We start from the raw sequence: 233,452 nt of genomic DNA, 5'->3' as shown, positions 1-233,452 counted from the left end.
GTTGCCCAGGGAAGCTGTGGCTGCCCCATCCCTGGCAGTGTTGAAGGGCAGGTTGGATGGGGCTTGGAGCAGCCTGGGCTGCTGGGAGGTGTCCCTGCCCATGCAGGGGCTGGGACTGGATGGCCTTTAAGGTCCCTTCCAACCTTAACCATTCTATAATTCCATGATTCTGTGTTAGTGTGTAACTTCCTCACCAGTACTCCTGTGCTTTGTATGCGTTCCCACATTTTCCTCACAGTTTGTAAGTCGTACGAGGAGTGGCTGAGGAAACTGGAGTTGTTTAGTCTAACGGAAAGGAGGGTGATGGGAGACATGGAAGGAGATTGTAGTGAGGTGGGTGTTGGCCTCTTCTCTCAAGTAAACAACTACAGGAGCAGAGGAAATGGCCTGAAGTTACAGCAGGGGAGGCTAAGGTTGGATATTAAGAAGAATTTCTACACTGAAGGAGTGGTCAGGCACTGGCACAGGCTGCCCAGGGAAGTGGTTGAGTCACCATCCCTGGAGGTGTTCAAAAGCCATGGAGATGTAGTACTTCTGGACATGCTCTAGTGGTCAAGGATGTGGGGATTTTTTGTGTTGACTGTTGGACTCAGTGATCTTAGAAATCCTTTCCAACCATGATGATTCTGTGATTCTTGAGCTTCTAAAAGTCTGTGATTCCCTCAGACAATTCCCCTCCCTGCATCACCCACTGAGGCCTCGCAAACATCCGGCACAAGGATGAAAATCCCAAGCTACCGAATTTGGATCTCAGCCTTGTATAAAAAGCAGGCACAGGGCTCAGAAGTCTGAGGGGGCTTGTACAAAGTGGGCCTGGGCTGCTTCCCGCATCCTCCCAAGACCTGTGTTTCCAGGGCTGGTGGCCCCGCAGGGACAGCAGGCAGCAGCTGTTCATCAAACATACCTCGGAAGATTTCCTTCCTTACCCCAAGTCCAACTTTGTAAATTGATGAGATCAAAGCCATGCAGGCACACAACTTGTGTTTGTCTTTTTTTTTTCTTTCCTTCCTAGTAAACAAGAGTGTTCTTGTTTCTTCCCTTTCTCCCGCTATTCCTTCCCGTTCTCTTTACCACTTGCCCTTTATGACACAATTGCCTTTGTTGTCCTGAAGGGCTTTATTTGCCATTCCAAGTTGTTTTATAATATTTCTAATGTTTCCTTCAAAGAAAAATCCGAGGAAATTTGACATTTCCTCAACCTTTCTTGGTGCTGTGCCTCAGATCATTGCAGGCACAACACCAGCGGAATGGACAGCCCGGATCTTAAAATCGTAACATCACGAAGTCATTACACTGCAATCCTTAGAGAGACAATACAAGATGCTCTCAAAAATAACAGTCAGGTAAGGACAAAGTTTCAGTCCCATAAAGTCTCTCAAGACTAATTTATTAATATTTTTTTTTAACTTCATTTTGATCTTCTTTGGTAAAATTAACATTTCCAAATACCATATCTATTATTGTTGCAAAGGTCAGAAGTTTGTACTAGTTCTTTGGCAGAACATGTTATCCTTTTTCAACTTCAGTACATAAAATATTATTTCCAGTAGTGTGGGAATCTTCTGCGCTTCCCTGCCAGGAATCCAAATTGAAAAGCTGGAGATAAGGAGTTCTAAGGAGGAGAAGCAAGTAGAAAAGAACTGAAGCATGAATCCTTCTTTATTAAGAGATATATATTTTTTTTTCCATCGTGCTTGTTTTATTTTTTATTACAACTTTTTCCCATAAATGTCAAAGCAAATCAACTACTTATCACCTCAAGATCATGTAAAGGATTAGTTGATACTCCCCAAGTGCAAGTAGCTGGAAAAAAACTTAGTGGAAAACTAGAATAAAAATGTAGCTGAAATCTGTGCTATGACATTTCTCATGGATCTGTCATAATTTAAATCCTAATCCCATTCTTTTTAGAAGGTAACTCATTCTACCACCTACTGCATTTCTGCAACCAGAATAACACAGAAGTGAGCACTCAACATGGGAATAAAATTAGTAACTTAAGAATTCCTTTACTTTGGCACAGAAATTATCTTACTGTGTAAGGCAGACAGAGGCACCCGATAGGAGCTGAAGCTGCTATTCCAGCATAATTGCTTGGTTCAGCTGACCTGTGAAACGAGACTTTCCTCACCCCAAAAATACCTGAATTTGGGTATGTAATGGCTCTAACAGCTGCAATTATTTCGGGGGCTATTTCAGCTGTCAGGTTTATTTTCCAAAATAACTGGAGAACAATGGGATCGAGTGTCACCATCCTAACTGCTCACTGGTGTCACAGCCTCTGTCTCCACATGGTAAAGCCTACGTAGTTAAACACAATTAAGAAGCTCTCACAAGTGAGTAATTTCAGGGCCGGGATTAAAGGATGTGGCCAAGCAGGATGCCTATTGTCTGTGCAGAGGGGAGAAATTGCTTCTCTTTTGCCTGGATGGTATCACTCTGCCCAAGTAAAGCATTGTTACTGCTTGCGTAGGGTTTTATTTACTGAAAAATTACAGAATCTCTTAAGTCTTACACGTAGGAACCAAAGGTATCTTGCTCTTTAAGCAGATGAGTTGCAGTCTCAAGAGATTAGATGTTTCTGCTTCAAACATCCGTGAATTGGAGAAGATCAGCTAAATTACAAAGTACATCTCCTCCTCCTGGTATGTTCCTTCAATTGTTTGGGTTCACTGACACTCCCTAAGATGTCTTTTAATCTCAACGCCTCTCACCAGATTCTTCAGGGTAAAACTCGACTTCCTCACCTCTTCTATTGGGAAAGATGCACAGTCATCACACACTGGAATACTTTTTACTTGTATTTTTATGTATTCTACGTATTTCTAGTTCCTGTGAATTTCATTACAGCCTGTCAGTTTCCTTCCTCTGGCTCTCCAGTAGGGCTCTTAGGCCATTGTTTTTGATTTCTTAGCTTTGGAAAAAAAACTCCCCTTCAGAGATTAATTCATTGGCAACAACTACTTGCTAAGTATGTGATTAACACACCGCAAGGAAGACACACAAACTAGTTCTCTGCCCAACTAAAGGGAAACAAAATGTCCTGGGATCACCCAGTGGGAAGACTCTCTTCAGACTGTTTGACCATCGATGCTTACTCTGATGATTAACATCCCCAGCAGAGCATGGTGGTGGTGGTTCAGTAGAAGTCCATGAAATCAGGGGGGCAAAGTGGGAATCAGTAATGTTGTGCGAGTGCACCTTTTGCAGGGGAGTCACATTTCTGTGGCACAACACTGAGCAAGCACCCAGATAAGAACACTGATCTACTGTCTACAACAGCATTTTACAGCTCAAAACGTCAGTTTCTGAAATTACGCCCCAGAAAATGTGAATTACCAATTTATTTTTGCAAAATTAAGAGCAATAACAAAATGTTCATTATGCACTGTAGTGCTAATTTTGCTTCTCCTGAGGCAAAGCTCCCCAGTAAGTGTTTTCCTAGAACTTCAAGGCAAAGGATACTGGTAAAATGTAGAAATGAGGCATGAGAATTGTGAGATCTCTATGTATTATATTTCATTTGTTTAAAAAACTAAAGACCCATCTCTTTTCTTTAACTCAAGACTAGCATTGCTTTTCCTTCCACGTACAGATTTTCCTGAAGGGTAAAACTAGAAAGCCATGTGCACGTGAGCAATTGCAGAGGTCATTGTGACAGTCAAGCCCTTATTTTTCAGCCCTAATTAACAAGACTGAAACAAATGGGCAGCCTAACAACTCCTAAATGCAGGGATACAATCCTTTCTCTGCTTACGCTTTACCTTCAGCAGCAATTTTCCTTGCTTTTCATGTTCCCTGTCACACATCTTTGATGGTCTCTCATGCTGAGTGCTGGTGTGAATGTACTGTGAATACACTGAGCCTTAAGATTGAAAGGCCTTAAAATTATATTAACATGCAAAGAGAAGGAGATGACAAGCTCCAGCTGCTCCCTGGAGCAGACTGAACCATTGCTCCAGTATGGAGAGATTAACCATTTCCTATGTCTTAGCTCCCAACTGAAGGGAACATCTCCTCCTGAGTGAGGGCACTTCGTGGGGTGTCCACAGGAAGCGCTTCATGGAGGACAGGTGGAAGTTCTGGAATAACAAATATTTCATGCTTGAGGATGCATAGTGGGGTTATCAACATTGCACCCTGCTGTCAGGTAATGCCTGGCTTCTGGAGTCCTAATTCCCAAGTCAGGAGCAATCTGCTCAAGCAAGCAGTGAATTAGGTTATTTGCTATTCATTTACTAAGGTTTCTATGAAGACAAAGACAGGCATTGAGACACTCTCTGCAAGTTGCCAGTGAGGACAGTGGAAGCTATTTATATTGAAACAACCCTGGCTACCCCGTGACACTTACATGGATGTTCTCATCCACCTCATTTCCTCTCCATGTCCAGATGGGAAGAGGTTGGTACCAAGAAGGGCTGTTCTCTCCCTCACTGGCTTCTGATCTGCTGGGAAGGTGCAGCTGGGTTGGCGAGGGGCTGTCTGTCCACTCAGTCCCCCTGCTCTGCTCAGTGCAGCGAGGGGGATCAGGAAGGAGAGGACCCCAGCCAAGCTCCCAGAGCATCCAGTCTGCCCCAGGCATGGTAGACTGTACAACATTATCAAAAGTGTCTGCTGAAACAGAGTAAGAGCTGACGAAAACAATCAATTTTGTTACAAAATACCATCCAAAATAAGAACAGCTGGTTTGTTTAAAGCCAGAACTTTCTGCCCCAAGCAGACACACACTCTGCAGGGAACAGCTCTGTCCTTCTGTCTGAAACAGGCTCTTTTATCAAATGCTTTCTCTGTCTTCTGCCATTTTACTCTTACTATGCACAACCTACAGATAGTTGATCCCAGCCCCAACACTTAGTTGGCAAAAGCTAAAAGAGCATATGGTCCTGTCTAGATATTGGAGGTATCCAGCAACAGTATGCAGATGTCCAAGCTCTAGCCTGAAAAAATTAAAGATGGGGGTTGTGGGGGAAAAAACCTCCTCCCTGACAGGAGGCAATCTGGAGTCTGGTGAATACCCTATTTGCATTTCCTTTGTTGTTATAATCAGGTTTAAAATTGAGCTGAAAGATTTTCTTCATTTGTCTGTAGGAAACTTCAGGCTAAAAAACATTAGAAAAGGGAGGGCACATCAGAGAATGGGCTGAGCACAGAGAAAGATGAAGACTTAAAAAAAAAAAAAAGACTTCTCTTGCCATGGGCAACTCCCCATCAGTGATCTGGCATCAGTAACCAATTCAATATCTCTTATTCTGAATATTTCATGTCTTTCATTAATTTTGGGGGTCTGCTTAAAATGGTACAACCATAAATTGTAAGAGGATTTCACAAACAGTGGCGATTTCGTGGCTGTGACCTGTTATAACCCAGAGAACATGCAGTGGTATTTGTATTTTTTTTACTGAGTAGCTATTTTCAGAGGCAAAGAGCCAAACACTTGCATAACTCAATATTACCCTTCTGTGTATCCATGACATTTGTAAGTGGACAACACTTTGGCTGATGATGTTGAGCTAGTAAAAGAGCAGGCCATGCCTACAGAGAGGAGCCAGTTTAAATATGATCAAGATTAGAGTAAATAGGATTTCAGTCCTCCACTTTTTTTTTTAAGTACATAGAGTAATTCTCTGAGCATGTGGAAAAATAATAAACAACCCCTCTGCTGCCAAACAACAGGCCAACAGTCTAGACTTAACTGGCAATCAACTAGGTTAAGAAATTGTGAATAAATGCCTGACATGTTATTTCTCTGCTTTATGCAGACGAAGAGATGCTACTTGTTTGTGAAATCCTACAAGAACTATTGCAGCATTTGAACCAAGACCAAGGCTGGGGAAGACTTGCCATTCTTACATTTTCTTGCTGCTGGAGTCAGTGTCAGGGTCCCTCAGAACCATGAGCAGTGCTGTCATGGCCAGCACAACAATCCAGCCAGCATCACACCAGCTGTGTGCACACGATTTGTATGTTTGTAGGAGGAGATTCCTCTGTGTGTTTGTGTTTCTCTGTGTGTGTATAAACTATAATTTGATTACAAAGCAGTGTTGCACAGTTTAGGAGACTCTGTTCAGGCCTAGGAGCCAGGAAAGCTCAGTGAACTCATTGCTAAGTTATGTAGGCCAAAATTCCCTGTATCATCCTCTGTTTTCAGTCAGATTTTGATGCTGTTGGTCTGATTTTTCTGATGAGGAGAGTCTGAAGAGCTCCTGCTGACAGGAACGAGAGGATGAGCTCTTCCAAGCCGCTCAGCTGGGCTCCCTTGCGGTGGAGCAGTCGGTGTCAGAGGCGGCTGCTTTTATCATCTGTCTTTGCACAGTGACAGACATCCTTATTATTCCATAAGATCTGTTCTCCGGTGTCTAATGACCCTACAGAGCTAATTAGATGTTTAGTTCCCGCACCCAAGCACAACCATATGGATGAGATGATATCAGGCCACTTGCTGAAACCATTGCATCTCAGGCATGTCGAATATCCAGAAAGTTCCTGTTTCCAGCATGTCGGTTTTAGTCTTCAAATGCAGAAGCAGACAGCATGCTCACATGATGTCAGCAGCATAAGAGAACAAACTGTCTTCTGCAGACAAAATCTTCTCTATTTTTAACTTTAAAAATATCTGCAGATGACTCTTCTTCCACTTGGTGTGGTTTTCTCCCTTCCTCCTCTCCTTCCAGAGGCCCTGGTCTTGGTAATGTCACACATCTAGCACTGTAGATGAGATGGCAGGCCATGTTGAACCACAGCAGGGTCCCAGAGCCTGTGGTCGTCTCTTTCCACAGCCCAGAGACTCTCCTGCAGCCAACAGATGATGATGCTCCTGCTGAGAGACCACCAGACTCTGTTTACCTTCATGCATCAAAAAGCCAAGACATCCAGGGACATCCAGGCTGTCCTTCCTCAGTTACAGGGGAAGGACACAAGTGTGGACACAAGAGGAACAGACGCGCTAGGCACAGAGCAGGAGCTGAAGGTAACAGCACCAACAAGAGCCAGCACATAGACTCCCGAAGACCAGCTCACTTTTCCTTTTGGCACAGGAAATGAGGAGGGACCTTCACTGCAAACCCTGACATCCCACCTCAAGGGTCTGCAGCATCTCTTACCCAGGAGGAGAGCCTGTAACTAACCTCTGCTTTTCAAATACGTTACTGTACTGGTTGGGTTTTTAAATGCTAGAAGTGCAACCTCTCGCAGTCTTCCTGGAATGAAAGGAAGCATTGTATCTGAAACACAGGAAGAACTTCCTTTACTGTAACTCATAGGGAGCAAAGGAAATAAAAGCAGAACAGCAGCTGGAAGAAGGTCAGATGATCGCATGAATCACGCGGTGATGCAAGTTATCAAGTGCGTGGCTCAATGCATCACCCAATAAAACCAGATGCCACCCAAGCACACAAATATCACTAGTCCACAATCACTTACCCCACATGGAAGTCATTGCTCTTGCTCAGAGCAGAATGGGCTGCTTTGTTTTTGGTTTCTTACTACAATACTGTGGATTTAGAAATCAAGAAAAGATCTATCAGGTAGAACAGCAGTGATGATAAGGAGTCAGAAGCAGTGTCTTTAGATGTTTAGCCCTTTTGTTCCACCCAGGTGAAACCTGGGATGCAAGTGTTCCCCAGCCTGAAATACTGAGGAGTGGTGGAGGCTGCTGTCAGGGTATCAGCAGAGCTGTGCCTGGAAATGTGTTTCCTGTTGCCATTAGAAGGGGGAACACAGTGAAATGCCTGCAGGGAGCTGCCTGGCCTGTAGGAAGTATGCTGACCTCCAGAAACACTGGGACACCATCTTTTCAAGGAAATATTTTTTAATAGCTGTGTATGAAATGACTGCACAACATGAACCAGCAAACTTGGACTTTTCTGGAAAGCTGAATGGGAATCACTGTGTTTTGGCATGCTACAGATAAGCTGCCCTCCAAGTGCCCTAGCTGCCCTCAATGCCATTAGCATCACTCTCAGTCTTCCTGCTAAAAGCCACAGATGGGAGCAGCAGATATCTCACCATATAAATTTTCCTAGCTGTTTTAGTGACTAATATTCTTCTCAGAGCTTTGGCCAGTGGGCATATTCTTTCCGTAGAAGTCTGTATTGCATTTCAACAGTTGGGTTTCATTGCTGTCTTTATCCAAGGCAAAATTGCCTTTGCAGTAGAAATGTTTTCCTTTATATAAACATTTTCTGTGGTGAGTGAGCCTAATAATTGAGCCTGTCTCCAGGAGGGTATTATAAATGTGCTGCACTTTTTAACGAAGGTACCAAGAGAAATGGAAACAGTCTGTGGGCTTGCAGTTAAGGAGACCTTGACCACCCCAGCTGTATTTTTCCAGTTGTAGCCTAAAAGAAGGATGTGCACACAAATGTTAAAGAATCTGCAACCAAAACCAGCAGTAAGATTATTACAATAAGAAACAAAGAGCAGAGCTCAGCAGAAGCCTGTGGTCAGGATGGGGGTCAGCAACAGCTGCAAAGGCACCTCCTGGGATCTTGCCAGAAGCTGGCACTGGTTGATGGCAAGTGAAGCACCAACATGAAGGTGTGGTGGCTTCTGCCCAGCCCAGCAGCAATGGGAGTCCAGTAGCTGGGGCTGTCAGGAACACCATGGGCAAGGAGGGGGGTTACAGTGCTGTGTGGCAAAGTATTTTCCTCGCTGAGATAGCAAGACCACCACATGCTCCAGTAATGATGCTCAGCTGCCTCTTCAGTTGAGTCTGAACAGGAAATAGCCGACTGACAAATTAATTAGAAACACTTAATGAGCTCTCATGCTTTGACTGTAACCAGTGAAGGTGGAGGACAGACACTGCTGATGGAAGACATTTTCTCTGGAACTGCCCCTGTTGCACACGTTCTAAAAGAGAGGGAATTAGCCTGCATTTCTGGGGCTGGTGGCTGGCACTGGATGAAGCTGGGGCTGCTCCTGCCGAGCGCTGCCTGAGCTGGTGCTTCTTCCACAGAGCAAGGGGTGACCCGGACCTGTGCTCCCACAGGGTCAGCAGCTTCCCAGCAAGCAAGCCTGGGAAAACACAGGATGTGACAGTGACCTGCAACACTTTTGAGAAGTTGTATTTAGCTGAAGGATTATTTCCTCCCTAAAAACAGGAGTCTGAACTCATGGCTGTGAAGAGCAGCCGTTGCCAGGAGCAGCTTCTCATCAGCCCAGCACATTTTGACACTAAACCAGACCAAGGCAACAGTTCTCAAAATCTGTATCTGTTTCCATGGGAAGGCCCTGCTTTTCACTAACCTATAATTTAAGAAATGGTTTGCAGATTTAAACTGTATTTTGAAAAATAAATTTGCCTCCAGGCTGATGGCTTTTACAGCCTAACCAGCCTCAGAACAATGTCATGTGAAATGACAGGGATCAAGACCTTTATTTAAACTGTTGGAGCTGTACGAGAAAAATAAGCCTGGAGAATAAAGCAAATGATCATTAATTACTGCAGCACAAGCAGCACAGCTTTAATTATCTTGTTCGCCAAGAATGTCTCCCGCAAATTTTATCAGTCATATTGTTAATACATGGAAACAGGAGCCCTTATTCTTTCTGCTCTTTTGGTAGTGATCAAAATTAGACAAGATTTCTAGTTGCAGCTACTATTAATAAATCTACTCCTTGAAATCTCAGTAGTTAATTCCTTAGGATTGAGTGCACCAAATAAGCTATTGAAAAATATAATTGCTCGTGGCTGTAGTTTTGAAGTAATTACAGAAGAATTGCTGAATGTAGTCTTTTCAAATGCACTGAAGTTCCCCAAAGTGAAGAACATCTCTGGAAGGAAGAATCAAGCACACAAACCCATTTCTACCCTCTCCCCAAAAGTCACGGTTTGTAAATGCCTTTGTAATGTCATGACCTTTTGTGATCCCCACTCCAGAGCCTTTAAACAAGGGTGTTTGCCCTGGAGGGGTCCCACCAGTGGCCCAGTACCAGCGCCAGGAGCTGACCAAGTGACTTGCCCTGATCACCCCTAGACAAAGTGGGGCTTTTCCTCCATGTGCTCTCACCTCTATTTTCCGTGCTGGCTCCTGGCTGTGTATAGGTCACTTTTCTTCTGGTGAACTCAGTGGGAACTTTCTAGAAAGTCATTCCATTAGCCAAGAAAACTAAAACAATTTGTCTGTGGGAAGTAAGATGCTCAGTTCTCAAGGAAATGCTCTCACTCATCTTTCTCAGCCTGACTACACACACTTCCATAAGAAACAGTAGTTTCACTTTCCACAGCGCTCAGGGAAAACATTTGTTTTCTATTGACAGTCTGGGACAAACTCCACTTCCAGCTCTCCTGCCCGGCCCCAGCCACGGCACCGGTGACACGGGCCCGTGTCCCAGAGCTGCCACTTCAGCCCATCCTACTCGAGAAGGAACTAACAAGAGCAGCCCCACATCTCACTCATCACAACTGCTCCAGCGGGATATCACTGCAGCAGCAGCCTCCACCTCCTCAGAGGGCTCCCTTAAGGAAAAAGCTGAGTCTGTCCCACCAGCGGCACAAAAGCTCGTGTTAAGGAGTTAACAAAGAAGAAGCTGCAAGTTCCAGATTAAACAGACGCTCTGGTTACCGTGGTTAGAAAGTGAACAACGGGAGCAGCCAAAGGCACAGCGGTCAGAGGAAGTTCCTCTCTCAGCAGTTTAGAAAACAGAGGATAGATCAAATCTCGAAATAAAAAAATACCACCATTGAACAATGTCTTTATGGGCTAAAACCCAGTGGGCCCAGGACAGCCCCATCTCCGGCCTCTGTGGCACCACAGCCCCAGGGTGAGAGCTGTGACCTGCCTCCAAGGAAGCAGCTCCCTCTTGTTCATGCCAAGTCCTGGTTTTGTCAAGGGAAAAAGATGAGCCAGGACATGACAGTTCCCTCCTGCCACCCCCACCCAAAGGTAGTAAACGTTGCAGGCTTTTCTTGATCTATAACTTCCTCTCTGAGAAGATGTATCTACAGAAAAACTGTTACCAAAGGAGCCAGGTTGCAGGTCCTCAAGGAAAACAACAGCAAACAGAAATCAGGAAGGTATGAGGGGTGGATCACCCCAGGACCCCCCACCAGCACATGGACTGGGGCTCCTGTCGCTGCCCAGGGCCTGGCAAAGAACAGGGCACAGGCAGAGCAGCTCTGTATGTCACAAGAACCTGGCATCTGCTTGTCTCCAGGGCTGCTTTTGAAATCCAGGACCAACCTACAGCCCAAATACTTCCTTTGGGATGTTGCAATAGGGACGTGCTGACTGGTCCAGGATGCCTCATCCGTGCCAAACAGCAGCAGAGCTCTGCCATTTCCCAGCTCTGCCCACGGGTCAGGTCCTCACCCTGAGGGTGTTTGAGCACCCAGCAGTTGTCTGGATCCTATTGCAAGGCTCCAGCACAGAGCATTGGTGAAAACCTGGCCTTGAAACAACAGCAGGTGTCTGCAGCAGGGCTGGAGCATCCCAGCCCCAGCAGGAAGGACCCACACGGCCGGGCTGGGCCCACAAACCACTGGGGCTGGTTGTTCAGCCCCACGCCCACCACAGCTCCCATGGGTGCCTGGGGGCTGGATCCACCTGCCCGAGCTGCCCACAGACCAGCCACGCTGGGCATTGCTCAAACCTGCTGGGGCTTTGAGCAACAGGCACTGGGCAGGGGAAGCCACCGCGCTGGCGTCCGACTGACGTGTGCTAACGTCACCGCGCGGGGCAGGAGCCCCTGCCACCGGGATGTGGCTCTGAGCGTGGTCAGGAGATCCCATCTCATGGCACAGGCCATGCAGGGCCCCCCACCAGCAGCGCAGGAGATGCTGCTGGCTGCCTCACCACAGAACGTTGTCATGTTCCGCACGTGGCCTTTCCTCTAGCAGTAACATCTCAAACCACAGAACCAGCTACTCACCGTCTTCTGCCTTGCTTCCTTCTTCTGTGCAGTGGCTACGGGTGGTTGGCATGAATTGCTCTCCATGCCCTGTTGTGGCTGGTTCTCTGGTGTGCAGCTGAAAGCAGGAGCTCAGGCAGATCCCATCCTCAGAGCAGATGCCTTCAGCTCCAGCTGGGAACAAACAGCTGGAACAGACAGAGGTTTAGAAATCAAATTCTGCTGCTGTACAAGTATTCTCAGTAATGAAAATAAACAAAGACAAGGGAGTAACCTCCTGCTACAATGCTTGCTAGGAGGAGACAGGCCACAAGAGAGCAGAAGACCTGTGCAAGACCTGGATGGGTGATGATGGGTCACATGAAGCTGCTTGCTTCTGAAGGCCACCCACCATGTGCAGCTTGGCAGAACAGCTGGCAGGCATCGCCAAGGCAGAAAACTCTGCCCAGCAGTGGTCCCTTGGGAGAGGAGAGCCAGGGCATCTCTCCGAGACAGGACCCCTCATGGTGGCTGCTCAGCTGCTTCCCACGGGGGTCCACAGCTCCTTGGGAAGCTCCACACTGGCTCTTTCTGTGCAGGTTGGGGCAGGACCTCACACCACCATGCTTCTGTGCTGAGGGTCCTGCAATAACACTGACAGAGCTGGCACAGCACAGCTGAAACCTGGAGGAAATACCTTTCAGTTGATGCTTCTCTCTTAGGGGCTGTATGAAAGGTCAGCAAATGACCCCTGCTCTGCTGGTTGGGAACTATACGATGCCTCTGGCATTACCACATCCAAAGCTGCTTGTGTTTCTCTTCCTTTCCCCTCTGAAAGCAACAGGAATCGCAGCACCAGCCATGAGGTTTGCTGCCCCACTCTGGGGACAGGACAGGGGACACCCTCGTTCCTTCCCACTGACCCCTAGGGAAGGGAGAATTAACCACCCCTTTGTGGGAGACACCAGGCACATCAGAGTTTACCTTCTAGCCCCTCTGCCAGGAATGATCTCAGAGCAAAGCCCACCTTACTAGGAAACCAGATTCTGCCCTAAAAGCCAGGATAGATCCCACCAGGATTTGAACTTGTGGCTCCTTGACTGTCAAAGCTGAAAGGCACCGATTCCAGCAAAGCCGCGTTTCCCGCGCGCTGGCAGGGCTGTTCCAAACCCAGCACTGTGGTATCCACGTTGGCCTGTAGCAACAGCAAAGATGATGTTATTGTACACAGGGAAGAGAGGAAGGCCGTGCAGGGGGTGTGTGAAGCCTGTAACTGCTCCTGTAGCCCACAAAAAGAAGGAGGAGATGGCTGGAACGGAATGTGCACGCTGCAGGACATAAACAGAGGCATAACTTTCAGCACAGACGTGGAAGACTTGTGCATCTCCAGGCTCGATGCTTATTTTTAGCTCCAGCTACAAGGCCACTATTTTTTAATGATAAACATTCAAGTCACATTTGCAGAAAGAGAAGAAAGCAGCAGCAGCTCAGCCAGGAGCCACACAGCGAGCTGCTGCTCCCTGCCCCAGGGAGCCAGGCATGGTCCTGGGGTGACTCTGCTCTAAGCCACGCAGGAAATACTCCTCTCCTCTGTTGCAGCCCCTTGGCAACCATGCGAGGGGTGAAACACGCTGTGGTACATGGATACCTCTGGCTTCCCTGCTTTTGCCCAGGCAAAAGTGAATTAGCTTTCCCTTGGGGCAAGGAAAATTAAGGGAATTAGAGAAAAGGAGTAACAATACATTGCAAATATTGGCTCGTAAGGGCTATATCCCAGTTTAGCTGGAGAGTTGAAAAGGAAATAAATTCTGGGCACTAACACCAGTGTTTTCTGGATGCTGCAGTGACTGCAGCGCTGAATGTGCTGCTAGCAGGGCGGCTGCCAAACACCCGCACACGTGACACCGGCTCCCCTCGCACATCCCCGTCAGGAGGACACCTCATGACCATCAACTCTGGTCACACACATTTCTCTGTCCTCTGCTGGGAGCATTCAGCAGCTGAGCCCCAGCCCGAGAGGCACGGCCGGAGCCCTCACAGACCCTGTAAGGCAGCGAAACACGAGCGTCTATCACCGCTGTCCCACCACCAGCATCTCCTGGCCCAGCGCCCGCCTGCCCCGCTCCTCCAGCGCTGCTGTGGGATCGCAGGCTCTGCCTTCTGCATCCGCCATGGCACGGGAACACCAGGCCAAGCAACAAACTCCTGTGTCACAGTTGTTCAAAGGCAGAGGGTTCTTCCTTTCACATCGCCCTGCCCTGCCCGCACAGAGCCAATCTGAGCCGTTGCCCCTTCCCTGCTCCGAGGGAAGGCTCATAGGGGTGGTACAGGACCAGTTAAAACACTCCTGAGGCTGCTGTGGCAGCCTTCATCCCTCCTAGAGATTAATAATAATAGTAAAAAAAAGAGATTAAAAAAAAAAAGTTAAAAAAAAGTGGGGTAACAGGCCTGTCTTTATGAGACAGGACTTGGCAGGTGCAAGTGGGAATCCTAGAAAGCTGCACCCATCCCCTGGTGCTGCACAGGGACACACGGAGCCTCCTGCCCAGCACCTGGTCCCTGCTGACCTCTGCCTGTGTCCTGGCTCCTCCCTGCCCCAGTCCCTGCACCTGGGGGGGCATGTACCAGGAGAGAAAAGAAGGGAAAGCTTACCAAAAATACAGGAAGCAGCTCCTTCAGGCGAAGGTCTCCATCTTTTGCTATTTATTCCTTCAGGAATACAGGACCTGTATTATTCTGAATGCTCAAAAATCCAACACATATACACTCTGCTACACCTTCCCAAGCTCTTTTTTCCTGCTGTATGATTGATACTTCACTTTTCTGGGCAGCACTCTATCATAATTTGAACTTACATTTCATAAAACCTTACACAGACTTCTTGATAACCCTGACTCCTGTGCAGCAGCCCAGACAGACAGGAAAGGATTGTACCTGGGCAGATGGGCACAACTCCAGCAACTTGTAGGCAAGGAATCACAAGCACTAGCCGAGTGTGACAAACTGCTTTGCAGGTCCACATGGGGATGGATGTAGGGAGCAGCACAAGGACCACAACTTTATGCACACACTTGTTCTCCTCAGGCAAAGCCAACCATCAGTATGAACAGTCAGGACCAGCTTTCTGTCTTACTCTCAACTTCTTGGGGGCCACTCACATTCACAGCTGCTGTCCAAACACAAATTCTTATTTGCAATTATGAATTCCTTAAGAGACTTCCAAGGAAACGGCTGCAGCACTGTGAGTCCTTGGAAGCTTGCCCCAAGAGGGATGTTTGACAGGAGACAGATGTCAAGCTTGAGGTGCTTGTGGCTGATACACTCACCCACACTCTCCTACTGCAAGCATAAAAAATTAACACAAAATGTACCAGAAGTAAATTGACATACTGTATTTATTGCACAAATTTCCCCTAAAATTGGGAATGGTTATTATAATACAAGTGCACATCTTGGGAAATATATACAAAAACAGAAGAGATAACAAGTATGTACATTTTACCCAGCATTTTACAAGTACCACCATCTAAATAATTTAGAGAAAGCAAAAAAATTGTCATAAAACATCTAGAACAACTAATAGGGAAAACATACGCAAGGTGTAAAATCCTGGTTTTAAATATTTTTTGTTCTTAGCAGCCCAGAGTTTGCCAATTGCAAGAAAACCAAATTTGCTAATTCATGTGCCTAGTACACTTAGTTTTCAGCCAGAAAATTAAGACATGTTACTGGAGTTTGGGAAGAGTGGAAAGAAGGAACCAAACGTTAGTTTTTCTATTCATGTAAAACAAATTGCGATTTTCTGTTAAAAAGTCGATGCTGTTCTCCTGCAAAAGATCCCTTTTATTTAACAAGCAGACATACGTACCACATTGTCCAGGTACCCGACAGGTCAACTGACAGAATAACTTCCCATCTCAGGAGGGTTCTGGTTGTGTTTTGACCACAATACTGCTCAGAGGGTGTCACCGCCCTGGGAGCCACCGCTGCCCCGGGGCGCTGCGGGGACGGGCGGCCCAGCAGGGAGCTGCATCTGGGGCTGCTTCACCTGGGACTGACTGAACCTGCTTCCAGAGGGGCTCACGGGCTGTGCTCAGCAGAGCAGCAGGGAAGGATGCCACCAGCCAATCACCTTCTTCTCAAGTTAACAAACACTCCAGGCTGTGCAAGGGGCTCTCTCAGGTCAAATCCATCTCCGAGCAATACCCACGATTCACCTGATAGTGGCTACATGGAGGAGGACACAGTGTTTCTTGTGAGGATGCACGATTAGCACAGCCCAGGGAGGTGCCAGGAGCACAGTGTGTGCTCCCTGGCTATTCAGGCCCATCCTGGGGGTAAACCCAGGGCAGGAGCATGTCCTTGGGGCTCCTCAGCCAGCACGAGCATCACCAGGTCACAACTGCACATCCACATATCATGTTCAGAATTGTAACTATTGGCTACACAACCAATCATAGTAAAGAGTTAAACATATTCTGAGCTCAATCCTCTATTTCATTAAAACTATGTTTACACAACTGGGCCCCTACATTTTGTGCTCGTTCCAAAAGCCAGATGTAATATAATTGTGTGGTGAAGAAAGGACATTTGGAGAACAGGGGAGAAACATCCTTAGATCACATATTAAACAAGTTTCTTCCCCGCAGCAGTCAGCGTTAGATTTTATATACAAAAGAGTTTCAAACGACACTGCCAATATTACTGTTTGGTTTACTTACTAATGTAGACTCAGTCCTGTGAGGAAAGGGCTGTGGGGTTGCTGTGGAGATCTTCCCTGGAACTGAGTCTTAAGTTACTCATTTTAAATATCACTGAAAAAACATTCTGGGTGAAACCCTGGCCCTGGTAGAGGAAGGGAGGAGAGTTTTGTCACTGACAACAGTGGGGCAGGGATCTCTCCTATTGTTTTTATCAAATGGTTAAAATAGATTGGTATTTAAAATAACTCTGCAAACAACAATAGCAGGCGTGCTACGCTATTGAAAAGATTATTACAGAACAACATATTTATAGAACTGTTTGTGGAGCTCAGCAACCAAGTGAACATGTATCTCCTGCTTCTGTGGATAACCCATGAATCTCAATATACTGCATGTAATCAATGAAAACAGAACCTAAAAATCAACATTAATTGGCTGCTAGGACAAATATGCAAAGAAAAGCCTCTGATGAAGTGTCCAGTTAAACTGAGGTAGTAGAGCCTTTGAAAACATCATCCACCTACCACTGTGTATTTACATGACTTACACCAGATTGGGTCCATCAGCTGTTCCTACAATTATTGTATATACAAAGACAAAGCAGTGATGGCTGAGTAGAGGAGAAATGCTGAGAATAAAATAAACAACATTTCCTGCTGGTAATCACACAAGTGAGTAGAAAAGGGATCAGAGTCACTTACATCACATGTACTTGTCAAAAAATAATTCTGGTATTACTCTACTATGGTGTCATCAATGTTCATTTTTTGTAGAATGCTTTTAAAAAATGTATCAATTAGTTACCTGAGCAATTAAGGGTAATAGTCTATTCATTTTTTTCCCCAATGCTTTGGTACAATTATTTCTAGTTCATTACCTCAATAGCTGACTGACTGACTGCTGTATAAAGAATATGATGTTGCAAGAACATTACAGACCATAGAAAAGTGAGAGGTAATAGTCCTGTCATCCTGGGGAAATTTCAGCCAATGTTCTTTTAAGGTTTTGATTACACTGTGAAAGAAGAGCATCACTTAGTAGAAAGCAACATTTAAACATTATAAACATTTAATACTGGTTACAGCATCTGCCCAAGAAAGGAGAATCTCCATCACTAGTTTGTCTGTTGGCCTCTTCCTCTCTCCTCCCCGTGCCCTGCTGCGCCCCCCCGCCCTTCCCGCGGCCCGGGAGAAAGATCATAAATAAATTCTGGAGCAGAGTATCATTAATAAGCTTTTTACAAAACAAACCAAACCCCCCAAACCCTTGTTCTTCCTCTGGGAAGTATGCAGAATTTGACCATGACATGAAAAAGTAGAAGTTGTTTACAAATCATCGCAGCTTGAGAATCCCAGACCTTGGCGAGGTCCTGATCCGAGGCCGCCGCCTGCAGCCAGCTGCTCCTTCCCTCTCCAGCTTGTCATTGGCAACAGCATCACCTCCTTCTCCAAGCAGTTCCTCCCCGCACTCCCCAGTGTAACTCACAGGTGGCCACTGTGGCAGAAGCTGATAAAAATCACAGATCTTCAGCTTTTCTTAAAATCTTCACTTTTCTCAGGCTTACTAGTTTTTTTTTTTTCTTCTTTTTTCCTTTCTTTATCCTCTTTTATAAACAGCCGAGTGGGAGAGGAAAAGTCTCCAACTGTTTGCATAACGTGCAGTCATATATGGAGGTGCTGCAGCTCCACGAGCAGTTTGTTTTAATTGCTTCAAAGAGAACAGAGCCAGAACAAGTTGTCTTCCACTTTGTTTCCAGAGGGGAAAAAAACCTCAACGTCTGTGGCCTCTGGCATTTTAAAGCAGGATCTGCGCAACGTAGGGAGAGTGAGTGCTTGCTACAGCTGCCAGCAAGGGGAGGTCGCTGGATTCGATCCTAAAAGGAAGCAGAAGAGTCACATTTAACCTACCCCAAAAGGCGGTGGGGCCGAAGGTGGCTGCTGGTGACCGCGCTGCCGGCTCCAGGCCCAGCACAGCTCCCAGGGCTGCCTCTTCTGCCAGTAAAACTGAAGCCAGCTGAGCGTCCCTCCCAGTGCTGCCAGCTGGGTGACACGCTGCAGCCACCAGATGGTTTCCAGCAGCCCTTCCACACGTGCTGCTCCTGCCTCAGCTCCTACCTGCCTCTGCGGGGTTTCTTCAGGGGCAACAAACCAGTGAGACTGCAGGTGGAGGGAGGGGAATCAGCAGATTCCTTCCTGCCCTCCAAGTAAAGAGAGCAGTGGTTGGGGGACAAAGCTGGGAGCAGAGGACTGGGCTGAACTACTTCTGCAGCTCCCTGAGGAGCCCTGGCACCATGCTGCAGCTGCTCCCCCAGCTCCACACGTGCTCCCTGTGCCTGCTGCTCACCCTGCACTCCTCTGCATGACACCAGACTCACAGCCTTCCTATAAACACCCCCTAAATAGCTTCTCTGCCTGTGCCCCACACCCACAGAGAGGTATAATGTGCCTTACATGACACAGAGGGTGTTTTCTGCCATGTAGGGAAAGCCAACCTGGAGGAATCAGGTGCCCCCACATTGTTCAGTGCTGACTGACCAACTAAGGAAGGAGTCTGACAAGCTCTGGACTGCTGACCTCATCTTCCTGCCCGGAGGGAAGAGAGGAAGGCTGGGGGATCCTGGGGATCAAGCTAAGGAGAAGCCCACGGCCATGGTGATTTATGCCACACTATGGATCCAGTCCCACTTAGGAATTAATTTCTTTGTGTTTAGAACAAGCCCAGGTGGAGGATCTGGCTGCTGGAAGCCCCAGGCAGCACCACTCAGAGGAGGTTGTGATCATACCCCAGCACCACGCCCAGCTCCTTGACATGAACTCTCATCTGGCCCTTGAGATACTCGGACAGCATCTTGCTTTTGAAATAGAGCTCCTGCAGCCGGTCCTCCAGGTGCATGACACACTGCAAAGCAAAGGAGTTGTGTCAGGGACAAGACAGCACCACACCCAAACCTCAGAGCAGAACAGCACAGACCCCACACATCTGTTGCCTTTTCTGTGGCCACGTCTAGGTGAATAATTAAGATATTCACTGGCAAGACTCTCACTTTTGAGCTGAAGCTTTGACTGCACATTAAATCAGAATTAATGAGACAGCTGTCCTGATCACAGAGCAGCATTTGAATGGACAGCTCGGACTGGGGATGCAGTGGCTACTGCAGTCGTGGCTGCAGATAAAGGCAGAACCTCGCAGCCTCACTAGCCCACAAAGTGCAAGGATGCTTTACAAAACATCACCCTCTCTGTTGTCATTCATACTTACAAAGTTTGGAGATAAATTATGCTTGTAAAGCTGAAGAGTGGAATGAAGCAGGTTGGAGACGAGGCTCGAGACTAACACTTCTTTTCCCAGCTTATTATCAATCATTCTTCTCTGGCTACTGGCCACTTGCACCGTCCACTTGTCCGTGTCTGCAATAATGCAGACAGCTTCTGCAATTGGTTCATCCAGAACAGGATGCTGGAAACAAAAAGAGAGTAGGGAACCCTGAGAATGACCAGTGACAAGGGTCTTTGCACAAAACATGGCTATCCTGGATAGCAGGGATAGCATCTCAGACACTGCTCTGTGTGAAACACAGTCAGAGGTGCTCAGAACTGCCTTCCATCTACTAAGGACAGAGCTCTGTGGTCAGCAAGGCAGACTCAGCAGGACAGGTGCTATTTCATATTTTCTTCCAGGCTGGAAAGTGTGTCACTGGCACTTAAATCTTGTGCTACTTGATATAAAAAGTTCTGATGTATATATATTTTAAACACCTAAAACTGAAAGTACGGAAAACTCAACGTGCTGTTCAACATGGCTGCATTCAAGAGGATTGTTTCGTTCCCAGTTGTCACTGGTTTCCCTTTGGTGGGAGGACCAGCAGAGGGAGTCAGAAACCAAGGCTGCGCCCAGCTCCTCCACTCCTTCCTTCCAAGTAGCATTTCACCTCTCTGAAGCCAGGGAGGTTTTAGAAAGGGAGTATCTGGAACCCCACTGTCCTTCCCCAATACATTTTGGGGGGGGGCTGGAGATCAAAGGAACCACCTGTTTCCATAAAGTCCCTCAGGGACTTCACACAGGGTGCAGTTACTCTTTCACTTGAAGAGAAGCATATAAAATCTTTCCTATCCCCTCACGCTGCTGCCTCTGTTGCCTGAAGTTAATGACACTTCACAGACGGCTTTAACATTTGGCCTAAAACACGAGGGCTTAAACCAGCTCCTAAAACAACCACGGGGGGAGCAAAACTCCCCCTGCAGGGCTGGGGACAATGACACAGGAACGGCCGCAGGAAGGGTCGCTGTGCCATCTCTGTAAGGTGTGATGAACATCATTAACTCGTGGTGGGGAAGAAGGGGACATTTTGGAGGCTCCCCGTGGATGCTCAGGGCAGCAGACTCTCCTGCTGCCAGCCTGGGCACGGGTCTGTCCCCATTCCCCTGGGGACACAGCAGCAGGTGGCAGCCTGGTTCCAGCCCTCTGCTGGTGACAATGAAAGGGGAGGAAACACCACACTTCCCAGGCATGCCACAGGGAAAAGCTTCTGTGGAGATGATTCCCAGCACACAGGAGAAAGGATGAAGCCCCTTAGAACAATTACGTTTCTGTTGGTTTTTCCTTTTTCACTGGAGGCAGCCACTTTGATCAGCATCCTAAACAAGGAATAATGGCCCCAAACCACGGAGCGTTCCTGCTGGCCTCACTGCAGAGAACACCTTCTGCCCCTCAAGCAGCAGCACCTTGGTTAGACACAGAAAGAGGAGGGAGCAAAGGGAGCTTCTGCACAACCACTGCAGCAAGACCCGGTGCCTGGGAAGAGATGAACGGCAACCTCATGGTTTGGTCTTGTCTAGTATCATGCAACCATCAGCAGCTGCCACGTCCACGGGAGATTATTTCTCTTCAGCTTAGCATGGAGACCCATCCTCTCCAGCGCACAAGCCTCTCAGCTGGCTTCAGCCAGAGTCTTTAAGTTTTTGTGCTCCAGATTTGCAGCCAAATAACCACGTTTTTGAGACACATTAATTGAGAGAGGAGAAAAAATTGGTGACCTGGGACTGGAGTAACCTGAAGAGAATTTTGACAGTAAATATTTCCACTTCCAGCATGTTTGTACATTCAAAAACATTTGCCATTCCCTACTGTGACAAATACATTTACCAAATATAGCTCAATTACCTGCACAGCATGAGACAAATCTGACACCAAACAGTGCCTCAGCTTTTCATCACTTCCTATTCCTTGCAAAACAAAGTCAGGGACGTAAGATGAACAGTAGCCACCTAGTAAGGATCTTCCAAAATTGGCAATGCTGGGCTGGACAGAGTTCACTTCCACTAATTTTGACCTGCAAGAGAGGCATATCAAAGAGATGTACAACAGAAAACAGCACGTTCAGCTTATATAGAGGTTGCATTCTCCCATTTGTCATCATCTTCTAACTTCCATTCAAGCACTTTTTTTTAAAAAGAGTTTAAGGTCAGCTTTTGCAGTCAGACCATTGTGGAAGAAAAGGACACGAGCCAAGATCTCAATTCACAATTAATATTTTTTTCCAGACCACTGATCTCTCTATATTCTTTTACAACCAGCAAGCTCAAGAGACACTTTTCCAACCACTGATGCCAAGTTAGGCTGCATTCCTCCAAACATGTGACATGAGAAGAGGCTGTGTCTTTTTTAGGCTCTATTACTGCTGAATAGTACTTACCCAGGGAAAGGAATCTCATATTCTTCTGCCCAGTCCTCTTGCTCTCCCCCATAATAGTTTCCGCTTGGTCTGCTTAGCTCATGACCTGTATCCTCACTTTCACTGTCACCCAGGGCACTGTCTGAACTCTCATTTCTTGGAATGTCCCAATCAATTCCCGGGGCGACCTTTTTCTCTACGTTTTCTCTGTCCCCATGGGGGACACGGATAGAGATTTTCTCTCTTTGGTCCTGCTCATTAAAGCAGTTTTTGTAGGTCTCTTGTCGAACAGAGTCCATAAATTTACAGAACTCGCTAGGCGGTTTGCTAGCCTTTGGACACAGCTTTTTAGAAAACTCTAAACTACTGTTGTGAGCAAGGAGGTCTGTAGCTGCTTGCCCTGGAATATCATCAATAGTCCGGGTTTCGATCGAACTCTCATCAGTAAAATACTCATCAAACAGACTCATGCTCTCAGCCCTGTACGGGTTTGGATTCCAGCTCGGATGCTCACTAGCAACTTGAGGAAAGGGTTCAGCTGTCCCAGAGTCTCTATTTTGGTCCTCAACAGTTTGTTTAGCTTCACAGATCTGATCAGCAGACACTCCTTCCTCCACTGCTGGCGGGCTGTGGTGCCTGGCAATTTGTTCCACTACTGCCTGACTTCTGAGCTCGATGTCTGAGTCAGGTGACATGGAGTCTCCGATGAGGAAAGTCACCTTTGTCTGAGCTTCAGCAGCACTGCAAGGAAAGGTGTCACAGAAGAGCTTATCTGGTGGCTTCTTCTCCACAGCAATCCCAGGTGACCTGGTGACACTGACTGCCTGGGTGCCTGGCTCCAGTGACTCCTCACTGCCCCACATGTTTGCTGTGGGCTCCAAACCAGGTTCTGCCGCTACACATTTTTCTGGCGATGCTGACCCTGTGCACACCACGGTCTCCAGTTTTGTGTCCAGGCAGGGTCTGGGTTGGTTAACATCAGCAGGATCTTCCTGGCAGTCATCAGGAACAATAGTTCTGTTCTCATCTGAGGAAGATTCCAGCTCCACCTTAGGAGTGTTCTGAGCATCTTCTCTCTCTTGCTGTGAAGCACCCTCTATGTTTTGTGCAAGGGAAACGGGGCATTTGCAGTATCTACAGCTGCAGCTGGAGGTTCTCATTTCCTCAGACTCGGTTGGGAGCAAGTTGCCCCTGTTCTTGTGCATTGTAACAAGCACATACTCAGATGCTTCTACTTCTCCTTTCTCCAGCGTGGTAGTTATAACAGTTCCAGGCATGACGATGGCTTCATCCTCCCCGTTTTCTAGAAGATGTGTCTCTTGGAGCTCAGAGCATCTGATGAAGTAAGTAAGGAAATAAAGCAACCTCTGCACCAGGTCGTGCCTTTTGCCAACCACAACTGTTTTTGCTAATCTCACTGGTGATCCTATAGCCCCATACAGGTCACCTAGAGCAGGAGAGAGAACAGACCATTATTTTGCATCTTTAAAATAAATAATTATTCTAACAGACAGTTGTGGCCAGGTTTCAAAGGCCAGGTCTACAACAGAAAAATACCACAGCAGAAGAGTGAGGAAGAATCCCAGAGATGCTGCTGGTATTGCTGTAAGGTGACACGCTGGTCAGGGGGACATCTGATCTCACATATTAGGGAGCATTCACACCACCTAACTTCAGTCCCCAGCTTTGGAGGCTTGTCTCCTGGGTTCCTTATATAGTCATGGGACAGAGGAGGCATCTGCTCTGAATTACTCTGGACAGTCTGGGAACTGGGCTGAACTCTCACCCACCAAGAGAAAGCTGCAAGGAGAAACAGACCAATGGCAAGGACGAGGGCAAAAAGGGACAGTGGTGGGTGCACAGCTGAAGGCAACCTGCTTCTCTTGCCTCCCCCTGAGGAGGCATCCGAATATGGGTTGGATAGGTTGTTCTGGCTGTACTCCAGAGCCACCTGGGAAGTGCCCGTGCCTGGGCTGTGTCACTCCTTTGCCTGCTGTATCAAGAGTATGTTCATTTCTTATCAAAAGGTGGATTTCCATGATTTGCTCTTCCCAGAAGCAGGTTACTGAGAGCAGCAGCATCCCAGAAAAGAAAAAAAAAATCATTTTCCTTGTAGAGGGAGGACCGGAATTCTCCATCATCACCATGGCAGGTGACCTCAGGAGACCTGGCACAGATGACTGAAGAGGGCTTTACTTTTTGGCTGCCATTTTACAACTGATATTGCCTGAAGAAATTACAGCACATATTATAAAAAAACAGTGATCACCTCTAAGCTTGCAATACACACTTTTGTCTAAATATATTAACTTGTGGGGGAAGTAACAGGCATGCATACACCCCACTGCAGGCACACCCTTTGAGGTAGAGCTGTTGGATGGGTCAGAGATGTTTGCCACATACCAAGCTGTGCCCAGAGGGGGTTGTAGGGGTGAGTTTTGGCCAGCATGTCCACGCTCTGGGAAGAATGCTTTTCCAGGAAGATTCTTATAGGTGGCTGCCCGTTCGGCATGACGGTGGGAACCCAGGCCAAGTGGTTAGTCAGGACTGCAGTCAGCAAAGCTGGTAAAAACCTGGAAGCAAAAGATTCAACATCTTTTTTTCTCCAGGTACACACTCAGAATGTTAAACTGACACTGTTCTACAGCCTGTATGGATCAAGGATTGCAGAGACAACCTGACAAAGTTGGCCAGAGATCAACCCTTCAGTCTCAGTTCTTCAAGGAGAGAAGAGGGGGCTGTACCTGCCCTCTCACCCCTGCAGAGCTCTTTCTTAGGGCACACATTTAACATAAAATGAAATATTTTAAACCTGTGGCATCTCAGTTCCTCTGTTTGGCAATAGTTATTAGGCTTCCTATTTTGCAAGCTGCATGTTGTAAAACATCTCAAACCAACCTACTTTGTTGGCTGCAAGAAAACAGCGATGCTGTGTGGCCTCTGCACTCCAAGAGGGACACCCCAAGCCTTTAAGATCTGTGACTATTCATGAGAAGGAGGGCTACTGCTGCCAGACCAGAGAAACAGCTGGGTGCCATGTTCTTTCACACAACTGTCATGCCATTTAAGCAACAAATGACTCCTCCTTTTCAAAGATAAAACCCCTCAAAGTTTCCAGGGAGGTTGTTGATGCCCCATCCCTGGAGGTTTTTAAGGCCGGGTTGGACGAGGTTTTGTGCAACCTGATCTAGTGGTTCCCTGCTCATGGCAGGGGGGTTGGAAATTGATGATCTTTAAGGTCCCTTCCAACCTTAATGATTCTATGATTCAGTAGCTCAGCCAGAAAGGCTGTGCCCATACTCTGGCAAAGCCGTTTTCACTAGCTAAGCAAGTTACGTGAAAAACCCTTCTGAAAGGTGTCAGCTATCTGATTTATTGTAATGACAGAGCACGGTTTCTGCTCCGTGGAGGGAAGACCTTGCTTCCCAGTCCCCTTCCCGGGCAGAAGGAGGGTGCAGAAGCACAGCCCAGGGCCCTGCCTCCCAGCAGATGGTGCTGGTGGCCCCCGCAGGGACACAGGCAAACGCCACCGAGCCTCCAAGTCGTGGCTTGTGAACAGTTCACCAGCCTGGCGAGCCCTACAGTTGAAATGTAGCCCCATTTGCTGCCTGGAGACAGCTATGGGAGGAAAAGAGATGTCAAATCGGCTTGAAAAGGATGTGGGACTTGTTTTTGCTCTTGCTCCCATCAGTATAAATCTTGCTGTGTTTCAAAATAAAGGCAGCGAACAAAGCCAAACAAATGAACATTTACACATAATCAAGATGTACAGGGCTCAGAATTGCAGGGATCAAAGGGGCTAATCCGAGGAATACACTTCCACTGAAGAAAGAAAACACATCTAAACCCTTCACAACCTCCTGCTGCAGTGAGGCAGGAGAGGGAGGACCACACTGACTGCTAATTGTCACCCTCCCGCCCGGGGGAGAGAAAAGATGACAAAGCTGGTGGCAAAGCTGGCAGCTGGGGAGCAGCAGCCCCTTCCCCACCCTGCAGAGCAGCTTCCCCAGAGTGAACAGCTGCTCTTGCAGTGTCTTTCCCACTCAAACTTCATGTTCTTGCTTATTTTAGGGCTTCAATGGAGCCAAATGCCTTAAAAACTTCCCCTCTTTGTGCCCTGGGGAAGCAGGATGAAGTGTTGACAAAAGAGTAAATTTATCAGACTCTCCAGAGTTCATCAAGAACACTCTCTCTCTGAATTTTTAACAACCACTCAGGGCTTTGTCCTGAGGGCAGAAAGGTGAGCCCTAATCAAGCACACAACTTCCTTAGTGGCATATTACAGAAGTCAGGTTGAAGAGCAATTTGTGGTCAGACAGTATTACAGACACAGCTCTGACTGACTGTCTAACCCTGCTCATCATATGATAACTGATTTGGAAAGGCAGATTAATGCATTTCATAAGGTACGTTCACCCCCTTCCAGACATACACACCCATCACATGCTCCCTATGGACATGTTTCCAATGTTCAGCCTCTACCAAGATACAGAAAGGGGAAGCAGGTATTTAATGAGTTGTTTTCTTATTTCTTCTTTGTTTTGGAAAGGAGATATTTATGCATGGTCTTTTGATTCTTTGATTACCCAGATTTTAACAACAGACTCAAAACCTGGCTTGCAATGCAAATGCATAAACATGTATGCAATTTAAAAACTAAAATCCACCATACTGGTTTTTAGATGCATTTTCCATCAAGAAAGTGAATTCCTTCATGAAGCGATGGCAAAGCTGGTTTTTCTCTGGTGTCCCTGACATCATAGTAAGCCAGACAGGCTCCCCAATCCGTGGCATCGTGTAGAGGTTGCAAATGGTTGTTCTAGAAAACAAAACCAAAACAATCCAGCAGAGTAAACACAAGAACGAAAGGTTGATACCCCAGCTCGAAGAATTTACTGCAACATTCAGTTCCAGCTGTCATTTCTGTCAGAAGCAGCACTTTTCTCATCAACCATTATCCAAACCATTGTGCTCATTCAATGGGATGAATTCACCCTTCCACCTTGGAGAGCTGAGCCTTGCAGGTTCTTCATGCATCCACCTCAACTGATCCCAACCACAGTAACATCCCTGTCAAAAGTCAAGAGCTGCCCTGTTCCAAATGGAGACAAAAGGAGTGGTTTTCTGTTGCTATCTCCCTGCTTTCTCTCCATTTCCTTCAAAACATGCAAATCCTCCACAGTTCTGCCTGATTTATGGCTAGGGCAAGTTTACGTGTATCTGACCTATAAAAATAGCTTAACTTCCTCCTTGTTTGCAAAAGCTGGTGTGCCTCCAGGCCAAACCCACCCAAGTGTGGATCTCTAGAGCAGAGGACCAGGTTATTTCTTCAGCTTTAAATATAACATATGAGAGTCAAAGTTACCTCATGATTTCAAGGACTGTGCACCTACCCACATCCTTTTTGTACAGAGGACAGTAAATGTATGATTAAAACTTCGGCTCTGCCGTAAAACATCAGAGTAAAACTCCTCAGATTACTGTTGAACTCCTCTTAAAACCTAAACTAAATTACAGTTTTAAGTACAATGCTTGTGCTATGACACTATGGGAACCTGTATTTTCATCACAGTAAAAACACAAGCCTGAAAAAAAACAAAACAACAAAGGAAATGACTGATCAATTCAGGCTTCTCCCCAACTAACGCACTATTGTTTTTTTCTAGAAGGGATCTTTTTGCTCCACAAGACAAAGATTTACATTATCCCATTATCCCTAGTACCACCCCTGATTTATAAAGATCTTCTCTGGATGTGTTTGTCTAAAAATTTATAGACACTTCCAGAAGTAAAGCAATGGCTGTGCACGTCAGGCAGGCAAACACACTCAAGCAGCAGCTGCCAAATCTTCCGCGGTTTAGTGTTTAAAGTGAAACTCCCTGGGAAGCAAGAGCCTGGCACGGCACACGGGGCCGGCACGAGGGGCACTGGGGGAGGAAGGAATTCTTCCCTGGTTATTCTGCAGAGAAGAAAGCAGCTCTACAGTGACCAGGCCCCCAGAGCAGCTCCCTGAAGGGCAGCAAAGGTGCCCGTGCAGAAGCTGCTCAAGGAGAAAAGGGGAGAGGGGAGGCAGAAGCATTCTCTGCTTTTTTTCTTTTTCCTATCAGTTTTCATTAAACACAAAATCCATCCAGTGTGTTCACAATACTCAAAATTAACCCTGTTTTCCTCAAATTTTCAGACATTCCACTGCCACAGGCATGATAGGAAAGCCAGGAAACAGGCAGTGAGCTGGAGAGAGGGAAAGTCAAGTTTCCTTTCTGCTCACCAGCCCCACGGTGCTCAGGGCTTGCTAGTCACTGGGGCAGTTTAGGGCAGCCTGGGAGCTGCTCTATGTTACCCTCTGCTGCTGGGCCTCTCTTGGGACAAAAACACAGCCTGGTCACAGACCTGGGCCCCACAGTCCTGCCAGGTTGGACATGAGTGGGGCATGCAGCCAGGGACACGGGCACCATGGGGGGACCGGGGGTGTCTGGCGGCTCTTGGGGCACCTGGATTTCATGCCTTGGCTTTAGTGAGTTGGGACTAGAGGTGGGATTATTAAGGGAAAATTTTCTGTTCACAGCCCATTAACTGGAGTGGATGTTAAAGATGCCCAAAGAAAGGGAGAAACCCCAAGTCCAGAGACTTCAAACTCCATGAGTTTCAAAGCTCAAAACAAGTACTGAAAGTTACACCCCCCCAGACACAGCTGACCTTAGAAGCTGAAGATAAACTGAACAACTTAACATAAAATACATCTTTACTTCTCCTTCACATGCAAACTAACCCAAGCCACGCCTCTTGCAGCTCGCCTGTTTTGAAAAAAAATAATAAAAAAATCAACTACTTCTATCCTAAAACCAACATATTAAAATATTTGTTTTTGTTGAAAAGATAGACCGAGTCTTGTGATTCGTTATTTACTATTCTGGTAACCCTGGCTGCATCTGCAGCTGATAGTGTTTCCTCAGAGAGAGATCAGATTGCCCTGGGCAGCAGCCAGCAGGCATGTGACTGCAGTGCAGGGAACCCTCCATGCCAGCACAGGCAGCAATGGCACAGAAACCAAGGGCAAGGATTAACTGCCTTCCAGCTCTGCAGGCACGCAGGGGAACGCTCTCCTGCCATTTATTAAAGAACAGAAGCAAACAATAAAAGAGAAATAAACAATAAAAAAAAAACAACCACAGAAAAATAAAACCAAACCAACAAAAAAACCCATGAAACAAACAACCAGCAAAACACTACAGGGAAGTTGATAGGATTTAAAAAATAACAACCATTGAAAAATCAAATGGGCTCCTTGGCAGGCTGCAGGGAGCAGCCCCCTCCCCAACACCCACCAGCAGTGAGGGAAAGTTCAGCTAATGAGAGACTCTGTTCTTGCAAGGGTTCCAGAACATTTTAAATGGTTTATATTTGGAAATGTTTCTGGGAGGCTGAACTCCAGCCTGGAGCTTACAGGCACCTTGGCACCAGCCATGGGTGCAGCAGGGGCTGGCGGGGGGGGCTCCTCAGCAAACACCTTTGCATCCAACAGTGTGTTGAAACCAAATGCCAGCCCAAGCAAACAGAAAGGAAACCTGAGCAAAACTCCTCCTGAAACCCTCTGGGGTTTGCTGGCTCTGCAGGCACAGGTGGCAGTGACATGATGGCCACCCCAGCACAGGATGAACAGGCCCTGGGTGCTCCCTGCCTCACCACACCCAAACACACCTGCAAACCTCCCCAGCCTTGCTCCTAGGTTTTACTACCAGTCCCAGGCATCTTCCCCCTGGTGCTGCACCAAAGGAGGCAGATGGTTCCTCCTGGAAGAGAGCAGCCCCTGCAGCTGAAGGGAATCACTTCCCACCCTCAGTGCTGTGCTGTTCCAGAGCTGCAATCCGAGGGTGAAGCTCAGCATCTCTTTAGGGATTGTTCCAGCAAAGAAAAAGCATCAGCAGTTTACAGAACTTCATTCACAAGCATTTGCTCCCTATCCTCATTTCTTCCTTCCAAAGATGATTTTTTTCCTTAAAAAGGAAAAAGAAAACACAGACAAAAATGCTGCAGTGAGTGCAGGAGCAAGGCTACCCCAAGCAGGGAGCCCAGATGACTCTGTGCCCATGCACAGTGGTTAACCTGCCCCACTGAGCAAAATGCACCTCAATTCACAGCAGCATAAGCTGCTTAATAATTACTGGCATAAAATAGGATCAAATTTGGCTGCCAGAAAGCAGAGAGAGGTGTTTCCCTAGGCCCTGTGCTCAGTGTTTCCTTGCCAGTCTGTGTATTTGCCACACAGGTATTACAGTCAGGTGCATAATCTGTGTGCTGCTCTGGCCTCGGGGCCCGGGGGACTTGAAACGTTTATGCAAGTACAGTAGCTTATTTCGTAAGTCATGTGTCTGCCCAGCTGACATCCAAAGAGTTTTAAGCCTCTAAGTCAAGTGGTAATGGCTAAATCCATCAGTGCTTTAGAAAATTAAAAACTGCTGTAAAGTGAATAATGACTGATGGGTAGGCCTGGAGCTACCCTCCAAGCTGATGCTGAATTTATCAATAGCATCCATTTGCAGAAGCAGCCTGGGCCTTTCAGGAAGGCAGCTTGGCTCTCTTCCCAAGGTGAGACAACCAGAGCAAAGGAAGGGCTCTGTTTTGCTGTCTTCTTTTCTGCCCCTCAGCCCCCAGTAGAGGCAGGTAGTGCCTGTGAGTGCCCAGCTGACACTGCAGCCAGCTCCCTGCCATACCCTCCTTGCAGGCTGTCCTGCAGCCACAGCACCTGCCCTCTTGCAGGTGGCTGTGGTACCAACCATCACACTCCCTCCTCCCTCCACTACTGATCAGCACACACGGTGTAGCTGCTCCCCCAGGCCCCAGGGATCTGAGGTTATCCTACTCACAGAGGGGTGCACATCAGCTACCTCTGAAAGCCTAGAGTTTTACAAAAAAAACCCAACAACTAAAAAGCTCTCCTTAAAAAGTAAGTTAAAAGAAATAAATAGACGGCAGCAAGTTAAACCAGCACAGGATTATGCTTTAGAAACACCAGCCCACTGGAGTCAGCAGCCTCCTTCCCCTCCAGCACAATTTGCTAAGAGGGCAGGAATCAACACAAGACTCAGGTTCACCAAAGGACACAGGCTCCTGACTTCCCCGTGACTCCAGGGGGAAAGCAGACGCCCGAGGAGATAATAGTGGCCTAAATGGGTTTGCTGACCCTGTGCCAAAGCATCTTTGCACCCAGCCTTCAGTCCTGAAACACGCCTCTTTTTTCCTTACCAGACACGCATCGCTGTGCTTAGAAAGGCAAGTGGCTCTTGCCTGCTCCAGAAATGCTTCTCTTGGTGGCAGCCCACATTGTCACCCTGCCACCTGAGACACCACGGAGGGACAAGGACCCTGCCTGCAGGACCAGCCCGGGCTGGGGGCACCAGCTGGTGCCTCTGAAGGCGAAAAAAGATGAAAAAAACCAACCAAACAAGAATTGCCGAAGTCTGCCCCCTCAGAAAATTCATTTATAGGAAATGAAACTGGATTTAATTCACCTCCTTACACTATTAAAGAGTAATATTTATATCACCATGGAAACCTCTGCATAAACCTGGTAGTTAGACACAGGTTTCCAGAGTGGTTTCGCAAGGGCCCTGGCACGTGAGGGACGGCGTCTGCAGCGGCTCCGGATGCTCCCAATCCTCCCATGTCCCATGGGACCTTCTTTCCCCCCTCAGCCTGACAGGGGCAGCTTCCCTCATCTCATCCCAGCTCAGCACCCCTGAGCTTCCCTCCAAGGAGGAAAAAAAAGCTAGGAAGGGGGATTTGGCTTGTGTTCTCAGGGTTATTTTTCCTGACATTTGACTCAGGATACGCGCCCCTCCCCACCGCTCTGGAACTGTTTAACTTGGAAGGACAAAGGAGAATGGGCAAAGTCCAATGAATGTGTCTTGAGGGGGAATGGTTTGGGGGAAATTTTGGGAAAACAGCTGGGGAGTTGGTGTCATCAGGGGGCAGGAATGCAGATAAATGGCTCCGGGTGAGAATGGGAGGAAAGGCAGAGCAGGGCTGAGGGAGCAGAGGAACCACTGTGGCTGCTCAGAGTTGCTGAACTTGTCTCGGCTCCCAGCAGTCACGAGCTCCCTCCGCTCCCTCTTGGCACTGCTTCTCCCATCCCTCTCTCCCCGCAGGCCCACGTGCTCTCTCTTCCCTGCCTCCTGTCCCTACTGAACCTACCCTCTGCCCTCCCTCACAACTATCCAAGCTGCGGCTCTGAAAAAGTAAAAAAAAAAATTAAAATAAAAGAAAACACACTGTGCCTTGATCCTGCAACATCATCTAATCCATGGAATTCAGGCTGTAAAGTGGAATTGTAGAAAAAGGAATGAGCCCTCAGGATCCTGCACTGTTCTGATTTCAGGGTTTGTTGTGTTTGTTTTGTTTTGTTTTTCACAACATCAGAGCACTGTCTTCTATGTCTTTAAAAAGCAGCTCTAGACTGGCTCTAAAGGAAGTACCCTGCCCCTCCCCTCCGACAGGAGATGAATCACTTGAAACAGACGGATTTCAGCTTAATTCCCTCCCTATGACTTAAACTATGAAAAGAAAATACAGTTAAATGCCAGGAATGTGCTTATCTACGTTACTTTGTATATTAACTGTTGAATAGAGATGCTCTGCAGGTACTGATAGCACGAGATTACAGGGCTGCATTTTACTGTGTGACAAAGATAGTCCTTAGTAGTTGGTTATCTGAAACTCCTTCAGAGCAGCATTTAGAGCCTTGCTTTGCTCACACATCAGAAAAACACACATTAGAGGAGGATTTCCCTAACATGGCTTTGCAATTCTTTTCCCCCTCCCATCTCAATAGGCCATGAAAGGTAATTTAAGATGCTGCTGGGAGGTTGGTTAATAACTAAAGCCCAGAAACCTTTGATCATCTATGTCCTGTTCACACCAAGCCCGGATGGATACACACACAACCACCTTACAAAGCCTTGATACCACCAATACCTTCACTGGACTTACTTTTGCAGAAGACTTCAGACATTATAATACTGCACTAAGATCTTTCTAAACCAGACTCGAGTGCTTTTGAAGACACAAAAGGCAGGAGACACTCTGCTCACCTGAATTCATTGAGGGCATCCACGATTCTGGTGTACGCCAAACTGCGCTGACTGGCATCAGCTGATCTGCGACTCATTTTCATAGCCTTGAAAGCAATCATTAAAAGACAAGTAACACACAGCTACAGAAGCACAGAAAATGAACACACAGTCATGTGTCTGACTTTATCTTTCATGCAAATAATTTTTTTTAAGTGATAAAACGATGGTATGAGTGCCAACTTTCATATCTGGGGGAAGATAGGTGAGGCACATGCACTTGCAACCTCTGCTTCTGTGCTTTTCATCGTTCGAGGCATAAAAGGGGTCAAAGTTTTCACTGCAGTGGCAAACTAACCACTAAGTGTTTCCTAGAAGAGTGATTTGAAGCAAATCTAACTGCACATTTCAAACTTCAATCTTTGAAAATTTCCTACACATCAGAATCAGGGGACAAAATAAAGGATAAAGATAAAAGTTCAATATTGATTTACAGCCTGGAATAGGCTAGAGGCAGGGTCTGCCATCCTCAAGGCTGATACAGCTGAAGCAGGGAGGTAGAGGTGGCCTTAAAAGCAGCTTTTCCCCTTGGCTGATCCAGGGCTTGCTGGGAGCTCACACAGCCCAGTGACTGATGCAGCTTTCAGCAACCCCTGTAGCTAATGCTGCATGCTCCGTCCTCACCCCATGGTGTGCTTTTGCTAGCAGTAAGAAACACCATCAAAGCTGTTGTGCAGCAAAGCTCTCTTCTGGTGCAATTCCAATACCCCACAGCAAGTTGATCCCACTTTGGTAAACTGGCAACAAGACTTGGGAATTAAATCTGACGAGGTGAGGGGAACGTAGAGCAATACAAGTGCAGGAATCCAAAGAGACCGTGTTACCTGTTCTATTGCGCTCTTCAGTTTGTTCATGTGACTCTCAAAGAGAGGAAAGTGTGAGAAGAAGAACTCATTAAATTTGTTGTTTTCATCTTCATCTCTTGAGAGTGAAAAAATAACTCCAATTGCTATCTTCTTCTTCCTAACAATCCCTGGGCTAGGACCAGAGCTGTCATCTGACAGGTTAAAGCTTTCATCCATAGACCTTGAAGCATGAAAAAAATAGAAAGTTAATGTAATCCTCTGCTTAAAAGTCATACTGTGGTTTCCTGTGTAATTCAATTCCTAAACGTTTAACTTCAATAAACACCTTTTGTTTGCATGTGTTGTCAAATCATCACCTTTGATAACACCCACTTTGCAATTTTTTTTCAAGCAGCCATTAATTGATCCTGCAAGCACAAAAGCTGGAGCCAGATCCAAAGTCTTTGTGGGATCTGGATATGGTATTGCAGTTCTCTGTCTCTGCCAAGAATTTGTGTTTTGAGTAGGATTTTAGGGCTTCTTATCCTCCAAAGTACAGCCTACAGGTCTGTGTTTTGCTGAAGGCTTTTTAGTTAGTGCAAACCCAACAAATGCCACGAGGAACACAGATACTAAAAAAGATCAGGCGTTGAAGAGCAGCCTGGCTTACACCTCAGTAAATACCCCACAGAAAGCAACAGCAAGAGCAGATGTACATATGCAAGAGCAGAATCAGGCTGACAAAGGTGGAAAACTTGTGGGCAGCAACCAGCATTTGCATTCCCATCTCACCATCGAGGGAAGACCCCGTTCTCCAGGCTGGTTGTCTGGCTGCGACGCCAACGCCGCTGGTAACTGCTGGCACAGCTTTTGTTAAACGAGGAGCCCGGGGAGGGAAACGGAGTGATGAGCAGACTGCTAAGAGATGCTGCAATCACAAGAGGAATACATAAAAATCTCTCCAGCATAAAGAGCATCTGGAAAATAACACTAGCAACTAAACGAAGCCCCTCAAGATAAATTGGTGTTGCTAATCACACGCCTTCTCCTTTGCTTATCTATGCTTATCTCAAAATACCCAGGTTTACAATAACATGGACAAGATATGCAAGCGCTGCAAGGGTGGGACAGTCCTGCAGCTTTCCCTAGCAGACAGTACAGAGGCTGCTCCTTGCTCATCAGCCCTGAACATCAGGAAAGAAATTCTTTGTAGAAAGGAGTAACATTCATCAACATCCTCAACGGCCTTTCCAATCCTAACCTGAAGTGTCCAATATCCCATAACTGAGGGCAGGAGAGGAGTGTTGTGGAGGCAAATTCCTGTTTCAGCATTACCATCCTTCTCCATCGGAAGAGGAGATCACAACTGGTATTGTTTAGAAATGCTGCAAACTCATTTCAAGATGCAGTTTGGCCTGCTGATTTGCAGCAAGCTTCAATAAATCACACTGCAGGTCAGATCACCGCTGCGAGGTCCTAATGCAGCACCCCTGGCACCTACAGCACTGGTACATGTACATACAGCTATGCTTTAATGCTTCTGTATAACAAACAGCACAGGAAAACCTGTTTGAGGATGTCCAGACATCTCAGTGATAAATATCTTTCGTGTGCAGAGGGTTAACACACAGCACTGACATTACCCGATCTCGCTATGCCGCTGTCCCTGTCCTCATTCTGCTCCCTCCCAGGCATATCCATAGGGTTGCTGTGAACTGTAAAACAAGGAATACCAATTAGCAGGGGAATATACAGTTCCTTTCTTGTTTGCAGATCTCCATGTAATTAATGAAACAAAAACATGCTCATTAATTCAGATCAACAGCACTGCACAAGGCCATCACCAAGAAAGGCTGCTTAGCTGAACAAGCCAAAACAGTTCTCTGAAGAGTTTGAAAGTATTTTTTTGAAGCTCATGCACTTATTTTAGTACAAACTAAAACTAGTACACTTTGGTTCTTTACACAGGTATTTTTCAAGGAAATTTTAATGTACCAAAAGCATGTTGGTTACACTTACAGTACTCAGTGTACAGACAAAAAAACCACCAATGAACAAATTCATTTGTATACCACCTTTCTCAGGTATTGTTTACATAATTTTAAAAGTATTTTACAATGTTGTCTTGAAGAAAATAAATATTTTTAAACTGTGAGCAGTGCATTGGTTGTTCAACTAAGCCATAAGCTGTCCAGATTCACAGTCTGCACATACACACGATCAAAAGTGTCTCAGGCTCAATAGTCTTTAAATGTGATCTATTTTACAGATATGTGTGTGAAATAAAACCTACTCAGCCATGGAAATAAGACCCAGCCACTAAAAACAAGAAATGTCCACTTCAAATCAACTTAGGTTAGCTTTAGTTTTTACAGTGAGGTTGAAACAAGTCCAGATCAAAATAGCTTGACGCTATTGTGAAATATTATTTCCAGAAATATGAAATCCACCACTGAATATTATTTCCAGAAATATGAAATCCACCACTGAATACGTTTCCAAAACAACACAACCAAACAACCTCAAAGAGGACTATTAAAATCCCTGCTGTCCTCTGGGGATTTAAAGCATGCATCTGAAAAGGTGAGCGAGCAGACATCACTGTCCATTTTGTATTTAAAAATAAAATGAAAAAAAAAATTTTTTTTTTTAAAAATATCTTATTTCCAGGGCTAAACTACAAATCCAGACAGTTTTGTCACACCAGCTAGACTAGCCACACAGCACAGCACACAGCAAACCTGCAAAGAAAGAGGCGCTCCGGATCAGGCGGAGCGGACCTTGCTCTGAGAATGCCCGCCTGGGGCTGCAAAGCTGTGAAAGACCTACATGGCAAAACGTAAAATACACATGAAAGAATGAGGTTAGTAAAGCAGAACAGTCTGTAGGGAGGGGGCCAGGGCAGGGAGAAAATATAAGCCAACAGATATGCAGACTAGCATGTGCAGGAGAACAGCTCTTACACTTAATGAGAGCATTGGTTGATTCAAGAACCCAGCTTTAGATAGTCTATAGTTGACTACACAGTAATTACAGAATTAAAAGAATATGTCCAGTTCTACACTGTCTCCCATACCAGGATGGGGTTTCTCTCCAATGCCTTTTATTTTATTATTTTTTTTAGTTGAAAAATGATGAAGGCTCAAAGCCCAACTCGACCACAAACAGGAGATTCACGGTGAAGTATGTTTGTTTTAAGATCCACACTGGTGGGGTGGCTGAGGAACCCTGCTGCTGAAGGTGATGGGCAGAAGGAGGGAGCAGGAAGGCAGAAACTGGTCTTAGAACCAGCAAACTTGTAGGCTGGAGGAGTTGTTCTGAGAAAAGTCAGTACATCAGTTTAGTTAAATGATCATATAGAAAATAAATGTTAGCAGTCTTAGTAGTCCATTTTAAAATTAAATGTCCAATTAAAATATCTACTGAATTCTAGATATACCAGGGAAGGAGTGTATTTACTGTACCCAGTGCCAGGAAAAATGCATGGGTATTTTTAATGAGTTAATCGCCAGTCCCCCTCCTAAATTTGAGGCTATTGCTCTCTCAAAGTCTGATTATACAAAACACAAAGGCTGCACCTCAACCAAGCCCCCTTCCACTCTCTCAGGTCTTCACTCACCAAAGGAAGGGACATGACCAGTGCTGCTTTGTTGGTTTGTTTTTTTTAAACCAGTGTATCTAAAAAAAGCAGCTTGTAAATAGTTCTCAGCCAAAGCACACAGACCCTCTCCTATCACAGGCTGGGTCGGGCGGGTGAGTCAGGAGCAGCCTTTGCTGCTCAACAACCTTGTTCCAAATGCTGCAGTTACAGATTAACTTCTTCACCTCCTGCACCCACAGTTCCCCCCCCACTAAGACAGGAACTGTCAACAAACCCTGTGGAACCCGCTGAAAACTTGTGCAGCTCAACTGCAAAGAAAGGTTCAGCATCCTCTTCTAGAAGGCAACCTCGTTCCTTCTTGATGCCCACCCTTGCACCCAGATGCCTACACCACTGGGGCAGATCCTGGGGTAGTATTTCCATCCACTTGGTGGGGAAGAGCCACCCTCCCTACGGAGCCGGACACGGATGAACTTGTGGCACTGGCTGCACCTCCATCATCCTAAGCCCACACCCAAGAGCTGCATTATCTGAATTTGAACTTGCAGTTTAGATGGCACTGGTGATACAGCAAACTTCTGCCAAGCACAAACCACAACAAAACCCCAGCAGTAGATGAAGTGAGGTCCTTCAGATCAGGCACCTCACTCATGCACTGTGAAAAATCACAACTGAACTCGGAAAGGAATTCTGAATGTTAAGAAGAATTCATCTCTGACTTTCCTGACTTGGTAAATTCAGGAAGCACTTAATAGGTTCTTGCAGCTTTATTGGCTTCCCTTATAACTATTGGGAATGATTTAAATGAGGTGTACAGCTTTCGAGCCTGAAAAGCATTTAAGCCCATGCTTAGGTATAGGTCTTACCCAGGTCAGTGTGAAGGAGAGAAGTAAACACACCAAACACACCCAGCAAGAATTAGGACCATGTCAAAGCCAGAAACCCAGTTACAGAAATAAAGTCACCAAATTCACTCCTTGCTTCCAACCCTAGAAAAGTGTATTTTACATACAGCAACATTTTGGAAAGCAAATGTAAAAAGAAGCCCCTTATTCCACCTACTACACCAGACATTTACTTGGAAAGTCAACACTCTAAACCAAGGGCAAGGAAGGATGTGCTGAAGAGCTTGCCAGGACAACCAAGCCCTAAAGAACAGTGTCTTTACTATCAGCTTCACCATTCCCATAGGGAACAGCCAAAACCTTCCCCCCTTTCTGTAACCTAATGGTCACAGAGCCCTCACACACAGCACTTCCACGCAGCCCAAGAACCAAAGGTGCCAGACAGCTTTTCAAGGCTGCTTAGCTTCCATGGACAGAGAGAGAGGAGGAGAAAACGAAAAGATATTCTGTCTAATCTGATCAAAAAACTCTAGTGCAGCCAGGCAAGGGTAAGATACCAGGAAATAAAATCTGTAATTACCTATATTCCCAAGAAGTCCATTCATAATTGTGCTGTGGTCAGGCTTTAATGTATTGCTGTCTTGATTAATGAACTCAAGACTGTCCTGCAACCTACAACAAACATAAAACACACAACAGTGAATTGCAGTTCAGTAGAACACTGTTACTTCCTGACAGCTCAAATGGAACAGACAGGATAGGAACACAGGCTTCTGCTAGAAAAAGCCTTCATAGCCTAAGCCACATTCTCAGGTGGGTTGATTAATACACAGAGAATTAAACATCCAACCCTCTGAAGCCGTATGTTTTTATAACACCTTTTTCTTCATTTTGGACTGAATTCCCCAGCTCCAGTGTTCTTGTTCTGTCCTCACCCCTCTTCCTTTGGTGGTTGCAGGTACTTCTGTACCTTACAACATAAAGATTCACCAAATCAACATTAAAGGAATGGTTCCCTCCTCTGTTTACAGCAAACTGTGGTGAAGACAACCACAAGGTGGGAATCCCAGTGACAGGATGTAACAGACCAGGGAACAAGAAGTTATTTTTCTAGAGGAAGAGTCTGGAGGGGCCAAAAAAAGCCTTCTGTGTTCTTACATTCATCTGCTTGTGTGCAATAGATGCAATTTGTAACAGACTCACGTATTCAGGCTTCCATAGATGCTGCTTCCTGTGCGAGCTGTGAAAACCTTGCTGAGCATGAGCTGAGGAGGTGAGCTGGAGGACAAAACCAAAGGGGTCAGTCAGCAACACAGGGCCAAGACAGGCTTTGCTTTCCATTTCACGGCTCTCCAGATTTTTTTAGGCCTCAACATAACAGCCTTTTGTGTCAAAAGTGACATCATAGTGACTTTTAAGCAAACCCAGAAATTCCTTTCGCTCCGCGCTTGGGACATTCAGTGCCTCACACATTAGCACCAGGGAGTAAGTCTTCTGAAAAGACCAGCAGTAAAAAATTAAACTTACCGGATCTGGTGAATTTTCAACGTGGAGCCCTTGTAGCTCATGGCCACAGAGCCAAACATCATCTCTCCAAGCATGTTAGCATCTGAGGAGCACCGAGAACCCTGCAAAAAAAAACAATCCCCACCAGCATTTAAGAATTTCAGAAGTATCCTTCTATTAAGGCAACATACAACTAAGGAAAATACTCATTATTTAAAAGATAAACATGAAAATACCTCACTATAACACCGTTGAACATGCTATGTTGAACAGTTCTGTAAAGATAATGCAGACATAGAAACTTATCTTCACAGTGAGATGAATCCCAAAATCATCCAACAAACATAACCCATCTACAGGGGATGAGCAGAATCAAACTGTGCCGAGTCAGAGGACTACAAGTTTTATGAGTGTGTAAGAACCTTTAAGCCTAAGACTTGTTTCTGCTTGAGAAGAAGAACCTCAAGTTCACTGGAGATCTTACACAGACCGTGCAGTAGAGCCAAGGTGGACCAGTCTGCCTTGGCAAAGACCAATTCCTAACTTATCATGGATGGTATTTAATATTTCATGCATGTTTCCCTGGGTGCTCCTGTGATGGCACCAGCAAAGAGCTGCAGCACCATGATGCCAGGCTCAAGTTGTGCAATCCCTGCTTCTTGGTTGGCAGAGCTTTGCTGTGAGGCATAAATACAAAGGAGGACTGTCACTGTGCTGCATCACAGGGCAGATCAAATACTGCAAAGAAAAGCCTAAAATTAACAAGTTACTCAGGGCAATCAACTGGAGACGACTGCTCAGCTGACAGTCATCTTATTTGTATACTTCCAATGACTGACATTACTGTCCCTTTATCCAAGGCTGTTTCCTCTCTAGGCTAGCAGAGTGTTATTGCTGGCTCTCCACGTGTGCCTTGCCCTGAATAATTTAAAATACCATCATCACTCACTCACAGACCTCAGGCAGTTCACAGGTGAGGTACTTTGGTCCTGTGCAAGAGAGCAATACATTTCCTTTAGGTGCATGACAACTAACACCACTTCTTTGGAGTCATCCTTCCAAAGTTCCCTAGAGCCAGTCACAGAAATAACCCCATGCTTGGAAAATGCTAAGTGGTGTATCTCCATATCCCTTACCCAAGCTCTGAACAACCAGGATCCTCACCCCAGTTCCAGGCTTGGAATGTATCTCAATCTTTTGCCCAGGGTCAGACAAGGAGCTCAGAGCACAGCCAAGGACAGGGTGTCCACACCATGGATTCCTACCAGGAGTGAGGAGTGGTATAAAAATGACCACTCAATGTTGGTGCTCACACTAGCCCACAGAACAAGGGCAGGAACAAGGAAATACTCATCAGTCAAAAGGCAACACACTTAAAACACTTTTCAATTTTTAGCTGTTCTCAAGCACTCTCAATTAAGATGATGGTACTTTAACACACATACTATTAACCTCTGAAATCTGCTACCACTGCAAGAAGGCTAGGGGATGACTAAAAGTAGCAACCACAGTTACAAAAATCAGGATGTGATTGCAAGGTTTGTCAGTGTCCATATGACAGGGCTAAAGCTGATCATTAGCTGGGTCTCAGAGAAGTTTCCATCTCTGCCTCCCAGGATATCATCCTGCCTAGGCACTGGAGGCAGCACTGCAAAAACAACTTTAACATCCGTCAGCGTGACCCAGCAGCTCCAAGGAAACACAAGCAAGGATGCTAATGGCTCTAGGAAATGATAGGTCTGCCAGCATCATGAAATCCTGAAGTAAGAACACTGCAAATTACTACAGCCAAATGTTATGATTGTTATTTTTAAATCTGTCACAGATCTCCAAGCTGCAGGACTCTTTCTGAAGAAATGTCAAGCCCTTGATGGCTGGTTTTGGTTTCAACTTTCTGCTGTTGTGAAAAATCTAATTCTAAAGCTGAGGCAAAATACTTGAAGTATTGATTTTCTTTGTCAGGCAACTGAATTAAAAAAAGCAAGTGAAAATCAGCTGCTTTCAAATTTAATTACAGGGGTTTCCCTTTCCTCTGAAAGGCAGACACAAGAAATGCTGAAGGCAAAGAGCATGATAAGATGCACCCATGGCCTGTTTCATGTCTGGCATTTCATCTACACTTCATACCAGTAATTTTACCATGCATAACAAAAGATGCACATATTGAATGCATTTAATATGGAAACACTACTACAGCTCCACATTTTGGGCCTTTAATGCTGCAAAATAAAGGTCACTTGAGACCAAAGTAGAGTGCAATCAACTGAGGAAAGGGGTTAAATATTAAAAACTCAAACAAAAAATAGCCAAGGAGCATCTGGCAAAAAGGGCACAACCTCCGGCACCGACAGCTTGGACACAAACCAATTCCCTAGGTCATATTTACAAACTCACATAAAAACTGATCATAAAATTCCCACAAGTGTTTGTTATTGCACATTAGCATATTAGAAGTAGTAAAATCTGCATGATTTGGAAATCCCATTTCTGAATATATTTGCAGCATTTAATGTTCCACTTACCGTGCATGTTGTCCTAAGTGCATTTGTAAATTAAAAATGTGCAGTACAGAAATAAATGTCAAGTGTTGTGATCAACAAATCAGACTCTCAGTCCTGACTACACTGACAAGAGGTAACACTGGTGTTCTAATGAACAAATAATTGTGGGCAAGCTTAGAACCACATCCAGCTTCATCTTAATGGATTCTAATCACATTTGTGAGGAATCTGGATAAGATATAATTAAAAATATGGAAGCCTGGAACAGACCCCTGTATTCCACCTTGCAGTTAAAGTTGCTCATATATAGTCAAAATGTATTTAAACAAGGAAACACAAAGAACTGTTTTTAATGTCCTACAGTACTATTTGGAGTTCCATTTTATAGCTTTAAAAAGCAAACCAAACCAAAACAAGCAAAAGAACATAAAAATACTGCAAATACACTAAGTAACTTCTGAGGTTACCAGAAACAGCAGTTAGAAGATAGGGCTGCCTGATGCCTGGACAAACTTACTCTGGCCCTTCTGCATACAGGATACACCATTTTATTGAGCAGTAAAGAACTGGTGTTTATGGCTCTCTGCTCACTTGCTGGGCATGCCTGGGAGTACAAGATAGTTTGCGACAAACACACTGTGGAAGATCAGCTGGAGCTGAAAATGTCTTGGACACTTTTAGAGCCAGTCCCATGGCCACACATCAGTTCCCCTCGGTACCATTTTGACTAAGTGATACGCGTGAGGAACTGGGGACTTCTAAAGGAAAACTTTCCACAGCTTTAAAACACACTGTCATGCCAACCACTAAAATTAATTTCCTGTAATAACGTTGGCCATTGTTTGCACAGAGCCTGCCCAGTAGGAGAGACAATTTCTGGATAGTGGGGGGCATCATTTTTCTTGGTCACACAATGCACGAAGGAGGTTATTTTGTGCACGAAGGAAGCTGCTGACAGAAATGTCTCTTCCTTTCATAACCACAGCTAAATGCCCTTCCAGGAAGGGAAGAATGGAAAACAGATCTTCAGCCACCTTAGTAATGCTGTGCAAAAGAGTCTGATGAGAAGGAGAAAACAAGAATATGCAGCTCACCAAATATAGCAAGAGCTAACGTGACAGTGGGACAGTCGGCACTGAAAGGTTCTTCATTTCTATCTACGGTAGATTAAGACATCAGTAGTACTGTACTTCAGAAGAGGTGGTGGAGATAGCAGCTTCCCTCAAACACACAATTACTTCATTACAAAGAGTGGAAGGGCTTAGTTCTATTTTAGGGTGGCTTAATATAAAACACTTGTGATCCATGGAAGGAGAGATGACAGAAATATATCCGTGTCAGATGACTCTAGCTACTCTCGTGGCCAAACTCTCTTATGTAAAATGTAACTGAAGTGCACCAAATCCCTTGTCATAAAGATGTTACACAGACTATCCCTATAGATACCACCTTTCTCTCCTTATTTCCTGGCATTTAGCAATAAAGCAAAATAAACTATCTAATCTGTACCAAGATAAGCTATTTGTGCCAAGCCTGATGGCACTGAATGAGTGTTATCACCCGGGTCATAAGACAGAGCCAATGCCCTGGAGAAATCGCTGCCATTCAAGACACATCCCAAGAGAACCAGCTGGCTGGTTTCAGACTTGTTCAAACCCAAAGCTATAGAATTCAGCATTACTGAGTCAGAACCAAAGTCTGATTCTGACTGAAAACTGCTATCCCCCACCAGCCTATAATTTCAAGCATTTAAAAATACTCAGTACCTCACCTGCTGTTAGTGTTTGACACGGGTTATGCAAACTGAAGGAAGCGCAACTCACCTGGTATTTTGGACATTGTTCTTTTGGATCAGAGAACGAGGAGGATGAATTAATTGAGCTGTCCAGAGAAGAAGAGCTGTCTCCTCCAGGCTTCAGCTGGCAACATTTCCCAAAAACTCTCACTTGAGCATCACTGCAGAGTTTCTGCAATAGAGACAACACACGTGACACACCTGCGATGGCTGCTTAGCAGCACTCCACCTACCTGTTCAGGTCAGACATTTCACAGCTGAAAGGCTCCAGGAAAATAGTTAACAGAATATTTATTAGTGTATCCTGCAGCCTGGCTGTACAAAGAAAGCTGAGCCATTTCACCTCCATTAGCCAGGAGCAAACAGGTCACTCCGACTCCATCTTCCTAAGAAGCCATCCGCCTCAGAGCTTTACAACTGACATTTTTAGAGGCAGGATTAGGAGGCAGGATGGCACCAAAGCATTTAAAGGAAGGATGGCAACAATAGGCTCCATCTGTCTCCATCCTGCTCCCTGTGCCCAGTGGGGCAGAGGTGACACAGCAGTGTGACAGACACAGCCCTCCAGAGTGACAGTACCGGCCAGATCAGGACAAGGAGCAGGTCACAGTATCCAGGAAAACACACTGACTGGGAATAACCGAGTGAGAACAACTCAGAAGTCAAGAGAGATTCATGTCACAAGGATACGTGGAGAGAAAGGATACTATTTTTACAGATCTCTCCCAGATTGAGTCTAAGTCCCCTGGTCCTTGCAAAGAGTGGCACAGAGGTGACAGTTCCTCTCGTTTGCAGTACGAGGGAATTGTGAGGCTGGAAAAGGACAAAGCTGCAAAACACAGTCAGCGTTACAGAGAAGCCAGAAGTTTCACCAAACAATGGAGAAACACTCCAAGGGTGACTTCTGATAGAGATTCAGGCAGCAGAGCAAAAAGGGGAGTTAGGAGGGCTCCGGTAGAACTGAACCAACAGGATCTGTGTTCTCTCTACACATGCAGTGTGATCAGTCACTGGCACAGGAGGTGCTTCTACTGCTTCATTCACTGTTTAAAAACATTTGCCATTTCCCCTGGGAACATCAGCATCCCAAGCACCACCAGCATCCACATCACTTGAGGCCATTCACACTAGCAGCAGGCAACTCTCTTCACCTGCAGATCTCACTGTAGTTCTCAGATACTCATTACACTTCAACACACCCACGTCAGGTTGGCAGCATTTACATTTGCTGGTGGGCAGCACTAGGAGACAGAAATAGTCTACGCTGCTCAAAATTGCCTGCTAACCCTGCCCTAAGACTTTTCTAATTAACATTTCCTATACGTTCACCAAACCAGTAAGAGCAAGCTGGAAACAAGCCCTGCTGGAAGCAAGGTTCAAGGGAGAGATGGAAACACAGAAGTTCTGTTACAAGTCACAGCTTCATCTCTGGCCTCTTGGGTCCACATCACAAGCTCCTTCTTCGTTCAAAAACAGAAGTATGTCTCAATCTTTAATGGCTATGAAAAAATGGCAAAGGCATAAAGAATAGTGTGAAGTACCAAAGGTACAAGGTGGTAACTTCATGACTCTGCCTACAGGGAAGCTGGGGAGGGGCTTTTCACCAGAGAGGGCAGTGATAGGACAAGGGGGAATGGTTTTAAACTGAAAGAGGGGAGATTTAGGTTAGACATCAGGAAGAAATTCTTCACCATGAGGGCAGAAAGGCACTGGAATAGGTTGCCCAGGGAGGTTGTGGCTGCCCCTGGAGGTGTTCAAGGCCAGGTTGGATGATGCTGGTGCAGCCTGGTCTGGTGGGAGCTGTCCCTGCTCACAGCAGGGAGGTTAGAACCTGGTATTTAAGGTCCCTTCCAGCCTTCACCATTGTATGAACTGTACCAAAAGACAGCAGCCCTTACTGTTGCATGGGGATTTTGATGAGGGACACAATGGGAACCCCATGCCCCTATCCTAAGCTGTGCAGGTTACTTTTTTTTTTCCTTTTGCCAAATCTCACCCACAGCTGGGAACAGGTGACTTTTCTTTGGCCCCAACTGTGGGCGAGATTTAGCAAACCAGCAGAAAATGTCAGGGATTATCGAGCTCCACGTGGCAGTCTGCACTGCTGCTCCCATTAGAGCTGCTCCCACAGAAAGCCTGGAGGAAAAATCAGCAGACAAGTCAGTAATTCTGTGGCAGAGGGGAAGGAAGCTGAGCCCTGTGCTCCCCTGCCACATCCAGCCCCCCTTCAGTAGTGTCCTCTCATTACGACATCCTGGTGAGCACGTTGAGTTCATGCAATATGCAGATTTGCTAATGGCCAGGGTCTGTGGCTGGAGCACAGTGCACAATGGCTGGAACATGTGAATGATCATCATATGACTTCAGTAGGAACTCGTGAACTAGAATTGCATTTTATCTCTGACACAAACAACAATGTCCTAGGCTAGGCAAGCATCATGTGATAAAACCACATAAAATCCACAGGGTTACAGAAGCTTTTGCAGGCAAACCACAGTTCAGCTTGCATTTTCCATTAGATATTGAAAGTTCCTTCTAACAAGTTACAATTGTAACTGAGCTTCCTCCAGGCTATAAAGCCAGTAAATGCATTTCTGTAGGTGATAAAAAATTCTGTGCACCAAAAGAATAGGCTAAGTTTGCAAATTACTTGCTTTTAAATAATTTCTTCTTATTATCACTGCATTTTTGTGCATGGCAAATTTCCCCAGATCCACTGGGAAGTCTGGGATCTTGCAGTGATAGTTGCCTAATTTAAATAGCAAACCAGGAAAATGGCTGTTTGTGTTGTTTTGTTTGTTGGGTTGTTTTTTTTTTTCAATGAAGTTTAATGAACCAAGACTCCTGCAAGGAGTCTGTAAAGGAAATCAGGATCTTTCAGATTCTTTCCACTTTTCAGAACCTTGTAAACAGTAAATCCCTCCCAAAATACAGACCACTGATGAATTTTTGTCTTTACTATTTCACAGACATATGTGCTTAAGAATGACCTGTTGGACAATGAGATCAGGTGCCTGAAATGCCCCTCTCCTTTGCAGTTTCTGACTCCAAATGTCAACGGAATTTTAGATGCTACAAATCTCAAGCTGTTATGCATCAAAGGAATGGGATTACTCTCATTCCAGTGTAATATTCCAAAGATATTCAAGCCAGGCTTCCAAAAATAAAAAGGTAACCTAATTACTGCAAAACTGTAGAAGGGAAAGTTTCAAAGTTGTGGATTTTCTTTCCAGCTCGACAGAGCTGCAACGACCCAGCTCCCCAGGCAAAGTGCTGCTGGAGTGCCCAGAAATGCCCCCTCCACAGCTGCTGAGGACACGGCTGCTCCCGGCTCTGCTCACACTCTTTGTTCTCCCTCTGCCAACTCGCTGCAGATACCACCCAGCTCCAGAGACTTTGGCACTCACACTTCTTACATTAGAGGTCCTCATTTGCTGAAAAGTCTTGGAGATTCGTCAGGTAGTACTGAAGATACCTCGGAGTAAAATGTCTTTATAGCACAACAGTGTACAAAGTGATTTTCTTCTACAGTTTTGCTTCTGGCATCTCTTTTCTCCACCTCTATCAGCAAAGACCTTTCACTCTCTGCCACAAAGTCTGTTCCTCACTAAGTGGAAAGAACATGTCCAGTGCTGTGCACAGGATGAGAAATTTCTGCTGGGCAGGTTTTGGTTTGAGGATAAGAAGGAAGTCGAAAGGAGCCCGGTGTGTTGAACATGCAGAGTGTCTGCATGTGTGTTAGGGCTGTGAGTGACAGAGGGAGAGGGAAATGTCATCATATGCTTTAGTCTTTCCTACCTCTCTGCAACAGCAGCTGCTCAAATACCCCTGCAGCGGTCGTGGTAGAGAAACCAATACTTACAAGCAAAGCTGCTACTCTTCAAGAGCTCTGTACCTCATTTCTAGAACAGGTTTTTCAGCAAAGCTGAAAAATTATTCCCAAATAGATAAATTAAGTCTTTAGCTGTATTAGTATGCATTGATCTGACATGAGACTAACTTGACAGGCGTTCATTTGCCCCGTTCAAGGGCTGCTCTAAAAGTCCAGTCATCTTTCTTAAAATGCAGCTGTCAAGTGCAACATTCTCCCTTTATTTCCAAGGTTGTCAAGTTCCTTCATTACTCTGAGGTCAGAGAAAGTAGTGAAGACAACCCTATGCTCCCCCACTCCACTCATATTCTTCCATTTCTGTGTAGACAGAGTAAGCAGAGCTAAGAAGGTGGGACTTGGTCCCTGTGCTTCCAGCTTTATGTGTCTGCTCAGCCTGGCTGGAACCCTGTCCCCTGAGAGCCAGAGAGAGCCCAGAGTCTCCATTTCACACAACTCACCTAAAAGCAAAAGGCTCACTATCCAATTACTAATCCCTCAAAGCAATTTGCTGTTCAACATTTAGCCAGTGCTGCAGCATATTAGAACACGTGGCTAATCCTGGCTTGTTCAAGCAGCATGCCATTTCTCTACTTTGGGATAAATATGATATTTGGAGTGAAAGAAATTGCCGCAGTAGGAGATCAAGTATCATATGACCTTTCAGTTAAATTATCCCAAAGATAAAGACAACTGGGTTGCATGGCAAAAGTGAAGTTTTTGTTCCAAAAATCCAAATCCACTGTTGCACCTCTAGATTTCAAATTCTGCACCCTGGGCCACAATTCTGCTTTCATTTACTGAAAAAAAAAACAAAACAAGCCCTGCTTCTGAAAATCCTCTTCTGCCTCTGGGTCCTGGGAACAAGCCACTGCTCTCCTCTCATTCCTTGTCTTTTTTCCCTCTTCCCAGCCAAACCACCCAAACTCTAGATCCCTGCTCAGCACAGCGCACAGCTGGCCTCTTGCTTTCTTTCCTCCTTCCTCTTCCTCATGGCTCCTGACACCCTTTCATCCTCCCTGGACTCCACACCTTCCTCTAGCCTGATTTCCTGATTTTCAAATCTTAAGCTTCTTGCATGCCCAGCTCTCTCCAGTCAAATCCCAGATGGTAACTGCCATCTTGTCCTAAGTCACCAGTGGGCAACACAAAAAGCAAACTGAGCAGATTAACAAGAGGGCTAACCCCTGTCCCTCAGCTCATTCAGTCTGCTCCAAGGAAAGACCTGACACAAGGTTCCTCTTCCCAGCTTCTTCTTTGGTTTACTCCTCACTTCTCCCTTGTGGCACCATTTCTGTGGCATCCTTATCCCAGACAATTGCCAGCCCTTGAAGGAAAACTCCTCGTGCTCCAGCTGTCCTGTGCACGCTGACATATATGGTGACATAACTCATATGCCTCACAGCAGCAGGACAGTAGGACACAACACAGGCTGCACTTAAGGTTAGTGTGAATGCTGAGGAGCCAGGGGGCAGAAAAGGCAAGAACCAAGGCAGAAAGCTCAGCACTGGCTGGGCCACCTGGCCTCTGCACCTTAAAAAGGAAAAGGAACTGCTTGTTGTGCCTGATTTGAAATTCAAACCAGCCCCTGTATCACAGCTCTTGGAGCAGGACACTTGTGTTCACACACGGCTCCTGGCTTGGGGACTTAGCCCAAACCACGGGGGTGAATGAGAGAAGAACCTTGCACAGCCCCCAGGCACCGTGCAGGGAGGTGAGAGGGGCTGGGGGCACACAGGAGCAAAAGCAGGTGGGAAGGTGTTGGAGGAACAGGGGCAGACAAGCACAGAAATCAGCCTATTGGAAACCAGTCATGGGTTGTAATGCTGTCACCTGCAAATCAAGGAATTCGGTCTCATTAGTAACGAGACGCTTACCAGTGTGAGGAACAAACTCTGAAGTAACAGCAGATCAAACCCACAAGCTTGGCCATAAAGATACTCTGATACCCCAAAATCCAAGAGATGCGGGTGTCTGGGGGTGGACCCAGGCTATTTAGTGAAGGCACCAGTAATGTCTTCCTCTGGTATCACACACTGCCCTGGCACACTCAATATGCAAATGCCAGTTCTGATAGATTTGCTCATGACCCAGTGTCACAGGGCTGGAAAGAGCAGCCACCCTCTCCAGGGATACGCCGGCAGAAGGCAGACAGGGGAGTTACCCAATTTTTGGGTGCTCATGAGGCAGCAGCCCTTCAGCTCTGCTTACAGAGCCCAGCTGATCAACAGCCCATCCCCTGGAAAGCCAGGGAAGAACCTCTCCTGCTCAGCACTTCAAGACCCAGGGAAAACATCACTTCTGTGCAATTAAAATATTTTCATGGCCACACTGAAAACTCTCAGCTGCCCTCTGCCTGTCTCTGTGCATCACCCTCCCCAAATCCTTATCTAGTATTTAGTTTTACTGAAGACATGAAGAGGCTGATTCAGTATCTAATGAAAACACAAAATCCTTACTTGTCTTACAGTCCTGTTTTCCTCACTGATAATATGAACCTAGTAATGCTTTAATAATTAGAGCCCAGCTTGGTGTGAGCACAAAGTCTGCAGCTGCTGCTCATCAACAAGTCAGAACCTACTGGTTTATTTCTTGAAAGGTGAGTGAAAAAGTTTGCTCTGATGCTCCTTAAATTTTATAACCATACCTTCCCTTCTAGAATTCAAATGACTGAGCCATGCTCAGCCTTGGTCCAGCACACAAAACTCCTGACATCTGTAAAGACTAGATACATAAAACAGAGCATCTCACCTTGCTGCAGGCATACAACTCTTAAATTAGAATTGCTTTCACGTCTCATAAGCAACAGAAAATAGGAACTGAAGAGCACAGCAACATAAAGCAAACTGAAACCCTCTCAGTTCTCTGCATTAGACTAATTAGACTTTAACCAGAACAGTCTGGCCACTGCTTGGCACCCTTGCAGATCTCCCCCCTAGTGTTATTTGTAAATGGAGAGGTATAAATCACATTAGGAAATGTGGGGGGGGGGAGATGCAGAAAGCTTTGGCTTTTGTGGGGTGGTGAACAGATACCCTTTCAGAAGGGAGAGTGCCCAGCCCACACACGTCTTGCTGCAAAAGGGCAAGAGTGTCTTGGAATGTGCTTAGAGCCAAGATCTGGCTTTGTATAGGCAGGGTGTGTCTCTGTTAATGAAAATCATGATAAAGAGCGAGAAAAATAAACAATGCAATTCCTTGAAAATGGCCAGTTCCTACTGCTCACTGCACAAGCCTGTACTGAGCTCCCAGCAAGCTGAGCCCAGGACTCTTCGGCACGTTTTTACCTGCTTAATGTTTCTGCTATTGCAAAGCTTTGTTTTACGAGGGAAGTTTTGCCTGACATGACATTATCTGAGTGCTGCAGAAAGCAGATACCATAGCAAGCAAATGCTTCAATATATTCTCTTCCAAAGTCTCCTAATAGCACAAAAAAAGAAATATATCAAGTTACTAGAGATGAGTACTGGGCATTTCAAGCACCCTGGGAACAGTCCTCCTCCACCAGTCTCACACACTCATTTCACAGAGATGGGCAATACAGCTATTTCCCCCTCAGCAAAGAACAATAAAGGAGAGATTAATATGGAACTGTATTAGCTTCATTATCAGCCATTTATTCTGTTGCTGTTGAGCTGCCCAGTCAACAATCTTTCTGAAATAAACCAATGCAATGAAGTTTGCATGTTCACTGTGCAAGTACAGATCTATCTGATAGAGGCTTAAGGCTTTCAAGAAATCAATTGAAATATGGCAAGAAGATTAACGCTGCAACATTTTTTTTTATTAATGAAGTAATACTTTATAATTAATGAAGTAATAGTAATAAGCATAGCCAGCAATGCATACCAATAAACCACTTCTAAAGATCTCTTGTCTTTAAAAACCTGTTTTCTTGGCAAGCAGACCTAGAAGAACAGGAACTTATAAATTATAAAGTCGTTCTAACAAGTTAAAGAGAAAGATGGATTTTGTTCAACATTTGTGAGACTTGCTTTACTTCACAAATTCTCAAAAAGAACTAGGAAATTGGCACCTTGACTCATGGCTATAAAAGTGCTAAAGGAATCAGTGGAGAAGCTGGATGTTGGTACCTGACGAGACATAAACTGTCTCCCAGAGGTTAGGATATGAGGACTTAGGAAGCACTGGGGATGAGGCACATCAGGCTGGCAGGATTCAGCAACAGGCTGGAAGAGTGTACAAAGCTGGAAGAAGAATCTCCTGGCTAGACTCCAATACCCAACATGAAAACCAGGGCTTGGGGCTAACATGCTGTTTTGTGTACTTCTGCTTACAGAACTTAGCAAGTCCTAGGGGTAGAAGCAACTGGGATCGTAAATTTCAGATCATGCAGTGCTTTCTGCTTGCAGAGCTTCAAATACTTTGCAAATGCTTTCAGAGATGGTGAGAAGGAAGTTCAAAGCAGCTGAGTGTCCAGCCTCACACAACCACTCACAATAGCACTGTGGCTAGAAGTTAATCTTCTGGCCAGAGCCCTTCGAAGGAAGTATCCTCATCTGACTGCATCCATTTACAGTTTCAATTAATAGATTACCACAGACTATGCCAAAAGGAAAAACAGGCTAAGTTTTCAAGTAACTTTGTGTGAAAAACTTGTCTGCAAAGCACAGAAACGATGACTGGCAAAAACTAACCCAACAGGACACAAGAGGACACAGGACCAGCATTGCTGGCTGCAGCCCTAGCAAGGAAGCCTTTTCTCTGCAAGAGCAGAAAGCAGAGGAGTCCAGGAACACAGAGATCACTATAGTATTTAAAGCTGTCAAGAGTGTAATCATTGAAGCCTGAATAATTTGCAACTTCAGTGGCATTTAAATATAGTCCTGCATACAACCGACATTTAAATGATAATGTGAACAAACCAGAACATTTGTGATTTCTCAGTCTTCCATTTGAGAAAACATAGACTATAACCACGTAAAGCAGTGAAATACTCACCGACACGGAAACATCCTCTATCTTTCTTTTAGCACTGGAGTCAAATAAGACATTCCGTCCTCTTCTCTCGCAGTCCTGATACACAATCAGTCGGATCTGACTTGGGTCAAACTCCGGCAAAGGCCAGCTTGAATTAAACAAGGAAAGAGCAGAAAGATCAATTACCACAACTCTTTATGACACCGTTCTTTCTACATTATCTGTATATACAACTTCATTAAAACAAAGTCGAGCAAATGCGATGCCATTTCATCAAAGCCTTTGATCCCACAGCCAGAACAATGCCTTTTGTTTTCTTCTTTCCCCTACACTTGCCAGATAACACTGGCATAAAGGCCACCCATCCACTCCAGCCCCAAACAATGATTGCACAGCATTACTAGCTCTTGTGCTCTGCCTTGTGATTTTAATGCTTCCTTCAAGCCCCAGCTTTTTGAAATCAAAGTCATAAAAGACCTCAGCTTTTGTGTTGAAAGACAAACAAGTCCCTCATCACTGCAAGCACTAGCTTGAAAGCGTTGATAATTCAAAGGCAAAAAGGAACAAGGTGCATATTCACGCTGGCTTCTCCCTTAAGTCATGAATTTCTGCATTTGCAGTCATGTGTTCTCAGCCTCCTGAGCTGGCAAAGCATTGCACCCCACAGCTGAACAACTGCTCTGTGCCTTTCCTGCCCTTCTGCAGCCTTCACAAGCACTGGAGTAACACGTGTGTGTACAACTGCAGTATTATAAACTGCAACGTTCAGACTGATTTATATGCCTTGATGCTGGGGAGCAGAGTCACGTGCAGCTTGGTCCTGGCTATACACTCAGGTCCTTGCTACATTCAGACTTAGGAATAATCTCCACTTAAGCCACTGTGATTCCAGGCCGTGCTGCTGCACAGGTCAGCAACACACACAGCAGTCCCCATACACCTATTCCCAAGATGGATTTGCAGACAGAAACAAGGAAAAGAGCTTTCCTGAGCCTCTGCCTTCCCTTGGAAGTTCTTGGAAGATAGGCAGCAAGACGCCTGCTACTATCCATGAAACCAAAAGGAATCATCTTTCAGCTAGTTACGAGCCATTTCCTAGATAAGTGAAATTCTATCTTCCTTATCCTTGGGTTTTAGGCAAGCAGTGTCAGCATGAAACCCCAAGAAGTGATAAACGAGGCCCTGGAACTTTCCAGCCATTAATGAAGGATACAGGCTCCCAGTTTACAAGGAAGAGATGTGCATTCATCTCAGCAAAAAGGCACCCATGAGTGATAATATAGATTGCAGTAAACCTGGCATGTCAGACTACGATAATTTTTCCTCTCCTGTGGCCCTCAATCCACCAACCAAAGGGCTTCCCTCTCTGCACCCATGCTTTATGTGATCAGTACACTAACAACAATTTGTAACCCAACAACTTCTTTAAAAGGTCACAGGAGAGAATCAATTTGATCACCAAGGCCATGCTTGCCTATCAGAAGTTTTTAATTATAGATTCACAGCCTTTACAAATAGAGTAGTCCCAGAGAGGTGAAACTAAGCACCAAGACTTACAGTTACTCAGTCTCTTGAGAGAGGAAATCCATTTCCTAATCTGCTCAGCCCACCATTTAGCAACAGGAGAGAAAAACAGAAGCTGCAGAGAAGATAGTGTGCAACAAATGTCAAATGCAACTTATTACAAGACAAAAGCTTGAGCAACTTGAAACTGAAATAACCTGATGTCTAGGTTTGGGGGCAAAGAGCTGCTCACGCTCAGTGTTTGGGCGCCAAAAGCCAAGCATCATCCACAGAGGGACATGTGTACACGAGGAGCAGACTGAGCAAGGTCTGCACCAAAACCCAAGCACAATGACAAACTCAGAGCAGAGCCTACATTTACCAGGGGGTCAGCTCATGAGCCCCATCTTGCATTTCAGAAAATACAAGAAGACAACCCCCACATGGTTCCATGTATTGTTGGAGTGTTAATCAACTGAGAGGTTCAAAGGCACCAGAGCTGGGGACTTGTAAGAGCCTGACTTGGGCTAGAGGTGAGGAGGCAAGTGAGACAGCTGGAGAAACTGGCTTCCCGGAGAAACCACCTCCTTATATTGAAGTGAAATCAATGGAAGTCTGGAAACCCATTTTGTTTCCAGATAGGCCACTGGGGTTACTATAAAGCAGCAGTGTGTGACAATAACAAGGAACTGCCTGCCAAAAAGGTGCCATCTCTTGCTCCACCCCTCCAACCCATTGGAGTTTCCTTCACACTCAGACAAAAGTGTGTCTTCCGTTACCTAGTACTTTTGATATTTGACTTTGAAATTACTGACAAAGAAGGGCAGTAGCTGTTCCAGATCTTAGGAAAGTCTACTTATAAAAAGCTCCAAGAGCAGATTACACACTAAGAGGAGAGAAAGCTAAATATAAAACTCTTGCTGTATTCAGAAACATACTTGATCAAGGTAACAAGAGCTTGTTTACTTCTCAGCTTCTCCACATGACATTTTCTCTAGACAAGCATTTAGTAGCTATTATCCATCATAATTTGTGATAATTCCAAAGAAGCGTTATCTCTGTTACATAATAGAGTCCTTAAGCACATTTCAGCCTTGCAAAAACATTCCCTGGCAGTAACGGGCCACTTCCCAAACCAGAAGAAACTTTAAATAGACCTGGGGGAAAGTTCATTTAGACAGACAGTAAACAGAGGGAGACTGGCACCCCCGACTCACCCCCAGCACCTCCCAGCCAGGAGGAAGCAGGACACAGTCACTTTTCCTTTTGTTGTTAGCAGCTCTAAAATACCATGACACTTAATTCCTGGGTAGATTATCCCCAGAAACGTACACATTCCTGGGTGCAACACACGGGGCACCTTCTCCAAACAAATATAACAGGGCAATACTCCAGTGCTGCTCTTCAGGCAGATGAAAACTGACCTAGATCTTGTGAATAAAATTAGTCCTGTTTATAAATGGAAACTAACTTTGACATTTAACTGATGTTTTCTTGAGATTTTTATAGGAAAACCAGGAGATGTTGAATCAAACGTTCTCGTGATGTTAATGAGAGGTGAGTCTGTCTCCTACACTGTTCTGGAAATGACAGTTCTCTTAATGAGGACTTTTTTCCTGTGTGACCTATCTACCACTCTTTGATCTTTCCTTGAAACTGATTATATTTAAAGAAACTAAACAAAAACAAACTCAGAAGAAACAAACACAAAAACCACCACCAAAAAACCCCCAACAATCTTCTCGCCAGTGAAACTGTGATTTTGCAGCACAGCTGAGACATGCATCAAGCAAGAGAAGAAATACTGAGAAATTCCTTCTGAGCAGGACACCAGCCCTGTGGAGATCTCCACCACACAAACAGTGGTTCTTCTAGAATGAGATGTTCAGAAATACTTAGATGAATACAATGAAAACCATTGATGTGTAAATACTCCAGAGGGCTGGAGCAGCTCTGCTCTGTAGACAGGCTGGGAGAATCGGGGGCTTTTAGTCTGGAGAAGAGAAGGCTCCAGGGAGACCTTAAAGCACCTTCCAGTACCTGAAGGGGCTCCAGGAAAGCTGGGAAGGAGTATTTACAAGTGATGGGATGAGGGGGAATGGTTTTAAATTGAAAGAGGGGAGATTTAGATATTAGGAAGAAATTCTTTCCTGTGACCGTGGTGAGACTCCAGCCCAGGTTGCCCAGGGAAGCTGTGGCTGCCCCATCCCTGGCAGTGTTGAAGGGCAGGTTGGATGGAGCTTGGAGCAGCCTGGGCTGGTGGGAGGTGTCCCTGCCCATGCAGGGGGTTGGAATTAGATGAACTTCAGGGTCTCTTCCAACCCAATCCATTATCATTCTGTGTGAGATGTTTCAGAACCAAATCACATAAAACCAGATCTTGCACAATCACAGACTGGTTGAGGTTGGAAGAGACCTCTGGAGGCCATCTGGTCCAACCCCAGGCACAGATGCTAATGCAAGTTAGAAAGCACAAAGGGAAAGAAATAGTTTGGGACAGAAAGGTAAACTTCCACATGAATAATGATTAAATTATCAGAAACTAATACTAATTAAAACAAAGCCTGAAAAAATATATTCTAATGTATGTTCACACTTAATCCCTATGATTGTTCAGCTCTTCTCACTCTTTCACCCGTTTTGTTCTCCTGCCTTTTTTTTTTTTACATTTAAGTAAGAGTATTATTTGTAGGTTACATGTACAGACCTATTACACACTCCTGACACCTCTAGTGTGAGATGCATGGCAATGCAGAACTCCAGATTCTCTCTCTAAGGATGGATTTTCCCATGTGTTTAATTCCTGGAGTTTATTACTGCCATAGACATTTCTCACCAAGAGGTAACTGAACAGCTTTAAATTGGCAGCACTACGCTCTGTGCAAGTTTTAATCACTGAAACTACAGACACAGAAATCCTTCATTACCACTCCACCAAGTAAAATCCAAGATTTTCCCCTGTAAGCAAGTACCTTCCTTCCTCCTTGTTTCCACTACAACATGAACACCACTTCTTCATTACGAGTTTAGCTTAATGCTATTTTTCATCCTGCCTGAGACTTCACTTTTAAAACAATTTCATAGTAACACAGCTTAGGTAGTACCCAATTACTTTTTAATAATTAACACAGATGTTTTAGAAGTCTTAAAGCAACAGAAGCAAACTGATGGAGGCACTAAGCAGGTAGGAATTGTAAAACAGTTTGTTAAAAAGTAAAGTTTCTCAAAACCAGAATATGACTAATCATTGAAAATGTAAGCTGAAACTATCAGTCAAACTATTGTTTTCCTACATCATGTTACCCATCGTTATAAAAACTGCCTGGTGATGAATCACTTCCAACTATTTTTAAATGCATCTACGCAAATGATATTTATAGTTTATACTAGCTTATCTGTTCTGCATGTTTTTCATGTTAGCACCTTTTTACAAGGCTGCTGGGAACAACCAGGGCAGAGCAGACAGCAGGCCCACCTTGCCCTCCTCATGGGGCTCTGCATGGAAGGAAACATCCTCCTTTCCTCCTGTTAGATTAGCATCAGACAGAGGCATCCTCAGGGCTTATCCCCAGCTCCTGCAGATGATCCTCTTGTCCTATTGTTGTTATGGTGGTGCTTAGACCCAGCCAACTTCTGCACAAGTGTTGGACAGAAAGACTGTCCCTCCCTTGCAGAACCTGCACTGCAAATATGAGCCCGTTCCACTGGGTGCACTGGGATATTTCAGATGCAGATTATCTCCATGTTCCACAGGGATGTGCACTCCCAGCAAAGCACACTCACCTGTACGTGTACACCTAGTAATAGTTAGGATCCTGCTTCGTTATGCAGAAGGGTGATCAGAAGCAGAAGGAAAATGGCCCTTGACTAGTCCAACCATCATACCATATACTTCTTACCTGTGCCTGAGATGCTTTTTCCAACAAGGGATTCCCTTCTCCTGCCCAAATTCCTCTGTACATTTCTATTATCTGCTACTAGGGTTTTTTTTTCTTTGAGCTTTGAGAAGATGTAACACAAATTGAGTACATGTGACACGTTCTATGTATTTTAATACCTTCTTACTGCAATTCTGTAACTTGCTTATTACTTGACCATTATTGTACTAAGACAGCTGTGTAGGCCGTTCTGAAAGAGCACAACTAATTTGGAAGCAATGAAAACAGCCATGTAGGGCACATTGAAGATGCTTCCAGCCTTCGAAGACAGCCCATCAGTAGAGCCTTTTTTGAAGGGGCATGGGCAGGTTAGTTAGTTTTTAATAATAACACCTGAAGTGCCAAAGAACTTCTTCAGGATCGCTGTGATGAGGATGATCTAGACTGCATGGCTGACTTGCAAAGCTGGCATTTTCAGTGAGAGATTCCATTTACATGCTGGTGACATAACATGACCATCAGGCTGTGAGGAGGAAGAAGATCCCTGAGGCTGGGAAACCACGGGGTCTATACTTAGAAAAAATGTTGCAAGATAATTGTCTTTCCAAGTGCTGAGGTCACATCAGGGTTGTGTGAGCGCTGTGGTGAACGCCTGCTGGTTCTGCAGAGAAAACCAGCGACTGTGACTTGCCCGAGGCCCCAGAGGGAGCTGGTGAGGATGGGATGTGAAGGAGTTTGCCCAGCACCAGGGGCCACGCTGCCTCCATCACACCGACCTCAGCTGGGCTCCACATGAGGCAGCAGACCTGGACCCCCGGGGAAGCCTTGGAGGAACTGGCAGAGTTGATGGATCACCTCAGGGACAGCCACTCACCATGGGTGGCTGCTCCTCACCCTTACGTTTTTAAGGTTTACCACAAGGAAACAATGTTTCTCAAAAAAAAAACCAACACAACAACAACAACCCCAAACCAAAACAACATAAGGCCAGCCACCCCCTTTCATTTCCTGAAGGCAGGGGACACGTCCCCAGGCACTGCAGCACCGCAGAGGTCAGCTCCACGCTTCATCTATAAATCTGCCTTGTTCATTTACCAGCTTAGCAATCCTCACCTTGAATAACTGCACTAGTTGAGCTCCAGGAAACTTCTGCTGCTTATACTAAGCACATATTGTACACTAGGCACATATTCAGTCAGTCAGATATTTCACACTGAGTATAATAAATTTGGACCTAAACTTCAATTGGCTTCCAAGGTCCTTGGCTCTAACTCTTTAACTGTAAATGAAGCTGACTTTAGTTTGTTTTCTTTTTTTTTTTCCTTCTACCAAGTCACTTGGCTCTCATTAAGATACCTAATTTAAAGCCTAATGTCTAATACATGAGCCAGATGCCTTTCTACAAGCAAAAAGACAATATATACACATTAGGTACAGTCTAGTCAATACATTAATCATAATCTGGAACGTGATATTGAAAATAAGTAGGTTGGAAGGTTTTGTTAAAGATGTGTAGCATGTTGAGTAACTTTGCAATTTAGCCAGCTTCAGAATTTACAAGTAGCATTAGTAATTTCAGAGAGTATTTTGGCACTACTTCACATGTCTAATTTCAAAAAGTACCTGTAAGCTTTTAGCTGATTTAAGCACATATATGAATGCAAACATACACACATACACACACACAAGCTCTGTGCTCTTCTGAAATACCTGTTTTAATAAAACCACACACAAGCAAGACACAGCTCCTCTCAGTTAAATTCACTAGAAACAAACACGATGTTTTACATTATCCAGGTAGACTGCACTTCCCGTCGCAAAATTACAACAGATAGAACCAACCCAGGGAAAAAAAACCCCACATTCGTGCCATTTAGCAAATAAGAAGAACCATTAAAAAATTAAACCTCTAAAAGCTTGGTACGTCTGGAAAAGAAACCCTTTCACCACCGCGAAAACATTAAGCTTTCAAATAATTAGAATAATCTCAAGAACCGTGCAGTGACTGTACCTGGGAAGCATCTTTGTCCCCCGAGCAGTTCCACTTTTCAAAATCCCTAATAAACTCCTGTTGTGCCCGGCTGCCAACTCAGGTTAATAATAGCAATGAGCCATATTCATCCAAAACCACAAGACTGTCAGGTGACATATCAAGAGGTCTGAATTTAACTCAAACAAAAGACTCTCCACGCTGCACCGCAAAAGGCTTAATCCTGGCAACAGGACGACACAAGCCCCCGGCGGGGGCTGCGGGCCGGGGCAGGGGGCTGCGGGCCGGGGCAGGGGGCTGCCTTGGCGCTGCCCCGCGCTTTCATAACCCCAACCCTGCCCCTCCAGCCTCTGCCACAGCCCGCGGCTCCTGCTCCAGGAAATCCCGCCCGTCTCTCCCCCCGCTCCTTTGTCTCTTCCAGTGTCTTCGCGCTGCAGCGGCGACCGAGCTAATTCATCGCGAAGCTTAAACGCTGCCTCGGCAGCTGCCGGAGCGTGCATGTCAGTCCCATCTTCCCTCCTCCTCCTCCTCCTCCTCCTCCTCCTCCAAGCGAACGCGGTCGGACTTGAGTCTCCTGACCCAAGTCTCCCGGCAGCAGCCGGGGCAGGGAGCGGGGCAAGGCGAGCCGGGCTCCTTCCCTTCCCTTCCCTTCCAGCCGCTACCCGCCGGGCTGGAGGCAGCGGTGCCAGCCATCACGCGACAGCAGCGGGGCCACCTGCGGCCGCCATCCCCTGCCGCCCTGCGCCACATTTCCCCGGCGGCACGGGAGGCCCGGGCGGGGCGGGGGCTCGTCCGAGGGGCGAGGGGCGAGGGCCCGGGGGCTCGGGGAAGCAGCGCTGCTCCCGCTGCCCTCCCTGCACAAGCTGCGCTGGCAGCACGGCCAGGCGTCTTGGTGGGGCAGGGGAAGCATCGGGAACGTGTGGACAACCGGCTGGCAATAAACAGGGGGATCTGGGGGGGGGGGGGGAATAAACATCTATAGCCGTATCTATATGAAATAACCCCCAGAGAGAAACCCTGACCGAGCCGAGACCCGTAAACACAGGTTTCACGACTGCTCCTGTGGCAGCCCATGGCAGGAAGGCTGCCCGCTACCTCACAAAAGCAGAGCCTGATATTTAAAGAACCTTTTTTTTTTTTTTTTTTGGTCTAAATTGTGGGGGAGGAGCCAGAGAGATGGACGGGGAGGTGAAGAAGGAACTGAGCATCCAACAAAGCCATGCACGATAAAAAAAAAAGACACTAAATATTGCCACAACCATACATGAGGCTAATAATTCATACTGCTAATTTTGTATTATCTTTGGTCAAAGATCAAGAAAAAATTTAAGGCAGAAGACTCAAGCATTGTAGCTCCTATTTCAGGATTTTTCCTTGTCTGAAAATCTACAGGTTCTGACAATATTTCAAATACAAACGCAGCAAAAAATCTATTTACCATCAGGACCTCCTGTTCCTCTACACAGATCACTTACTTGGTTCCAAATCCCAAGCCACTATCTTTTGTAACCATGAACGTTTGACAAGACATTTCTCATTTAGAAATGAAGAGCTGAGGACCCACACAGACACACATTATGGAGCTTCTCCCATGTCACTAGAGCCAGGAAACTCAACGGAATTACTCCCATGAGCAAAATGGGGCATGTGCTGTTTACAGGACCAATGCCTTAAAACCAGCTCTTGCCTTCCAAGCTGAAAATGCCAAGCCTTGGGAGTTGTAAGCAATAGCATTTGACCTCTCCTACCTTCTTCAGCTAGCAAAAGGAATGTGCTGAGCTCTTTACCTGTGTGGCAAACGCATCACTCTAAAGGTTACTGATGTCAAAAGTGACCTTTTTTCCTTAAGACATGCAATGGTGAGAAGTTCAGTCCAATGTATTATGTAAACATTTATTTACAGGAGTAACATCTAAGGTTTCCATTTTACCTCAGGGTAACCTGATGCATCTTAAAGACAAGTGCTTTGAGAGCAGACCCAGATTCCATCCAACAACTGACCAGGAAAAATATTAGAAGGAATTTCTCTTCACAGAGACAGACTCTGTGTCTTTATCCAGATCAGTGCATATTTATTGCTTGAGGAGGGACTTGAGATCCTCAGTGTTGGTTCAAACACAGTCACCATTCCCATATCAAAGAAAACACTTGAGCCTCTAAGGTTAAACATGCACTGTCCTTTACTCTAGGTGTATATTCAGGCACGGTGAATATCCTATTTACTGATCAGGAACAGAGGAGGTAGGATTTCAAAAACATCTGATTGTAAATTTCTGAGGACAGTGAGGTGTTCTGGCCACACCAGTATGTACCCATGGTATTTTAAGCCTGGGTCCAAGCCTGCACTCAAATCCAAACCTACTGACTGTCAACAGGAGCCACAAAGCCATGCTCAGAGAAGACTCAGGTTGCCCAGGGATGGGGGAACACAAGGCAGGTGTGCAGGACTGTAACCCACTCTGCTCGACTGACAGCAGCTTGCAGTGCAGAGGGCACAGCATTATTACCTGGCTTCAGAAAACCACTAAACAAGTTCAAAAAATAAAGTGATCAAAGCCTCCTGCCTCAGCCCAGCACCTTCCAGAGGGACACCAGGAGGCCACTTCAGCATCCGTGCACATCCCCTCAACTGCAGACAGGAAAGATGTGGGTGATGGTGTCCAACTGCATGCAAAAGATGAGGGTGCTATAAAAGCAATGAAATTCTTCATTTTTTTTCTCCACTGCCTTGAAGAGTTTTTTTTAGCCTTTCTCCTGAAGGAAGGCTTCCTTCACACATCTTGTAAACACACAAAACAAAGAGCCACTGAGCAAGCCAAGAAGTGTTTATTGCTTAGTAATACACAAAGGTAGGAGCTAGAAGCCACACTAGACAGAGAGAAAACCAATTTGAAATCTGACTAGAAATACATGGACACCGTTTCTCTACAAAATACTTGCTTTAGTAGGATTACCCCTGAACTAGACTTTTCAGTGCTTTCAGTGCATTTTTGTATCCCTGCATGAAAGAAATTCCACTGAATTTTTCACAGCTGGAGAGGACAAGTGGACAGTGCCAAGGCAGAACCCTCCGTATACAACTGGAGCACACACAGACACCTGCAGGCACCAGAGCCATGCACACCCAAACACAAGCCCAGCCAAAGAGCCAAAACCATGAGAAGAGATCACTGCAAGCAGCCTGCAGGTTTGTCAAAACCTAGGTCCCACTGTCTTGAAAGGAAAATAGATTTTTTAATACTGAAGAAAGTGCTTTTCATATTAAAATAAATAAATAATTAAAAAAATCAACAGAGAAGCAAAGTTTATAAACTTTCCATCCCCAGGATTATCACTAGCAGCAAGAGGTCTCATGACTGGTATAAACTGTCTCTCCGGGTGGTGTAAAGGAGCATCAGCATAAATATGAATCTGCCTGGGAGCATTCCTGGAGGGTGTGACATGGAACATTATCTTTCTTTTAAGACTGTGGATGCTAAGACCTCAGCAGATTGACTGTAATTTTTCAAGTCATGATAAAAGAACCTTAAAATAAAAATAACTATCAAGGTAAAAATCTGATGCATGGCTAAACTACTGGAACGTCAGTGTTTGTATCACATCTCCAATTGCAGCCTACTATAAATAAGACACCAAACAAGCCTCCATAATACCAACTGGTACTGCAAGACAACAGGGCATTTTCCCCCTGCCAAACAGTTATTTTATTGTGCACTCTCGGGTGTGCAGAACAGAATAATCTTCTGCGGTAGCTATTAAAAATAAAGTGTAAATAGCTCAGTATTGTGTGTGTTTAATGAAAAGTTGGCAAGAAAAAAGTTCCAATTCAAATTGCCTTTGCTGCACATAAACAGTTGGTGGAAAGAAATAATATTCTGAAGTCCTACAGAATCCTCTAGTGTAGCAGAGGAGTGTTGGGGGGGGAAGCCTTTTTTCCCCCCTTTATGTTGTGTAATTCTGGAGATGTCCAGATAGGTTCTTCAAGCCTTAAATCCACACATAAAAGTAACTTCAGGTTTCCATCCCCTCTTCAAAATGTGAACAACAATTTGACACTCAGGGACATGCAGCATCTATTTTTGCCCGCGACACGAGAGTTTCCAGCAGACAATAAAGTGAACTTGACTTTGAAAACCAGCATCTATGTAACATGACCTACCACTGTTGAGAATACTAATGTGATAAAAACATGACTGTTTCACAGTGCTAGACAGAAGAAAGCAAGCTCACAGGCTTGGATTTACCAGCTGCAAAGTTTATTGCTTAGGTTACCCAATGGTGAATTGCTGCTTTTTATTTTGGAGATGACAGACATTAATAGATGATACAATGAAGAGAAAAGAAGATGTAAGAGTCAAGGCTGACTGCAAGAACTGTTGCCATGAAAATGAAGACATCTTAGAAGGACCACTAGAGCTCCACTAGTGCTATCAATCCTAATAATAAACCCTTCAATGACTCCTGATGGAACAAGAGTATGTTGGTTGAGGAATCCTGACATTTTCATTTTTTTAATAGACAAACAGTGAATTCTCTGTATTTACCTTCAGCTTAAAGAGTCTTTAAGGCTTTTATTTTCACACTCTTCTGAGCAACTACGGGACTATGCCGGTTCTTTTCTTCTTTGTACACAATTGAAAACTGAGATTCTCAATACCTTACTTCAGGAGAGACAAACAAGCAAACAAGCTGCCAGGTGCATAAACAAAACACTAGTCCACTTTAGCTATGTCTGACATGCCATGTGATTTCTGCACCAACACTCAGTAAACACATCTAAATATGCATATTTTTTAAATCAGATAGCCGTATCAAGAAATAAATAAGTTTTTAAAGGTGAAAAGACCAGCATGTAAACAGCTGCATTTTTTAAATATCATGCTTTTTACCCGGTGAGCTGTGCAGCTGTGCTGGGGTGGGTGATGCTGTGCCCAGGGTCCTAGAGGCTGTGGATCCAACCCTGCTTTATCTGAAACCCACCGGCCTTGCAGCAGGCAGCCCAGGATGACCCCTGGTGGAAACCTTCAGCCTGGAAATATCGCACCATGGAGCACCCAAACCACTGCTGCCCTGGAGCCAGAGCAGTAAAACTGCCTGCTTGAGACCCAGGCATCTGCTGCACAGCCCAGCGTGTCCCACAGACAACCTGGGAGCCCACTGCTGTGTCAGGGTGGGGGGAGCCATCTGCTTACGCTGATTAAAACATCCTGCAGTCCTTGTTTCCTGATTTTAGATGGGGAAAAAATATTGCCTTGGTGGTGAAAGTCATACAGCATGAGCAGGCAGCATGGGGATGTGAGCATTCCTTGGCCGTGGGCCACAGCTGTGTAATTGATTAAGGTGGCTGCACTTGTGACTGAGTGATAATTGAGAGCCCAATAAATCTCCACCCAAGGATTTGCCACTCAGAGGAGGAAAGCAATTGCTGGGGACCCTTCGTCACGCGCTGCGAGTGGAAGAATTACAACTGATGCTAATGTTATCTAGAATCCCCCCCAGACCACTCCAAGGAGCTTACTGCTCTTCCTTGCCCAACACTCACATTTTCATCTAAATTACCAGGCATGTCAGATGCACAAGGACTACAGCTTCAAGCTTTCAGCTAAGTCATCCCCAGCACAAACTGAGATCCTTCCAATCGCTCAAGATTTTGCCCAGTACTTCCAAGCCTTCTCTTCCCTCTACCCCAGGTCTCATTTATCTGCACAGACAGCTCTGTGTTAGCTGAGGTTTACATGATCTTTTTTTCCCCCTGAAAAAAAAAAAAAAAAGCAAATCTGCAGCTGTTCAGGGTTCCTTGGAGAAGGAGGAAGACAGATGTAAGTAGTTATTCTCTAAAGATTCACCAAGATCAGTGCCTGAGCAGCATTTTACTCTGTCCCTCATGTGACTGTTTAATTAGGTGTTGATTCACTCAGTCATGAGACACAAGGAAACAGGGCTGCAATCCCTAACGTCAAAGAAAAAGTAATGCCTGTTCTGCCAGTTTCTGTATTAGCAAAGCACAAAGGGGACATCCAGTTCTGAGAAGCAAACCTCATGTTTCCCTGCCCATGAGCCAAACTATCAATCCCTTCAACCTTTCCATATGAGAATAAAGAAAGACACATGAATTATTTCAGAGGAGGATGCTTGTGAACTCCCCCATTTTCCTCCATGGTGAGAGCTGAGGCCAGCTAGAGCACTGGCAGTGCAAGCTCTCCAGCTGAGCTCTGCAAGCCCTGGGAGCAGGGTGTGCCCTTCCATCTGGTAATCCAGGTCCAAGCTCCTTCAGGATACCATGCTTTCTTCTGAGGCTGGTTTGTTTGCTTTTGAAAAAGAAGAATACCAACTGTTTTGCTATGGCTTTATTCCTGGTTGTTAACTGCATTTCCTAGATGCTTTACTATCAAAAAGCATTTCTGTTATGGGGTCTGGTTGCCATAGCAACTAGCTTTTAAAAATATCAAAGAAATGCTCAGCACATGGTAAACCAATTTCCCAAACTGTGTATATTTGTCATAGGAAAAGCTGGCGGACAATTATTTATATGTACTCAGTTCAACTGAGGTTTGACGTAGGGATAATCCCAAAATGCTGCTTTCAGCCCAAAGTCTGGTGTCCCAGAGGCCTACAGCAAACTCCAGCTTGCTATGTTACCAGGTCATTTATCTAGGCAGTCACATAAAATTAACAGAAATTAACAAATTATTACAAGTTTTCCAACAAAGGCCACATTTAAGCTCAGTGTGTCACTAAAATGCATTAAATGCCAAAAGCTTTTTTCCTAAAGAATATTGCCTTAAACCTCTGATTTGTAGCATTTTCAGCATTGTGTGTTTGTAATTGTACCCTCCTCATTAATGCAGATTTCACTAACAAAAATAAATTAGACTCTGGATCAGCAACTTGCTTATTTAAAACACATGCCTAAATTCTAAGCACATGAGCTGTTTCATTGGAAGCAATGAAACTACTTATATACTTAAAGTAAAGCACATGGCTTAAGCAGAGTGCTGACTCAGTCTTATTCCTCCCTCAGATTTCACCAAAAAGCCATCTCAGTTACACAGGGACAACTGCAAACTAAAGACAGAGGATGATTGTATGAACAAGTACAACAAATTAGTATCTGTGGAATGAAATCCCAGTCGGGCCTATCCACCCGTGATGCTCTTTTATACTGACATCCCAGGAGTGCTAATGAGAGATACAACCCCTGAACCCACAGCTGTCTGACACCACTGTGGTTGTCACTTGTGATCTAAGCATCCTCCAACACCTTCAGAAGTTGGATGCGAGGCTTGGCCCAGTTCTGCAACCTTTCTGCATACAGAGCACTTGTTTCCATGACAGTTCTGTGCCTGGGAGCCTTTAACCAATCCCCTTAGTTAGCCCTTAAAAACTACTAACCTGGATGTTCACTGCATTTAAAGACTACTGCCAGGCTCTGGACCAGAAACGATTAGTAACACTTTCACAGATCTGCCAAACAACATTAATGAACATGTAGGTGGATTGGATCTATCCTACAACTGCTTTTCAGGAGGGAAGACACTTCTAACTTGGCTCCAACCCATGGACTGAACATCCCTCCCTTACTGGCTCTACAAGTTGAACAGGCCCCTACTTACTTTGTGGAAGGGATGAGATCTTGATTTGCACAGATATGGCAAGAGCCCCAAGACAACTGTCAGGAGCCTAGACTGCTCAGTTCTCCAAGGCAAGAATCATGCTGCTCAACTCTTTTCCAAATTAAGCAAAGGTGACCTGGAACTATTTCAGGTAGATCTATATAGAGCAGATACTGAAGACATTGCTTGACTTCACTTTTATGTAATTCGTAAGGACACGAGGACAAATAAAAATCAGATGCTTGAACAAGCCACATACAACTTAATTTAACATCTGCAAAAAAATACCAACTGCCAGAATAATGTAACAGGCTGGCACTCAACAACAACAACAAAAAAGCATTAAAACTGTGAGGTCCTGAGTACTTTGGTTCCCCAAACCAGAAGAGCACTTAAGCATTAGTTAGTGGTCAACCAGCCAGTGGTGCCTCCAATTTTGAAGGAGTTGCTCAATCTTTAAACCAAGCTTGGCCAAGTCCTCTGCTGGGTTTGCAAAAGAGCCCTTTGCTCACTGCCATACTGAGCTCCACACATAAGTTTTCTGCTGTCCCCTTCAATTTTCTAACTCTCACTGCATGCTCCCAGTCTTGGCTTTCTAAGAATGGAAGGAATGGAAAAAACAGTGTAGGACTGGCCAATGCCCTGCGATGATTAGACAAAAATCAGCTTTTCAAACACAACTTCCCATCTAGAGGGTCTTTTCACTGCAGAGCAGCTGATCTGGTCAAGGCTTGCTGAAAGCTCCACAAGACAGGTACATGCAAACTCTGAGCACCAGCTGAAAACAGCCCCTATGTGTGCACATAACTCTTCTGACTGTTAAAATCTTGGTCTGTGAAAAAGAAATTGCAGGTCCGGCTCAGCATGCCCATCCCTGGGTATATCAGCACTGAAACTCACTCCAAACACACACCTTCCTTATCACGGGACTGAGCTGGAACACACACTCCAAACCAGCTCTGCCTCACAGCTCACAGAATCAACAGAAACACTTGATAAAACCTACATTGTTCCCCTGGGAGAGGTTGTACTTAATCAAGATATATGTATTTAGTCCATGTTCAATAAACCCTTTTTGCTGGTGGTAATGGATTTGATGAGAACAGTTCCAGACACTCCCAGCCAACACTGCCTGCTGACAGATGTGCCTGGGGTAACTCCTGCCTGTCTCCTAGAAGGACACTCCTGGGGTTGCAGCAGAACAAGCCATTTCTGACTAGCTCAGATCAGCTCAGCACCAGCTCACGCCTCTTCTATAGTTACGTACTGCAGTCTTGCACAAACAAACCCAACATTTATTGTTTCCTCTCACTCCTATGGAGTGGCAGACTCAGCTTTGCTTTCTCATTCAAAAGCATTTTTCTTCCCTCATCTTTTTTCTCCCTATTCAGTCCATCCACACGATCATCTCTAAGATGTGGGAACTCAAGGCAGCCTAGTGCTGTGGGCATCCTGCTGTGAACCAGTAACAGCACCACATGAAGCTGTTTATTCTGCTGCATCAACAGGAAAGAAAGGCTCACGTGCTGGACAGCAATAGCTGTCAATGCCACCAGGACATTTTGGACTGGGTTGTTTTGTTGGAATTTTTCTTTTTCTTTAAGAAGCTGTTGGCAAAGCATATGGCTCACTTGGCTCTTGGTTTCCCTTTTCCTCTTCTCGTGCTAGCACATGTCACTTGAAGTAACCCCAAACAGGATGCACCCTACTGCTTGTGGCAGGAGGAGGAGGGGGTGGTACAGCACCCAGGGGAAACCTTCAGAAAGGGGAGGCAGCACTGCAGGTCCCAGACAGGACAAAACTAAGGGGAGAACAGAAAAATGGAAGGGAAAGTGAGCTGGCTTTAACTCTTTTCTTCCTCTGTGTGTGTGCATGTGTGTAAATACAGTTTCCAAATCAGAGCACCAAACAAAAGGGACAGTGATGATGAGGGAGAACGTTACAAGCACAGGCAGTACCAAGCAGAAAGAATCCAGTAAAATGTCTGCATTAAATGACAGCAGCACCATCCAACTGCTCCCAGCTGCACTTGCACACGTACCTGAGTATCCTTCTGAGCACAGAGCAACTCCAAAATGCCACCAATTCATACTCATCACAGACACTTCACACCCAGCATTTCCAGCCTGATGCTGATTTTTTTGTACTTAGCAGCTGTCGCTGTTCATGTTCCAGCTTCCAAATCAGAGCCCACTGCACCCCTCTCCCCACTGCTCTACAGCTGCTTTGTAGAAGGTGCAGCTCGACCAGCCCCAGCCCCTTGTCTCCACCAGCACATACTCCTGCCATGGTCTCCAGCTGCTCCAGGGCTGCACCAACATAAGACAGGGAACAGTCTTGCTCACAAGACAAGAGAAGCGAAAGGAAACAAAGATTATCATTTCAAAAGTCTCTCCATCTCTTCTGCTGCCAGCATCTTAGTTTAGATTTATAGAGCACCTATGACCTCCCCCCAAATCCTAACACACAGTATGGTTCTGATCCAACAAGCAACCAAGCCTTGTCCAGCGTTTTATTAAAACATTTGAGGCATGTGTAGGTCACGCACAAATGTACTGAATTGATCTGTCTCACTGCTGGGGGAGCACTAAAGACCTAATGACAAAGACAAGAGTCAAGCCCTGCTGAACACGGGAGGGTTTTGCTCCCTGGGGTTCTGGTGATTGCCTATTTGCACAGGAGCACAGCTGCCACAGCAAATGCAGGCATCTGGCTGGACTTTGAAATATAAATATATTGGGGGGAAGGGAGGGCAACAAACAACAAAACCCAAACAAAACCCCACAGAGATCAAAAACCAACCAACAAACCTTGTAACTGATGTCTGACTTTCGGACCCCAGTGTGAAAAGAAGTCACACAACACACACAGACACAAGCTCTCGAGCACTTCTGTGAGCATTCTTCAGTTGAAAATCTGATGACACCACATTTTATAATTGATACACTTTCAGACTGACCACAAAAATTCACTTCAAGATAACTGCACATAAGATACTATGAAAAAATAATAAAAATTTAAAGCAAGTAAATTAAATCAGTCTTACACCAAAGGGATATTTTTGCTTATCTGAAAATTTGATAAACATTTCTGTTTGTATAAACACAATTCTGTTACAGTCTCCTAAGAATTTATTTTAAGTTGCCTTTTTCTTTTTAATTCTATACTTTTTAATTATATCTGTTTAGGAAAAAAAAAGGTCATGAGTTTATTATCAGCATTTCTTGTATGACCAGAAAATACATAGAATCATAGACTATGTTTAGAAACCAACATGCTCATTTTCACAGCTTCATAGCTCTCCATGCTCTCCTTAGAACAGTTTCCTTTACTACTCAGAAAGTAATTTCCAGTAACTCACAGCAGCTGAAATATGTTTAAGTACTGAAAAAAAAAAAACCCAACCACCTTTTTCTGTCTGACTATTTAAGTTGTATGTCAGAGTTTTGCCTGCTTTTAAATAGATACACAGCATGTAAGCCAGTTCACTGTCCTCACATTTGAGGCTTTTCTATAACTCCATCTTTAGGGGGCAATACTGTTATTTTTCCTGTAGGAACAAGTAAATTCTGGCAGACTTCTTCCTTAACAGCTTCTCAAATGGTCAGATAATGTCAGTCAACTAGAACAAGCTTCTGAGAAGGGGAGTGTGCTCTCCCCGTGCTCACCCCATGTTTTGCAGCCTCTGGTCCCTGCACACACAACCACACAGCTTATCATCTGCACCTGTTTTTCATCAACACCTGAACTAACATCGTTTTTCTACCAATTTCTGGTATCAAGTTCCACGAAAAAGAGTAAACAAGCTACCGAGCCAACTCTCCAAATGGCAAGAACATTTTCTAGGTAGGTCTTCAGGGGGGTAAGCAAAAAAAAAACCAACCAAACCCAACAAGAATCTCATTCCAGTTTGACAGTTCATTCCTCAGCTAACTGCTCACACGTGTGTCCCTCTCACTTACCATCCCCTTTCATAATTACCCCCAAATGTGGCAAACCAACTGCTGAGTCCACAGTCTTTGGAAGCCTGTTTTTTCTTCCCTTGGGACAAAGCTGTGCAAGGAACACATGAGGCAAGAGAAATGTGGGTATACATAGTAGACAGTGTGTGTTTTAGAACCAGCTAGAAAGCAGAGTAATTTTGCAAACAGACATTTTGATATTTTGGGGCTCACAGAAGTCCCAGACTGGCCTTTTTTGTGGGCACACTACGACTGTTCCCTGAGCAAACTGTGAAGCCACACCTCTAGTGTCTTTTTCCAACATGCCCATCCTCTGGCTGCTCCCATGTCTCTGCTGACATGTTCCCTATAAAGAGCAACACAAGGAGGTGTAGCCAACTCAGAGCTTCACAGGTCCTGCTGGGCAGCAGGCACCCACCAGCACACACAGGATTTTCCCTAAAGCTGCAGAAACTCAGCTCACTCAGCCCTGTGCTCTGGCATTCTCCACCACGCACAACTGGAGTGAATAAAAACGTTCAGAAGTTCCCAAGAAGGGAGAGCGAGCCCGAGCCCTGCGTGAGCCACCATTTCCATAGGCACCAAGGCTAAAATAAAAACAAAGGAAGCACAGGGCAAAGCAACTGCTCCTATGGGCAATGCTCAAACAAACAATGTACTTTCTCTTGAAGTGGAAAATGAGACAGGAACTGGGACGAAGATACTTCTCTGGCTTAAACAGGCACAATGCCAGGACCTTAAGTCAGGGCTGAACTGAACTCAAAGTTTCTTAATTTATCAACTAAAACAGATGGCAGAGAACTGTAATTTGGCTCCTGTTTCTTTCCAGTTATATATTACACAAACTGAAAGGGTAGAGGCTTTGTGGTGCTATTAGAAGTTTTATGTTTTGTTGACATTTTGGCTGGAGCAAGGGAAAGACATTTGAAGACACTGCTAACGAGGCAAAGGCAGATCTGCAAGAGTATCAAATGCCATCAACATGCAGGGCATGAGCAGTTCCTACATTATAGGAAATACAGTTGTTTCTGTGATGTATTTTACCCATTTTAGGCCAAAATCACTGCTGACAATGTTGTGGAAACATCCTGGAGAAACTGAGCAGGATCAGTGGTGTGTGATGGATCATTTCCACACTTCAAGATCCCAGGTTTCAGCAAAGGCTGCCCCCCAGGTCCACAGTCACACTGCAGCAGCCAAGAGTGTTGCTGGGTTGATGGGCTGAAGGGGACAGGGGGTGTTTGCAGCCAAGCTGGTTGTTCCTGAGTGACGCTGGGGTCACTGCAAAGAGTCCTTCACCTGTACAAAATGGGGCTTTCTTCCAAGGCCAGAGTTTCAAAGATAGGTAATACATTAAAAAGCTGGAAGATAACAGATTATTGCCCCAAAAGCATCAGGAAGACTGCTGAAAATAAAGACCTTGTGTAGTCAACTGCTTAAGTCCAATAGTTTAATCACTTGATAAGTGCTATGTAATTACCTTTTCAGAAAGACAGAAAACTGAACAAGCACAAGGTACTGGTGGATGCATGCGATAGGCATGTACTCTGAATATTCTATATGTAGTCTGTGGAGTATTTTGTGCAGCAGTTCACATGTTTGAACAAGTTTCTCTGTAGTGCGTTGCATCCTGAATAACAGTATCCACAGAAGCTATTGGTTTCAGAAAAGAAAAAGATCGTATTTCTTATGCAAATGTGCAGTTGCCTCAATTAATAGCTTTGGTTGAGCACCAAGCAACAGCATCATGTGCTGTTATAAAAATAAATAAATGCTTTTTGACAAAAAGGCTACATCATAACTGCTACACTTCTAGGGAGCAGAACACATTCAGGCAAGTATTTCTAGAAATAAGTGATGAATTCTGCAGGGAGGACTGCCCCTTTTGAATGTGATTGTTACGGTCACATTCCTTAGGCACAACAGAATCACGTGTATTTTGTGCAAATGTTTTTCAAAGGAACATTTCCCATATATGAATTCTGCTACTCAGGGTAAGGTGGAGCAGCTGGTGGATTTGCAAGTCATTTACAGATGACTAAAATTACTTCCTGTTTTTAATGGGCATAACTTTTTTTTTCCTTTTTTCTCCCCCCGCCCCCCCCCCCCCCCTCCAGCAGGTATTTTGTAGATTAAGGTTCTCTCTCTATACCAGAAATGCAAAATTTTTCAAGTCCTCAGAGACACATTCTGCTCTGAGCCAATTCTGGAAGCCCAGCACAACCAGGCTGTGGATTCACTGGTGCAACTGAGCTCTGCATTTTTCCTGTCGTTACTCACAAACATGTGATCCTGCAGACATTCTGCTCCAGATGTAGCAATAGGAGGGAGCACAGCCTCTGAGCATGAAACCACCATCTGCGTTACTTTCCACTCGTAAAACACGCCGCCGAAGTGGTCACCTCCAGCATTCAGCCAAAATTACAACAGAAGTTTCAGGCTCCAAGTCACACTGGACCAGTTTATTCCAGAACAGAAGCCTGAATTCATCCAAGCTGTCACCCTGAGCAAACACTAACTCAGAAGCGTACCCACAGCAAAGGATAAACCCCTCTGAAAACACAAAGACAATCCACCAGTCAACCAGAGGGGCTGGTCAACCCCAGAGAGCAAGGTTTATAACATGAGACACGTAAATTCACCTTCAGTCACCAGAAAACACATGGCAGAATTGTTTCAGAAAGGGAGAGGACTTCACAGTGGACAAAGAGGTACATACACCCCGTGCTCTTGGCACATCTTCATACCCCTATCACCTCACGTAGAGAAGGAGGGGGAAAACAGTACCCTTAAGTTTGCAGGAACACCTTCTTAACAACACTGCACAGCATAACCCAAGTATAAAGAAACATTTTTACTCTTGTACACATGCATCTTCAGACACACAGAAACTGTGGCAAGAAGTCAAGGTACTCTCTCTCCCACAGTGATGATGGGCCAGCTCACACTGTCTCCTCAGAACAAGCGTGGGAGCAGGGTCTGTCTCAGCCCTGCTGGGTCAAACCCATGGGGAAGAGGACAACAGCCAACCATGCCTTCCAGAGGGAAAACTGCCCCACTCGCTTGTCTGGGACACACCATTGGAAATCCAAGAGAAACTCAAAGTGGAATCAAAGGATTCACCTGATTAGCTGGCAAGATCCAAACTAGTACCATGGCCTGAAGGCCTTACCAGCAGTGATCCCAGTGGTAACAGCCACCGGGTGATTCACTCACTCCAGCCTCTTCTCAAGAAGATTTCTATTTAGAGGAAGGAGTTGAAAAGCTGGAAGAGGAACCAAGAAAGTGACTGTCCTAAGGGCAGCTCAGCTAGGCAAGAGACCACAGGCCATCCCAGACATGCCATGCCACCCTGGGGAGAGGAAGAACAGGGCACACTGAGACACCCACCTCGTGATGCTGAGCTCTCCAGCCACTGCAAGATCCCAACCACCAGGGGAGATGCTACTCTAAGGGTGACCCTTAACCTGCATGTTAGCTTGTTTTTATATCCTTACCTCCTTCTAAACAAGCAGAGAAAAAACAAGTTGAGGGCTTTTACACTGCACTGTTCATGCTCCCTGTTCCACAGGAAATGGGAAGAAGCTGAAGGAAGCCAGGGCTGGGCAGGGTGCATTCCCACCAGGGCAGAGGAACATTTTCCAAGGCACAAAGTCAGGTAGGCATGATGGGGTTACTGATCCAAGTTAATTCCTTTGGACCTGACAGTAATACAAGTAAATAACAATCACTGTCTGGCCTGCCAGCCCTCTCATTTGCAGCTCCTTCGGGCACTGTGCAGACCCAGGTTACAGAGTTGCCTGATTCAGAGCTTTTAACTTCCAAGGACGTGCTGGATCTTTTAGCAGCAACATGTGCCTACCTGGAGAACTTGGAGACCTACAGAGTGCTCTCAAGGAGGGCTTGGAGAGTGTCCCTTGCAGCAGAAATTGTCCAAACTGTCCCTGTGCTCCAGAGGTGCATACTGGAACATATTAATTGGAATGTCTCTGCTTCCAAGATGAAAGTTGACTCAAAGCACTGGAAGGTACATAAAAGCTCAGATGACAGGAAATGCAAATGAGACTTTGGCAAAAAGAAGTACTTTAGAAAACAGGAATATATTTCAAAATGCAGGCCAAAGTCATCATAGTGATAGAGAAAACGGCACACAAATCAAAGTGAAATATTTATTAAAGATTAGTACACTCAAGCTAATGAACACAGACAAAAAGCCCAAAACTCTTCCAGAGATACTACAGAAGAGATGGATTTTTTTAAATTAAAAAACCCCCAAACTTAAGGGACATTAAAGGGCAGAATTGAGCTTAAAAAAAGATCAGAACATTTTTTATGTTTAAGGAGTTTAATAGTCATAAAAAATGATGGGACAAAAGCTTTTTAAATTAATCAGATAACTGGAAAAGATGAAAAGTTGGAGCCACTCCAAAATGAAGTCCAGCAAAAGCTCTTTTTGAAGATAGACTTTGAGGTGGTGAAATTCCAGGAGTGCTACAACTGTTGATGAAAGACTTGCAGAATGCTAGAAGTGAACCACTATCAAACCACACTGTTTCATTAATAGCAGGTTTGGGTCAGACTGGCTTGACACATTGACCATGCTGCAGAGGAGCAGCTTCAGGAAGCCCCGTGTGGTGCTGTGAGGACCATTCACTAGCTGTACTGCTCACCAGGACTGGCAGGGCTTGGCAAGAGGTTTGCTGCCCTGGGCTCAGCCAGGCTGTACACAAAGCTACCTGCTGTGGATAGAAAAGCCTCTGACTGGGTGGGGTACCTTGCTTGCTGTGGAAGGTTGATTTAATGAGAATTTTGGCAGTGTTTCTGTCAGCTCAGCCGTTTAAGCTCCCTCTCAGAGCTGGTGATACCACAGTGCCCAGACACTGCTGGCTCTGGACTCCTCCAGCACCTCGTGAAGCCATTCCTCAGCAATGGAAGGCAACATGGCCAGGGGTGGTGGTGACGTCTGCTCTGGGCACAGGAGGAGCAAACACCAAGCAGTCCCTGTAACAACACCATGCCATTTACGTCACCAGTGCCACCTTCAGAAATCATGTGAAAACTTAGCAAGAAGTTTTGTGGGTAAAGCTGCGACTGGAAAAATCAATGTAAATACAACTTTCATGTTCCTCCTTCACCCTACTCCAGCCTCCACTTAGAAACATCCTACACAGCCTTAGATGTCTCCAAGCCTCTTTGCAGTTTATTTCAGGAAATTAGATCCTGGTTCAAGAAGCAATTATGCCTTTGTAAAAAAGCATATAGCATTTTTCCCTGTGCAAAAACAATAGCTCTGCCGAGGAACTGGCTCATGAAGCATCTTTGTATCATGTTACCCATTTCCAACTCTAGGTTTATTGCAATTCCCTTGACGAATCCCGCTGCCAAAAACTATGTGAAAGGAAACAAATCTCAGGATACCATTTAAAGTCACTGCCATGGAGAACAGAAAATAGTCTGGGCTGATGGGGGATACTTGCCTAGACAGATCTCAGGAAATACTACTTTGCAGCCAGCCTTAGGCATCTCAGGAACCTGGCAAACCATTCCCTCAATAAAGGAGCAGCACGTATTACAGAAAGACCCCAAGAAAGCACATTTCCAGGCTGACTAAAAATGGCCTTCTCCATAAATAAAGAACATGTCAAGTTATTTATTCCTGTACCTTCCCACTTGGAAAACTGAGCTTATCCTCAGAAACACCCAGATAGCCAAAGCAAACTCCAAAAGGAAGAATGTGCCCAAAGATACCCCACACTGTTGGTAAGACTCGAAACCTGGAAGGGGTTCTTTCAAGCTTGAACAATTACCACACAGCTGTACCTCTACAACAGGTGCTTTAACAAGAGCAAAACAGTTTGCAAACATCAGTGGAATGCCCCTCAGGGTGAGATGGCTCTTTAGAGCTCCCTAGATTAAAAAAAAACCAAACTAGACACTGAAACTTGTATTGAGCTGCAGTGTAAAAAGAACTCCTAATTAATAATCCCTCTATCCCCCAGCTCAGTGGGAAGGATGTCGAGAGACACAAGGGAACAAGTATTTGAACTTTATACGTAAAATGGAAAGAAACACCGAGTTTCCCTCCTACACACAACCCCAAAACACATCAGTGCTGTAACTCAGTATTGCAGGACTGTCCCTCTCCCTCTGCAGCAGGTTAAGGGCACTCCAAGCCCAGTTACACTTCCCCATGACACCCTCTCCTGCAGCCCTTCCAGCTGTATTTACCGTTGGCAACACTGCCCACACCTCTCAGCAGCACAGATAGAAAGCTTGAGACTCTCAGTGGTTTGCTGAGCTTTGGGCTCATTCTGCTGACCCCATTTTGAAGAACAAAGAGGTGGCTGAGTTATCAACGGTTTAGCAGCTCCCTCTTCTCCAAAGCACAGAAGCAGACCCCCAGAATGCCAGAAAAGCAACAGAAGCTCAGAATCAGGCTCTGTGGCAGTCAGGAATACTGTGTGTGTACCCACACAATAGTTAGCTGAATGCTTGGTTGCTGCTTCTTGGTTCAAGGAAGTTTTTGTAACATTGTTTCTATTTTAGTGGGGAAATTGATCAGAAAATGCTGGAAGGTTCATTTAATTGCTGTTAAAAACATATACATTTTGGACATGCACAGCACACAACAGCTTTATGTATTTTTACAACAGGAATACTTTGATTCTAAAATTCTAGAAAACAACGTAGCTGAAATCTCATCTTCCTAATAACTGTAGGAGCCCAAGCCTGGGCTGAGCTCTCCTGTCACCAGGAGGCAGTGCCAGATGCTACAGTATGGCCAAGAGCTCCTATTTATAGTAAAAGTTACCCTCAGGGAAAATCCACTCACGTGAGTATTATTTGCAGCAGACAGCAGGTACTCTGCACCTTGGAACTGAAGGGTTTGTCTCTTCTCTAGAATACTTGCAGGTGTATCTGTGTTTCTTGTCAACAGATTGTAACACTAACAGTTTGAATATTCTTGTTCATCACCTCAAGCTGCACCAAGAGATTTCAGCCTAAGGGCTAAGCCTGCCAACTGCCCCTGCTTGCACTAGAGAGATGCATGGACCTATTGTGATTTCCTAAGGCTTCTTCTGTGAAATAAGCTGCTTGGATATATTTAAAAAAAAGAAAATAAAAAAAGGGGGGGGGGGGGGCAATCTGGTACATCAGTAAATGCTTTACAGTTGCTAATTTACTGGTCACATCACTAGAACTGTTAACCTCCCCAGTGCCTGGTTCTGAACGATTTTACACAGTTTGGCTAGACCCAGGCTCTTTAAAATTTCACACACTCACAGCATAGAAAAATTCTGGGAAAAGCAACCAACCAATCAACCCTGAAGCAAATAATTAAAAAAAACAAAACCAAAACCAAACAAATCACAAACATCTTCCCCCATATAGTATTGATTTTATTTTTGAAACCGTGTAAACTCAGATTAAGTAGAATTTATGTCCTGGTAAATTTTCACAATAAGCCCAGCAGAAATACAAAATGTAGTCAAAGAAAGAATGAGCATAAAAATCATCCTTAAACGTTCTGCTATGGTGATGTCACTGCCAGAGTAGTTGAGCTTTTTAAGTACATACTATCCAGAAAATATATTAAGAGAATTTATGTATTTCTTGTGCTTGTTCTTCAGAGTCTCCTCAGTAGGAGGACCAAGCTTTCAAAGTGAAGACAGCCGGAAATAAGGGCACTCAGAGTATTTGGAAAGTGCTCTGTTATTTAGCATATAAAGAGATAACAATGTAGCAATTCAGAACCATAACCTAGCCCCATTGAAACTGATGAGGCTGCTGCCTTCAAGTTTACTGGAAGCAGGAACAGTCTAAAAATCCAGGGTGCTTGTTTCCAGTTTCTAAAGACCCAGCTGTAACACGTAATGGTCTTTATTTTGTGTAACTTCCAAAAGTTTCACCAGTAACCGATAAGACATGGTGAGGATTAACTAAAGACTTAACCCCACGTGGAAAATGAAAGCAGCCACCAGGCAACATTTCGAGAGGGCACCTGTATCAGTCTTCAAAACATAATCCTTGGCTCCCCAAAGTAGGGGCCGGGTCTCCCACACCCCCAAAGCCATCAGCCTCCTCCTGGGATTTTATACCTGTGGGTCCACCAAAAAAAAACCCCTGCAAATTCACTAGTTACCAGCTGACAGTTCACCATCACAAAGTGAAACAGCACTACAAAACCAGAGGAGGGTAAGAGCAGTGACCTATCTTTTCTAAATTCCATGTCCGGTTTGGCACAGGACGAGGCAGGTGAAGAGGGGAGAACTTGCCGAGTACTCCTTCTTACTCCTTTCAACAGGGGCATCACCCCCACGTTTCTGCAGCTGTTGAATTAACCACCAGTCTCTACGAATCCATCATTAACAAATATCTTAACGGGGGGGAGAAAGGCAAGGCAATTACACAGAGCAGTCCTAGTGCCCCTTCCCCACCAAGGGGTCTGATCCTAGTATTAAGCTGATTCAGAAAATAAGATGACAGGGACATCATGTAAACATTTTGCCACTAACAAAAGATAATTTTAAAAAGGAACCAGCTTAGCAGTAAATAGAAGAGAGGTGTATGAGCAGCTGTGATCGGTGTTTTTCAAAGGTGTGTGCTAGCAGTCAGAGCCCTGCTCTTCAGGCAGTGTCCAGGAGCATGTCCTGACTCTATAAGGACACAGAAAGACCCATCAATGCTGGCATTACTGCAGATATACTATCAACCACCTAAATTGCTGAACGGTATCACTGCAGTTAAAAGGAATACCCCACCACATAATTAAGCCCATCAGTCGGAGATCTCCCTTTACAGGGCAACCCCCGAGCTGATAATTTGTAGGCAATACATTGAAAGGCGGTAGGTGGAAGGAGAGCTTCCCCACGCTGTTAGAGGTGCTTGAAGAAGCGAGTAGCTCTTACTAAGGAAGCACGTTGTATTTGCACCCACCCGCGTTGCAAACTCCGCACGATGCAGCAGTTTTGCAGGTTACCTCTTCGTGACACCAGCCAGGGCCGGGGCTGCATCGCTTCCCGGAGCCACCGCGCTTATTGCACAGCCACAAAAACTACCTGTTCCCGGGCTGACTAACCCCCGAGGAGGCCCCGGGTGGTTCCTGGGCCCCGGCACTGAAGCTCCGAGGGAAGGCACCCCGTGTCCCCAGGCAGGACCCGAGCCAGAGCCGCCACCGCAGCCCCACCGGGGGGGCTCCGGGAGCTGCCTCCCCACGTCGTGCTTGACACCCCACGGCGGAGCCAGTTGTGTTGCGGTGAGGGCATGACAAATTTCACGAGAAACCCTACACCTCTCTTGGCAGCGCCCAAAACTTCGCGTTTTCTCCACGTTCCTGAGGGGCTGCTCCCCGGGGATCGCCTGCCCCCCCCCCCCCTCACAAAGTATGGCGCCTTATCCCCCCCTTTCCCCGCAGCATCCCCGGAGGGCTCCGGGGGGCCCCGGCGGGGAGAAGGGGCCGCCGCTGATCGCCGGGGAGTGAAACTGACAAGAAGGCGGCGACGGGCCCGCCCGGGGCTGAGCCCCGCTCCGCCGCGGGCTGGCCGGGGGGCCGCGCCGTGAGGGGCCGCCCGGAGGGGAGGCAGCCACGACCCGGGCCTGAGGAAGGAGGGGCGGCCCCGGCAGCCCTGGGGGGGGGGGGGGGGGCAGCGCGGCGGCCCCGACGTGGCGGCCCCGGGGGGGCTCCCGCCCAGCACGCCCGCCTGGAGGGGCTCGGGCCGGAGCACCTCAGCGGCCCCGGGGATCCCGCAGCCGGGTAGGGGCTGACCCCGGGGCCAGCGGTACGAGGGCGGCGGAGGAGAGCGGGGGAGCCGCCGAGCAGGAAGGGGGCTGCGGCCGAGGGGGAAGGGGCTTCTAGCCCGCCCAGGCAGGGCGGCAGGGAACTCGGCGCAGAAGTTTGGGTCAGGAGAGGGAGAGCGGCCCCCCGTCCCGATTACCTGAAGACACAGTCGTCCCTGGCGTCCCTGGCTGGGGAGATCAGCCCGTGCTTCTTGTTGAAGAGCTTCTGGAAGAGGGTGGGCGGCATCTTGGGGCGCCGCCGCTGGGGCCCCCCCCCGCCCCGTCCGCCGCCGAGGCGCTGGGCTCCGCGCAGCCCCGTCCCCTCGCCGCGGCTAGTTCCGCCCGCCCGACTCCATTCGGTGTCACAGTCATATGACAGACATTAGTCACCCGGCGCTGCCAGCGGGGCGGGCCGCGGGGCGGGCCGGGGAGGCGGGCCGGGGGGAGCCGAGCGGGCACCCCCGGACCGGCCCCGGCGGGGGTTCCCCCTGCCCCGCGGGCAGCAGGGCGAGCGGGCACCCGTCTGCTCCTCACGGGGGTCTGCGGGGTCCCGCCCGCAGCCCCGCGGTCTCTCAAGGCCCGGGCAGAGCCGAGGCGTGTCCCCCCGGGGGGCTGGGCGGCGAGGGGCGGCGATAAGGCGCAGCTGTTTTGTTTTGCTGCTTCGGAAGGAAGTTAAACAGACAGAAGCACCAGGAAGGCAAAAAGAGGGGCATCAAACCCTCCTCGTTGCTGTGCTCAGAGCTCTAGGGGCTTTCTACTGCAGCCCTGCACTAAGACTCCTTTCGACTCCAACCCTAGGAAATCCAGCTCCTGCCCCCTTTCTCCTCCCATGTACCTGGTGTGATTCTCCCACAGCAGCAACAGAGATCGCACTCGATCCACAACCCACACAGGAGGTGGGTCACGGGTATCTGCGTGCAAAGGAAGCCACCACTGCAAATAAAACCAACACAACCACCTCCAAAACAGTATGTAAGACATCATACCCAGCAGGTGAATCCAGAATAAACATGTAAGGAAAAAAATAAGGTGTGATTGATGTTATAAAATCAAAAGGATCTGTGGATTTCTGCAAAACTCTTTATTAATAAACTGTTTAAATGAAATGGAAACGCTGGTTACAGTTAACACTCTGTGTCTCACTGTAGAGACACAACTAGAAAGTTTAATTAAGGACTGACAAAACTGACTCATCTGCTTTCCCCAGAAAATGGAATTAAAACAGTGTATGATGTAAATTAAGCAGATTATTTTTAAAGGCATAATTTAGTGCATGTGGAACATATCTATATAACAATTCCTCACCATCAGCCATCTGTGGGAACTTGGTTTTTCATTTACTAGAAGATCATTCTGTAGCAAATAGGAATTAATGTTTAGATGAGTCTTTTCCCCCTTCTTCTGTATGGAAGGCACACATGCCTGCCACAGATTGAGATGACTGATCTTTACCTCCTTTTACCATGTGAAAGCCTCCCAACCTCAAGATGGGCACGTAAATGCAGTCTCAGATATAGAAAGTCCTCAGGGAACACTATGAAATAACAGAGTTTTGGCCAGGAGATCCAACTCAGCTTCCAGTAGTTTCACAATTTCCAGTGCTGTGGATTTAGCTAATCTCAAGTGCATTCAAGCTGATGGACTCCCTTTAAAAGTAAATATTAACCTGTTCCAAAACTCCTAAACTAATAGCAGGTGATTCTGATAGGCCTGATTGAAAAACCTTAAGCCAGGGAGAGGAGAACTGACAGTAAAGAGATAAATAAAAGTTTAATCACCCATTTGCATGTAAAAATGTCCCTGTAGGGAAATTTTCATCCCACACGAAGAACATGAAATTCAACTCGTGGCCATTCAGTACCTGTTGCCTTGGGCCCCAGAGCTCCCCTGTTTTTAGAGATTATGAACCAAACCAGAACCATTTGCATGTAGGGTCTTTACCCTCCAAGAGCAAACACAGCCCTACAGCACTTGGGATCTTCCATCCTCTCCGAGCACTTTCAGTCAAAGTCTCCTAGAAATACACTTGAGATAACAAAAGGAACTGAACAGTGTTCATGAAAACCCCCTTATAGATGCATGTATAAAACATGCAATGCACAGTTGCTAGTGATAAAGTGTTACCACAGTTCTTGCATGGACTGACTCCCTGGAAGCAACTCCATTCAAGTCATCAAGGCTTCATCATGTCTGGGATGTGACAGAGCAGCCCCACTGACACTGAACAGATTTCTCTCCTCAGTCACTGCACAAATAAGCTTTTCTCTGCTACCCGTTAACTGGCTGTGACCCATAACCTTCATCCACTAATAAGGAAGAGCCAGTTTCCCCTTTGAATGAAATTTTCTGTGGCCATTCTTCAGTTTAAAACCAAAACATGGAAAAAAGCCTTCCTTTTGAGAAAAGCAGAACAAGAGCAGATATTGTTACAGCTTCAAAATGAGTAAAATTTCCTTCCCTGGGGCAGAGAGTTAGTCTGGTAATTCATTAGACTTTCTCCAAGAATCAGACAAAAGATGAAACTAAGAAGTAGTGCTTTCATAACTGAAGGACAAGAAAGTGTGGCATATGGTATTTCTGTCCTCCTATAAGGCCTCATCACGTCAAGAAAAACACCACCTGGCAATTTTCAGGCTGCTGCTACAGCCAACTCCACAGTTACATGCCACATTTTCTTCTCTTGTACTCTTCAATTAGTTTATCAGTATCAGTCTGTTTGTTGTACAGAAACTACAAAATTATTTGAGGCAAAGTACTTTTCCTAGGACTCCTGGAACACCTTTACAATAAACACCTCATTCATTGACTTGAATGATCATCATAATAACAATTTACTAGATATGTAACTTTCTTTTTGCTTAAGCTACATCAAAGAGCTCACCTCTGTCTCCACGGGGCTCTAGATTCTTGCATAATTACCAGCAAGAACATGGATATTGATAATTAGAAGCAAAGCCAAAAGGACTCCAGGGAGGTACTGGCAGAAATCACTTTACTGATGTTTAAAGGAAATATAACTTCATGGCATTATTTTTAACCTTGAGCCATATAGTATGTTTATACAATACTTGTTCACAAACTAATCTAGCAGCATTCACTTGCACTTCCTTCTACCCCCGAGCAACAGGAAAAGGGCTCAGGGTCTCACCTTTCACAGGTATTTTCAGATGTAGTCAAACTAATTAAAGTTGTGGATTTTTAACATCTTCTTGAAGGGCTCTTTTTGGAATGATTAAACTATTTTCCAGGGCATGAATATTCTGGGTGATAATACTGACAAACTCAGACTTCAAATGGTTTGGAAAGCCATACTCTCATTTTTGAACTCTCTAAAACTTCCTTTATGTCTACAAGTGTGAGTGAGGGGTGTCACAGTGAGAACATTAGAGGGATCCAACCTACTTCAGCCTGCAGTGAATCAAGTGGAGAAAAACTGCTCTTGTTTGTGTGTTCTGAGGCATTCAGAACCCTGCTGAAGAATGACATTTATGGATTAACAACCACAAAGTAAATTGAAAACACTGGGAATCCAACCTATGTGCCAGGTAACATGTGCAGTGATCTGAAAATCCAGAATACCAGTATCCAGCTCCTGAGGCAGCTCAAGGGTTTCTTCCACCCTTGTGTTCATGTGAGGCACGTGCTTCCTCTGCACAAGCCTGAAGCCTCTAGAAGGAACAATAACTGAGAAGGGTAATATTATAAAATAACTGAGGTGAAATGGGAAGGACTCTGAGGTGACAGTGGCTGGGCAGTGGATGTGCCCAAAACTGTGTCAGTGCTGGTCACAAACAGCCAGCTGTGCTGCAGTGGTGGCAGCTGAAGGCCACTGACATTCATGCTGAGAAATCAATTCAGAGCAGAACACACTGAGTCCTCTGCCCACAGTTCCACAGACCCAAGGATCCAGGTAGTTTAATGGTAGCCTACTACTGACTTAGGAGAGTACACAAATGCTTTACATGCACGTTTTCAGGATGTGCAGTTACCTTCAGAAACCTTGCTAACAATTCTTAACTCAAGGTCCCATCTTTAGATGATAATGCTACTGCAGAGATCTAGAAAATCTTGGCACACCAAGAATCAAAAATTATTCCTTTATCACAGTATGGTCTGCTGTTCTGGAGTCACACTTTTAAACATCAAAATGAAGAATCTTCACTATTAAGTTATTACAGAACAATGCCAGAGTAAGATCTAGTTGCTTGTACATAATAATTCAATATTAAGTACTTGAGTACAGTATTTACAAGCTTACTGCAAAGCATTCTACTAAATTTCAACGATGTATATGCAAAAAAAATACAGTCATTAATTACTGGTTAGCAGCTCTGTTTCATCTCCCTGTCAGAGTAGCAAGGCAGTAATTTCTTCTGGTGACTCCTGCTGAAACCCAGAACTCTCATTTGTTTTTACAGCAGGTCCAGTTTTTGGCACACGTAATAGCATCTGAGGAAAAAGTGGCAAGTTAAATACTATCAGTGAAGTGGCACATTCTCAAGTGTAAGAGACAGCTCTGTGATCTGAGAAGCTCTTCAGCTGCTCAGTAGGTATCTATGCTAGCATTTGTTTGGAGGAATTTGAACCTTGCAGGTCAATTGCTGGTGAGAAAACAAAGTTCTGAGTGTACATACACTGCTGAAGAGTATCATCTGGAAGACTCCTTGAGCAGAGATTAAAACATCCAGCATAAAAAACCCCACCACCACCTCTAGGCAGTCTAATTCCCAATTCCCAGTCTCCTCTAGAAAAGCAGGAACGAAACCAAACTTTTCTTCTGACACCACCTGCTGTCTTCTGAGCTCCACTTGCCTACCAACTACAACCTGTGTTCTGTATTACCACAGGTCTCCTGGGCACATGACTTAACATCCTTGTCATCCTTGTTCTTTGAGCTGTACAGAAGCATCAGATGATTGTTATTAACACATACATTTAAGAGCACTTCCCAGCACTCTAGATGCCGTATGTACTCAATCGGGAATAAAGTAGGGGAGTATGTGGACCTAAAAGACTGCAATTCCATTGAGAATTTTTGTACATTGAGTATTTTTTAAAGTTATTATACATACACAGTATCTCTGTATTACATAAAACCAGCATAAATGACAAATATAACTTGCAGAAAAGTTGCAGACGTTGTGAAGAACTCCTCTAAACGTAGGAAGACGTATGCCATCCAGTGGCACACTGAGAAACTTCAAGAGAGATCAGAAAGGGAGGGGAAATGTACCTCTATGGAAGTGATTGGAGCTCTGTACACAGTTCTCACTTCTGTTTAACAAAAATCTAGGAAGTGAAGAAAGGTGCTTCCCCTTTGTTAAGGGTCTCGGGAGAAAAGAACAGAAACCTTTAAAGAGAAACTGATAATCTGTAAAGAAAAACATGCCCTATTACTTGAACTGCTTTCAGGGGGAAAAACACTGGATGCTGAAGAGCTCAATTAGCTGAGTAGGATACAACACACACCAATGGCTGAAAGCTGAAGTCAGACGTATTTGCTCTGGAAATAAGGCCAGGATAATAATTTACTAAACAAGTTGGTATCTTTTCTAGGGAGTCTCCCTGATGGTTGGACTTGATGATCTTAGAGGTCTTTTCCAACCTTAATGATTCTATGATTCCATGAGCAGCGAAGCTCAAAGTTGTGTTTAGGAGTAACCTGAAGAGGTGCAGATATTCCCAGAGTCACCTAGTAGCACCTTCTGGCCTTAATGATCTAGCCTATGAAATGGTGAGACTGTATTATTTACTGCACTAAAGATCCTTGGAGGAGAAAGTGTTAAGTGTGCAGTTTGTTACGTGAAGAATTGTTGCACGAGAACACTCCATTCAGAAACTGGAAGTTTTACTCCTTAGCCTTAGGATTTTTTCAAATACTCAGACTTCAAAAAAAAGCAAATCCAACCAAACCCTGCAAGCACTCAAAAGGCCAGTTACCATCAGCACAGTGACCCAATTCTATATTCTCCTACCTTCAGTCACTCCTTCAGGAAGGCAGAACTCTCTTCTCCCCACTGGAACTCGGCGCTGCCTGGCAGCCCTCTGGCCTGGGGAGGTTCTGACAATGGAGCAGATTTCTTGTCTGCTGTAGAGAGGCTGAAAAGATTAATGACATTTCATTCACACAGCTACTTCCATTTAAGAAATATTCTTCTAAGGAAATCTGAGATGACACACAGATTCTGCAGGATGTCATTAGAAAGCATTCAAGACTGCCTGTGTACATTTAACACTCTATCAGAAAAGCTGACAGAAAGTGTAAACATTCTCTTCAGCTGTTTGTAAGGTTTAAATATATAGCACATTACACACTAGCAATAAAATTAGAACTTGAAAAATATTCTTTTCTTCTGGACTTTGAAGACTATTTTCTTTTTTCTGAGCTCAGAGATGCAGGAACAATTTCTTCCTAACTGACACAGGGACTTGTGGTATTCAGGAGTAGGTCTTCCCCAGGTGAGGCTTGGCACACTGGTGACAAGCTAAGCTACAGCTCACTCAGAATATAAATCATAGAGCAGTAACTGCCCAATTAAATAATGGACAACTATTTGAATTGCCCAACACTCCTTGGCTCATGCCAAAGGTGTGCTATCACTTCAAAAATGATTTAGGACTCCAGTGTTTCCTGTCTTCAGCCTCCAACAAGATCCTGGTGTTCTCTGTTATCTAGTACCCATAAATTCAAGTATGCTTGCAACAACACATTGAGCTTTACAACACCAGAAAAGCCCAGTATGTTTTCCTGCTAAATAATCTGGTGCAAAATTAAGCAGTCTTTTTATTATAACAGTTTTGCTCTTTCTAAAAAAACATACAGTTTGCTGCTTCAGTGTTTCATGCACTTCTAGCATGAAGTGACAGAGATGGCACCTTTAGTTCTGCAGAGAGAACTGGTACTACTGTGGTATCTTTACTGACAAAGATTTCAAACTGGCATTTAAATATCAAGTTTGCATCAAAACAGTAACGTAAGTAAAGCTATGAGGTGCTGGTCTGACATTAGATGATGTTGTAAAAAACCCAAACCAGAGCCCTAGGGGTCTTGTAGCTCTAACTGTCCAGCTGATTGAACTTCACATGTAATTTGTTGTGCAATTTGTATTCTGTCTAAGTATAAACAGGAATGGACTGTGCCATGAAGAACAATTTGTTTGGTTTTAATCATTAAAAAAAGCATCAGGATAGACACATCCAGCTCTGCAGGCTGAGCATAACAAACGTTTTTCACAGCTTATCTTCCTCCATGATCAGCACAACAAAACTCACTGGCTAAACACACACAGATAACTCAGTATCAGTTACCAATTATTTGCTTTTTATGATTAGTCCCACAGTATTCCCCTGGTACACAACACTATTTATAAAAATTCCATGTAGAATTCCTAATAAGTCCTGTCATTCACCTTTTTTCAGTCTTACGCTTTTCAAAATGAAGACAAAGAGTCAGTTTATTGCATCACAGAACACACCCAGTTCAGGTCCCCTTTACAGCTAGGGGATAAAGCACATCCTACCACTTCTCATATTTAATTCTAACTTCTGTCGTGACTCTAAACACTTCACTTTCATGCCTTTGCTTATCAGCAGGGCACAGTGGGAACACTTACCACCACAGCATCAGGCCGTTGGGATGGCAGCACCTTTGCTGTCACCTTTGCTGACATGGCTGAAGTGCTTTCTGGGGCATCAAGCTGATGGAATGAGGATGCACCTTCTTCTAATGTATTCAAACTTTCTTCTTTTATTTTAGCAGTTCGATTGCCAGGCTAAAAAGGTTGAAACAATGCCATTTTGTGTTATAACATATCTAAGCGTGGTAAGCACTAACAAGCAGTCCCACAGTCACACTCCAGCTCTGCCCAACCGATCTGGTATCACTGACCGAGTCAGTCTGAGACCCAGTGAGCCTGGGGGCACCCGTGACTATGGCTGCTATTCAGAGGTAGTCAAGCTACATCTTCACTCTGCCTTTGTCTGCAGAAACCCCTTGCAAAGGAACTACTACACTTCTAGGTGGAATCTTCCACCTATACAAGGAAGGAGCAAGTCACCTATGAGACAAGCTGGCTGATTTATTAAGGATCTTTCACCTTTCTTTCCGGTCCTAACGGTGAAGAACAGCGCATACCAGCTTTTAGGTCTGGAGTTCTCTCTCTTGCAGCTGTAATTTTACAGACTTTTTTTCCTGCGATAAATTTCCAACAAATTAATTAACTTTGAGACAAAGACCACAGCTCCTCTCTAACCCACGTCTCAAGAGGGATCACTCCAAAGCCACCCATGTAAACACACTTCCTCCCTTCAAGCTAATCCTCATCTCTCCCCACCAACAGGGCTGCTTTACTCCTCTCCCTTTCCTTGAGGAAACAAGGTTGCTTATTAATCTTATGTTCACCTGACTATTTCCTGCTAGACACACATGATGTGGGAGCAGAGGAATTGCATCATCAGAGCTGTCTGCCTGTGGCAACTTCTGCTGCTATTACAGTCCAAATTCAGCAAGGGAAAATTATGTGGTCTCCAGGCCACACCCAGAACTGCACCAGTCCCAGTTCAGAACTGCAGTTACACGAGGGACTCCTAATAGTATTGGGAAGCTGGTATGGACTAAGTCCAAGAAAGGAGCAGGACACAAACTGTTCTGCTCCTGGACAAGTTACAAAAAAACCTGCTAGTTTTCATCGAGCTGCACATGTGATTGAACAGAAAAATGCAGCGTTTGAGGTTTTTTTGTTCTCCTAATTAGAACCAAGGAATATTTTCAATTCACACTTTCCTTTCTAGACAATTGAACTTGGCCTGTGTCAGGGGGATAAAAGACCCAGTGGAAGCCTGGTTCTGATATTCTGTCATCATTTAAGTTTGAGTGGAATATTCTGTTCTCTCACAGCTAGTACAACTGCTTCAGGTCATATTTTACCTGCCACAGTAGCTGAAACACTTAAGGCTGAAGAACTGTAACTGCAACTTGATAGTCTCTTTCTAGGAGAGGAAGAAAAATAAGTGAACAAGTATTCTGAATGAATGTTAACATTAAAAAAACCCAATATATAAGGGAATCATAGGAAAATACAGACTGAAAAAGATAAAGCTAACTTTTAAGAACAGTTACTTCATCACACTTTAGAGTTATGTGATAGTTTATCATCAAGTCACACAGCTTATTTTGAAGATACCTGCAATTTAAGATCCACAGAGAACATTTCATAAAATACTCAGCACGCAGGCATACTAGGACAGAACATATTTAATGAGGATGCAGGGGAAAATTGGGTTCATGAGAAAGTTCAGATTGAATTATGCAGAGATCTGTAACACTGTAAGACTGCTATAAAGGAGTTATGAATGGAAAAGTCTGCACGTAAGCCTGGAAAAGCAGCACAAGGGTTAAAGAGAGGACATTGTTCCTAAAAAAACACTCATGTTACTCAGATTTTTATGTCAGGACCTGAGGGTGGCACTGTGACAAGGCCAAGTACAGAAGATACAGTGAAGACCCTGGACTGTGATAAAACCACAACACAGATGACTTGTCAACAGAAATCCTGGCATCCTGACAACAGGAGGGTGGCAAGAGGGATGCAGCATATCCCACACACCATTCCACTTCCTGGTACAAATGTATTCCAAATAAGAAAAAACTGACAATGGGCAGCAACCTGGCCCAGGATTCATGAAGGCTGAAGTCAGCAAGATTCTGAAGCAAAGTGCCCCATCATAGCAGATGACTTCTAAAGAAAATAAAAGATCTGCCCAAAACCTGATTTTGTCCTGGGCAAAACCAGACCACCAGAGGACTTGACCAGGGGCTCCCCTCACTCCCCACTGCACAGGCAACCCTGGCCAGACCACCTGGGGACACACATCTTGCTGACATGACTGACCAAAATCTGTCAGAATAAGTGCAACTGGATAAAAGCAAACTAGGGATTTTGTAAATAAATGTTACCTTCCCCTCCCATTAAATCCTTCACTGAGTTTTCTTACATTGATTTCTCTACAGCTGCAAAACCAAAAGGCAAACTCTTGCCTGACTTAATCCACCAATTTCAAAGTCAGTGAGGACACAGGCAGCTGAAACTCAACAGAAGTGCTTGCAGGATCAGGGGCTTATTCACACTGGCCCTTTTTATGGTGTCATTTAAAGAGAAAACACTGAACACCTAGGTGCATCAAAAAATGTCTGCTTTGCACATTACCTTCTAGTGTAGTAGTGGTCTTGAAAATCCCTTGGTACAGGTTCTAAAAAACATAACAGCTGAACTTAAAAAAAAAGCTAAGCAGAGCAGACAATGTTTTAGTGCACACTACATTATAAAGCAAAATCTCAGAAGCAAACACAGATCACTAACAGGGAGATGCTCCCAATTATGCAGACATGCCTTAAGTGACATTATCATTACATATTTTATACAGGTTCCTTACATTATTGTGAAATGTATTATATATATTCCTAAGTATAATAGAAAGTAATTACCTAATATTGCTGAAAGATTTGAGATCTGTGGTATCTTATCTATGGCCACTGCTTTGCTGCAGTCCAGGAGAGTAGAGTTCTTGTACTTGCCAGCATCCTCAGGGTAAAAATTACTTCTTTCTGGTCATAAAAGATAGAAGTGCAAGTTCCTGTGCTGAGATTCGTTGAGTTATGAAATTTGTGACCAGACTAAAAGCAATCACATTTGCAAGACAGGAACTTTAAAGCAAAGTTAATACATTGTCATGGCTCAAACAGCTACAGAAAAGTCTGGGAGGAATTTGACACAAAGCAGATTCGTTGGTCATCCCAGTAAACAGCTTGTGCCAACAGCAAATACTTGAAGTTTACAGTATGATTCAAATTACACCAGGACCTGATTCAAAGGGGACTGGAGGACCAGACACACAAATCCCACATTAAGCACACTTTGGCTTACAGCAAAGGTCTGATCTGGTCAGTGACACCAAAAGGGGCCACTGGTCTTTCTATTGCAGGTGGTCTTCCCACATTTCCTACATTAAATAAAGCTCAAAAAAAGAGAAGTCTCACCTGAAGCCTCATCTCTGAAGGTTTCAGGGGATGAGCAACTGTTTGTGCTGTCACTGGCACCTGCATTATAATCTGCAGTTGAATCAATATCTAAACACTCTAGGAGAAAAGTGGAAACACCTGTGGGAAGAGTCATTCCTGTACCTAGAGAGAGAGGAAAAAAAGGTGGCTAACAAAAAAAATCTTGAACAAACCAGCAGGATTTCTTTATGTAAGTTTCATTCCTGTGATGAGCTAAATATTGCCAAGTCAGTATCTTACACTGAATCATAATTCAGTTAAAAAAAAACCACAACAACAAATAAACAAAAGACATCCTGGAAATAAACTGACAGTTTACTCTACCATAGATAACAGGAGACACCTTCCTTGCTCAAGGCTCACTAGAAATGCCCAGGAAGGTTGTGGCTGCCCCTTCCCTGGAGGTGTTCAAGGCCAGGTTGGATGAGGCTTGTGCAGCCTGGTCTGGTGGGAGGTGTCCTGCCTCTAGTGGGAGGTGACCTTTAAGGTCCCTTCCAGCTGTAACCATTCTAAGTGTGATTCTATGAAATACCTGAAAAGTTACCCTCTGATGAGGCAATTCTCAGGCAGGTTTGTGTGCAGGACTAACTAACTATTTAGACACAAGCTTTTAAAAACGCAGGTCTGAGTAGACTGAAGAACCTGTGAAAAAAAAAAAACAACACTTGTTCTGTCAGTGACAAAACCAAGATGATGTGGTTCCAACATGCTGGGCTCAGGGCTGTCTCAGGGCTTGTAGGGCTTCTACCCTGCTGCCTACAGTCCCTTCCTGTGAACCAAGCCACATGCTGGAGTAAGAGGCACAAATCCAGCCAGTGGTCACAGAACCTTTATCACAGTCAGAACCAGTACCAGAACAGCACACCAGTATTTTTATAGGGATACAATTACAACTATACAACAAATTATTCACATTTTGTTTTATGCAGATACAAAAGTATTTGTAATAATGTACTCACTTGAAGTCATTTCAGCATTTTTCAAACTCTCTTTCTTTTCAGGGCTGATCGTTAGGGATTCCTGAAACCAACCAACCAACTTGAGAAAACTGGATGTAGGCAAAGAAATGCAATTAAATGTATTCCTACATTAGTGAATGCTCAGAAACTTACTGTTTGGTATTTCACCACTTAAACTTGCTGTTCAGAGTGTAATGTGTACTGGGGTTTTGCATGCATCATTAACAAACCTGCAATCTGACTTGTAGTTCTAGAATTCATAATAAATACCCAATTATTTGATCCTCCAATCTTTGCTGGATGAGACTTCCAGAGCAAGCAGACTGACATCAACTGAAGTTATCAATGAGACAACAGTGGACTAACAACTTCCCCATTTTATGCTTATTATATTTAATAGGATATTATTATGTATTTATTTTGTAATTTTTATTTGAGAAGTGAGCAATTCTCTGGAATCACACTCCAATGAGGCAACTTCCTCACAACACAATTACAATGGGCTTCCCTCTTTAAGGATAACTAGTATTGCTGTTTTCCCATGCTATCAGTATCTCCAACAGCTTTTATTCTGGCCAAAGACATGGGAAATGTCCCCAGACTACAGGACCAGATTCAGCCTGAAAAATGTGTGCACACACGTAACTCATGGGAAATTCTACTTGATTAGAAAAATAATTTAATGTGTCACATTTCTTTGATTTAGCCTCCATAAATTACTAGTAGATCAAAACAATGTTCTCACCTTCATTGATGAAGTGCTTTCTTCTATTGTATCTTCATTTTTTTCCAAGTCTGTTGCTTCTTTGACATTCACTTGATTGCTGCAGTTGAAGAACAGAGCTACGCTCAGCTTACAGCTGAACTCTTCTAGAGGCAGGAAATAAAAACTACAAAATGTCTTTGAGGCACCAACAAATAGTCTGACAAATACCAGTTTACTGAGAATTCAGACTGTGTATCTCTAAGAGACACCTCATGCAGGCAAAAAGCACAGATGACTTAGCTAGAATGAATAATGGTGTATTTGAATGAGCTCTAACAGACCTTTGGCTGGATGAAGGGCTCACTTCAATGACTTCCACATTTTCTTTGATTTTTGGTAGGGCTTTCACACTGGATTTGCCCTTCAGGCCTAGGGAAGACCAAGCATTTATTTCAGTACCTTTAGTATCAGAATTTAAATGATTGTTTCTAATAGGGCACTTTCAGCTGTTCCCCCCTCTTCCATGCCCATAACAATTTTTCACACTATTATCACCACCAACATTGTAAAGTTCGAACTTGCTTTATTACATTTAGCCAAGCTTTTTCTTTTTTTAATCAGTGTATCAACCTAACCAAAAGAAGAGCACAACTTCAAGAAATACTTCAGGTGGTTTAGAAACCTTTTGATTAAAAAGGAAAAAGCCACTTAGGAAGTGACCTTTAATTAGGTTCAAAGCAGCCTGAGTCTAAGCCAGTTTTAAATGGGAGTTTATTAGGAGTATCATAAGAATTCCTACATAAACTGGTCCTCACTGTGTATAATCCCAAAGGCCATGCTGACACAATTATTTAGGAGCCAGACATACATTCTTCTCCTAAGGAATTTTCTAAGTTGTTTAGCCTTATTTTCAGTAGCTAGGAGCTAGAAACAGCCACACTTTTTAGAGATATAATTTTATGACAGCAAGTTAACAGAGCATCTACCTCACACTAGAAACAGGTCTGCAGTGCTGCATCCCCCAGCACTGCACAGTCTGTTAGCTGGAACTCCCTGGGAGTTCAGCACAGGATAATGGACAAGCAGGACCCAATCCAGGACTCATCCCTTTCCCCCCTTGATTCTGTGTATATGCAAGGATGAAAAGCAAACAGATCTCAGGGCTGCACCCAGTCAGGTGCCCAGAACACCTATGGGAGCATGAGCCAGCAGAGGAGCACCAGGGCAGAAATTTATGGTCATTGCACCCTGTAAGAGTAATTTAAAGTCTTCCCTTTACATTACCAGGATCAGCGGGGCACCCAGACACCCCACACTGGTCCTTCCCATTCCCGTGAGCAAGTGGCACCGTCCCTGTCAGCCCTGGCTCCCACACCACCCCCTCAGCCCCACGTTATTGTTTTTAAAGCCTCCAACTCTGTGACTCGAGCGCTGCCAAACCGCGTTCAAGAACGAGGTCGCCCCTTTGGAAGAGCAGCCCAAGGGAGATGGCTCAGAGCCTCCCGGGCAAGGGTTCTGCCGGAAAGCGCCAGGCGGGGAAGAAGGCAGGCCCGGAACGACCCGTTATGCAGGAGCAGCGGGCAGGGCCCTGCTGCCCGGCCACGCACCCGGGCGCCCAAGCCACAACGCGCAGCGGATCGTTATTCACAAGAACCTTCCTCGGAGGCCGACTCAGCGCGGCCGGCCCCCTCCCCAGCTCCTCACACTGCCACACAACCCCCGGTACCGGGCAGAGCACAAGCCCGGGCCCATCTCCCCCCCTCCACCCCCCACGGCGGCAGCACAAGCTCTCACCGCCGGGCCGGGGCCCGAGGGAGCCCGCGCTCCCGAACAGCCGCCTCCGGCAGGGCTGCGGGACGCGGGCCCGGCTGCCGCCTCTGCCCGGGGCAGCGCCCAGCCCCGGCAGCGGGGACGAGCGCCGCTTCTTCCGCGGGGCCTCTCCCGCCCGGGCGGAGCCCTGCCCGCGGCCCCGCTCCATGCCGGGGGCTGGGGCTGGGGCTGCCTGCCCGCCCGCCACAACCGCCGCCCCGCCGGGCCCCGCCACAACCGCCGCCCGGCCCCGCGCCGGCACCTCCCGCCCCGCATGCGCGGCCCGACGGCAGCGGGGGTCGGGCCGGGAAAGGCGGGGGGCGGGGGGGTGGGGGTGGTCCCTGGCACTGGTTGGGGCGTGAGACACCGCCCGGTTTGATCGCCCTGCGCCCGTCGTAAGCGGCAGCTGGTCAGAGCTCGTGGTTCAGCTGCTGGGGGAGAGGAGGCTCGTGCCCCCGGCGACGTGAAGCGTGCACAGCAGGTCTTTGTCGGGAGTGGATTTCATAGAATCAGACTGGTTTGGGTTGGAAGGGACCTTAAAGACCATCCAGTCCCACCCCCTGCATGGGCAGGGACACCTCCCACCAGCCCAGGCTGCTCCAAGCCCCATCCAACCTGCCCTTCAACACTGCCAGGGATGGGGCAGCCACAGCTTCTCTGGGCAACCTGGGCCAGGGTCTCACCACCCTCACATTAAAAAATATCCTCATAATGTCCAACCTAAATCTCCCCTCTTCCAGTTTTAATCCATTTCCCCTCATCCCATCCCTCCCTGCCCTTGTCCCAAGTCCCTCCCCAGCTTTCCTGGAGCCCCTTCAGGCACTGGAAGGTGCTCTCAGGTCTCCCTGGAGCCTTCTCTTCTCCAGGCTGAACACCCCAACTCTCCCAGCCTGTCTCCAGAGCAGAGCTGCTCCAGCCCTGGGATCATCTCCACGGCTCCTCTGGACTCTCTCCAACAGCTCCATGTCTCTCCTGTGCTGAGGCTCCAGAGCTATATACAGCACTGCAGGTGGGGTCTCACCAAAGCAGAGGGGCAGAATCCCCTCCCTGGCCCTGCTGACCACACTTCATTTCCAAATTGTTTTGTTTTTTAAATTCCACAATTTCCAAATGAAGGAAGAGAGATGCAAGTGCACACAGAAACTGGAATAGAGACTGAAGGCTTTTAAACTTTATTGGTTTAGACACATAGTCTGAAAAAATACTATGCATTCCCAATTGTCAATTCATATTAAACAAGCATATACATTTTGTTATATTATTAATTGATTTGAAATTAAAAAAAAAATAAACCATTACAGAAAGACTGCTGCGTCTTCAGAGGACTTTGCAATAATTTTTTCATAGAAGATTGCTAAAATCAATCTCAGGTTCGAGTATTCCTTTGGTCATTATTTTATTTTACTCTTTTTTTTTTTTTTTTACAACACATGTAGTACAGGCACAGATCCTGAATGTCTCCCTATGGATGGTGAGGACAGAGTGCTGGACTAACAACAGATTTTATAAAAGAGCTTTTATTGTATGTCAGTCCACAAGAAAATCTTCAGACCAGTTTTGAGAAATGAGACAATTTAATTCTTTACAAAAATTTCCATGGATGCCTTTTGATATACATGCTAATATACCAAAACAGAAATATCTTTAATTACAGTTAGATTATTTCTTTTTACACGAATGTATATGTTACATTTTAACTCCTTCAGTTTCAGTTGAAAATAGAACAGGCAACGCTTACGAAAATGCCTCATTTGTTTGCTGCTTGTACTTCGCTAAAATACAAAACAAAAAGCTGAAATGAAGGGCTTAAAGGGGCTCTAGATGCCTCAGAAAACATTTTATTTTGGAACAATTCCAGGGATCTGAAACTGGCTACAAACATCTGGATTTCTCCAGAAGGAGCAGCCTCAACTTCTCCATTTAACAGGAGTAATGAGGGTGTAGAGACCACTCAGTGTGCAAAGTACTGAAGGATGTCAATTCAAGAAGAAATTAAGAGTAAATTCTGCTTGCCTTTTCCCCCCCAGACAAAACCAAAATGAGCTAAAGATACAAAAAGTACTTGGATAGAATTGCCTCTAAATAAAATGCTTTTTCCAAATTTTCTGTAAGGCATCAAGAGGTCTTTAAGTAATTTGTTACCATGCAAAAATAGTATATTCTTTCCTGTTTTACATTCATCTTGTAGCTGTTTATTTACATATAGTTCACCAGTTTGTGCTTTTAACACATGGAAAACAAAGAAAAAAAAATCTATAGTTAATTTGTTTAGTTCCAGATGATTAAGTCAGATTATTTTGTTATATGCAAGATTTTCATATTCATGGCAAAAAATGACACTGGACTTTACTGATGCTGATACATACTTACTCACAATGAGGACAGATTGCAAAATAATACTTTATCAATAAACAACTCACTGTCTCTCTCGCTCTCAACTGATGCGTCTCGACCAGTTTAACCTGCAAACGTGCCTTTCAGGAAGGAACAATTCTGTGTTTCCTGCCAGCACGGGGTGAGGGCTGCCTGCTGTGGTTCCTCTCACACTCGTGTCTTTGACCGTTCCCGCGGCAGAACAGGGTCGTGTCAGTGCAACGTGTTGAGCAAAGAACATACAACCTGTATAACAAAGCACTAGTCTCATCCTGGGGGGGGGGGGAAATAAATAAAGTGTTTTATTCTCATTTTTGTACATGAGCACTGGAGACAGACTTCCAGTGACTTCACAGACATAGCACCAGGCCCAGGAAGAAGCTCCCAGATTTAAGATGTCCCAGCACTGAGCCCACTCACCCCAGCAGCAGAGCTGGGCTCATTTTGGTGGCCTTCCTGTGTTTATTCATTAACTGATTGCAGAGTGAACCCCCAGATAACAGCAATTAGTTACACCAGTCCTCAAGCCATCAGGAATAGAGCTCCTTACAGGGAAGGGGAACTTGCATTGCCACTTCTGTACCAGCACTTAAGTCTCAGCTCTTTTCAGTCAGATTAACATCAGAAATACATTTTGTGATTAGTTATCTTAAGGAAAAATAAAACTGGCTCTTGGGCAGCCCTGGGGATTTTTTCCTTGGTGCTCACAAGAGGTATGTCAATTTAAGAAAGCTCAATGGAGAATAAATATTCCTGGAATTCAAAGAGAAAGGTGTTTGTGCCCAGCTCACGTGTTACGTGTGTGCTCTTTTCAAGTTGTAACCTCCTACAGCATTGTTGTGATCATGGTGAGACCCGGAGGAGAAAACCTGATTTCACAAGAAGGTATTAACAAGAGCTTTTGGTTCATTTCTACAGCTTCCAACAACACTTCTGGTGGGGCAACACAGTTTCTCCCAAATTTTGCACCGTCCTCGTGTGGCCAAGTTGGTATTTTTTTTCTTATTTTTTTGGTGTCCATATCTCTGGCTCTAGTGCATCTGACATTGTGCATCAAACACCAAAAGAAGAACACAGATACATTATTTAGCATTAGGTAGGTAAAAATAACAGCCATCTAAGCCATAAATAAACTCATCTTGGGATCTTCTGTACCTCATACAGAGTGTAGTTGTCTAAAAATTTGGTAAACTGAAATAACCTCAGGAGAAAAGTTAAATTCACATGGTAGAAAGAGATCAGTGGAAAATAGCTTTTCTGTACTTATTTAGATGAGTAGTTATTTTTTAATGTACTTTAAAAGTTCGTTGCACTGAAGCAGGCAGGAAATGGTACTGAATGTGATTCTGCATTGCTCTGAAGCGTGCATGTGTAATGCCTGTCTTTTGGCTGATACAGAAAGGAGGTGAACTAGACACCGGAGAGATAAAAATCCTTTGTGACTTGACCTAAAGAGCCAGATTTGATCCAGTCACTCCTGTGATCCCTCCACGTAGCAGACGCAGCCTCCCCAGGGGTGCTGCTGCTGCGTACGTTGGTGAAAAATGAATGTGCTGTAGTCTGGGCTGACAGCAGTGATATCTCTGACTTGCTTTGGACTGATATGACTCATTGCACTGGAATCAAATGAGGAATCAGGCGCAAAAAGGGATTCAGCCAAATCCTTCCACATCTGATAAATCAAATGCTTTATCTGAGTGATTATGTTAGTTGATATGGTTTCCTTTGCATCATTGTGTTCTCAAAATACTGCAATAAATCAGTCTTCGTGTAACACTCACTCATTAATTCAATTGATTTCATTTTGAAGCATGCAATGGAATATCTGAGGGAAAATAAGAGATGATTCAGATTGAAAATTTGAAATTCTAGCTTCAAAAATCTACAGCGGATTCCAGTTTAAGAGAGAAAATGAGCGTGCTTTCACTGTCCTAGCAAAGCTGATCTAGCAGGCACAGCTCCATGCCACTATGCACTGCTGCAACAAACAGCAGCTATTAAAACACACACACATAAGACCCTGTTTAGCAGAAGGAAACTGCTGACAGTCCAAGCATTCAAGCGACTTGACTTTACAGTTTTCTCATTGTTTTGTACCGTGCTTTGTATCAGGAGAGAGCCCCAGAGTCTGTTCATGTTCCACGTGGGACTTGTCCCCTTTCTGGTGGCTGCAGCTGGTTGTGAAGTCTTAAGGTTTTGTCCAGACCACGTGCTCTTTATTCCCGAGAGGCCACTGGAAGCAATGACAGTGGGAACTGAGGCTTCCAGATGTCTGAACGGAGAGATGTTTTCTTAGCAGGCTTCTCTGCAACCACGTCCAGTGACACCTCACAGCAGCACTGCTAACCCAGCCTTTTGCCCATCTCCACAGGCCTCTTGCAGCAGCGTTTCTTCCTCTCCAGCAGCCAGCCGAGGGATGCCCTCCCTCCACTGCCACGTCCCAGGCTGGCTCTTCTCCCAGACCTAAGCCCCCTTCCTTCAGAATCACAGCTTAGACCTTGTGCTCCATTTCTTCAGTGCTGTTTCTGAAAGGGAGTTAGCCCAGCTGGACTATGCGGTATTAGCAGCATGTAAAGTAACAGATTAGGGACCGGGAGCATTATGGGTTAACGGGAACTCCCAGAGAGCCAGTGATGCCTTCCCAGCCTTCCCAGTTTGAGCAGTTCAGATGTCAATGAGTGCACTGGGCTGAAGGAGGCCCTAATGTAAAACCAGCATGCCATGTATAAACCAAGTTGGGATGAAAAGTAGAGGGAATCCTATCCTATTGCTTCCTAACCTGTTCTGGTAATTTCAAGGTAATATTAATCCCTTAGATGTAATATAATAATAGGCCTACTAGGTACAAATAGCAGAAGATTAATTCCTGTTCCTATTCTGGTTGTTACTTAGGTCATTAGCAATTGAATTAATGTATTTATGTCTTGGAAAATAAAAAAAACCTATCACTTAATATATAAATCAATATCCAGCTTGAAGTGTCAGATCAGGGAAAACAGACTTTCACCATCAATCACTGGTTGTTTGAGGTAGACCATATTATTGATTGATCAACAACTTTAGTTTCTAATGCATTAGGTTATATACAATCCAATATGAGCAGGCATACCTGAAATTTTCCCTATTTTAATTAAAAATGTTTGTAGTTATTAGTAAGGTAAGTTTCCATAATTTACTTGGTGACAGATTGACATTTCTGTATATATTGTGGCCATTTAGCACAGTCCTTAGTGGTACCCTATGGTGTACATGGAGTAAAAAATAAACTGTATCACAGTGATGGAAAAAAGAAGGAGAATTATGGTTAGTGGTGAAGTCCTAGAACAATGCAAGGCTCAAATGTAAGACTCAGATGTTTATCCATTTCAGCTGTGTCATTCTGGCTCTGCATTTTTTGAGTGTTATTCTAATATTGCTAAAAAGTCCATCATTCCAAACATTCTTCCCGTGGTTTCAGATGGAGATGCTTGAATATAGCTCTGCTATTTGTTTTTTGAAGTAATCTCTGAGTTCAGGTCTTTTAGCCTTTAACGTTGGCGTCAACAAACCATTTTGTACCGAGAACATATCAGAGTGAATGTAAATGGCCTTGACCTAAAATGAGAAAGTGAAATATTTATAGCAAAAATCGCAGACATCACACTAACTTCTTATGCCAGCCTTGCTGGTGGCTGCACCTGGAACTCAAGGGACCCTTTTGCTGGATCCCCCAGATTTACCTCACCTTCCCAAGTTTTCCAAGGTGACACTAGATCCCTCCACCACCCCTCACCCTTCCCTGCTCCCTGCCAGCTGGGCGCTCTCCAAGAGGATGAGCACAGGAACCTCTTTTCTATATGAAGCTGCGACACAGCGAGGCTGAGCACAAGGGACAGTGGCACCATATGTGATATTGCAGCTGTGGAGTTCCACACAGTTGGAAAGACTGTGGAAGGCAGGAGAAGGGAGGGAGGGCAGGGAGTCACTCTAAGAAACATCATCGTAACCAAACTGCAAGTGAAAGTACACAGCATTAATTCAGCCTTGCAAAATCATCACGAAGCTTTGCAGGCACAGAGAGTGCACACGATGATCATTGTTAAGGAAGAATTGATGCTGTGTTACTAGCTAATTAAAACAATATAAAATCATTCATCCTAGGCAACCAGGATTTCCCAAGGCTGCCCTTGTTACCAGCACAGCCTGAGCACAGCAGGGAGCCTGGCAGCACAGATGGGAGCGTTTCCTTCCAGTGCAGCTCTGGGAGTGCTGGTGTGGGAGAAAGCAGAAAACTGCCGCGTGACTGGTCGTGGCCTGCTGATATAAGACAAAATTCCCCAGCCATCTGCTGCTTCCCCAAACCAGACCAGTTTGCACTATGTTAGACTCAGAGCTGCGGGAACATAGACTGAGACTCAATTTTTAAATTCCCTTCAGATTTGTGGTTCAATTTTCCTCAGTAAACAAAGCGGTGCAGTTCCTCCCCCAGCGTTGTCCTTCACAAAATCAGTGTCCCTGTTACTCATGAATGCTCCCCTGGCTTTCAGAGCCTGTGCCCTGGAAGCTGTTGGTGATGGAGCCAGAGTTGTCACTTCTATGCCAGAGATCCCAGCTCAGGCTGTGGACAAGAACAGGGATGATACAGAGGGGCTCCTCCATACACAGGGGGTCCCACCAGAGCATTAGCCCTGATATCTGGCTCAAAGTTTGGTTTTAAGATTGTATGTTGCTACAGAAATAGAATTTTTAAGCCCTTTACTCTTGAAATGTGAAACATTATTCTCAGTTTTTAGAAAGATGGCACGGCTTCCCTCACTGCCTTCCAGTTTCTCAATTGCAAATTGCTGGTAGAATTGATTACTTGAGGATATTTCACACACTGAAGATTATGGCAGGAGCAAACCAGACTTATTACCACATACAGTTATGTCCATTTCAAGCTGCACTTTATACTGAATTTCATTTTTTTAATTAATTTCTTTTTACTATTATTTGATTTGCATGTAACTAAGGGATTAATAATAATAAGATTATGTTTAATGGTGCTTCTGCTGCACTTAGATATGGTGAATTACTCATTAGAATTACCACTCAGAAACAGTCTAAACAAAAGCAAAAAGGCCCTTGCTAATTACACGCAATGAATAAGATATTCATTATTTTAACACAAATAAACATTAGATATTTTAAAATGTGGTGGATTTTTTTTTACTGTGTTTTTAATGCTATGTAATTAACTGTTGATTTCACTTCTCTCCTTGTGAAGTGTTTGTAGCTCTGTTGCAGAGATATTTACACAAGCACCAGAAAAGAATTAGTGCCCAGGCTGAAAATAAATAAACCAGCAGCATTTCCTAGGTCAGTTATAAGAATGGTAATTGGTGACCTAGTTTCTTACCAGTGCTTTCAATGGCAGAAGCATCAGAGCCCTACGGATACTAATCTTGACCCCTGGTTGTCAGACTGGAGATTATTCATGTCCCTGGATTAGATTTTTACCTCTGCACCCAAAACTTTCACTACATTTAATTCAAATTTCAAGCAGGAGTGGAAGGCAGAATCACAGCTGTCTCTTTTTCAATGGAACAAAGTTGGAAGCAAAAAAGCTCTCAGAAAACACAGTGTGCAGCTGCAACAAGGATATGTCACAGCAGCACAAATGCTGACAAATCCCCATTCGACACCTGTGGACAAATTGCCTGTCTGACCACACTGAACAATGTGTTGTTTCATTTCACCTGCTCAAAGGAATGAAGTCCACTCTCCTTCCCCAACCGGACCATGTCTTCCATTATTGCTTGCTGCAGTTCCTGGGTTAAAACAGAAATTCCTCATATCAGAGGTTGGCCTTATGTCATTGTTCATCAAGAAAACACATTTCTGAGTAAAGTTCAAGTGCCTTATTGATAGTTAATACATAATTAGCAAATATTCTATTAAAGAAATGTACAAAAATTAAACTTACATGTGAGGATGTTAACTCTTTTACCCAACAGGAAAACTAAGGTTATCTTTTCAAACTTATATGACATAGATGCTGAAGTTTGCAATCCTGGATCCATTTGCCAGACTCATTTCCCACAGACACCAGTGGGGTGATTCAGTGGCATCAGTGTTTGTTGATGGGATGCAACTCAGTTCCCCAGTATTAGAGAGCATGTGTCGATAGGGCTGGAATCCTCATTTAAGACATCTAAACATAACGAACCTCTCTTGTTGTTTTCTGCAAGCCAGACCCTTGTTTCCCCCAGGGAGGAGTTTGCAGAGGTCTGTACCATCAGTCAGCACAGTATCCAGGTCAGCCCTGCTTAATTCTCAGTGAGGAAATAATTCTTGCCACTGAGATCATTATTAACGGCCTCCTGCTCTAACTAGGTCAGGCTGGAGTGCAAAGATGTCTGTACTGCAGGTAGTTAGAAAGACAAACCTTATTTTTGCAGAGTTCTGCATATGTTCCATCAAACCCTCTTTTCTTTGCCCAGCCTGGCATAACTTCGGAATCAGGCACCACAATTCCCACCAGAAAGGCCTGTAGGTGAAGGAGATGGAGAGTTGCAGGCAAGTGCTGAATGACATTTAAGGCCTGACACTGAAGTGAATCCTAAACCAGTTCAATTCGATATGTGTTTATCATTTCTTGCTTCATTACCTCAATAATTTGCTACCGTGCCATAGCGAGGTATATTTTGATGTCTCTGCCTTTTCCTCGGATTAAATGGTTCTCTTTGACTGTTCCTGCATTTGCCAATGATGCCTTCAGTTGTGTTTGTGTTCGGCTTGGACATTCATTCAATGATACTCATGTTTTGCCTGAGTCAGAGCCCAACACAGCCCGTATTGTTTACACACCTGCAGCTCAGGGGCTGTGAGTCTCAGGCAGCCCCTGACGCCACGGGGAGCCCAGGTTTGTGGGCAGTCAGTGCGGAGGGATGAGCTGCAATGCCTTCAGAAGCTGCACGTCTTTGTATAAAGCTGCAAATTAACCCTCTTCACTCGTGCACAACTGCAAACCGGGAACAGGGCTGGGATGTGGGGAGAGGGGCGAGGCAAAAACCCAAGATGGGTCAAAATGGGTGGGCTGCAGGGGTGGCGCTGCCTTCATTGAGCTTGCAGCAGGCAATGTGTCAAGAGAGAGCTGCAGAGAACCAGAGGGTGACACTGAAACAAATTTAAAGGCTTAATCTTTGGCCACAACATCCTCCAAGCTGCTTAGGGTCACCCCAGCAGCTCAGCTCCGGCGTGGCTGGCAGCCAGCTCTGGGACAGCAGGGACACGTCAGGGCACTAACGTGGCGTGATCCTGTCACGCTTTCCCCTCAGCCCAGCTCTCTGTCTTCTATTTGCAAAGAATAAAGCAGTATTTTCTGAAAAGCTGAGGTTTTACCTGCAGGCTGTCTCCATGGACGTAGATCTGGGCAACAGGGTCACTGCGGATATAGATATTCTCTATCTTCTCTGGTGCAATATATTCTCCCTGAGCAAGTTTAAATATATGCTTTTTCCGATCAATAATTTTAAGAGTCCCGTTCTGTTGGGAGAAAGAAAGGAGAGTTCCCAGATAAGTTATTTAACCATAGAGACTCAGTAAGCACTCTGCTTTTAACAGAGCTCTTTAGATCACCAGAAAATGCTTCACTGAGCTACCAAGCTTATTCAGCAAAATATAAAGTTAATCCTTTGTAAAGATAGATCTGCTTGGAAATTTTAGTTCAGTACTTGCAAATGTACACAGGGTAATACACCTGACATGGCAACTAAGCCTCTGCTCAGTACGCACAGGTAACCATCTCCCGATGTCTCCAGTGTGGAGCCAGCCCTCTGGATCCAGAGCTTCAGTTGTCTTCTCTTCATCTTTCAGATAACCTTGGAAAACATTTGGTCCTTTCACACATATCTGCAAAACAGTCAGAGTTCCTGATAAATTATTTTATCATTCTGCTGTAAATCCTTACGAGCTGAAGTGTAATTCACTACGACGGAAATATTTTAAAGGGTGACTTAATGACAGTGCTCCATGAAACCAAAATATAGGGTGTTATAAAATTACCTATGGATTTTTTTTCAAACTAATGGAAGCATGAAGTAGGGAACACAAAACTGATTGGCTTGAAGTTGGCTTGAAGTTGGCTTGGATTCAGCTTGCAGTTAAAAATAACAAAGTTCTTTCAATAATTTTAATTTATGCACAAATAGAAATAACAGCAATGTAGAAATCACAGCAATTCAGCTTTTCTTAGCTGAACTAATTAATTCAGCCTTAGCTGTTAAAGTAATCAGGCATGGCATTGGCTGGAAGTACTGCCACAGCCCCTTTTTAGTTAATGCTTTGCTGCTCTGTTGCTGAACTGACATTTTCCTTTCCTGATTGTAATATGTAACACCATCATCTGCAACCATGCACCTTACAAAGGTAAAATGCTTCTATAACTACATAACTACTTAACACAGTGTTAACTAGTGAGAATTTGATATAAAAATGTGATTTGCTACCTCTCCTTCTCCTTTGGCAGCAAAATAATTCAGCTCTTCCACATCCTTCAATCTGATTAAGTTACAGGGCAAAGGGGCTCCTACATGACCTGGAAATCAAAGTTATCAAGTCACTTGTCATCTCTATTCTGTAAGGAATAATTAGCATTTTATTTTTAGATGCTCACATAGTTGTAGATGCACTGGATGTTCTTGCAGGGGCTGTGTCTGTGTGCAGAAATAATTTCCTCATTTAAGGTTTTGTACTATTAAGGGTAAATCCCCAAACCCCCTCTTTGAATCCGTAGAAACCCTGTTTTCAAACATAGAATCATCCTGTTTGGAAGGGACCCTGAAGATCATCAAGTTCAACCATAACCTAAATTCCCCTACCATAACCTAATTTACCTGTTCAGTGCTTAAATCATGTTGCTGAGCACTATATCTAAATAGCATGTTGAAACCCAGACCATGGCTCCCTCACCTGCAAGAGACTAAACCCTTTCTTAAGCTGAACTCATTATAATCTGCCAATGCTGGCCAGGGGCCAGTGAGCCCCAGGACTAACCAGTATCTGCAAGGGGCTAGATTTGGTTTGAAGAAAACCAAACACTTGTGCTGGGAGCAGAAAACATCTGCTGTTCTCCATCCCCAGAAAATCTGGGTTGGAAAGAAGGAAACATTTATCTGACAAGACCCACTAATATCCATCCAATGTTCAGGTTTCCTACTAGTATTAATTTTTATCAGTGTGATGCCCATTTCAAGACATTATTGTAAATATTAATTATATTGACAAGAAATTAAGGCAAAGTACTTGCATGTATTATCTGAATCTTGCTTAGTGCAATATATAAAATATATATTAAGTATTAGAAATCTATGAAGCATTGAATAGTGGTGGATCTCTATTCAAGCCTGGGTTTGCTTACAAAATACATTAATGTATTAATCTTTTCTTTGTTCCAGCATTTTGTTCTAACAAACATTCTTTAATATTCAGCTCCAGCCTCTAGAGAGGACTCACAGGGCCAGAAGTGCAGAGATGAGAGTATGGTAAAGGGACAATTCCTGATCTCCCCAGGCAAACATGCCCAACATCTGTGTATTTCTTCTGGACTGTGGATACTTTTGAGAACATTATATTTGCTGAAGATGATTCACTTGGTGGGGAATGTTGCACAGCACCCTGTGATCTTCCAGTCCAGAATTTTCTAAAGAAATTCTTTCTGGAAATGGTGGAACAAAATTGTTACCTGATGTCCAGTCCCCTGGGGTCGTAAAGGTGCATCCAGCTGTGCACTCTGTTTGTCCATAACCTTCATAAACCTGACAAAGAAACAGGTACATTTAAAGCAGTATCTGTGATTTCGTTGTTACAGAATAAAATGCAAGGATTGCACGGGGACCCTTTCCCTGCCTCTACACAACATTTCATTTGCATTCCTGTTAATTACCACTGCTCTGTAGAGCTTCAGCTGTACAGTCAGAAGACAAGCTCAGCACTTGGCTTTTGAGTCAACAAATATGTTACTCTATGAGAGGAATTTTTTAGTGGGGAAGAAGGGTATTTTTGGGGGACATTTTAAAAATACACCTCGGAATTTCTTTCCTCACCTAACTTTAGGCTCTTGAATCAGGACTTGAGTTGCCCTGGGCTTCCTAGTCAAAGAGAAGCAATGCAGTGGGTATCTTAGGTAGGTTAAATTGCCATCTGTAGATTATCTCTCTCCATTTCTACATAGAATAAACCTCATTTAATGAAGTTCCTAGCCCATACACAAGCACATTTAATTGCACATACTCAGTTAAGTGCTGAGAGTTGGGTGGGATGAGTCTGTGCTTTTTATTTTGGCAGCTGCCTGCACTGCAGCAGCTCTTGCCTGCAAACACTGGTAGAGCCGTGGGGAATGCGGTCCTGAGGTCCCAACCCATCTCCTTTCTAAACTACAGCACATATTCAAGCTGACAGTAAAGGAACATGTCCAAAGAGCCAGAGGAACCCACCTGGCACCCGAGGGCGGCGCGGAGGAAGCCCAGCACGGTGGGAGAGGCGGGGGCAGCACCTGTCACTATCATGCGAACGCACCCGCCGAGGCTCGCCTGTTGGACACGTCAGGAAACCCAAGGAAGCAGCACACATTAGTGATGATGGCAAAACCAGCAGTGTCTGTGGGTGTTGCTGATACAGTGTGCAGAGAATCACAGGCTGGTTTGGGTTGGAAGGCACCATCCAGTTCCAACCCCCCTGCATGGGCAGGGACACCTCCCACCAGCCCAGGCTGCTCCAAGCCCCATCCAACCTGCCCTTCAACACTGCCAGGGATGGGGCAGCCACAGCTTCCCTGGGCAGCCTGGGCCAGGGTCTCACCACCCTCACAGGAAACAATTTCTTCCTAATGTCTCACCTAAATGTACATATACATGTTATATGCAGTGCCATGAAAGTATCAGCTCAGTAGCTTTATAAAATGGTCCCTCTAGAACAGGTGCAGGCTTGCTATGGAAATGTGAACTGACCCTGAATCTTTCCTTAGTGATAAAAGGGCAGGTAAATCTTACAATGCAGCAACTGTCCCTGTCACAGGTAGGAATAGTGCCCAAATTAAAAACCATTCCAGGTACAGGGGTGAGAGTCTCACGTCCCTGGCAGGAGGAGCTTGTCTCCACTCCTGCAGAAGCACATCTGGCTCTGGGAACTGGAGGATAAAAAACAGACTCTTCTCCTCCTCCAGCTTCCTTTGCTTATTCACACCTCATAGTTTTTAATGGATTTCCCATCTAGAATAACACTGTCGTTTTTGGTTTTTTTGGTTTTTTTACTTCTTTCCCCACCCATTCCCCCCCTTCATTTCCTTTTTCTTATTCTAAAAGTAAAAAGAAAACCCAGCACAAAGGAAAACAACTCCTGATTGAGTCTGCCAGTCTTGCCAGCTTCAGAATCAATATGCAGCCTGGCTGTCTCCTGTCTGGGCTCCCAGCAGCTCCCTCTGAACTCTGCTCTCTCTGCACACTGAGGACAACTAATCCACAGACCAAGAGTACAGTCGGTTTCTTTAGTTAAAAATTAAGTGGCATGTCTCCAGATGAGTTATCCAATTAAAAAAAAATAAAACAAAGTAATCACAACTTCCTAGAGTTGAACAGAGCCTGGAAAACCTAGTTTAAAGCCCATTTAATATTTATTTCTTTTTTTTTTTACTAGGGAGATGTGTAGCACACAGCAGGGCAGTTTGATTTCTTTCCCCTGTGGTTAAATTGTGATTTATTTGTGCAGTTTTTCTCTCCAGATTTATTCTTCTTTTTTTAGGAAAACTCCAGTTTTGAATATGCCCCATGGAAACCAAACCCTAAATCCCATCATATCTATAGAGAATTTGCAGAGAACTTTGGAGCAAGGTCTCTTTGATCATACTCCTCTTTTTCTGACCACCTTCCTGAGTTTCCTCCCCACTGGGAGGGGACAGGAGTGGATTTGATGCAATCCCCTCCCCTGCCCTTCCCCACAGGGCACAGGCAGAGTCCACAGCAGGTCCCTGCAAGGCAGAGCACCCCAACACCAAAGAGGTGACAGCAGCTCTGGTGTTGGAGGCCACAATCTGGTTTCTGGGCAACCTGACCTGCCAGAGGACAAGTGCCTTTGCACCACATCCCTCCTTGGTGCCTGTGCAAGGGCACAGCTTGCACCCAAGAGCCCTGAAAAACAGGCAGGATTCTGCAAAAGGCGATTTCTTCGTGTTGCTGGAGGGATGTGGCAAAAGCTGCCTTGAGTTTCCCCCTTCCCTTTGGAAAACTATCCCTAGCACAACTGAAATTTTGGCATCTTATGCATGGTGTTTAAAGATAAATACATAAATTAAATTAAATGTGGCACAATTTAATGCAAGTTAGTGGAGTAACAAACTGTGCTGCATTTCCTCTTGCTGTTCCCTTGCTCAGTCTGTCCCTGGCTGGTGAGCAGCACCTGCCCTCAGCGCCAGGTGAGGGAACTGCAGTGACGTGAAGGAAGCCAGCCATTGCTAGAAGAAAGGACAGTTCCTTGGCTTCGGACTCCCTTGTTAAATTCCTTACCTGTATTTTATTAAAGAAAAGCTTATCCCACAAGCTGTCGTTTCTGATGATCCCGTTTCGAACTTCCGCCTTCTTCCGCCTGGCAGCGAATTCCAGAACCCAGCGCTTGAGCGCCGTGTCCGCCTGGCTGAAGATCTGTGGGAGAAACAGGGGTTCCCAGGGGGAGAAAACGTGGACAGCAGCTCTTACCAGCACAGGGACACAGGTCTGCCCGTGCCAGGCAGGGCACAGCCACACCAGCAAGGTGGCTCAGTAAGTCTACGCTAGGGCTATGGGAATGGATTAACAAGAAAGGGGTGGTTTGTTTCACTGCGTTTGCTCCTGCAGGTGCCGTTCCTTTTGGGGGGCAGGGGGGGCAGGGAAAGAGGATGCTGATGGAAGCTTTGACTAGCTTTGCATGGCTGCTGTTTCTCTACGATTCCTACAATGGGGTTCAGTGGAGTCATGCAATCTGAGCAACTAGGAACGAGCAACCTAAATATTAGACCAGGTGTCAGTGCTGGCTGATGAGGTGATGGGGCCTGTGTTTGCCCAAGTTTCATCAGACACCACCATCTCCACACATGAGATGCAACCCCCACTGCCCATCCCTCTAATGAGACACCAGAACCCTTGATCCAACAGTCCTGACCTTAGGGAAAAATTAAATCAGTAGCTTGTGCTTAAGATCATCTTCAGAGAATAAGTTGTCTGAGGGATAAATATTTCCAGCTGGTCAAACATATTTAACATGATGACCAGACACATCTGTCTTAAATACCTCTCAGGACTATATCTCAGTTTCAAAGATTTCTAGATCATGAAGCTAGCCCCACATTTGCACAGCCTAAATCCTCATAGTCTTTTTGCAGTTCCTGATTTTCAGCTGTCATTGTCACCAGAAAGAGCCATCCAAGTTCCAAAACTGGTTGAAGGGTGCAAAAAAAGTCCTAGTGCATTCAGGTTTGACTGGTGTTTCTGTGATTAAAATGTCCTTTGCTTTTGGAAATGTCTCTAATAACCTCAGTGAGAGCAGGGGAAGAGGCTAACACAGAGGAATATTATGTTAACATGCAAGAGCCACGTCTGCAGTCTGTGTAAATCAACATAACACACAAGACACAGCTCGGAGCAGCTGGATCAGGTACACAGGGTCAGAACGTATTTGCAGAAATGGTTCAACCTGCTCAGAAGGTCCCTGTGAAGAAGGGGATTCTTTTGAATAAGCACTAAAAGTAGAGAAGCTTCATTATTAGCAAAAGAACAGAATTAAACTCACCTTATCATACATCCTGTTTAGCAGCCGTGGCACGACAGGGAAGATGGTGGGACGCAAGGCCTTCATGTCATCGGACAGCAGCCGGATGTCTCCTTGGAAGAACCCGACTCGTCCCCCGTGGCAATACACAACAGACTGATGGGAACAAAAAGGAGCACATGGAACCTCTCTGCTTTGAACTCCCACAGCAGAGCAGCCCTCCCAGGTGCAGAAGTGCCTTTCCTGAAATTCTACTCTCAGTAAGGCAAAAAAACGGGGCTTTAGAAATAGATGTAGATTTTGCACTGGACAGAAATATATGGATAGTTCTGGGCACTTTTCAGTTTTCTGGGCAATTCAGCATCCACCCAATTTGCCACTGTTTCTGGAAGAACAAGGAATCAAAGCTTTTAGAAGGGATTTCCCTTCATCCCCTGCATACGGGGATGGAGAAGTCCGAGTTATGGTCGGATTCTGCATCTGGACTTCTCCTCTGAAGCCCAGACCTACCATAGCAGCACAAGTACCTACTGTCAATACAGAAATGCATATTAAGAAACAGTGTAAAACATACTAAGCAGCAGCTGATTTTTAGATGTTAATGCTTTAGTTTTGTTTAAATACAATACAGACTAGGTTAGCAATACAGTGCCTGATCCTGTATCCCAGAAATAGAAGCCCACTTCATAAAAGGTGCTTTACTTGTCTGGACAGTACAGATCCAGAACTTTTATACTTGGAAAGCAAAGAGGCCGCTTGATTCTGGTGGGAATAGCACTGGGTGTGTGGGATCAGGCAGGGCAGGCTGCCTGCCATGAGCCAGCAGGCAGCTGGAGGGCAGCTCTGGTGGTCAGTACCCCACAGGGGACTAGTCACTGACTGGAGAACATCAGCTCCCTTTGGTGGACTGGAAATTCCTTAAAAGACACCTGAGTCTTTTTGTGTTACCCTGAAAAATCTGCTCTGTCATCCCCCTGGAGACTGTCTCCATCAACTGAAACCACAGGAACTTTATATGTGATGTGGGTTTAACAAACATCATGCTGCCAAATCTGGGCTTCACACTGCAGGAGCATTTAAAAAAATTAAAAAGTGCACATATATATATATATATATAAAATCAGCATGCTCACTGGTAATTAGAAATAACTGCTAGAAAATCTGGGGATTATAAATAACTAGAAACGCTTTGCTTTGAAGGATGTATCTGCTTCAGTTTAACTGTAAGTTCCAGGAACTAATACTGTTGGCTAAAACTAGGGAAGCTGGCACAGTGCTTGCTGTTCAGAATGCTTTTGAAATTACTTTTTACCCTTTCTGAAAAAATCCTCATATTAATGAGCTTTTTTAGCAGGGAGGATAAACTTGAGCATCTTTTGGAGGGCTGCCCCTTTCAATATGGCAACGTCCTGTGGAGTCAGGTTATTTCAGATGTTTCTAATTCCTTCCCCCTCCATCAGATGACTTTTTAATAATTATATTCTTGCTTGCTGGCTAAGCAGTTTGGCTGGATGGTGGTGGCATACTGCCCAGCTTGCCTTTTAAAATTAGACTTATAAGTGAAGATGGCCTGGGCTGGAATTCTCCAAATCTTTCACAGACTTTCACTTCCAATTTGCAAGTTTTTTAGCAGGGCAGAAGATATTATTCTTGGCACAGATCTTACTAAGAAGTGGGAGGCTTTTAATCAGATGCTTGTCTGACTCAAAAAGTGTTTTCAGCCCAGAACAGTCCCCCCTGAGAAAGTGCAGGGCTGCAACTGAATCCAGAGCCAACCTTCACATCTTGGATCAGTTTTTAGTTCAGTCTCTCAGATGCGATGGGCTCCTCTGACTGCAGCCCAAATTATCACCTGTCTTTTCAGAAAAGAGCTGGGAAAAGTCAGTTCTGCTGGCAGGACTTAGCACCTCCCTTTGCCTTTATTCCCAGGGGACTCTGGCTTCCAGTTAATGCCACTGAGGCTGCCCTGCTGAAAGGATCCTGTGTGTCACACCCTGCCCCAGTTTCCTCTTTTCTAGTGTCCACAAGTTTTATTTGTGGATCTGGTTATTTATGTGATAAAAGGATTTTGAGCTGAGGTGGAAAATGGCACAACATTCTTTTTCCTCCTGTGATACCTGATCCTTGAGTGCTTTGGAAAGCTGCCCCCAAAATTATGCAGGTAGCAGTTTGTGCTCATTAGCAAAGGGCTGTTTTCCAATCTTGGAGCCACCAGTGTGAGCTGGAGAGCTTGGGAAACTCCTGGAATTGCTCTGGACTTGTGGCCGTGTCACTGAGACTGGTGGCCAGGCCCTGGTGTGATGCATGTGGCACTTCTGGAGTACAAGCTTTTTTTAGTGCTACAAGGTATCGTTGGTTATTTAGTGTTTTATTCATTTTATATTTTTATAATGGTTTGTTTGTTTGTTTTTGTGGAAAAAGATAATTTCCACTGACACCAGGACCTTACCTGTACCATTCTCTCAAACATGTGTGCTAAAGGCAAATAGGAAATGTGTACATCCTCACAAGTAGGAGACCACTGACTCTGGAAAAAAAACAGAAGGAGCCCCACGAGGCCTTGTCAGTTCAGGCAGGTTTCTTACCTGGATAACTCTTTCAAACATGTGAGCCAGAGGCAGGAAGGAGATGAGCACATCATCCTGTCTCGGAAAGATCACTTTCTGCAGGTGAAGGGCATGGGAGACAGAAAGGAAAGAAACACTGACAGGAAGACAACAAGAAAGTCATAAAACAGTAAAAAAAGAAAAATGGCACCAGAGGAGCAACAGGGCAAAGGCTGTCGAGAGAGAAGGGCAGCGGCGTACGAAGGGAAGCGTTAAAGCCACAGCGTCGATGGAGCTGGGTTAGCAGGAGGAGCAGAGAGGATGGAGATGTACAGAGGGCAATGGAGAGGGCTCTCCATGCTGCAGGCACAGCCAGGCAGCCCAGGCTGCAGATGGAGGCTCACCCTGACAGAGAGCCCAGCTTTCCTTGTACATCTTTCTACCATCAGGAGCGGAGAGCAGGATTTGCTCTCAGCTGCGTGCAGACCTGCAGGAGCCTCCTGGAGGCAGCAGGCACAGCATTTTTCCACATCACACAGAGCCCAGCAGAGATTCACAGTGTTACCAGAGTGAAAGCTATAGATTTTTGTCTTTTCCTCAGGTTGAAAAGACTTAATTTGAAATTCAACTTCCTTGATTTTGAATCAGAATATGTTGGAAAAACTAATGATTTTTTTTTTTTTTCCAGCTGCAAATATTAATTACTTCTGTTAGTGTTTCTCATAATTTTAAGTGATTAAAATGTGATTTCAAGGGCATTACCACTGCCCCCAAGAGAGGTGCAGCAGGGAAAAAGAAGGCTGAACAAGTTATGCAATAAGTGACCCAAGTCTTCAGTTTACCAAGGTTTTAATTCTGTCTGGCAGGCTACATTAAAAAAGGCCTCAAGAACCTTCCCTGACCCATGCCCCAAAAGGAACATTTTCTTTCTACCTGCATTTCCAAGGGTAAGGCTTGACATAACATTAAGGATTAGAAAAATGGAAAGCTTGATTACACAGTAACTTGCACCAAGGGCAGTGGGAAATGGGTATAAAATTTTTTAGCTCACAGTATTAACAGTTTATACCCACTTTGCATCTCCAGTGCTGTGGCAGAATGGATAGTCTGTGACCTGGGACACGGCAGTGGATGGAGGCACAGGAGTTTCTTCCTTGGGGAATATTTTATTGGAGTTAACTCTGGCCAAGCCAGATTTGGGTCTCCCCTCCCAGCCATTACCTAGTGAAGTCAAACATGATGGATCACGTGGGTGTGTTCAGCATCCTGTTTCATATTATTTTATGTGTCAGTCTCAAGCTATTAGGGCCTGCAGAGCTATTTATATATTATTTCAGACTGGCTTCATTTTCTGTAAGCACAGTAATGTAAAATTATCAGCATCACTAGTCATGCTACTTTTGTTTGCACTGCTTTAAGTGCCCAGACAATAAATAATTTGATTTCCAATCGAACCAAAATGATACTGAATGATGCTTCAGTTGGCACAGATGTCCCACTAAAAGTAAAAATGAAAACAGCTTCTTGGCAGTTGAGAACAACCTTATAATAAAGCTCTAGGTTCACTTAAAAAGAAGTTCCATTTATAAAGATCATCAAATAAAGCAAACTGGCACAAGAGTATGTGAACAGCAAACCTACAGTAATTCTCAGCTGCAGGTGTTTTTGTTGTATTCACTGACACTATTTTCAATTACTTTGCACTTGACTTGTTATTGTGGTTAGACCTTCCCCATGTCCTGTGGATCAGCTACAGGCATTTACAAGCTCTCCAGAAATACTCTGGTGACCAAGGCTCTGGAATTTACTACCACTTACACAAGACTTGGGTCTCAATCTGATACCTTTGAGATTAATCTAAGGGTCCCACTGCCGTCAGCAAACACTAAATCTATTTCTGTGGGCCAGTTCTGGCAGATGCCAAGTTCTTTCAGTACCCTCTAAATTAGGTCTCTTCCAAAATAAACGTTCCTGCCCTTTGAAACTCAGACACTCCTGCGCATCAGCTTTCCTTGGTGCATCTCACTGGCCCCCAACCCAGCAAAAGCTCCTCACTGCAGAGCCCCAGGGCTGCTGCAGGGACCTATTGCCCTGGCACCTCCCACTGCACACCCCTGCAACTACAACCCTGCTAACGATGGAGCACATGAGGTCAGAGGGACTCCCCTCATGACTCGGCCAAGTTTCTTTACCAACAGCCCCCTGGAAATCTCAGAAAGTCCAAGGATTCAGGTAACAAGACTGCAGGTGTGTTCAGCACCAACAGTAAGACCATCAGGGGTATAAGGCAACAACTTGTGCATCCCATGTGCACATCACTACTTCACAGAACTGCCTGGTTGCTCCCAAAGCCCAGATTCTATTTATTAGGTACAATCTGTATAAAATCCTCAATATGTGGCACTAAAGCAATTCTGCTTCCTATAATGTTTGTAAACACAAGTTTACACCTTGCATAAAACACAATACAGGCACCTGGCCAGTGCTGGGCTTTTAAAAAATATGTATAGCAGAAGCAGAGATCTACTTTAATATCAGTAAAATTAACCATTCCTGAAAAAACATACATGTTCTCCTATACAGAGACCTTATATGCAGAGAGCTTTCAAAGACCTGAGGATATTGTGTGGGCATCCCTAGAAGTAGACCCTGTTCTCTTTTTCAAGCATCAGTTGCAACTGCACAGAGCTCTCCTAATTCTTTCAAAGAAGTTAATTGTTTTACAGGAGCCAACATTGCTCCTCAGAAGCACTCTGTGCCCTACAGAGCCAGGGAGTCAGTGCTGGAAAGGGTATTGAATGCCCTCCAGTGCTGTAAGCTCAGGCTTGCTCCCATTTCCATAGGATTTGGCCCTCTGAGTAAGAAAAATGTCACCTCCTATCTGCAGGAGCACATTTCCAGCTCATGCAGGGACACAGCTTAACCCACACACTCTGCAACAGTTTGGAAATCAGGATATTCACCTCTGTCACTTTCAAAAATCCTGAAAAATCAGCAACCACGTTCCCGTGAGTCAGCATAGCACCTTTGGGGTTTCCTGAAAGGAAACAAAGAGGGATTTTAAAAGATAAGCTAGTAAGTAATTTCCAAAATCTTTAAACAAGAAAACAAGTGAACAAGAAGAGGTTAAAATACTAATTTCTCATTTAGAATTGTAAAACTTACTTAATCTTTGCAGTCATTTCTGTGCAGAAATGCACAAAAACCACTTATTGAAATCCTCAAAATTCAGTAAAAAGATACTGCAAACACACCATGACATGAATATTTCTTCTGGAGACACTGAATGAGTCTTCACTAGAAATAGCCCAACTGCAGTTTATGAGAGCACTGAGACAGAGCCACTAGATAACCTGAACAATGCAGAGAACAGGTACAACATGGGAGAAATTAGGCTACTAGTAGATTTTATAAGTCTGCAATTAAGGGAAGTTATTAATACTGTCAGCAGCAGAGCAGAGGTGCCCTGGGGACAGGAACAAGGAGCTGGCAGATCCTCAACACATCACCCAGCCCCGGGCACTACGCTGGCAGCCTTCACCCACAGGCAGCTCCATGCTGTCAGCATTTGGTTATTCACCCTCTTTTCCGAGCTGAGAACCCCCCTTCACACTGTCATATCATTTTTGGATGTTGTATCTGTTCATACACCAACATACAGGGTTTTGGTCCCATCCCAAGATTCAGTCCCACCCACAGCGCCCTGCCTGCAGCGCTGGCACGCAGGACCCTGCCTGGCCTCCTGTCACAAACCCTTCTCATCACCCTCGAGGGGTCTATTTCTGAAAAGAAGGTGTAGCTCAGCTTGAATAAAGATTTCCCAGAGCCAACCTCTCTCTCCAGCCTGTTTTTCAGCAGACTGTTTTAATTTGATCATGCCACTGCAGTGCAGCCCCTGCCACGCTGCCCAGAAACAGATGGGAGGAGCTTTACCCTCAGGTGCCCCAGGTGCCCTTGGCATGGTGGGCACAGGGACATCCCCAGGAGCTTTGTGATGCTGTTCCAGTTAAGAACAAATGCAATAGGTTCCCAAAAATCATAAAGCAGCCAGAATTTCATTCCAGGAGCCGTGGTGCCAAGCCCTGTGCCATACCAGCTTCACCAATGTCTCTTCTACCCAGCCTCACAAATAATGAAATGAAGGCTCAAACAGCAGCAGTAATTATTGCACACATTTATTGCACCCAAGCAGGACATTTTGAATGTATTTTACTGAAAAATCCATTTTTGGTGTTCCAAGTGCCTTGGAATAATTCCATCCCAAAAAGCTGGGGGTGAATGCAGTGCAGAGGAGGCTGTTTTGGTCCTGGTCTGAAGCTCAGAGGTGCAGCTGGGGTTGGCATCTTTGCCAACCACAACTGCTCCTGTCCCAGCATGTCCTGCAGGCAGGCACCAGCTCAGCCAGGCACGTTTTGTTTTGAGATGCCTATTTTCATATCTAGCTGCACCCGTGGATCCAGACCTCCAGAAAACTCCATGAACTGTTGTTGGTTGTAAAAAACACACCAGTGACCCAGAAACCTCTGATGTTGTGTTGTTTTGTTTTGCTCCACCTAAACACAGGTGCTCAGCCTCTGCAGTTCTTGCACAAGTCCCTCTGCAGCCAACAGGTCACAGACCAGTGGAGAGGACATGCTCAGTGCTGGTCTGGAAATACAAAACTGCATCCTCTGGCTACACCAGCAGCAGATCTAGCTCCTGCTCCTTCACACAGCTCTTCAGACTTCTTTTGGATGATTTGTCAGATGCCTTGAGACCCCAGACTTGCTTACTCCACCACTGGCTGTAATGCAAATTCCTCTGCTCAAATCACCAGGACATGCCTGGAAGCAGCGTGACCACCCTGGTCCTTCCCCCAGGTCCTGCCCACAGCATCCTGGGCAGGCTGTCATGGTGACAGTGCCAAAGCAGAGCAGCAGCTTTAGAGCCAGGATAACCTTCCTCTGGAGAAATCCAGAACAAATTGCCACCATGTGGAAGCTCCAGCTTTCGGGGCTGGGGAATTCCTGTAAAATTTGACCTTCTCTAGTTCTTCTGTTTTAAGAGCTGACCCAGCAGAACAGGTGCCCCTTGCTATAACCCTTTCCCAGAACTACAACTTTGAGAGGAAAGGGTTGGCAGAGATACTGCTTTTCTTCTCACACAATCAATGCCAGACCTGTCCCACTGCTCTCCAGTTTGCATCTCCTTGTAAATCCACTGTGCCAGTGTCCTGTACGGACACAGGTGGGTGATGGTCCAGTTGGATAACAACCTGGGAATGGTGGTTGGTCCTGATCTTGGTGCCAAGCTGCTCTGACTCTTCTCAGAAGCAACAGAAGAGCCTTTTCCATGTTATTCAATGGGGCCTACAAGTAGCAGCTCCAACAGTAACTCAGTGGTGTGACCCATCAGCATTTTGAGATGCAGGCACTTCCCTCCCCAGAGCCTCTGCAGTCAGGGATGTGCTTTGTCAGGCTGTGAGAAACCGCTGGGATGTGATTTTTATCCAATTGGTTAGAGGTGGATCCTTGAGGAGGTGACAGTTTGCTTTTCTGGAGGATGAAGGATTGCATGCTGATGGTTTGGGGACACCCGTGTGCCTTTGGCCCTCGCATGACTGCTGATGATTCCTGGGTACAACACGAAGCTGGTCTTGTCATCTGAGCTCAGCAGCCTCCATCTGTCCCTTCAGCCAGAGGAGGCATTTGGACATGGGATCCTATCAAAGAAAAGCACAGGTCACAGTCTGCTTCTGGGTTTCTTTAATAAACAGCTAAAATTGTTTCCAATCCTACAGTTTCCAGGTTACAAGCCCTAGAGCGACCACTGGTTTCACACCATACAAAAATATTTAGAGCTCATCAGAATTGAAAAAGCACTTATGAATGTATCTGTTGGAAGAACACTCTAAATCTGGTGATTGCAAATACCCTGACGTGGGCTAGACAAAAAAGCCAGGCCTTTTACATCAAAACACAACCCGGAAAACAGACCAGAGCATTACTGCAGCCCCTGGAAAAGCCAGAGGGTGAAGTGCAAAGTCCTCCAGCAGCAGAGGATGGGCTGGTGGTTCACAAAGCATTGCTCTGCCAGAGTTTAGTTCACAGATGATTTGCACTGATTTGCAGAATTTGCAATCTTGGGTCTGGGTGGGAGAAAGCAAATGAGCTCCCTGGTTGGCCTAGTTCTGTAACTTCAGGCATGTTCCTAAGAAAAGCACAAAGTCAGAAACTGGCTCATGATTGCATTTGCACGGGAAAAAAAAAAGAAAAGAAAAAAGAAAATCAAAACACCCTTCTCTATTTAGAATTTCTTATTTAGAAATAAAAATATAAACCAAAATGGGACTTGGAAAAAAAAAAAATTACTTCCTCTTCCCTTTAAAATCCACACGACCAAACTGTGCCCCAGCGTGGCTGTGGGCACAGCTCCTCTGGTTTCCTCCAATTCCCAGCTGTGCCCAGCCACTCTGCACTGCCCAGCCAGCACTCACAGTGTACAGGGCTGTGACCTCCATATCCTGCACTGGGCTCCAGCTTTTCCTTTCAGGAATTTCCTCTGCTGAGCTGGAGCAGAGCCACAGGCTCCTCTCGCCCACTGTGTCTTGGGCACTCTGAAGGGCACAGATCTCAAAACTCAGAAGGAAGGTAATTAACCAAAGCCTTTTAATACATTTTGAGTTTTTACTTGAAGTGGGTAAAGCAGCCACCTACCTGATCTGCCGCTCAAGTCTTCTCCATGAGGTGGAAGATGAAGGTGTCCCCTCCTGCCCAGCCTGATCTGCAGGATGAGCAGCACCTGCAGCTCCCTTCCCATGCAGTCAACTGGCATCTTCTGCCTCCCTTCACCAGCAGAGGCCAAATGGAAGGTGCTTAGGGTAGGACCAAGCCTTAGGCAATCCTGAGAGCAGGGGGGACCACAGAAGGGCCAGCCCAGCAGTCCCTCAAGCATGGTCCTTCCCTGCAGGCAAGTATAAAAGCTGGGATGGGAATCCAGCAGCGTGGGCTGCCCGGGCTTGTCCCTGAGCCCAGCACGTCTGCCCCAGGGCCAAACCAAGTTGATGGGAACACTCAGCAAGCTGGGACAATACAGAGAACACAGTGGGGCTGGGGACACGGGTGTGCTTGGGATACAGAGTGTGGAAAACTGCATTCTTTTTTTTTTTTTTTTTTAAATAAATCTGCAGAAGATAAGTGCTCATCAATCAAGTGCTTCAGGACTGCAAAATGGGAAGCAGAAACATGGGCAGATTTCCAGACAACTGCAAAATCTGGCTGGGCTGTCAAAGTGTAGGTCAGGGAATTCAAATGAAGAATAAATACACCATTATTTTAAATTTGCAAAGCTACAGAAATGTATGTACACATAGATCACTATATATTAGAAATGCATAGAAATATTATTGCCCTATCAGCATAATAACATGCTTACACATATTGAGTTGTTGTTAATAATTAATTTTATAATCTATTCTAACATTTCAAGATTAAAATGCCTTTTTTTTTTACCTGTAGTGCCACTAGTAAAACAGACAATTGATAGATCTTCTGGTCGAGGAGGCTAGAAATACAGAAGGAGAATAAGAAAATCACATCAATCAAATGCAGAAGGGTCAATGACAGACTGTAATCATTGCACAAACTTAAAGATCAAACCAATTGTATTTCATCTCTGCCACAAAAAGCTTTCATTTCCCTTGGCAAATGGAAAAGGCCCTCCTAAAAACACGGTCATCAGGCTGCTTCAGGTGTCCCTCCCTTGTGTTTTGCTCCAGCTCTGTTAAGGACACATTTGAGTGTAAGAAGGCTTTGGTGGAATGTGTCTTGCAGTTTGTCTTTTCAAAGACACCATCTAGACCTGTAGGTGTGTGGGAAAACTCCACACAATTTACTGATTTCCAGATCAGTTCTGGGAATGTGTGGTTGTGCACAGGAGGGGACAACCTTCTGAAGCTGCCAGTTGCTCCCATGGCCAGCAGCACCTTGGGATTCTCAGCACTGCTGCATGTGTGCATGGCTTTGGGTCACCAATGGGTAAATCAGTGGCTGGAAAATCAAAGGCTGCTTTTGAAAGATTTGCATGGGTACGAGAAGCCAGCGAAAACCAGACACTTTTCCAAAAAACATCCCAGAGAAATACTGCCAAGCAGCATTCCTGAGCTCCAGAATCCCCACCAGGAAGCCAAGGGTGCAAACACATCCCCTGGCAGTGGGATTAGTGCAGCTTAAGAGCACTTAATTACTGTTCCATTAACATGTTCAGCAAAGATCAACTATCTCAGTGAAGTGTCCCAGGTGGGGGGTATGAAGCAAGGGCTGCACATCTCCAGTGGATGGTATGGAGGGTCCCTGGGCTCCTCCCCTGCCCCCAGACACATGGCTGCTTCTGCCCCCAGCAGAGCTTCCCCCTCCTCAGTGACACCAACAGGAGGTGGGGAAAACATCAGCCCAGCACTCACCACGGGCACATGGTGACTCTCACGGCCACAGTCCTGAAAGAGAATGAACAAAAAAAAATGATTTCCACTTTCAATCCTGTGGTGTAACCCACTTGCTAACAATCAGCTGCAAACCCCTGAGGGGGAGTGTGAGCTAGAGCAGAAGAATTTGTGGCTAACACTTAAGTCATCTTTTCTATCCCAAGTTTCTTGCATCAACTGCAATGCCACCCTTGGTTTTCAAGCAGGCCTTGGGTTGGTTGAGCTGGATCCAGACTGTCTCCTACCAGTGTGAGGCTGTAGGCATATATGAAGGAGGACAGTGTCTCGAACAGCAACTCACTTCCCAGGCTTAAATAGCAGCTGGTATCTTTGAGCAGAAAAGTTTGAAATGTTGGGTCCTATCAACAAGAATAACACTAAGAGGCAACTGAGCATCAATATCATCAGCTACAAGCTGCTCTTTTGGGTTCTCCAGACACTCAACCTGCCACACAGTTCACAAGTCCCTCTATATTTTACTGCCTTTTATACAGAGACTACAAAATGTAATAAAAAGAGAGGGAGAGCAAAGTTACCTCCACCTCCTGCAGGGTCTGGATGTGAACCCCACAGCGCTTCCCTCTCTCTGTCAGCTCCTTCTCAAAGGGGTCCATCAGGATGATGGAGCTCAGACCTGGTGTTTCTCTCCTCTCCACGTGGTCGAGGAGTGTTCTGGCTTTTTCAGGTTTGTCACAAATGACTGTGGAAATGTCAGCTGGAAGAAAAGCAGCCAAATGAGCTGTTTTCTGTAAATCTTTTTTTTTAATGCAAGATTGGCTGCTGGCTCATAGCTTACGTGGTATCAGTTCTGCTACTCACTTCAGGCTAACATCAGAGACCCTAGGATAGGGCTTACATTTCTCTTAAAATATTAGAATCATAGAATCATCAAAGTTGGAAAAGACCTTCAAGACCATCAAGTCCAGCCATCAGCCCTACACTCCCCAAGACCACTAAACCATCTCCCAATCACCGTGTCTACATCTTTTTTGAACACCTTCAGGGATGGTGCTTCCACCACCTCCCTGGGCAGCCTGGTCCACTGTGAAGAAGTTCTTCCTAATATCTAATCTGAACCTCCCCTGGTGTAACTTGACCCGATTTCCTCTTGTCCTATTGCTGGTCACTGGGAAGAAGAGGCCAACACCCACCTCACCACAAGTGTAGAGAGCAATGAAGTCTCCCCTCAGCCTCCTCTTCTCCAGGCTGAACAGCCCCAACAATTACCTGCCATTTTGGCCAACCTCGATGGGTGTCAAAGCTGTATCTGACATCTCCAGTTATTCTGGGATTCTGTTCAAAATACTAAAGTTGCCCACCACGTGGGCTAAAAAAATTCAAGGAGCAAAAAATGAAGTGGCAGAGGAGTGGGTGGCAGTGGAGTAACTCCTGCAACCAGAGCAGCCCCATCCACAGCTCTGCACAACCAGACACATTGGAACCGCAGCAGAGGCAGCCCTGACCCAGCGTGGGGACACACAGCTCCCCAGAAACCTCTCTCAGTGGCTTCAAGACACTTAAGGAGTAAAATCACCCATCTTCTGGGAAAACAAAGGAAAATTAACTGCTCTCAGCAATGAAACTGGTTTCTGAGAAGATGACTTCAATTTTGTTTTTACCTGTGTTGACGATGTAACGAATGGCTCCAGGACCTAAGGTGTCATAGAGGGGAACCACCACCATGGAGTAGGTGTAGCAAGCCAGCTCAGAAATTATCCACTGCAGGAGGACATCAAAGCACAAAGGTGAGAAGGGGGTTGTGGGAATAAATTTAACACACTTGAGAGCAAGTTTGGAGAACACAACAAGGTCACAAATCAGGAACATTATTAACAGAACATCAAGTTGAATTTAAAGTCTCACCTCTGGCCGGTTTTGAGCAAAGACCCCAATGAACTGCTTTGTGGATGGCTTGCAGCCCTGCTGAATCAGCCCTGAACCCAGAGCTTCTGCTCTTTCAGCCACCTGGAATTTAGAGAGGAAAAAATAGATGCAGAAGAGGAATATAAGCAATACCAAAGCAGGTGAAGACAGTTTATACAGGGAGGCTCTCACGTGATTGTATTTGCTCTCTGAAAGCCCAGGCTTTTACATTATCACAAGTCACTGGTTGCTGACCAGCAGGTGACCTCTAGTTGGCAACATCCCATGGCTTTGGCATGTCAGTGCCACTGTCAAGAGCAGGCTGATGGCACTGAGCTGGCCCCAAAAGCCAGCACACCTCTGTAACACCAGGACATGCCCAAGTGGGGAATCAAGAGCCTTCTGCTTCAGCACATGCATGTTACCAATGAACCCCCTTCTTGTGCTGGGCAGGACTCTGCAGGGGGCCATGCCCAGCTCACCTCCTTGTAGGACAGCCACTGGTAGGGCTGCTTGGGCTTCCTGAACCCCAGGCATGGGCCATTTTCTGGAAGACACAAGCAGAGATAATGGAGTTATGGGGGCAGTGCCAGGAATCATAACATGTTTTGGTTGGAAAAGACCTGAAAGATCATCAAGTCCAACTGTTCACAGCAATGTCAAGGTCATCACTAAGCAGAGCCACAGAAGTGTACCTGGAGAACCTCTCCTGTGAAGACAGGCTGAGAGAGTTGGGGTGTTCAGCCTGGAGAAGAGAAGGCTCCAGGGAGACCTTAGAGCACCTTCCAGTGCCTGAAGGGGCTCCAGGAAAGCTGGGGAGGGGCTTGGGACAAGGGCAGGGAGGGACAGGATGAGGGGGAACAGTTTAAAATTGGAATAGGGGAGATTGAGATAAGATATTAGGAAGAAATTATTTCCTGTGAGGGTGGTGAGACACAGACCCAGGTTGCCCAGAGAATCTGTGGCTGCCCCATCCCTGGCAGTGTTGAAGGGCAGGTTGGATGGGGCTTGGAGCAACCTGGGCTGGTGGGAGGTGTCGCTGCCCCTGGCAAGGGTTTGGGTCTAGATAGTGTTTAAGGTCCTTTCCAACCTAAACCACTCTGTGATTCTATGATTCATCATAGAAACCATGTCCCTCAGCACCCCATCTACACAGCTTTTAAATCCCTTCAGGGATGGTGACTCCACCCCTGCCCTGGGTAGCCTGTGCCAGGGCCTGACAAGGTGCTGCCCAGTGCCAGGCTGTGGGGATGCAGCAGAGCCCTCCAAGAGCATATCTCTTGTTCTGGGGGCGGACTCTGGGGCAGAGCTCACAGCAAGCTTGATCCAGTTAAACCCATGAGTGGAGCTGATGGAAGAGCAGTTGATGGCACCTCCCAGACACCTGCTTCAGTCCTCCTCTTGGAGCTACAGAGGGAACAGCAGCAGTTTGTCCCCAGACAGTCTCATTAAAAGCCACTTCTCCAGAGGCAGTGTGAGTGTTTGTGCCTGTTCAGGCTTCCATCCCCAACACCAGCCCCCAGGGCTTTCGCTGCCTTTTGATTTAAACACTTCAAAGAGAAAACTGCTATTTTTAGCACAGCCTCTGGAGCAGGGTAAGACAATACCCAGCACTATGTGACAGGAGGAATATTTGAGAGGGGCAATTAATTTGCTAAGTGTAATTACCTGCACAAGATTCATCCCTCCATACACCTACTGAGTTAGTCATTTACCCCCATCCTGCAGGGTGGAATAGTTGCAATTTGGTGGCACCAAAAATAGTAACCTGACAGTGAAGTTGGTGTGTTCAGTGAGGCAGGATATTGTAAGCACTGGAGACAGAAATAGTTATGACAGAGCAGGGAAGAGTCATCGTGGCTTTTTGGAGTGTGAAATGATGTCTCACGAGTGTGTGAGAGCTCTCTGATGGTACCATCAGTTGTGGGGTGAGGGCCATGGAGTGATACATGGTGCTCAGCTTTCCTAAGGGCTCTTGGCAGAGTCCCTGGCCCTGCCCTGCTGTGGAGAGAGAGGTAAGATGGGGAGTTATGGATGAAAAGGCAGCACCAAGCAGGAGCAAGCACCAGCTTCGGCAGTGGAGGAAGAGCTGTGTTGGGTTCCACAGATCTGTGCCTGGATCAGCCCCATGTAATGCATTCATAAATGCTCTGGAAACGAAGAGCATATGATGAGCTCTGCTGATGCTGCACCACTCAGGGCGTTAAGCTGTCTGCTGGTGGCAGCAAGGAGATCTCGTGGTACCAAGAGATGAACAGTAAAATTCAGTGGCATTCAAGACAAAACAATGCAGGTTGCAAATAATAACCTAATTATCAGTCTCTCACCGGAGATGCTGAATCCCCTCCTGAAGACCTCGTACATGGTCCTGGCGTCATCGTAGTAGTGTGTCAGCAGCTGCGGGCTGTCCCCAATCACCGACCGTCGTGCCCCAGCCATGCCCTGTGTGACACGATGGGACATGATGGGACACAGCCCTCAGCACCACCCCACAGGTGGGAGATGGGCAGACCCCACACCAGAAAGCAGCACCTTCCCCGAGTGCTGGAGAAGCCTCTGCAGCCACCACCGTGTTCCTGCCCCAGCACCCAAAGGGACAGCAGAGGTGGGATGTCCACCCCTGGACCATGGAGAACCAGCTGCCCAGAGAGGAGCACTTGGCCCAGCTTGTTGCCACAGGACATGGTCGATTTTTCCCCACAGAGATTTGAGGAGGAATTAAAGGCAGTAACATTTTACAAGGGACATCACAAAAGGCTTTAAAAATTCTCAGCACACATTCAGATTTCATTTAAGTGGAAACAATTTTCAGAAATATTTCTGCTCTTTAAAACGGAGCACCTTAATTAAACTTTAAAACCTTTTGCAAGCACGAAAATTAATAACTCCTCAGCCTCTAAGTGTGGATTTGGGTCTACTTCTTCTTATTATCACAAAGTTTGCAGCAGCAAACTCAGTGACGGGCACAAACACGGGGCGCTGGCTGATTTGGTCTTATCAGCTGTTGCCTTCCCGTGGTTTGGGAGAACCTGCAGTTGTAGACGTTTTAGCAAAGCTAAGACCAAAGTGTTACTGAGAATTTAGAATAAATTAATGTGTTCTGGTTTACAAAAAGTAAATTAAAAAAGAGGTGAATGAAGGAGTGCCCTCTGGCGCAGCGCGGCACACGGTGGGTTCCAGGGTGAGGGTGGGGAGCCCAAGAAAAGCACCTCCTGGCATCCATCCCCTGCGGTGATCCCCAGGCACGGGGTGAAAGCCAGCCCCTCTGTTCAGCAGCCCCTGGGCTCACCTCCACCTCCTCCGACTGCATCCGCAGGTCGCAGGGCGGCTTCACGGCGCGGGGCCGGCTGGCCAGCCAGTAGGCGACGGCGGCGGCCAAGGCCCCGATGCCCACCAGGGCCGTGGCCGGCAGGTTGCGGAAAAACTGGCTGAGGTCATCGAGCTCGGGGAGCCGCAGGCCCCGCAGGATTTCCTGAGCCTGCATCTTCTCCAGCAGCGAAACGGCAAACTCTGCAAGAGGCAGGGGGTCAGGGCAGGTCCGCGGGGGCTGGCCAGGACGCGCTTGGCCCTCACCAGCCGTCGCAAACGCGCCGCTCTGCTGGGCCCTGGGGCTGCCAGCCCCGACAGCCTTAACTGACAAGAACAGCATCTACGGAAGAGAAACGAGAGAGGAGGACACGTTCTACAGAATGGCCCGGGTTGCCCAGGGAAGCTGTGGCTGCCCCATCCCTGGCAGTGCTGAAGGGCAGGTTGGATGGGGCTTGGAGCAACCTGGGCTGCTGGGAGGTGTCCCTGCCCATGCAGGGGGTTGGAATGAGATGAGCTTTAAGATCCCTTCCGACCCAAACCAGTCTGGGATTCTGTGATCCCTGCAAGGGTGAGCAGGAGCAAACAGCTCACTCCCAAAGGACAGCCAAGTACAACTGTACGTTGAGGGATGCAGCTGCAGCTATCTGTAGCAGGCAGATGCTGGGACAGGCTCTGGGATCCAGCTACAACTGCACCTTCAGGGCTGATAAGAGCTTGCTCTGCCTTCCCGCAGCAGGGTGAGGGCTGTGTGGTGGCCACAGCCCACGGCAAGGACAGGCAGCATAGCCAGAACAGGACGGGCAGCACAGCTCCAGCTCAAGCCACAAGCCCTTGGCTCACAGGGAGTGGGACAAGGCCAGCGCGTCTCTGTGCAAAACCCTGCACAGACATGCTCCGAAATCCCACTTTCTGCCTTCACATTCTCAACTTTCAGTTCCTTATAATCTACATCAGGGTAAATTACAGGTGATTCAAGCCAAGGAAAGTCTCCTTTCATGGCTATAAAGTTTCCTGGAAGAAACAAAGGGCTGCAGAGAGGGGATAAGGGAGCGTCAGGGTATCAGGCTGGGCAGACACCACCGCAGGGTCCCCACCCTGCGCCTGCCGGATGCGGACACGACACCTCCAGGCACTCTGGGGGACAACTGGCAGATCCCAGGAGGGAGAAGTGCCAGGGCACTGCGCAACGGGCATTCCCACAGGGTGCAGTCCTGGCATGGGAAGAGAAGGGCTGGAGCTTGGGCTCCTCAGACACAGGGGGACTGCTGGTGGTGCCCTGGCCCCACCACCAGACCCTACGTGGCTCCCACAGCACTGAAACTAAAAGCAAAGAGAAAGTCTCTCCTTTTCTATAAGGAGGGCTGTGCGTGGAGGAGACAGGAGAGGGGACACATTTTATGGCACAGGATGGTGACACTCTGCCATCCCCAGCTCAGTCCCTGACCCCTGCCAGCCTCGCTCTGCTGTGGCCCCAGGGAGGACAGCTCTCCACAAAGCCTGGATTGTGCCAGACTCATGGAGCAAGGGCAGGGAAGGCTGAGGGCAGGCAGTGGGACAGGCATGGGAGAGAGGAGCCAGCCCCGGGGTGCAAGGCAGGGCCGTCCTCAGGGAGCTTGTGTTTGGGTGTCAAGTACACAAGGAACATTTTAAGTAACTCATATTTACCATAAGGGCCCTGCAAGAAGCTCCTGCTGGGGAGTTTCCAATAACTACTAGCCCTGCTGGGGACAAGCCAAGCAGATGCTGCCAGGGGGGAATCCAAGCAGTTAAGGTTTCCTGTTAAGCCCCACAGCTCTATTTATGACTTTACCAGCAGTCAAGGTCTTAAAGAAAAAGCTTTTCAGCCCAGGCAGCCCTTTTCCTCTTGCCCTCTGGCCTCCCTCCAGCTCACGGAGCTCCCAAATGATTCATGGAGGGGCTCTGCTCCAAGGCAGGGGCCAGGACATGCCACACAATGCCACCACTGACACCACCACTAACCAGCTTTTTTCCTCCTGGGAACAGTGTCTGGGTTAGGCTGAAGGTCAGGACTTACCCTCTCACAGCCTTTCCCTCTGTTCGTGCCAAGTGAGCTCCAGAGGCCAGCCTGCAAACAGGGGGGCACCCACCACACAAGGGTCTGGAAGAGGTTTTTAAGTTTACACCAGCAAAAAAACCCACAGTGAACAACTAACTTCACCCATTATGAGGCTACATGGTGGTGGGCAGCAGGGAGTGGTGACAGTGGCACAGAGACCATGATTGGGGCCATCTCCCTCCTCTGGGCTCTGTTCCACTCATCCCTTGGTCTACTGGCTGTGTCCTGGTGCCAGCCCAACATCCCACAGCCACCTCTGCTCCCCCAAGAGATCCCAACTATGCAAACCCTCCAGGAACACAACCAGCCCCTCCAAGAATGGTTGCAATGATCACAGCAAATGAAACAACATCCAGGTGATGTTACCTGGCAATACCCACCCATGGGGTAATTTAATCCTGAGCTTTGAGCATCTTTCCAAAATTCTCCACATCTGATAAAATATTGACTATGTGGCTGCAATGATGTCAGCATGAACTGAGACAGAGTGCTGATTTCTTCCCATCAGGCAATAAAAAAAAGCAGCTTGCCAACCCCACTTTTACTAGCAAATGACAAAAAGTGGGTGAGCTCAGCAAGGGAGCTATTCATTTCCTGATGAATTAGCTATTTGTGCAGCAAGTCCCACTTCAAACTGTCTGCTCCCAGAAACAGCCTGTCTCACCAAGGGTAGCCACCCAACGTGCCATGAGTATGGGTTACACTGAACTCTGGAGAACAACTCAGTGCCTGGAAGGGCTCCATGAAAGCTGGGGAGGGACTCTGCACAATGGCAGGGAGTGATGGGATGAGCGGGAATGCTTTTAAGCTGAAAGAGGGGAGATTTAGATGAAATATTAGGAAGAAATTCTTGGCTGTGAGGGTGGTGAGACACTGGCCCAGGTTGCCCAGGGAAGCTGTGGCTGCCCCATCCCTGGCAGTGTTGAAGGGCAGGTTGGATGGGGCTTGGAGCAGCCTGGGCTGCTGGGAGGTGTCCCTGCCCATGCAGGGGGGTTGGAACTAGATGGTCTTCAAGGTCCCTTCTGACCCAAACCAGTCTGTGATTCCATGACTCCCTCAACATCAATCAGCCTGTGAGCAGTATTCTGTATCCAGCCAAGCAGCAAGCTGGGAAGGTGCTCATGGGAACAGTGAAGCAGCAGCAGAGCTGGCAGCACCAGCAAAAGGATCATGAGAGTCAGGGTTGCAGTAAAAAGAACAGGTGTTGGATGCAAGACCCTACACAGGACATTCAGGGAAACCACTTAAATCACACTCCTTCCATCTGCTCCCAGGGGAAAAATCAGAATGTTTCTCTTTATCAAATGCCCGTGGTATATTTATTATTTCTGACCACTTCTGCCACATTCTGCTAAACTCCTCCTTGGGATTTTATTTCCCACTAACCTGACGTTTTTGATGTACAGCAGATCATATCCTTGCAACAGGTACCCAAATCCTTCATTCATCACCACAACAGCTGGATTAAATAAGTATGACTGGAAGACAGAATCTCCCTTTTCCCTGCTCAAGGGAAGCTGTTGGCCCATTTCCATAGTGAACTTTAAAAGATCCTTGCAGACTCCATTGTCCCAGGAATCTCTGGGATCTTGATTCAGTAAAAAAAAATATGTAAGTACTTCTTGTTGGTGACTCATTTGAAGTACACTGCAGGGCATCCCAGAGGATGCCACAGTGATGGAGATGTCAGTAATAGCAAAGAATATCAGAAAACAGAATTGAAAGCAGAAATCCATTCAATTCTGTGACAAGTGTGCTGGGATCCTTGGAGCAGCTGAGTACAAGTGCAAGTGGTAAGGAGAAGATTCACAAATTCATCTGCTTATGTTTTAACACTTTCACTTAATAATCTAAGTTCAATGAAGACTAAACATACACATTAAGAACAAGATCAAGTTCTCAAGAGTGAACTTACCCAGCCAAGTGATGCTTCCAGTGCCTTTAAATCCTCTTATTTAAGTTGAGACCTGTAACTTCAGTTCCTGACCCTCGTTTCTGATCACTTCTCATTTTTGCACAGCAAAGCTCACCCAGCTCAGCTTCTGCAACAGTTAATCTTGATTTTTGCATCCCAACGTGATGAGCCTGTACTTGATCTGCTGGAGGCAGCACACCTGCCTTGGGAAGGTGGCCAGGAAAGGGGCCCAGGTGTGTTTGGGAGGAGCAGCACGGTCCAGGCAGGAAAAACACCCTGGCACCCTCCTACCCAAGAGCATGCTATGCAAAGCACCTCAGTCTCTGGAGCAGCAGCAGGACACCCTACACACCCATTCTCCAGCTGTTTTACCCCATTTCTGTTCTCTGCAGTGAATCCACCCCCCTGCTGCAGTGTGTGCTCCCCATGAGCGAGCAGCACTGGGCACAAACATCCACGCACGTGACACTTCCACTTCACATTGCCACTGGATTTCTAAAGTATTCCCATGGCAGAGAAAAGAGAAACAGATATGCAAGGAGGGAACAGAAGGAAGTTGTTTTGAGAAAGGAAAAAATGCAGGTTGGTTGCAAGGAGGGAAGAGTGATGGGTAGGAGCCAGGGACTGCCCAGGTTGGACGGCACTAACTCCTGCACCCGGGGCTTGGGCTGAGCAGGGCTCCTGCAGACAGCCTTTGGGCAGCTGGCAGTGCCCCTGGGCTCTGAACCCCCCACCAGCCAGCACCACGGGCACAATGCTTATTTCATTATTTTTCCAGTTACAAACAGCACTATTGTGTGATTGGGTTTTGATCTTTCCCTTCTGGAAGTGATTCTGTAGCACCCGTGCAGCCGATGGGGTTTTAGTGACATAAATCAGTGTGGGAACAGCCCCAAACTACTGGTCTATGCATAATACAATTAAAATTGTACCCATCCTGTGCAGCCATGCAATCACATCCTTCCTACCATTACGTCAGCTCCTGCTTGGGAAAGAGAACTTTTGGGATGCCTTGATCTTCCTGCCCACCACACATTCACAGCAGGGTAGGGAAGAGGCTGGCAATTCATTTTCAGTTGGAAACTGGGCAAAAGGTCTCATTACTCTCCCTATATTCAAGCACACACACAAAAAAAGAGGCTATTTACATTGGACTTCATAGCACTAAACCAAAATCAAATAAGCAGCTTTTCAGTATGTCTGAGAGAATTAACTCTCTGCAGCAAGGAACTGCAGCCAGGGGAGGTGGATGGCTCAGAATGTCCCCGTGTCCTTGGCTACAGCTCTGGCTGCTCACTCATTTCACTGAGGAAACAGAACTTACAGGATCTAAAACATCTCAATCCAGAGAGGCAGATTTAGAGGGATTTCACTCAAGTGAAACAGTGTGAGCTTTCTGAGCTCTTCAAGCTGTTTTCTCACATTCAGCACTGCAGGCCCCGGGCTCAGACACTTGTAGTTGCTTTCCCAAAATGGGGCCAGGGCCAGAAGATTTGCACAAGGAAGCACCCAGCAAAGTCTGGACCATCCTCCCTTCCCCTGCAGAAGGAAAACAGGCTGGCAGTGCTCTGTACACAAGGTTCAGATGACTCTGAGATGAGGATTCAAATAACCTTGTGACTATGTCACTACGTGAGAGTCTCCATTTCCAAAGGCCAAGGGAGCACCGGAATTCCCAGGGACACAGAAAACTGGCTGGCATTGCTCAGCCTGTATCCCAGGAACCCACTTGCTAATTTAAAGGAAAGCTATTGCCATGATTAATGTGTGGCTGAAAACACATGCCCAGAGGCTGCTGTAACTGTGCAGGCAGAGGCCATCTGGGGATTTTGGGTCTTACTTGCAGAGTACCAATAATATTTTTCTTTCCTTTTTCCAAGCTTCATGCAAGCCTGTGCTGGGACAGCAATCCTGGGAGGATTAAATGCAACTCAGGTACCACTGACTTTTTCTAACTTGGCCAGGGCAGCAGCTTCTTGGGAGACCACAGGCTTTGAATTCCTAATCACTGCTGTAATTAAAATCAAGCCAGCCTCTGCCATACACTTCTCCAACGAACATGACAGATCACTCCTGAGAACCTCACGGAAGGGCTGCACTGCTGTGAGCCAAAAGGCCAGACAACCTGTGAGTCCTACTGACTGCTGGAGAAGCAAAGGGAGGAGAAACACAAAGGCAAAATACGAGCTCCAAGATTATCGGAAACTGTGAAAGAATCAATGTGCAGAAATGCAGTAAAGAGCCTCAAAACAAAGCACAGGAGAAGTGACACTTGGCTCACATACTTCTGCAGAACTCCTTTCCTCTTCCTGGCCTCCATGTGTCACATCACTACAACAGTGACCCAAAATACACCCTGACATGACCCACACCCGCCCAGGCTGCACGGGTACCCATGACCCTGCAGCCCTGACCCATCTCACATTCATTTAAGGATTAATCAGCTGCAACTACTTGGGATTCAGCAATTACCGTGATTATCGGCCAAGCTGAGGCTAATACTATTTAAAACTTTCTTAAACTTTACTTGCTTTTGCTCCTTAAAGAGATGTGTTTGACTATAGCCCTTTTCCCCCACTTAATGTCTCTCCCACTGGCATTAACTCCCCTGACTCCCACATGATGTATCACTGCTTTCATTTTTGGGACAGTATCAAAACTGTTTCCCATTAAAAAATGCCCCCTGCCCACACCAAAACCAGCCTAAACCAAACACTGGCAGGTGCTTTTGTTTTACCCACCGTGAGGGAAACAACTGCCTCCCAAGTGCAACAACATACACACCACGACCACTGTGTTTTCCTTAGATTACACCATTCTCTGCTGGGTCAAATCATTATTGTATATTTAATTTAAGAAAGTATGCAAAGGCATTATTCCTAATTGTCTATGGTTTCACTTTAACTCAGTGAGTCACAACAGGGGGGGAGGAAAAAAAGTAAAAAGGAAACAATTTAGAGATAAAATTGCTTATTTTGGACTATTATGCCAGGACTCAGACAACATAAGGTGGGAGAGGCGAGGGATGCAGTTTGTGTTTGCTCTCAGACATCTATTTGCACAAGGGGAAGGACACACAAGGCCTGTGAGGCTGCTGCAGCTCTCCAGGGAGTGGACACTGAGCAAGAAATGCAATAAAAAGCAAGTTATAATTTTTATAACTATTTTTACTACTGAAAAGTGTCCTTTTCCCCTTCCTTTGGCAATCAGACCCATCCAGTCAGTTGAACTGGCTGCTCTCCAACAAGACTATTAAAGAATGAGGTTTCAGTGGTCCAGGAGCCTCTTGAGCTCCAGTTGCTTTTGAGCTGGCTGGGGACTCAGTGCCCCCAAACTTGGGGGTCTGGGGCATAGGAAGCAGTCATGGGGCAGCAGCAAAGCCATGGGGGACTGTCCCTGTGCTGTCCCTCCCTGCTCGACCCCCCATGCCATCCCTCCTGGGGCAGCACAGCAGAGTTATCTGCCATGGAAACAGGCTTGGTATCCGGGTCAAGCCTCTTTGATCTGCTGGAGGGGAAGGTGAATAAAGTTCAGGGCGAGGAAGAGGGCAATGCTTTGGTGTGAGCTGGGAGTACTGGGGGGAGAGGACGGGGACAAAAGGAAGGGACTGGCTCGGCGTGTGTTTGGGGCTGGGGCATAAATTTGTCCCAGCAACCAAAGTGAGACTATTTTTTAGGCAGAAAAATGCCTGATGCAGAAAAATTGTCTGAGAGAACACTGCCAAAAGATTTGGTAGCATGACATATATACATAGTGCTATATATCTGCATGTATCAATGTATAGAGAAGCACAGACTGGTTTGGGTTGGAAGAGATCTTAAAGACCATCTAGCTCCAACTCCCCTGCCATGGGCAGGGACACCTCCAACTAGACCAGGTTGCTCAAAGCTTGTGTGTGCTTGGTCATATATATAAAATACATACATATATATATATACACACACACATATATTTCCCCCTGCTCCAGGTGACTGATGATTAACACTTGTGTCCCAGGGATGGAGCTGGTGGCAGAGCTCAGCACCACGTGTAGGGACCTGCTGGCTTCTAGCACCTGAGGCACAGACAAAAGGATGGGAATCTCCAAGCAACCAGAGGAGTGGCACTGGCCTCCACTCCCTCCTGCTCAGACATGTATTCTCAAGGAAATGCATTTGCAAGGCACAAGATCTTTGCAAGCATTCACTAAAAAGGGAAAAACACTAACAAGGAGCTCAATGTCCTGAAGGTCCAATCTGACTGAAAGAGCACGGTAATCGCACATGAACAGGGGTATTTAAAGTATCTAAAATCCCTACAGCATACCAGCCCCTTGCCAAGAGAAATTTTTCAATAAATAATTCAGTGGCTGTGCAGAGATCTTACTTTCTACCCTTGTTTCAGAGAGCAAAATCCACCCCTCTGGTTCAGAATGCCCTGTGCTGGGAGCCACACCGTGGCCACGCTGCTGGCTCCTCCTCAGCCCTCTGCCTCGGGTCCTCCTGCTCAGCTGCTGGTGGCAAAGCCCCATGGAAAGCTTCATCCTCTGGTCCCACAGCCCCTTGCCATGCTTGGGCACAGCTCACAGTTGCCAACCAACCTAAAAATACCTTTTGCAGCCCTGAGCAGATCAGCACAGCAGGACTCTGAAGCCTCTGTGACTCATGTGTACAGGAAAGCTGAGACAGATCCAGGTCCCAATCTGCCACTTGCCCATTAGGAAGCCTATGCAAGTATTTTCATTTTCCTACCAGAAGAAAAAACAAACAAACACACACAACAGCTCAGAGCTCTGTTGCCTCTGAACTCTTATCAGTTGCCTAAGGCAGAGTGACTAAAAAACCCCTCTAACTGCTGAAATGTCCTTAAAATGTCCTTAAAATGTCACCCAGCAGCAGCACGTGATGAAGCAGAGCCACAAGGTTTCCTTGACCAGGCTAAAAACCTCAGCCTGTGCTTGCAGAGGATGAAGCTCAGATGGCTAAACCTACTTGGGATAGTTTTGCACCTACTGTCCCCCCTCGTCACACTCAGCTCATCCTTCTTGTGCCAGCGTATGCAGGCAGCCCCTGGAGGTGACTAAAGCTGGGGAGAACTTGCCCCTCAGCTTTATGGCAAAGCTGGCAGGTGCCAGTGATCCCGTTGGCATTTGCTGGAGCAGCTGTCCCTGAACTGCAATGAGCTGCTTATCTTGCCAGGGCTGGGGTTCACTCCTGGAAGCTCTTTGCAAACCATCTACAAAGCTCCCAGAAGTACCCATGAGCAGTTTTCAATCTCAGTAAATCTTCTTGTAAAGAAGGGGTTTTGATGGGTTTGGTGTTTTCTTTGGAGTGACATTGATGGTTGATTGTCCCATATAGTGTATGGTTCTTGAGTGCCAGGTGACAGGCAGGGAACAAACAGCTTAAATAATTGCATAAAAGTAGTTATCTGGGGCAGAGTACAAAGAGGAGCCCGGAATGGAGGAGGAAAAGGCAGCTGCACCCCTGACAGCTGGTTCTGTGGAGCAGGAAGATGAAGGTGCTCTGCAAAGAGCTTAGTGGCTTGTTGTCAGCCGTAGTTTTGACATTCACCTTCAAGACCCTTAAGAACATGAAGTCCAGCCACTAACCCAGCCCTGCCGAGGCCACCACTGCCCCATGTCCCTCAGCACCATCTCCAGGGCTTTAAAATCCCTCCAGGGATGGGGACTCCACCCCTGCCCTGGGCAGCCTGGGCCAGGGCCTGACAACCCTTTGGGGAAGAAATATTACCCAAGATCCAATCTAAACCTCCCCTGGCACAACTCGAGGCCATTTCCTCTCATCCTGTCAGCTGGGTGGGGTGACTCAAACCCAGACCTCTGGTGGGGGCTCCCTCCCACCAGCCAGTGCCCCCTCTGCCTTCCCACCCCCCAGGGTGTATGGCCATGGGCTGGAGCAGGCAGCTGAGCTGGCACAAAACTAACTGTTCTGCAGGAATAATAGCAAAAATGGCCAGTTTCCAACCAAATCTCTGCCTGGAGTGATCATATGGCATCACACTGGTGCCAGGATGGTGTGTGCAGGGAGGGCAGCTGGAGGGCTGGGCTGCAGCACAGCTCAGGGTGGTTTGGTTTAACTCTGGAACTGCAGTGGGTGGTGGCAGGGACTGGTGAGAGGGGACACCCTGCCCTTCTGCTGACCTGGTCAGTGGGTCCAGAGCAGCCCCTGACCCACCAAGGACCCACCTCCAGCCTGCCAGGAGCAGACTGCAGCCAAGCCCAGGCAGGCACATCCCAGGCTGGGGCTGGATGGTGTAACAAGTCCTGCCAGGGCAAGAAGCACTCCTGCCTGCCTCCCGTGTCACACCCACCCTGCCTTGCCCAGGTGCCAACACACGTATATGTTCAGCAGCTCAGGGAAGGGCACAGAGGGACTGATCCAGCTGCAAACCTTTAGGGGCTTGTTGCTGCTGTTTCTCTTGGCAGCAGCACCAACGTGAAGTGGCTCCTGAATGACACTGAGCGACCTGCACAGCTGTCACCTTATATCTAGGCAGGCCTGCTGGCCCTGGGAATGCATCACCCAAAGTGACACAGAAACCTCAGCAAGCTTATACCAGAAGACCTTCACTTCAGACACCAGGCAACAGCATGGTCAGAGCTGTCCAGCAGAGGATGGGAAGGAGCAGGAACATTTTGTGCACCTCTCCCCAGCCACGCCTGAGCCCACATCCGTTTGCCAGCAGCACAGACTGGACTGACATTTTTATTTGGTCAAATTTTAATTGTGTGAAGCATTCTACAATATTCACAGCTCTGTACAAAGTGTGTCCAACAGGGCTAAGGGGGTCAAACTGCAGCTGGCATTGCCTGCAGCCATGAAGCTCCTGGAAATGGGGCCTGGTGCTGTCTGCAGGATGCTGGACATGCAGATTCACACAACAAACTTGCTGCTGCTAGAGAAGATGTAGACTGAGACCTGCTAGCTCACAGCATGTAACAGCTGAGCACTGCCTTCATTATAAGGAGCAGTTCTCTTTAAGCCAATATGACAACTTGAAGAGCTCTGAAACAACCTGGCCTGCCACTGCAGCAAAAGCAGAGCCACACGAGCAGACTAAAACACCTCTGCCAGCTACATGTCATGCCCATGAAGACAGTGTCATGACTGTCACCCTGGAGTCTGAGACTAGAAAATTATGCCAAAAATGGAAGCTTAAAAAAATGTAACTGTAGTGTCATGATCTAACTATATGAAATAGTTGTATTCTTCACTTACAGTAAGCGGTCTGTAATTACACCATGTTAATTACCAATTAACAAGTTGTATTGCTTTCCTGAAGGACCCTGCCCATGCAGAGAAGATGTAGTGAGTGGACCCCAAAAGTGGGAGTACACCTGGACAGAGCAGGGTTTTATCCAGACCCTGTGCACACACAACGTGACTGCCTGCTCAGGGCCTGGGCTTCATCCCAAACCAAACTGGAAACCAAAGGCAGCTTTGAAAACTGCTCCGGGCTTATTTGGCAACTCTGGCGCAGCAAGGGGCGAGGAAATGAGGGTTAAGAAAGAGGCAGTGCCAGAAGACCTGAAAGGAGGGAACTCCCTCCTGCTGCAGGTCGGGCAAGGACAGACAGAGGACAGGCAGACTGACCCTCTGCCTGCTGGGCCCTGTGCCAGCAGCCTGGGATCACCCCCAAACCATGGTGCCCACCAAGCCCCAGAGCTTCTCAAAATAATCTCCACGTATTTTCTGTGTGCAAGAACATCCCTGTGCTTTTAAAGGAACATCACCTGATGTTTCTCTCTCCCAGGCAAAGGCAGCATGAACAGACTGCAAGAGCTGGTCACTGTGTTGGGGACCACCCCCCCTGCACTGGGAGACTGCAAATGACCACCTTTGGTTTCTGCAGGTTATCCAAGGAGACGCCTCAGCCACGCACAGCCCCCCCAGCAGCTGAACTGAGCAGACCTGCCTGACCCACCCACCATGCAACAGAGCACCAGGAACAAGCAGGGACCCTCCAGCAGCCTCTCCAGGAGCATCCATTCACATCCCCATCCCAGCCTGGCCCCACCACACCAAAGGATGGGACACGCCAGGGCCAGGCACACACTAAGGCAACACAGCAAGCCAGAAATCCCACTCAATGTCCAGAGTGCACGTTTCATGCCTGAAAATAAGGTTTCCACGTTCTGTGCCTAACACCCTGGGTACCCCCATCGGGGTTTGCACCTCACACACGGGCAGGATCTTCCCACGTGGATGGGCCACACACGTGGTTCTGTGCCTGAAGGTGCTGTGAATCCTCAGGGTCTGATCAGGAGCTGCATCTCACAAGTGTATTTAAGGCTTGTAACGTGCCACCCCGTGTAGGTCGGGAAAGGCACGTGTCAGTCACCATCCCACACACAGCAACGTCCATCACCAAGAGCCGACCTTGAGGTCCGGGCAGCTTAGAAAACAAACACAGAAAGTTTCCCAGTCTCTGCAGAGCTCGTGCTGTGGGAAACAAGCCCGGATGCTTGGGGGCAGGATTTTGGGGGAAGTGAAGCTCAACCGGCAGAGCCCTCCCGAGACATTCCCAGAAAACCAGTCACCATCTCTACCATCCAAGCGACCTTGTCCCCGCAGCGTGGCCGGGGTGCAGCAGAGCTGCTGCCACAGGGGTACCCGGGGGGGTCTCCGAGCAGCAGCCCCCGCGGGACCAGCCGCCTCCAGCCCCCTCAACTTCCCCCCACGCCCCCCCAGGGCTGTTGGAAACATCAGAAACGACAGGAAACTGCGAAAGCCGCAAACCCTGCCCGGCGCTGGGGGGTTCGCCCCCGTCCTGTTCTCTCGCATCGCAACCCCCAGAAGCGCAGCCGAAACCACCGCTTCCCGCAGCAGCAACAGCAGCCCCCGGGGGTCCCTCTGCAGGGATGGGTCTCCTGCACACCCCCGTTTTGGGTTTGGTTTAACTCCTGTTGCCGTTCGGTTGTGCCGCGCATCCCGCAGCCCACGCGCCGCAGAGCCCGGGGGGTCCCGAAGCCCCCACGGAACCCCCCGGGCTCCTCACCCGCGTTTCAACAATAAATGAAAAAAACAACAAAAGCAAACCAGCCAGGACTTACCAGCCCCAGGGACCCCCTCCTGGCCCTCCCCTCGGCCGCATCAGCTCACGGCCGGGGCTCCGGCCGCCGGCGCTGCCGTTCAGCTACTTGTTGAAGAACTGCTGACTCCAGGACGTCCCACCCCCTTCCCATCTGCAAACTGCTGAAAGAAGTTAAGCTTGGCTAATATCAGCTTAGGCTGCATTAGCGCAGCAGCAGCGGTGCCCCGGTGTAACCCTTGAGGCACTGGAGGCTCCAGCTCCCAGCGCTGGGAGCCTCAGTCCAGGGCAAACCTCCCCCCTTCTGCAATTAATATTGTCTGGGTTTGACACCGTCTCTTCAGCTTGGTGACCCCTGACAGACTCGAGGCAAGGCTCCTGGGTGTAAAGCCACAAAGCCTTCCTGCAAAGCCTCAGTATAATATGAAAATGCATATATACTTTTTTTTCCTTAGGGAAAATCATCATAAAATGAAGTTTCTGACACTGAGCAAGTCTGCACAGCCAGTCTCAGCCTGCTAAATTAGAAACGTCCTTGTTTGAGTAAAATAAACGTGAAGCACCTGAATCAATAAAACAGTAAGAGAATAACTATTGCCAACAGCTTCCTTACCTTGTCACACATACTAAAAACAAAGAAAAAACCCTGCATTTGACCCAAACCCAAGTTTTAGTAATTCACACTGATAATAACAAAACAAAAATTCTGCAACACATTTGTGGTGGTAAAGTTATGAATATTTAAGAGGTCTGGCTAAGGTGTTTATCCCAGCTTACCTGTCCTAAGCTGTACTTGCAGTATGGAGTGTATAATGGAGAGTGCTCAGAGCACACCTAAAACTCATGAATGAAGAGGGGCAGATATTTAATGAGATTGCAGGGAACCTTGTCAAAAGTCACTGGTTTGGCTCAGGTCCGTGTGTTCTGCAATCAGGCTTAATTAAAAAAAAATTGGCCAGGGAGTACTGACCAAATGGTCTGCAGGTGTAAATCAGCATCACAGTGTTGGCTTAATGGCATCTCAGCAATATTCATAGGCTCAAATCTTTGTCCCTTTGTTCCTCATGAGCCACAGCTTGACAGAAACTTAGTCAGGAAAACCTTTCAGGTGTGTGAGCAGCCCCACTGGGTGCCTGTGGGCCACGGATACAACACAGTTGTGTTCCTGATGGAGTGCTGCAGAGGAGATGTGGGAATGCTGATTTTAAATAGCTCTTGAATTACTACCAAGTTACTGGGCTGCATTTCTTTCTAAGAGCTCTTCTTTGGACGTCCTGTTGGTAAGGGGTGCTTTTGCATCCCTTGACACCCCCACTGGGCAATAAACCCTCAGTATAGGTGGGGGGACTCCAGTACAACAAGTTTCAGGACAACTTCAGACCTTCTGCCTCCCTGTAAATAGCCTGAGTGGTTATCCTCTTTCTCTTGTCCTGCTTTTCTTGCACATACGTACAGCATAAGGACTCAACTTGCTGGAACAACCATATCTGTCTCTAAAATGAGACAGAACAAAGGGACAAAACTGGATTCAGGCTTCCTACCTTCAGGGAAGATGGATGTAAGCACAGTCTAAGTAATATACAGAATAAAAGCTTCCCCAATGCCCCAGCACTTCTTGCAAGGTGATTCTCAGAGCAGAGTAATTGAGAGGGTGTGTTATGGGAAGACAGCCTCATTTTTTGGACAGGCAGCCAAGGAAAGCATGCAGTTGCCCATCAACAGGGGTTTGCTCTAAGAGCCTCTGGCACTGGAACTCAGTTCAAGTACATGAGATGCTCCTGAAGAGGTAAAGCTGAATGAGGCTGCGGGCTGGCAGGACTAAGCCCAGAGGTGCTGAGCATCCAGGACCCAGCCAAGGCAAGAGGAGCCTCCACAAAACCCTTTCTGCTTCCAACCAGGACTCAGGTGACTCCTGCTTGAGTGGAAAGCTGCCCACAGTGCCCCTGTCCCGAGTGTGCTAAGGGATGTCGATACTCTTCAAGTACAAAGGAAAGAAGACTTCACCTTCTGTGCGGATTACTGCCCCAAGGAAAGCCCAGTGAGATCCAACTACCAGTAAAATCAATGGAAAGACTTCAAAGGACTTTTATGGGATTTGGCTGAGACCTCACCTGTCCAGGGGGGGAAAAAAAAAAAGGTAAAAAAAAAAGGTCCCGGTGTTTGTAATGCCCACAGCCAAACACAACTGAAAGAGGAGTCCTGAAGAGAGAGGAACCTCTTGGATTTCTCTGGGCTTTTATGCTTTATCAAAATTAATGAGAGACACAGACATTAAGGCTGAATTTTAAACAGTGATGCTTCTAGCCAGGATTCAGAGCAGCTAACAGAGGCTGTACCATCAGGAAACCACCTCAGGTTCAGAGCTGGCCCTTAAGCTCCTGGGCTTCCATCCCTCCACAGAGCTCCAGGGTCCCACACGGTGCTTCAGAATTCTGAGGGTAACTCATTAAAAACTGATGCTTCGCCTTCCAGGACATTCCAGAACCCAGGGCAACAGCTTCAGTTACTGAACAGAGATCTGCCAAAGTATCTCAATGCTCCTTAAAGCTCATCCATGGAAAATCCATCTTGACTAGAAAAAAAAACTAATGAAAATAATGAGTCCTGTAAAAGTCGGGGGAAATTTACTCTCTTGCATTTCCTTTTAGCAGTCTCCTTCTGCTTTCTGTGTCTTCTGGTCAGATGTTATGCTTGTATTGATTACCCAGCATATATTTTTGACCACTTAGAAAGAGCAGCAGGAAGGAAACATGCTGTATGAATAGAGGATTAATTCACTAATTAGAAACACTAACATGAGGCTACCAGGCAAGTGTTTCTGCCTCCCCTCCCTCACGCTCTCCGTTTCCTTACACCACAGGGATGCCAAAGCAAGGGAACAAAAATAAACCCACGATGATGAATTTCTTGCTTAGGCATCTCATCCCAGCTGCCCTCCGCAGAGCAGTTCAGGCATCCCAAACCCGAGGCTCTGTTCCCCAGCTGAGCACCGTGAGGTCCAAGGGGTTCCCTCCCATCCACTTCCTGGCACCCACCACCCACAGAGCCCAACCCCAGCTCCATATCCCGGCATCAGAGCCTGGCACTGCGATGGAAAAGGAGGGGAAAGGGGGGATTAGCATCATGGCATGGCCGGACTCAGGGAAATTCGTGGCTGGGCTGTGATTTGACATGTCCTTAAATATTGACAGTGAAGTACTTCATTCAGATTCCTTTTCTTCCGACAGTCATAACAAGTGGCTACATTGAGTGTTTCTAAACACTTCGTTTGTGTTGCTGGGTCTTTGTTGTTGCTTTAGTTAGCGTGTTTGTTTTTGCTGTGTTTTGTTAACTTAAGCAGCAATTGGGTTAGTTGTGGTTTTGTTTCTGGTCAGTTCCACTCTCAGATTCACGCCCTGCAGCACACTGTCCATTTCTGTGCCCAGCACTACTGAAACTTGCTCTTGCCCTCCTATTTTCACAAATACTTTCAAGTCCTCATGAAGGCATTTCTGCCTGTGTTAAAATTTACAAACTCTCCCTAGATCTCTCTACGGCTGCTCATGAGCCCATGTCCAGGTCCGAGGCACATGGCACCTTCCCGCTGCATCCTTGCTGTCAGACTTCTCCCCATCTCCAGCCCCCTTCTCCATGCCTGCATCAAAAGCAGCCTTTAAATCCCCTTTCTGCATATTTTTAAGACGCGTCTCTCCGAGACACTGGAGGTTTCAAAGAGTTAAGGCGGGAGGGGGGGGGGGGGGGTTCCTCAGACAGCCCATTCTTCGGTCTCAATGACCCAGAGCTTTTGCCTTTTCAAATGTGTTTAACCAAATCAAGTGAATAGAGGATATGCAAATGCCTTTCCCGAAAGGAAACACAGCCCGGGATTGTTGTTGGCAGGTCAGAGCATCACGCCACCCTCAGCAGCCTCTCAGCTGCCGGGATCCGCCGGGCCGGGGCAGGAGGCAGCGCCCGCCGGCACAAAAAAACACCCTTTTCAGGCAGAATAAAAGCAGGGCTGGGGCATCCTGCGGGGGCAGAGGGAGGGGGGACTGGGGATCGCTCCCCAAAACCTGGCTGGGTGGTGCTGGAGACTCCGCCCTCCCTGCTCAGCAGGCGGGGAGGGATGCGGGGGTCCCTGGAGCCATCCCTGGAGCCATCCCTGGAGCCATCCCCGGAGCCATCCCTGCTCCAAGGGCCGGCAGGGCGCTGGGAGGGCTGGGGTAACCTTCTCTGCTCACGAGCTGCTCTCAGCTGGGCTGCTCCAAAGAATTAGCTGAACGTTTTGCAGATGAAAAAGTGTTTCTGAAGGACGTCACCTGGAGTCCTGGAGAACGGTTTTACCTGAACCTGAGCTGTACTGGAGATATGGAGCAAAGTACATGGAGCATCTCATGAGGGATTCTAACATATTTGTCTTTTTTTTTTCTCCGCCATTGGAAACAATCTTGAAACAAGCTCTAAGTAATGTTCTCTCCACTTTTTATGCTTAAACGTCCTCTGCAGAGAAGACATTTCAATCTGCAAACTTCACACCTTTTGTCATTGCAGTGCAAGTTTGGCTTAGATCCCTGCCAGTTCATTTCAATCAACACCAGAATGGTTTCCTCTTTTTTTAGATACTTTTTCAAGGGGGAAGAAAAACCCAAAACCAACAATAACCCACGAACTTCCCTGGAAGTGTTCAAGGGCAGGCTGGATGGGGGTCCAAGCAGCCTGACCTAGTGGGAGGTGTCCCTGTCCACGCAGGAGGTTGGGACTGGATGATCTTAACAGCCCCTTCCAACCCAAACCATTCAGCGGTTCTATGATATGATTCTATGAAAACTCAGGTACCTCTGCTATCCGTTGACCTCACCCAGGCCAACCCACCCAACGCTGATTTCGCAGCATTATTTTGCAGTAATGGAGTGGAAACTGCTGTCTGCAGTTTACATGTGGTGTTCCTGAGATTGTATCTACACCACAGCAGCCACAGCGTGGAGCAAATGGAAACGAGAGCTGCAGCCTTGCAACACCACAGCACACATCTCTAAATATAAAGACTTTTCCTCCCTTGATTGGGGATTTTCTAACAAGATGGTGATTTCCACTGAATGATACTTCAGTTTTTTTGACAAGTGACACTTTCCTTCCTGTGGCGCAAAAGAAAATGACTTGGATGAGGTGGTTGGATTTATGTTCTTTCCCCATTTTGAGTGGTGCACCACAGAGAAAAGCACCTTGTGTGGGGAGCTCCTGGGACAGCAAACGCAATACTTGGGTTTTGTGGAAGAACCACTACAGGGGCTTCCCAAAGCCTGCCCTGAACTCAGCCCGGTGAGCAGGGGCTGCAATTTCAACCACACTTTGCCAAGCACCTGCTGCACTTTGTACCCACAACAGTGTCTGGAAAAGCCCAAGCAGTGAGCAAATAGGGGGCAATGTGTGGCTGCAGCAGAGAACATGGGGACCAGCTCTGGGGTCCCAGGGGGTCATGTGAGGGCTGAGCTACCCCTTTGAAAATCTTCCTGGCTAAAAATCCCTGCTGCTCGCATTTTCTTACCCTTCCTCATCACCAGCCACCAACTTTTCCATAGTGTAGTCTCCAGTGTAAAGGTAGAAGATGTATCATTTTATCTATATACAGAACATATGGAAGAAGCAGCATCAGGCAAAACCTCCAGTCCCTTCCCCCCTTGGCCTCACCTCCCACTGCCCAGGTCACCACAAAGACTCCATGACGATGTTTATAGTGGAAGGGGGATTTGACACAGTAAATGACTTGTCATCATTAAGTGCTGACAGGATGCTGTGACAATCAACCCGAGTCCAGCAAAACACCCACCTGTATCCCAGGGTACGGAATCAATGCTGAGTTCCTCCCAGTCTCCAGAAAAGGATTTGCAAAGACTCTGAATCAGGGCATCTGGGAAGAGAAGCCCCTGGGGAGCCAGGTGTGGCTCACAGGGACTGCAGGAATGTGCAGGAGGGAGCCTGAGGGCTCCTGCTGGGGTTTCATGGATTTTACAGGTAGATTTCAAGCATATTTATCCACATTTTAAAGCTACGTGCTCTCTCGCATACCCTACTCCACTGCATCTGACTGGTTTCCAGGGTAAGAGGGTACCTGGTTGATGAGCACTGGCAAGTCTCCTGTTCAGAGGGAGAGGAGGAGAGAGGCCAGCAGTTTGGACACTGAGACCTTCTCCAGAGGGGACAGGAGAGCTGCAGGTCTGGATCACTCCTGAGAGCTCCTGGCACTCGTGGCCCTGCAGGGACAGAAAGGACCCCAGTGCCAAGGCCCTGCAGGGCTCTGGCTGCACGAGACAGAAATAGCAGTGATGGCAGAACCTCATCACTTGTATTGATCCACCACCAAGGAGCACATGCAGAGCACTTACAAATAAACATTATATTAATAGATGTTTTTCTTTCCTGTTCCTTTCTGATCAGAAAGAGGGTGATCAGGTCAGTAATTTTGTTTGGGTCTGTATGAATAAATCATCTGGCAAAACCAAGAAAAGACAGGAAAGGAGCTGCCCTGGATGTCTGTGCATCTACCAAGAGGTAAATGCCTGTATCACATTACCAACCACCTCTTCTTCAGCCTCACCCAGACCTGCCCCTCGTTAGCTACAAGTTATTCAGCTGGTGGTTGCAACTGTGCAGTAATAAAGCAAGAAAATGCTGGCATTTCTTTCAAAGAGCTCTCAGAAATGTCCTAACGAGGAAAGGTTTAAACCCTGTGGTGCTCTGCAGTGTTTGGTGACGTCAAAACAACAGCAATTAAATTCTTACTGATGTAATGTTGTATTCCTTTGTTCCTGGCTTGCTCCCAAGTCAGCTTTCCTGTTTCTGTGGGTATGCAGATAATTCAGTTTACCATCTGGCTTCAAAGCTTTTCTCCTCTTTTCATTACTCGAATTTATTCATAATAACCATAGTAGTGTGGAGACAAGAGTCAAATAAATATCTAGATCAGTCCAGAGTGGCAAAGAAAAACTGTTCTGTGCTCTCTTTCCCTGCAAGCAAGGAGGGAAATCCACATACAATTACTCTTTTCTTTTGATGGTATCTAGCAGTTGTTCAAATGGAGCAGTAATAAAGGGATGGAGGATAAGAGCAACTAAATATACCTCATCAAATCACACAGGCTTTGCCTCTCGTGCAGCAGGCAGCACTCCATGGGCTGGGCTGAGCAGCCTTGGGCATCTGCTCTGCTTCATACACGAAGCACAGCAGGAAATAGTTCTTATCCAGAGACCTGAATTTCAGGGCATCACCAAGGACTCTTGTGTCACAGTGCCAGAGCTGGGTTCAGAAGTGGGACTGTAGAAGCTTCTGCTGACACCAGATGAACCTCCTACTTTCTCTGCAAACACACAGTGGGAAGTATTTGGGCACACACTGGTGGGGAGAAGGGACACTGACAGCAGAATTCCCTTCCTGTACATCCACACATGGGTGCAGGCACCCACCAGGCCCTCCAGCAGCTGCCAGGAGTCAGGAGAGCAAACCCTCCTCACCATGAGGCAGGGCAGTCACGTTTGCAGTCACAGGAGATGAGAGGGAAGAGCAGAGAAGTCTCTGGGATTTCCTACTTTTACTCAAGGGAAGAGGAGTTAAGGGGTAAACTGTAACCTTGTACTGCTCCAACTATACCAGCCCAATGTGCAAATCCCCAGGGGAACTGGTTGATTTATTTTACTATACCACTCTGTGTGTCCATCAGACCATCAAAGTCCACACATCAGGAGATAATTAGGTTTGTCTTTCTCGGACTTCTACCATTATTTCATGGAGGTGAGAACTGCAGACCTGTTCTCGACTAGTCAAATCCCTTATAATGATACCAGAGAATAATTTAAAATAAATAGGAGTGCTGCACTGGAGAGCACTTGCCCAGTAGGGGCCAAGGAGCTCCTTGCTCAGTCAATCAGCACCATTGTTGTGCCTCCTGTGCAGCATGGAGCAGTGTCTGGTGAGATGGGGCCACCAGAAAACCAGGAACAGGTGTGAGAGCAGCTACAAGATGCAGGCAGCTGGGCAAGTGCCACACTGCTGGGTCATCAGGGCCCTTACTTCTCCAGCAGGATCCATCTCCCAGAGGTGACCTTTGTTGGTGGGCCTATGAATGGTAATAACAGCACATCTGTCTTCCAAGGGCACCTATTCTGTAGGTGAAATTGTCAGGTTAAAATCATGACCAGGCTGAAATAAAATGAGCACAGCATTAAGGGAGGCCACGAGTCAGAGCCACACCTGAACAGACACACACGTTGGGATAACTGGGTGGAAAGGGAGATGGGTTTGGCTGCAGCAGAGTGAACACTGAGATGGGAGGCCTGGGCATCAATGTGGGGGGGTGGAGGCCCCAGGGCAGGAGCTGGCACAGAGGACCCACTCCCAGCAGGGCCACTTCTGCTGTCAGAAGCAAGCCTGGTATATCCAGTAGGTAGCTCAGAGCAGCCCCTGGGGCCTCAGGGCCCAAAATACTGTAACAAACACTTGCCTGCAGCCTCTGAGCCAGGTCCTGCTTTCTGATTCACCCATGTAATTCCCTCTGGGCCATATTTGCACTGCACGAGTTTTGCTACAGTTGAAAAGCAGCTGATTCAAGCTGCTGAGTTCAGCAGCTGTAAACCCACTGACTTTAATGGGAGTCACCAGCATATTTTCAGAGACAAAACTCAGGCCAGTGATATTAGGTTACCACTTTTTTTTTTCCAGGCTGAAACATCCCTTTTCATAATCAAAAACCAGCAAGTAGATAGGAACTTAAATAATTACAATTTGTTTCTTTTCTTGGCAATCTCCCCAACATATTTACCTAATGATGCAAAGATGCTGCCATTTAAAATCGTTTTCCCCTTTGTACTTCTTCCCCTTGGGAACCTGCCTGCTCAGAGGAAAGCTGGTTGATAGAGGAGGAGCAGCAGACATTGTGTGTTACCTTCCCTTAGAACAGACACTTCACACAGACCCAAAGGACTCAGTTTTACATCAGTGCAGCAGATCAGTTCAAGCCGAACCCTTCAATACCTTACAGAGAACCTCCTGTTTCACGCTTGCAGTAATTTTCTAGTCCAGACACACTCCGAATCGTTCCTGCCTGCCCAGGAAACAATGGGATCCAGGGTCCCCCCCGCCCGGCAGCAGCAGCGCCCAGACACACACCCCCGCCCTTCCACAGCCCCATCACAGCCCCGGCGCCTTTCCAGATTTCCCAGAAACAGAGCGAGGGGCCAAAGCGGCCAGAGGCTGCGGCAGCAGGGATGCAAGGGACGCAAGGGATGCAAGGCGGGCCCGGCGGTGCGGGCTCCGTGGCTGCGCTCCCCGCCCGTCGCGCCCGGCCCCCATCACCGCCCTGCACCTTCCCATCCCTGCCCTCCAGTGCCGCTCCCGCCTGCGTTTTCCCTTCCAAGGGCTTGAAATACCCCTTGTCCCGGAGCCGGGAAGCGGGGGGAGCCGGTGGATGGGGATGGCCCGGAGCGGGGCCCCGCTCTCACAGGCCGTTTCCGAGGGCTCCGGGCCCGCGGGGAGCGAGTCCCGCCCGCTGCCGGGAAAGGAGCCGGGAACCACGGGATGGGGCAGGGAGGGTGAAAGCAGGGCGGTTTTGGGGAGCACTCACCCAGCAGCAGCCAGCCCGAGCCCGCCGAGCCCAGGAGCGGGGCGAGCATCCCTGCGGCACGGCCCGCTCCCCGCGGCCGCGCGCTGCGCGCTCCCGGCGCACCCGGGCGCGCTCCCCCACCATAGGGCGGTATTTTAAGCAGCCCTCCTCCTCTCCCCATCCTGCCGAACCCTCCAGCTCCCTCTTAAAAGGGGCGATGCCGCTGCGTGGAGCGCCGGTGACCGTCAGGCGGGAGGGAGCATCCCTGCCCCCTCGGAAGGGCCGGGAGCATCAGCGGGCAAGGACGGGAAGGGGGGCAAGTTCCCTCTGGAATGGCTGTTCTTTTTACCCTTGGCCGCCAAATCGCCACTGGACGGTGACCTGCACCGGGACAGTCCTAAAAGCCCTGACCATCAAAGATGCTGAAAGACCTACAGCTTCATCAGCAGGGCTGCAAGAGAGACTGACATTGCTGTGCAAACAGCTTAAAATACAGCTCATGGCTACCTTAAAAAAAGGAGACAAGCTCTGTATGTGATAAGAAATACATGGGGGGAATAGCAGATTTGTGTTCTTTGCAATTCCATCTTTCCCTGAAAAAGCTGGCTGCAGGAAATGAGGCTCCGAGCTCCGTGGAACAAGAAGGGCTTTGCAGAAAAGGGCTTTAAAAGGGCTGCACCAGTGGGGAGCTCCCATCCAACATCCCTCTGCAATCCCAGTGCCCATGGGGTAAACTCTTGTCTCCACACTACTATGGATATTATGAATAAATTCAAGTAATGAAAAGAGGAGAAAAGCTTTGAAGGCACAGTGTCATTTTCCCAGCCTTTTGAGTGACTAACATGGCAGGTCTGCAAAGCAGGCAGAGCTGCTTGCTCCAAGCTTGGTCTGCAGCTGCTTAACTCTTTGTGAGCATGGACTAAGATACACCCCAAAAAACTCCCTGCCTGTAGCAGGAAGTAGCTGGTACCTGTCCTGCCTTCAGCTCAGGTGCAATCACAGCTGGTCAGGACACACGTTTCCTTTGGAGGCTTTTGGTTTTCTTAAAGGAGAGAATGAAGTTGATGGAAATGATGAATTTTCCACTTCAAAGCAATTTTTCAAAATGTGGTTTCCTTCTGATTCACTATGAAAGACTTTAAAAAAAAAGTGTCCTGTGAACAGAGGACCAGGAACTAGTGAAAACTGATGTCACTTGTGCTAGTGTCACCACTGCCTGTTCCTGAAAGCTGTTAGGAATTTGACACATCCATTTTACCCAAGGGTTATTTGGCTTCCAAGATCCATGTCCTCAAAGCAGAAACCATCACCAGGCCTGCTAACAAGTGAGCTGGGAAATGAAGACAACACTACCTGGTTCCTCACACTACAGTTCTCACAGTGAATGCCTCTACACCCTGCAGCAATTGTGCCTTCAGCTACACCCGGTGTCATAAAATCAAATCAAACAGCTATAAAATAGAACTTGGCAAAATAATCTCTACTGCAATCTGGTTTACTTAAGAGAAAAAATATGTTACAGATTAAATACTGCACAATCTATTTTACTTGAGAGCCTTTGTCCAGCCTGTTCCTACAACCTTCTCTTTCTTCATAAGAAGGAGCAGTTTCTACTCCACTTTTTACCTTCCTCCCTATTACAGATTTTGTGTTGGAACATGTTAGCATGTCTCACCTCCTGCAGGCTGCCCAGATCCTACAGTACCTGTGCCTAGGAAAGCCCAGACTGCTCCTGAACCACCTGTATAATTTGGTGAGTCCTGCTTCTGGCATCCTGGAAAGCTCTGTTAGCTAGAAATGGCAACACTGAAGCTCATTGATAAGACAAATTAAGCTGTCCTAGTGATATGGCATCTCTTACTCCTTCAGGAGATGGACCTTATTAAGTAATACTTCCTTAGGGAAGCAGAGGGACCAGCAGAAACTGGTTGAAGTCCACCAGCTGCCAGAACTGGTTAACAGGTTGACAGCAAGCAGATTTGCATGTATAGTTGCACAATGAGTCTGGAAAACACCTTCCCTCCATCTAACGTAGGGATGAAGGTCATTGACACAACAAATACCACCTGAACCTCCGTGCCACTGCTTTGGGGAGCCACGAGGTGTCTGCCCATGCACTGCAAAGAAGAGCTTCCCTGACCTCATCACCTCCTGCAGCAGCTCCTCCAATCTCTATGCAAATTGAAAAGAAGTGACTTCCTGTGTTTCACCACAGATTTCCTGCCTCTCTGTGAAGATCTCATGAATCTTTTCCTAGTTGTTGGCTTTAAAACCTCTAATTGCTTTCTGCTTCTCTGGACCCCAAGGCTGACTTGGCCCAACTGGTTATCAGAAGGCCAAGCTACTCCATTTTCTGAAGTTGCCCACTCCTCAACAGCAGCCAATTTAAGTGCTGAATTAAGTGCTCCCACTCAGTGTTCATTACCTGGAATGACTGTAATGGAGATTTTGTCTTCAGAGGTGTCACAGCGACAGACACCTGTTGTGATGATGCTGAAATTTTCCACAGTAAGAAACCACCCAGAATCTTATGAGTCACAGAAGTGGCCCAAATTGCCACAGCACCACAGAGCTGTCTGTCCTGCAGAGGACATACCTTGAGCCATCAAGAAGTTTAAGTCACAAGCACTGGCCAGCAACCATCTTCCTAATAGCCAGAGCAGAGGACAACATCAGAAAAGACTGGCCAACAAATCCAAAGTGGCTCCTACTTGTTCTCACAATGAGGTACAACATTAGTCTACCAGAAAAGAAAGATCAGTTTCTTATTTCTTGCTTGAATAATTTTATATCTGTTCAATAGCCCAATGCAAACCATTTGCCCTAAGTAACCCTAATTCAAAAAACCTTAGAAAGTGTTCCATTCTGTTCAATCTTTTAAGAAGATCTGTAACATTTTCAAGCTGCAACTTGTCTGATTTTTATTTCAGGTTTCCCAGTCTCTTCTCATTCTCAACCAGCTGGTAAATAGTTACTATGGCAGCACTTAATGCAGAGTGACTCAGCACTCCCCCACATTCCAGGAGCAGCTTTGTCTGCCCTTCTGGCTTGTTATGATGATGACTTTGTCCTCTCTTTATAATTTCATTGCAGAATTCTTATTTTTGAGATAATTCTTCCCCTGTGTAATTCAGCCTTTATGGAGGGAATCAATACAAGAATCTGCTAAGTAAAGACCATCCCTATCCAGGATGCTATTTCAGCTTCCCCTTTGTGTTGATCACAAAGATGTTCAACCTGATTCCATCATCTCTCAGTGTTTCTTTGGAGCTTTATGTTACCCATTGCCAAGTCAGCTGGTCTAATATCAAACCACAACATGCCCAGGTCCAAAATGTCCCAGTTCAGTTGATTGTGAGCAGATCCCCCCCCTTTCCTTCATTATTGTTCAAAGCTCCTTGCTTTCTGCTCTTGGGCAGGAACTTTTTAAGTTTATTTATTCAGCTTGCTTTGAAGGTTGTATCTACACCTTGAGTTTTCTCCTTGATCTTTTCTTTGGTCTGTAAAGGAGAATTGGTCAACTAATGCTCTTTATTACTAGCAGCACTGTTGTTTGGGTGCAGAGTGAAGCCACACACCTCTTTATCTGTATCTGCAAGGGAACTGTGGAGGTCAGAAATCCACCAGTCATCCGATTTGCCATGTCTAAAATGATGAGTTTGGTGAGCCATAAGTTTAGAAATAATCGATTCTGATCACAATGAAATCTGCAAAGCCTGTAGCTTTCCACCTCATGGCTGGATTGTCCCAGGGCTAGAAAGTTGTGAGCTCTCATCATGGCTTTTCCTGCAGTTGAGGTATTTGTGTTACCTTCCTCCAGCATCTCATAGTATGGGTGAGTCTGAACTGGCTGGGTGGGGATCTCAATCCGAGCTCATTTCTTAATTTCTACATTCTAAAATTGCAGCTAACGGGTTCTAGAAGCAGCAAGGTGTCGAATTCTATGCAGAGGGTTCAGGTGCTTGCCCTGCACGCCTGGGAGTGAGGAAGGTGCTTCCAGAGGAGCAAAGCACAGACGTACCCGATGAGCCATCGTCCATTCTCCTGTCAAGCTCCTCGGGTGCCTGCCACCTCAGCTGGCCATGCTGGGCTCACCCCAGGAGCCAGGCCCTGTCCCCGTGTCCGTCCCGTCCCTCGGGGGGCTCGGGGGACCCTGGGGCGGGATCGCGGCCGCGCCCCGGGCGGCGCCTCCAGCACCACGGACAGCGCCGGGTCCCTCGCTGCTAATTAACCCGCCGCCTCATTAAGGCGCCGACACCTGCCGCGGGTTCCCTGCCCTGCTCAGCGTTACCTGCCCATATTGGAGATCGCAACCTTGAGCAGCAAGCTACCCCAGACGTCGTGCGTGTTCCTTCCCCATCCTGCACCAGCCCCTTTAGCCATCTCTCTCTCTCCTTTTTTTCTGCCTGGGGAAGGAGAATCAGGTCCAGGCTGTGCTTCCCAGGGGTCAGCTCACACAGCTGAGCGTGGGCTCCTGACTGAGGGCTGGAGGGCAGCACGAGTGTGGATGTAGCACTTAGAGACATGGCTTAGTGCTGGGTTAACGGCTGGACTTGGTGATCTTAAAGGCTTTTCCCCACCAAAATAATTCTGTGATTCAGGGGGAGCAGGGGATGTATTGTCCAGAGGGACAGCACAGAGGTCAGTGCTGTTTGGCAGCCCAAGCCCAGACAAAGTGACAGGACTGACACGACAATAAATCTACTTCACATCTCATAGCCACAAAAACAGTACAAATTGCTGCTGAAAGCTGTACAAACATGCAGCATGGTGCCAGCTCTTGCTACCTGACCTTGAAGATTTAGAGAAAGATATGTTGATTAAATGAAGGGACAGAGTCAACCCTGCAAAGTCAAAGTACCAACTCAAGCCAGTACCAACAGTTACTTCCTCTCACAGGTGCCTAAAGCACTCTCAACATTTGTATTATCCATATTAGCTTGCAGAGCATTTTGATTTGCTAGCAGCTCTCATCTGAACTATGTTTCTCTCCACGTGTATCTTACCTTACTGGGAAGTGCAGAGTTGCAGTCAGGGTGCAGTGAGGGCTGAGTGCTCCCCAAGAGCCAGGAGCCAAGCACAAGAGCACACCTGACCTCCCAAGCCAGGGCTCAATCCCATGGTACCCAAGCACAGCAAGCAGGACAGGCCTCAGGGTGGCAACTAGAGATCGGCCAAGAGGCCAAACCACCAGGTAACTCTGGTGATGAGGTCAGGAAGTCAGTCCACAGGTCTAGCACCCAAAACTGCAGGTCCCATTGACAAGCACAGGCATGGCTGTGACTGAGGTAGAGATCAGCACAACTGCAAAACAGGAAATGTTCCTGGGACTGACCTTAAATAGGCACCTGGGCCCATGGGGAGGGTGTGGGTGGGAGCCCAGGTGAGGCCAGTCAGGACCATCAAAACCTGTTTGTGCCCTCAGGATTCTGACAGTTAAAAACTGCAGCAAGAACTGTCTCTGAATGTCTGACCTGGGGTACTTGGCGTAATGAGGGCCCTACATGACACTGGAATAACACTAATTCACTGTCTTCTACCTGCTAAACTTTCACAATAAAGTCATTTAGTTTGGTTACTGCATGTATGTATATACACACACTAATTATAATTCTTGGAATTTCCCAAGTGCAAATTTTTACTGTGTCTCATTATTTTAACCATATTTAACCTATGCATGACTGTTTGCTGAGATGAATGACCTTAGTGCCAAAAATCTCCCTGACTGTAAGGAAAAGGCTGGAGACAAAACCTCTACTTAACTATTCACAAGGGAAAAAAAGAAAAATCAGTTCATTGCCTATGCAAATTAGGAAAATTAGAATATTTGATTTTGAGTCTATCAAAATACCAGCAGATATTGGATAAGAAATGGTATTGTGCCCTACTTTATTCCTTTGGGTTCTGCTTCCATCCATCCATCACCAGGAGCTCTCTGAGCTGCTCTGGCTGTGCCAGGGGGCTGTGGGTGCTGCTCTGTGGCTGCCCTGGTCACAGGCTCCTGCTGCAAAAACAAAGGAAAACTTTACAAGAGCTTTTTAAGAAAATACAAATCCCAGTCCCACTCTTCCTACCTGGCAATAAGAAATGAGAACACAAGTAGTTCTATCGTGGCTGTTGTGGAACAAATCAAGGTATAGTTGGACGGGACTGGTTTAATCCCGTAAGCCCCATGCCAGCTGTGCTGCCATCACAGAAGGCAAAGAAGAGTTGTTCAGGTGAACCTCTTCTGCCCTGGGGGACATACAGTTTGAATCCAAAAAGATCCTGTCTACAAACAGGACCAAGCTCCAGTCACACTTGTGATCCTCAGTAAGGATAACTTCTGTTGCTGGAAGTGATGTTACACCCCCATCAGACTGGAAGTAAAGCACCAAACCCTTTATACAAACACAAACATACATTGTAATGACCTTTGCACTTTCCTTACACAAAAGCTCTTCTCTTTGGATTACAGAGAAACAGATGTTGTGATTCAGCTTGTGGCTGATGAGCCACACCTCTAAAGTAAGTAAATAACAAAGCCAATACCTGAGCATATATGGAAGTGCTGACATTTCACATTAGTTTGGTGGGGATTCCTCAGCTTTTAGTGGATTTTTAAAGGATAATTTATATGTAGTAAATAATTTCGACACAGATTTTGGACGGAGGGTTCACCAGAGTGCAGTGGTTTTATACTAACTGTTCAGCTGCCTGTGCTTCACTTCCCCAGCCCAGGGATGGGTGTCAGGAGGTGGGTGAGAGGGAAGCTGCAGCCCCGGGGTGGGCGCTGCTGTGATGAGCTTGTGCAGCAGCCGGAGTCACAGCCTGTTCACACCAGTGAGGCCATGAAGTGTGGGTCCCATTGTCCAGCGAGCAACCAAATGCAGCGGAGAGAAACAAAGCCCTCTGCTTCCCCAGCCCGGGTGAGGAGAGAGTTGCCCTTATGGCCGAATTTTGGCCAGCGAGGTGACCTTGGCAGCGGCAGCAGCCGGCAGAGCGGAGCCTGAGCCCTCCGCTTTGGTTTCTCCCGTAGCAATAATCCCGATTTAGGATCTGGTTTTGAGGAAGCTGCCATCTGCTGTCAGAAGCCCATGCAGACAGACACACAGCGCTGGGGACAGAGCCAACACCAGTAAAAGCAGCAGTAGTCAAAGAGCTGCTGAAATAGCCCTTGGAGAGTGCGGCCTGAAAAGCGTTTGGTGTGACTTCTTGTTACTCTCTCACACCTTCATTCATGATTTTCCACACTTGGCCTGCACTGAAATGGAGCATCTTTTAAACAAGCATTTGCACTGCAGGCAGTGAGCTATTTAAGCCAGTCAGTTGGGGGTTTTGGTGTCTTTTGCCTCCTTGCCCTGATCAGCTGCCAGCTGCCCATTTGTGTTGGTTTGATTAAAAGATAGAATGGACATGTCATGGAATTCTCATAACAGCAAGGTTAGGAATTTAGAGGACGATTCTGAAGGAAAGATAAAGGAGGTGTGAATATCAGAGCTGAGCCTGCATGTGACAGGCCCTTTAAAGTGCTGTAGGAGCATCAGCGTGGAGTCCATTTGTGCCACATGGAAAGATCAGTCCTGGCCAAGGACACAGCAAACCTGGCTGTGACATAGTCAGTCTTCCTTAACATCTTGAACCAAAGAATGTGTCTCCCAAGGGAGTAAAATGCAGTGTATAATCTAATAAAATGGATGTGATAGATCCCAGTCTGAATGCATGAATGAGAAAAGGGAGTGCAAAAAGGGGCTGTAAATAGAATCAAAGCGATTAGAGGTTTGACTCACTCCAGTTCAAGGGAAAATGCCACTGCACAAAACAATTAATTTCAAGGAATTACTCACAAAAGTGTGTGTCATCAGCAGGGTTTGAAGCCAGAATTAACAGTACCAAATACTTGCATTGCTTAAAGTCCTCTGGAAAAGGAGAATATGGGATGTAATGTGAAAAGTGTGGAGTGGGGCCAAGTACTCCCTAAGCTGAGTGTGAGGCATCCCAGTAGGAGCTTAAGATGATGAGTGACTGGGCATGAACAGACATGTACATGGGAAGCATAACATCACTAAAAATAGCAAAGGGCTCTCCAGGAGCCTTACTCAGCCCAGGGTCACTTCAGACTCTCCTCAGCAGCCTCAGCTCAGTTGTAGGAAGGCTGTGGGAAAGGCTAATAAAATATTCTCAATTGTTTGGAAGTCACTGGGGTATAAAAATATAAGAAAGGTATTGTGTGTGGTGGTCACATCTTCAATACTGGTTTGTACATTTAAATTCAGCAATGGGAATATAACATTTGTCTCAGAGATTTCCTACCTTGCCAAGGGTCAGGACCCTTCTGAACACTCTCACACTATCTCCTGGAATATCCACTTGCTGCTCACAGGACACTGGGCAATGACAGACCAGCACATCAAGCCTTGTACCCTTTGGTAACATCAGTGTGTTCTAATGCAAAAGCTCAAGAAGCTGAGAGCCAGGGCACACATTCATTAGTTATAGACATTTTGCAAAGTGTTGCAAGAAGTTAATACATCCACTATACACAACAGAAAGAGAGGTGACTTCATTAATGGCATTAGGAATATTTCTGTGGAGCTACACTTCTCAAGATGGTCAGGCAGGTCAGGTCACTGCTGTGGTGGCAGCAGAAACAAGGGATGGTGCTGCCAAACAGCAAGGTTACAACCAGCCAGAGAATCCCACCAGGCTAGAAGACAGTGAGATGGGAGCTGCTGGGCCACCACAAAACAATTCAGAAACGAAGCAGCTCTTTTCTGGGGGGCTCCCCAATCCACTCTCATGTTTTCCCAACCTGTCATTCCACCTGCAGATCCATAACCACAAGCACAGGGTGTTCTTGGTGCAGCTGCAGGCGCTCAGGCGTGGCTTGTGTCACTCTGAGAGGAGCTGGCTCAGGTTCTCCCAGTTGCAGGCTCCTTCAGGAGAAGTGGTAATCCTTTCTGCAAACATTGAGGTCAGAGAGCAGAAACACCAGCAGACGTTGACATCTAAGGAGACACTGGAAGTGACTGTGGAGTTGTGAGAAACCTCAAAATTATGCTCAGAGATCCTCCTATTTCTTGGTCTTCGGCAGTTACCTACAGTCCTCACTGACACATCTAGGTGTGTGAGTAACTCTCTTAAAAGAGGAATTAGCAAGACAGCTTCAGGCTGACTTGAGCAGAGTTTGAAATAATGGCTGTGGGATCACAAGAGGAAGTTGGTCAGTGAAATGAAACATGGATGAAATTAGCCAGAAAGCCATGAATGGTTTCTATATACTCTCTATGGCAGAAAAGCAGAAACACAAGTAGGTTTAGCTCTTTCCCCTCTTTGGTGCTGGGAGTTTCAGGCACTATTTCTGTTTTCCTGTGCCTGTGTGGATACTATCAATATTGCAATGAAGCTTTTGGCACCAATTTTGCAGGCTTTCCCAGCCCAGAGCACACTCTGCTGCAGTCGAGCAACTGGTTTGGTGGATGAGCACAAGTGCCATGTTGTGGTGCTGAGGACTGGTGGCACAGGTGTGAAAATCAGACGGTTTGAGAAATTCATAGAAGGCTTTGACTTTCCATTTCAATCTGTATTTTGAAAACACCTCTGAATGCTAAAGCAGTCACCTTTAAGCACACAAGAGACCTCAAGGACTTCTCCCCGATGGTACCACCATCTCCACAGCTCGGTGGGAAAAGCAATCCAGGAGGCAGGGAGAAAAAAATCCCAGTTGTTTGAATTGGATGAGAGATAAATGGTCTGTTTTTTTTTGTTGTTTAAAAATAACATAGAAATTCTAAACACTGATATTCCTCTCAGCTGATTTGGAAATGTCAGAAACTTCCAGAGGATGTGATTAAACCTCCAGGCAGGATCTCTTGCAGCAGCGGTGGAACCACAGAGTGCTTCGAGACACTTTGTTCCACCAACTTCATCCAGGGCTCTTTAACTCCAGGATTTTTGTCCCTAAGACACTGCTGGTCATGGAAAAGCTTCTGCTGGAGAGAGTCCTGCCTGCAGCTGTGCCCCAGCTGCAGCACGGCCGTACGACCTCGCTCCAGCTGGGAAGACAAAATGTATCTCACAGGGTGAGGTTGGGTTTTGCCATCTCACAGGATCTTCTGTTTTCAGTTTCACCCATGGTTTTGGCCAACTATAAAACAAAAGAGTGGTGGAACCGTGGTGATTTCTCCAATATTACTCATGCTGCTTTTCCATTAGTCACCTGAAACTAACAGTGAGGAAGATGTTAAAGCAAAAGGGACATTCACCATATACTGACCAGTGCACAAGGCTGGAAGTGATCACTAAATGCCCTTAACTTGAATAAAACCAGGGGAAAACAGGCTGGAAAACTCTGTCTTTTTCTGAAGCCCACCTAGAAGCAAGAAGAATATCTATGAGAGAGTTATTTTGATTTTTGTTGGGGATTTCCATGAAAAAGATGGATAAAGAGCAAGTATATTTTGGGATACAAAAAATGGCCCCAAGCAGGGAGGGATGGGGAGCTGGCATGAAGGCAGTGCTGCCGGGGCCCATGGGGTGTCCTAGGGTGCATCACCAGGTCCCACACGGCCACAGGGTGTTTTTTCCATCGTGCTGAATCCCACCGGTTTTACTTGGTGGGATGTGATGCTCTCTCATTTGGCTCTTTCCTAAGAAGCACCTTTTCCCTCCCATCACCTCCCACATTACCCCTCATTTTCTTCTGCCAACAGACTCATCAATGTTTAATCACCAGGTCAACATTTTCCAAGCTGCCTGGGTGCTTATCTTGAAGATGTCACTTCAGTAGTTTCCAAAAAAATGACTAAGTAAAAAAAGAGAAAAAAAGTTGCTTAGTAATATTGAAAACCAAAAAATGACCTGTTTGAAATACCTATGGCTTCATGTAGTGCAGTTCACCAAGTTTCTAACCATGCTGTCATTGTGGCTCTGCTATCACCTTGCCTGGGATTTTGGTTTCCATTTTAGTTGATAAAAGCCCCTCAAAATTAGGTAGGAAAAAACAGCCTGAAAGGATTATTCCACCTAAAAGTTAGAAAATGCTAAAAAATGCTAAGAAAACTGCTTTGGTCCAGGAAAGATCCACTGTGAGCAAAAGAAGGGGCTGAACAAATTTTTAATTGGAAATAAAAGTATAAAATATAATAAAAGGAAGTTTGACATCAGAATGTCAGGAGACAAATTTATAGCCACATAAGCAAACTTCACTTCTGATTGTTCAACCTTGGTCTTATTAACAATAAGGTATAGAAAGTGGTAGAAGGATTTGTTACACAGACAAGAGAAAACAAGGTCAGATTTGTGCCATCTGTTATCAGGTCACTTGTATCCCAGACTATTATGAGCCTGTAAAAACTGCCCAGGTAAAACCTTTGGCTACAAGGACCCCATCAGCACCCGTGACTTTATAGGTCTTTTCTTTGATTTTGAAGGTGCATTTCATGGCAGATACCCATATATAAATCCACAGATACTTGTAAAAACTGCATTTCCACTCTCTCTGCAGGCACAGTGCATAGGCAGCATCCTTCCTCCCTGACAGAAACCACAAGCTGCCTCTTGTTGCCTGCTCAGCATCACCAGTTCACCACCACTGGGAATGGGGAGTTTCCAGTCCCTTCCCACCACCCACCACCTGGCAGGCCTAAAGCTGCTTTCCAAACCACAAGGGGTTGGAAAGAAAAAAATTATTTTTATACTCACCCTTGGCAGTGGGCTGATGGTCATCAGACCCAGCAGTTTCAATTCTGGTTTGCATTTATTGTATATAATATCCCAAACTACTTCCTGTGCTTAAATCATCCTTGTCATTCAGGTCTTGTTCATGAACCTTCCCTGCTTGGTGTTTGTGGGCTGATCATGGCTGTGGGCTTAACCCCCCCAGTGCTATTGGCTCACCTGTTGCCAATGCAGCCAGATCAAGCTCCTGCCATGCAAGTATTTATGAGCCCTCCCTGCCCTTCCCTTCCCCTGAACAGCCCCTGCCCAATCACCACCTTTATTGTGACTTCAAAAGTAACAAAAAAAATCAAGAAAAGCAGAGATGAGAAATTAACTCTTCTAGTCACTGCACAGGTTATCACTAAATACCTTGAGGTACTTCCTGGCCACGTGGGAGCAACTCACACAAGAGCAAAGTGTGTCTGTCCAGAGTTAAACTCAGGAGCAATGGGATCCCAACGGGACGCCAGGTCACATGCATGGGGGACAGACCTCAGGCTCTGCTGGGCATTGAGATGATGCAGACTGACCCATGCAACACACTTGATCACAGAATCATAGAAAGGTTTTGGTTGGAAAAGACTTTGCAGATCATTAGGTCCAACAGTTAACCCAGCCCTGCCAAGGCCACCACTAACACGTCCCTCAGCAGCACATCTGCACAGCTTTGACAACCCTCCAAGGAGGGGACTCCACCCCTGCACTGGCCAGCCTGGGCCAGTGCTGTTAAGACAATATGGTTTATACTTTTACTCTCTGAATAAACTTTTTCAGAGCTCCATTTCACAGCAACAGGAATTTGGGTACCCACCAGAGCAAATCAAGCACTCATCAAACATTTTTGGTATCTTGATTAGCCCTGGCAAAGGATTTATAAAGAGAACAGGAAAGCACTTGCTGTCTGTACTTGTGGTTTATTTATAAAACAAAGCATCTCTAAAGCTTCCGTAGGAAGTTGGAAATAAAACTATGTAAGAGAAATTAACTTTCTGACATGAATATTTCTATTACTTGTTTATTCCCTTGGGAGTCTGGTTAATTAAACTTATTTAACAGGATCATTTAATCAAGATCATCCAGTAGCCTTGATGGCTCTAGGAGAAAACATTGTATGTTTGTAAATAAATATAGATTTCCAAATAAGTCACTGGAAGAAGAGTAAATAAATGGTGATTATTGGGCAGGAAGGAAATGAACCCATTTGCAGAGGCTCTCTCCAGAGAGTGGGCATTCCAAAAATCAGCTAAACCTTCAGCTTGGCGTGATGGACCCCTGAGTGTGAGAGCAGGTCACCATCTGCAGTACAACAGCAGACCAAGGAGTCACCTGTGTTTTCCCATCTTATTTCCAGCCACCCCATCTCTGCAGAAGAAACCAAACACTTCCCTACACAACTGGTGCAGCTGAGAGCAGTCCTGCCAGGAGCCTGGAGCTGGACTCCGTGGTCCTTAATGGGTCCCTTCCAGCTTGAGAGGCTCTATGGCTCTGATGGCACGTGGCGAGCAGCAGTGACAGGGGCAGGTGGGCATCCTTCCTGCCTCCCTGCACTGCTCCTGCCACCAAAAGAGCCTCTGCCTGTGCCCAGCTCCAGCCCCCTTGACCCCACAGCTGCTCGGGCTGACGAAGCTGCCACCAGTGACTGTGCAGAAACCTCCCCCAGCACCAGGCTCCAATATAGGTCAGTGCTGAGAGCTGGCCACAGCTCTGCTGCTTCCCAGAAAGGGCTCCTGCAAGTTTCTCAGAACAGACTTGCACATCTCTTGGGGAGGGACCTGTAGTTTCATACATTGCAAAAGCTGGGAGGGGGGTTGGATGCTCAGGGCTGCACAAAACCTGTTGTGCTTCAAAGCTCAGGGCTCTGGGGACATTTTTTTTTTTTTTAATGTACAGACACTAAACATGAATGAGCCAAACTCTGAGAGGTATTTGTTGAGGATAACCTGCACACTGCCCATGAAACCCTCCGTAACGGGGCTCTCTTTCTGAGCCTCCTCTGCCACCAACACACAGTTGCTCTTACTCATCTATTGCAGAAATGTGGAGCAAAGATTCTGTAAACCAGGATGTTTGTAAGAGAACTGGTCAACACGAGGCACTAGCTGTGCATGAAATAAACCATGGAAAAATATGTAAATCAGATAGCCATAGCTGAGTCTGCAGGACATGAGGCAAGTAATTTTGGAGCTCCTAAGGCTCTCTGCAATGTGAACATGGATGAGTGACAATAATCCTGGAAAACCCAGAGGCCCGTGGGAATTTCTGGGAGTGGAGAAAGGTAAACACAGCATGGGGCCAGAAGAAAGATGAGAAGGTTGTAGAGTAACCAGCTCAGCCTGAGCTGCAGGAGGGTCTGGGAACTGGTTCTCTACCATGGAATCATAGAATCATTAATGTTGGAAGGGACTTTAAAGATCATCTGGTTCCAACCCCCCTGCCATGGGCAGGGAACCCCACCACTAGACCAGATTGCACAAAACCTTGTCCAACCTGGCCTTAAAAACCTCCAGGGGTGAGGCATCAACAACCTCCCTGGGCAACCCATTCCAGTTCCTCACCACCCTTAGAGCGAGGAATTTCTTCCTAATATCTCACCTAAATCTCCCCTCTTTCAGTTTAGAACCATCACCCCTTGTCCTATCACTGTCTTCTCTGATGAAAAGCCCCTCCCCAGCTTTCCTGGAGCCCCTTCAGGCACTGGAAGGTGCTCTAAGGTCTCCCTGGAGCCTTCTCTTCTCCAGGCTGAACAGCCCAACTCTCTCAGCCTGTCTTCATAGCAGAGCTGCTCCAGGCCTTGGATCATCTTGGTGGCCCTTCTCCGGACCCTCTCCAACAGCTCCATATCTTTCTTGTGCTGGGGGCCCCAGAGCTGTACACAGCACTCCAGGTGGGGTCTCACCAGAGCAGAGCAGAGGGGCAGAATCCCCCCCTGGCACTGCTGGCCACACTTCTTTTGATGCAGTCCAGGACACAACTGGCTCTCTGGGCTCCAGCACACACTGGCAGTTCATGTCCAGCTTCTCATCAGCTACCACCCCCAAGTCCTTCTCCTCAGGGCTGCTCTCCAGCCTTTCTCCCCCCAGCCTGTATTTGTGCCTGGGGTTGTTCTGACCCAGGGGCAGGACCCTCCACTTGGCCTTGTTGAACTTCATGAGGTTGGCACTGGCCCACCTCTCCTGCCTGTCAAGGTCCCTTGGGATAGATCCCTTTCCCCTTGGGTGTCAACCACACCACACAGCTTGGTATCATCAGCAAACTTGCTGAGGAGACACTCAATCTCACTGCCCATGTCTCCAACAAAGATGTTGAACAGCACTGGTCCCAGTACTGACTCCTGAGGGACACCACTGGTCACCTGCCTCCATTTGGACATTGAGTCACTGAGCACAACTCTCTGGGTGGGGCCATCCACCCAATCTCTTAACCACCAAGTGGTCCATCTGTCAAATCCATGCCTTGTCATGTCATGTCTCTTCTACAACAAACAAAGGTGATGAAATGGATTTTAAAGTAGTCAGTACAGATTTGGGGCGACACCTCTGTTCTTCACAGTTTAACTGTTCTTTGACAGGCTGGCTGTCCCCGTGGGTGAGAGGAAGGTGTTGTTGGGCTCCAGACATGACAGGCTGGAGGCTGAAAGGTTGAGGTATCTCAAGACATTTTTCTTCAGATGCCAGTGGCAGTTGCCTACACAAGAGGATGAAAAGTCTCCTCGTTGCGGATGGTTTCCTCTGGAATGGAGACAACACACTGTGGGTTTAGCAGGCAGCTTTCCTGGCCCTGGCTATAATAAAAAATAATTCATTAACTATTTGAGTCATAAACCAGGGACAATCTTGGTCAGATCTGAGGTTTTTGTACTCTTAAGAAGACCAGGCATAAAGTGCAAAACTGAGGGAGGCAAATGGCCAAAACACACCAGCCTGAGGTGGCCAAGCAGCACAAACATCCACTGGGTTTGCCTGGTGCAGAGTTATTTTCCTTTATTTTATTTTATTTTATTTTTTTTCCTTTTCTTTTTTGCTTCCTGCTTTCCATTTTATGAATGTGCAAACTCCCTTTGGGACACAGCAGCAGGCTGGGGAGATGTAAGCACTGACAGATACTTACTCTGTCCTGCACATCCCTGGAAACATCAGTAAACACCTCGCTCTGGCCATGCAGGAGCCTTTCCCCATGAAGCACTTCCTCGGGGTGATGGAGCTGACACCAGACAGCCACACTGTTTTTCCATCACCTCCTCAGAGCAGCTATTTGCTTACTCCTACAATCCAGATTGAATCCAATAAAGTAATCAGGAAAGTCATAGTCCTGGCATTTATCTCAGATTATCAGCTCAGAGTTTAACAGTGGCTGATGTATTTTTTGGCAAGTGTCATGGTAGCAGGATGGTGTGAGTAACTGCCTTAGGCTGGCCTGCTATAAATCACTCCCTGCATTTGAAATATTCTTACTAATACATTTTACACCTGTGGATTTTCCTCCTGGATCACTCATCCCTCTCTGCACAGTCTCTCCATCCTGCCTGAGCTTTCAGGCAGCCGTCAGCTCTCACCGGCACACCGAGTCCCCTGCCTTGCCATGAAAATATGTCCAGAACACTAAAAAAGTCATCCTGAAGTACATATGACCCTGACAGCTGCACTAAAAATGTTGGGAATTACCAGAGAAGTGTCATAGATTATTGTAGGAATGTGGAAGGAATTATTAAGCGTGGCTGAACTATTAGTGAAATGATGAGGAAACTTTAGCTCATTGCTGGAAACTACCCCTCAGATGAAATACATAGATATGGGGGAATGCTGAGGTAGCTGGATGAAAGCTGATTGATTGTATGATTTGATAATACCTTGACTTAGGAGATACGTTTTCCACTTCCCCTTCTGAATTTACATTTTTTTGAAGACTTGTGCAAACTCACAGGGCTGTCTACATAGTGCTCATCCCAGTGCACTCACTGTCACAGTAGAACAGCAGATTGTCAGAGTAGGGTCAGCATTTCAGGAGATGGATGTGTCCAGGGAATTCAACAAAATGCATCCCAGAGATGGAGAATACAAAATTCTGTGTGACTTGGGCATATTTGGAAGCACAGAAGCTAAAGTGGGAAGGGGTATCCTGTTCTCTGACCTGGTTCTCAAGCACCTGCAACCAGGACAGGGAAGTGCTGCCAAAGATGCCCTTGACTGTGGCCTGGCCAGGACAGCAGCTCAGTCTGCCCAAGGGACAACCTGGCTGTAAAACATCTTACTGTTTCCTGAGGGCAATAACAAACAAGCAAAGAGCAGAGCAGATCATGTCAAACATTATATTTGGAATAAATGGTTTGCTCTTTGGATTTCTACTTTTGTTAGTAGAAAAACATCCCTTGAAATTTTTGCCCTAGACTACATCACAGTTTCATAAGCCAACTAGGGGAGATAACTGAACTGACTGCATTTAGGGTATCACTGCTCAAAAGAGCAGGTGGGCAACAATTCACCCTCAGCCTGCAGAGTTGTACCTACCTGCAAAGCTGGGAAGATCTGGTCTGGGTCCAGCAGTAGTCAGGATTTTCAGCAGCAGCCTTGGAATAAAGAGCCAAGTCTCCCCAGCACCATTTCTGGATGCAGCGTTTGTGCTGCTGCTGCCCCTGACAGCAGCTGGGCTCAGGGAACTGCCCAGCAGAGGATGCCTTTGCCTGCCCAGGAGATGGATAGAACCTCATCCAGCACCCACAAGGGCTTTCTCAATAGCCCAGAACTTTTTCAGACTTTAAACAATACAGGGAAAACTCCTGCTTGGTTCCCATCTACCCCTGGAGCCCAAACCTGACACAGTGCAAGATGCCACAGCCATCCTGCCCAGGGGGAGGCTGCTCAGCATCCATGGCTGACCCTCCTCTCCTGCCAAAACTAGACAGCTGTTCTTATGAAATCTCATTTTTTAAACATTCTCAGCTCGGCAGGATCCTGAGTCATGCTACACCAAATTTCTCAACTTTATAATCAGAATTATCTTGTCCTGTCCATTGGCAGCTCTATCCATACTAAATGAATTTTGATTGCAAACTGCCTTGGTTCCTGCTCAAGGCTTGATTTTCTCAGACAGTTGGGAAATGCACCCTGAGGCTATCGTGCCTTTCCTAAGAGCCCCAACACCTTGGCACTGCTGGCCTGACTCACAGTCAAGCTCCAATATATTTAAAAGTTTATATTTCACAGAATTCCCTTGAGAAACTGCAAGATGCCTATGGGAGCTTTAGTAGAAATCTTAAAAAATGTAAATGTCCAAGTGTTGAGCACTTTAACTCTAGTTCTCTGGGGGATTCTGTACACTATCTTTACAAATTTTTGAAAGTGCTGAAGAATTCATATAAACCAAGATTTTGTTCTTCTGCATCTACATTTGTGTCTCTATTTGTCTATGAATAGATATTCTGTGAATACACACTCTAGTATCTTCACTCATGGGTACAGATCTACACTTGATTCACACTCAGGAGTTCTATAGATCATCTTGGAAATGCACTGCAAAGGGATTCAGGTCCAGGGTCTACAAAACTGCTCTGGATGTAGAAAGTGTGTAGACACTTACTCACTTGAATAACCAGCAGATTCCACTCTTCAGGTAAATCTTCCCCGCCTCCCCTTTAGCGACAGCGTGTTTGTGGTGAGATATTAATCATTTCCTCCCCAGCCATGTGTATATAAGAGAAGCCCAAGGCAAGCCACACACAGTTCACCCAGCCCAAGTGCAGAGCTGAGATGGTCATGCTGGTCCAGGTCCTGGCTGTGCTGAGCCTGGGGGTGCTGTGCAGCTCAGCACCCCCACCGGCAGCCAGACCCACCCGCGCCGGGAGACTCGCGCTGCCGGAGGAGCAAAGCAGGGCTTTGGTGGGGGTGATCATTAGAGAAGTCCTCAAGGACATGGAGAAACTAAACTTGAATGCAGTAAGTTCCTCTCCTGTGAAAGGCTTTCACCCGGCTGCTCCTCCATCCCCAGGTCAGGTGGAAGTTGCTAACTTCATTTTTCTCCTTGGCAGGCTCCCAGCGTTGTCACTGTGAATGCTAAGGTAAGGAACTGCAGCTTTTCCTTCTATCTAAAACTATTTGCCTCAAATCCCCACATTTTAAAGTATTTTTTCTTTTATTATGATTATTTTTCACTGCACAACTTTGATAGCACTAAGGTAGCTCTAGAAACCCAGGGAAATGCAAAGTTATTGCAAGAACCTACAGAAAGCTGCTGCCAATGCTCATACCCTTCAGATGGCTCTCTCAGCAGGCAAACATCTTACCATGTGTGCTGACATCTTGAGAGCCTCAAAAATTCACTCTGAACCCTTAGTTTTTGAACAGTAAAAAGCTGTTATTTGGTTTATATCTCATAGGGATCCATTCATTTCACTGAGCTCTATTTTCCTGCAATCCAGTGAAAGAAAAAAATGAGCTTTTTGTGGAGGAGATGGGCAGTACAAGTGAGAAATAGGAGCCCATCTCCTCTTCAAAGTGAGGAGGAGACAAACAGCATCAGTCCCTCTTATGTTCAAAGAGGAAAGTTGAAAATTCACACCGCAGCAATAATGTCTTTCATTTGATTAAGACAATGCTGATATAATTTCAACAGAGACACAATAGGAAGAACCAAAGCCCTAATGCAGGGTTGACCTTCCTTTCCCTGGAGGAACAAACACCTTCAGTATTGGAAACCTCTGAAGTTCACATCTCCAGCTTCTAGTGGCACCTGCAACTTCCACTGAAGGCACTTGGAGGGTTTTTTGTCCCTGGTATCTGTTTAAATGAAAATTGTAGATTGAACCATGGTTTCCTAAATTTGGTGTCCAGCAAATTGCTGAATACAAAATCAGGGGGCATGTTGAAAAGGCAGCTCTTAATTCCTGTAGGTTATTATTTTTCATAAGTATCTAAATTCCTGGGATAAGTTGTAGCATTTAGGTGGTACCAAGGTGTCACAGAAGTGCTGGAATAACTCCTCACTGTCCTTGCAGGCGGAAAGATGCATGCGCAGCCACCTGAAAACCTTTGCTGACACCTTGGCAGATCTCGACAGGCCAAGCAAGTTCATCGCCAGGAAACTGAGCCTAGTTCAGGAATACAAAAGCATCCTCCCTGAGGTGAGTCTGACCTTGCAGCCTCTGAGAGCACATTCTTCAGCAAAGGCTCCTCAAAAAGGGGACAAGACAACTGGGACAGGCACTGATTTGGCTGAATTTGGCACTAGAAATCCCTTTATCTCTGAAAAGTAATATAACCCCGAAAGATATTATTGCCCACATCGTCAGTATTCTTCAGAAAATGGGTGTATGATAGAATCCCAGACTGGCTTGGGTTGGAAGGAACTTTAAAGATCACCTAGTTCCAACCCCCTGCCATGGGGAGGGACACCTCCCACTAGATCAGGTTGCTGCAAGCCCCCAAAACATGTATCCAATAACATAGACTTAAATATTATATTTAAGTTACGTGGCTGAATGATGTTATCTTTCTTTTTTTATTATTTTAAGGATATTGATGAGGAATGTAAGACTGTACAAGTAACGAGCAAGGTGTTCCTGGAGACACTGACCAATTTCTTGAAGCTGCTCTCAGAGAGAATTCAAAATGCCTAAAGTGAAGAACTACACCAAAGCCAAGAAGAAAGGCAGAACCTGAACTCTACTCCAATCAAAATGTGATTCAGTTATTAACTTATTCTCAGGAATATGGCCATAGAATATTTATACATAGACAGATAGGTGTATATATATATATTGTGTATAAATATATATGGGTTTTAAATATATATATATATAGGTATAAAAAGTGATGTCATGGGAGCAGCCATGTTCTCTGTAATGACTGACACATGCTGCTCTGGGAAGAGACAAGTATTTAAAATATTTAAAAAATATTATCTAACTTTAATATTCTAACTTATTTAACACTGATTTCTAAAGAAAGAGTAATATTATTTATTTATTTATTTATTTTCTTCTATTTATTTGGTTTGTTTATGGATACTTCAAGATATTTATTGTGATAAGATTGTATGTCACTAATTACTTGAAGAAACTGCTGCCTAAGGTGTGTGAGGCAGAGCTCTGTGCTTGGGGTTTGGGGTTTCCCGTCCCACTGCCTCTAGCAGCCAAGGACCAACCCCAGGGCTCAGCTCTGCATCACCCAAGAGCTCCCACAGCTGGGGCAAAGCCACCCCACGGGGTGGGGAACAGGGACCACAGGTGCCATCCAGCACCTTCACCTCCCTGCTGGCCCCCAGCCCAGCCTGGAGCTGAAGAAGCTTCCCCTTGGCTGGGAGCTCCCATCTCTGCTCTCTCCCTGGGCATTTAGATCCTGGAAATAACTTGAACCACTACATGTTTGATTGCTGACGAAGCAGAGCCACGTGACCCAAATCAAACCAAATTCTGGATAGCATGAATGCAAACAGGGCTCAGACAATCATGTTTGCTTTTCCTCCAAGTTTACTCAGCTGATCCAAGGTGTTTCCCACACCTCAGGTGAGCTGAGTTGGACTGAGCTGAATCAGACAATAGTTGTTTTTTAAATGCTTTAAGTATCCATGGCTATGGAGGGCACTCAGAAAGTGTCTACCCTTCTAAAACTATCATTTTAGATTGTGAAAGTTAATATTTAACAAAATACCATTCAAGAGGAATGTTATTGCCCGGGCTGGTTTGTAATGACATGACCATGTGTCGCCTACAGTGACACATCCATCAGTAAATGTTTGTAACTTCCACAAACACAGATGGACCTTTAAAGAATAAACAAAGTTTCTTTCGGAGTCAAGTGACTTTTATTTGTGAAGTGTGAGAGTTTATGGAGGTGTCTGGGGGAGCTGAGTGCCACCCCCAGGTGAGATGGACACGGGGATGGGCGCCCTGCTCAGGGTGAGCACCTGGGCTCTGCCCTCACCATCCTGGCACCTTCCCAGGAACCTGCAGCCCTCGTGCTGCAGCCCAGCCCTGGGCTCAGCTTTACTGGCTTCTGCTGAAGTTTTTAGGATGAGCTGCCCTCCTGCAACTCACCTGGAGTGTCCCCACCACGGCTGCAGCACCCCAAGCAAAACAGCTTCTGCTCGCTGCAGCTGAGAAGCATTCCCTGCCTTCCCCAGCACGGGATGCTCCCGGTGTGGAAAACTTGCAAAGAATCCACCCTCTTGCAGAGAGTGGGGATGGAAGGGTAGGAATGAAGACCCAAAGAGCTGGAGTCAAGCTCTGAGGGAGCACAACCCCGAGTGAGCAGGACCTCCCGGGGTGGGGGGGTTCCACTGGAGTCTGATGGGAGTCAGGAAACCTGGGAATAAAACCAATCTGAGAATCTGTTCACTAAAATCTGAGAAACAGGGCGAGAATGTCCAGCTGGATTCCCTCAGAGCCAACCCAACCCCTGCTCCTGAGCAGTGTCCTCAGTGCTGCAATTGTTCAAGCACTGATAAGAACAGCCCTGAGGAGACTTGTTGCTGCTGAATTTCAAAGCTTTTCTTAGCAGCCAGGCGTTCCATTCTTCACGTACTTTATTTTAAATTACAGCTAAATATTTTACATTAACTTTTCAATTCACACTTGAGCTAAATGAATGGGAAGTCAAGGAACCGCAGGCTGAAAAAGAGGAAAAAGTGAGAGTTTCAAGTAGGAAACATTAATCAGTGTTCTCAGCACTGCAGTCCAGGAAACTCTGACCAAGAGACAAGAGGGGAAAGCGAAGCGTTAATAACTCCAAGTCACCGCTGAGCTGGCTGCAGGCAAAGGCAGACAGAGCTGCTGTCCAGGGCTGCAGATGCTGGGGGGAGAAAAAGGAGTCTGGCTGGCAGCTCTGATGCTTGGCAGGGTGCAGGCAGCGGGCACAGGCAGCAGGGTCCCAGATCCAGAGGATGGAGCCTCCCAGCTGCAGAGCTGGCAGCGCCCGCAGCCCGGCACAGCCCGGGCGAGGGGAAAAGCCCATTTTGCCGGGTTTTCCAAGAGCCCTGGCATCACCTCTGATCCCAGGCAGGATAACTGGAGTGCCAGTCGTGCCAAGCAGAACCCTGCGGTGCAGACAGGAGGGGAGGGGGTGCCCAGGTCCCAGCGGGAGGCACAGTCTCACCCCCGAGCACGGTTGCCTGAGCATGAGAACCACGACAGCCCCATCACCGCTCTCATAGCACTGATAAGGATCTTGCATCGTCATAACCCAACAGGACACACCTGCCTGAACATCTGAGCTGAGCCGTGACCTGGACTCTCCAGGGCTGCTGCAGACATGTCTGTATGGGAAGGAGATGGTTTAGTTAAAAACGAGTGTTGCATTTCTTACATCACCATCAGGAAAAGAGCCCCATGCAGCTCTGCCAGCCCCGGGAGGGGATGGGACGGGCAGGGGACAGTGGGCGAAGGTGTGTTTGGCAGAGGTATGTTCTGCTTTTAGAAGTGGTAGGTGTGAGTTATATTTAGCACTTCCCATTTGACAAGCAAACAATGACGCTCAGTAAAACCCTTATGCCTGCCCAGGTGGCAGCAAAGCAGACCCTCCAGCCTGCCCAACCTCTGCCAGGTGCTTACCCCATACCTAGACCTGCCCATGCCCATGGGGTCCACAATGAGCCCTCCAAGGGCAGGAGAAGCCCATCCACCCCATGTAGGACCTGCCACAGTCTTCTGGCTGCCCTCCAAATGCAGCAAGGTGGCAGCAGTCCTGTGCCACCATTACGTGCAGTGCTGCAAGGTTTGCCCAGACACGCTGGGCTCTGGGAGCACACGGGACACTCAGCACATCCTGCTCTTGAACAGACACCAGCATTTCAAGGCTGCATTCTGCAGTTGGGTCCCGGGGTGCCTCTCCTAGAGCTGCATTTCCTAGATGTGGATGTCTCTGGAAGAGCTTGTGTGCTCAGGAGCATGTGGTGGGGCAGCCAGGAGGGAGCCAGGTCATCCAGCAACACCTGGGGGTGGCTGCTCAGCCCACAAGCTCCCTGCCAGAGCCCACCTCCCCCCACCCCTCCTTCATGCCAGGGCAGAACCAACAGAAAGCAGCCTGGACCCATGAACACTGCACCTGTGCTCCATCCTTCCTCTCCTGTTTGAGCACCACTTCTGTTGCCATTGTTTCTTCATCTTAAGGATGGGAGGGATGGAGAGCAGCTGTGGCATCACCCACTGATCAGACACATCCAGGGATGGTGATGCCAGCATGGCCAAATGCAGGCAGCCTCAGCTCCGTCAGGTTGCAATCAACACCTAAATCTGGCTTACTCTACAAGGGTAATCCCCTGTTTTCCTCCTTGAAACATTTGATTACTCATTTTCTGTTGTTATTTTACTTCTTTTTTCATCTTAAATTCACATTAGTCACTTGTCAGGATTCACAAACTGTTTCTATTTTCTGCAGAACGCAAACTCTCTTTTACCAGCTTTGGATCACTTTTCCTTTTCTCTCATTTCTGCCTGATGTTTTGGCAACTGAAACATGAAATGTCCTTCTCTGGCCACCCCACCTCCAGAGCCCAACTTCAGCTGGTCAGTGGGTGCGGCTTGAAAACTCCTATTACAGATTGTTTGGATTGATCATCTTGCGTTTCTCTCCAACTCGCTCGGTTTCAGACAGTGGCTGAGAAGGGGGTGAATCACTCTCCAGCTTTTCCAGACTCCCCTGGATGCTTTCCACCAGCCTCCAAAGCCACCACACGCGTGTGAGAAGCACCAGCAGAAAGATGTCAGAGACACGAGGTCCTTGGCTGCTCCCGGGGGGGCATGGAGGGTCCTTGGGGAGCTCCAATGGGATTGACACCAAAAACTGAAGCCCAGAGATGTCTTGCAATTATCCTCCATGGATGGGAAGAAATAAGAAATCACTGACATAATTTCTTTCAAAAAAACAGGGAAAAGTCTTTTATTTTCTCTGCTGCCAGGGCTGGAGGGTGAAGTGACCCTGTGGCAAATTGTGCTGGTCCCTGTGCTCACACCTCCACCATGGGGGCTGGAGAGGCACAGAAGCTGCCTGAAAAATCTCTTAATCTCATTTCTTAGAGTTTAAGACCAAAATCCAGAACTACTTATCTGTGATGTTTCCTGGAAAGTAAGAAACCCCTTGTGGATCTCCAGGATGACATCCCAGCAAGCAGGGAGATTTTCCCTGCTTCCCCAAAGTTGGCAATCTAAGAAAAAGTCTATGAGTTCTAAAGCTTCCAGATCTTGCAGAACCCCATCAGACAGAGAGACCATGGAAGAGCCTCAGAAGACAAGGCCCTGCCCTCCAGGGCAGGAGGTCAGGAGGCTGAGATGTGCACGATGAGCTGTCTTTGGGCTCATTGTTGATCCCATCAGTCTGTACAACTCTCCCCTGGTCCTGACAAGGAAGGGCCCATGTGAGTCACAGACACTCTGTCTTTCTGTGAGTAGCTCCAGAGGCAGTCATACAAACCATGGGGAATACCTTTTGATTAATTAAAAAGCCTTTCAGTGCCCACAGACTAGTTTGAAACACACAGCCTCTGCTCCTCCATCAGCCTGACTTGGAGTCCTGCTCCAAGGGCCACTTTCCAAAGCTGACAGTCCTCTGGCCAGACAGCTGGCCATGGACCAGCAACCACAGCCAGCACACGGAACGCCAAAGGAATGTCCTGGGGCTGGGGAGCTGAGCTGCACATCTGCTGCAGATGCCCCGGCCGAGCCCAGTCACCAGAAACAATGATTTCTGTTTCCACTGCTTCTGAGCAGTGCTTAAAATTACCCTGTGCCCGGAGAGGAGCATCGTTTCCTTCCTTCTGCAGAGCCAGACCACAGAGGTGCAGCACGGCTTAACTCCTTCCAGTCCCCAGACACAGAGGCATCCAGGCTGCTGAGCACAGGCTGCTGTGGAGCATTTCAGCCTCCCCCTTTCATGATTAATTCCAACTGCAAGAGATGGAGAGAAGGGCCAAGGAGGGGAAGAGGGAGCCCGGGCTGTCTGAGGGGCCTGATGGTTTGGTCTGCTCAGAGGTGTACGAGTGCAATTGCCAGCTGGAAACCTGGCTGGGGCAGATATTTAGGGAGAAATATAAACATTCTGAGGTTGCTCAAGAATGCGTGGATATGAGGGTGACACAAGAGTGAAGGGGATCTTCAGAGGAGTGAAAGTCAATCTTTTTGTAGAGGGAGTAAGAAAATAACCTTAAGATGGTGTCACAAGCAAGTAAAGCTACTTCCAAAAACATCTGCTTTGCTCTAGTATGACAAGAAGCCTCACAAGAGATGCTCCAGCTGGCTGAACTTCCATTCAAATTATATATAGGTGGCAATGATCCTACAGTGATCACATACGTGGTGATGATCCAGAAACTCTCCAGCAAACCCTTCACAGGGAGGGAGTTTTGCTCAGAAGCAGGGGTCTCTGTACCATCACTGTACTGAGACTTCTCACCAGGATTTCTAATCTACTCATACAGAGCAAAGGTCCTAAAAATTAAGCTCATCATCTCTCCAGGCTTTGAAAAGTGAACATCATTTTCTGTTAGTTTTCAGCTGATTTTCTGTTATGTTTTCAGTTTCTCAGTTAATTTTCTGTTAGAGCTTTCAGTTAATTCCTAATGGGCCGGGCCATTTTCTGCTCATTAATTTAATTCTGCATCTATCTGGGACTTGGGTATTTCAGAGGAGTGGAATCCTATCAGTTCATCTCGTTAGCGCGGATCCTCCTCAGATGTTTTGGCAGAGGTGGAGCTGGACGGAGGTGCTGCTGGAAACTCCCTCCTGCCACCTCAGAGGTTATCCCCAAGGTGCAGAACAGAAAAGAAAGGTCAACCCTGATCCCACCATGAGAGGAGCAGAATGGTCAAGGCGGTTTCATCTCAGAGTGAGTATCTTCAAATGAGTCAGTGCGTGAGGGACCCACTGCTCAGTGTACGTACATGACTACACCACAAGTTCCATCTTCCTTTCTGATTTTATCAGATCTTTCTTTCCACCCTGGCTGCAATCTAAGAATATATTTGCATGTCATCAGTGGCTATAAAAAGAGTAAAGGGAACAAGGTGGAGTCCCAGCTTCACAGTTCTGTTTTTTTCAGCAGCAAAAGTCCATCCTGCCCACACCTTTCCCTCTCGCCCTCTCTGCAGGGACTCCTGTTTCTTCAGCCAGTTTTGAGACAAACACAAACTCCCTGATGCTCACCCAGAAGTTCAGCTGCAGCCCTAACTCCTCCTGCCTCTTCCCAGGGAAGAAATTCTTCCCTGCAGTTTGGCTACAATATTCAGTGCCAGACTGTGCACTGATCCATGCCACGGACATGCTCTGTGGCTTCTCTTTAAACCCCACGGGATTCTGCCTGTCTTCACAGCCACAGCAGTGCCAGGGATGGGCAAAGTTCCCATTCTCTGTGGAGGCAGCAGAGATGGGAATGAGCATCCATGTGTGGGGTGGGATTCTGCTTCCCGGGGTGTGTCATGCACAGCGCTGCTGGGAGGGCCCACCCTGCTCCTGAACCTGTTACGATCAGAAGAACAGGGTCTTCTTATCAGGGCAGAGCTGCCATCTGGTTGGATTGATAAAGGTCCTGGATGGCACAAGGCAAGGAGGGCTTTCTTCTGGGTGCTGCCCACTGAGGTAACACACCGTGGTTAATCTCAGCTCTGCAGTAAAATCCATCTGCTAATTACAGGGAAGGACTGGGAATGTCAGGGTGACTCCAGCAAGGCAGCAGGACAACCCAGTTCCTGCAGTAGCAGAGCACAAGTGCAGCAGAAGTGCTGCCAGCATGGTTTGTCTAGCTCCTCAACACTGAGTCGTGGGGAACTGCAGGGAAGGTGTTTTGCTCACCAAATTAGTTACCAAAATGACTGAAAGCAAATAACTGAACAAGATGGGTCTTCAGGGGAGGGAGCTGCCCAGCAGCATCTCCTAGACCTGGTTTGCAGCTTACATGATGGTGGCTTCTGATGCCACTAACATTGTGCAGGGAACATGCTGGAGTTATGCTACAAGTTTGGCGAAAGATCAGCTCAGGGACAAGTAGGAAAATGCAACATAGCTGTAGGAAAAGGAGCATCTGGGTTTTGTCACAGTGCAGCAGGAGCAGAGGACAAGGGCAGCACTGCTCTCCTCCCCAGCAGGCTCTGCAGGGCCAGGGGACAGGAGAGGGCTCTGCACACCCAGCACCCACTGTGGCTCTGGGATAAGCCCACCATGAGCTTAAGGAATAATCCTACTAGAATCATCATCAATGAAGTAAAACCTTGTCAGCCAAACCTCCACATCCATCACCAAAACTTCCAGTCCCAACACCCAAATTTCCATCCCCATAACCCAGACTTCCCTCTCCATCACTCAAACTTTGACCTCCATCACCCAAATTTCCTGCAGATGAAGTATATGAAGCTACTGGCCAAACAGTTTCAGCCTCCTCAGGAAAGTGTGGAAAATGGGCAAAAGCCCCATAAACAGGAGTGAAGGAGCTGCTCTTCTGCCCCCACTGAGATCCTGAGCTGTCCTCACAGCCCTTGGCTTGGTCCCACTCCCCCCAACACACAACCAGCCTCACAAAAGTATCTCAAGGTCTCAGGAGGGCTCTCAAATTTGTCACCTATATGTGAGCATGGTACCATGGAGTTATTCACATGGAATTCCTTCTGACAACCACACAGAACAAGGCAGGAGCATTAATTAATAAAGGTGAGAGTGTTATGTAGTATAATTGTAATATTAATAGGGTAAATGTGAATGTAAAGGTCTGAGAGACACTTTGGTAGCCCTGGTTTATCTTGCATCAACTTCTAGACAATATCTGCTCACAGAAATTCTTCAGTATCTGAGATCAGAATGGGCTCAAACACCCAAATTATGCAGCTCCTACTGCACCAACGGGGGAACCCTTATTTTAGAAACGTGTAAGTTTCCCCAATCAGATAAGGAAGTAAGAACTTCCATTCTACAGGTGACTACTCGCCTTCAGTTCAGGCATATTTGTGGTGAGCTATTAATCATTTCCTCGCAACAGAGCACATATAAGAGGAAGCTGGGAGCCAGCCCCAGCCCCAGGAGGGAGCTCAGTGCCATGACCACGATGCTGTGCCTGGCCGGGTTGTTGCTGTCCTGGGGAGCTCTGTGCCTGGCATCCCCCGTGCCCCCTGCCGCCTGCACCGCCGACTCCCTCATCCAGGAAACCCTCCACATCATCCAGAATCTCACCTCTAAGGTAGCTGCATTTTCTTTGTGCCCCACGTTGGTGGTTTTATGCCCCTGGAGCACCTGCTAACAAGGTTTTTCTCCCTCTCTTCCAGGGCAGCAGTGAAGTGGCGCCGCTGGTAAGATGACTCTCTGGCTCGTGGTGGGATGTTGTGTGATTGTGGTGTCTGGCTAGTGGGCTCCTTGGGGTGGAAGGGGAGAGCAGCTCTGGTCAAAGCACCTTCAGGATGTCTGCAAGCTCTTCTGTTATCAAGATGGGTCTTAGATATGTGCTGAGAGGTGATGTGCAGGGCTGGAACTGCAGCCAGGTGAATCCTCCTCCCTGCAGAGCTAACAGTGCAAAGTTTCCTCCCTGAGGAGCTTGCAGTGGCAGGGCTGGTTCCTTTACTCTAAGGTATCCAAAGTGGCTAGATAGTGCTGGCCTCAAGTTATTGTGCACCATTATTTCTAGTAGTAGGCATTTTAATTGCATGAATGTGCTACAACCTGTGCCAGCAGCAGCACACAGAAAAGATAGAAATAACTAAACTTTGTTATTCCAGAACAATGTGCTGGAGGAGGGAGGGAACTTAACCACCTATCTGGAAGGATTTATTGAAGTCCTGAAAAGCAGCAAAAAGAGGTCGAAGGAGAGACTAATAGCCCAGAACCTGCAGAAAATCCGGGATGCTGTGAAGTCATGCCCGGAGTGGATGGTACGTTTGGGTTGGATTGTCTGTTCGCTGCTTTGTGGTGTTGGGATGACTGGAAAAGACACTCTGGGGTTTGTCCTGGCTGTCCTGAGAACAAGTGCCTGCCCAAAGCCTGTGGCTGCCTCCGGGTTGGGTGGCTGCTGGAGCAGTTTGCAGCCAGCAGCTGGCACTTGGCTGTGTCCCTGGAGCCTCCTCTGCTCTGCTCCGAACCGCTCACCTCTTCCCAACGTCTCCATGCTGAGGGAATGTCCACCCACTGGCAGAGGTGCCTAGTGCTGATGGGGGCCAGAGCCCCCAGGGGCTGCTCTTGCTGCAGGACAGCTGCAACTTGCCATCATACCCCACCTCTGAACCTCTGTGGTCTTAAAATTAATTAATAAGAAAAAAACCAAAACCAAACCAAAACCAAACCAAACCCACAACCCTCCGGCAGGGAACAGCATGTAACTTCCATGTCCAGATTCTGTTCTTGTAACTCTTCTCTTCTCTGTCTGCCCCCAAGGAACAAGACTGGGAGCCAGAGGAAGAGAAGGATTTTTTCAGTAATTTGGCATATTTATTAAGGTTCCTGAACCACTATGCCCCTTTGGAGGAAACAGGGTAGTCTTCAAAGAAGTCTGAAGCACTCCTGGTCCAGCCTGCAGGGAGATCTGAGCTTTGCATATCCTTGCTCATGTACTCTTCCTCCAGTGAGCAAGGCTATTGGGAGACATTATTTATTCATATATATTTTAATATTTATTTATTCTATTTATTTGTAGAATGGTAATTATTTATTTTCACAATGCAATAACTATTCACTTTAGGAAAATGCTATTTAATGCTGTGAGAGTTGGAGCTTGTGGATCCAACTTTGGATTTGCTGTCACTCTGTCTCTAGCACCCAACCCCAGGGCTTGGTTCTGTATCAGCAAGTGCTCCCAAAGCCAGAGTAAAACCACCCTGTGGGATGGGTGTGAGGCCCATGGGTGCCACCTTTCACCTCCTCGTCAGCTCTCACTTTTTAAATTATGCTTAACCACTTCTATTACCTGAGGAATATTCCCATGCTCCCAACACAGGGACAACCATTTTAAAATGTGAAAATTGTGAAGTGCAAATTATGGGAACATGAGTGTTCTTACTGCTGTGTGCTGCCAACACATCATTTATATATTTTTTTACAGTTAAATATTTGGGAAATGTGTATGCAGAACTCTACAGAATGTAACCAAACTCTAACAGAATCTATGCAAAATAAATGTCTTGCACTAAGGTGTAAATCTTTCTTTTTTTTTTTTTTTTTCTTTTTTTTTTGGTGATGTTTTATGGTAATTTAAGAAATATTCCATCTAAAAAAATTCAGATTGATCGAATCAGGGTCTTCTAGTGGTGAGGTTTTGAGAGTTTCAGGGCAGTTTCTATTCAGAAACACAAAAGCTGATTATACATTTTATAGATGACTGACATCCCTTTGTAAAGGATCACCACAAGGTCCAAATCCACCTGAGACCACTTGTGTTTCCAAATTTGGGTAAAAGTAGCTCTTAAACAGTTGGGATTTTGTTTCTTCTCTGCTCTCATTTCAAACATCTGACTGCAGCACCTCTCCTTTCCCACCCTGGAGGGGGCAATATTCTGACTTCAGGAAGATTCAGCCATAGAGAAAGAAGCAAACATTTAGCAAACAGCCATAAAATCCCCTTTGGGATTGGGAGGGGGGAGCAGGGGTCACCCCCAGCTGCACCCACATCCCCTGGGCCATCAGTGCTGTTGGGCACACACCTTCCCCTTCCAAGGGGATTCTCCCAGCAGAATTTCAGCTGCAAGAAGCAACCCTCTCCCAGCCCAACCTATTTTTGGAAGCATCACAGAGGACCTGAAGAAAATTTTCCTAAATTGGGTGATTCATGGAGAATGGAGCAGAGAGTAGTGGTTGTGCAAGCCCAGGTGTGCCACAGGGATAACCTGGACACCCCCGGGAAAGGGCAGGGAAATCCATGCTGGAATCTGCAGGGATGGCTTAAGGCAAAAAACAGGTTTCAGGAATTAGCTATTATTTTAAATAACAGCTGAAGAGGAGCTTCTTGAGGGCAGGGGGAGGCAGATGCAGTATCAGCCTATGAACAGGGAGGGTAAAAACCCAAACCAAGGGGAGGTTCAGTCACCATCTGCCTCCTCCAAACAGTCAAGAATAAAGCACCAACTTACACCCACAGAAACAGAGAGCGTAGAAAAGGAAGTTCAACATTTTTGTGGCTTTAAGTCAAAGCAGCTTATGCCATGAGTGGGTGAGAGGGTGGGAGGGTGACAGCAGCTACATCTGTGCTTTCGGGACAATGCCCACACTGCCCCTTGGGACAACCCTGTGAGAGAGCCAAGGAGATATTCCAGCCCCATCTCCAGCACAGCCTACTGAAAAGCTGATCTTGGAGGGCAGTGATCAACCTCCAGCTTTTTGGAGAGCTGGAGCACAATCCAACACAACACATCCCCAGCTGCTCTCGTTTGGAACTGAGTGCAGATGATAGAGGCAGTTCTGACCTTCCAAGGAGAAGAAAAAAAGCTAGGACAGGGGCCACGACCGTGTGGGGTGTGAGAGCAAAGCACAGCAAAAGGCTGAGTTTGCCTCCAAAGCAAGCACAAATCTGAGAGGCAGATAGAGCAGTGGACCAGGGCTACCAGGAGATGCAGGTGGTGGGGAGGGCAGGTTGGTAAAGGGTTCTGCTGGAGCAAGCTGAACCCACCCTCCTTACCGGGTGCTGGGGGAAGGGCAGATACACCCCCAGCAGACACTCCCTTCCCCGTCGCTTGCTAAAACGCAAATCCAAACAGACTCGTCACTTCTCCCAGCCAGCTCTTGGGGAGCATCCCAGCGCAGGCGGCTGCAGGAGGTTCGGCAGGAGCGCGGCAGCGGGGCTGGGCTCCAGGCGGCAGCAGCTGCCCGCGGGCTGGGGACGCGGGGAGGGCAGCGCTGGCGGCTCCTCCCTGCCCGGGCTTTTCGCCGGCTTTTCTCAGTACGGCTCCAAACAGAAGTGTCACAGGAAGGTGAAGGAAGGTTTCAGACTCGCTGTTTGCTGAACCAACCTGAAGTGCTTGCCTGCCTCAAGCTCACCTGCAGCACCCCAGGCAGAGCCACTGAGCATCCCCTCTCTGTGCAAACTCCCACTCTTTCGTGCTTGTTATTTTTACTCCTTTGGGGATCTTTGTGTGCCTGTCTGCGTCTCCCAGCTTCTCAGAATTCCCTCTGCCAACACCCTTGGAAACTTCAGCTGGTTACAGACTTGAGCAGTCCTGTTTATGTTGTTATGAACAGCTTAATAAGACAGTGGTTGAGCCTCTTGTCAACATCTTCCCGTGGGGCAAATGACCAGCAGGTGAAGGAGCCACTGTCCTACACACTCCTCCCTTCAGAACAGACTCCCTGCTGTTACCAGGAGATACTGACATTGACATAGGAGAAAGCAGAGATCCCTTTGTTGTTTCTTTACATCTTTTACTTTAGTGACTCATTTTAATAAATTCTACCTCAGGTTGTTGGTTAAAAAGAGCTTGTAGATGCTAAATGCTACTTGGTCTCCTAACACCTTGGCTGGGAAAAGAGGGGGCCTGGACACCAGAGAACCAGGAGCAGTTTGATGCTCACGTTTTGCCCTTTGAGAGGATGATTCAGGCCTTTCACCAGAGAGGTGAGACCAAGCAGGGCTGGAAAGTGCAGCCATGACAATCGTTTCCCATGAGGTTGTTGCTACAAGAACCTTTCACTTAACACTGGAAAAGTTAAATATCTGCAAACTGGAGAATTTAAATGAACAGCGAATAGCATGGCCATGGTTAATGTGCAGACTCATGTTTTCCAGTCAGGACAACCTAAAACATCTTAGAAAAAGATCTCTTTGCTGATGGTGCTGGGGAGAACCCAGCCCCCCAGGGGCATGCCAGGGTCCCACCCTGCACCCCAGCCCTTGCAGCACAACGTGTCCCTGTCCCCTCAGCCCTTCTGCACACTCACACGTGCACATGACACAAAGTGCCTGATAACCTTCCTAAATTGTTCAGAAGGACCCAAGTGTGACTAACAAAGCCATGAACACTTCTGCCCCAGGGATGAGAGGCTGCAGCTGACAGCTGGGATTGAAGGCTCTCACAGTGCTGCCACAAAAACTGATCACACCAGGGTAATATCCAGCCTTCACACTTACTATGATAAACAAGCTTCTGTTTTCTTTTCAGGTCCAAGAAAAGATATTTGCCATGGAAGTGCAGGCAGTGTGGCAAGGCTGCTCCCAAGTGCCCGCCCAAGTCACACCATGGAGATGGAGACAATTGATGAAGTCCCAGGGGCTCCATCTTCAGCTGATGTTGGCTCCAGAATCTTCAAACTGCAATAATTTACAGCAATATAGGATGTAGTCTCATCCGATGGGAAACAATCAGTTTCATGGCTGTTACTACAAGCAGAATTATCTCCTCAGATATGAGTATCTTTCTCTGGAATCTCATCCACCAAGTTTCTGCCCTTGCAGCGTTGCTACCGAGCTGGAGGCTTGAGGAAGTTTACCAGCACACTAATCATAAATGTTCCTCAGATCAGATATGCTGCTAATTCAACTGCTCAAGTTGTTCTCTTTCTTATTTTGATGATTTATGATTGAGATAAGATAGTAATCTCATCCTGCACTTACTCAGCTTCTCTATAAAAGTGAGCTTAGTAGCTGGCAGGAGAGACGAGCTTGAATTCAAGTCACCTTTCAGATAAAAAGAGTCAAGCTCCCAACTATAACATCTTTAAAATGTATCTTCACTTGTTCCTGTTACTATTTAGCTCTGGGACATCCAGTTACTCTCTTCCTCCGAAGGAAACACCAGATCCACAGAACACAACTATCATCATTGATGAGATTATTTGTTTACTTGAAGCTGAAAAGGGGTCCATACATGTAAATAATTTTCCACTTCCCCCACCCCAGAGATGCTGTTTGAGATGATTTTCAATGTGTAACTAATGGGTTTATTTTGTTTTCAGGAGAAGCTCTTCAGGCCCCTTCACATCAAGGTAAGAACCTGTTGTTTTCTGTTCTATTTCTATCAGTCAGAGCCACCCAAAGAAATTTCTCTGGTCTCCAAATGACTGGCAATAGAAGGAAAAATGGTCAAAGCAGCTCTGTAAGTGTCCTGCTTCCAAGGCAAACACAAACGAAAAAAATTCACCCTCTGATTTAGATGGAATTGAATCAAATTCCCAATGTTGTCACATTCACCACTGACAGAAACTGGACCATTTTTATTGCAAAGTTTCTAGTTATACTAGTTCTGAAGACTGTATTTGTAACATGAATATTAAAATAAGGGATACAAAGGAAATCAGATGAAAGAAGTTAAGATTTCCAGAGAAAAATAAGTTAACATATTCAGGATGACTTATCAGTCTTTCAGAAAAACAGCTTTCTGCCTGTAAACTGCTAAATTTCCCTTTTTCTCCTAGAACAAACATTGTGCATATAACAACACCCAAACATTTATTCAAGAACTAGAGAAGATCCCCGGGTGTAAGTGTATGAAGATAGTTGAAAAAGATATGAAAAAGCTTAAAGAAAAATGTGACTTTTTGAAGGTAATTTTTTTCTATTTGATTTGCATTACAAATATTTTTCTTGCAGCTATCTATTTATCCAGGCTTTTTACACCTGGTGATTTTGCTCACCTGCCTGGTAGCCCATTCAGACTATGCTGAGCAATCCAGCACCTTAATTTTTGCATAGGATGGAGGATTAAGGTGTAATTTCTTAATTGAGATGCTGAAAAAATACCAGGACCCACCTTTATGATTTAAAAGAAACTACCAAGCTTCCCTGAAAGTTCATTTTCCCTTGAAGGAATTAGAGAAACATCAGTGGAAGTTGTTCAGGAAGGCTTCACCTGTCACTTAACTTCTTGCTTGCTTTTTGGTAAATTCTAATTCAAAGTTTTCAGCTTCGTTAGCTAAATTGTTCCTCCTTTTTAATTCTGGAGCAGCTGCAGCCTCAAGAAAGGCTCTCAAGGACTGCCATGCAGAAATTCAGTCTTATATGGACTATATATATTAATATAATTCATTTAGACTTGCAGTAATGAAGATTATTTATTAGGGCAATTAGTAATGACCTGCACAGTTTGTCCTTCAGAAAGAACAGGACAGCTACTAGCAGGAGAGGGGCAGACCAGGAACACTACAGAGAAAGGAACCTGTCTTTTGAATACTAAAGAGAAAGACAGAAAAGAAGGGAATAGAAAAGGGTTTGTGTGTGTTCTTCTTGTGGCTGTACCTGCAGCAAAGACTGTGCTTAGACATTTCCCAGGAACTGAGAAGCAGGTTTAGGAGGAAAACCAGATCTGCACCAATTTGCTAATTACTGTGGGCTGCAGAAGAGACCATCTCACCCTATCACTGACCAAACAGGCTGAGCTCCCCGTGGCCACATCCTCTTCTGCCCAGTGCTAGGAAGGAGCCTGGTGGCTGCTGCTGGGATCCCCCCTGCTCTCAATCATTTGGATATTACGAGAGAAAATGTTTTGACCTGATTCCGCTTCTTCCAGTTTGGTAGATAATTTCCCTGCCCCCAGAAAAACATCCCAGAACAATCTGCAGTACCATGCAAGTCAAAGACAACTTGGATGGGCTTGCTTGACTCATAATTTGTAAGACTAATGGTTTGGGGCTGGTGGGGCACAGCCAGCAGCTTCATCCTTCATCCCAGAGAGCCGAGGAAGCCATGTGTAGCATTTGGGTGGGATTCCTCTAATTGGTGCATCAGTATCTCCTCTTGCCTTCCAGAAATCTTCACCCAATGGCACAGGATGCTTGGACGTAAAAAGTAATTTCTCGAAATTTAAAGACAGTCTGGAAGAATTCTTGAAATGGGTCAATCAGGAGGAGAGCTGCAGAAACATCCTGACAAGTGAGTCGCGTTCATATCCGGAGGGCAACTGCACCTGCCCTGACTCCTGGAAACACAGCAAAGGCTTGTTCTAGGGAAGTGAGGAGGCTGGGGGCGAGGGGGGAGAAATGGCTGCTACAAACCAGCATCTTTGCTAAGTGCTGATGCAGGCAGGTGAATTAAAACTGTACACAGCAATTAAAACTGTTCACAGCAATTAAAACTCTGTAACAAGCATGGCCAAGTGTTGTCATTTGTAGCACGCACGGTTAGGGAACACGAGAAGCCTCCGTGTCAGCGCAGAGATGCAGCCAGGCTTGGGAGGTTGTGGGGTTTTGCACAGGGGGACAGAAACCCCAGCCCTGACCCACAAACCACAAGACCATCCACACTCTTCAGGGACTGGCCCACCTACAGGTGGGTGCTGCTGGTTTAGGACATTCCCGGGGGATTTCAAGGACCCAGCACAACCCTGCAGAGCAACCCCTGGGATGAGACCTGACCCCCACTGCTCCCACCATCTACTTTAACCCCCCAGCACTAAAATCCTGGCTTTTAATTTCTACTAGTTTACAAGGAGCTTTTAACATGACCCTGACCAAAAAACCCTTGAGGTTTCATGTGCCCATCACTTTGGTCACAGTATCTTCTCCCAAATAGCTTTTACTTTGATTTTTTCAGGTTTTTTCAGCATACAGCATTCACCCAGTTTATGACCAAATCCAAACCAGTGCTGAATCACATGCTTTAAAAAAGATAGAGCATAATGCTCTTTTCAACAAGCCCTCACATAACTCTGTGTAAACCAGTACAAACCAGGGGCCAGATGCTGCATTTCTGGTGGGTGTTTGTATCTTTGCAAAGCAGTCAAGTCTCAGGCAGAGGCAGAAAAAGGAAGAAGTTTTTAAAAATGACAAACTATCACAAACGGGTGGTTAAGAGCAATTCTGGTCCCAGCAACACCAGCACCCCCAGCCTGCAGTAACAACACCCAGAGACCAGGTCCAAGAGTTCAGGGATGATGGGTTTCCCAAGGGCTCCTTGCCTGGTGCCCGTTTCCGTGCGTACAGGCAGCAGGGAAGCAGTGGGATTCCCAGGCACCACAGATTTCATGGGGTTTGTCCTCAAGACTTGGAGAAGGTGAGGGAACCCAGGCTGCTGCCTTCTCTAAACACAGAAACTGTGTGCAGAGAGCCATGAAAATGAGCCCAGAGACAGCTGTCATGCACCATCATGAATCTTGCTGCTATCACCTAAAAATCTGTAGTTCTGAGCCCAGCAAAAGGCTGAGACAGGAATTTGGAACTACTGTGATAAAACATGACAGGGTCATCAAGAGGTCTTCTAACTCAGAAACATCACAGCTCCCTGTTTGCAAGATAAAGCTTTATCTTGGTGCTTTCACCTTTGCTGCTGCTGAGCACACTGAGCTCACAGCTCACCTCACATCTGTGCACAGGGACTGGTGTTCCAGTCACTTACGATCATGGAAATACCTTCTAATGAAAGTAGGATTTGTCATGCATGTAAAATCAGATATAATTCATATACACACACAAACCAGGTTTATGGCACTTCCTGTAACACCATGATAACCAACCAACATCCAGCCTAGAGCTGATCACTCTGCATTGATTTTTGCAGCCAACCAAAAGGTGGCACGAGGGAGAAAGAGAATTGGCATTTACAAGTCACATGGAGAGAAAACCTGTTTTCATGATTCAGCTCAAACATGAGCAGCTTTCTAGCATGCTGAGAAGGCCACAGGCCATCAGGCATCTCCAGGCTAAACCAGCAACAGGGATGGGGTCTCAGTTTAGCCGTTTCCATCTTTCTGCCAAGTGTTCATCTTCCATGGGATGCAAACACCCACATCTCAGAGATCATTGAAAATGGGAATGAAATGGTGAATTGCCAGAGCTCAAAGCCTGGGGAAACACTTGCAGTACCAACAGGATTTGACCTGTAGCAGGGTTCTGAAGAGCCATATTCAACTGCCAAGGAAAGGGTGAGTTTGTGGTTGTGCACGGAAGGATGGGACCTACACAGACACAAACCTGCTGAGTTACTGGACTTGAATTATTCACAGCACACGCAGAAAACGCAACAACTACTGGCCTGCCACTTGGAGTAGTGGCTGAGTAATACCTGAATTTGCTCATATACTCAGCTCCATTTCACTTTCCAGGAGACTTAAAAACACCAGCTTAAAACAAACCACTTTTAAACCGTGTTCCAATGTTTTTCATTCTTTAAGCTACTGTTTAATGTCACCTATCTGTGATTTTACCTTAGTCCCAGGGTTTTACTCGAGGGGATGCAGCTCCCTCTGCCCAGCCCAGCCTTCTCAAAGAACAACTCAGTTTAAAAATCAGAAAGCAACTGAAGAGCATTGAGTTGCACTTCACAACCCTAGAGATGAACAGAAACACTGGTGTCCAGCCCTATGAGAAAAACCAACTCAAGTCTCAGTAGTTTCTGGAGCTGATGGGCTCACACACCTCACGGCCCATCTGCAGCCACAGAATCTCACAAAACCAGAGACAACCACAGCAGCAGTCAGGGCATGAACTGGGGTGGTTGACAGGAGAGTTGTGTTACCATCAGAAAGACATTTATTCTGCAGGAATCCATGGCTTTAAGGAGTTGTTTGTAGAGAATGCTTTTTTTCCCTGTGGTCAGGTTTGCTGAGCTACATCTGGTTTCTCTTCTGAGCCCCCAGCCTGCACCAGCACCTCCTCTGAGGTACCAATTTAACCTTTTAAATTCTGAACATTACACTTGGGCTTGGAAACTGTGGCATCCCACTGACTTGATCAGAAAGGTCTGTAGCACCCCCACTGTGATTCATATTTGGATTTTCAAGTTCATAAAGAGTGGGAAAAAAACCCCAACCACCTACTCTTGCTCCTACTCTGCTTGCTCTTAACTCCAGGTCATTATCCATGTTGATATTTACTCTTCAATACATCTACTTGCTGCCCTTGCATCAAGCAAATGCAGAACAGGAAACCAGCTCAGAACCAAGTTTTGACCATTCTAATGAGGCAGGTATTTCCCTCAGCAACTCTATGAATGCATTTATTCTGATCTTCTGATCTTACAGCATCTCTCACTCATGTTTCCTGCACACACCCCTTTCCCTCTCACAGCAAGAAGGGCCAGGCCACCTCTGCCAGCTCTGGCATCATCCAAGTAACTCCAGACCATATTAGTCAGTGTTTTGTTATCCAGTCTTCTTCCCTCATCATCTCAAATTCTCTGTGCAATGAAAAAGACTCTTTCTTGCTGGAAGCTGGGCCTGGGTTTTGCTCTTGGACCACCACAGCTACAATGCACAGGAAAGCTCCACAACTCTGGGCAGGGAAATGGTGACATTCCAGCTCATCCCACTACTCTTCCAGAGGTGAAACAACCAAGCAAAACTTAAAAACAAGCAAAAAAAGTAATAATGTCCAAGCCCCTTCTAAGGTATCAGTATGTGTCATGATAAAACTACCAAAGCTGGGCAAAGCTTTTACAAAGACTCTGAAGGCAGTTATGTTGAATGTCAATGCCACTCTGAAAAAAGCAAGAGGCATAATTTAGGATGATGAGTGATGAAAATGCCTGTTGGAGCCTCCTGCTCTCAGTTCTGTTAGAGAAGACTCCCACCAGCCTTGCCCACAGGACCTGACCCAAATGAAACACAGTCAGTGACTTCAGCTTGGAAATTATTTTTTCCCATGACTTTATCAACGAGTGGGGAAGCACAACAGGCACTGAGGTTGCAGTACCTGTTTATCACAGCTGAAATACTTCCAGCTTTTGTTGTTGTTGTTTGAAAGATAAGCAGAGCTGTTAGCCACATCCTTGGGTCATGAGCTGCAGTGGGCTAAGAATATATTCTTAGGAAAAGAAGCCACACTCTTCTCTAATATTAATAATAATAGCACTAACTGCAGAGTAGAATGAAAAAGAGTATTTTTAAAATACCATGTTAAAAAAGTCAGTGGAAGAAATGGCAGGTATTAAATAATTGAGCTCACGGCCCATCAGTGACCCACAGACTAGAAGAACAGTTACCATCAGCAGGAACCTTATGTAAAAGGTATAAAAATTTATTTCCCAAAGACTTGAGACATAGAGAAACCCAATTTAGTTCTGGTCAGAAACAACCCTCAACCAACCCCAATGCTCTATAACCAGTTATCTAAGTTATTTGAATCCTCATCCAGACTTGGAAGATTTCTAACTACAACGCTCAGAGTATTCTCAAAGGCAAAGGAAAACAAAACAAAACAACCCAGAAATCTGGATCCAATATCCTTGGCAGCAGCACAATCTCCATTCTAACAACTTCCATACGTCCTGAGCTCTCGTGTCTTGAAGTACATTTGATCTGTGATACACTTCACATGCAAGGGGTTGTAAGTTTTATGACTTGCAATTAAATGTTCCCACTCCCTCCTCACAACAGGGTCTAAACTTTGGGTGCAGGACAGAGCTCAGGAGGGACTTCCATGTCCAAGTACAGCTCTAACCACCCACCATGAGCAACTGAATAAACCATAAATACTGGGAAAGCCCCATCCCTGCCTCCCTCCCCCTCACCTATCTGAAAAAGCATCATCCACCTTATCTCCCTGCTCAGGGCTGCCAGCAATCCCCTCTCTGATGCACCAGGCAGGAACTCACTGCTAAGTCCATGCTCACCCACACCTTTGGATGCAGGTAACTTGCATCCATCCACTCTCCATCAACCCAGAGACATTATCCTTGAGAAGCCACAGTCCCCCCCGAGCCTGCTTGCACTTTCAAACACAGCAGAACATGGGTTGCTCTTGATACCACCTTCCAAAAATTGCACCTTTCAAATAAACTCTGAAAAAATCCAACAGCCAGGGACACAGGTGCAAAACATTTTCCCAGTGGCCAGAGAGTTACTGGCTATGTCCTGCCATCTCCAAATCACAGCAAGGAGCTCATCTTACCTTTCCACTCCATTTGGGTTGAGAAGATGCTGCACAGAACAGAGTCACTTGTGACCATTTACCAAAAAAACACCATGTAGGGTGGGAGAGGCTGAAAACCTATTTTAGCTTTTGAGAAGTTCTAAAGGAAGGCTCATTAGAAAATAAAAGAAAGAGGTGTGACGGGGGGAGCCCTCCCTCAGATGGCAGCAGGAGACAAGGCTGTGGTGAGGCAGTGATCATCGCCTGCCTCTGCTTCCTGCCCCGCCGGGCTCCGCGCCCGGAAAAGCGTCATAAAGTGAGAATTAAATGAACTTACTGAGATGGCTGCAGGGCTGCTGGGGGGTCAGAGGAGGCAGATAAGCCTGGATGAGGAATTCTGCATCTCAAGGATGGGTCCTGCCTTCCCAGTCCGTGCTGCTGCCTGGTCCTCATCCTAACGCCTGGGAGGGGTTGGTTCCGTAGCACAGGTCAGGTCTGCAGCCCAGCGGAAGCAAAACGCCATTTCCAGGAGCTCAGAGGAGTCTGTAGTTCTGAGATCTCACCCCAGTGCAAATCAACCAGCAGAAACATCCTTTATCCAGTTGTTACTCAGAGGCCTTCTCAGCTCTGCAGAGCACCACCTCACTTGGCCACTCACCTGCAGCTGCCCGGGTACCAAAGCACCTCCCCATGAGCTGCAATGCAACAAGGTGCACTGGCAGGGACCAGCCATCAGTACCACAGCCAGTGTTCTTCATCTGCAAGGCAGTCTGAGTTAGAGTTGAGCACACCAGGTCCTTCCACACCTGCCAGGGCTGCACAGCATGTGAAAAGCTTTGCTCGTGACCAATGCTCGCAGCAAGATCTGCTCTAGCATGAACATCCCTGCTGAAAGACTCAGCTTTATCAGGCATTGCAGCTGCTTCCAAGTCAGTCCTACAAGCCCTGCTCCACAGCTGCTGCAGATCTTTCATACTAGCAAAGCAATAGCTCTCCATAGTAACATTCCATTTTAACTTCAGCAACCTGACCTAATGGGAGGTGTCCCTGCCCATGCAGGGTGGTTGGGACTGGATGATCTTTAAGGTCCCTTCCAACTCAAACCAGTCAGTGATTCTAGGATAATTTCCATCCCATTCTAATGGAATTTTAGTACCAGTTTCTACATGTAAACCCCAGCCAGTCTTAGAAATTCAGCTTCAGGCCTGCAGCCAACAGCAGGGGAAGGACAGGACTAAGCCCTTGGAGACAAGCGTTGGCCAGCCCCATGGAAAGCTCCTGCCCTATCCACCACCCCTGTGCCCCAGCTGCACTGAGCCACTCTGCCTCTTCATGATTTATCTTTGTTGGAGTGCTAAACAGCATTTTGTTGGTAACACATCAACAAAACTGTAGGGTCCTCATCTCCCCCATATTCCAGGAACACCAAAACCAGGTGATGCTCTCGGGGGAAAACCTCGTTACACTCAGACTGGGATCAGTCTTGCTTTGATGTGCTGGGGGATGCAGGTTTCAGATGAGCTTTCACTGCAGGGTGACTCAGATCACACCCTGCAGCTTTGCAGCTCAGGGCAACCTTGCTGTGAGTCAGAAAAGCTGCTACAAGTGGGTGAAATGCCCTAGATTTAGTAGGGGTAACACGTCCAGGAGACAAAGTCACTTCTATTCCCCTCCCCACTCTCCAAAATTATATTGCATCAACTTACCAGGTAGACAGAGCACAACTGCTTAATGCTTTGGTTTGTTGTGTGGAAAAATCCCTTTTTGCTGTGCAAGTCACAACTGTCACTGTGTTCTCTTCCCCTGGCTATGGTACAGGGGCACATGGCACATCCACCCCCTGCTCCTACCTCCAGTGCCAAAGGATTTTATAAACAAGGGATTTGTTTGTAATAACACTTGGCATAATATATATAACTAATAAAAGTACTGTAAATTAAGTAAAGCTGGTTTCCAGGAAACAATTCAGCCCTGAAGTGGTCAGGCAGCTGGACTAGATGATGGCTGCAGGTCCCTTCCAGCTGAACTGTTCCATTAAATCCTCCCCAAAAGCTTCCAGTGCTCCTTCTCACACTCCTGGAGCTGCATTCCAGCTGCCAGCTCCCCCAGGGGCTGCCATCAGCCCCCAGTCCCTGCAGAGCTTCACTTGTGGTTATCAGGACTGGGTGGTGGTACTTGTGCTCCCAGATGGCCCTGCCATCTCACATGCCAGGGTCACACAGAAGCTGCTGGGGTCAAGCCCGGGCTCAGGGAAGTGTTTGGCAGTGCTGGCTTTGAAAAATTGCCCAAATTAAAGTTTTCCAAATGAAGCTTTGGGAAGGTATAACAGCTATTCAGCTAAGGAGATTTTTACTCATCTCGTATGTGTAGGGGGGAGGAGGGGAAACAAAGCAGCTGTAACAGTAAGATCTAGAGGCACAAGGCAGCAACAGAGCCAGCAGACTATCCCAACACTGCCAGACTTCTCCAGCCTCCCCACCAGCCACAGCTACTGCACCAACCCTGCTCTGCACCCCAACAGCTCTGCTGCTGACCACTGCCTTCACTCCACCGAGCACAGAACCACTTGGGTTGGAAAAAACCCCCTCAGACCACCGAGCTCAGCTGTTAACCCAGCCCTGCCGAGGCCACCGCTCAGCACAGCCTGTGGCCACCCTTCTCCACCTTCAAATGCACCCTAAGCTGCACCGGCTTTTCTCATCTACCACTTCACAACCAACTGCAACTTGCCATTTCCTCCTTCCTGTGAGTAAACCCATGTTAGTTATCTAGAAAATCCAAGTTATCGTTTACTCAGAGCAAAAAACATCCGGGTGAGAAGCCGCAGCGATCGATAGAGCCCATGCAAAGCTTCTGGCTGGAAGTGCTGAGGGGGCAGCTGGTTTCCCACCAGGGCAATCACCACAGCTCTGCTGGGAAGGAATATGCAAAAACAGGAGCACAGAACAATGCAGGTGCTCAAGTCTTGCTCAGGCACAACTGTTCCCAGCTGCTGGAGGAACTGGGGAAAGCTGTGCTGGAAGCAGATGAAACCTTGGCATGCTCAGGGAGACATCTGCAAGAGCCAGAGGTGGCTCTTTGTTGGCAGAGTGATATTCCCATGGCAGGGCTGCAGAGCTGCCACAGCCATCACACCCCCTCCCTCCCAGGCACGTTGCACATTTTGCAGTATTTCTCCCACCAAAAATACATGTGTGGGCACAAAGTGAGACCAGAGAGCATTAATAACTTAACACTTGCTAGGAAGTGACAGCCTAAGGCCACATGTGGGATTGGGGCTTACACATTCATAGACATCACTGAGTCAGAGACGTTGCACTTGTTTGCCCTAATTTAAGAAAGCAGAGATGTTTTTGCTTGGCTCCATGTGCATCTCCTGCACTGGGCCCAGGACAGCCCTCCTTGCCAGCACACCCAAGGTGCAGCTCGGAGGCCACAGGCTCTGCAGAGGGCTCAGGGGTGCCCTGGGGGCCAGAGGGTGACGGTCACCAGCTGAGTGTGGCTGCCACACTCAAGCAAAATCACATACAACTACTCCATGGCCAAAGAGACAAGCAGTGCCACAGGCCCTGCTCATCTCCTCCAGAAGATAAGAGCCATGGTCAGCCACTACTCCAGCTCCTCCTCCAGGTGAGGAGCCACTTGGAGACTTTGTCCCAGTTTACAACTGGACATAGGTACACGATTGCTGAACCTCAGGAGACCACAACTGTGTGGGTCACTCCACCCCAGCTGAGCAGGTTCAGAAAGTCCACCAGGTCCTGTCAGGTCTGCTTCTCTGGAATTCTGGATGTGCAACACGAGACATCCAACCTTCCTTCATCTTTGCAGGCACAGACTATGGACACTGACAGCAATATCCTCTGCAGCTGCAAGGAATGATAAAGTGCCCTGAGGCCCTCGAAGATCAGCAACCACACCAGGGGCCATTGGTGTTCACTCAGCTCACTCCTATATAATTTAATTGTACCTCACCATCAGATGCTGCAGGGCTCTCATCTCCACACTGAAGGACGAGGCTAAAAGGCACCTTTGAATCTAGACCCTATTTTGCAGGTAAGGGCCTGATGCAGCAAGTGTTGAAGAAGAAACCACCTCTGTCTGGCATTAAAGAGGTGCCACCTACTAGATTTGCCTCCAGCTGAAGCTTGCCCCTTATGGCAGCATGAAGAAAGGGGCAGCACTTAATCCTTTTCAGGTGATAGAAGGAAAAATAGGATCATTTAATAAACACTACTCACATGTGCAACAAACAAGCAGTCAGAAACACCTGGGTTTATGCTGAGGGCACTTTCAGGTCTGCCAGTCCCAGCCCACATCTTGATCCACAATACCTGAGAAAGTGCAATTCCAGCCCAAAACAACATTGTTACAAAACATCTTCACCCACACTCCCATTAGCCAGCAAACAGTCCTAAGCAGCTTTGGCTTTGGGATCTGGGCTGCATGGAAATTCACAGCAGAGCAGACCATGGGCTTTGATCAGATGTGAGCTGTGGGGCTGCCCACCTCCATCCTACAGCCTGCCCATCTGCCCCAGCAGCTGGAAACTGAAACTGCTCCCAGCTCCCTCCTCCCTCCCAGCAAAGAGCTGGGTGCTGGTTCATGCTCTGTTCACACACATGAGGAGAGCTCAGGGTCACCAGGATCATGGCTTCCCATGTTAGCTGCTGATACAGTTGGAAGCCCTTGGAGCATGGGGAAAAACTGAATTTGAAGAAAAAATTTCACCTGTCTAGTGATTATTGACCCACTTGATGCTTAACACGAAGTGAGGAGCTCAGTTTTATCCTTGACTTTCCTTCAAGGCCTGACTAGGAATTTCAAAAGAAACACCCTGAAGAACATGCCTGAGCCACAGGCAGTCTGAGGCTGGAGAAGACCCAGGAAGCTGTTTCTTCTAGGGCTTTGCAAACAAATCCTATCTTTGAGGTGATGTTGTACGCAAACCACTAAGGAGAGGTGAACTGGGGGGTGCAGACTGCCCAGCTTTGCTGCAAGGTGCCAAGGGGCACTGCAGAGGGTAGGGGAGAGTCCTCTCACCTGCATGAGCATCCCAAAGGGTACGTGCAAACACTGGGGTTGGCCTCATGCCTTTAGGTAGTCCAAGACATCCAGCATCAACCCTGCAATCACTATGAAAATCCTCACTTTTGTTACTTACCTTTAATGTGCTTCACACACAGCAGGAAAACATAGGAACATGGTGCCCAGGCTGCCTTTTACACACACACAATCCTCATCTCAAACAAAATTTGGCATCACTGAACAAAAAGACCCTTCCCCTTCCTGCATTAGGGATTTTATAGCTCACCTGAGCAACCCAACTCACCTGTGCAACATAAACAGGGGCCTGCGGAGCAGAAGAGCCCACCTGCTCTATCCTGCAGAGCAAGAGCCCAGGGATGCCCTTGCACAGGCTTGTCCAGCACAGCGAAACCCCTTCTCCACTTATCACACTATACAGCTTAGCCTGAATGCCAGCTTTCTCCTCTAAGGTGGTTAGACAGATGATTTTAATGAGTTTTTCCACTGTAACAGGAAAGAGAAGTAAGTTCTAATGCAGAGAAGGAGGTAAGTCCTTCCCTGAGCCCAGGCAGCTGAACACAAATGCTGGAGGTGATCTGACCCAGCTGGAGGGCTGCAGAACTGCACAGCATTCAGTAGCATTCAGGGCAAGGGTTAAGAAACCACAGGCTCAAATTGGATGTGGATTCCTGGCAGGGGCTGGGGTGGTTGCTCTTCTTGTGAATAGAAAAGCCACGATAAGAGACAATCTTTCCATGAGAGTTCAGATGGTGTCCGAGTTCATCAGAAGTTGTAAGATGGGGCAGAGCCTTGAAACCACATCACCAAGTTTAACTCCAGCAGATGTGACCTGCAGACCTCTCTGAAAGGTCCCAAAGCACTCAGAGCATCTGGCAGCCACTTGTCCACAGCAAGTCTTTGCAGTACGTACAAATATCTGCACTAAGTACTTAAACCCTGTGGAATAAAGAAGAGTCAGCAGAATGTCAGGAGAAAACCCATTTCAGCCTAAAGAAGACTTCAGTACTTGCCATACACCAGTGACACACTGGTAGAAGCTCCCTACGCCTACATGGAGGTAGGCTTGTTCCAGCACATCAGTCTTCTCTCTTTTAGGTCTAAAAATTACCCCTAAGGCTTAATTTCAGGCTAATTGCCATATTCTGTTCACATTCTAGAATGACAGGAGACAGAATAGGGCCAGACTAGACAGGCATGCCTGGCAGGTTGCTGAATGCCCACCAGTCACATGCTCTCTGCTCTAAAGCAGCTCTTACTCTTCAGATCAGGTGAGCAGGAAGCAAACCCTGCACACAGCACAAGCAGCTCAGAATTCCAGCAGTTTTGCATCCACACCACATCCTGCTTCAGGGACAGACTGAAGCAAGGTGGAAGGGAACTCTCAGAACAGGACAGAGTTTTTCCCAGAGAAAACAAGCACGTGAAATTAGCTTTTAAAGTTCAGTATGACAGAGTTAACAGTGGTACTTGCCTGCCAGCTACACAGTTTCAGAAGTGGGATGTGCAAGTTTCTGGCCAAAGCCCTGATGTGAACTTTATCTGTCAACATACCACGTTGACAAAGTCTAAGCAGATTCCTCTTCCTCCCCCTGAAATCCAAGTTGTACCAAAAAGAGATCATGGCTTTGGCTCATCATCAGTTCCTCCTCACATCTGTGAGGCTGTCACACATTGAATGCCTTGTTACAAAGCAAAAATCCTTATTTCCAAAGTTTACATTGTGCTGAGAGATTGTACTAAGAAAACCAGAGGTCAACAATGAAATATTCTGAGCAGCCAGCCAACAACCACAACATTCATGGCAAGAGAAGTGCTGTGAGAGATCAGAGAGCAACTATCAAGCTATGCTCTGCTGGGGCATTCCAACTTTTAGGAAAAAAAATCTTGCAATTCCTACAGCTACCTGCTCTAACTGCTCACATAAAGCTTATTTACAGGTCTAGATGCTTCTCTCATTTCAGTACCCTTAACTGGAGCTCAACGAGTCTCTGCCTGGGCAACCCAAGACCTCTCTCTACAACCAGTTGTGAATGTTGAACAGAAAAATTAAAACCTCAGTGAACACACTGCAGTAGTTACATTCTGCATCTAAATAACAAAACAAAGCAATAACCATGAAGTTCATAAATTCATTCACATGTAGAATTCAGGGGCACCTGAACATACGTTACTAAGTCACTTTGCTTTATTAGCAATACAATAAATGTATAACTTATGGCTGTATAACCATTTCCATATTCCCAAAAGGTACTTTCAAAATCAAGAATTGTCAAGACTGATGAAAGTCTTGAAAGTCTTCAGATTTTGTAACTGCTTACATCCAAAATAGACAGTATCCCTCCAGGGAAGAGGTACCACCACAGGGAAAGGCTTCTCATAAGGATACATTACAGTTTCAATGCACTAATTAGATGTTCCACCTGCAGTAGAAGGTGCAACAGTTGTCATGTACTGGAGCCTTAAAAAAAACAACATCCAAAGCCATTACTTATTTTCTATAGAAAAAGGGTGACACAGCAAGAGATAAAGGAAAAAGGCTCATTGTCCCCCAACACCAAACACTGGGATACCTGTAAGGACACACTAGAGAATCACTTTAAGGAAAGAACATTTATTTTTGTTTCAAAACTTGTGATCTGTAGAAATACAATAAAAACAACATGTACACACAACTTTTTTAAAAAAAACACAAACAGCTTTGGTTCAAAGAAATATTTAACACCTAAATCTTCTGACATACAAAAGGCACATGACCAGGCACCCAAACAAACCCACAGTGCTGTTTGCACCACTATGACAGAGAGAGCTGGGAGGGCTGGAGGCAGCTCAGGCAGGCAGGGGGGGAATGTGGAAATAACAGCAACCAAAACCCAAGTAAGTGTGCAATGCCATTTACTTTCTCTCACAGGTGTTACAGATTTTGTTGTCCTTTTTGGGAAAAGTGCCAGGACTCTTGGAGAAAAAGATGGATCATTTCTTAGAAATGAACTGGAAGAACCAACAGTAGAAAAGAAGACAAAGAAACAAAGGCTTGCAGCAGGTTGGATTTCAGTCAACCTCTGTTCTCCCACAAGGTCTCAAGAATTCATTTCCTCTTTCATGAAACCATTTGTTTGAAACTGTGGAAGAAGAATATGAAATCAGTTACCACCACGTACCCAGCATGTGTATCACCAGAACCCAGACTGTTACTTCAAGTAAAACCTCATCTCAGTCTGAGGATCCCTGCTTATACATCTCGACCCATCCCATGGGAAAGACACAGGAGGTTGCACAGGCCTGAGGAAGAAAGGAGCCTTCCAATGGCACAGTTCTACTACACAAACCCAGTGACATTCTCACACACTTTGTGCTGTCACTGACACAAAACAAACTCACTAGAAAAGCTACAGCTGAGCAGGGCAGCTGCTTAACACTAAGTGATATTGATGGTGGGAATTTTCATTAAGGCAAATTAACTCCAGCAGTTGAAATGGAAACACTCAGGTTAGGAAATGCCATTGTAAGGGTTCAGGGTATCACCAGCTTTGCATGAACACGAGCAGGTGTGTTCTGCTTTGGTTCCTGAAGAAGTGTTACTTACCCCATTTACACCCTACTAGTACTGGACAAGCTGCATGCCTGGTTCTATAATCACCTTCTCCACTTCTGAAAAGGTTGTACCAAAACACTGCTGTTCCCTGGAAAGGGACATCAGAGCTGGATTAGTCAGACCTTAGGCCATATAATGATTCAGGTAACAGGAAGGGGGGGAAATGCCTATGAATTCAGCTGCAGGCTTCTAGAAGCACTTTTAAACCCCTTCATCCCACTCTTAGTTCAGCCATGTTCAGAGTAGAGGGCAGTTCTACCTTAACATGTTTTTTTGCTCTACACAAACTGTTCACATTCTACATTGCAAAAAAGGGAGCAGCCCTGCAGACTGCAAGGTCAGCTACAGCTGCTTGATGCACAGCAGCCTGTCCCATCAAGCAGCAAGAAATGGCCCTTTGTCACATTGACTTTTAAGTGGGCACAGGGCTGTACTGAGGGAGAGACAGTACCAGCAGAGAGGAGAAATCAAGCAAAACACAAACAGACTTTACCTTCTTGGGCCATATTGCTGCCCCGAAATCTGGGAAAACTGTAGCTCCTCCAGCTTCTACATCACTCATCTGAGAAAACAAAGTCCAGAAACTCTGTCCATTTACAATGGTTTTTGTATGTGCAACCCCACAAGTTAAAGTGCCCCAAGCCCTGAGCAAAGAGGGATTCCTACTGGCACCTCCAGGAGAAGCGCTGGTGAGGAAGGGATGCACTTCAACCAGCATGAACTGCAAAATAACAGCACCTGCTATTGAAGGCTTTTATTTCAGCTGAAGGTTTTTATTCAGCACTTGGTCTAGATTCTGTATCATCTGTTACACCAACAATTAGCCCTAAGAAGTTGTGTACCTGCAGTGTTAATAAGCTTGCACTCTAAAAACAGGGGAGAGGATTCAGAGTAAGTCAGTTTCAAGAATTTCATTCCAGTTTATGATCCAATTAGGAAACAACTGTCTGTTAAACCACATGTTTCCTCATAAATTGAAACCATGCCTTTGGAACTGATTTTTGTAATTTATTTTCTGCATCTTGGTCAACCACTTCAAAAACTCCACAAGCTATTAGAAAACCTCCCTTTCTTCTCTGTTTCTATGCTGCTCACCAGTGATGCTATGCCAAGTCAAGTGCTTTATGCATCTCAAGCTTTAATACACATATCTATGTGATTCTAAAACACGTATCTTTATGCTTTGCCCTTCCACACTGAGATGAATTAAACCCTACTGAATTAATCAGTAGCAATGGATTCACTATGAATTCTAGATTTGATCCAAACCCCAACAAAACTCCTGGAAACACTCCCATTAAAATGGAAAGTCTTTCCACTGATTTTAGTGAGGTTTTGATCAGATTCTAAATAAAAGGAAACAAATTAGTCAGATCCAGTTCCCACCAAATGTAAACAGAATTACTATTAACACACTCCCCAATTCCCCACATTCTCTGTTGTAACTTGGATTTCTGTTTAAAGCAGATGTTATTACCACTCAGGTGTCCTCCTGCTTGGTACCTACAATAAAAGGGCATAAGATGCCACAGATGCACAGGTTTTTGCCCCTTCCAACTAGAAAGCACGTGCATGCAGCTTTGCAAGTTAATGCCTACGTCTCAGCAACACAACCACTCTTTTTAGTAAGGGTGTTGGTACGTGGGTGATGTCTTCTACGTGGGACATACGGGGGCAAATCACCTTTGACCATGTACAACTGGCCGAGAATAAAGTGCTTATCATTCACTCTAAATCAAGGCTCACCCAAAAGTCTGAGAAGCAAACAAAATACAGACAATTTAAAATTAAAGCCTCTGAACAGCAGACTAGTTCACAGCTACTTATTCCGATTCTTGTTTCAGAAATTATTTCAACCCCCGCCCCATCAAACGGAAAATTCAGGTTCTATTTTGAGCTACATTTCACACTCAAAATACTAGCTCAGCCAGAACTATTTCATCACAGAATTTCAAATTTGAAGATCTATCACTCAAAAGTTAGACACAGTAGATTAGGTGACCCTAACTACTGATATAGTAAGTACAGGTTGACAAAATATCAAAGACTACTGTGAAAACATGAGGCCACTAAATCTCAGTGGCAATTCTATTTCTGATCCCAGTGTACATGGTCCGTAGGTGGTACAACACATGCAGCTAGTCAGTCTTCCCAGTTCTCCAGTTGTAACCCAGCTGTACTGAGTTTATCAGCTGTCTCCTCCATTCACCGAGGTGACAGCTCTGCTAGAGTAACCCCAGCTCTGACAAACAGCGAGAATGGAGGCTGACACACCACAACATCAAGTGCTGTCAAACAGGGGTGAAAGAACATGACTGTCTCACAGCAAGTGGCTGGTAGTCACATTCTCCAACAGCAAACCCCATGTGGACTCAGTGGTCTTAAAGGTCTTTTCCAACCAGAATTATTCTGTGAGGAGTAGTCCAAGCATTCGCCTTGGATAAATGAGCCAAATTCTCCTCTCCCATCAACTGGAATCCAATGAAATACAAGATTTCATAGCACAGTAGCCAAAAGGGGAAGCTGGGCCTCATATCCAAATTTCCTGCTCTGAGGTTTACGTACCAGCAGAATTCTACCAACTCAGATGGGACAGCACCTGATGCTGCAAGTAATGAAATCCTTACTTCCAGATGCCAGGGAATCTCCACAAATAACCAACTGCACAAGCTGTAAACAAGATGCTGCTGAAGTTACACTCAATGCATAAAGGAGCATCATACTTACATAGTTTAAAAAAGTGGCCACGCGATTTCCCGTCCCTAACCGCTTGAAAGCATCTGGCTCATCTTTCTATAAAATTAAATGAGAGTAACTGCAAACTTCAAGCTCACAGACAGCAGACAAACCGAGGTACTTACATAGTTAAGAAACGTCGCTAGCCTATTTCCTTCCGATTTGAGTGTGCTGTCAAAGGGGCGCTGCAACAGACAACAACTTTAACCCCAGTTCCAAACTCACACTAGAGTTACAGACATGTCGCTCTGCAAAGATCCTGAAGCCCAACTCAAAGACTTGGGATAGGAAGGGGACAATTGACACAGGGCAACATTAAAGCCATTACAAATAGCAGCTGGGGTGCAGAAGTGCATGCACAGCACTCAGATGCTGTAAGGAGCAGCAGCACCCAAGCAGTCCTCAGGGCAGAGCAGAAGCAATGGTTTCAGGACCTGTGGCACAGATGTCACCCAAGTACAGCTAAACAGGCCATTGCTGTACTCAACACTGATCCAAAGTCAACAACTAAGGTGAATATGAAAAACCCATCCTCAGTGGGCTGTGAACAGAACACCAGATTCTAGTTAAGTGTAGTAGTGACTCAAATACTGCCATGAGAAGAGAAAATGAATCTTCAGCCAGCAGGCAAAACTGCAGAGTAGCAATAATGAACTTTGAGGTGGTTGCCTGTCTAGGACTAAGGACCACATCAAAAAGATTAAACTGTCTTTACTCTAAGAAGTATTGAGTTTCGTTTGCTGAAATATGAGATCACGTTGGTGCCAGTTTAGAAGTAGAAAGAACATCTAGAATATCAATGTCTTTCCTCCCTTTAAAAAAAAATGCAATTAAGTTTATTTACATTTCTACTAGTCAGGAAGTCACTTCAGCCAGGAGACATTAAGGTACGTTCCTCTATACAGAGATAATCATCTTTAACATTTAAAGAAAAAAAAATCACTCCCAGAAAAGACAAACAGCAAGGAAAACCAGTCACCTACTCTAAGGTGTTAAGAGTTCAATCTACTTGAAGAGTATTTCAAGAAATAAAAGGATTTTCCTGAAATGGGTTCAAAAAAGCCAAGACTCTTGCACATGTAAATTCAATCCAAAAGAGCTAAAAGAAGAGCAGAAGTACAGGGGACTCCCCAGTTTCTGCCACTGCTGCCAACCTCAGGTCCAGCCACACATTTCCAAACTTCAATAGCAAAACATTTCTCTAACATTTGAGCAAACAACATTTCAAACCTATAATATGCAGCTGTTAAAGTCCCCCTTAGAGAACCTCAGGAGAACGACAAGCTGCAAGGCTGATCAGGAGACAGACAGACACAGCAGTGCCTCTGTATTTCAATACTGAAATCTGTGATGCACAGAGAGCCTGGAGGACCAGTCCAAAACGATGGCAAACCCTGCACCTGCCTTGCCTTTGCTGATGGCTGCAGCCAAGGTTAGGCTCCAAGTGGAGCTCTGCCTCAGCTGCCTAATCCAAAAGTGAAGTCCACACTGGCCAGTTTGATGGCTGAGGTCCCTGAGTTCAAAGGCTTTGAAGATAATTTAAGAGCATTTGCTTGAGTGAGGAAACGAAGCAGCCTTGAAGTTAACAGGAAAATTCTCTCAACAGGCCAAAGCTAAGGAATATGAGCTCCCACAGTGCTGAAGGCTAGGAATCTTTATTTTATTTTTATTTTTGCAAATAGTGCTAAGTTGGGTGGCTTCAACTCTGCATTCAATTATCAGGTTGTGCTCTGGCTGCAACAATCCCTTCTACCAGGTAAAACCACTGGGACAGCCTGAATGAAGCCAGATTCCATTGCAATGCCTTCATTCTACTGGAAACCAGGGCAGCAGATGGATTTTATATTTGAAATTACCATAACTGTTTTTAGGTAAATAAGAATGTTTGTCTTTCCTGCTCACCCAGAGCTGTTTTCTGCCAGGTAGAGCCCTCTAGTGCACAGTGAGGACCCAGCACCCACACCAAGGGTTTTGCAAGACGGGCTGCATGACCCATGGAGGTTTCCATAACAACGACTTCTTTGGCAAAGGCACATCTCCTGCCCAGCCAGCTCCTGCAAAGCACTTTAAAGTATCCACCAAGGAGGACTTGGACCACCTTGCTGAACACTGAAGCCTAATGGAACAAGGCAGACTGACAACCCAGACTTGCAGACCTCAGCTTCTGAATAAAGTAATGGAAAGAGCAGGTTTAAGTGCTGCATAACTTGCTTTTAGTGTCTCTGTACTGTGCAAGGGACCAGAACAAAGATAAGCAGGCAGATTTGTTCATTGTTCTCTTGAAGTTTCAGCACCTGAGAAGGCCGTGCAAAGCCCTGCCAAAGGTCACACCCCACCCCATGCAACAGGGCTATACATTAGGTCTTTCCATAGAAAATAGTTTCACCAGTTTTGTCACAAAACAAACCCTCCCCACGCCACTAAGAAATAATTGAAAGTGTGATCTTACCCTAGAAAAATCGAAGTGTGGCTCATACTGCCCTCCCATTCCATAGTTGGCAACCTACAGCACAGAAGAAGGCAGCATGAACATCCACTCAACTGCAGGTGACTGCTGCAGAAGACAATATTTGCTCTCAGAGACCAACAACATGCTTTGAGAAGTGGCACTTCATGGCAAGATGGTCATCTACAGCACCCACAGCTTCTTTTGATTGCCAGAAAGGAGGTGCATGGATGAGAAACAACTTAAGTGCTCTTTTGCTTTCATAGCTTTAAGGGTTTCACTGAGAGTATTTCTCATTACCAAACATTTCTCAACAGCAGCACTCTACTTATCACTGCAGAGGCTGTTTAACATGAATTAGCAGCAATAGTTGTATCACACTCTTGCTCTTTTTAAAGAGGAAGGAACTGAATGCACTTAATTATCTAGCATGCGTGCCCAAACAAGGAGATATACAGCCCAGAATTAAATTCTGTGTCACACGTGTGATTTGTTATATACACATGCCCACCCAGGAACACAGAAGACTCACAACAGCTTAATAGCACCACTTTGCTTACTTTATCTGGAGACCACATAACTTATGATTTAGTTATTCTGAGGCTTCACTTAACATGCCTCCAAGATCACTACACAATTACCTGGTTTCTGTGGACAGGGCGTAACCAACACCATTGCAACCAGGCTCCAGATCAGGAATTCAAGGAGCATGGAGGAAGCAGCAGTAAACCAGGCTAAGGCACAGCTATTCTGGCAGTGCTGCACCACTCCTACTCTCCTTGCTCTCCCCAACAGATAGCCAAAGATGAGACTTCACATGGGAATATAACAGGACTATGAAAAATATTTGGGTCTTTGAAAGGTTCAACTAAAAAGAAGGGTCATTGTTTGCAGACCTGAAAATAAGTGGCAGCACTTCCCTCAAAACAAGCCGGTAAATCAGACTCCTGCACTAAGTTACCTTTGGTTTCTCCACCCTTCTCTGCCTGGCACACAGAGGGAACATGCCAGGTCCTTACAGCTAGCAGCAGCTGGGAACACCCCACACATTATAAACACTAACTACTCTGTGTGCTTAGTCAGCAGACCACAGAAGCCCTGAGAGGGGCTGGGTAAGAGCCAGCCTAAGGTTCTATCTGCATAAGCACCAGACCACCCTGACCAGCAGCTAATTTTAGCAGAACAAGGTCAGGTAGGACAAGTGTACCCACCTGCAATAGTTCAGCTGTTTTCACTGTTAACCCTGTGATCTGCTGCATTCTTAGATTCACTTTGGCCACAACAGGATCATCATCTTCCTCCAACCATGAGCTAGGATAAGGGAAGGACTGAAAGGTTATTTTGGAGTAACTGATCACAACCACCCATTCCCCAGGCAGATGCATTCTTCTGCCCTCAGCCAGGTGCCATTCACCATGCGTTTCTTGTGCAAGCTCTGGCTACATGCAAAGCACTTCAAGTTTTCAGCTGCAGGTAGCAGATGAGAGCTGCTAAGCACAAAACCCTTCAAGCTAAACTCTCCCCTGTGCTTACCTTTTTGATACCCTGTAGCTAGCCACTGTAAGGACACCAGTTTTGGGATCACGCACTGTGGCTCGTGCCAGCTGTGTCAAAAAAAATCCCAAGGGGGAAGAAACACATCAGCTTCAGGTTAGAAAAAAACTCTCTCATCTTAAGCAAAATCAACATCTGATTTGACCAACTTCAGTGTATCATTGATGGAAGTTACAGCTCCAACCTAGAGTTTGTTCGATTCCGAGCTACACCAGTACATGCAGAAACACAAGGGCAATCCATCACCTGCAAAAATTATTCCATCACCTGGAAAAAAGCATCTGACTGCACATGCCTGGATATTCATTAAATCCACAAGTGCTGCTTGCTGAACAGGTTTGAAAGGTACTTGTTTTAAACAGCTGGAGTCAATATCAGCAAGAGGGAACAACAAAAGTTAAGAACATAGGAAGTCCAAGTTCTTGGCACAGAGAAAAACATTGGATACTCCATAAATTTAATCAGCCTGCTCCTCAAGTGGACTGAAAAAATCCAGTCTCATTCTTAGATGAAAAATAAGGGAAAACTTTTACAGAATGAGTTACAAATTATGGGACAGGTAAATCCACAGCAGTAGAAAACTCCTGAGGGCAACTCTCAACATTACTGTGCTTGGACTTTCCAGTTGGAAGATGCCAGGATCATCTAATTCAGAGACAGCTTGAGGAACGTAACTGCAAAAGCACAGTTCACCTTTACATTTTAAACACTGAGTAATGCATCTTCACAGGCCACATCACCATATTTGTAGAAATAAATCTGGAACTTGGCAAAACTGGCCAGATTTGCTGCGGTGTCAAAGCGACAAACTGCTGCTCATGTAACCCAACAGGTCACTTTGGTTTTATACTGGCAGCTGAGAACAAGAACTGGGACACTCCTTTGACTGTCAACTCAGACCACAGTTAAACTTAACTCCTGTAAGCCACAAACACTTTAAATTATGCCTCCTTCCTTCCACTTAATTGCAGGTCACAGAAAGCCTTTTTCTTTGCATTTTCTTCAGAGCAGGCAGTCATTCTTTCCTTCATTTTCTTCAAATAAGTCTCCAGCCAGCTCTACAACCCATGTCAGCTGTCCTGATCCTACACAAGAGTTCTTGGCACAGCTGTTCCAGTAATTCTGAGTCACTGCTACTTTGCTCCAGATTTCTCCTTCATAAATCATAAGGGAAGAGCCAGGCTGACTGAATGTTGCTCTTCACTTGCACAACGAAGCACAGCTTTTAGGATATAATTTAGCTTCCCAGACTTTTCATTCCATGGCCATTTTCAAGCTTGCATATGCTTGCTTAATTTCTGCACCCAGCATTTGCTCTAAATAAATCAGATCTAAAAGAAGCCTGACTACACTTGTATTACTCTGCCTCTTCTAACAACCAAACACCTTTCTGATAAGCCCGTTTCTTCCTGTAAGAAGGTACAATCTGTACCTCACTTGGTACAGCCAAGTGATAAACCCAAGGCTTCCTCTCTTAGGGTGGAGAAAGCAGCTTTATAACAGGCATTTGCTGGGCTTTGAAGAACCATCGTAACACACTGAATTGGTCGACCCTTCCTTCTGAAACTCTGTCTTGCTGAAATCCTACAGCACCAAGTCCAGCGACATTCCAGTGTTCCCCTCCACACTGTATTTTTGCCTGTTCAGACATGCCTGGGTTGCAGGTAGCATCCAGAACTTTGGGAAAAGGTTCTCATACTTCCATGGCACACCTGTCCTAATGCTGTCCACACCAAGAAAGTTAAGAATTTTCTTGAACCTTCCCAGTCAGCTCTGCTGTATTGCCTGAAAAGTTGGGACTAGTTGGAAACGAAGTAGAAGTGATTGCATTTTGCAAAACAAGCATGAAAACTTGAATACAGCTACCCTCAATCATGTACAGATGTTGTTTCTGTACAAAACAAAAAATACTGGCAAGTGGAAACCGCAGATAATGACATAGTGCTTGGATCCAAAAGCAGAAATTTCTTGCAAATGCATTTTAGAACAAAGGAAGGGCTCATCTTTCTGAGCCCAAAACTAACATACTACTTCAGAGTTCTGTCTGAAAGCTTCCATGATTAATAAAATTTCCTGGCTGAAATTAAGCTGTATTTATTAAGGTCCATCTCATCACAGGACTTGCATTTTCCATTCTTACTGCAGAATTTAAAGCTATTCCTGCAGCTGAGCTACAGACAGGTTTAGAAAAAAAGTCAGTAATAAGAAAATGCTTTTTATTTTAAGTGAAAACTTTCATCTCAGTCTTAAGACTATGCTATTTACCTGCTCTTACAGGAACTGACCCCAGTTCTACATTATAGATTTATGAAGAATTCCTGGCATTAGTAATGTAAGACTCTGTGAGCAAGGCTTTGGGCTTTCCATAAAACTTTGAACCTCATGATCAACTTTAAATAAAAGGGAAAACCAAACAAAAAAAATCAATAGCTGCCTTATTTACAATGTGCTTAATCTGATAATAGATTACGTGATACACTCTATTTGAAGGCTTTCTTTTCATCCAAAGCTCTTGAAGTTTTCTAGTATGATGTAACAGGAAAAAGTCTCCATTTATGGAGGTGAGAGTCCTCAGGGAGACAGGAGTGTTCTGCCAACACTCCCATGGCTGGCTGGTAGTCACAGAAGTCCAGCTTCACAAACACCCCAAATCATTCATGTTCTTAGGAAGCATCAGTTTCTCAGTCTGTTTCTAACTATTTATATTTACATTTCAAAACACATATAGAAGGCTAATTCTTTAATGGAATTTTAGTACATTTCACAGCAGTAGCAATGCTAAAACAAACCACTGATCTATACAAATGTTTCATTCTACTTTTCTGTCAGGTCTGACAAGAGTGTAACACATAGCATCTACTACTGACCTCATACTGTCATACCTTGGCCAGAAAGGAAACAGGAAATTCCACCTCCAGAAAAATCAAACGAGATAATTATTAGCTTGGCATTACATAGCTGCTTTTTTATTGTGTGCAGAGTCTCTAGAATTCATGCCGTGGGGAACAGATACTGCATCAGGAGTAGGGTTCTCACTCCAAGCTTCCCATTTCTGTTGGGATTTAGGCTTTTTAAATTTTGTTTTGAAGTTCAACTCCACTGCAGAAGGCAGACTTCAGGCACAGGGGAACACCTGCTCCTCGCACGGCAAGCCAGCCAGCCATCTACCCTTTCAGGTCTTGTCCCTAGCTTCCTTGAAAGGTTTCTAAGCCATTTACTAAGAACTTTGCATAATTAAGTGCAACAATGCATAAATACCTTCAGGAGCCTGGGCCTTATGGTCCTACATCACCAGGCAGTTTCGAAATGGTTCCCCTTAGGCTCACAGCTGCAGTGTATCATCTGTAGTATGAAACCAGATCTTTCAAATCCTTTGCCTAGGCTTTGCCAGTAGAGATTAAAGCATGGAATTAAAAGTCATTAGTGAGATGGAAGTGGGGAAACTTACCCTTGGCTTAGCTAGTTGTTTAATTTTCTCAATTTCTTCATCAGACATGACATCATAGTATCGTACAATATGAGGGCTATCCCACTCATCTTCCTCCTTAAAGGGAGCTATGAGCAGATGAGGGTTTCTGTTTCCATCATGGTACCTACAAAACAGCCTTTTCTGTCTTTGAGGTGTCTGAAAAAAAAAAAGCCAAGCAAAACATTGGTTGCTCAGCTGCTTTTCATGAACTTAAAATAGGCAAGACAAACAAGGAAAGGAGCTTCATTCCACCAACACTGGAAAAGCCATCAGCTGACTAGTAAATTTAAGAGGTAAGCATGAGTGATTCTGCCTTTGTGTGCAGTTACACCAAGGTATGCCACTCAAGATACCACTGAGCAACATCTGAAACACTAACCTTTAGGAGAATTAAATCATAATAGGTTACAGATTCAGCAAATAACTTCACAAACAGCAAGCTGTGAAAAAAGTCTGGTTCTTATAATTAAGACTATGCAGATGGAGTAAATTGATTCTCTTCCTTGCACTGAGCATTTAAGCCACATTTGTTGTGAGGTATTGGCAACTGGTTGGTCAAAACAGTCACCCCAGAACTACATGTCTTGAAGATGTAAAGGGAAGGAATAATGTGATTCCATAAGTGTGGCAAAGCATGACCAGCTCTCAACAGAAAAAACCTCCTAGTGTATCTGTAGAGGCAGCATTTGAAATGCTTGAATAGACACATTGAGGAGAACCAATTTTCAACAACCTTTAGGACATACAGTTGAGTGCTGGCTTTCTGTCTGGGATTAACAGCAAGAGAGGCTCAGACATAAGGTACAAAACTCAGCCCAGACAGAACTAGATTTAATTTCTTCTTTTAAAAGAAACAGCTTCACAAAAGGAAAAATCTAACATGCCCAGGAAGCTTGATCACCCTCACACAAAGGTAGCAGAGTCAGAAAATTGCCTCTCACCATTTTTACACCTTCACCTCTGCAAAGGGCCTCGTAGATATCACGCTCTGGCAGGTAGTCAAGAGGCCTCTCATAGGTACCACTTTGCACCACTGGTTCTGTCGTTGTGGTCTTGTTTGTTGACTTATCTTTCTCCTTCTCCTCTCTCTCCTTCTCCAGCAGCTTCTCAAAGTACCGCAGGTTACTGCCTGCTCTCTCATGGGTACTGTCTTCATTGGGAGAAAACCAGACACAACCAGTGACTCATGCAATCTCAGAACTGTTCACACAAACAACTCTATGTATTGAGACTGCAATAACTCTCCCCTTCTTAAAGTATGATGAGGCAACCAAAGGCATTGGCTCCAGCCTGCACTGAAAACCAGCACTGGGAAGTTTGTAATTGCAGCAGGAATGTTGGCATTCTCTGCAAAACAGTATTTTCTGGAAGGAACTATCACAAAACTTGAATTCCCAGAAAAAATGATAGGAGATTTTGGTCTTTTGCATCTCTCCTCTTCTTTCCACTTGCCTGCCCAGTTCTACCCAAGCTAAGCAGACAAGAGAGCCCATCAGCAGATATCAAGCTAGTCTGCTTGTTGCACCCCTCCTCTCCACCCCACTGCACAAGCCTGCTTAAACTCAGCACTGTGCTGGAGTCCCAGCCAGACTTCAGTCCCAAAGACATCTCCCATGTTGGGAAGCTCAGAGGTATGGAACACCACTGAACCAGTCCACCTACAGCACCCACCTCCAGAGCTCTGAAACAGGTTTAGACAGGAGGCATCCTGGATCACTAACACCACCAGCTTAGTAATTAGTAATTTACTAGTGATTTCAGTATGACTCAATAAACATCAGTAAATGACTAAGAAAGAACTTAAGTGTTTCAGTGCTCAGTGTTTCTGGACACCAGCACCTACAACTGTTTCTTTCCCTTCTGGCCCTCCCAAGCTTATTGTATTTATCTTATGGAACTAACCCAGAAGGCCACTGAAGTAACCACATGTGGGAACATGGGCTGAGTGGCAAGAGAAGGAAGCTGAGCCCAGAGCAAAGGAAGTTGCTGCTCCCAGAGGGAACTGCCAACTCTGTCCCACTGTTTGGTGCTGATAAGGGTTTGCATTCTGCTGTCAGTGCTAAACCCTAGTGCAGAGGGAGCAAAGATTCAATACATGTTCATATTCTGGTACACTTTCATCTGTGAATTCCAATGTCTGCAGAAATTAGACTGATAAACATTCCTCAATAGACAGGCTTCACCCCTGCTCAGGATGTGGCTAACATCTGAACTAAGAACCACAGGTGATTAATAATAATATAATAATGACACACAAATACATAACACAGTAGATGTTAACTGTGACTGGAGAGGACAGACCTTCCCAATGCAGGAAGCAGGTGAAGTTGGATAGGAAGCAATGCTTATTTGCTTACTCAAGAGAAAGTCAGAAAGAGAATAAAGAATTTTAAAGAAACTCTATTTGTTCTGAATATTCAGAAATATTTAGAATCTTAATGTTAAGAATCTCAGGCAAAATATTCTCCTGGCATCACAGAGTACTTGACTGAGGAATGAAGAGGAATATGTAGCCATCTCATATGAACTCTAGTAGTACCTACAGAGGTTGGACCAGATGATCCTTGAGGTCCCTTCCATAATTCTGTGTGAAGCCAGCAGGACTTTACAGAAGACACAGCAAACTAAGTCCATGGTACCTTGATCTCCACTGGAGACAAACCAGGCCTCAACCATCACCAACACATCTCAGTACTCTGAGCAAAGCACACAGGTACTGCAGTCAGACACGTGTTTGGTCTTGGGGTAGTAAAAGCCTGGACTGTAACAGATTGTTCAAGATACCTGATGTGTAAGCAGACTGTTTTGTGTCACAGGGTCTGTGTTTACCCTGAGCCATCTGACAGGCTGTCCTCCAGTCAGCTCACCCATGTGTATGGGCCAAGACTGTTCTTGGCTCTGGTGCTGGCAACACTCCCCAGTGCTAGCACAGCAGGTCTATTGTTCTTACCAAGGGATATCAGCCGCCTGGTAAGCTCCATGGCTCTGTGTAAATCCCCAAACTGGAAAACAGCATAGCTGAGATAATCCAGGATCTCCACTTTGCTGACTGTTGTATCCTCGCCCTCATCATGCTGTTTTAAGGCTTGCTCCATCCAGAGCACTGTGTGATAGTAGTCTCCATCGTTGTAAGCAGTCTTCCCCATGCCAAAGCAGTCCCCTACTGTCAGAGAGGACCTGTACTTTGTTCCTAAAAAAAAAGAGATGGCTTTAAGCAGTCCACACAGAAGCATCTTTGCCTTCAAATATACAAGGCACATTGAGGAATACACATTTCTATTGTCCAAAAAGGCTTCTAAAAGACAATGCATTGTCAATATTTTTAGGCTCTGCACTGAAGTGATCACCTTCAGAATTAAAGATTTTAAATTCTATGCTAATTCCTTGGCATTAATCCCTTTGGAAGCCAAGGTAAGTTTAACATAAATTAGTGTTAAGCTGTTGCGTTTTCTGTTGTAGGCAAAGGCAGAGCAGACTAACAGCTTAACAGATTTTACTGAACCTACAAATTAACATTGTTATGTGACAATCAAAGCCTGACTACATGCAGAGCTAGCTTGTTTCCTCCTTACTGGAGATGCAGATGTGTGCAGAAATAAGCTGATGACTATTCAGACAACCTAGCAATCCATTTTAATGTAACTGTGCACTAATTTCTGGTTGCTCCAGCTCAGCAGATGCACTGATAAGGACTTTAAGTTCATTGTTAATAACCTAAATAAAATTACTAAAACTGTTTCACCAACCCACACTCTAATGAAAGTCTATTAATTTTGTAAACTGTGTTAATAGGAACCATAACCTGTTTCAGTCTCTCATAAGCAGCAACAAACACTTATCAGGACTCAGCTGCCAAAACACTGAAGTATCTCAAGATATCTGTGTACTTTCCAAAACATCTCCCTGTGGCAAGACCTGTTAGCTCCCATTTCACAGAAATAACAGGAGAAAAGTGATTCAACCAACGCTTCACTGGAAGACCACAGCAAACAAGAGCAGGGACAAGCTTTGTCAGAGCCATCAGTGCAATGAACCGAGGAGCAGCAGCTCCTTCCCTTGGTTTGTAAGTTATTTGGGATGGGAAGTACCAAAGTATTTGCTTACACAGTAACCAGCACAAGAAAGTATGTCATCCTTTGTTGTTTTGGTATAGCCATTATAAAAATCAGCATTTAAAAATAATGCTAATTAAAAACATGACACTTGAGCTGGTCACTGCAGACCATGGCTCCTTGGGCTCTGGTGGGAACTACCCAAGTTCTCCAAGTGCTGAAGTCCATAAATCCTCAAACATCTCCAGCCAGATGGACTCGCAGCACCATGGCTCTTCCTCACTACTGAAAAAGGACTTTAGAGAGAGTTTTGAGTTCCCTCCTTTTGAAGCAAAGCAGACCTTTGCACACTTACCTGGTAAGTTTCCTCGAGAGAGAGTTTCAGGATCCAGTCTGTACGTGTCCTGCAGGCGCATCAGGGCCTTGGCAGCTCCCGTCTCATCTTCTTCCGTCGGAAAAAACTGACGCTGAAGTGTGAGGTTTGCAATGAAGCCTTTGCAGGAAAAGGGGAAAAAGGTTACTGCCAGAGTTTGCATAAGCATCAGTACCAGATTAACACAGGAAAGGAAACATCTGCTTTGTTTTGGGAATTTAAATTCATATTATCCAGGTTTAAAACCTCTTAGTAGGCTTTAAAATTAAAAACCCTGTTTTCTGTCACATTAAGAACTACAGCTCACAAGCAAGAGATAAAGGGTAAATACCTAAACCCCTCAATTTTCTTGTGGAACACAATCACTAAAGTACAGTGTGAATCTAATGATCTTCAGTCTCCTGCAATGTTTCCTTCCAGCATGAAAACCTGATAGCTTTCATCAGTTCTCCTGCCATACCCACAGAGACACCTGCAGATCAGAGCACCGGGCAATGAGTCCAGGCTCTACTCCAGCCTGTGAAGCCCCAAGAGCTTTTCAAATATCAGTTCAATGGACAGAGACCATGATCCAGGGTCCCCTAAGTAGGGGTAGGACCTTACTCAGTAGGAGGCTTTTAAACCTGACAAGTAAAACCAGGGGATATTTAGAAATAGAATTAAATGCCCTGCATTAATCTTTCAAAGCTGTACAGCAGGTTGGTCAGGAGTAGGGACAATCAACAGAAGGAAAAAAAGCCACCAAGTCCTTTCCAGTCATGCAGCAAGCAGACCTGGGAAAGGAGTCTGTAGAAAAATAATTAATGACAGAAGTACTCAATAGAATTGAGTATTTTATTTCCATCTAGGATGACTGCTCCAAAAGGCAATAAAAATCTTGGCTGGGAAACACTTCCAAGTATCTAAACTTTAGCATATGCAGAGTAGAATGGGAAAACATGCAGTGTTCTGCCTGAAAAGCACAGCCTCTGCTCCCTTACTTTCAAGGAGTCCAGTAAAAATAAACCTGCATTTCAAAAGCAACAGAAGAAAATCCAGGCAGATGCTTTGACAATATGATGCAAAAGCAAAGATTAGTACTGAAAAACCTTAATTTAGGAGGCTAGGTTTACAGACAGCAACTGTGTATTATCCTGTTATCAGACTGATTCTGTCTGCCAACTGTTGGTGCTGGGGCTAATAGGAATTCCTTCACTTCAGAACGGGTCTCCTTTTGATCTTTCAAGCTTCTCTACTGGTCAACATGGTCAAAAAATGATGACCGCCAAGAGAAGCAGTAGGCTGGGGAAGCTGCTGAGTAAGTTTTTATGCATAGGAACAGAAAGCTGAAGACTTCGCATAAAACAATAGTTGCCAACACAGCTGACAGCTTCAGGAGATTCTGTTCTCCCTTTCACCCCAGACAGCACAAGCCAAACAGAACATCACAGGCCTGAGACAGGTACCAGTTCCTTTGAGTCTGGACTGAGCTGTGCTCCAGTGGCAAGTTTCTCTCACTTGGGTAACCAGCAAACAAGAAGCCAGGTATTAGTTTAAGTTTCAAACAAACTTGGCTATAATATTTAAACCACAGCTGTGTTTGCAGCTTTCCAGAACACAAAGAGGACATACAACTGTAAGGCTACCCCTGACATCTTCTCCCCTGCAACTCCTTACCATTTGTTGTATCCTGAAGAACCAGGTTTTCCAATTCCAGCCAGTCAGTATTTAAACGCTTCACCAGCTTATAAGCATTTACAGGATGTGCCAGGTACCCTTCTGGATCAGAGGTGGATTTGCTAGTCAGTACATCCATCTTTTCAGCCCAGCTGGAATGGGAAGCATAAGCCTCAGTCTGGGAACAATTCATGAATGCACATCTTCCTTCTTAAGTCATCCTAATTTCACAGCACGAATCAACTGATTGCTGTTTTCTCCATCATAACCAGCTTTCAAGTTTTCAGCTTTGCAAGGATAAAGTGAAGTACAACTGACTTTTTAAATTACAATAGTCTTTTTATTTGAAAAATAATTTGTTTCCCTGCTTACTATTTTAAACCTTACTACAGTCAGTGAGTATCTCGCTTGTCACAAGTCTTGGCCACTAATTTCCAGCATGCTGCACTTCAGAAAATAATTATATATTGCACACAATCACAGAGTGTCATTTATCTATCTCTTAGTAAAATAATACAAGCATAAATACAACCCAAGAGCTTTTTAGCTTTATTGAAATAAAACCATAAGCTTTGATTTTCCGACTGCGATTCTGTGACTGTGTGACTGGAAACTCCCAGACACCAGGGTGGCAGTGCTGGTCAGCTTCAAAGCAGAAGTGGGGAAACTTCATCCTCTGCATTACAGAACATCTCAACTGCCAACTGCACTGCTGATGCTGCAGTGAGAATTTCTTCTGTTGCCCTTCATCTCATCCCTTAACACAAACCCCTGGCCCAGCTCTGTGCTCCTCTCCAGTCCTCAACAGAAAGGAAACACTCTGCTCAAACGAGCTAAGCACTGAACATAAGAAGCCTCCTTTGAGCCTGCAGTCTCTGAAAGCCACAGATGAACTACGGTTACAAACAGCTTCACATAAGCACAGGTAAATATTGCCAGACCACCTGGCGTCTTCTCCATGCTAAGATGTTGTTGCAACAGAAAAGATGTTTTTCCAGAGATCCTTTGCAGGGCTATCAGACTAACATCACATTAAAACCAGCTTCACCTGCACTCCCTTTTTAATTGAAAACTACTTCTAATGTTTATCTTGCTAAGTAGTAAATACTGCCAAGTTTTAGTCTCTTCATGCACCTGACAACGTGCTTTTGAATCACAAACGTATCTGTGGAACCAACAAACAGTGAAGTGTGTTACCATATACAAATGATACAAATTTAGCACCTCAGTTACAAAACACCTGCCTTGTACACTAGCAGGGCTTTAGGGCTGAAATACTGACACGGGGTAGAATACTCTTGCTTACAAACACACCAACACAAGACTCAACTGAAAACGTAACACATTATAAAAGCCCTTGCAGAGGTCAGCCTATGAAGAAAGACTAAGAAAAGACCAGTTAGGACACATATTGAACTGACATTCTCTGTAACAATAGTCAACTACTTTTCCTCAGAAGGGCACCTTTTCAAGAAATGAATATTTGTGTACAGAAGTGACAAGGAGTTCAGGTTTTTTCACTGTTTCATAGCCCTGTCCCCACCCTACACCCCCAAAGGGAGAACGAATTGCCAACTACAGCCTGGAGCGCAGCAAAACTTGGCAAGATTGGCTCCATTGACAGGCACCCAGCCCTTCTGAACCTGGACCTCATTTAGACTATTCCAGTGTCACACCCTATTAGGTATTACTTTCAGCTACATAAGTATTAACAGCCTTCCTTAGGGACACAGAAGGAATCAGCTGCCAGCAAGACCCTTTCAAGTGCTCTAAGCAATCAGGACAACATCCGAGACATGTTGTAGCCAGTTTGCTGACTGAAGAGAACAGGCAACAGGGCTGTCCCTGAGAGCAGAGCCAACAGGGGAAGGCAGCAGGGGATTTGGTGTGCTGCCCTGAACAACAGGGAGCACAGAGCCCTGGGGTGGTGCAAGGACAGGGAAAGTGGGGGGAGCCCAGAAGACAATAGTTTCTCAACAAGCAAAGCCTGAACAGTATCTGAAGCAGGGCCTTCACTCTGCAGGATTATGGGAATAAATTGCAACCAAGTTATCACCTATGGTCTCACTGTGATTATCTAGAGGAAATACTAACAAGGTCTAGCAGCACATAGGTGACAGAAAGGTGTGGTGTAACTGAGCACAGATGAGACATTTCACTATGCAAACCTCTCCCCCTACCTTTTAATCTGAGCGAGTTTGCTCTCTTCTGCTCGGATATATTCCTTTAATGACTGGACCAAGTCTTTCTCTGCATAAATCAGGTCTGTCATTTGACCTAAAAACAGAGTATGAGCAAATATTAATAAGACCTTTAAAAGTAACCATTTCCAACAGCAGAGAAGACATCTTGGAAGCTCTAGGGCTATTAAAACCACCACAAAGAATCAACAAATTAAGGGTGTACACTTCAGTGCCTGTAAACCACAAAAGCTATTACACATACACACAGGTCTGGCATTCAAATGCTTCAAGGGACTTTTAAAATCCCAACTTCAATGGCTCATGGAGCTGTGCTGTGACCCTTCCACTGCCTCTGAATTACTTTTAGTATTAGAACTGCATGCAAGACAATCAGAAGAAAGGTTTGACATTAATACAGCTTTTAAGTCAAAGCAAGGAAAGATCCAAAGAGCTGCTCGAGCATGTGTTCTACATATGGATACAGATTAGGTCACACAAATACATTATTCCTCTAACTACTGGCATCACTTAAAATTACAGCTTTTCAATATGGGTAACTGTGGAAACACAACATTAAGTACAGAGGAATTTCAGACTAATGTTTATAGACTGAGACACTCACTCTCTCCTGATTAGCATTAGTGGAAAGTGCTAGCATGTCACTCCTAATCACTGCAACAAACTTTGCTTTTCAAAGAACAAACACAAAGACCGGATGGGATTTAAAAACACTGCCCCAGCTTTAGTCTCAGCATTCCCAAGTAATTCTTAATGAAGCATGATTAAGCAGATGGAAGTCAGCATGCTGTGTTATTTTCAGAGTCTGGAAAGGTTCAGGAATAGGTAAGTGTCCAGACAAGGTGATCCTGCACAGCCTCTTTGTGCAAAAGCTACTTGGGAAAAAAAAAGAACCAAATAATACCTGTGTAATTAAATAATTGTTTAGCCAACTCCAGAGCACAGGAGCACCTGTTGGCAGGGAGAGGCCACTCTGCCTTGCTCCAACTGAGCAGTTCCTCACAGTGGTGCAAAATAAACCCTCAGGAGGTTTTGAGTTTAACCACTCAGAAACCTTCCTCCACTGAGTTCAAAGCATATTGTGGAGAGCAGCCAATTGTAGTTAATCAGCCTCTATTAACCTTTGGGAGTAAATTCCCCACACTATTCCACTGGAAAATTTTAAACCAAGTCACAGTAGAAAACTCAATTTATGCTTATTTTTAGGGTTACCACAATCATACATGGTTGTATCACAGCTAATAGAACATAGATTACTTTTTATGACAATTCAGTTCCTATTTTCAGGATTTATAACAAGGTGATTTCTTCAGGATTTACTCAGGTTTCACAAAACACACACAAGCTAAGGAGGATATTAGAGGATATTAGTTCTTCCTTCCAACACCTAACTCAAACTTTTTGAGAAGACAGATTAAGTTCTGTGAAAGAAAATACTTCATAACTTTATCACTTAAATTCCTTTCACAGATCAAACTCAGGACTAAGCTTTTTAGCATGAGGTTTGTGCTGTGTTCAAGATGACCACAGGTTCACAATTCTTAACACACAGAAACCACCTGATTTTACTAAGGGTCCCCAGAGAAACTTGGATCATGTTGGTCACAACATGCTAAATTACCCAACTGCAAACAAACTGCACTGATGCAAGAATTGCAATGCAGGACAGCATCAAGAAGGGAGAAGAGTGGTTTTTCCTAAGGTGGACAGTGCTTGATAGGGCCACATGTAGAAAGCCTTATGCTTCAACTATAACACATAACAGTTCTGGCAACCACATCATCATGCATGGGTTCTTTCCATACCTATGGAAGTGAAGAACTCAGCTTCTGTGTGCCAGATCAAGAGATAACAGGTAGAGAGCACCAACTGCATCCAGAGCTTCATCTTCCAAATAGTTCAAATCTGTAACAAACTAAAAGGAAAACAAGGAGTAAAAATTAACTTATTTGTGAGAAAAAAAACACCAAGGCATTAATCTTCATCTTCAGCCATCTCATCTTCATGAATATTTTTTAGATTCTTAAAAGACTGAATTCTGATCAGTAAAGCTTGAAGAAAGTCATCTTTAACCACAGAAGTTGCTACTTAGCAGTCTTAATTGCTATCTGGGATACTCCTTGGGGTTTGCATGAGGGACCCTGAGCCCATGGAAGGTCCACATGACAGAAGTAATGGAAGCAAGACATTTGTCCAAGATACAGTGAGAACAGGATTCTCTGCAAGCTCAGTGCCTTCCATGTTCTGCATAATAGCTGGAAAATGGCAGAGTATACAAAGTCATATTCTATTCCAGTAATAACAGAAGTCTAAATTAAACAGTCAGACTTGTAGCATGCTGTGAAACTGTTACATAAAACTGTCTAGAAAGACAAACAGTGAGAAAGCCAAAGAGAGAAATAAAGCATCCTGTAGTGTGGAAGTGGCAGTGATGGGTGGAAAAGCTGAAAGTGAAATTTCCAGCTCTGCTTATTCAAGATGCATCATGCCAGCACGTTGGCCTCTGGGCACAGCTCTGATGACTTGTGTATTTCAAAGGCTGTGCCAGCTTAGAAATCCAGCCCCTTGAGGTGGAGACTGAAAGCTGACTATTGCATTTCTAAGAGCACAGTCCCCAGACAGCCTGGAAGGGAAAACCAGTCTGAGCAGATAAGAGAAGGCAGGAGACAGGTGAAAACAGGGATGCAAGGTCCATACAGAAGAGCCTCCTGGGAGCTGTAACTCTCGTGGTAGATCTGGGGACTTCTGAGGAGCCTGCCCTGCAGTTGGATCAGCCCACAGGTCACTCTGGAGCTGCCTGTGCATGGAGCAGGAGCAGCCATCACAGCCAGTCCATGGATCAGCACTGCTGCTCAGCAAGCATTGAGCTCTCCCAACACCCCTGCACAGGGTGTCAGAAGGAAGAGGACAACTGTTCACCTTAACTCAAAAAGCAATTACACTTATTTCCTGCCCACTGTAACTGGGTAAACTGGTGGCTGGAAATAAACACTTGCAACCCACTTTTACTCCAAACACATGCAGCTACTTGGGGCAAAATGGAGTCACTTAACTCTGATGAGAAAGGGGGATGGAAGGGAGAAGGGAAAATACTTTTCACATCCCACAATTTCAAGCAATACAACAGGTGGGAAGGTATTTAAATAACTCTAGAACAATTCTAGCTCATTGTTCCCTTTGGCTCCACAGAAGGTAGAAGTGGTTTCCTTCTGAGTTTTTCAGACCACAGCATGACAGAAGCCCTCACCCTCAGCTGAGCTCCCTAGTGCCATGGACACAAACAACAAACACCATCAGCAATACCACCCGCACTGAGAACATCAGAAGTAGCTCCATTCTCTGCTATGGATTATCACATGGCAAGATGATTGCTTTTAAATTATTTTGATTTCTTTGAAAGACTACATGAGGAATCAGAAACATTTACCACAACAGTCTGCAAGCATGAGTAAGCAGGGAAATGTCTCACAGCATCATAATAAGTCTTCTCCTTTCCCTCTCCTGTTTCTCACCCCCCTGCAAACCACATATTCCCAAACTGCTTGTTTAAGTTAGTTCAGAACTAGAACATGGGTAATCTGAGAATTAAGTAAAGCTGAATTAATAGTACCATGCAGAGGTCTGCCAATGCTAAAAGCCACCGTAAGTGATGTAGCAGAAAGCACAGCAAGTCAAGAGCACTTGGGAAGTACATTAATTTGGATATATTAAGCCATAACTGTCCATCTGCATTGTCTGTCGACGTTTCATGGAGTGGTTTTTTGGATCCCCTGCACAAAGCCTGGCAAAACAATTACAAGGGAATTTTCCAGTTCAAACACAACTCCACACTCTCTGTCCTGCACCTCCCCACCATGTTCTGTCATGCTGAGGATATCTGCCAAGAAGAACACTTACTGCAGCTTGTCTTTGTAGCAGATCTTTAACAGCTTTGCCATCCTACTCAGTTTTACTTGAGTCAATAAACAGAAACCTCAGCTAACAGAGAAGTCAGCTCTTGCTTGAACAAGCAGGACACCTGGCTGCAGGGTTTTCAAATTGTTTGTACACATTCTTTTCACAGCTGTTACTGGGAAAATCAGCACAAATAATGAATTACAGGAGGCTGAACATAATGTTAAAACCACATTCTTGGAGAGCATGAGTATGTGTGCATGCGCACACGTATACACACTCACCCCAGAGCAGCTAAACCATCTGCTACCAGAGAGGGTGAGTGAGGCAGGAGGGACATAACCACCTCCTACCTCAATAACTGAATTGTGGCAAACATCTATAATGAGTTTTATTCAAGCAGAGAATGAAAGAATTTAGTTGCAGAGAAATGCCAGATAAGAAGTCTGTGTAGGACAAATACCATCTATGTTCCTGGCTGTTTTCCACAGCCTCTTCAAATGACAAAAACATGCTGGACAGGTGAATTTAAGATCTCCTTTTAAGTGAGAAGAGTGACATTTCTCTGCAACTGACTGAGAAGGCCTGTGGCCTACTGAGATGCCCTGAGCTAGGGCTGTGAGCCCTGGCTGGTCAGGGTATGTCCTGTCAGCACAGGGATCCTACATGTTCCTCAGGGATGAGCACCAACATCACTGCCTGGCCCCAGGAGCTGCTCTCACTGTAGGGAGATCCTGTTCCAGCAACACTGATTGAGCCAAACTTCTCTGCATACAGTAACAGATACTTCATGCTTTGCTACTTCCCCTCCCTTCAATGTGCCCAGCCAGCAAACCAAATGGATACGGTACAAATACTACTTTAGGAGTGTAAGACCTCAATGAATCATTGCTCCCACTGGAAAGAGTGCTGTCAGACTTCACAAAGCACAGGCAGAAGGCAAAAGGGTTCTTCTAGACAAAATAGACTGGGATGGAATTTTTCTGCACAATTTTTCTGCTTATTGATTTATTCAATAAGCTTTATAAAACCTCTTAATATAAAAGATACAAAAACATGGACCTGACTTGTAGAAGTTACTTGCACATCTACCAGGGTTATCAGTTTCCCAGCCACTCTGAATTTCATATCCAGTCAGGAGGGATTCAAGCCAGCTCCCACATGAGCCAAAGAGAGGACTGTTTTCTGGTTAGAAGAGGAAACAAATACCTATTATTCATCCCAGTCCCTTCAGAGTTCCCACTTCTAATCAAAATGATGGGCTGCACTCTCTTTTGTCAACCACAGAACAGGTTCATGACCCTCAGAGCCTTTCTTTAGACAGGAGACAGCAAATCTACTCACAATATTCTGAAACTACAGGGACTAAAAGCATAAACCCTTCTCCCCCCCTTCACTCTACAAGAGTTCCAACAAGTACCACTCAACTGGCACAATAAGGGGACTGCTGTGCATACTACAGCTTTTTTTTTTTTAAAGTAAAAGTAGAAGCACACACAATAGGTAACTGAAGATGCAAGCTACACCATCTCATGGCTGATCAGTCTCTCCTGATGTCAATTTTCATTCCCAGACAAGGGTGTGCTCAGAACAACAAAACAAGTCAGAAGAAAGCCTTCAATTGCCTGTCAGCTTAACTGAACACAGGGCCTAGCAAATGAGAGTCCTTTATCCAGGCTCCAAACTTGCAGTCTTTTCATGCAGAAGAATTAAACTAAGTGAGCCAATATAAGATCACTCCACGTAATTTAAAGAATGAGTCACACCCCTTATCATTGCTTATTATGGGGAATCAGGCCAGAATGTGGCTCCTGCTATATTGTGAACCCCTATTTCGATCACATGAAGTCCTGAAAAAAAACCAGTATTCTTGCACTCCACCACTCTGACAGGACAGCACTGCCTTTGCTGTCAGGCTCCTCCAGGGGAGCTGTGGAACTGGGATGTGATTGAACAGCTCCAAACTCCTAATAGCAAGGTCATCTCTTCCCAGAGACTAGGTGGGAAAGAGGTTCACAGGGCTAATTGCAGCCCCTGTGAATGAGTTTCTTTCCAAGTCTATATTCCAGTTTCCATCCCACAAAACTGAGATGACATCACCACACAGCCATTCAGGGTAACTCACATTCAAGATCCTGGTGCATTTGGATAACAGCTAAAACTGGTAGAACAGCTCTAGAGTGAGAAAAGAGCACTAATTGTGCAATACTTCGCTGATTCATGCAGATTTACAGCCAAAAACCTGTGTATCATCACTGGCCAGCACAACTGCCCACTGCTTCAGATGTTCCCAATACTGAGCAGAGATCACAGCAAAGTCACAGCTCTGTCAGTATCTCGGGTCATCAGACATTCTCTGAGACATGTTTACTTCATGACAAATTTTAGATACTCCTAACAAATCTAGATTTCTGTTTCTTCCACATTTTTCGATTGGTGTGGCTTTTTTGAGGGGGTTTTTTCAGAGCAATGGCTTCTTGCAAGCAACGAGGACAGACCACAAGTCCCTGGTTCAGTTCCATCCTTACTGACCTATATCCACACTTTGTTACAGGGCAATAAAGCTTGTAAGACAAGATATCATGACTAGATACTGTCAAAATCTGACCGGTATTTTTCTGAACCACCACAATGCAACAACTTACAAGCTGATGAGACAAATAAGGCTTACAGTCCATCTCCCCTCCTGTGCCTGCCCATGCCATTACACACCTGGAAAAGTCACTGCTAAAATAGCTGCTTCCACATGTATCTAAATTTAAAATACCATGATGAAACCTAACCAGCAAATCACTACTTCAGAGTCACCTCAGGCCGCAGATGGATTCTTGGCACACATACAATTGAGGCCCACATACCAGGCTCTGAAGAATGGTCCACCCTCAAACAGCAATTTGAGGTTGGACCCTTGGATAAGACAGGCTTCTCTGGGGCTTCTCCAAATGCCAGTGCCTTCCACCCACTGTCTTACTGCTTGCAGACACAGCAAGAAGTCCTGGACTGACTGTGCAGCTGGCTGCAGCCCCTTTCCCTTCCACAAACAATGGAGCTTCAAAAGTAGGCAACAACTTCCTATCAGTATTGATGGCTGTAGATAAGGTTTATTATATTTAAGTGGAAAATAGTACAAACAAAAAACTGCAAGACTTATTATATACCTATTTAGAGCCAAAAGATGGGCTTAACTGTAAACACATTTTTCAGGATGCTGCCAAGTAAGAGCTTCTTTCAACACCTCTGTAAGAAAAGCAGCCATAAAAAACATCCAGCTTTTATCAGCCTGGCACATTAGCCAGGAGATGCTTGGCACATGATGGCAGCTATAAAACTATGTCAAAATTATTAAATACTAAGAAAACATTAATTTTATCCTAAGAAAGCAAACCTTTATCATTGGCTGAAGACCTTGAAACAAGTAAATCAGGGCCAAAATTCATTATCCACACAAACGCAGATGCTCCAGAGTTCAACCACTCCTCTGACCCAAAGAACTTTGGATCTAGATGCCTGTCTGTCAGCACCCCACCCAGACCACATTGCCCTATCTTGAACCTCACCTCAGAATTCCCAACACTGCCAGGGCAGCATGCAGGCACTTTGCTACAAATAGCTAGTCCTCAGTCAGACCCAGAGAGACACAAAAGGAACTGTTCCTTTCAACATGAGGTGCCTCCTTGCAATCGAGTTCTCTCTTCACCACCAGATAACTGCTCTCCAGGCCCTTCCTCCAGTACACGTTGCATATGCTGCTCCAAACAGCTTGTGCCAACACCACTACCTTTCTTGCCAAAGGGCTTCACGTGCATCTGAAAACAATTATAATTGCCTAGCAAATAATACAACATGAGTGCCTTGTGTTCTTCCAGACAAGTCAAAAGAAAAGGAGGAAAAGCTCTTCATTTGCATGTATTAGCAAGGATACAGCAGCACAGCCCTGCAAACTGCATGCATTTCTTCTAATACAGAATGGCCTGTGCCACCCTGCCTTGCGACTACCTTAGAAACTAGAAGTTTTATTAGGTCCCAACAGGTTTTTTTTAAAGCCATAGCAAAGAATATTTCTTCCACATTCCAACAGGCAGGAAAATAATGCATCTTACTCTGCAGTGTCTGTCACCCCATATGAAGCAGACTACAGTCAAACCCCACAGCTACTGAAGACAGCAAGATTGCACGCTTTTTGTCCCACTAGAGCTTATTTTTCAGCATTAAAATTTAGACTGCATCCTACTGTACAAAGTCCACCATTTTAATATATTATATTTCATGTAACCTTCCATATGCTCATACACCATTAAAAAAACTTCCTGTTCAGAAAGAAGGGTTTTTTTAATTAAAAAAAAATAAATCAGTGAACTATTTCTTTTACTTAATATCAGCAATTTAATTAAAATCAGACATTACCTCAGAGGTGCGGGGGCTGACTCTATCCTAAGATCACCCTACAATGTGCCCCCCACCATACTTTGCAGTCTCATTTCACAGAATTTAGAAAACCATACACAAAAAAATCAGAGCTAGTCATAGGAAAAAAAAATTAAAAAAAATCTATGTTTACAGCTTGCTCCTTTGGAAGCTTGCCAACATGAACAGCATGGAAATTATAAACAGACTGGATTCCTGACTTAAACCTAGACTGAAAAACTTCTTCCACTGAATGATACATCATGCTCCCTCTGCTGTTACTGCCTTTGAAATACACAACCATACTCTGGGCTGGTACCTCCTGCACTGATTCCCAGAGTATGATTAGCTGCATTAATAAATAAATAAATAAGTCTCAAGAGACTGGGGCATAAGCAAGGAGCAAAATTCTTGTCTGTTAGTGGCACAGCAATGTCATTTTGTATTTGTCGAGTAACATTCTGCCTGTAAAATGTGAGTGGCAGTCATTGGCTGCTGTATGTACTTATAACATACCTGTGGGATTATTTTCTGAGTCCTTGGTGTCAGAAAGCTGAAGTATTCCGTAGTGAAGATGGCAGCAGTGGCCTCTCAGCTCAGCTTCGCCTTCACAGAGCACCTATCAAATTCAGGAGCAAGAGGTTTTGTCACAAAAATGTCTCCAAGGAAAGCTACCATCAGGAACAAGGGGTGATGACTGGCCACGGACACCAAACACCACAAGGTTGGACAGCTCCAAACATCGGTGTTATTTACACATCCCCTTTCCTCCTTGCTCCCGGGTTATAAGGACGTTCTTTATTGCTGGGAGGAAAACTATTCCTGTCTGGTCAAAAGCATGCTCTGCATCACCTCTCCCCCCCAGCTCCAGTCACTGCACCGCGCACAACTCCCCACGCTGCCGGCTGGAGCACAGCCCGGCTGCTTATCTGCGGCCTTTGGATAAACGTCAGGAAGAGCGTTTCATTTTTTGCAAAGGAAACCTCAGGTTAAAGCAAAACGGGATAGGAGTGGAGCCAGCAGGTTTTGAACACCTCTGTGAAACTTGCGGCATCGTTTTGCTCTGGGGGGGAGCCCCGGGCAGGCTGGAGGTGCACAGACAGGCAGCCCCTGCAAGCACAGCACCCTTCCCGAGCTCTGGCGGAACGCCTTCTCTGCTGCTGAGGATACACGTTTAGAGAAACCCAACAGTTTCTTTGAAATGTCACTTTCAGCTCTTTTCCCCCCAGCTCAGCCGCAGCTCCCCGCACAGGCCGGCAGCAGGCAGGCAGGGCGCAGCCTCCACTTGCCGACCCCGCCGGCAAACCCGCTACCGAGCCCGGAACGGCGGCGGCTGCTGCGGGGCCGCTGCTCGGGACCCGCGGGGAACGCGCCCCGAGGGGCCGCTGGAGCGCCTGGAGCTGGAGCCCCCTTTCCAGGCAGCCCCGGGCCGGCTGCCCGACCCCCAGCCCGACCCGCAGCCCAGCCCCGCGCCGCCCCGGCCCCGCAGGGCTCGCCGCTCTCCCCCACAGCAGCTCTCGGGTGGGCTCCCAGGAGGGACCCCCAAGAGTCCCGGGGGGGGGCTACGAGCCCTGAGGCTGCGGGGCTTGCGGCACCGGGCGCGGTGACCCCGCGGCCCCTCAGCGCTGGGCGGGGGGGGGAGGCTTCACCGGCGGCGGCTTCACCTGCCGCTGCCCCCTGCCCGCCCGCAGCCCCCTGCCCGCCCGCCTCACCCTGCAGCCCCCTGCCCGCCCGCAGCCCCTTGCAGTCCCCCACCTCACCCTGCAGCCCCCTGCCCGCCTCACCCTGCAGCCCGCCTCACCCGGCAGCCCCCTGCCCGCCTCACCCGGCAGCCCCCTGCCCGCCGGCAGCCCCCTGCAGCCCCCTGCCCGCCTCACCCGGCAGCCCGCCTCACCCGGCAGCCCTCTGCCCGCCCGCAGCCCCTTGCAGCCCCCCGCCTCACCCTACAGCCCCCTGCCCGCCCGCAGCCCCTTGCAGCCCCCCGGCTCACCCTGCAGCCCCCTGCAGCCCCCCGCCCGTCTCACCCGGCAGCCCAGCCCGCCTCACCCTGCAGCGCAGCCCGGCCCGCCGTGCTTCTAGAACCGCCCCGGCGCTTCCAGCCCGGCTCCCCAGCCCCGCCGCCGCCCGCCCGGCCGGGCCCGCCCCCGGCCCCGCTCCTCTTGAGCCGCCGCCACGTCCGAGGCGCCGCCCCGGGCCCGCCCCCCCCGCCGAGCTGCTCCGAGTAGCGGCGCAGCCCCGGGGGCGCCTCGGGCGGCCGCGGTGCGGCCGTGGGGACAGGGCTGGGCTGGGGCCGGGCTGTGCCTCGGTTCAAAGCGGGTTTCAGCGAGAAGTTCCTCACCGCCTGTAAACCCTGCCTGCTTTATGAGAGCTGCCCCTGTGCGGAGCGTTCCTGCCGCCCTGGCACTGCCCGCACGGCCGCCGAGCCGGCCTGAGCTGGGGTGCCTTCCCCCGCCCGCCATTTTGTGAGCTCTGGGCAGCTGCTGGTCTCGTAAGGAGGAGAAAACTACGTTGAAAAGGGGAATCAGAAGATGATCTCTCTCGAGGAACGTGACGGGGACTGAGGAGCAGGGTGTGAGAGCGGAAGGGAGGAGCGGCTGGTGCCCCGAGGAGCGCCCAAGGCCTCGCTGTGGTGTGCGGGACATGGCGCAGCTTGAGCTGGGGCGCCGACACAGCTGAAGCAACACCAGAGCAGAGCGTTTCCCCAGCTCACCAAAACGTCTCATTTACTTTCTTTCACCCGCACAAATGAGTATTCACGCCGATTGAAAGTGACCTTCCATCATTACCAATCGTCCAAACCATTGTCTTCGCCAAAAATAACATAATTTTTGACGTGAAGTTGAATCAGAAGTTGAATTAGACCGTAACAAACACCAGGCAACCTGCTTCCCAGATTCAACCCACCATCCCAAGTCAATTCACTGAACAGAGACCTAGAGAAATGGGACTGAAAAAACGAGGTTTGGGGAGATGACTCACCCTGTCAGAATCCATAAGGAAAGTTAAAAATAAGGAAATAAACATATAAATACCTAACATAAGGGTGCAATTCCACTGACGCTTTTAGTCACTGCTAATAACTTAAACCATAAGAAAAGGATCTGTCTGTCCTGTCATCAGAACATCGCAACAGAGCTCCATATGTTGCACATACATACACTTTGTACATTAACATTTATTTGGATGAAGCTAATTTCCATCATGTATCTAGAAAAGTTTGCATTACTGTCAATGACAGAAGCAATCTGTAAGTCTGTGATGGCACTAAAGATATTGGAACATTTTAGAGACTGTAAAAATAGTATTCCTCTTCAGAGACAATGATGTGATTAAGAACCAGTGGTTACTCAGTTCTGATGTTTCTTTTTTAACCTATTTTTATTATAGACTTTTGACTCTAATGGAGATTTTTCCCCCCCTCTATTTTAGTGGGAAAGACTGGAAGTGTGTTTGTAGAGGGAACACAAGAACACATGAATCAGTCTTTGCTCGTGTGAATAACCAGCTGTGCAGTCCTTTTGCCTGTATATGCAGACCATATGATGGTCTAAACAAAGAGCCTTGACTATTTAATGTTTCTGAATACTGTATTAAATGTTACGCTTATGAAGTACCAGTTTTGCTCTAGCTCTATTTGCTTTGAAATTCCTTTACGTGAAGGGTGGTACCAGGAGCATGTCTCAGGTTAGAAACAACTCCTTTGCTTCTGCCCCTGCAAGGAGGGTTAGAATGTTCTGGTAGAAGGGAATGGGAGGCACTGCTCACTAAGCCACGGTCCAGGGAGAGGAGTGGGCAATGGCTGGACATGGTTTTTGACATCTGATTATACCAGTCTAGGCTGATGTCCCTTCAGCACAACCCCAGCTGGCACGGGGAGAGCTATGACACGGAGATCTGGTTTAAAACCAGGAGAATCAAGCATCCTGTGAGTGTTTCTAGCCCTTTCCTTCCTCAAAAGTGGACTCAAAATCACTTTACAGAGAACTTGTCTGCCAGATTCACACACACGTATTTTTGGATGCCCCCTTGTCTCTCCTATTACAAGACTTTTGTCCGAGACCTTAGCAGAGGAAATACTGAAGCTATCTAGGAGCATGACATAGTGCAGTGGAGTGTTTCCCATGAAATGATGCCCTGAGTCAGAACGGAGGAGGGAGGGATACGTCTGGATAACAGAACTCCTTCTGACCTCAGTGTAGCTCAGGTTTCTCCCTGAAACTGTAACTAAAAAGTACATGTGTAAAAATACCTCATACGTGAATAATTCTAAATTTAGCTGTGTGTCTGTTGCTCTTCCTTTGTTTTTGTTTTATGAATGAAAAAATAATCACACCAGATCCTAGAAGCGCAAGAATGGAAGGCAAAACCCAAGGCATGCCAACATCCTCTCTCTGCTGCTCAGCCAAAAAGTTTGACCGGTGTCTTTGCATCTGCCATAGCAGGAAGATCATACCACGTTATGGAAGTGGTGCCTGTCATTAGATGACAATTAGTATCATCTAATTATTAATTTCCTTTAGTGTGTGCACAGGTGGATCTTGCTAGGAGAGGATCTGGAGCTCCAAAGAAGGAAATGCAAACTCCGTTGTTGGTGACAGGCAGAAGCAGGGGGGGCTTTAGAAGTGAGGGAAAGGGTGGGTGCAGGATTCGGATGGGCCTCCTGGCTGCACCTGGTGTTGCTCAGTTGCTGTCTGGTACCCAGCTGACAGCAAAATCATGGAACATGCCCCAGTAGCCAAGTCCCTGACCGTTTCTCAGGAAGTCATCCTGCATGAGCACCTCTGAGCATTGGGGAAACATGTTCCGTCACCAGAAAAGGGTGTGAGTGAGATGCAAGGTTGGCCAGACAAGGGAAAAACGGCTCCTTGGCCAACCACACCCACCGCAGTGTGACCAGGCTTGGGTACAGTTTCCTCTTCAAGCGATGCTCTGGGCACATTGCGTTTACACGGGTGTGGGAGCTCCGTCCTGCCAGGTCCTGAGCCGCCCTGAGGCCGGTGCGGAGCCGAGCTGAGCGGAGCGGTGCTATTCAAGATCGCGCCCCTTGAGGACACCCAAGTGCAACCGGGAGAAACGAGATGGGATTTGTTAAATTCTGCTGCAGATAAACCAGACGAGAGTTAGTGCGAGATGAGCAGGCAGCGTGCAGACGGAGAGGGTCTGTCAGGCGGAGCGGCAGCTCCAGCTGTCTCTGTGCCAGGTTTGGGAAACGAAAGCTGGATTCGCCGGGAGCCTCGGGAAGTGGGGCCTGGGGAGGAATCTGACGGCTCGTGTTCCTGCTTAACGTAATTATGGTAGAGCCGAGGCTGGTCTGCAGCGCTCTGAACCGTGCCCAGCTGCACGT

The 233,452-nt window shown here is 46.1% G+C and overlaps 4 protein-coding genes across 14 annotated transcripts; all 4 read right to left on the bottom strand.

Moving 5' to 3' along the window:
* Positions 1 to 15,206: 15,206 nt before the first annotated feature.
* On the bottom strand, positions 15,207 to 82,264 carry FNIP1 (folliculin interacting protein 1). 3 transcript variants are annotated; one of them, XM_051631209.1, is made up of 18 exons: positions 82,052 to 82,264; positions 53,192 to 53,318; positions 44,391 to 44,534; positions 40,088 to 40,188; positions 39,764 to 39,838; positions 39,141 to 39,232; positions 36,856 to 36,939; positions 35,758 to 35,829; positions 34,907 to 35,042; positions 34,154 to 34,355; positions 33,291 to 33,376; positions 26,876 to 27,022; positions 24,607 to 24,776; positions 22,225 to 23,650; positions 21,693 to 21,861; positions 19,791 to 19,988; positions 19,315 to 19,430; positions 15,207 to 18,405 (listed from the first exon to the last, which is right to left on the bottom strand). In XM_051631209.1, the coding sequence occupies exons 1-18, from the start codon at positions 82,138 to 82,140 to the stop codon at positions 18,327 to 18,329; spliced, it is 3,513 nt and encodes a 1,170-aa protein (XP_051487169.1). In that variant the 5' UTR covers positions 82,141 to 82,264; the 3' UTR covers positions 15,207 to 18,326. The 3 variants fall into 3 exon arrangements, with proteins under 3 accessions (XP_051487169.1, XP_051487170.1, XP_051487171.1); XM_051631210.1 differs by lacking the exon at positions 82,052 to 82,264 and adding an exon at positions 60,563 to 61,212; XM_051631211.1 differs by lacking the exon at positions 36,856 to 36,939.
* Positions 82,265 to 84,868: 2,604 nt separating this feature from the next.
* MEIKIN (meiotic kinetochore factor) lies at positions 84,869 to 96,609 on the bottom strand. The gene is made up of 12 exons (XM_051631214.1): positions 96,409 to 96,609; positions 94,956 to 95,043; positions 94,654 to 94,732; positions 93,909 to 93,969; positions 92,929 to 93,072; positions 92,377 to 92,496; positions 92,099 to 92,141; positions 90,820 to 90,881; positions 89,990 to 90,084; positions 89,507 to 89,665; positions 87,869 to 87,992; positions 84,869 to 86,342 (listed from the first exon to the last, which is right to left on the bottom strand). The coding sequence occupies exons 1-12, from the start codon at positions 96,590 to 96,592 to the stop codon at positions 86,296 to 86,298; spliced, it is 1,206 nt and encodes a 401-aa protein (XP_051487174.1). The 5' UTR covers positions 96,593 to 96,609; the 3' UTR covers positions 84,869 to 86,295.
* Positions 96,610 to 99,728: 3,119 nt separating this feature from the next.
* ACSL6 (acyl-CoA synthetase long chain family member 6) lies at positions 99,729 to 151,388 on the bottom strand. The gene is given in 22 exon segments (XM_051631213.1): positions 99,729 to 102,390; positions 104,514 to 104,585; positions 105,203 to 105,304; positions 106,159 to 106,302; positions 106,552 to 106,668; positions 107,265 to 107,353; positions 108,500 to 108,572; positions 109,251 to 109,346; positions 111,315 to 111,449; positions 112,573 to 112,707; positions 115,001 to 115,087; positions 115,089 to 115,214; positions 118,061 to 118,134; positions 122,588 to 122,639; positions 123,538 to 123,570; positions 124,095 to 124,273; positions 125,178 to 125,277; positions 125,422 to 125,523; positions 125,904 to 125,968; positions 127,749 to 127,863; positions 128,711 to 128,931; positions 151,348 to 151,388. Coding segments are annotated over 21 exon segments (2,232 nt in total). The 5' UTR covers positions 128,906 to 128,931; positions 151,348 to 151,388; the 3' UTR covers positions 99,729 to 102,249.
* Positions 151,389 to 200,606: 49,218 nt separating this feature from the next.
* P4HA2 (prolyl 4-hydroxylase subunit alpha 2) lies at positions 200,607 to 230,227 on the bottom strand. 9 transcript variants are annotated; one of them, XM_051631277.1, is made up of 17 exons: positions 230,155 to 230,227; positions 228,625 to 228,727; positions 221,616 to 221,725; positions 219,790 to 219,886; positions 217,610 to 217,761; positions 215,936 to 216,073; positions 214,479 to 214,718; positions 212,470 to 212,678; positions 211,508 to 211,684; positions 208,039 to 208,109; positions 207,717 to 207,816; positions 206,509 to 206,562; positions 204,185 to 204,244; positions 204,051 to 204,116; positions 201,817 to 201,885; positions 201,315 to 201,411; positions 200,607 to 200,850 (listed from the first exon to the last, which is right to left on the bottom strand). In XM_051631277.1, the coding sequence occupies exons 3-17, from the start codon at positions 221,695 to 221,697 to the stop codon at positions 200,780 to 200,782; spliced, it is 1,683 nt and encodes a 560-aa protein (XP_051487237.1). In that variant the 5' UTR covers positions 221,698 to 221,725; positions 228,625 to 228,727; positions 230,155 to 230,227; the 3' UTR covers positions 200,607 to 200,779. The 9 variants fall into 9 exon arrangements, 7 of the variants coding, with proteins under 7 accessions (XP_051487237.1, XP_051487231.1, XP_051487230.1 ...); XM_051631271.1 differs by lacking the exon at positions 204,051 to 204,116; XM_051631270.1 differs by lacking the exon at positions 204,185 to 204,244.
* Between the last annotated feature and the right edge of the window lie 3,225 nt (positions 230,228 to 233,452).

Source organism: Apus apus, chromosome 13 (genome assembly GCF_020740795.1).
Source record: "Apus apus isolate bApuApu2 chromosome 13, bApuApu2.pri.cur, whole genome shotgun sequence".
NCBI lineage: Eukaryota > Metazoa > Chordata > Aves > Apodiformes > Apodidae > Apus > Apus apus.
Note: the sequence above shows the minus strand (reverse complement) of the source record. Positions and strands in the feature narration are given on the sequence as shown.

Bases quoted from the DNA above. Each gene is read 5' to 3' on its own strand.
- FNIP1 (XM_051631209.1), bottom strand. From the start codon at position 82,140: ATGCCGCCCACCCTCTTCCAGAAGCTCTTCAACAAGAAGCACGGGCTG. The intron at 40,189-44,390 runs GTGAGTTGCGCT...TTTTTTTTGCAG, and splicing joins AACAATGTCCAAAATACCAG to GGTTCTCGGTGCTCCTCAGA. The intron at 27,023-33,290 runs GTGAGCAGAGTG...TTTGTTTTCTAG, and splicing joins GATGCCCTCAATGAATTCAG to AACAACCATTTGCAACCTCT.
- P4HA2 (XM_051631277.1), bottom strand. From the start codon at position 221,697: ATGAAGCTCTGGATGCAGTTGGTGCTCTCTACCTGTTATCTCTTGATC. The intron at 217,762-219,789 runs GTAGGGGGAGAG...TTCCCATTCCAG, and splicing joins AAACTCGCTCAGATTAAAAG to CTGGGCTGAAAAGATGGATG. The intron at 204,245-206,508 runs GTAAGATCACAC...TGTCTGTTGCAG, and splicing joins CACACTTCGATTTTTCTAGG to CGCCCCTTTGACAGCACACT.
- MEIKIN (XM_051631214.1), bottom strand. From the start codon at position 96,592: ATGGAGCGGGGCCGCGGGCAGGGCTCCGCCCGGGCGGGAGAGGCCCCG. The intron at 92,142-92,376 runs GTAATTACTTTC...TATGTTTTTTAG, and splicing joins AAATCTTTCAGCAATATTAG to AACCTGTACCAAGGGATTTT. The intron at 90,085-90,819 runs GTAAAATATGAC...AATTTATCGCAG, and splicing joins TGTTTCAGCTACTGTGGCAG to GAAAAAAAGTCTGTAAAATT.